The sequence below is a fragment of the Budorcas taxicolor genome, chromosome 1 (genome assembly GCF_023091745.1).
Source record: "Budorcas taxicolor isolate Tak-1 chromosome 1, Takin1.1, whole genome shotgun sequence".
NCBI classification, from domain to species: Eukaryota; Metazoa; Chordata; class Mammalia; order Artiodactyla; family Bovidae; genus Budorcas; species Budorcas taxicolor.
In genome coordinates, this window is record NC_068910.1 from 84,481,341 (window position 1) to 84,769,698 (window position 288,358).

The following is a 288,358-nucleotide window of genomic DNA, read 5'->3' on the forward strand; positions in this document are numbered from 1 at the left end:
TGTGACTTAATTTTCTTAGTGATTCCTACAACATAGCAAGTATCTAGGTATTGGATTTCTTATTTCTGATGTCAGTGGGTTCCAGGGTTCTCCCACCTTGACACTATTATTTTGTGCTGGATAATTCTTTCTTGTAAGGCTGTCCTGTGCATTATAGGAGGTTTGGCCACACCCCTGGAAACTGTTTATAAGATCCAGTGGTACCCTTCAGTTTATGATAGCCGAAAGTATTTCAACACATAGCAAAATGCCCCTGGGTGGATTCATCCTACATTGAGAACCAGTGAATTACAGGAAAAATGAGTAATATTCAGCATTTGATGAGGGTTTGACCCAAGAAAAGCTATATTTACTCATTAGATGTGAGTTGACTGTACTTCTCTTGTTAGTCGCTCAGTCATGTCTGACTCTTTGCAACCTCACGAAAGTAGCCTGCCAGGCTCCTCTGTCCCTAGGATTCTCCAGGCAAGAATACTGCAGTGGGTAGCCATTCCCTTCTATAGAGGATCTTCCCAACCAAGGGGCGAGACCCAGGTCTCCCGCACTGGCTGGCAGATTCTTTACCATCTGAGCCACCAGGGAAACCCCTCTTAGACTTTATTAGGATATAAGTGAGTTTTCTGTCTACAATCCTCCACACAGATTGAATGATTTTTATGCTTTCCTTGGGTCCTAGATTGAATGATTGTCATTTTTATGCTTCCCTTGGGTCCTCTTTCTCTCTTGATCACCTAAGTTTTTTTTTTACCAAGCTGTGTTTCAGCCTAATTAAGACTCCTTATCACCTACCCAAAGGTGTTCACTAGCAACTACTATTAGAAATGGACTGGAAGGGAATATAAAACCAATGTCTAGTAATATATGTTAGATTATATATCATCCCTCACATCTAATCTATTGCTAAGTTTTAATAATTTTATTCCCTAAATATCTTTCACATCTTTTGCCTGAACTCCATTCTTACTGAATTGCTCTGTTTCACTCCACTGTTATGTCTCATTGAAGTTGCCACCCTACTTGATGACCCTGGTACATCTGTATGGGAGCGAAAATCAGGTATGATCTGCCACAAAAGAAGAAATATCTGGGGGATTTGTCTTAAAGCTTCATTTGCTTAAATTTTTTAAAATACATTTTAGGTTAGAGATTAAATATAGAAACTTTTTCCAAAAAAGGTTTTTACTAAAATTTTACTAATAAAATATCAATTGTCCATATAAATAATTTTTATTGTCAATAGTAGTAGTAGAATATGAGTAATATCGACTATACTGTTTGCCTACATAGTAGACTTACAAATATATGTAATATATAATTTAGAATAGCCTGTTTGTTAGGGTTGTAATAATCTGGCCTTGTTTGGAGCTTTCCTAGGTGAAGAATGCAGCATAGAGAACCTCTTCAAACAGAAAAAAAAAAAAAAAAAAGAAGTAGGGAGTTCCCTCTCAGTTAGTTTGTAGCAGATTGACTAGACTTCATGGCTTTCCTTTAAACAATCAAAGAGCCATGGAAGCAAAAATGCCAAATGCAATAAATACAGAGAAGGCTTGTCCTAGCAGAGAATGAAGCTACTTTCACCCCTGAGCGTCTTTACTGCATGTGGGTACCCAGGCAGTTAAAGAAACGTGCTTGACATAGGCAGAGAAGCTTTTCTGGGAGCAGCAAAACCCAGCCAGGCTTTTATTAGGTGCACATGGGCTGGCATAGGAACTTGAATCTGCGAGCATCTCAGACACAAGATACAGGGAGAGTCACTGAAAGATGGCATGCGATGACGTCTTCCTTTTTCTGCTTAAAATATTGGGTTGGCTAAAAAGTTCATCCTGTTTTTCCATAACATGTTATGGAAAAATCTGAATGAACTTTTTGGCCAGTGCAGTTGTTGTTCAGTTGCTAAGTTGTGTCCGACTCTTTGTGACCCCATGGACCGCAGCACACCAGGCTCTCGTGTCCTTCCCCATCTCCCACTATTTTGCTCAAACTCATGTCCATTGAGTCAGTGATTCCATCCAACCATCTCATCTTCTGTCTCCCTCTTCTCCTCCTGCCCTCAATCTTTCCCAGCATCAGCAACAGTCCTTCCAATGGATATTCAGGGTTTATTTCCTTTAGGATTGACTGGTTTGATCTCTTTGCTGTCCAAGGGACTCTGAAGACTCTTCTCCACTGCCAGAGTTCAAAAGCATGAATTCTTTGGTACTCAGGCTTCTTTATGATTCAATTCTCACATCTGTACATGGCTACTGGAAAAACCATAGGTTTGAGTATATGGACCAACCTAGATAGCATATTGAAAAGCGGAGACATTTGCCGACTAAAGTCCGTCTAGTCAAGGCTATGGTTTTTCCAGTGGTCATGTATGGGTGTGAGAGTTGGACTGTGAAGAAGGCTGAGCGCTGAAGAATTGATGCTTTTGCACTGTGGTGTTGGAGAAGACTCTTGAGAGTCCCTTGGACTGCAAGGAGATTCAACCAGTCCATTCTGAAGGAGATCAGCCCTTGGATTTCTTTGGAAGGAATGATGCTAAAGCTGAAACTCCAGTACTTTGGCCACCTCATGCGAAGAGTTGACTCATTGGAAAAGACTCTGATGCTGGGAGGGATTGGGAGTAGGAGGAGAAGGGGACAACAGAGGATGAGATGGCTGGATGGCATTATGGACTTGATGGACGTGAGTCTGAGTGAACTCTGGTAGTTGGCGATGGACAGGGAGGCCTGGCGTGCTGCGATTCATGGGGTCGCCAAGACTCGGACACGGCTGAGAGACTGAATTGAACTGAACATGTACTTTATAAATTTAAATTCAAAATATTAATAAAGCTTGATCACTGGCTTTTGAATAAATGTTGGAAGAAAGTGAAGTTGCTCAGTCGTGTCCAACTCTTTGTGACCCCATGGACTGTAGGCAACCAGGCTTCTCCATCCATGGGATTTTCCAGGCAAGAATACTGGAGTGGGTTGCCATTTCCTTCTCCAGGGCATCTTCCTGACCCAGGGATTGAACCCGTGTCTCCTACATTGAAAGCAGACGCTTTACTGTCTGAGCCACCAGGGAAGTTCTGATGTATTCTTTACTACCTCCATAGATTCTCTTGCATATCTTCTGGGGTGTGTGTATCCCATTTTGAAATCCACTGGCAAAAAGTGACTCTGATATATCTATAAAGTGGTGTAGTTTCACTGCTGACAGTTTAGTTGTTAATTTTCTCCCAAAATACTGTGTCTAGAATGATGAAGAGAATTTTCATGCAAATGTCTGTTTTAACATTTTATTGCCTATTGAAATACTTGACATAACTTCTCAGATAATACTAGAAATGGAGGTGAAATTACATACAGGGTTTGAGTAAACTCTCATCTTGTCATTCTGAGTTGCTTCAAAATAAATGCACTATTTTTCTTAAAAATCCATGAACCAAGAATCTTTTCAGTTCAGTTCAGTTCAGTCGCTCAGTCGTGTCCGACTCTTTGTGACCCCATGAATTGCAGCACACCAGGCCTCCCTGTCCATCACCAACTCCCCGAGTTCACTCAGACTCACGTCCATTGAGTCAGTGGTGCCATCCAGCCATCTCATCCTCTGTTGTCCCCTTCTCCTCCTGCCCCTAATCCCTCCCAGCATCAGAGTCTTTTCCAATGAGTCAACTCTTCGCATGAGGTGGCCAAAGTACTGGAGTTTCAGCTTTAGCATCATTCCTTCCAAAGAAATCCCAGGGCTGATCTCCTTCAGAATGGACTGGTTGGATCTCCTTGCAGTCCAAGGGACTCTCAAGAGTCTTCTCCAACACCACAGTTCAAAACCATCAATTCTTCAGCGCTCAGCCTTCTTCACAGTCCAACTCTCACATCCATGCATGACCACTGGAAAAACCATAGACTTGACTAGATGGACCTTAGTCGGCAAAGTAATGTCTCCGCTTTTCAATATGCTATCTAGGTTGGTCATAACTTTTCTTCCAAGGAGTAAGCATCTTTTAATTTCATGGCTGCAGTCACCATCTGCAGTGATTTTGGAGCCCAAAAAAATAAAGTCTGACACTGTTTCCACTGTTTCCCCATCTATTTCCCATGAAGTGATGGGGCCAGATGCCATGATCTTTGTTTTCTGAATGTTGAGTTTTAAATGTTCATAAAAAATATTTTCTATTAATACTACTAGGGAGTTGCAGCAACATACAATGTTGCTTGATAGACACATTTTTGTGCCTGGGAGGGCTGGAAATATTCCAGCAAAATGATTTTCAGCTCTGTATCATCCATCACTCAAGAATTTTTTGAGAGAGAGGGAGAAAGAGAAAGAGACAAAAGGATAATTACTACAATGTGTTTTAGATTTTAAAGACAATTAGCTGGAGACCACAAACTTTCCTTTCTCATTCTACTCACACAATAAAAACAGTGCTTTATATTGGGTAAGCACTGTATGCTTTATGAAAAGAATGAATTTTCGTTATTTCATGTGATGTTTACACCAACACTGTGAGGTAGCTAGGAATTGTTGGGTTGGCCAAAAATTTCATTTTGATTTCTGTAAGATGGTACAGAAAAACCCAAGTGCACTTCTTTGGGCAACCCAATATTGTCCCAATTTTTCACTTGAAAAAATTGATAAACAGTAGTTAAATGACTTAAAGGTCATCCAGAAATTTTGGGTAGAACATTCTAAGTTAATCTCCAGGACTCTGAGTTTTCCTTTCTTTAAACAGATTTTTCTTTGGTGGACCTTTAATGACTCTGCAGTTTATTTGCCAATTTATGTAAATGAGATTTTCATCAAATTAATTATAGTCATGAAAAAATTCTTAACTTAGAAACCATTCTTCATAACACAAGTGAGATAAATATTACTTGTAGTCTGCAGTCTTGTGCTTCCCAAGTGTCTCAGTGGTAAAGAATCTGCCTGCCTATGCAGAAGATGTAAGAGATGTGGGTTCGATCCGTGGGGTCATAAGATCTCCTGGAGAAGAAAATAGCAACCCATTCCAGTATTCTTGCCTGGAAAATCCCATGGACAGAGGAGGCTGGTGGGCTGCAGTCCATGCTGTCACAGAGAGTTGGACACGACTAAGTAACTAAGCAAAATCTGGAGTCTCAGCTGATTCTTCATTCTGAGGATTAAAGATTTGGAGGAAAACTCATACTCTTGTTCCTTTGAATTCTCTTAGACTCTGGTTTTACCTGTTTGCCTACCTAGTTCTTAAAACGCTTTTGGTATGAAAACTTCATGCAGTCTTGCTTAACAATTTGTTGCCGGGGTCCAGCCCCAGTGGATCCAGGGTGATTCGAAGGTGGGGATGGAGTCGGTGTCCTTGGAAATAACTTATTTAATTAGAGATAGAGAGGGATTAGAAAATTAGCGGAGAAAAAGAGGCTGAATGACTTGGTTTACATGGAATACCAATCACCACCTATGTAGGCTGCAGGCGTCTTCCTGTTCTCCTGAAGGAGAGGAGGCACTGAGCCCCGCCCAGTCTGATCTTAGAAGCCCAGGCAAAATTAGTAGGCTTGGTGGGTACCCATGCACCAGATGGGAATTCGGCCAGAAAATAGTAGGAAAGAAAAAGAGGCTGAATAACTTGGTTTACGTGGGATACCAATAAAATTCCAAGACAAGGAATTTGCACTATCTACATTGGGCCACCAGCGCCACTTGAATATTGGAAGGTGCCCCTCCTTGGGCTCCTTCTCATGTAGGCTTGAAGCTGGGACAAGTAAGTAGCCATGGTGAGCACCCACGCTCCAGATGGGAATTCAGCCAGAAAAATGGGGAGCAAGAAAGAACGACATGGGGGAATCAGTCTTTCTGGGAACTGATCCGATTTCTTTATTTTGGGATTTGCTTATATATCTTTTGTTACACATAGGGATGAATAGAGTCACATGGGGGTCAGCAGTTCTGACCTTTATCAAAATCAGGTGCTTTACATAAAAAAAGATCTTAGGGGTTTTACATCATCTTCTGGCCATGAGGCCTGCTGACAATTTACGACCCTTTCTTTCTGATAATCAAGAAACTTATTTTTTCCAAGGGTGTTTTTTCTTAAATCAGGTACCACCCTCCAAATAAAGTTGCATTCCTATAGGGTGAGGGTGTAGTGAGTTACAATCAAGAAAGGAATTTATTTAACCCAAGGTTAACATGATGAATCTTAAAGGTTAATACTTATTTCTCCTATATGCTTAAAGGTTAATACTATTTTCTCCTATATGCTAGTTATATTCATTATAAGGGCAGGGAATATGGAGATTTAGTAGCAAACATCAACCCAAGAAATGAAAATCCTTTCACCAATGTTCCCCTTAAGATCTATCTAGTCTTAAGATAGTGATAAAGTTACATTTTTACATAGCAAGGACACAGTGATTTATAACAAAGTACAGTGACCTATTACAAAAGAGAAAATTCATTAATTCAAAAAGTCTAGTATTGCTAACATCAAAAACTACTATATTTCCTTTTCTATATTCCAAATACATTGATTAATATATTCCCAGGTGCCTAAGGATATGGAGGCCTGGCTGCAATCATTGACTCAACAATGAGAAAAGCCGTATGTTAATTAAGACTTTTAAAATACTCCAGACTCTCTGTGCTGTTTATTGTTGAGAGGTTGTCACACAAGCTAGTCTGTCAGCAGAGAGGTTTGACCTGACACACCCTTGTCACACCCAGGACAGGGAATTAGCAGTAATTATTGGCATAATAAATGAAAAACCCTTCACCAATATAATTTCTAATCAACCCACTATACTATACTAATAATTTTCTAACTTTTCAAAAGAGTCTGTATATAGAAAGTTTAAAACATCTCATGCCTCTCATGGTTGGGAGGCTGTAAACAATCACATGTGGCCGGACAAACCCGCTCAGGCAGGCTAGAGAAACTTCAGAGGAGTTTGTAAGTTGAAACACTCTTGTCACGCCCAGGAAGTTTTATTAACTGGAGATGCAAGTCAACTCCTTCTCCGAGAGAAATGGTTATGGGGGAGAGCCCCCCATAAAATCAGAGGTGTAGGTGAGAGCATAAAACAGTAAAGTAGATAGACTCTGGTTTTTGAGGTAGATGCTCGGGAACAGGGGGTTTCCTGAGGCTTGATCACGCCTCTTTCCTCATGACCTTTGTCATGGGCAGAGTTCCTCACGCTGGCTCCCGGCGATTTGTTAGTATTTTTAAACATTAGAATGCAAATTTAAATGTACTAGTTTGGCAAAGTTTCTTCAGTGGAATGATGTCATTGTAACATATAAAAAATATCAGAGTGTGAAATTGAATATGAGTGTCTTAGATTACTAAAAACTCAAGATTGTATTTGAGCTGGCATTCTAACCTGCTTGTCTTTACAAAGGTAGAAGTTTCTCCAGAATAAAATTCCTAATTTAGAATCTACTTCAAGCACAGTCTTAAGTGGATTTGACCACTAGGAAAGTTATTTACTAGTATGCATTTAGAACTGCTTCAGTCTTTGAGTCTTCTAATCTTTTATAATAATCTTTATTTTCTACATCATCGTCTAGTATATTTATTTACATTATATGTGGTTTCCTTTGTTAGGTAGGTCACATAATTTAAATTCTCCTGTACTTATTATAGGAATGACAATAGCATTGGTTTTTTTTTTTTTTTTTCAGGATACATAAAATATGTCTGTCAACTCTTTCAGTGAGCTTTATTACCCAGTGATGGTGATCAGAACATACAGTAAATGCTGCTGCAGTTCATGGACATGAGAATTATGTTAAAGGGACAGTCTTTTGGAGACTGAGCTGGAAAAAAGCCAGATTTCAGAAAAGTCTTGAAAGGTAGCCAATGTTTCTTTAAGGCAAAATTTGAGAGCAACATTTTCAGGTGAAAGCATGAATATGAGAATGAGCTGGTAAATCAGGGATAACAAATAGCCCCTTTTTCTCTTCTAATATTTTACACTTCTTAAATAAAGCAGGTCTAACTATCCAGTCTAGTTCTCTAAACACGATTTCACCAATTCCTTTGTGTTATCTCTACAAACTAGTCATTATGTAAATTATTACTCAACTCTTGCGGGAAGATAATTTTTTAAATTTAATTTTTATTGGAGTAATAGATGGGGAAAAAGTGGAGACAGTGATAGATTTAATTTTGGGGGGGTTCCAAAATCATGGCAGATGGTGGCTGCAGTCAAGAAATTAAGAAGCTTGCTCCTTGGAAGAAACGCTATGACAAACCTAGACAGCATATTAAAAAGCAGAGATATCACTTTGCTGATAAAAGTCTGTCTAGTCAAGCTATGGTTTTTCCAATAGTCACGTACAGATGTGCTGCTGCTGGTGCTGCTAAGTCGCTTTAGTCACATCCGACTCTGTGCGACCCCAGAGATGGCAGCCCAGCAGGCTCCCCCGTCCCTGGGATTTTCCAGGCAAGAACACTGGAGTGGGTTGCCATTTCCTTCTCCGATGCATGAAAGTGAAAAGCGAAAGTGAAGTCGCTCAGTTATCTCTGACTCTTCGAGACCTCATGGACTGCAGCCCACCAGGCTCCTCTGTCCCTGGGATTTTCCAGGCAAGAGTACTGGAGTGGATTGCCATTGCCTTATCCGGAGTACAGATGTGAGTTGGATGTAAAGAAGGCTGAGTAGCAATGCTTTTGAACTATGGTGTTGAAGAAGACTCTTGAGAGTCCCTTGAACAGCAAAGAGATCAAACCAGTCAATCCAGAGGAAATAAACCCTGAATACTTATTGGAAGGACTGATGCTGAAGCTGAAGCTCCAGTCCTTTGGCCACCTGATGCAAAGAGCTGACTCATTGAAAAAGACCTTGATTCTGGGAAGGACTGAGAGCAAGAGAAGGGGATGAATGATGATGAGATGGTTGGGTGGTATCAGGAACTCAATGGACATGAGTTTGAGCAAGCTCCAGGAGTTGTTGATGGACAGGGAAACCTGACATGCTGCAGTCCATGGGGTCGAAAAGAGTCGGACACAACTTAGAGACTGAATAAGAACAATAATATTTGCTTTACAGTGTTAATTTCTGCTGAATAAACAAATAAATCAGCCATACATATATTGGGCTTCCCTGATGGCTCAGTGGTGAAGAATCTGCCTGCCAAACAGAAGACATGTGTTCCACTGCTGGTTGGATCCCTGGGTCAGGAAGATTCCCTGGAGAAGGAAATGGCAACTCACCCTAGTATTCTTGCCTGGAAAATCCCATGGACAGAGGAGCCTGGCAGGCTATAGTCCATGGGTTGCAAAAAAGTTGGACACAATTTAGCAACTGACATGACAGACTTTACTACTTTCTTAAAATCACAAACATATTTTCACTATTTCAAAATATAAAAGGAACCCACTTTATTGTCTGGATTTTTTTTGGGAAAATGTGAAAACAACAGATAGACTTCAGGTGTATGAGTTCATGGAACAGGTAATACATTCCTGAGAGATCTTGCCACCCAGCCACAATAGAGATTCTCAGGATGCCCTGAATCACTGTGTGGTCAGGGGTTGCCCTGGAAGAGGTGGAGGCTTCCTCACTAAGGGCAGTTAGTGGTTAGAGAAAGTTTTGAAGTTCTACACTTTGGAGGTTTGGGTAACATTAGGGGAGAGGAGGGTGAGAAAGTTGTGGAAAGGCAGATGGCTAGGTCTACAGCACAATGAACAGTAGTCATAATAGTGCACAGGCATTAAGACTGAGCGAATCTAGCCTGGGCTTTATTTTTGCTATGGTCTTTATTCAGTGTACGGTCTACTTGTGGTCAGGTCCCTGAGATGGTACATGTCATTCTGCCACCTATGAAATATGGTCTGTTAGTCATTGCTAATTTATATGATTGTGATGTGCATTAAGCAGAAAAAAGATATCTGCAGTATTTGGCAGGTTGTTTACAGCACTGGGGCCTTCCCATATGGTGCTAGTGGTAAAGAACCCGCCTGCCAAAGGAGACATAAGAGATGAAGTTTCGATGCCTGGGTCAGGAAGATCCCCTGGAGGAGGGCACAGCAACCCACTCCAGTATTCTTGCCTGGAGAATCCCATGGACAGAGGAGCCTGGTGGGCTACAGTCAGTCCGCTGGGTTGCAAAGAGTCGGACCTGACTGAAGCGACTTAGCATGCATGCACACAAATTACAATGGTTTTCCGTGGCTGGAAGGCATCTTCATTTTTTTACCATTGCCTTCTGACTGTGTTGCCAATCAATGCCTGGGTAAGGAGAATGGTGAGGAGAAAATGAGGAGGGGCTGTCTTTTTATTTTCCAGACTTTAACCTGAAGGTTGAGAAAAGTTTTGGTAACTGTGGCCTACTTTCCTTTTGAAGTCCACATTTGAAGAACAATGTCTTCAGTGGTTTTTTGCGGTCTTCACTGAGGGTCAGGGTGACCTTGTTCTCACACAATTCTGACATATTCCATTTGAGACTGCCGCCTCCACTCAGTAATCTTTCACCTGCCAAGAAAAGCTCTACTTCCACACCAAAGCAGGACCTTGTGTTTCAAACCAAGGGATGACAGTCGGCAGCTGCTAGTGAGACAAGCCAATGGTCTGCTTTGCAGAAGCTTGTCAAGAATCTTGGTGATACAGGACTGTTCTGGAAACAACTGCCATTGGGTTGATTATAGGAGCCACATCTCTGGAGGATTTCAATGACTTTGAACTTCCCTATAGTTTTTTCTTCATTAGGGCAAAATAAGTCAAAAGATACAAGCAAATGCACATGTGATTAATACTCAGAAAGCAAAACAGGTTAATGCATAAAACACTCCCAGAAAAAAAAAAAGTTCTTTATCTTTTATAGCACATACAAACATTTTCCACTTGGCAAATTGTGCATCTTTTAAAAATAGCATGAAATCATGTGGCATGAAGTGAGAAAAGAGAGAGGAAAGTATTCTAGCATGCTTTCAGAAAGTTATGAATTAGATTTTGCCAGTATACTGAATCTAAAAATAGTTGTTTTTTTTCCTAGTGAAAAGTCATTATAGTTGTTTATCCTAAGAAATTTTTTTTAAGATAAAAAGCCATCCTTAAAATAAATTCAAATAAAGTTTTGGCAAGAGCACTTTATTCTTCTATTTCACAGAATGTATTGTTTTTCTATTTATATAATGTCAACAAAAATACCATTAGTTCTTTAAGTTAATCCTTTGCTCCCATCTCTTTAACAATCTGTTTTCACTGCCTTTTTCAGTTACGAAGGAAGTAAATTTTAATAGCATTGAAAAGCCTTTTTACTATGGAAAATATTAAACCTAAACAAAAGTAAAGAGGGAAGTAGAATGAATCCTCATCATCCACCTTCAAAATTTTCCACTCATGGTCAATCTATTTTCATTTGTGGTCACCCCTTCCACCTCTCTCTATTGATTATTTTGAGACAGTTACCAAGTATATTTCCTACTCTGTGTCTTTTGAGTATATATATAAAAGATAAAGACTGTTTAAAATTACACCATAATTATCATACCTAACATATCAATTATTTGCTAAATATCAAATATCCAATATGCAAATTTACCCAACTGTCTTATAACTTAAAAATTTTTGTGTTTGAATTAATATTCAGACAAGATCTACATGTTGTACTTGTTGAGATGCGTTGCTATGTACCTTAAATCTTTTAATCTTTAGGTTTGTTTAGTCTATCTCTATCTCATCTCTTTCTTTTAGAGTTTATTTTTCAAAGACACTGGATTGCTTTGTCTTTTGGTGTTTACCACATCCTGTTAATAGTATCCTATTGGGCCACATAATAAGTTATTTTATCTCTTATTAATTAGTCTTGAAAATTTGTCATTGTAGCTAGAGGTTTGATTCAATTCAGATTTGATTTTCCAGCACCTTGCTTCATAGATGGTATTGTATACTTACATCACTTATAGATGGCATACAATTTTGATGGTTTCTCCTTAGGTTATTAGCAATTGTTAATAATAATTTCTTGGTGGTGGTTTAGTCGCTAAGTCATGCCCAACTCTTGTGACCCCATGGACTGTAGCCTGCCAGGCTCCTCTGTCCATGGGATTCTCCAGGCAAGAATACTGGAGTGGGTTGCCATTTCCTTCTCTTGGGGATCTCCCCAACCTAGGGATTGAACCTGGGTCTCCTGCATTGTAGGTAGACTCTTAACTGGCTGAGCTACAAGGGAAACTCTTAGAGGAAAACATAGGCAGAACACTCTGACATAAATCACAGCAAGATCCTCTTTGACCCACCTCCTCATGTAATGGAAATTAAAAGAAAAAAAAAAATGGGAGCAGAGACATTACTTTGCCAACAAGGGTCCAGCCAGTCGAACCCATGGCCCTTCCAGCAGCCATGCAAGGACATGAGAACTGGACCACAAAGAGAGCTGATGCCGAAGAATCAATGTCCCCAAACTGTGGTGTTGGCGAAGACTCCTGAGAGTCCCCTGGATCACAAGGAGATCAAACCGGTCAGTCTCAAAGGAAATCAGTCCTGAACGCCCACTGCAAGGACTGACACTGAAGCCAAAGCCCCAACATTCATCTTCTAACTCTTATCAATTCTTATTTATTTCTGCATTTGTATGAAAAAGGTAGACATAATAACATTTTCAATCTTTTGGATGGAGAAGGTCTGAGAAAAAAATAATAATCATTGACTTCAAGAATTGGGTCCAAGCAACTGGAAGATGGGTTGCCATCAATTGAGAAATTGAGAGTGGGGAGTTTAGTTTATGACATATTGACTTGGAGATGTCTGTTAGACATCTGTATCAGGCAGAGCTCAAGCAGAGGGACAGACACATTTTTGCTTCTCTGCTTAAACCCTGACAGGCCCTGACAGATACATGTACATATATGTATAAGAGATAGAGATAGAGTTAGCTGCTCAGTAATGTCCAACCCTTTGAGACCCATGGAGTGTAGCCTGCAGGGCTCCTCTGTCCATGGAATTCTCCAGGCAAGAATAGTGGAATGGGTAGCCATTTGTTTCTCCACGGGATCTTCCCACCCCAGGGACTGAACCTGAGTTTCCTGCATTGCAGGCAGATTCTTTATCATCTGAACAACCAGGGAAGCCCACATGTATGTATATGTGTACATGTATATAGATATCACAAGTATATGTACATGTGCATATGAATATACATATTCAAATCCATTGAACAAATCTCTTTATATATTTCTATGTCTCTATATACTGGACATATATCCAGTATATAGAGAGATATATTTTTCTTCATTTCTGAATGTGTATTGAGAGGAGGATAATCCTAAAGGAAATCAGTCCTGAATATTCATTGGAAGAACTGATGCTGAAACTGAAGCTCTAATACTTTGGCCACCTGATGTGAAAAACTGACTCTTTGGAAAAGGCCCTGATGCTGGGAAAGATTGAAGGCAGGAGGAGAAGGGGATAGCAGAGGCTGAGGTGGTCGGATGGCATCACTGACTCAATGGACATGAGTTTAAGCAAGCTCTGGGCGTTGGTGATAGGGAAGCCTGGCGTGCTGCAGTCCAGGGGGTCGCAAAGAGTCAGACATGACTGAGGGACTGAACTGAGCTGAACTGAACTGATTGAAAGGAGGCACATAAGATAGAGATGTGCGAATCTTTGCATATAGCTCAATATACTGTGTGTGTGTATATATACATATATATATCTGTCTTATAGAGATATAGATATATAAAAGCACTTACTAGAGAGCTTTGACCTTATGCATTTGTAGGAGCTGTTTAAATGGTATCTGTAAGGCTGTTGTCTTTGTATTCTGTACTGGAACTTGAAATCCAAAAGGCAGTCGGTTGGGAAGGAAGAAGAATGCAGAGTGAGGGAGAGCAAGAACAGCATCTACTGGAATATATAAGCAGAATCAGGTCATGCCCTTTCACCTTGACGGTATGTGTCTCTAAGCCAGAGGCCTTTGTTAAAGAAGTAAACACACAAAATTTGCTCTGGGATCAAAAACAAACGACAAAACACTAAAGGATACTCCAGGAGAAAGTGGAACAATTGCAGTTCTGATTTTTCCCTCATGCCAATGAGAGAATCAGCAGGTAAATGAAAATCGGAGGGAACTACAAAACGGCTGCTGCTTTACTTTTACCTCTCAAATCTCCCCTAAGAATTTCTCTTGGGACTCAACTTAACCAGCAACAGAAAAGAAAGGAATTCTAGAAAACGTAGTTTCGTCTAACCAAGTTGATATATGTCAAAACCACCACAACATTAAATAGAAATGTTCAATAGGTAGTTGGATATATGAGTCTGGCGTTTAGAAAAATAAACGTGGAGGTTGTTAGTGTATAGATGAAAGACGTCAGACTGAGTGCAATCCCTAAGGGAATGAGTGTGAGACAAGGAGAAAAAGGTCTAGGACTGAGGTCCAGTTCAGTTCAGTTCAGTTGCTCAGTCGTGTCCGACTCTTTGCGACCCCATGAATTGCAGCACACCAGGCCTCCCTGTCCATCACCAATTCCCGGAGTTCACTCAGACTCACGTCCATCAAGTCCATGATGCCATCCAGCCATCTCATCCTTGGTCGTCCCCTTCTGCTCCTGCCCCCAATCCCTCCCAGCATCAGAGTCTTTTCCAATGAGTCAACTCTTCGCATGAGGTGGCCAAAGTACTGGAGCTTCAGCTTTAGCATCATTCCTTCCAAAGAAATCCCAGGGCTGATCTCCTTCAGAATGGACTGGTTGGATCTCCTTGCCATCCAAGGGACTCTCAAGAGTCTTCTCCAACACCACAGTTCAAAAGCATCCAGTGCTCTTCAATTTTCAGAGATTGAGGAAGAGAGGAAGTATGAGGATAAGCACTGAAAAACAGGATGATTGGTGCAGTAATGCAGTAGGGAGTAGGGTGTCCTGGAAGCTCTGTGAAGAAAGCATGTTAAAGAGGAAAGTGAAAAGTGAAAGTGAAAGTTGCTCAGTTGTGTCTGACCCTTTGCAATCCCATGGGCTATACAGTCCATGGAATTCTCCAGGCCAGAATACTGGAGTGGGTAGCCATTCTCTTCTCCAGGGTATCTACCCAACCCGGGGATTGAACCCCAGGTCTCCCACATTGCAGGTGGATTCTGTACCAGCTGAGCCACCAGGGAAACCCAAGAGTGAGACTAATTACATCAAATCCTGCTGAAATAAAATATAATGGGGACTGAGTATAGACTTTCTGATGACCTGAGGAGAGTATATAGGGAGATCAAGCCTGGTCAAGTGGATTCAAGTAGTCTCATCTGCCTTAAGAGGCTGAGCAGAAGAGAAGCCTGGGAAGGTGTGGCAAGTGACATAAGAAGAAAACCAGATGTGTGAGGTCAAAAAGTCAAAAGAAGAAAGTGATTCAACAGGAAATGACAGTGAAAAATGCAAAATTATGGTATGTTAGTTTGATTCCCCTGAAAAAGAAAGATAAGACAAGAACTTGGATTCAGGCAGTTTATTTTGAAGAGGTGATCCCAAGAAACTGATGGAATGAGAAAAAAAGACAAGGAACTGAGAAAAATCAATAAAATTTGTATGATTGAACTAGTTTTGACCCTAGAGCTCCATGTAAAAGATTCTTTAGAAGTTTTCCTCTCAAGAAATGGGGACAATCTGGTATCTTGCCCTCATTAGTTAAGAATTGTCACCAGATGGTATATTACTTTCTAAGGCTGCTTGTAACAAAGTACCACATATTGGATAATTTAATCAACAGAAATTACTTTTTTCACAGTTCTGGAGGCTGAAAGCCTGAGATCAAGGTGTTGTAAGCATTAGATCCTTCTGAGGGACAAGAGGGAAAGTGTTAAATGAAAGAGTTGTTCAGTGTGTCTAACTCTTTGCGACCCCACGAACTGTAGCCCATCAAGCTCCTCTGTCCTTGGGATTCTCTAGGCAAGAATACTGAAATGAGTAGCCATTCTCTTCTCCAAGGGATCTTCCTGACCCAGGGATCAAACCCAGGTTTCCCACATTACAGGTGGATTCTTTACCATCTGAGCCACCATCAGTTTCTTCTGAGGGACATGAGGGAAAGCTCTGGCACAAGCCTCTTTTCTTGGCTTTTAGAAGACCATCTTCTCCCTGTGTCCTAACATTATTGTCCCTTTGTACATGTCTGTGTCTAAAGTTCCTCCTTTTTTTTTTTTTAACTGAAACATAATTATCTTCCAATATTACGTGTTTCATGTGAACAGTAGAATGATTTGACATTTTTATACACTACAAATTGATCACCACAATAAGTCTAGTTGCCATCTGTAACAATATAACATTATCATAGTTTTACTGACTATTATACATGTACATTATATGTACATGTACATTTATTGCATAAGTGGAAGTTTGCAGCTCTTATTCTCCCTCACCTATTTATTTTACTCATCCTCCCATCTTCCTCTTCCCCAGCAACCACCAGTTTGTTCTCTGTATCTATGAGTCTGTTTCCATACTGTCATATTTGTTCATTTGTTTTGTTCATTAGATTCTATGTATAAGTGAAATGATACTTGTCTTTCTCTGCTTGACTTAAGTAACAGCATAATAACCTCTAAGTTCATCCGTTTTGCTGCAAATAATGAGCTTTCATTCTTTTTTGTGACTGAGTAATAGTCCATTGTGTATGTGTGTGTATTTATTCATCCATCAATAGGCACTTATATTGCTTCTGTTCCTTGGCTATTATAAATAATACTGCAATGGTCATAAGGATGCAAATATATTCTTTGAATTAGTATTTTTTCAAAGAAAACTGCACTTGTGTGGAATTGCTGGATTGTGTGGTAGTTCTTTTTGAAAATTTGACAGGAACACCCATACTGTTTTTTATAGTGGCTGTTTCAATTTGCATTCCAAACAACAGTGCACAGAGGTTCCCTTTTCTCCATATCCTCATCAACACTTGTTATGTGTAATTTTTCTTTTTTTTTGATAATAGCTATTCTGACAGGTATGAGGTAGTACCTTAAGGTGGTTTGATTTGCATTTTCCTGATGATTAGTGTCATGGGGTATCTTTTCATGCGTCTATCAGCTATCTGTGTGTCCTCTTTAGAAAAATATCTATTTGGGCCCTCTGCTCATTTTTAATTTTTTTTTATGTTGAGTTGTATGAATCCTTTATATATTTTGGATATTATTCCTGTATAAAATATATCATTTGCAAATATCTTCTCCCATTCAGTACATGCCCCTTTTGTATTTTTGTTTTGTTTTTCTTTTTTTGCTATGCAAAAGCTTTTTAGTTTGATATAGTCCCATTTGCTTATTTTTGTTTTTGTTGCTCTGGCTGAGGAAATACATCCAAAAAATCATTGCTAAGACCAATATCAAGGAACATATTGCCCAAGTTTTCCTTTAGGAGTTTTATGGCTTCAAGTCTTATATTTTAGTCTGTAATTCTTTTTGAGTTTATTTTTGTATATGGTAAGAGTAGTCCAGTTATATTCTTTTCCATGTAGCTGTCTAGTTTTCCCAAAACTATTTATTGAAGAGGCTTTCCTTATTTCCACTGCATATTATTGCTTATTTTGTCTTAGATTCAGTTCAGTTCAGTTCATGTCAGTCGCTCAGTCGTGTCCGACTCTTTGCGACCCCATGAATCGCAGCACGCCAGGCCTCCCTGTCCATCACCAACTCCTAGAGTTCACTCAGACTCATCTCCATCGAGTCAGTGATGCCATCTCATCCTCTGTCGTCCCCTTCTCCTCCTGCCCCCAATCCCTCCCAGCATCAGAGTCTTTTCCAATGAGTCAGCTCTTCGCATGAGGTGGCCAAAGTACTGGAGTTTCAGCTTCAGCATCATTCCTTCCAAAGAAATCCCAGGGCTGATCTCCTTCTGAATGGATTGGTTAAGATTTCCCAAATATAGTGTCATGTCATCTGCAAACAATGACAGTTTTATTTCTTCCTTTCCAATTTGGATTCCTTTTATATTTTTCTTATCTGATTGCTGTGGCTAGCACTTCCAATACTATAGTGAATAAAGTTGTGTGGGTATCCTTGTCTTGTTCCTGATCTTAGAGGAAACACTCTCAGCTTTTTACTGTTGAATATGATACCAGCTCATTTGTCATAGATATGTTTGTCATATATAGCCTTTATTATGTTGATATATATTCCCTATCTACCCACTGTATGGAATTTTTACTGTAAATGTTTGTTGAATTTTGTCAAAGGGTTATTCTGCATCTATTGAATGATCAAGTGATTTTCATTCATTAATTGTTAATGTGGCATTATTGTGTTGATTGATTTGTAGATATTGAAGCATCCTTGCATCTCTGGGATAAATTCTACTTGATCATGGTGTATGAATCAGGTTTTTTGAAAACTATTTGAATAATAGTTTTTTGATGATTTTTTATATTTGTAATTATTAGTGATATTAGCCTGAAACTTAATTTTTTTATGGTGTCTTTGTCCAGTTTTAGTATCAGAGTGATACTGGCCTGTAGAATGAGCTTGGAAGTGTTAAATGTCCCTCCTCTTCAATTTTTAGGAATGGTTTCAGAAAATAAGTGTTAATTTTTCTTCAAAATTTTAGTAGATAAATTTCCCCATTTTGCAAGATCACCAGTCTTATTGGACTATGGCTTAATTAAATGACCTTATTTTAACGTCTTGCTGTTTAGTCATGTTCAGCTAAGTCATATTCAACTCTTGCAACCCCATAGACTGTAGCTTGCTAGGCTCCTCTGTCCATGGGATTTCCCAGGCAAGAATACTGGAGTGGGTTGCCATTTCCTTCTCCAAGGAATCTTCCCAACCCAAGGATCAAACCTAATCTCCTGCATTGGCAAGTGGATTCTTTACTACTGAGCCACTTGGGAAGCCCTCATTTTAACTTAATTAACCTCTATAAAGACTGCATTTACAAGTACAGCTACATTGTGCAATACTGGGGATAAGGACTTCAACATATGAATTTCTGAGCAGACACAATATAGCCTATAACTGGTGTTGTTGACATTCTCATTTTGCTTGGATATCTTATGCTTGAGTATAGCACATTTCCATGGATTGGTGAAAGATCTCTTGATGAATATCTGAGTGACTCAGCAGGGTCTTGACATGGAAATCTGTGAGGATGTGTGTCAGTTGTTCACTACGACTGCAGCTGAATTAGACGCAGACCAAAGGGATATGATGCATGGTACCTAGAACTTCTTTCCAGGCTTCCCCAATGACTCAGCGGGTAACGAATCCTGCCTGATAATGCAGGAGACACAGGAGACTGAAGTTCGATCCCTGTGTGAGGAAGATCACCTGGAGAAGGAAATGGCAACAGTTCTCCAGTATTGCCAATATTGCCAATACTTCTCCAGTATTCTTGCCTGGAGAAGTTCATAGACAGAGGAGCCTGGCAGGCAACAGTCTACATGGTCGCAAAGAGTTGGATATGACTGAGTGATTAGGCACACACGTGGAACTTCTCCAAGATGCACTGGTTTCACTTTGTCATGATTACTCCTGAAGTTGACTCTTACTGCCTGGCAAAGTTGGCTAGTAATTGTCTATTTTCTCATCAAAGCTCTTTCCACATCTGCTGGGTATCTGTGTTATATCTTCTCTCCTGTAATCTCCAACACATTTTTTCCCAGCTTAGATATCAGTTGATGAAATTGCTGCCAATTTTCTATAGAAGATCAAACCATCTAAAAAGAACTTACATAAGTCCTTCCACTCCCTGTCATGATGACCATGTACTCTGTCATCTCTCCTATTACATGTGTGTGTGCATTGCTGACTAAGGCCAGTCCATCCATTCTCTATCACCTCATTTTCCCTTGTTAATGATATTTTTTTAGCGCCTCGTACTCTCGCCCTTCAGGCTTTCCAGATGGCTCAGTGGTAGAGAATACACCTGCCAATACAGGAGATGCCGGAGATGTGGATTTGATCCCTGGTTTGGGAAGAACCCTGGAGGAGGAAATATTCTTGCCTGGGAAAGCCCATGGACAGAGGAGCTTGGAGGAATCCATGGGATCACAAAAAGTTGGACATGACTGAGAGACAGCTTGCACACACTCTTACCCTTTCTTCTTTGATAGCAGTTTTTCCCTGACTATTTAATCTACCCCATCAGCATACAACAAGCTATAATTTCTCTTGAGTTCCACTTCCCCATCTTACTACTACCCCATTTTTCCCTCTTTTTATAGGAAAATTGCTCAAAATATTTGTCTGCACTTTCTGTGTCCAATTGCTACCCAATAGTCTCTTTTGACTTATTGCCAATCAGGCTTTCATAACGCTCCAGTCCACCAGTGCACATTGCTGAATTCATGTTCCATGCTCACTTCTCATTTGTCTTGATGTAGCTGCAACATCTGATGTGCTGCTGACTCTCACGCGAAACACTTACTTTCATTTCAGGTGATCTCACTCACTTGCTCCCCTCCCATGAGGGTAACGATTCAGTCTCTTGCTCATTCCCCCTTATCTTCCCAAACTTGTAATCAGTCCAAATCTCTTTCCCAAACTCCAGACTCATACTTATATTTCTGCTTGGATAATTAAATGATATCTCAGACTTAACACATCCAGAATGGAGATCCATATAATTCCCCTCAAACCTTCTCTTTTGCAGTTTTTTTTCACGTTAGTAAATCATCTTTGTTTCCCATGTCAGAAACCTTGGAGTCATTTTTTAAATTCTCACTTTCTCTCATGTACCACAGTGCAGTCCTTCAGTAAATTTTGTCAGTTCTACCTTTAAAACTTAGGCTAGAATCCAGCTGCTTCTCACCACTTTCACACCACTGTGCTCCCATGCCACCATCGTTTCTCTCCTAGGTCTTTGTACAAGTACCCGCATGGTCTTTCTGCTCGTGGATCCACCCCTCTATAGCTTATTCACAGCAGAGCAGCTGGCATCATTCTGCTAAATACAGATCAGATCCAGTCTCTCTACTGCTTAAAATCTTCTAGCAACTTCTCATCTCACTTAGAATAGGAAGCAACAAGTCCTTATTGTGGTCTGGCTATCAATTTCCTCACCTACCTCATTTCCTACATCCTCTATCCATCTTGCTCCACCCTTTTTGTAATGACATTATTGCATTTGCTTAAGGATACCAATCATATTTACATTTCAGGGCCGTTATACCTGCTTTAAAAATTTTTCCCTCCCTACATAAGACAAATTCTTCCTTCAGGCTTTGCTTTAATATCACCTTTCAGAAAGGCCTTTTCTGATCTTCCAATCTAAAATTTGCAGCTCCCTTCCAATACTCCTTATTTCTCTTTTTCAGTTTATATTTCTTCTTAACTCTCATCAATAGCTAGTATAGCACATATTTTACTTATTTCTATATTGCTAATGTTTTATTTTCCATTAGAGTGCAAATGCCATAAGGGAAGGAGTGTTTGTTAATTTTTTTTTAAACTTCTGTAACCCCAGCATTTAAATCAGTGTGTATTTGTTGTGAGTGAGTAGAGATGAGTTTTCACCTATGTCACATATTGCTGAGAGCTATTGGCTTCGATTTTGTAAGACAGTAGTCATGGGTGACTTTGGCAAGATCGTCTAAAGTGATATGGTAGGGAAAATTCCAATTGGAATGTGTCGAAAAAATAGAAGTAATGAATTACCAACTCTTTAAAATTTTATTAAAGTAATTAATTATTTAATTACAATGTTGTGGTAGTTTCTGCCATAGAACAATGTGAATTAGCTGTAAGTATACATATATCCCTTTTCTCTTGAGTCTCTCCCCCACCACCATCCCCGCCCCATCCCACCTCTCTAGGGCCTCACAGAGCACTAGGCTGAGCTCTCTGTGCTATATAGTAGCTTCCCACTAGCTATCTATTTCACACATGACAGTGTGTAAATGTCAATGCTGCTATCCCAGTGTGTCCTACCCTTTCCTTCCCCCTGTGTCCACAAGATAGAAAGCTGTTATACCATCTTTATATGCGAAGAGAAGAGAGAAATAGTGCTGCAGCTGAAGGAGGCATGGGTCAAGAAAGACAGACCATAGTAGGGTATACTGGAATGCCACTGGGAATGTTCTCAGAGACAGGGAAAAGTTGATTATGTGGCTGTAGAAGGCTGAAGTCTGTGTAGGTAAGAGCAGGTACAAATATTGACGATACATGTATTTCAACAGAGAATGGAGACCACATCAGTTGTTACAAGAGAGAGCAAGATATTTAGTACAGGTGGCAAGAAAGGTGGTGGATTTTTGTGGTGGCAAAATAAATTTGTTTTCATTTGATTGTCTATTTTTCTCAATTTTGAGAAAAACTCATCAGTACTGAGGACTTTTGCTGGGTGCCTAAACTGTACTTGTGAGAGGAGTTGGATTACAGAGAAAGAGAAAAAAATGCATGAAAAAAAATAGGCTGATCTAACAGTATTGTGACTGTCTCCTTTATATAGTTCACAAGTGTTTGTTGAGTGCCTGTTATTTGCAAGGCATCTCACTGAACAATAATTGGAGGGTAAGGGCAAAGTAGTCATCATAAGATTGTTATTTGAATTTACCTTCTATTTTCTGCAAATCTCAGTTAATCCAGTTTTAGGCAGCTACAATTATATGATATTTTTAGATTCTATTTATTTTATTTTCAAGATCATCAAGAGAAAAGTAGGTTAAGTTGGCCAAACATTTCTGCCAATATATACTGTCTGTCCTCCAATCCCTAAATCCCAAGATAAATTCCAGTCTTTTCATGTATACAGTCCTAATATTGTATTGAGCCTCAGAATCTTGGAGAAAATGGCAGGTAAATACAGAAAAGAGAACATCTTATCATCATGTCTTTTCAACCAACAATCATTCTAATTATTTCATTAATTAAAATTAACTTTCTCACATTATTTACTGGAAAGTAAATAGAAAAGAGTAATTTCAAACCAAGGCTTTCCAAGTAACAGGGCATAATATGCATATATAAATGATTTCATTTTTGTGTAATTTTCTATCCTTTCATGGATTTTAATCTGTGAACATTTCAAATAACTCATAGACTTGGCCCATAACTAGATATTGGGAACCAACTTAATAAGACAGATTCTAACAATCAAACTAATAATTTTTTGTATTTTAAAATAGAAAAATAAAATTCATATGATTCTAGCCAAAAGGTCTCTTGTTCTGAGTGTTAAGCTTTTACTAACCCAGTAACTCACAAGTCAATATATTCAGTTTTAATACTTTTAATATGACATGAAAAAAAAATCCCAAATAGGAAAAGGAATGCCCTTAAGAACTAAACTAACACAAGTTCAGGGGCTTGAGAAGCCAGACAAATAAATTAAGACATTGGCTTTGAACCATGCCAGTTGAGCATTTTCTGGGTCACTTAATATGAATTAGCAACATTTAGGGTCAAATAATATATTTGGGAGTTAAAATTTATGAAATTTAATTTTATGCCTGACTAAGGCTTTTTTTCTTTTGTGTGTGTGTGAAAAATGTGAAAATCCACAAATTAAAAATAAGCATTTCCCAAATGCTAAGAGAAAATGATAGGTCAAGTTTTATAAAGAAAGGCAATAATGAGAGTTAAAAAGTAGAATGTAAAAAGGAAAAGAATTGCAATCCATGTGGAAGAACTAACACAACGAGTAAGAAAGAAGGTATGCTAATAAAAAATAAGCAAAGAATAAAGATAAATAATAAAGTTGAATTACCAATGGCTAATTCTGAAGAAAATAATCATAATCTCTAACTGTTATGAACAGATTCTCCATTTTAAAGTAGCTACCATTCTCTTCTTTCTCTCTAGTTAACTACCTGGGACCCCCAACTTCCTCTTATTGGTGTCATTTTTTTTTTTTTCCTTAGGGCTACTTCACTCCAATGCTTCCAAGAACTCTGAGGGTTTACTTGATCCCAAAAGCATAGATCCTGCTTTTAAGGACCAGATGGAGAAGAACTGGTAATTTGCCCTCTTCTCACATGGTTCCTTAGGCTGCCAATTGAAGCTGCTATTAAAGACAGATTCTGTTCATTTTGATGGGTGCATCTAAATTCCTTGCTCAGTTCATCATTCTACATTTTTCATGCGCTTCACTTGGGCTGACTTCCCTGGTGGCTCATGGGATTGCAAAGAGTCAAACAAGACTTAGTGACTAAACCACCATCACCACTGTATTTGCTTTACAATGTTGTTAGTTTCTGCTGTACAGCAAAGTGAGTCAACTATATAAATGTGTACACACATATACCTTCTATTTTGCATTTTCTTTCCATTTAGGTCATCACAGAGCATTTAGTAGAGCTCTCTGTCATAAACAGTCTATTCTCATTAGTCACCTATTGTATACATAATAATGCAGATACATCAATCCCCTGGAGGAGGACATGGCAACCCACTCCAGTATTCCTGTCTGGAGAATCCCATGGACAGAGGGCCTGGTGGGCTACAGTCCATAGCGTTGCAAAGAGTCAGACACGACTGAAGCAACTTAGCACACACATATGTTAGTCCCAATCTCCAAATTCATCCCACCCTCCACCTCACACTTAGTTATCCATACATTTGCTCTCTATGTCTATGTCTGTATTTCTGCTTTGCAAATAGGTTCATTTGTATGAAAAAACAACTCATTTTGATGTTAGTCTGCTGGAAGCATGTCATCTTTTCTCTTCCCTCTACCCCTCCTGCCCCACATCTAGGCAAGCTCATAAGAAAGCAAGGAATCAGCGGAGAGTTTAAATCACTCCAGCCCCTGCCCATGCTGGAACATTTACCCCAGCACCACCTCTAAGCCCCAGAAAACCCTAAGCAGTCAGGTCCTCTCCCTGCTCTCTCAGACCATGCTTGAGGCAGCGTGGGAGATGTGCTATGCTTTTCCCTAAAAGTCTCATTATTTAGGCAATACATCTTTTCATACCCTCTTGGCATGTATGTATGTTATCATTAACCTTGATACTAAAGTCAAATTTTGGGGTTCATCCTGAGTGGTACAGCAGTGTGGAAACTTGATAAACATGAATAATGCAGCCATTTGTGCCATCTATTACAGTCACATTTGCTGAACTATGTCAGTCACAAACAATGCCCCAAACTCAGTAGCTTATCAAGAGCAAGCCTTTTTTTTTTTTTTTTTTTGCTGATGTTGCATGTCTTTTTCTATGGTGGGCTTCATCCTATTCTTGTTGGCTGTAGCTGTGGTTTCTGATCAGTCACCACAGAAGGCTGGTTGCTTCTGTCTACATGGCAGTGTTACATGGATCCTTTTATTCTGAAATCCAAGCTGATGGAACAAGCCCACAGCTGGGACATACAGTTCTAATGTCAGAGAAAAATGAGTAAAAGAGCTGCAGGAAAAACTCGATGGCTCTTAAAGCTTCCAACTGGATGTGGTATAGTTTACACCTTTCTGTATGTATTTGGCCAAAGCAAGGCATACATCCATGGTCAATGGCAATGGGACAATCACATGTAATACACAGACATAGAGAACAAATGTATTAATATTTAGTGGGGTTGATGAAATGGGAGATTAGGACTGACATACGTGTGTGCTAAGTTGCTTCAGTCGTGTCTGACTTTTTGTGACACTATAGGCTGTCGTCCACCAGGCTCCTCTGTCCATGGGAATTCTCCAGGCAAAATACTGGAGTGGCTTGCCTTGCTCTCCTCCAAGGAATTGACATATCTGCATTACAATATATGAAATAGATGACTAATGAGAACAGACTATGTCAGGGAAATTTACTCTGCTCTGTGATGACCTAAATGGAAAAAAATCCAAAGAGAGAGGATATATGTATGCATATAGTTGACTATGTTGCTGTACAGCAGAAACTAACACCACAATGTAAAGCAAACACAGGGGTGATGGTGGTTCAGTCACCGAGTCGTGCTTGACTCTTTGAGATCCCATGGGCTACAGCCCACCAGGCCCCTCTACCCACGGGATTTCCCAGGCAAGATCATCTGTAACAAAGGGCTTATTCATTGTTCAGTTCAGTTCAGTTCAGTTCAGTCACTCAGTCATGTCCAACTCTTCGCGACACCATGAATCGCAGCACGCCTGGACTCCCTGTCCATCATCTGCTCCCAGAGTTCACTCAAACTCACGTCCATTGAGTTGCTGATGCCATCCAGCCATCTCATCCTCGGTCGTCCCCTTCTCCTCCTGCCCCCAATCCCTCCCAGCATCAGGGTCTTTTCCAATGAGTCAACTCTTTGCATGGGGTGGCCAAAGTATTGGAGTTTCAGCTTCAGCATCAGTCCTTCCAATGAACACACAGGACTGATCTCCTTTAGAATGGACTGGTTGGATGTCCTTGCAGTTCAAGGAACTCTCAAGAGTCTTCTTCAACACCACAGTTCAAAAGCATCAATTCTTCGGTGCCCAGCTTTCTTCACAATCTAACTCTCACATCCATACATGACCACTGGAAAAACCATAGCCTTGACTAGATGGACCTTTGTTGGCAAAGTAATGTCTCCGCTTTTGAATATGCTATCTAGGTTGGTCATAACTTTCCTTCCAAGGAATAAGTGTCTTTTAATTTCATGGCTGCAATCACCATCTGCAGTGATTTTGGATCCTCCCAAAATAAAATCTGACACTGTTTCCACTGTTTCCCCATCTATTTCCCATGAAGTAATGGGACCAGATGCCATGATCTTCGTTTTCTGAATGTTGAGCTTTAAGCCAACATTTTTCACTCTCCTCTTTCACTTTCAACAAGAGGCTTTTTAGTTCCTCTTCACTTTCTGCCATAAGGGTGGTGTCATCTGCATATCTGAGGTTATTGATGTTTCTCCCAGCAATTTTGATTCCAGCTTGTGCTTCTTCCAGCCCAACGTTTCTCATGATGTACTCTGCATATAAGTTAAATAAGCAGGGTGACAATATCCAGCCTTGGCATACTCCTTTTCCTATTGGGAACAAATCTGTTGTTCCATGTCCAGTTCTAACTGTTGCTTCCTGACCTGCATATAGGTTTCTCAAGAGGCAGGTCAGGTGGTCTGGTATTCTCATCTCTTTCAGAATTTTCCACAGTTTGTTGTGATCCACACAGTCAAAGGCTTTGGCATAGTCAATAAAGCAGAAATAGATGTTTTTCTGGAGCTCTCTGGCTTTTTCCATGATCCAGAGGATGCTGGCAATTTGATCTCTGGTTCCTCTGCCTTTTCTAAAACCAGCTTGAACATCTGGAAGTTCACGGCTCACGTATTGCTGAAGCCTGGCTTGGAGAATTTTGAGCATTACTTTACTAGCATGTGAGATGAGTGCAATTGTGCGGTAGTTTGAGCATTCTTTGGCATTGCCTTTCTTTGGGATTGGAATGAAATCTGACCTTTTCCAGTCCTGTGGCCACTGCTGAGTTTTCCACATTTGCTGGCATACTGAGTGCAACACTTTCACAGCATCATCTTTCAGGATTTGCAATAGCTCAACTGGAATTCCATCATCTTCACTAGCTTTGTTCATAGTGATGCTTTCTAAGGCCCACTTGACTTTACATTCCAGGATGTCTGGCTCTAGGTGAGTGATCACACCATCATGATTATCGGGTCATGAAGCTCTTTTTTGTACAGTTCTTCTGTGTATTCTTGCCACCGCTTCTTAATATCTTCTACTTCTGTTAGGTCCCTACCATTTCTGTCCTTAATTAGCCCATGTTTGCATGAAATGTTCCCTTGGTATCTGTAATTTTTTTGAAGAGATCTCTAGTCTTTCCCATTCTGTTGTTTTCCTCTATTTGTTTGCATTGATCACTGAGGAAGGCTTTCTTGTCTCTCCTTGGTATTCTTTGGAACTTTGCATTCAGACTGTTAGAAATTTCTAATTGTAGTAGAAAAACACCTAACATAGTGCTTACCTTTTTAACCATTTAAAGTGTTTTAGCTTATTTATTTAAAAAAAATTATTTATTTAACTATGCATTGGAAAAATACTAGAAGGAAACAGACGTTGAACATTTGTAGAGGTATCTCTTTTAGTTAAATGTTATTTTCTACTTTTCATTTACTGTTATTTGCTAAAATCTTAAAAGAACATGTGACTTTTGCAACATAAGGAAATATAAAAAATAAGAAGTGGTGAGAAGTTGGAGATCTTTGTTGTAAAGAAATATGGAAATGCAAAATTTAATTTATGACTACAAAGGAATGACAAGTAATATTAATACTATGGGAAGCATCCAGTGTTTATACAGCTTAACTTTGACACCTAGTTTATGGTATTTTAAAACATTATTAAGAAAAATGTCCAAAAGCACGCTATTGGAATGCCTCCAAATCGAAGTTTAGACTCTCAGCACCCTGTGATATGGGAGGGAATGCTAGGTGATTCTGGGTCCTAGATTTTCACAATCTAGACTATTTTTCCAACTCGTGCGTGCATGCTCAGTCATATCTGACTTTTTGTCACCCTGTGGACTGTAGCCCGCCAGGCTCCTCTGTCCTTGGAATTTTTGGTAGAAGGAAAAAGTAAAGTACTTTTGCTTTGTTGACATTCAGTTGGATTAGACTAGCTCGCTGATGAGGAAGTCCCCATTTGGTGTGTCCGCTGGAGAGCAGGAACTTCATCTTGCATAGACTGCGGGAGAAGCCCTGGATGGATCTGCATTCCTGAACGTGAACGTCTCTGACTGATGGCTGACAGTTCTGCAAGGCTCTAGTTTGTCATACATAGTGAATAAGTCAGAAAGAGAAAACCAAATATCGTATATACATGCATATATGCAGAATCTCAAAAAATGATCCAGGTGAACCTATTTGAGGGCAGGCATAGGGACACAGACGTAGAGAGTGGACTTGTGGATACAGTGGGTGATGGGGAGGGTGGGAAGAATTGAGAGAGCAGCATGGATGTATATACACTGCTGCTGCCGCTGCTGCTAAGTCACTTCAGTCGTGTCCGACTCTGTGCGACCCCATAGATGGCAGCCCACCAGGCTCCCCCATCCCTGGGATTCTCCAGGCAAGAACACTGGAGTGGGTTGCCATTTCCTTCTCCGATGCCTGAAAGTGAAAAGTGAAAGTGAAGTCGCTCAGTCGTATCTGACTCTTCGAGACCCCATGGACTGCAGCCTAGCAGGCTCCTCCGTCCATAGGATTTTCCAGGCAAGAGTACTGGAGTGGGGTGCCGTTGCCTTCTCCGATATATACACTACCATGTGGAAACATAGATGGCTAGTGGGAAGCTGTTGTATAGTACGGGGAGTTCAGCTAGGTGCTCTGTGATGACCTAGAGGGGTGGGATGGAGGCAGGTGGGAGAGAAATCTAAGAGGGAGGGGATACATGTATACATACAGCTGATTTTCGTTGTAGAGCAGAACCTAACACAACATTGTGAAGCAACTGTGCCCTAAAAAAAAAAAAGAAGAAGAAGATGTAAGAGCCTAGGAGGGCCAGAGGCTGTGCTCCCTTGAAGACCCATACCTGTCCCTACTATGTCAGAACCTTAAAATAAAAAGGGACATCACCTGCCTTAAAAACAGTGTGTGTTAAAAGGAAGAATTGCTTTCAATTTCAACTGCTTTTTCAATAGTTTTTTTTTTGTGTGTGTTAAGGACTTCTAAAAGTTAATTTACACATTCATGTGCATTCTATATAACCTACATTGCTACAATACCTGGGGAACTGAGTAATTAAGTGGGATGTTTGAATTGGAATTGTAGGGATTTTGCAAATTATTTCTTGCTTTTAAGTGCCAAGTCAATCTAATATAGTTTTAAATTGTTGTTTTTTTAGTCTCTAAGTTATGTCCCACTCTTTTGCAACCCCATGGACTGGAACCCACCAGGCTCGTCTGTCCATGGGATTTCCCAGGCAAGAATACTGGAGTAGGTTGCCATTTTCTTCTCCAGGGGATCTTCCAGACCCACGGATCAAACCCACATCTCCTGCCTTGGCAGGCCAGTTCTTTACCACTGAGCTGCCAAGGAAGCCCAGTTTTGGATTAGTAAACTAAATATGTGGTAAATTTATAATAAATTGAACATAAGTATGATGCTTACAAAATTGGCAGGAAAAAGGCAGAATATAGACCCTCACTCAATACTACATATTATGCTCTTGTGAATCCCTTTAGTGAGGGGACAGATGGACTGTAATATACAATGTTTCCTGGAGGATCATTATGTTATAGTTCCTTCCAATGATCCTAATTTTTAAGATAACTCAAACATCTCCATTTAAGAAGAAAGAAGTATAAAATGCATCATTTCAATTAGTCTGTCAGTGGTGAGCTTATAAAAATAGTTGCTAAAAGAAGAAATGTGTTTTATTCAGAAAACACTTCATGATCACTTTATCTTTGATTCCTTTTGTCTTGTAAAGATCAGGTCATTCTGTGAAGTAATGGGGAGAGTTTTGTTATTCGCTGTGTTTTCATTTAAGTCTCAGGACAGTTACTTCAAACAAAAGCTTTAACAGGAGGGAGTCTAGTTTATCACAAGGAGCTGCTATGCCTGGAGGAAAGGTGGTATAGGAAGGGGTTTGGAGTTTTGTTCAACAGGAATCCTTGATCTAGTTTTCTTTGATGACCCCTGATGCAACTTTGGAAATCTGGGCTGTAGGAGAAGACTGTTTTATCCATAATTTGAAGTGTAAAGCAACACAACACTGCTCTCAGAAGTAAATTCATATGCTGTCCTTCCTACTGTTAACATTTAAAAAAATAATGCCACTAAAGTACTGCAAGCTTGTAAATTGTGGTCAGCTTTCAGGAGTTTTCAATTTCTACCACGGAAATGTTTGCATTTCAACATCTCCATTGAAATGATCAGGTGTCACATTTTCATAGAGAACATCTGTTGGAGTTAAATTTAACATGGTCTCACCTGTAATTAAGGCCACAAAAGATTTATTCAGACACTTGAACACAAGGTTCAGCATGTCACACATGCCAGCCTCCTACTTTAATATGAGAGAGGGTAATCTGTGGCTTAGTGACCTGGAACCAAAGGTTGCAGAGTCAAGGAAACATAAGAAGAGAGAAAATAATTTTTTTGTGTATGGAAAGAGGCAGATTTAAGAGTTTTAAGGCAGAACAAAGAAAGCTTTGCGTCTTGAGTGATGCAGGAAGCAGTGAAGTTTTCAAACTAAGCTATGTTCAGGAGAGGACAGCAGAAATATGATTGAATTTCTTCAAGGTTTTGATCTCCAGACAATAAAATCCTAAATCAATTATCTTATGCTCAAACCAATCAGCTCCTGGGTGTGCAGGGTCATACACAATTTAGGGAGTCCAGTGCAAAATGTAAACATGATACCTCTTGCCCAAAAAGCATGGAAAACCCTGCTAAAGGTACTAATATATAAAGTTTTTTCCCCCTTCCTTTCATGGTTTTGTATCATGATCTGTTCTTTTTGCTATTTAATGCCACTGTAAGTCAAGTCCATGGAATTCTCCAGGCCAGAATCCTGGAGTGTGTAGCCTTTCCCTTCTCCAAGGGATCTTCCCAACCCAGAGATCAAACCCAAGTCTCCCACTTTCCAGGTAGATTCTTTACTCACTGAGCTACAAGGGAAGCTCAAGTCAAGAAAAATTAAAAATTTAAATCACTTGCATGAATTTTATTATTCATCTTTACCTTGTACCATATCCATTTTAATGCAAAATTTTAAGTATTTAACTCCCGTGCAGAATCACCAAAGTCACACAGTTCGTATTTTATAGTTCATACATGCATATGTGTTTATTCCTGTCAGAATAGTGGGAATGCTACTCAAAACTAGCTTAGCTGTTTCTATATCACTTTTTGATAGTCATACATTCAATCAATATCCTCTATCTTCGGCTTACTGATAAGAAGGGATCGAAAGGAAAAGGTACTATGTCATTTATCTATTTTATATACAGTAGTTTGTATCTGCTGATTCCAAACTTCTAATTTATCCTTCCTGCAACTTTTCTCCTTTGGTAGCCATAAGTTTATTTTCTATGTCTAAGAGTCTGTGTCTCTTTCCTACATAAGTTTATTTGTACAGATTTTTACTTTCCACATATAAGTGATATCATATGATATTTGTCTTTCTCTTTCTGATTTACTGTACTTAGTATAATAATATCTAGGTCCATCCATGTTGGTGCAAATGACATTATCTCATTTTTTTTGGCTGAATACTAAGTCCATTGTATATATTGGCCAGTATATACTGTTTTCTTTATCCATTCGTCTGTTGGCGGACATTTAGATTGCTTCCATGTCTTGGTTATTGTAAACAGTGCTGCTATGAACATAGGGTTCATGTATCTTTTCAAATTAAAGTGAAAAAGGAATTGTCCTTTCTACTAAAATGGATTGTCCCATCTTTCCTTTTCCTTCTTTGTGATTATTTTCAGCATAAGAGGCCAGTTAACACAGGGAAGTAACATGAGTAAGGAGGATATGACGGGACTTCCCTGCTGGTTCAGTGGTTAAGAGCCTGCCTGCCAATGCAGGGGATGAGGGTTCGACCCTGGTCCAGGAAGATTCCACATGCCACTGGGCAGCTAAGGCTGTGAGCCACAACTATTGAAGCTCATGTACCCTATAGCTTGTGCTCTGCAAAAACAGAAGTCACGATAGTGAGAAGTCTGCACGTTGCAACTGCACTCGCCACAACTAGAAGAAGTCTGTGCATAGCAATGAAGACCTAGCACAGCCAAAAACAAAATAATTTTTTTTTAACCATTGAGTCTTTTTTCCTTTCTTTTTTTTAAAGAAATGGTGACTTTCCTTTGTCATTTCTGATTCTGAGAACACTGTTGCCTTATTTCTGCATTTGAATAAGTGCTGGTTTAAATGGGTAGTATGACCTCTCAGGGCTATCAACATTCCCACTTAGTTATAAAGGTAACATGATTTTCTTGGACTCTCTGAGTCTTGTTGAACTCCCACACGTCTTGGGTCCACCAGAACTCTCTGCTGTGGGGCATCTTGAATGGTATCTGCAAATGGCAAAGGGAACTAAGTAGTAATAATTAACTACCTCAGGTAGTTATCATTTCTTTACTATGATTGTTACTGCTTGGTGTTTATTTTAGTCCATTTGGGCTAGTATAACAAAATATCATAGATTGGGTGGCTTAGAAATAGCAACATCTGTCTGTCACAGTTCTGAAGGCTAGGAGTTCAGGATTGTAAATGGCCGCTTTTCACCGTGTCCTCTGTTGGTGGAAGGGGCAAGAGCTTTTTCTCTGGTTCTTTCATAAGGGCACTAATCCTGTGTAGGGTGTCTCTGTCCTTATAGCCTATTCACCTTCCAAAGGACCCGCCTCCTAATGTCATCACCTTGGGGGTTAGAATTTCAACTCTCAAGGTGAATTTTAGGTGTCAGCACTGTCTATTTTGTTGACTGTATGCAGTGCCTCTCATCTTGGCTGATTTATTGGTCAAAGAAAAGAACAGAATCAGTGGGAGATGGTAGATGTAGCTTGTCTAGAAATACCACTCCTGTTCCCCAGCTTCCTATTATTTTTTTCCTTTTTGTGAGTCTTGCCACTGAGTCACATTTTGCTGTTCCCATCCTGTTTAGAGTTCTTCTATCACCTGGGGAACATGATGCTCTAGAAATGTGGTTATAATGCTTGTGATTAGACCTTTCATTTTCCTCAAGATTTTAATATTCTTTGCATTCTCAATATTCTTTAATATTCTTCTTACAGTAAACTGAATAATTGTTCCCTCAAAGATATGCATGTCTGTCCTAATACCTGGAGCCTGTAAATATGTTACTTTACACTGTAAAAGGGCCTTCAAACATGTGCTTAAGTTAAGGATCTTGACATGGGAGACTATCCTGAATTGTCTGGGTGGGCCCAATGTCATCAGAAGGGTTCTTTTTAGAGAAAGGCAGCAGTATCAGAGTGAGAGAAAGAGAAAAGATAAAAAGGTGGAAGCAGAGGTTGGAGAAGAGGGAAAACTCTACACTGCTGACTTTGAAAATGAAGGAAGGAGCAATGAGCCAAAGAATGTTGGTTTCCTCTAGAGGTTGGAAAGGAGAAGGAAACAGATTTTTCTCCTAGAGCTTGCAGAAGGAACCAGGTTTGCCAATACCTTGATTTTAACCAAGGAAACTGATACTGGGTTTTTGACCTTTAGAATTATGATAATAAATGTGTGTTGTTTTAAGTCACTAAATTTGTGGTGTGAGGTTGCAACTGCAATAGGAAGCAGATATACTTCTCAATAGTTTTGGTAATTAAAATATTTCCCCTCAACAGATGGATTATGCTTCCTAAGTCATCCAAGTGTATGATATTGTTGTTCAGTCAGTAAGTCATATCTGACTCTTTGCAACCCCATGGTCACATGCCAGGCTTCCCTGTCCTTCACTATCTCCCAGAGTTTGCTCAAACTCATGTCCATTGAATTGGTGATGCCATCCAACCATCTCATTCTCTGTTGCCCCCTTCTCCTTCTGCCTTCAATCTTCCCAACCATCAGGGTCTTTTCTAATAAGATGGCTCTTCACATCAGGTGGCCAAAGGATTAGCGCTTCAGCGTCAGCATCAGCCCTTCCAATGAATAGTCAGGGTTGATTTCCTCTAGGATTGACTGGTATGATCTCCTTGTTTTCCAAGGGATTCTCAAGATTCTTCTCAGAACTACAATTCAAAAGAATCAATTCTTTGGTGCTCAGCCTTCTTTATGGTCCAAATCTGACATCTATACATGACTACTGGAAAAACCATATCTTTGACTCAATGGACGGTTGTTGGAAAAGTGATGTCTATGCTTTTCAATATGCTGTCTAGGAGCAACCATCTTTTAATTTCATGGCTGTAGTCACTGTCTATAGTTATTTTGGAGCCCACGAAAATAAAATCTGTTACTGTTTCCACTTTCTCCACTTCTATTTGCCATGAAGTAATGAAACCAGATACCATGATCTTAGTTTTTTACTATGATATTACCAGAAGAATTTTGGTCTTTGTATATTTCTAGAAGCATCTGAAGATTCTGCTTTTATTAGCCTAATGAGATAGAATTATATGAAATAAGATATATTTCACTAAATATAGTGAAACTTCACCAAATCCTTTAGAACTGAAGAATAAGGATGATGATGAAAGTAAGGAAGCCCTTTTAGTTTGTTACCTAATGTTAACACTTTTGATAGTAAACTATGACCAAAAAGATGTGTATGCTATGAAGAGAAATATTTGACCTCATGAAGTTTATAACCTACTAGTGACAAAGGTCCATCTAGCCAAGGCTATGGTGTTTTCAGTAGTCATGTATGGATGTAAGGGTTGGACTACAAGAAAGCTGAGCACTGAAGAATTGATGCTTTTGAACTATGGTGTTGGAGAAGACTCTTGAGAGTCCCTTGGACTGCAAGGAGATCCAGCCAGTCAATCTTGAAGGAAATCAGCTCTGAATATTTATTGGAAGGATTGATGTTGAAGCTGAAACTCCAATACTTTGGCCACCTGATGCGAAGAACTGACTCATTTGAAAAGACCCTGATGCTGGGAAAGATTGAAGGCGGGAGGAGAAGGGGACGACAGAGGATGAGATGGTTGGATGGCATCACTGACTCGATGGATATGAGTTTGAGTAAACTCCAGCAGTTAGTGATGGACAGGGAGGCCTGGTGTGCTGCAGTCCATGGGGTCACACAGAGTCGGACACGACTGAGCAACTGAACTGATCTGAACTCAGTGAAATAAAATGATACACAAATAACTGCAATGCAAGTCAAAATATGAATGCCATGAGAGAGATATAATGTGATATTGGAGCTTAGTGTAGGGAAATAGTATATTCTGAATAACAGAACAGAAAAGTCTTCAGACTAGACTCATATATAGTTGTCACTTGTGTTGAACTTTAGGTGATGCATAGGGATTCATTAGGTGACAATGAAAGAAGTGGTAAGAGAAAAGAATGTTTCAGGTAAGAGAAATAATGTGAATTAAATGATAGGAGTAAAGTGACAGTGAACTAAATGATACTCTAGTCTTAGTTTAGGGACAGGTTAAAAATAGATAGAGTTTGCCTGCAATGCAGGAGGCCCAGGTTCAATCCCTGGGTTGGGAAGATCCCCTGGAGAAGGAAATGGCAACCTACTCCAGTATACTTCCCTGGGAAATCCCATGGATGGAGAAGCCTGGTGGGCTACAGTCCATGGGGTCACAAACAGTCAGACAGGACTGAGAAAAGAATAGATATCCCAGATTAGGAATGGACCAGATTGTTTGGAATATAGTGTATATAAAAAAGCTTAATAGGAGATAGTTCAGAAAGGTGGAGAGTAGTGAGTTCAGAGGACATTAAATACTGTGTTTAGAAGTTTTGGACTTGAATCTACACGCAGAAGTGTCGGACGAACTTGCAGAACCATGGAGAGTCATAGGGAGAGATTTTCCAGAAGGAGTTTAAACACGTATGCCTGAACTAGGAGACAAGTGAGGTTTACAGTCAGAAAACTAAATTTTATTTGATTATACTCCAAACTTGAATAAATCCTTTCTTATTTTGCTCATTTGTAAAGCAATTGTTTTGAAGGATTCTGGTAAGATTACCCACAGGTTTACTACTCTGTGATTCTGGGTTTAATTTTGGGGTCATGCAGAGATGTCATAGTTTAAATTGTGGGACTAGTTGAGACTGCAGAGGGGGTAAGTGTACAACTAGAAGAAAGAACACTGACAATAGGATGTAGTGGGAGGTAGAAGGATGGGGGAAGTACAGGACATGGAACCTGAGGCGGGCACTGCAGAGATATGACAGGGAAGCTTGGGGCCAGGAAGGCACTGGGGAGAAGAGGCTCATGAGGGCAAAGGAGGGAAATTTTAGCTTGTTTATGTGCTGGAAAGTAAAATTCAAAATTAAAAAGTATACTTTGAGAAGAGTTCAGATGGGCAAGAGTTTCTAAAGAGATGAAAGAAATAAAACCAAAGATGCTGCAGTGAAGTTAGATATAGAAAGGAGACACTCTTCCTTCTTACAGAAGAAGAGAAAGTACCAAGGTGAGAGTTTAAGAGACACCTTGATAGGGAGCTTGGGAAGGTAAAGAATTTCAGGATAAACAGCTTCCACATTCTTCATACAATGAGGTGACTGAATTTGCTGAGAGCGAAGAAAATTCTTGAAGGGTAAAGAATTTGAAAGAAGTGGAAAACTGAACAACCATAGCTGCAAGTCCAAAAGGGAGCTATAAAACTAAAGCTAATTTTAATTAAGATTTAAATAATAAAATTATATAATTTATATTTTAACAGTGGTCTGCAAAGGAGAATAATGAGGAAAACTGTGCTTGATCAAATATTAAAACATGTAACAAGGTTGCAATAGTTACAGTCTCATGGCTTGGTAAAATAACCAGGCTGACTGATCAGAGGATCAAAGTACATAGTCCAGACATAGATTTGAGTAAATACAAAAACTTATTATTTGATGAGGAAGATTTTAAGGACCAGAAAAAGGAGGGATAGATTTTTCAGTATATAATATTGGATCCAACTTGTAAAATTGTCAACAATTTACAGTTGTTAAAAACCAGGCTAACCTTGTAAAAATAAGCTTTTCCTTATTCTTCATACCAAAAATTAGCAAGTAACTCAGAGATTTAACTATAAAAAATTATGAATATAAAGGAAATAAAAATGGTGAATATTTTAATAACTCAAAGTAGGTGGTTCTTTATAAGCATGGAAACAAATTCAAAGCTTTCAGGAAAATACTGGTATATTGGGTTAGCACTAAAATTTTGTTGGAGAGTGAAAGGAAGTGTGTTAATCAAAATGTTGATAATAATTATCTTTGGATAGTGGAATTTTAGTTATTTTAATTCTCATTTGTATTTCTTTGTGTGTATTTTTCAAGAAAATGATTTCTTATGAATGAACTGATTTTTAATTTTGAAAAATATATAAGTGTTAACTGTTTGGCATTGTTTGGAGTAGAAGAATTTGAGGTGAAATGAGTCTCTTTTGGCTCTGCTTTGGCAGCCTATGGGTCAAAGTGGGAAAATAAGTTGTGAAATATACTGAATGCTAGCAACTGAATGAAGTGGTAGGTGCTGGGCTGGCTTTTAAGATACTGATGAGAAACTGGTTAAGGTGACAACCTGTCGGCTTCGGGGCAGCTTGGAAGACAAAGCAGTGCAGAAAGCAGTATTGACCGGGGGACCCAGGGAGGGCAGGAAATGGAGCCGATGAAGACAACGTACGACAGGTTCATAGGACGAACCCGATGACCGGTTAGGAGAAATTCCGAGGTCAGGGCTTCAAAACTGAAACAGTTCAGAGTGATGGTCCCCTGCCAGGAATAAATGTTTCTTGGAAAGAGCAGAAATAGGTCGGAAATGAATGTCACTGGAGTTGTGCAAGGTAGCAACTGTCACCCAGTATTTTCATAGAAAGAAGGGATTCTTAGAAAAAAACAAAGAATGCTCTTAAAAATATAAGGACTTGGAACACTATGTTTTTTATGTTATTTGTTAATATCAATGATATCATTATTTTAAAAGGTAGTGATGTCAATAAAATTTAAACCATTGCCCAAACCCTGTATTTATACTATTTGTGCAGCTTGTAAACTGTCCTTTACCTTTGCACTGTACTGTGCTACCCTCCTGTCCACCTTCCCATTTCCTAGTTTTCAATAACTTTTATTATTTCTTCTGGACTCTTATTGGCAATATTGCTTTCTTTGCAGAAACATCTGAGCATTTTTTTATAAAAATAAAATAATGCAGTTTTGGCATGCATACAGTGTATTTTAAATGGATTAATTTTAATATGATCAGCACTATCCCTTGTATGAGGTGACCTCTGTGATTTATATTAGTTGAAATATAGTTCCATGATTTAATAAAGGATCCCCTGAAAGAAATCTGAATTGAATTATTGAATTTGTTTATACGTCGGCAGGAGGGAAGAGTATAAACGAATCTTACAAAAATTAACAGCCTTTTTCTGTTGTATTTTTCACTGTCCCTGACAATTCCTCAGAAAACTCAATTTGTATATCTTAGGGATCTTTATCTTCTGAAGTTGGCTTTCATTACCTTTTAAATGATTGCCTATTTACAACCCTCTTTCAAATATTATCCTCTGTTAAGGGTGAAAAGTCAGTCTTATTATCTTCTTTTATGCATATAATGAAATTGAAACTCAGCAAGGTTAACTGAATAGAGCAAGGATACACAAAAAATTATAAATAGTTATGTGCTCAGAATTAAAAGTGCAACATAGGTTCAGTCCACAGAATCACATTTTGAAAATGCTTTGTACGTTAATGGAAATACAGTTTTTTTCTAATTCTGCTGAATCACAATGCTTAATGAAAAGTCAGATAAAGAATAAGCCATGAATCTCTAAAGGCAATAGTTTTATTGATATAATTCCTTTAGTCTGATGAGTAGTAAATTCTAATTCTTAACATCAAATACTTTTTACTTGGAGTTTTCCTGTCTTTAAATCTAATGAAAATTAAAACTGTGTGTGTGTGTGGGGGGGGGGGGCATGCACGTGTGTGCTCGCTCACTCAGTTGTGTCTGACTCTTTTGCGACCCCACTGACTATAGTCTACCAGGCTCCTCTGTCCATGGGATTTTGCAGGCAATAATACCGGAGTGGGTTGCCATTTCCTTCTCCAGGGGATCTTCCCCACCCAGGGACTTGAACCCACCTCTCCTGCATTGGCAGGCAGATTCATTACTACTGAGCCAAGTGGGAAGCCCAATTAAGACAGCATATTCTGCAAAAGCTTGAAACAGCTACTTGGAACAATATAGGCAGTGTTGTAAATTTCCTATTCAAAGATTCCTATTAAAATTCCAAAAGAAACTTGAATCAAAGAAGATTTTTCTATAGCCAGAACATTTGCTCATACTTGAGACAATTTTTTTAAGATTTTTTTTTTTAAGCTAGTAAAACTTACTTTATTATTAAAGGGTAGATTGGGAGTTTTGGATTGAGTCTCTTGAAATGCCCCAAGTAGGCTTTACAGTATGGGTCTGTCTTACTTTTGCTTGCATATAATTTTCAGTTTGTGAATATGAACTGCTAAGATCCACTGACAGGACTATTAAGCTCACTATTATGAGGTGAGATACGTCCCCCCTTCCAAATTCATACATAGAAATCCCAACCCCTAGTATCTCAGATGAAAACTTTAAAGAGGTAATTAAAGTCAAATGAGGTCAGATGGGTGGGCCCTAATCTCTTTAACTGTACTTGGAAACCGGGCCTCCAAAGAGGTGAATAAATTAAAATGAGGTCAGTGGGGTGGAGTCCTAATCCACCGCCGTTCTTTCAAGAAGAGAAAGGGACACTGGGGATGCGTGTGCATAGAGGAGAGGCCACGTGAGGACAGTGAGAAAGCAGCCATCTGCAGGCCAAGGAGAGAGGCTTCAGGAGCAAGAAAGCTTGATAAAGAACCTCTAGCTTTCAAAACTGTGAGAAATATATTTCTGTTGTTTATGTCACGCAGTCTGTGGAAATCTGTTAGGGTAGCCCTTAGCTGGGGCTTCTCAGGTGGTGCTAGTGGTAAAGAACCTGCCTGCCAACGCAGGTGACTTAAGAGATGTGGCTTTGGCCTCCCCTGGGTCTGGAAGATTTTCTAGCGGAGAGCATGGCAACCCACTCCGGTATTCCTACCTGGAGAATCCCATGGACAGAGAGACCTGACAGGCTACAGTCCATGGGGTCACAAACAGTCTGACACGACTGAAGCGATTTAGCATGCACACATGCACACAGGCATGAACAGCCCTTAGCTGACTAATATATTCACTAACAGATGACTTTTTCCCCAGAACTTTCTATGAGATTGAAACTTCAGATTCTGTAAATGAATCAGTGCTTAGAACAGTGACAAATCACTGCTCTAAGGCAAATGCAAGATTTAATTTCCTGGACCCCTTGTGGATGCAGAGACTCTGTTTCTAGTTTTAGACCGTTTAATTTTTGGTGCAAGATTCTCCAGAATTCCTTCTACCCGAGTGATTGTGAAAACATGAGAAAACATCCTCTCTGACCAACTATACATGTTATACATAAACTTTTATTCTGTGAAGCTACTGAGATTGGGGTGGGAGTATTTGTTACCACAAATGTATCCTTTAATTTATCCTTTCTGATACAACTGTGTATTATATTCTTTAAAATAAGTGACAACTAGCCAATATTTTCCTGCAATTAAAGAAGACAATTTTTTTTCAGGTTATCAGCTTATGGATATACGACCAGCAAAAACATCCCAATATCTTGTTTATGCAAAATTGTTGAATCCACAGATAATTTGATCATTCCTTTCATCTCTAAGGAATAAGGTTAAAAATATTTTATTCATAACAGGGGAAAAATATTCTGGTGTTTAAAGTCCTGGAGCTGGCAAATGTGATTCTTCACTGTTTATAGAACATCACTGGCAAGATTCCTAAACATCACCATTTATAAAACCATAAAAACCCCCTATTCAACATGAAACAGAGCCAAAGTTCATCTGCACAGTTTTGCTGCTGTAATTGAAACCACTTAGGGCTGTTTATTGTTCTAAGACCAGAAACAATAAAGATAGCATAAACAAGAAACTGACCCAGTGTGATGCTATCGGATGAATCAAAGAAAAACAGCTAAGTTTTTGCATACACAGTTGAGCTCATGCTCTTCCTGACTGTGGAACATGCCAGCATGAAGCTTTGTATTATCTTTTTTTGAAATTGTGGATGAGGTAGAGGGTATGTCTCGGTATGTTTCTTTTCTCTGCTGTTTAATTTATACTTTATGACATAAATCTGACCAGCGAGAAAGTCAGACTGACTTTAGTGCAGACATTCATTCTGTCCTTTATGAAGAAAAGACTAAATGTTGCTCTCTTTATTTAAAAGGTTTGGTTCAGGATTTGAAAGGGCCTTCCATATAGACAATTAATAGTAAGCAAACATAACAAAGAGCAAAAGTTAAAGTGAACTGATTCCCAAATGTTCAAACTGTTAGGAAACACCAGTGAACTGGAACAGAGATCATAAATTAGGAAGGTAATAGGGGCAAGTGAGTGGTTTTTAGCATCAGAAAGGACACTGGGCCATGTCCTTCTGCTTTGTTTTCAGTGTTTGTATTGGTAGATTTTCAGATTCAACTCTGTTGGTGTGTGTGAATGGGACTCAAGTAAGAGAAAGAGGACGGCAGAAGAAGAAAGTGGTCTTCGGGTCATTTACACAGGGTACACAGTTAGTCACCCAGATGCCGCTGCATGTGGCAAAATAAGATAGAGCCATCAGCTGAATCCATGGAAGCCCGACATTAGGTATGAGGTCATCCGTGGAGACTAAAACCCACTCCAGTACTCCGGCCCAGAGAATTCCATGGACAAAGCAGCCTGGCAGATTACAGTCCATAGCGTCGCAAAGAGTCGGAAACAACTGAAGTGACTTAGCATGCACGTGTGAATGAGGTCACAGGTAGTAAGATTCAGGAGCCAAGAGACTAAAGGTTTCACAGCTACAACTTCAGGTAGGGAGGCAGCCAGCTAGTCAGGTCCCTGGCCAGGTCAGCCACTCAACGTGAGACAACAGTAAAGCTTCATGGGGCAGTGAGTGGCAAGGAGGTCCTCCACCTTCTGGACACAATATTTATTTAGTTTGTTTTTGTTTGATGTTTGTAGAGTAAGCCTGGGGAAATCGCTGAATGCCTAGAATTTAGAGGCTGGGTTTATCTGAAAGATGATGTTTTACAATGGAAGAGAGTAAGATAATAATTTGCATTATTAATTCTTACTATTATTATTATGAGGATGATGGTGTAATTTTCCTCTCCAATACTTTGGCTATAAGATGTGAAGAGCTGACTCATTAGAAAAGACCGTGATGCTGGGAAAGATTGAAGGCAGAAGGAGAAGGGGGTGACAGAGGATGAGATTATTGAATAGCATCACTAACTCAATGGACATCAGTATCAGCAAGATCCAGGAGATGGTGAAGAACAGGGAAGCCTGGCGTGCTGCAATCCATGGGGTCACAAAGAGTCAGACACACCTGAGTGACTGAACAACACCCAGGGGATGATGTATTTGTGAATGATAGATTTAGATCCATTATATAACTCAAATAAACAACATTTTGCATAAGAGGTGTTTATTGTGTACATAATTGCTCCTTCTACAAATATTTATTGATTCTTGCTATAAATAAAGTGGGTTTTCCTGGTGGCTCAGTCAGTGAAGACTCTGCCTGCAATGCAGGAGTTAAGGATTCGATCCCTGGGTCAGGAACATCGCCTGGAGAAGGAAATGGCAACACACTCCAGTATTCTTGCCTGGGAATAAGGTTATGGTTATAGGTTGCTCTTTTTACTGCTCTAATTATTGTAAATACATGTTTACTCATGTTTAATTTAAGATGAAAAGCATAATTGGCCATCTCTATTTGGGGATATGTTCTATCTATAGTGGTTTTATTAGTGTCGTATGTTTTCAATTATTGTTTCATCTCCATTTCCCTGCTCCAGTGTAGAATACTTATTTATTTGACACCTCTCCCTCCTAAACATATGACATCTGTTCCATTGCCTACAATAGCATAAGTACCTCAAAGAGATTTGGTGAATGAGTGACTGAATATATAATATATATACATACATATATATAATATACAGATATTGTAAAACCCACAACATACTCTACAAGTCAGAGTAATCTGTTTATAAAACAAGAATCTTTTGATGACATATTGATAAATGTTATTCAAAGTAGATGTAAGTGTTCATTTGTGTTGTCACTGAACTTTCACTTGTTCTTTATATAGTTATAATATATATGAAGTGAAGTCGCTCAGTAGTGTCTGACTGTTTACGACCCCATAGACTGTAGCCTATCAGGCTCCTCCGTCCATGGGATTTTCCAGGCAAGAGTGCTGGAGTGGATTGCCATTTCCTTCTCCAGGGGATCTTCCCGACCCAGGAATCGAACCCAGATCTCCCTCATTGCAGGCAGATGCTTTACCATCTGAGCCACCAGGGAATATATTACCAAAAGAGAAATATATTTATATATAGTGTTTTATGTTTGTGTATATGCACAATCTTAAATGCACACACATTGTTAGCTGATAATAGCTAAGACACCAATCTCCTTCGGTGTCTGCCCACCGAGGACTTTGGGCCTCTGGATGCGTGAAGGGCTTCTAGGCCTTTGGACTGCCACCTGGTGCCAGATTTGGCCCTTGCCACTGGAGTCGCCTGCCTGGGCCTGTGCGCTGGCTCTTGTGTTTGCTTCCCTCGTAGCCCAGGTGGTAAAGAATATGCCTGCAATGCACGAGACTTGGGTTGGATTCCTGGGTTGGGAAAATTCCCTGGAGAAGGAAATGGCAACCCATCCCAGTATTCTTGCCTGGAGAATCCCATGGACGGTGAGCCTGGTGTGCTTCCTGGGGTAGCAAGAGTCGGACACAACTTAGTGACTAAACCACCGCCACCAATCCCTGAGAATATTTGTATTATAATAGGCGGTTTTGGGAATCAAAATGTCTCAAGGAGCCCATAAATCTCAATGGGAGAATAGCGGATTGTTATTTTCATTTCAAGTTGGGATTAAATAGTAAGTGAAGATAGAATGTATACTGAATTTTGTTATCAGAGCTTAAAAAAAATCATTTAAGTACACTGTCTTCCAACTCTGATTTAACTTTCAGTTTTCCATAAATATGTTCACATTGTGAATAAAGGAAATACTTCAAATTTAACCTGAAAGGCCAGATGTTCCTGAGACATGGTATGGTATCGTGGTTAAGAAAAAGGCTCTCGGGTCAGAACCTTGAACTACAATCCTAGTTCTGCTACCATTAGATGAATTGATTTGTTAAGTATCCTCAAATTGCTTAACATTTCTGGGCCCATCAGTCAAATTGCTAAAATACTAGGCTTGGCCTCACAGAGCCATGGTGAGGATTAAACAGTTTAATTAAATTTAAATTTGTGAGGAGTAAACATTTATGGATGGCATCACCGACTCGATCGATATGGGTTTGAACAAGCCCTGGGAGTTGGTGATGGACAGGGAAGCCTGGTGTGCTGCAGTCCATGGGGTCTCAAAGAGTCGGACATGACTGAGCAACTGAAAACCAACAAAATGGTATCAGTTCAGAATAATGATGATACAGGATTAGCTAATATTGGGACATCTAATCATCTCAGGTTTGGAAATACTCATGGAGGACGAGGAATCAGAAAAGAACAATGAAAATACTTAAAAAATAGTAGAATTCCTTTTATGAGGGAAAACAAAGGGTAAAAAATCTGTATTGCCTGTCAAAAGGACAAGGAGAAGAACATAGCTAATACTCATTTTTAAAAGATTCAAGTGGTAAAGAAAATTACTTAACATAGTAGAAAGAAATAAAACTATAATTAGTAAGATAGAATCAAAAAAAAAAAAAAAGCCTTTTGACTAAACATCAGGAAAGCCAAAAAGGGATACTTTTAAATAGAGACATAGCTATAGAGAAAAAATGTATGGGATACGAAGAGGAAAGAAGTAGTGGGATGGATTGGGAGACTGGGATTGACATACATATAGTTTGTTGTTCGGTCAGTAAATCATGTCTGACTCCTTGCAACCCCATGGACTGCAGCATGCCGGCTTCCCTGTCCTTCACTATCTCCCAGAACTTGCTCAAACTCACAAACATTGAGTTGGTGATGCCATCCAACCATCTCATCCTTTGTTGACCCCTTCTCCTCCTGCCTTCTATCTTTCCAGCATCAGGGTCTTTTCCAATTTGTTGGCTCTTCACATAAGGTGGCCAAAGTACTGGAACTTCAGCTTCACCATCAGTCCTTCCAATGAATTTTCAGCATTGGTTTCCTTTAGGATTGACTGGTTTGATCTCCTTGCTGTCCAAGGGACTCTCAAGGGTCTTCTCCAACATCACAGTTCAAAAGCATCAATTCTTTGATGCTCAACCTTCTCTATGGTCCAGCTCTCACATCCATACATGACTATTGGAAAAACCATGAAAATGAAAGTGAAGTCACTCAGTCATGTCTGACTCTTGGCGACCCCATGGACTGTAGTCTACCAGGCTTCTCCATCCATGGGATTTTCCAAGCAAGAGTATTGGAGTGGGTTGCCATTTCCTTCTCCAGAGGATCTTCCCGACCCAGGGATTGAACCCGGGTCTCTTGCATTGTAAGCAAATGCTTTACCATCTGAGCCACCAGGGAAGTCTAGCTTTGGCTATATGGACCTTTGTTGGTAAAGTAATACCTCTGCTTTTTAATATGCTGTCTAGGTTAGTCATAACTTTTCTTCCAAGGAGCAAGCATCTTTTAATTTCATGGCTGCAGTCACAATCTGAGTGATTTTGGAGCCCAAGAAAATAGTCTGTCACTGTTTACACTCTTTTCCCGTCTATTTCCCATGAATTGATGGAATCAGACACCATGATCTTAGTTTTCTGAATGTTGAGTTTTAAGTTAACATTTTCACTCTCCTCTTTCACCTTCAGCAAGAGGCCCTTTAGTTCCCCTTTGCTTTCTGCCATAAAGGTGGTGTCATCGCATATCTAAGGTTGTTGGTATTTTTCCCAGCAATCTTGATTCCAGCCTGTGCTTCATCCAGCCCAGCATTTTGCATGATGTACTCTGCATATAAGTTAAATAAGCAGGGTGACAATATACAGCCGTGATGCACTCTTTTCCCAGTTTGGAACCAGTCCATTGTTCCATGTCTGAATCTAACTGTTGAATCTTGATCTGCATACACTAATAGATAAATAATGAGAACCTATTGTATAGCACAGGAAACTACTCAGTGCTCTGTAGTGACCTAGTGTTAGTTGTCCAGGTGTGTCCGACTCTCTGTGACCCCATGGATTATAGCCCTCCAGTTTCCTCTGTCCATAGGATTCTCCAGGCAAGAACACTGGAGTGGGTAGCCATTCCCTTCTCCAGGGGATCTTCCTGACCCAGGGATCAAACCTGGGTCTCCTGCATTGCCGGCAGATTCTTTACCATCTAAGCCAGAGGGAGGAGGTCCTAAATGGGAATAAAATTCAAAATATAGTGGATATGTGCACACATATAGCTAATGTACTTTTCTATATAGCAGAAACTAACACAGCATTGTAAAGCAACTATACTCTGCTTTTTTTAAAATGAAAATGTTCTAGAATATTCATTGCAGCATTATAAAAAAGAGAGAGAGAGAGAGAAGGGTGTAGTTGTGCAAAGGTTCCTAAGAAAGGTAAGTGAAGCCTTGCTCATGAAAGCATTTTTAAGGTTCCCGTGTTTGAGAGACTGTATGTGAGAGACTGTATAATATACCGTGTTATTCAGTCTGGAAGGCTAACTAGAGCAGCTTTTATTGTGCCAAATATAAACCCAGTCTTCTTTTTTTCTCCCAAGTAAGAGAGAAAGCAGTTCATCAGTAGGAGCTTCAGACTTCTGTGATACTGTGTCCACAAGGGGCTAACTAATCAGTTCATGGCAGAAATACACATGTTTAAATCAAGTTAAAAAAATGAAAATCAAACGCTTTTTCTTTCTAGCCAAATATTATAATAACTCCAATTTCATAGGCGACAAGAAAACCACATCACCTTTCTCTGTTACTGAGTGTCTCAGCCCTCTGAACCTGCTGACACCTGACCTGTCTTCACACAGGCAGAATACCTGTTGGCTCGTCTTCATTTGGCCTGGTCTGTTCAAGTGTATGTTGAACATGTATAATGGGAGAGACCAAGCTCTCTTTTTTTTATTAATTAATTTCTATTGAACTGGAGGTTGATTGCTTTACAATATTATATTGGTTTCTGCCATATATCAGCATGAATCAGTCATAGGTATATGCAAGTCTTGAAGCTCCCTCCCATCTTCTACCCCATCCCAGCCCTCTGGGTTATCACAGAGCACTGGATTTGAGCTCCCTGCATCATACAGTAAATTTCCAGTGGCTATCTGATTTTACATATGGTAATCAATATGTTTCAAGGTGACTCTCAGTTCGTCCCACCCTCTCCTTCCCCACCCGCTGTCCATAAGTCTGTTTATGTCTGTGTCTCCATTGTTGCCCTGCAAATAGGTTCATCAGTACCTGGACACTTGCTAGTTTATATTGTTAGAAAAGGTGTGTTAAATTTCCATGTCATGTGAAAAAATCAATAAGCAAAACCAGAGACCCAAGTTGGTGTACATGTTTTCTAGAGAATAAAATCAATGGGAAACATATTTCCAATGCACATTGTATAAGATGAAAAAGTGAAAAAAAAAAAACCAAAAAATATAAAACAAAAAGCAGTCCAGGACTGAAAAACAGATAGAGCACACATTACTTGCTATAATAATTTTTTTAAAGGTTATTTGAGTACCTCTTTGGAAGTATCCATCCATAAGGATTTGCCTCTAATACTCGGAGAGAAAAAATTTTTTTAGATTTGTTTGCTTTTCTTCCTAGAGTTGACTATCTAGAGATTTTAACAAAGGCAATGTAAGGCAACGGTCAGCTTTGAATTATGAAATGAAAAAGCTGGATGGCAGATTGTTCATCTCCAGATGGATTAATTTAGTACAGTTGAACAATAACAATATCTTACATACTTATGAAACTTTTTAACTTTCAAGTGATTTCATATATGTTTTCTCATTTGAACAGTTTTGATTTATTATTTAAAGAAATCAATCAGAGAGGGAAGTCCCATCCCTGGTTAAGAAAAAACAGGCTGTTTCTACATGACTTTAATATACAGAGAGTTTTGTGTTCAGAAAATTAGAAAATTTTCCAGAGAAGAAGACTATTAGCAATTTCATTTCTCTTAATGCTTGTATTCCCAAAGCTAATTCCGTATGTGTTTTTGCAATTTGAAGTTGGAGGCCAAGAGATACTATTTTATATTTATAAATCTTGACTTCACACTGTAAGTTAGAGTTCTTCAATATTTATATGGTCCAAAATCTGATCAGAACCAAAGCTTTAATTATATATTATGGTTAATAAAAACAATCCAAAATATTCACAAAATAAAGTTGTTTTTTTTTGAAATTGACTTTAGTTATACCATGGCATTATGTATAAAAATAAAACCAAAAAGTTAATCCAAAATGATTGAACTGAGTTCCAGTGCTCTTGCCTGGAGAATCCCAGGGACAGGGGAGCCTGGTGGGCTGCCGTCTATGGGGTCGCACAGAGTTGGACACGACTGAAGCGACTTAGCAGCAGCAGCAGCAGTCTAGGTAGAATTGTACTTGGTAAATAAAAATAGACTATTACTTTTATAATATTGATGTTAAGACATTAGTTGACGCAAATAATTGTTTGAAGACTAAAATGTTCATTTTATATAGAATTTGAAGCAGTGCGTTTGTTAATTGATTTTCCCTGCTACAGTTATTCTATGTTTGGCTTACAGATATTTTGCATGTGGAAATTACAAGATACTAAAAAGCTATTCCATAGCATTGGAACATGCTTCGCATCTCCCATGCTAGATTTAACCTCTTAATTTTATCTCTTAAACAAAGGAATCCCTGGGTGCTAAAATTTTCTGATTGAACACAGGGCAATAATGATTTCCTGAACTAACTTATTCAAATAATGTCAAACCAGAGTAGATTTGGTCTTCTTTCTCAGACATTTTCAGTGTTATAATCCCTGCTAAGGCCAGCCACTTACATTGCAGATCTTGTCTCACTCTGCAGTAATTGAGGGCACTGAAAAGCATGATGGTGGTCTGAAGCAGGATTTATTCCTGTGAACTGGCTTGTGGTGAGAGTCGGAGAAGCTTTCAAGGAGAGTGACATTTGGCCTGTGTCTTGAAGGCAGAGGAAAACTTAGTTTTGCAGGAAGACAAAGAGGGAAGGCATACTTACCCTCAAGGCACAAAGATGTGGATGTGGGAAAAAACAAATGTTTGGGTCCCTGCATCGCCAAATAAATAATTTCATGAGCTGTAAGAACAGGAGGTGGGTCCATATAGTGCGTAGACTTGTTCAGGCTTGTTGGGTCAATGTGATAGAGGAGGGGCAGTCCATTGGAATTCACAGTTTAATTTAAATAAGTGTGTGTGTGTGTGTGTGTGTGTGTGTAGGTATGCATATAATTTTTGTATGTAATAGGCATCACACTGGGCACTTGGAACACAGAGAAAAATAAGAGAGTGTTGCCCTCAAGAATCCTGTGGGTTGCTAGCCGTGAACTGCCTGCTGCTCACATCAAGCTCCTCAGTACTTTGTAACAGGCTGGACAGAGTATTCAGAGAAGAAGAGCAATGGGAGTTGGTACAAAGCAACTCCAAATTTGGAGAAATTGAACAGTAAGCACTTTAGATGACTGAGAAGCAGCATCAGCTTTTCATCTGAAGAGCAGTTCATTAGGGCTGAATAACTAGTTTATTGAATAACCACAAAGAAAGCTCTTTAAGCCTCACCTGAGTCCAAGTGTTTTTAACTTTTAAAAGATTTAATTATTAAACACTTTTTATTGGAGGATAGCATGTTTCAATGGGGTGTTCGTTTCAAGTATAAGGGCAAAGGGACTGATTCCAGTTTCATTCCTTTCTCGAAGTCTGCATATAATGTCACTGAATTCCATTTCCCCATTGATAGCAGCATCCCTATTCTCTCCTGCTTCATGGAGTTCTGAGGATAAAATAAGATGATGGTTGCAAAGCATTATGTAATTGTAAAAAAAAAAAAGCTATATAAATACAATGAATTCAGGCGTAGCTCAGAGGTAGGGCATTTGCTTCAAAAAAATGGCAGTTAACCCCAGTTATTGTCTTCATTGTGGTGGTCAGACATTTGAAAATAGAGCCTAATAGTGACTTCTACAGCTCTGTCGGGTCATTGTGAAAAGAGCTTGCATTATCTAAATACAAAAGTCTCCAGATTATGAAGAAATACTGTGTTTTAATAAGTTATCTCTCTTCAAGTATTTAGATAGCATTTTGAGGGCCTTCTATTTTATTAACCTTCTCAGTGGATAAGGATTGAGAATTACATTCCTGTAACGTACGAGGAATTTCACTTTATCAGCATCTGACATGACTTCAGAAAACGCTGATGGGTCTGAAACAGTTTGCTGCTCAGAATGTCTCCCATCACTGAAAGCATTAGAGACCCTTATCAAATAAGAATTGATTCAATGTACAGCTTTCCAGAAAGGCCATTAATGTAGATTAATGAGTTTCTGAGAGATTAGAGTTAGGAAGTTTTGATACAAAACATGTACAAAAATTAGTAGAGATGCCATGTCAGGGAAGAACAGAGGAAAAATGACATTCAAAACTTTCTGTCTGATTGTCTAGTCTTTGTTTAGTACGCAGCTATAGATATGCACACTTTAAACAATGGTGCCAAAATATCATTAATATTGTTTTAAAAACTAATCTTCTAGTGAGGGTAGACATATAATTTTATCCTTCAAGATGACAAACTTTGGTTATCTCAAAGAGGTTGAACTCTGTATATTGAAGGTTGCTATAATTTTTACTGGGCTGAGAAACTAATGCTTCTAAATACCAAACTTCAGTGTGTTTTTGCATCTGCCTTTTACTGCTTTTTTTTTTTTTTTTGCAAAAAGTTACCAACTACCCAAAATGTGTAAGATAAAATTCTCCAGCTAATATTCCACTAAGAACTTTAGAATCAGATTAACAAGTTCTCCCAATATTGCTGGTTTTAAAGTTTGGATTATTTGAAATTACTGATTTTTAAGAAAAGAATTGATAATTTTTATAATATTAAGTAAATATATCCATGGATGTAAAATGTGTTTCTATTAATTCAGGTTTTCTTTTAGGCCTTTTAAGACAGTTTAAGATTTTCTCTGTTAAGTTCCTGTAAATGTATTGTTAGGTTAATCCCCAGATGCATTGCAGTCTATAATGCTGTTGTGAATGGCATCTTAAATTTTTATCTTATTTTCTCACCAGTGATTATGCTGGTGTAGAGCAAGTTTTCTCAGTAGTCTTATTATTGACATTTGGGTCTGGGTGGAAAGCTGTTCTGTGAATCATAGATTGTTTAGCATCATCTCTGGTCTCTATTCACTAGAGGACAGTAGCATCTTCTCAACAAAATGCAACCATATATTGGCCAATGGCTGCTGGCAGGCAAAATCACCTGCTATCTGAGAACTCATTTGTTGATGAATTTTTTTTTCATGTTAAACTTACATTTAACAAACTTGATGAACACTCTTAAAAGTTCTAATGGTTTGAGGATCCTCTCAGTATTTCACATAGGAATTATTTATCAACTACATATAAAAATATTTTTACCTTTTCTTTTCCAATCATTAAAATTTTTTTCTTATATTATTGCCTTAACTAAAATTCTTTCTTGGAGTATGGCCTTACCTTCTTAGTACTGAGCATCCTGGCCTAATTACAGACTTTAAAAGGAATTGCCTGAAGTTTCTCCATTGAGTTTGACATTTAGTGTAGTTTAGAAAATCTGTATCAAAGCAGGGCTGTTGTTTGCTCTCAGTTTTGTAAATTTTTCTCTTTTCTCCTATTCATAAATAGGAATTAAATGCTATTTTATAACTCTTTTCTTTATTCAGAAGATTGTTCATTTTTCTCCTTTATTTCATTCTTGTAGCAAATTACAGTACATATATGAGATCAAATCATCCTTGAGTTATTGGAAAAATCCCTACATGAGTGTCATTATATCTCTTTGAATATATCTGTATCTATGCATATACAATTTTGTGGATTTGGGTTAACTTTTATATTATGCCTATTCCGTGTTTAGTTGAAGTATCAATATTATTGTTGCTTAGTCACTAAGTAGTGTCTACTGTTTTGTGACCCCATGGACTGTAGCCCTCTGTCCATGGATTCTCCAGGCAAGAATACTGGAGTGGGTTGCCATTTCATTCTCCAGGGGATCTTCCCAATCCAGGGCCTGAAAATACATCTCCTGCTTGGGAAGTGGATTTTTTTACTGCTGAGCTACCTGACTTTATAAATGAATTGGCAAATTTATTTTATTTTCTTGAAAGATGTTTATTAAATAAGTATTACCTTCTTATCCATAATTTTGCTTCTATTGACTTATTGTATTCTTGCTTAGTTTTTGCATTCCACAAAAATCTTTTATTACTGTTCCCGCCATGTTTTCTTTGAACATTCACTATAAAAGTGTATTTGGTTGTTGGGGAGCAGGCAGGATGGATGGTGATAGTGGGCCATAGTTTCTTCTCTTCCAGGTAATTAGAGCCTCCAGTATAGCCAGCTGGGCTCATCTAGTCCTCATTTGCCCTGTTAAGTACCTTTGGTGTTGAAAGCATAGTGGGAGCCTACCATGTTAGATCTGCTGACTTCCCCTTGGTGGGAATGAAACTAAGCCATGTTGTGTGGGGCCACCCAAGACAGACAGGTCATGGTGGAAAGGTCTGACAGAATGTGGTCCACTGGAGAAGGGAATGGCAAACCACTTCCGTATTCTTGCCTTGAGAACCCCATGAACAGTATGAAAAGGCAAAAAGATAGGATACTGAAAGAAGAACTCCCCAGGTCAGTAGGTGCCCAATATGCTACTGGAGATCAGTGGAGAAATAACTCCAGAAAGAATGAAGGGATGGAGCCAAAGCAAAAACAACACCCAGTTGTGGATGTGACTGGTGATAGAAGCAAGGTCTGATGCTGCAAAGAGCAATATTGCATAGGACCCTGTAATGTTAGGTCCAAGAATCAAGGCAAATTGGAAGTGGTCAAACAGGAGATGGCAAGAGTGAACATCGACATTCTAGAAATCAGCAAATTAATGGACTAGAATGGGTGAATTTAACTCAGATGACCATTATATCTACTACTGTGGGCAAGAATCCCTTAGAAGAAATGGAGTAGCCATCATAGTCAACAAAAGAGTCAGAAATGTAGTACTTGGATGCAGTCTCAAAAATGACAGAGTGATCTCTGTTCGTTTCCAAGGCAAACCACTCAATATCACAGTAATCCAAGTCTATGCCCCAACAAGTAATGCTGAAGAAGCTGAAGTTGAATGGTTCTGTGAAGACCTACAAGACCTTGTGGAACTAACGCCCAAAAAAGATGTCCTTTTCATTATTGGGGACTAGAATGCAAAAGTAGGAAGTCAAGAAACACCCAGAGTAACAGGCAAATTTGGCCTTGGAGTACAGAATGAAGCAGGGCAAAAAGCTAATAGAGTTTTGCCAAGAGAACACACTGGTCATAGCAAACACCCTCTTCCAACAACACAAGAGAAGACTCTACGCATGGACATTACCAGATGGCCAACACCAAAATCAGATTGAGTATATTCTTTGCAGACAAAGATGGAGAAGCTCTATACAGTCAGCAAAAGCAAGACAGAGAGCTGACTGTGGCTCAGATCATGAACTCCTTATTGCCAAATCGACTTAAATTGAAAAGTGGGGAAAACCACTAGATCATTCTGATATGACCTAAGGCAAATCCCTTATGATTATACCATGGAAGTGAGAAACAGATTTATGGGACTAAATCTGATAGATTGCCTGATGAACTATGGATGGAGGTTTGTGACATTGTACAGGAGACAGGGATCAAGACCATCCCCATGGAAAAGAAATGCAAAAAAGCATAATGACTGCCTGAGGAGGCCTTACAACTAGCTGTGAAAAGAAGAGAAGCAAAAAGCAAAGGAGGAAAGGAAAGATATACCCATTTGAATGCAGAGCTCCAAAGAATAGCAAGGAGAGACAAGAAAGCCTTCTTCAGCAATCAATGCAAAGAAATAGAGGAAAACAACAGAATGGGAAACACTAGAGATCTCTTTGGGAAATTAGAGATACCACGGGAACATTTCATGCAAAGATGGGCACAATAAAGGACAGAAATGGTATGGTCTTAACAGAAGCAGAATATATTAAGAAGAGGTGGCAAGAATACACAGAAGAACTGTACAAAAAAAATCTTCACGACCAAGATAACCACGATGGTGTGATCACTCACCTAGAACCAGACATCCTGGAATGTGAAGTCAAGTGGGCCTTAGGAAGCATCACTATGAACAAAGCTAATGGAGGTGATGGAATTCCAGTTGATCTATTTCAAATCCTAAAAGATGATGCTGTGAAAGTGCTGCACTCAATATGCCAGCAAATGTGGAAAACTCAGCAGTGGCCACAGGACTGGAAAAGGTCCGTTTTCATTTCAGTTCCAAAGAAAGGCAATGCCAAAGAATGCTCAAACTACCACACAACTGTACTCATCTCACATGCTAGTAAAGTGATGCTTAAAATTCTCCAAGCCAGGCTTCAGCAATACATAAACCATGAAATTCCAGATGTTCAAGCTGGTTTTAGAAAAGGCATAGGAACCAGAGATCAAATTGCCAACATCCGCTGGATCATGGAAAAAGCAAGAGAGTTCCAGAGAAACATCTATTTCTGCTTTATTGACTATGCCAAAGCCTTTGACTGTGTGGATCACAATTAACTGTGGAAAATTCTGAAAGAGATGGGAATATCAGACCACCTGACGTGCCTCTTGAGAAACCTGTATGCAGGTCAGGAAGCAACAGTTAGAACTGGACATGAAACAACAGACTGGTTCCAAATAGGAAAAGGAGTACATCAAGGCTGTATATTGTCACCCTGCTTATTTAACTTATATGTATGTGTAGAGTACATCATGAGGAATGTTGGGCTGGGAGAAGCACAAGCTGGAATCAAGATTACCAGGAGAAATATCAATAACCTCAGATATGCAGATGACACCACCCTTATGGCAGAAAGTGAAGAAGAACTAAAAAGCCTCTTGATGTAAGTGAAAGAGGAAAAAGTTGGCTTAAAGCTCAACATTCAGAAAACTAAGATCACAGCATCCAGTCCTATCATTTCATGCCAGATAGATGGGGATACAGTGGAAACAGTGGCTGACTTTATTTACTTGGGCTCCAAAATCACTGCAGATGGTGATTGCAGCCATGAAATTAAAAGATGCTTACTCCTTGGAAGGAAAGCTATGACCAACCTGGACAGCATATTAAAAAACAGAAACATTACTTTGTCAACACGGTTCTGTCTAGTCAAGGCTATGGTTTTTCCAGTAGTCATGTATGGATATGAGAGTTGGACTGTGAAGAAAGCTGAGCACCGAAGAATTGATGCTTTTGAACTGTGGTGTTGGAGAAGACTCTTGAGAGTCCCTTGGACTGCAAGGAGATCCAACCAGTCCATCTTAAAGGAGATCAGTCCTGGGTGTTCATTGGAAGGAGTGATGTTAAAGGTGAAACTACTATACTTTGGCCACCTGATGCGAAGAACTGACTCATTTGAGAAGACCCTGATGTTGGGAAAAATTGAGGGTGGGAGGAGAAGGGAACGACAGCGGATGAGATGGTTGGATGGCATCATTGTCTCGATGGACATGGGTTTGGGTAGACTCCGGGAGTTGGTGATGGACAGGGAGGCCTGGTGCGCTGCGGTTCATGTGATTGCAAAGAGTTGGACAAAACTGAGCGACTGAACTGAACCATTTTAGATCTTCAGAATTCCCCTTGTTGATCACTCTTTCAGGTTCATGCATAAGGATATCTTCCTTTCAGTTTTTCCTTTTATAAACATTTAGCTATTTTTTATTTTCTCAAGTAACAGGCAGGGAGATTCTATAATTCGGATTAATTTCATAATTTGTTTAAAAGGCTTGTCTTATTTGTATTATTGTGAAAGTGAAAGTTGCTCAGTCATGTCCAACTCTTTGCAACCCCATGGACTATACAGTCCACAGAATTCTCCAGACCAGAATACTGGAGTGGGTATCCTTTCCCTTCTCTAGCGGGTATTCTTGAACCAGGAATTGAACTAGGGTTTCCTTCATATCAGGTAGGTTCTTTACCAAGTGAGCTATCAGGGAAGCTCTTTGTATAATTGTGGGGAAGGTCAATTATCAGACACATTCTCTTAACCTCTATAGATCCTAAAATGATTTTACTTACCATGGGACTAGATCAGGGGCATGCCCAGATCCAGTTTCTGAGTTTTTAAAATTTTTTAAGGTGATAAACAAGAAACTATCCAACATTAGATAGGTCCATGCAACAATAAAATATGTTAGCTAGAAATTAGTATTTTTATTAAATGTAGCATACAGTCCCATTTGTATGACATATATTTATAATATGCATGATGAGTATTGAACACATAGGAATTAGACAAGATGGTAAAGTAGTCATTAATAGATGTTGTTAATCTTATTTTTTGTGTAGCCAAACTAGACTTTGAGTATCTTTCATTATTGATCACAGCACTTAAATGGACAATTATCTCTGCTAAAAACAAAGTCCAGACTCTCCCATAGCCATGGTTTCCTGTTCTTCTGCCATTCCTTGCCCAGAACCCCCTTGCTGTACTTCTATCAGATATAGGGCTACCTAGAATCCTTCACTGATTTCCAAGGAGACTTTCATTCTGTTTTTCATAACATACCATCTTTCTTCAAAGGTCTTTCAGATAGAATATCTAACTCTCTCCCAATCAATATGAAAGGACCAGCCATTGGTTTGTAGCCCCCTTTGGTGGCATGAGTTCATCACCTTCTCTGGTATGGAAACATTTTCCTTTGATGCCTAGAACCTTGACTTTCTTTCTTTTTTGTACATATATTCCCAAAGGGAAAAATACATGAATGAAACAGCAGTATTATAAAAATTTTTTCTTTCTTATAGTTTCCAAGCTAAGGATGCTAGTATTTAAATATGTTTGTTCTTTCCTCTTGACTTTGGGTATGTGATTCTCTAACAATGTTTACTTTCACTTTTTTCAGAATGACAGTTTCCTGAAATTTTCTAGCTCCTTAATTAAATTTTCAGAAAACATATGTTTCCTATAAATATTCTGAATGTGATTCCCTTTCTTATATTCTAAAGTATCTCATTTGATAGATCAAATGTCCCTTTTACCTTTTGGTTAATCTTTACTTAAGTTCTATCTAGCTTAATATTTCCTGTAAAATTGATTGAATTTCAGTCTAATTGTTCAGTTATTCAGCAGTTGAGCTGCAGCCTCAAATATTCAGCAGAAAGAAGGTGGAGAAGCAACATGCCTAGTACAATTTCTGACTTTTATTTAACTTTTACCAAGCACAGTTGTGTTGCTTTGCTGTTTTTATAGAAAGACACAAAAAATAAAAAATAAAAACCTACCCCATAAATGTACAGTGGCATATGGCAATAAGAATTTCTTTCTCCTGTGGATAGGATGGGCTGTACTGCTGATGTCATGTAACTTGTTCACGTGTCCATATTTTGACTTAGAGTCTGTCTGCTCTGCTCACATGTGTCTCCTCCACTTGGACCAGTGAGGGAAGCTTTACTTCTCATGACAATGACAGAAGACAAAGAATAAGTAGAAAATGGGTATTCCGACAAAATGACCTCATTCAACTGGCTAAAGCAAGTCACGTGTTCAAACCCAAAGTCAAGAGTCAGTAAAATATGCCCTCTCCTTCAGTAAGAGAAACTAAAAAGCCACATGAAAAAGGGTGAACATAAAGGGAAGGATAGAAAATTAAGGTTAATTCAATTCACTGCATTGTCTTTCTATTACCAACAGCAGCAAGCTCTGCCTGGCTGAGCTAATGTAGTAAAAAAGAAAATACAGCTATCACCCTGGAAGCTACCAGGAGTACGGTTGTCTCTACTAACACACACAGTGCTTACACTAAACCAGACATGTAAAAGATTCTCTTGCATTATTTCATTTAATACTTATAGGAATTCTAATTTGTAGGTGTTATTATTATTCTGGGAATTCAATTTACCAAATAGTTAAGAAGTACCTACTCTTTCCAGGCATTGTTTTGGGCATGAGGATTATAGCAGAGAACAATTAGACGAGGGCCTTGTTCATACCTTGAGACTGTAATGGGAAGGCGGACCAGCAACTTAACAAGATAATTTCAGGAGGGTATATGTTTTTAAACAATAATCTGTCTTGATTCAGTTGGTCAAAGAAAGTCTTTTGAGGAGTAATTTATTTAAGACCTGAATGATTCAAAAGAAGTAAGCAGGCAGATATTTAAAAACAGGTATTTCCAAGGAGAGATACTGTCTAGTGCAATATCCTAAGTCAGGGTGAAGCTTAGTAGAAACAGATGATGAGGGTGACTAGATCATAACAAGGAAACCAGAGATTAATACTAGACAAAGCTGAAAAGCCAAACATTATGCAATATACATTGGATTTTAAATTAATGCAATTCTGTGGTGGTGTGGGGGGGACACAATTTATTCCATAACATACTCCCAACCACAACATAGTAAGAAAAGATAAATAACAAATCTTAAAGCAGTTAAGGGAAAGAAAACAGATATTACTTCAAAAAGCAATAGTTTAATAACAGACTCTTCAACAGGTAACAATGGAAGTGGGAAGCCAGTGGATAATATTAAGTGGAACCATATGATAGTGCTATTTTTGTACATTAAAAAGTGTCAAACATCATCAATTTCATATGATTTAAACAAATATCTTTAAAGTGAAGAAATGCAATAACTACCAAGCTGTGCTCTGCTGTGCTTAGCTGCTCAGTCGTGTCTGACTCTGCGACCCCATGGACTCTAGCCCGCCAGGCTCCTCTGCACATGGGGATTCTCTAGGCAAGAATATTGGAGTGGGTTGCCATGCCTTCCTCCAGGGGATCTTCCCAACCCAGGGTTCAAACCCAGGTCTCCCGTGTTACAGGCAGATTTTTTTTTTTTTTTTTTTTACCATCTGAGCCACCAGGGAAGCCAAAAATTGTCAAACATCATCAATTTCTTATGATTTAACCAAATATCTGTAAAGTGAATAAAAGCAATAACTGCCAAGCTAGATTTCTATAACCATTAAACATGTCCCTCAAGATATATGGGAAAATAAAGACATTTTTAAACATTCACTAGTAATGTTGAATGTCTCAAGTTGAAGGCAAATGATTCCAGATGAGATGTATAATATGCAAAAGAAATGAAAAACAAAGAAAAGTATTACTATGTGAGTAAATGTAAACAAATATTGACTGTACAGAACAGTAATAATATCAAGCTGAAGTTAAAAAAATTAAAATATTAGATAAAAATAATTCATTTAGATTTTCTAATGGAGTCAGTGGAATTAAGATTTGTAAAGACTTCATATTAATTAGGAAGAGAATAGTGGTTTCAATTAAATTTAGACTTTGATAAAGTGTATGATTTCCATGTTTATCAGTGAGGTTGAGCACCTTCTTGTATGTCTTTGAAAATTTGGATTTTCTCTTTGACAATGTGCTGATTAAAGTTTTGTGCCCATTTTCATGTTGGGGTTCTGTCATTTTCTTTTCAGTTTGTTAACTGTCTTTATGTTTTATGAAGATTTTGATGCTGGGAGGGATTGAGGGCAGGAGAAGAAGGGGACGACAGAGGATGAGATGGCTGGATGGCATCACTGACTCGATGGACGCGAGTCTGAGTGAACTCTGGGAGTTGGTGATGGACAGGGAGGCCTGGCGTGCTGCAATTCATGGGGTCGCAAAGAGTCGGACACGTCTGAGCAACTGAACTGAACTGATTATATTTCAAAAAATGAATTACAAAAATGTAGGGAGGTAAGAACCAATGTTGATTGAAGATCTATTTATATATCTACTATTTTGTGAAATCTGGTAAAATATCCATCATCATTCCTGTTGTGAAGAGTGCAATTGAGCCTCTAGGAATTTAATTCAGTACCCAAGTTCATGCAGTTTGTGAAAACCAGTGAGTGACCTTCAGCTCTGATTCCCACTGTTTGTCCACTTGTCCAAACCAAATAATTAAAAGTTCATCTGATTAATATATCTGGAATATTGTGTACAATTCTAAGCATTGCACGTTAAAGAATATTTGAGGATTTGACATAATTTCTAAAATGGTAGTTAATATATAGGGAGAGCAAACCAGCAAATCCTAAAGGAAATTAACCCTGAATAGTCATTGGAAGAACTGTTGCAAAGCTGAAACTCCAATATTTTGGCCACCTGATGCAAAGAGCTGACTAATTGGAAAAGGCCCTGATGGTGGAAAAGATTGATGGCAAGAGGAGAAGAGGGCAGCAAGGATGAGATGATTGGATAACAAAATGACTCAATGAACACGAATTTGGGCAAACTCCTGGAGATAGTGGAGGACAGAGGAGCCTGGCGTGTTGAAGTCCATGGAGCTGCAAAGAGTTGGACACAACCTAACAACAGAAAAATTACAACAAAGCTAATATATTAATGTTGAGAGCTTTAAACTAAATCATTTACATTTTAAGGCTTCTTTCCATAAAAGAAAACATAGAGGAATATGGGGAAAGGGAGAGAGAGAAGAGTTGTTTTTCATGATATAGCCTCAAAAATTTGGAGGAAGTGATATGAAAGAAATAATGAATATGTACTATATTAGCAATACCAAATTACTCTATTTAATGGGAAATAAATACAGTGCCTAGTCTAGAACCATGTGCTTTAAGGGCCTATGGACATGTTTGGATTTGGGGGAAAAGTTAGTGCTAAAATATGAAAAGAAAATAAGAAAATCAAAGTTAAGTAGAAGTCCACAAAATCTAACATTATTAAGATTACAGATTGACCAAATTTTATTGATTAAATTTTTATTTGCAAAAATGTGATTTAAATCAGGAAAGATCTTTAATAGGTTTACTGAATGTACAAACATGTACTGTTCCAATACCACAGGTTTGAGTCTTAAAATAGATTCTGATGAATTTTATTTTGTGTGATCTCCATTAAATATATGTAATTGGTAGATTTATTATTTTATATACTGTCCTATCAAATATGTTTTCAATAGAAGGGAACTTCTATTTGACCAGGTATTGAAATAAGAATTGAAATCTTTAAAGAAATTTTTACATGTCTGATAATTGGAAGAATTCTCCATACACTGGATTCTGGCTCAATAATTCCAAGACTCATTTATTCTCTTCTACCACATACCTCCAGGACTGATGCTCATGTCTCATCCATTATTATTCTAGAGCCTCTAACCCTGATCACTCATATGGCAATTCTAGTGAGTTTGCTTGTGAGATGCATGAGTTCTAGAAGCTGTCTGTAAAGTAAGTTAACTCAGTGGGCTTCTCTGGTGGCTTGGTGGTAAACAATCCACCTGCCAATTCAGGATACTTGGCTTCGATCCCTGGGCTGGGAAGATCCCCTGGAGAAGAAAATGGCAACCCACTTTAGTATCTTGCTTGGGGAATCCCAGGGACAGAGGAGCCTGGTGGGCTACAGTCCATAATAAGTTCACAAAAGTGTTGAAAATGACTAGTGACTAAAACAATAAGTTAATTCAGTAGGCTTAGGGTGTTCAAACTCTGCACATGCCAGACAAAGATGTAGTTCTTGACTAGCTTCTGTGAAATAACCTCTAAGTCCCTGGAATATATTGTCTGTGAAGAGGGTCTTTGTATACCTTAGGCTTTCAGTTCAGTTCAGTTCAGTTCATTCGCTCAGTCATGTCTGACTCTTTGCGACCCCATGAATCGCAGCACACCAGGCCTCCCTGTCCATCACCAAATCCCGGAGTTCACTCAGACTCATGTCCATAGAGTTGGTGATGCCATCCAACCATCTCATCCTCTGTCGTCCCCTTCTCCTCCTGCCCCCAATCCCTCCCAGCATCAGAGTCTTTTCCAATGAGTCAACTCTTCCCATGAGGTGGCCTAAGTACTGCAGTTTCAGCTTTAGCATCATTCCCTCCAAAGAACACCCAGGGCTGAACTCCTTCAGAATGGACTGGTTGGATCTCCTTGCAATCCAAGGGACTCTCAAGAGTCTTCTCCAACACCACAGTTCAAAAGCATCAATTCTTCGGCACTCACCTTTCTTCACAGTCCAACTCTCACATCCATACATGACCACTGGAAAAACCGTAGCCTTGACTAGACAGACCTTTGTTGGCAAAGTAGTGTCTCTGCTTTTGAATATGCTATCTAGGTTGGTCATAACTTTCCTTCCAAGGAGTAAGCGTCTTTTAATTTCATGGCTGCAATCACCATCTGCAGTGATTTTGGAGCCCAGAAAAATAAAGTCTGACACTGTTTCCCATGTTTCCCCATCTATTTCCCATGCCACACCAAATAGCTGACATTAATGAAGATTTATGGTGGTTGTCTGCTTTTGTTTACCTAGGGCTCTAGGCCAGGGCTCTGTGTCAGTTTCATCTCTGGAGGGTTTAGAGACTGATAGTTAAGATCTGTCATGTGGACACCCCATGCATATGAGATTATCCTCTGGTAAATTACCCAGATGTCAAGACCCGGGAAAGTTTCACTGGTTGGCAATATTTTGTAAGTGTTGTAAATATCTTCAGAATGTGGACAGCAATTGCAACTAGCTTCTGGGTAGTTATAATGATTAAATGAGATAGTATGTGTGATATGCTTAGTATAGTGACTGCCACTGTTCTAATTAGAACTGTATACATATAGAGCTTGTTAAATAAAACTAAGGGCTTCCCTCATGGCTCAGACGGTAAAGAATCCACCTGCAACGTGGGAGACCTGGGTTCTATCCCTGGGTTTGGAGAATCCCCTGGGGAAGGGAATGGGTACCCACTCCAGTATTCTTGCCTGGAGATTTCCATGGAGAGAGGAGCCTGACAGGGGCTACAGTCCATGGGATCACAAACACAACTGAGCTACTTTCACTTCATTTCACTTCACAGGAATGTCAGAGGTTGGAACCTGCAAGCCTGTATCAAGCACCGGAGTAGGGAAGATGAGGATAAAACATCAAGAGGCAAAGAGATCCATAACTAATAAATAAATAAAACAAGTATTGATGCATTCTCATGCACATAGCTAGGCAAAGTATAAAGCAGAGGAAGAAATTGGTTTGGTTTAAGACATAGACCCTAATCTAAGCAAAAGTTTTAGAAATTCACCTTGTTGGGTTCTGACCAATAGAAAAGTAGAATGAAAACTATAGCACCTGGCAAATAATATCCTCTTGTCCTTTCCTTATATTTCATTTTTCACTATATTGTTTCTTTTTAAATTTTTATTGTATACTGTGATATAGCTGATTAGCAATGTAACTTTAGGGGCACAGCAAACTCATTCAGTTGTGCATATACTTGTCTCTATTCTTTTTAAAATTCTTTTCCCATTTAGGTTATTACAGAGTATTAAGCAGAATTCCTTGTGCTATATTGATTGTTAATTACCTATTTTAAATATAGCAGTGTGTACATGAAGAAGGAAATCACAACCCAACCCACTTCAGTATACTTGCCTGGGAAATCCCATGGGCAGAAGGCCCTGGTGGCCTACAGTCGGTGGAGTCACAAAGAATCAGACATGACTTAGAGACTAAACAGATGCAACATGTGTACAGGACGTTATATTTCATTTTGCAGAAAGTTTTCTGAAGCTGTGGCTGCCCCAGTGGTGATTCTGGTGAACATAGTGTTGCCCTTCTCACCAAGGCTGTGTTAAGTGCCTGAGAAATCTACATAAATACAGTGACTTAGTTATACACAGGCAGCTTTGAAAGGACCTCCCTATTTATCTGCCCTTCAATCATCTTTTTCACTCCAATCCTTTTAGGTTCTGGAGGTTCTACTGTTCTGGAACATGGTAAAATGAGACACCATGATCCCTCCATTTGTTATGGAGTTTATGAAGACTTAATTATAAAGTCTTCATAAAGCTGAAGAAGTAATGTGTGTGAAGTCTTCATAAAGCTGAAGAAGTAGTGTGTGTGTGTGTGTGTGTGTGTGTGAGTTGCTCAGTTGTGCCCAGTCTTTGCGACTCCGTGGACTACAGCCTGCCAGGCTCCTCTGTCCATGGAATTCTGCAGGCAAGAATACTGGAGTGGGTAGCCTTTTCCTTCTTTAGGGGATCTTCCCAACTCAGGGATCGAACTTGGGCCTCCTGCATTGGAGGAAGATTCTTTACTGTCCAAGCCACCAGGAAAGCCTGAAGAAGGAATAGTCTCACAATTTAAGGAAAGCAGGGATTTTTTTGTAGGGTAATTGAGAAAGGTTACTCTACAAATCTAAGGTCATTACAAGTGTTTAAGAAACTGCTAGACACTAAACATTTCCTCTGGTCACTGGGTATCACCATCTTTTTGGCTAGCAACTATGAATTTTTCAGGATAACCCTTATAGCTAGCTGATCATTGACTCTCTTCCTATCTTATTGAATGCATGCTCATCCTTTTTACTTCCTAAATATTTATTATAGTATATACGTATTAGCTCCTGATTCCTTAAGTCTGTGTTTTCTGGGGTCTCATTTCTTCCAGGTGATTAAATCATGCTTCTTCCTTAATTCCTGGGGCTTTCCTGTGAGTAGGAGAAGAGAGAAAGAAGTAAGTTCAAAGTAAAACAGATAATTACCTCTATTCATCCACCAAAAGTCAGAAAAAGAGAGAGGAATTCTCCTTCGAATTTGAACACTCCATCTCATAGTAAGAGTGAGAACAGGGTGCATCTTTTGTGTGTTCTTTTCGTGTGCTGCACAACTGTCAAGTGGCCTGAAACTGTTTCTTCATGGAAAGTATTCACTCTCTCAAAACCAAGACAGGGACACAAAGGCTCACAGTCTAGTAAATTAGAGAAACTGAACAGATGGAAATTTCTTTCATTTAATTGGGTTCACAGGCTCTGAGGGAAGGCAGAAAAAGTAATTTGAAGGAGGTCAATCTGGGAAGAAATCATTTTCATGGTAAGAGGGAATGGATTTACCATGTAAGAAACCTCATAAATATTAAGACCTATACCCTAAGAAATACTATCTAGTGTCAGTAACATCAGTTATGTCTCCTAACATTCAAGAGGAAAAAAACATCCCTTGAATTTAAGGAAGTCATCCTTATTTCAGATTTAATCTTTAAATCTGTGAAGTTATGGTTCAGATGGAATCTATGGTGGCCATAAAATGTGTCTGCATAAGGAGATATCTACTTAGGCTGATAGATTATGATGTTAAGCTTAAAGATCATGGGTTCTGCAATTCTGTAACCAATCCCCCTGTCATGGATTTGTTTGTGAAAATCAGATTATTAAAAAAAGAGAAACCATATGTCTTGAAATGGCAAATGTAGAGACTGTGAGTTGGAGTATTAATTAGACTGCGTCGTGGCATGCAGGATATTTCATTGTGGTGCACAACTCTCTAGTTGTAGTATTCAGGCTTCGGAATGTGCAGACTTGGTAGTTGTGTGTGCAGGCTTAGTTGCTCTGTGGCTTCTGGGATCTTAGTTCCCTGACCAGGGCTTGAACCTGAGTCCCCTGCATTGCAAAGTGGATTCTTAACTACTAGACACCAAGGAAGTTCCTAGAGTCCCATTCTTTACAAATAAACTGCTCAGGCTGCCTAGTTATTTAATGCCCTCCAATTTCTCACCTATAAAATCTAGGATCTAAACTCATCATACATAATAAATCTTAGAAACCTAATTATGAAAGGATTACATCACTGTTGAGATTTAGGATGGGAATCCCTCACTCACTCTCATGGAAATCATACACAATTATAAAGGAGGATAAAAAATCAAATTCTATTCTTTATGTGTGTTAGCACCTAACACCTTCCTTGGGTCATTTTTTGGACCTCTCCTGTGGTGCTAGTGGTAAAGAACCCTCTTGCCAATGCAGGAGATGTAAGAGAGAGATGCAGGTTTGATCCCTGGGTTGGGAAGATCCCCTGAAGGAAGGCATGGCAGCCCACTCCAGTATTCTTGCCTAGAGAATCTCCATGGCCAGAGGAACATGACAGGCTACAGTCCATGGGGTTGCAGAGAGTCAGACACGGCTGAAGTGACAGCATACATTGAGGAGAATTTTGATTCTAGCTGGAAATACAACGTATTTATCCAATTCTTTCCTTTGATATTTTAATTTTAAGGTTAAATTTTCTAGTGAAAATACTTTCCATAAAGTTTAAAAATGTTTTCTAAAGAGTTCTTGAGATAACCAATATTTCACAAAAAGAAGTGGAATAAATGTTTCTAATGCCAATCTAAGAGATGGTTAAAAGCACAGTAACAATTCTCAGTGTGTCATTTATTAAAATCAATTGTAGCTAGTTTGCAAGTTAATTGAAACTATATCTTAAGTGATTCTCATATTTATCATTTTAATACCAAATATTTTTGAAATGAAAGCAGATTCTTTACCACCTGAGCAACAAGGGAATCCTGAAATGAAACCACTCACTACATTTTCTGTTGAAGTCCATTGGTCATTATTTAATTTCTTATTGATAACTGACAACTTATAGTTATTGCTATGATCCCAAGTTATTTTTAATGCTCTGGTTCAGAGATGTACTCTGGGTCATTTCTTGATCTTATTTAAATGGCCAGGTTCCTAAGTTTATTGCCTTAAGTGGGCTCCTTGTTATTTTTTGTTTCTCCTCTTGCTATTAGTCATTACTATTAGATGTTACTTCTTATTGCTATGGTATACCTTCTTGCACTCTGTATTTCTTTTTAATTTGTTGTATCTAAACTTCTATAGACCAAGAGTCTCAAAGTTAATTAAACTAGTTGAATAAGATCAACTTTTACAAAAGAATTTTAGGCTTAAAATTCAAGATGGGGAATAGACATGTTAAGGAATGCTCCATGATAAAATGGATTCTGACTGATACATGGAAATAAAGAAGAGCATGCTCATAGAAGTGGTGATGGCATCAGCCAGAGGAAAAAGAATCTTTCACAAATAACATGCTCAGTTACATGCTTCAAGGGCAGTATGCAAATTATGAGGATGCAAAACATTTGTATTTGAGGAACACAGCAGTTGCACTCAAGTTATATAAACTTAAATATAGTTTCTTATTTATAACTTTTGAAAACTAAGAGGATAACTAGTTCCTCTCTTTTGTAGGTAGCCCAGGGTCCCTTTAAATATAAATAAATGTAGAAGTAGTAATGAGGAGGAGCTGGGATAAAGTCACCACATGTTCATCAAACACTATCTAATGAGCATCTGCTGTGGGGAGGGACTTTGCCAGGCAGTAGGGATATTGCACTGGTGGCACTGGTGGTAAAGAACCCGCCTGCCAATGTAGGAGACAAAGGAGACTTGGGTTTAATCCCTGGGTTCTGAAGATTCCCTGGAGTAGGAAATGGCAACCCTCTCCAGTATTCTTGCCTAGAAAATTCCCTGGGCAGAGGAGCCTGGCAGGCTACAATCCATAGGTCTGCAGAGTCAGCAGACAGCTGCACAGTGAATGAGGCAGGCCTGTTCCCCTCCCTCCTGAAACTTCCTGCCCTTCTTGACACTTTGAGGGATGCTAAAAAAATGTAACATTTTAGGGAGCTAAGTGAGGAGTATATGGAAATTCTCTGAACTATTTTGAAACTGCTATAGAACTCTGAAATTTGTTCAAAAGAGGGAAAAAAAGTATAAGGACATTTATGTCAGGACAAATTCAGGATGTATAGGAATATTTGATGAATGAAGAAAATCTGGTGGTCTGGGAAAGAAAGGGGTCAATTAAACCCAGAGAGAGTAAACAGTATATAGAATGGGTCTGTGGTTGGGGACAGTGTTGGTGTATGAGTGACAATGGCATTTAAGATGATGGAGCACACAGAGTGAGAGGTGAAGAGATGCCAGCCCACTTGACCATCCCATCATGGATCACTGCTCTAACAAGGATGCTGGCAACAAGGTTTTTTGAAAACCAGAGCTGCTGACTTTTAACATATAATCTTAGCTAAGTCCTGAAGAATTGATGCTTTCAAATTGTGCTGCTGGAGAAGACTCCTGAGAGTCCCTTGGACAGCCAGGAGATCAAATCTGTCAATCCTAAAGGAAATCAACCCTGAATATTCATTGGAAGGACTGATGCTGAAGCTCCAATACTTTGGCCACCTGATACAAAAAGCTGGCTCATTGGAAAAGACCCTGATGCTAGCAAAGATTGAAAGGAAATAGAGAAGAGGGCAACAGAGGATGGGATGGTTGGATGGCATCACCATCTCGATGGACAAGAGTTTGAGCAAACTCTGGGAGATAGTGAAGGACAGGGAAGCCTGGTACACTGCACTTCATGGAGTCTCAAAGAGTTGGACACGACTTGGTGACTGAATAAACAACAAAACCTCGGTCTGATCTTTTTTCCTCAGTTATTGACTTAAAGCTTCTGCTCAGCCAAGCTTTATATTACACTTTACCCACTTCCCTGCTCTGATAGCCAAGCAACTAGATTTTTCCAGTAGAATGTTTGGTTATAGGAAATTGTGAGTTATCACATGGAAGATACTCTCCTATCATGAAACCCCTAGTGTGTGAACTCCCTAACATTTGGGTTTTATTTATTCCAGTATCTAGGGTTGTCTTAACTAACAAAGATATTAACTGGAAACTTTTTAGAGTTTTTTTGTTGAGAATCCTGAAGTTTCTAGATCATCCAAAAAACCCTGGGTGTATAGATCTTTGTTCTTACTCATTCAGGCATGCTTATCTTTTTCTTTAACAATTATTTGTTGAGTGTCAACTGTAAGTAGGAAAGACAACATAGTAGAGTAGAAAGGCCCTTGACTTGGGGATGGATGAGCAGCATTCTGGCCCTCTCACTTACTGCTAGCTATATAATATTGCATAGCTTACTCATCCTGAACCCCAGTTTTGCTTGATGCATTGTGAATAGTAAGTGAAGTCACTATATAGATTTTTAGGTTTTGCAATTATTTCTATTGTTTATTTTTTCAAAGAACTCTTTATTTGATGTATATTATCTCAGTGCACTCCCTTTTTACGGACACTAACGTTTTATAAATAACAAGTCTCAAGTTGGTGATGTTAAGAAATTTTACTAAAGTCATAAGGCTGATAAATATTGTAGCCAGGATCTTTATATAGGTTTTTTTGACTCAAAATCACATGCTCATTCCTTTTCTCAAAAGTATCTCATCATTTACAGTACATGAGTATAATATGAGGAAAAATGTAAACAGATTACATGAAAACTGGCTTGATCTATTTTCCTTTCTGAGATTTTAGCCTCAATTTTTATTGGCCTTCAGCTCATTTGATTATGGTCAAAGCTATTTGCAAAAAACACATGTTCTCAAGTCTCTTGATGTGCCTACACCTTATAGGAAGTGCAGTTACAAGAGCGATAAGAAGTTGGGTGGTGGGTATGTGAGGTTCATTATACTATTTATTATAGTATACTATACTATACTATACTTATTGCATGATTTAAACTTTGTAATAAAAAGTATATAAAACCTTTATATAGAGAGCCATCTCTCCCCTTTGTTTTTCAGCTAAACTTCTTGCTAGAACAACAATACCACATTCTCTATTCACTGTGCGCATATCTGGAACCTGTCTTCAACCTCCTCCAGAGCTTTGAAACTGCAAAATGATAACAAATAAATTCTTTATTTTTTATATTGAAGTATAGTTGATTTTTAATTGAAGTATAGTCTATATATATACATATCAATTAAAAACTATGCTAACATAGATATACATATGTTCTCTTTCAAGTTCTTTTGCATTATAGGTTGTTATAGAAAATCCCATGGACAGAGGAGCCTGGTGGGCTGCAGTCCATGGGGTCATTAATAGTCGGACACGACTGAGGGACTTCTCTCTCACTTTTCACTTTCATGCATTGGAGAAGGCAATGGCAACCCACTCCAGTGTTCTTGCCTGGAGAATCCCAGGGACGGGAGAGCCAGGTGGGCTGCCGTCTATGGGGTCGCACAGAGTCGGACACGACTGAAGTGACTTAGCAGCAGCAGCAGCAGCATAAGATATTGAATATAGTTTCCTGTGCTATACAGTAGGTCCTTTTTTGTATATCTATTTTATATATAATAGTGTGTATCTGTTAATTCAAAATTCCCAATTTATCCTCTCCCCAACAATAAACTCTGTATTGACAGTCATATAAGATGAGTAAGTTTTAGAGATCTACTGTACAACACAGTACCTACAATTAGCAATAACGGCTTCTCTGGTGGCTCAGATATTAGAGTCTACCTGCAATATGGGAGACCTGAGTTTGATCCCTAGGTTGGGAAGATTCCCTGGAGGAGGGCGTGGCAACCAGTATTCTTTCTTGGAAAATCCACATGGACAGAGGTGCCTGGTTGGCTACAGTCCATGGGGTCGCAAAGAGTTAGACATGACTGAGCGACTAAGCACAATCATGCGCTTAAAAATTTGTTAAGAGGGTAAGCCTCATATTAACTGTTCTTACCACACAAAACACATAAACAACAAGGGGACACAGAAATACATTGCAGGTGATACATATGTTTATTATCTTGATTATAGGATGGTTACAGGGATACATATATGAATATAGATATATGTGTGTGTGTATATATAATATATATAGAGAGAGGCAGGAAAGTTATGACAAACCTAGACAGTGTGTTAAAAAGCAGAGATAGTATTTTACCAACAAAGGTCTGGATAGTCAAGGCTATGGTCTTTCCAATAGTCACGTGCGGTTCTGAGAACTGGACCATAAAGAAGGCAGACCACTGAAGAATTGACGCTTTTGAATTGTGGTGCTGGAGAAGACTCTTGAGAGTGGCTTGGACAGCAAGAAGATCAAACCAGTCAATCTTCAAGAAAATCAACCCTGAATATTCATTGCAAGGAGTGATGCTGAAGCTGAAGCTCCAGTACTTTGGTCACCTGATGTGAAGACCTGACTCACTGGAAAAGACCCTGATGCTGGGAAAGATTGAAGGCAGGAGGGAAAGAGGATGACAGAGGGTGAGGTGGTTGGATGGCATCACCGACTCGGTGGAGTCTGAGCAAGCCCCAGGAGATGGTGAAGGACAGAAGCCTGGCCTGCTGCAGTCCATGGGGTCCAAAAGACTTGGACATGACTTAGCAAACGAACATCAGCAGCAACATTCCATCTAGTATTAAAAGTTGTGCCCAATTTTATCCACTAGATTGTCCTAAGGGTTGGATTGTCTTTTCTTTGTCATCTTTATACAGTGATCATTCCAGTACTTTCCAATAAATATTGGTTGAATTTAATCTTAATATTATAGGAAAATGTTGCCTTTCCCCCTCCCCCCACCCCAAACTTGAATTAAATCAGGGAAAATCATTTAAAAACCTCTGAGTAGTTGTGAGCTTTGCCTAGTCTTTGTCTAAATATGACTTATGGTTGACAGACACTAGCAGTTTTTGTTACCTAATTTTTTCAAACAGATTTCCATTTGTCAGAATTTGAGCTAATCTGTTTTTCCATTTCAAAATCATATTTCAACTCCTAGTTCAATTTTGTACAGATTTACCTTTTGGCTCTCACGTAAAGTAAAAGTTTTCTAAAAGGCACTGTGCTATATTTAATAGCTAGTGCTGGGCAGAGGCAACCAGAGCATTACTGAAATCAAATTAATTGGCCAGAAGGGACTGAGCCTGGAAGCCTTTTGGATTAAAACTGTTCTCTACACTGCTGTCTGGGACAATATATTTCAAATAAAACTGCTTTACATAAAAGTTCTGTTGCAATTCAATTCTATAGAGATTTTTCTCTTCTCACAAAACATCTAGAGTGTTTTTCCAATAAAAAAGAGTGAACTGGGATTGTTTTATCTTCTTTCACATTAACTTCACATATTTCCCATGATAAAATTAAAAGCAGTTCACCTGTTTTATGCACTGGGTTGGAGTGCCTTTACATAAATACATTAAGAGAGTTTATAGATATGTATATGTGCACATTTTTAATATATGAGTCTATGCTACTGGGCATTTGTGGGATTGGAGAGAGTCTTAAATAGGAAAGAAAGATACATGCTAGAGGAATACATTCTTGTTAAAATTTACTTGAGTTCTACTGAAGTGTTGTTTCAGAAAATGCACTAGAGAAGGTAAATCTTTATTTTTGAGATATTTGAAAATCTGAAATTAAAAGAGAATGTTTCAAAGACCATTTACATATCTAGACAGTTCAGTTCAGTTGCTCACTCATGTCCAACTCTTTGCGGCTACATGGACTACAGCACGCCAGGCCTCCCTGTCCATTACCAACCCCCTGGAGTTTGCTTAAACTCATGTCCATCGAGCCGGTCATGCCATCACACCATCTAATCTGTCGTCCCCTTCTTCTCTTGCCTTCAATCTTTCCCAGCATCACGGTCTTTCCCAATGAGTCAGGTCTTCACATCAGGTGACCAAAGTATTGGAGCTTCAGCTTCACCATCAGACTTTTCAGTGAATATTGAGAACTGATTTCCTTTAGGATGGACTGGTTTGATTTCCTTGCAGTCCAAGGGATTCTCAAGCATCTGCTCCAATACCATAGTTGAAAAGCTTCAATTCTTTGGTGTTCAGCTTTCTTCATGATCAACTTTCACATCCATACATGACTACTGGAAAAACCATGGCTTTGACTAGATGCAATTTGTCGGCAAAGTAATATCTCTGCTTTCTAATATGCTGTCTAGGTTGGTCACAGCTTTTCTTCCAAGGTGCAAGCATCTTTTAATTTCATGGCTGCAGTCACCATCTGCAGTGATTTTGGAGCCCAAGAAAATAAAGTCTGTCACGGTAGACAGTTTAAGCTTTATCTCTCTCTCTCTCTCTCTCTCTATATATATATATATATATATATATATATAGGCATATGATTTTTGATGTATTTTGTCAGTAAGAATTCCAATGAAGCCTGTAAATGTACAAAATAAGAGTCATATTCCTTAAAGTGTTGTACCACAGCTCCCTAAAAGTTGACTTCACAGAGAGTCACTGGTTTTTTAAAAAAAAGGCATTGAAGAGTTTCTTTAGGTCCAATGAGATTTACTTGGAGACATGTCTATATTCTCCATTTTCCCCTCATTTTTTTGAATATAGTTAAGGTAAAACTTTGCTTTTACTTTTCTTTCTCTTAAAAGCAGGTTTGATAGGTGATCCTGAGGGAATGAGATAATGAGGAAGGAGAAAATGTAGCTCAGAAAAGGGAAGTTGAAATAAAGGTTTTTAAAATGTTATTTATTTATTTATTGCCAGAGTAGTTAGAGCTTCCTCCTTCACCTAAGCCAACAGAAGTAGTCCATAGAAACCTAAAAATAAGTTAAAAGGAAACATTAGTGAAAATTACTAGGGTTGAGATTTCATTTTGGCAGTTGTAGGAATTTGTCAGGCTGAAAGTGACTTGGATAAGAGTCATGGAAATGTAGTTAAAATAGATGTGGTATTGTATGTATTTTCCCTTAAAAATCACTTCATTTTTAATGCTAGAAAGAAAAGGTAAGTATGAGGAGGTGGTAATCAGAATTCAAAACTGTCAGATTTCATGAACACAGAACTTAATAGAGGATTTATGAAAACTGGGTCAGGATTTGGGTTAAATTTTAGAAATTCCTCCTGTATTGTTTTAAAACAATAGCAACTGATAAAAACTGAAAATACAATATTACAAATATCCTTGTAACCTTAACCTTGATTCATCAATTGTTAATATTTTGCCACATCTCTCTCCATGTCCTTTTAAAAAGATAAGTTTCAAAAGTACAATGGTGATATCAAGATACTTAACCCTTAAGTATTTCAGTGGGTAACTCTGACATAATCACACTCAAGCATTTTAATATTAATACAATACCAATATCTAATATACAATCCATATTCATATTTACCCAAATAAGCCCCAAGAAAGTGAAAGTGAAAGAAAGTGAAAAGCACCCACTCCGACTCTTTGTGACCCCATAGATTAGACAGTCCATGGAATTCTCCAGGCCAGAATACTGGAGTGGGTGGCCTTTCCCTTCTCCAGGGGATCATCCCAACCCTTCTCCAGAGATTGAACCTAGGTCTCTGATATTGGAGGCAGATTCTTTACCAACTGAGCTATCAAGGAGGCCCAATTAACCCCCAAAGGTCTGTTTTAAATATTCAACTCAGTATCTGATTAATGTTCTCATAGTACATTTGTTTGTCATATTTCTTTAAACTCTTTTAGTTTAGAACAGTCACTTACACTTTCTGTTTTTCCTGATTATGATATTTTTTGAAGAATCTGGGCTAGTGGGCTCATAAACTCCCTCGCAATCTGGATTTGCTCAATCACTTCTTTATGATTAGATTCAAGTTACACATTTTGTCAAGAATAATACCTAGGCAACCACTAATTGGAGGAGGAAATGGCTAGCCAGTCTAGTATTCTGCCTGGAGAATTCCCATGGACAGAGGATCCTGGTAGGCTTCAGTCCATGGGATCTCACAGAGCCGGATATGACTCAGAGACTAAACAACAGCAATGTGCTAATTGGGTTTCCCTTGTGGCTCGGATGGTAAGGAATCTGCCTGCAGTGTAGGAGACCTGTGTTTGATCCCTGAATCAGGAAGATCCCTTGGAGAAGGGAATGGCAACCTGCTCCAGTATTCTCGCCTGTAGAATTCCGTGAACAGAGGAGCCTGGCGGGCTCTAGTCCTGGGGTTGCAAAGAGTTGGACATGACTGAGCTGCTAACACAACAACAATATGTTGATTAACTTGATTGTGGTGATCATTTCATAATGTATACACAAATCAAACATCAAGTTGTACATCAATATAGACAGCTTCCATTTGTCAGTTATGCCTCATTAAAGCTAAAAAAATTTAAAAAGAAACTATTTTACCTAGATAATGTTTTGTACTTCCCTCTGCATCAAATCAAAAGACTAATGATATCTGGCTTTTTCCTTTTATTGGTGATTCTAGATGAGATCACCTGATTACAATGATATCTATAAGATCTTGCTGTTGTAAAGGTGCATTTTCTGCTTGATAAGTCATGTACATCCTATGTGCTGATACTTTGAAATTATATGTATAATGTGATCTTCAGTAATTTCTCAGCCAATAGTTTTAGGGTCTATTAATAGCTAAACCATTTCTTTGATGTTTGGCACTGATCTAATTCTTTTTAATTCTATCATTCTACATTAATTAACTGACATTATTCTACAAAGAAGAACTTCTACTTATTTATCCTTTTAGTATAGTTATGGGTTCCCAGATTATTTTTTTTAATGAATACTTGAAAGCCTATTATCACTTATTTTGATATTTACATTAGGCCAAAATTATCCAGTGAGATATATTTTAGCTTGGATTTGTGCCCTATTGACATGTCCCTAATTAAAACTTAATTCTTCAGCAATCATTCTAGCTTGTGTCATCCAGATCCCCACTTTAGGAATAAAGGATTATTACCAATTGTTCCAAAGATTGAGCGCTGACACCTCCAACTGTCTGCCCTCTCTGGGACTCATCCTTCACTGAAGATAGCTGCCTTTTTCAAGATTATACTCCCTTTCTGATGTGAAGGTCTATGTATGGGGGAGAGAGCTGGGAACCTGTGTCTGATAACTAGTCAGTGAATACCTGGAAAAGCTTTGCTTCCTCTTTTCAGTTTGGTACAACTCAGAAGAGTCATGCCAGTTTCAGAGCTCCCTATGAATTTGGCTAAGGACTTCATATGACTACACCACAGACCAAATTTCTCCTCTACCTATATTCCCCTTTGTTCTCTTCTCCTGCTGGTATTGACCCCCAAAGCCTTCATTACTGGACCTCCAATTCGCTACTTTTCATCTGAGTATATTTTGTGTGGATCCAAACCTGTGACAGTCTGACAACAGTCTGAGCAAACAGATGCTAAAATGGGACTTTGGCGTATGAAGAGCTGCAGGCACCAGGTGGCAGGGATAAAGCTTTCAACGTGGGCAAAATGAGAGGCTGTGTTGGTGAAGGGAAATGTAATGGTGGGTTCAACGTATCAACCATCTGAGATATTGGGTTGGCTAAAAAATTCGTTTGAATTTTTCTGTAACATTTTAATGATGAGCTTGTTGGCCAACCCAATACATGTGTGAAATAGTGATCATAAGAGCATTGGCATTGAATAGTACTCCCAGCCAACTGATGCTTTTGGAAAGAGAAAATGAAAGGCTGAAGAAGGCTAACCATCAATAAAAGGCTAAAAGTGAGAACCAAAGGGCCAGCTTAGAAATACACAGTGAGAATCTTATCTCCAGCAGCTTTATGGTAGAAAAAACTGGAGAACTAGGCTCAGAAGGCTGCTGCTGCTGCTAAGTCGCTTCAGTTGTGTCCAACTCTGTGCGACCCCATAGGCGGCAGCCCACCAGGCTCCCCCATCCCTGGGATTCTCTAGGCAAGAATACTGGAGTGGGTTGCCATTTCCTTCTCCAATGCATGAAAGTGAAAAGTCAAAGTGAAGTCGCTCAGTCGTGTCCGACTCTTCGTGACCCCATGAACTGCAGCCTACCAGGGTCCTCTGTCCATGGGATTTTCCAGGCAAGAGTATAGCATAGCTCAATTAAACTCTTGACTAGTTAGATTTGCCACAACAGGACTCTGCTTGGCAAAGAATGGAATAAAAAGCTATCAGTGCAGTTCAGTTGCTCAGTCATGTCCAACTCTTTGAGACCCCATGAACTGCAGCATGCCAAGCCTCCCTGTCCATCATCAGCTTCCGGAGTCCACCCAAACCCATGTCCATTGTGTCAGTGACATCATCCAACCATCTCATTCTCTGTCGTCCCCTTTTCCTCCTGCCCTCAATCTTTCCCAGCATCAGGGTCTTTTCAAATGAGTCAGCTCTCCACATCAGGTGGCCAAATTATTGGAGTTTCAGCTTCAATATCAGTCCCTCCATTGAACACCCAGGACTAATCTCCTTTAGGATGGACTGGTTGGATGTCCTTGCAGTCCAAGGGACTCTCAAGAGTCTTCTCCAACACCGAAGTTCAAAAGCATCAATTCTTTGGTACTCAGCTTTCTTTATAGTCTAACTCATATCCATACATGACTACTGGATAAACCATAGCCTTGACTAGACTGACTTTGTTGGCAAAGTAATGTCTCTGATGGATACAATTGCTTGGTGCACTTAGAAATTTTGAATCCTCAGATTCCTCAGGATCCACCAAGCCTGCAGAAATAGCCCACCACTTTTAGAGAAAAAAAAAGTATTTCCTCTAAAAATAGGGTGTGGCTTAACAAGATTAAATTAAAAGCTGACTTCAAAATGTAAAATTTGGCTTTGATATAAATTTAATAGCTATGAAGGAAAATAGGGTTTGATAAGAGGGAATGAGTAACATATTATTGATTCAAACATTTAGAGCAATGTAAAACAGAAAGTTTAAGTAGAATTTGTGTAATTATGCTGAGATAACTTATTTGGTTAAAAAAAAAGTGAAGATGTTACAAATCATAAAATAATTTATTTTGAATTTCTCAAAGTGATTGTGGGAAAAGCTTACTTTGACAAATAAGTTCAGGCAAACACCTCTTATTTATTATGAAAGCAGACAACATGTAGGAGAATTATAAAGGGAGGTAAAAATGTTTTACTTGAAGGAAAGATGCACATGATGCTTCCAAGCACATGTTTTGAAATAATAATATATATTGATCATTTTGTAATGCTCAGTTTTCACTCGAAGGTATTTGGTCTTCACAGAAAAATAAGAAAAAATCAAGTGAGAAGTTATATATCTGTCTCATTGCTTGGCCAGATTAAAACAGGCACAATACTATAAGATGGTTGGCTCCAAATCAGAATTTTTCAAGATTAAGATGGATGGCTGTTTTATATCCAGCCAAAATTTATTATCTCTAGAAATAATATATATATATCTTCTTGAATTATGGAAATTCAATATTATTCTGAATATGATACTTCATAGAGAGAACTAAATTTGCTTGTTAATCATCACCTAGATGTGGCAAATTGATTAAGAAGAAAAAAGTTTGTCTACTGACTAAAAAGTTGCTACATATAGAGAGTCAACAGACATCCTGTACCAAAGCACAGAAACCTAAAAAGCGAAGTTTTGAGTTTTGGGCAAGAGCACTAATAGCCCACAATTGAATCTACGTGACAGCTCACAGAATTTCCACTTAATAGCAGCTCTGTGTAGAGACGGGACACTCCGTCAACACACATAGCCAAGCCCACACACACCAGCCTTCCTGGCCTCCAAGCCAGGACAGATGGGATCTGAAATAGACACGTAATACTAACCTGTCCATCACTCTCTCCCATGGGCCTGTATACACAATGAGCTGGAGGGATCATTTTTTTCTTTTTTTTCCTCAGGGATTTAAATTAAGAGCCAGAGAGAAAATCTGACTGCTATTTTCCATATTTCTTTGACAAACTAGAGCAAGATTTCCATCTGTGGAAAACAGAATAATTCTTCAGAAGGGAAATGGGTGGATTCGAAAGTATAGAGAGTGGAGTGAGTACAAAAATTGAGGGCAAAGGGAAAAAGGAAGGAAAAGGAGATACACAAAGGCTGCCTGGACTTGGGCAAATAATTTTAAATGATGTTGAATAAAAAATAAGAGCTTGTAGAGTATCAGTTCAGTTCAGTCGCTCAGTCGTGTCCAACTCTTTGTGACCCCATGGACCCCATTGTAGAGTATATGGACATGACTTTGACCAAACTCTGGAAATAGTGAAGGACAGGGAAGCCAGGCGTGTTGCAGCCCATGTGGTTGCAAAGAGCTGGACACGACTGAATAAGAGTGTATGGGATCATGGGGTTGCTGGATGAGGAGTATCAATTCTGCCCAGTAACCAATTATGGAAGAGCTCAGAGCAGGAGAGTGTTATCTTGAGTGGGAGGCTTGATATCTAATTACAGCAGGGATGTGCAAGGGAGCTGAGATACCTACAGGAAGACCATCCTGGGGGGTGATCTGACCAGGAAAACCGCTCTAGGCACCCTTACTGTTACCTTCATTATTTCACTTCTTCACTCATTCTTCCTGACTTTATCCCATTCTTCCACTGTTCTTGTTTCGTCATCTCAATTGTGTCTGACTCTTTGCGACCCCATAGACTGCAGCACACCAGACTTCCTTGTCCTTCACCATCTCCTGGAGTTTGTTCAAACTCACGTCCATCAAGTTGGTGATGCCATCCAACTATCTTGGTCCTCTATTACCCCCTTCTCCTCCTACCTTCAATCTTTCTCAGCATCAGGGTCTTTTCCAATGAGTCTGTCCTTTGCACCAGGTGGCCAAAGTATTGGAGCTTCAGCTTTAGCATCAGTCCTTCCAATGAATATTCAGAATTGATTTCCCTTAGGATTGACTGGTTTGCTCTCCAAGGGGCTCTCTATCTCCCTTCCTACTGGATGGACTTCTTACTACCATTACTTTGTGGTCATATTTTAAGCAGTATGTTGTTGTTGCTTAGTCACTAACTCATGTCTGACCCTGCGACCCATGGACTATAGCCCAGCAGGCTCCTCTGTCCATGAAATTTCCCAGGCAAGAATATTGGAGTGGTTTGCCATTAACTTCTCCAGAAGATCTTCCTGACTCAGGGATCCAACCCGTATCTCTTGCATCTCCTGCATTAGTAGATGGGTTCTTTACTACTAAGCACCTGGGAAGCTTTTAAGCAGTATCCACTGTTGTAAAATTTCTTGAATGATGACTTCTCTGCCTGCCCCTGCCACTTCTGTCTTTTTCACCTTACTATTTGGACTTCCTGAAACAATTGTCTAGAAATACTTTTGGAGTATGAATCTATATAACTCTAAAATGTTGGAGGTTGGTGCTATTTTTTCAGACATTGAAGTCTCATCAATTTTCAACATTAGGCTGTAAAAAAAGTCATTTCAGTTTTCCAAGACTGTTTTGGCTCCACTTGCATTTTCTCATCCAAAAACATACTTATCGACTTTGCTGCTTCATGTGTTCGATTGAAGAATGTTGAAAGTATAAGCATCTGCTTTTAACAAGTGTAAATTAATGCTAGTACTAGAGAAGCCCAACCATAAAGAAGATAATAAAATTAATAATAAAACAAAAGAAAAGAAAGATATATCTAACTTTTAGATAACTCACTCTTTGATATGTATGAGTGAGTCAGCATTATGGAGCAAGTCTTTTAATGATCCCTCTCATTCAAGTGAAATTCATTTAAGTGTTGTCCACTGACTTTTTTTTTGGATGAGAGGAAAAGATAAAAATTCTGGAGGCCAGGTGAAAAATAAGAAGAAAAGAAAAATCACTGATATTTTGATGTAGATAAACTGGAAATACGGAAATGATTTACCAGAAGTCTATCCACAACTTCTTAGCACTTCCGGATGAGCTCAGGAACAAGTTTTACACTAATTTCATTTGTCTGCTCTGCAGACCCCCTTCACTTTCTTAGTTACCATGAAGGTGGATGAGGCTGATTTTCATGGTGGGGTGCTGAGAGGAGGAACTTCGGGGGTATTAAGGGAAAATCATTTTGCATTTTCAGTTCATCCATATCCTAGTTAGCAGACATGAGCTTGCCTTTCTCAATGAGCTCACCAGTGAACTATAAATATGGAACAAGAAAGTTGTAAATAGGTGCCTCAATAGTCTTAGAGCTCCAGCTACAGTCATTTTGACACCCACCATGCGCCACTTCCTCCACATAATTCTGAGTGTATGTATTCAGTTGCTCAGTTGTGTCTGACCCCACAGACTGAACCCATGGACTGTAGCCCACCAGGCTCTTCTGACCATGGAATTCTCCAGGCAAGAACACTGGAGTGGGTTGCCATGCCCTCCTCCAGGAGATCTTCCCAACCCAGGGATCAAACTTGCATCTTCTATGTCTCCAGCATTGGCAGGCAGATTCTTTACCACTGTGCCACCCGGGAAGCTCCTATATAATTCTGGAGACTTTCAATTCTGTTGCCAAGTAGTTCTTGCCTCTGAAACTGTGCATGGGTCTTTGATTTCAGGAGTGGTGGTAGGCGGAGGGATGAGAGAGAGCAGAGATATTACCAAATCTGTACTCACAAGGCCACTACAAAGACTTGAAATTATGTCAACAAATTGTGTAAGGTTGCACAGGTTGATTTCATGTCCTTAAAGCTTTTTTAAACTTTTCATCTTTATTTCATATAATTTTGTCTGAGCACTTCTAGATGTGCAAGTTAATACTGAAGATGCATTTCTTATCTGTGCATTTTCCCATTTTGTCCAGGAATCCTTATCCTTCATCTCTGTCCAAGCTCATCTCAAAATTACTTTTTTACAGAGTTATTCACAGTTAGCCTGGCTTGATGTTCTTGATAATTTTATTGCTGTAGGATTCAAAAATAAATTTTGAGCTATATTGAGCTCTGTATTAATTCTCTTACATGTTATCTCCCTGCATGTATTTTGGTTATTTTAATGTGGGTTCTTGTGTGTGTATAAATAGTTTCATCAAGAGTCCCTGAAGTTAAGGACTATGCCATAGATTTATTATATCTTCCTGTGTCTCTATACTGTCCTTTTCTCAATAAAGAAACATTGCTGGCTGACAGCCCAGGATCAGAACACAGCAGCCTCTTCGTGAAAATGTGTTTTAATAGGATACATGAGTAAATGTGCTTTAGAGAGCTGGGGGATATACTGGGGATTCCCCCTAGATGGCTCTTTCAGTCCTGGTCTTTTTCCTCCTGAATCCACACTAAGTTGCTTGTCTATTGCGTCAGCTGCCAGCCATCAAGGACATCCTGGAAATTCCAAACTCTGGTCATTTGGCCTTTCCTTCCTTTGTTTCAGAGCTTACACACTGCCAACAATTTCCACAAATGTGACAGTTTGTGAGTGATAATATTACTCAGATTAAAATGCCTGTCTGTGGTCTTGCACTGAATCCTCACTGTCTTCCTGCAGAGTCCGACAACTGGGCCGTGAAAAGCTCCCCAAAGTGTGCAGATGTTTCATGACTCTCACTTATTCCCTGCAGCACTCAAATGACCCATCACAGCAAATCAGAGGATCAAATGTCAAAACAGACACTGAAAATTCCAGGAAAATTCAAAAGACCAAAACCTTCCTGACTTGCGTTCTCTTAACTGAATCCTGGAAGAGACAGCATGATTAACCTGGGCCACCACTGAAATGCCAATGAGCAGGAACTTGAAAATCCTCAGGTGAGCCTTTCTGAAAAATGGCCAAATGGAAATCCTGGGACGGACTGTGAACATGAATCAAATACATCTTGGTAATCTGTTATTATGCACCAGGCATTGTACTGGGCACTTAGAGAATTGTCTAATTTTATTCAATCAAATCTTCCTGCATGTGAAACTAGTTTTTTTCTGTTTCCTGTCTGGGCTGTATCTTTTCCTATGTGAGTAACCAGAGCAGTTCTTGAGAAGAAATATATTAGGATCCTCGAAAGTTTCTATTTTACTACATGTACGCCCTTGAGTACAATTGAGAATGAGAGGACTTCAACCTAAAACAGCTGCAAGATAAAGTTAATGACCAACAATTATTTAGTCAGAAAGATACCAGACATTATAACTCACATCATAACAATATATCTTTGAGTGAGACTCACATCATAAATGATACAGTTTTCATATATGATTTATTTTTAAAAATTATCTTTATTTAAAAAAGGACAAATTTATAAAGAATGTGAAGCAAAAATAAGATATTGAAAAACATTTCAACACAGAGACAGCAACATCTAACAATGTCTAGGCAGCTTTTGCTACATAATATCCATTTTAAAGTTGGCAAATTTAAAATAAGAATCATTTAAATTTACTCATATGCCTACAAGCCAGCTTGGAATAAATGATCTAGGCTGGACGGGGCTGAGTTTGATTCCAAACTTAGGATGATAAGTTGGATGGATGGTGCTCCTCCACATGTTTCTCATTCCCCTGGAGCAGTGGGAAAGTTCGGGCACAATCTTCTCACTGCATGGACAGAGGTGCAAGAGAGCATGTGGATTTCAGGCGAGCTCATTTCAAGTCTTTGTTTGCATCACTTGTTCTATATGGCCAATTCTAAAATCAATGTGACAGTGAAATAAATATACTATTCCATAGTGGCAAGGGGTCTTTCCACTTGTTTGCCAATGGAGGAGACATAAGAGATGTGGGTTTGATCCCTGAGACAGGAAGATTCCCTGGAGGTGGTGGTTTAGTCGCTAAGTCGTATCCGACTCTTGTGACCCCATGGACTGTAGCCTGCCAGGCTCCTCTGTCCATGGGATTTTCCAGGTAAGAATACTGAAGTGGATTGTCATTTCCTTCTCCAGGGGATCTTGCTAACCCAGGAATCGAACCCAGGTCTTCTGCATTGCAGGCAGATTCTTTACTGACTGAGCTATGAGGGAAGCCCTGGAGGAGGGCATGGCAACCCACTCCAGTATTCTTGCCTGGAGAATCCCTTGGACAGAGGAGCCTGGTGGGCTGCAGTTCATAGGGTCACAAAGAGTTGGACTTGACTGAAGTGAGTGAGCACACACATAGTGGGAAGCAGTGGGGAAGCAAAGATTTACTGAATAGTAATTCAAGGTATTTCTTTTTATAAGTGCTTCATGATTTTACAGATAATACAAATATTCTAGTGCAAACTTCTTTTTTCAATGTGAAAATTTAGCTAAAGGCTCCAGACCTTTCCATGCAGTACAGAAATGACTTCATAGCTTTTTGACTAGATTCTACTTATATTTCCAAGCTTCCTTAGCATCATCACCTCAAGGAAAATAGGGCTAAGTGCCTCTCTCCATCTTTAATGTAGCTCTTAGCATATTATTTTCAAATTTTCTAATCACATATTTCTGTCATAGCTGACAGAAATCTTCTCCAGGACAAGTTTCAGGTCTTAATTCTAGATACTTTGTATTTGGTGAGTTGAAATGAAAGCACATAGCCTATGTATGTCCTTTCCTTGTCTTGTTATTGATCATCATTTTCCAAGAGGTTTAAGGGAACAACTATACAATATTTCAATTGATAATAAAAACCATATCTCCCATCTGAATAGGGCTTTAGATTTTATAAGCTGTGTCTATAGTCACCTTATTCGAGACTAGAAACTGCTGTCTGTCTTTACTTTTCATATTTTTACTCATCTCTATCATGATCCTCTATTCAGTTCAGTTCAGTTGCTCAGACGTGTCCAACTCTTTGCAACCCCATGAATCGCAGCATGCCAGGCCTCCCTGTCCATCACCAACCCCCAGAGTTCACTCAGACTCGCGTCCATCAAGTCAGTGATGCCATCCAGCCATCTCATCCTCTGTCATCCCCTTCTCCTCCTGCCCCCATGAGGTGGCCAAAGTACTGGAGTTTCAGCTTTAGCATCATTCCCTCCAAAGAAATCCCAGGGCTGATCTCCTTCAGAATGGACTGGTTGGATGTCCTTGCAGTCCAAGGGACTCTCAAGAGTCTTCTCCAACACCACAGTTCAAAAGCATCAATTCTTCAGTGCTCAGCTTTCTTCACAGTCCAACTCTCACATCCATACATGACCACTGGAAAAACCATAGCCTTGACTAGACGGACCTTTGTTGGCAAAGTAATGTCTTGGCTTTTGAATATGCTATCTAGGTTGGTCATAACTTTTCTTCCAAGGAGTAAGCGTCTTTTAATTTCATGGCTGCAATCACCATCTGCCGTGATTTTGGAATCCCCCAAAATAAAGTCAGCCTCTGTTTCTACTGTTTCTCCATTTATTTCCCATGAAGTGATGGGAAGAAATGCCATGATCTTAATTTTCTGAATGTTGAACTGTAAGCCAACTTTTTCACTCTCCACTTTCACGTTCATCAAGAAGCTTTTTAGTTCCTCTTCACTTTCTGCCATAAGGGTGGTGTCATCTGCATATCTGAGGTTACTGATATTTCTCCCGGCAATGTTGATTCCAGCTTGTGCTTGCTCCAGCCCAGCGTTTCTCATGATGTGCTCTGCATAGAAGTTAAATAAGCAGGGTGACAATATACAGCCCTGACGTACTCCTTTTCCTATTTGGAACCAGTCTGTTGCTCCATGTCCAATTCTAACTGTTGCTTCCTGACCTGCATATAGGTTTCTCAAGAGGCAGGTCAGGTGGTCTGGTATTCGCCTCTCTTTCAGAATTTTCCACAGTTAATTGTGATCCACACAGTCAAAGGCTTTGGCATAGTTAATGAAGCAGAAATAGATGTTTTTCTGGAACTCTCTTGCTTTTTCCATGATCCAGCGGATGTTGGCAATTTGATCTCTGGTTCCTCTGCCTTTTCGAAAACCAGCTTGAACATCTGGAAATTCACAGTTCACATACTGCTGAAGCCTGGCTTGGAGAATTTTGAGCATTACTTTACTAGCATGTGAGATGAGTGTAATTGTGCAGTAGTTTGAGCATTCTTTGGCATTGCCTTTTTTTGGGATTGGAATGAAAACTGACATTTTTCAGTCTTGTGGCCACTGCTGAGTTTTCCAAATTTGTTGGCATATTGAGTGCAGCACTTTCACAACATCATCTTTCAGGATTTGAAATAGCTCAACTGGAATTCCATCACCTCCACTACCTTTGTTTGTAGTGATGCTTCCTAAGGCCTACTTGACTTTACATTCTAGGATGTCTGGCTCTAGGTGAGTGATCACACCATTGTGATTATCCGGGTCATGAAGCTCTTTTATGTACAGTTCTTCTATGTACTCTTGCCACCTCTTAATATCTTCTGCTTCTGTTAGGTCCATACCATTTCTGTTTATCTACCAGCGGTATCTCTCTTTTATTTTCCTGACTTTCATTCTTTTTTAATCCCAAAGATCTCATCTGTGAGTGATTTTTAATTCAGTTCAGTTTAGTTCAGTTCAGTCACTCAGTCATGTCTGACTGTTTGTGATCCCATGGTCTGCAGCACGCCAGGCCTCCCTGTCCATCATCAGCTCCTGGAGTTTACTCAAACTCATGTTCATTGAGTCGGTGATGCCATCCAACCATTTCATCCTCTGTCATCCCCTTCTCCTCCCGCGTTCAATCTTTTCCAGCATCAGGGTCTTTTCAAAAGAGTCAGCTCTTCACTTCAGATGGCCAAAGTATTTGAGTTTCAGCTTCAACATCAGTCCTTCCAATGAACATTCAGGACTGTTTTTTCACAATTTTTAGAAAAGACATAGTGATGCAATAATTTGACCTAAGTTACATTTTAAGAAAGGGGAATGAAACTCCATGTTATTTATTGAAACATTTCCTTTTGCCTGAAATGCTGTTTCATTCTGAGAAACTTGACAAAACTTCTTTTAATTTTTTAAACAAATTCAAATGACTTCTCCTTCCCCCACCTAAGTTATCTCTCCTCTTTTAGTGCAAACTACTATTCAGAATACTTTACATTTCATTCAACTAAATCATCTGTTTATCTGCTTTCCATGTAGACCATGCTTTCCTCCTAAAGGTCATGTCCTAGTTTTGTGCAGCCAGTACTTATTACTTTATTGTTGAATAAATGGCTGAGGGCTGAAGTTTCAAGGGGATTGTTAAGAGGTAAAGAGGGAGGAAAACTGATGAAACCCAACTAATATCCATAGTGAATTTGTATGCCACAGCCATCATTGTTAGGAGCCTGGAAAATACAAAGAACTGGAATGAAGACATCGGTTTTCCTCCTGAATTGTTCACCTGCTGACTGCAGCATTCTAGAAAAATAGGCAAAAAAAAAAAAAAAAAAAATCAATTTTGAGGTAATGTGTTGAGGATAGGAGTGGAGAACAATGCTCATTTCAGTCACTAAAGCTGATTGAGAGCGTGATCAGTGCTCAGGGCAGAAAATCACTCCAAATTACCTGAAAACTTATTATTATCCAAGCCCCAAATAAGGCTGAGTTTAATGCAATAGGAAGTATCTTTTAAACAGATTCACTCATCTATCTATCTGCCTCGATCTAATTTAAAATTTGCAATTATAAGCATTTCATTAATCAGTTAACAAGGCATATTTATAAGGCACATTATCATAGGCTACAACAGTAAGCTGTCTTATGTTAAAGCCAGTCTTGATATCTGAGCAAGGGAAGGCTAAGGCTGTTGATTCCAGTGCTTGGTTTTATATTAAACAATTGGACTGGGAATTAGATTTAAGATGTAAATCAACCATTATGTAAATAAATGCTTTATTATTAATAATTTAAAGAAGTGAATTGTTGATTGAGTCTAGATGATATGTGATAGATGTTACATGAATATCCACATTTTAAAAATACAAGCAATAGAAGAACATGATTCAATAGTTAACCTTTCATGTTAGTATGTTGGTTTCCTGTCTTTGTAATCTTTGAGAAATGTGATCATAATTTCTTGCTATTTGTAAGGGAAAAGCTTTAAAACAAGTTATAAGGGAAATGATATAATTTTTAAGCTCTTAGAAGCATTTACAGTCAAGTATTCTATACGTTTAAGTTACTGAATAAGCATTTTAGAAATGATAATAATGTAATTCTAGTCCTACACCTGTGAATTCAAAGTCCAAAGTATATGACCAAAGGTGAGTAATCATTTCAAAGCAAATGGATGCTCTTTCAATGTAATTCCACATAAACTTCTTTTCTTGGTCTGAAAGTCTGCTGATACAGTGATAATTTAGAATCTCTGTGTTAGTATGGGAGTTTCCTCTTCAAGTTCTCATTCATTGAATTGAGTAAAAGTCAAATTTTAGTCTTTTGAATGGTTTTCTGTTGTTAGATTTTTCACCTTTTTCTGTCTTTCTGAAGCCAAAATACAGTTTTCAGGCACTCTTTACCTAATCTGACATTGACCATCTCATTAAGTGTGGAAAATATTATCACAGGCTTAATCAATGTCTGCTGAAACTCCCATGCCCTAACAGCTAATCCAGAACTTCCTGATTCAATAACAAATCTTACCTGATAATTATAATGCTACTAGCATTTTCAAGGGAGCCAGAAATATGTAAATCTGATTTTATATTTTCTATCCAGCAGCGTTGCATATGATTAGGCTCTAGTGCCTGAAGTTTTAGCAAAAATATTGATTAGCTTTCAAATAATACTACAGCTAGTAAAATGTTGAATTTTGCTGCAGGTAAAATGTGTCCTGTCAAATAATAATCAACAGCCAATTCACCTGTGTATTTGAGGAAAGAATTCACATTTGGCTGGTCATAAACCAACATAGATATTAACATTGATCTGAGTATTTCTTACTTGTTTTGAACACTTATCACACACATTTTCAAAAATGTCTTGACATTGAACATTAATTCACATTAATATTACTTTTCCTTCAATTAAAAGCTATCCTAAAGACAATTATTATGTTCCTGCTGTTCAGTTTCCCACCTATGATGCAGAAGGGCCAAATTTTAAAACCATATTGAACACATTTTCAAGTCCAACTGGTGCATACTGAAGAATGTTACTACATTATCTCAGCTCACAGCTTCAGGGGAAGGTCACAGAGGTAGGAAAGAGCCTTGCTGGAGCCTGGATTCGGGTGATGAAGTGACTTGGGGTCACAGGGGACTCACTTTGCTGTCTGGATTTCAGTCAGTACAAAGTGAAGGCTCTTCACTAGACTATCTCCAGGGTCATTTCCAGTTCCAGGGAGAAACATTCAAAACCCAGAAGTTCTAATTTTCAAGCCACTCGACTCTGCCTCACTTTTTAAAATTATTATTTTTTTAACTTTTAATTTTGTGTTGGAATATAGCTGATGAACCATGTTGTAATAGTTTCAGGTGGACAGCAAAGGGACTCGGCCATACATATACATGCATCCACTCTCCCCCAAACTCCCCTCCCATCCAGGCTGCCAAATAACATTGAGCAGAGTTCCCTGGGCTATACAGTAGGACCTTGTTGGTTATCCATTTAAATAAAGCAGTGTGTACATGTTTATTCTAAACTCCCTAACTATCCCTTCTCCTCATCTTTACACCCTTCTGCCTCACTTTTTCTATTAAATTATTTGATATGTTTTAGGAATTGCTGTTTAATTCGTGATTCCCAGTCTTCAGCCCCCATTGACTTGATTATAACAGCCTACTTCTTTGTGACCTTTTCTTTCTAACTTGAGCAAAACATAAGCAGATTCTATGTGTTATATAAGGGAATAAATATGTGGACAAACTAAACCCCTAACATCTAGTACTCATAATTAAGACCTCCTCTCAGAAAGGCAAAGCTGTGTTTGAGGCTCTATTTTGGTAATCGAGAAATGTGGAGAGTGATGTGTAGGGGTGAAATTTACAGATAACTACAAAATTAATTCACATACTACAACCAAGCTGGAACCTTTATTTTTCCAAAGCTTTTGGATAAAGGCCTGAATTGCTATGATTTTACCTCTAGAGAATAGAACAATTTCTTAATATTATAAGCTGTTTCATTAAATAGCACTTAATACCACCAATAAACTATATTGCAAATGGCTAAGCAAAGAATATAGATTTAGGACAGCTTGTGACCTGTCATTATCAGTTACAAAAGAAGGAAGCAATTTCTTTGTGCATAATTGCATTTAAATTTTATGCCATAACAGTTGAAATGAGAATGGTTAGTCATTTAAAGAGGTATTTTAAGGATTAATTTAATGACACATACTTGGACTATTTAAAGAGTCCTAAAAATAATAAAAGGGAGTTCTATTTGGAAAAACCCCTGACTTCTTTGCATCCCATATCAGAATCTATTACTGCAGCTTTCTGCTGGATGAATGGATTTGTGTGGGTGGCTGGGAGGAGAGAAGAGACTGGCATTTACCCAGAGACCTTTCCATTTTTTAAAAATTGAAAATCCTCTGTCACCAGAAATTAAGTTTAAATCATTTGATATCAAATATCTAAAAATAATAAATTGAAAAGGGAGAAAAAAAAGACAAAATGAGAGTAAGAAAAAGTGTCAAAGAGCTGAAAAATTCCTTGTAAGACAATCAAACTGAAATTATGATGCTCTCAATATGGTACATTAGTAATTTAGGTTGTTACTCATGCACCAGTCAAGCTTCAAATTATAACATGCACTCAGACAGCAATTGGCCTCAGGGTTATGGAACCAGATCTTTCCCCCTTGATTCTGATCTGATTTTCTGAGAGACCTGGAGAAAACCTCAAGGAAATTTCTCAGAGAGACAATTGGTGGGGTTGGTAAGCTGAGGAGAAAGGGAAGGATGGGCGGTGGTGGAAGGTTGGGGGTGAGGGAGAATATGTGGAGCGCAGAGAAAACCTGAAAGGAGGGTGAGAACAGCTGAGAAGCAGGGCATGATTGGAACGAAGGGAAAGTGATCTGCACACTTTTGGATTCTTGACATCTATACATTCCAAAAAAAGATTTAGGAAAGAAAGTAATAGAGGGAGACTGGAAGTTCAGCAATTTCTTCCTAGAAACTATTTATCATCTTGTTGTTCAGCCACTCAGTCGTGTCCGACTCTTTGCGACCCCATGGACTGCAGCACGCCAAGCCTCCCTGTCCTTCATCATCTCCCAGAGCTTTCTCAAACTCACATCCATTGAGATGGTGATGCCATCCAACCATCTTGCCCTCTGTCATCCCCTTATCCTCTTGCCTTCAATCTTTCCCAGCATCAGGGTCTTTTACCATCTTGGAAATTAGGAAATTCAACTTAGTTGAAATCACCATTATTATTTTAATGGAAATGTGAGCCCCTAATATAACTTGTTTATGGCCTATAAATGCTATTTTTACCATCACAGCTTTTGACTGCTTCCATTTAGTCAAAATTTCATTGTTAAGACACTGTAAAACACAGGCATAAGAGATTTTGTGAGATTTTGCTGGTTTGGTTCCAGACCATGGCAATAAAGTGAATATCACAGTAAACAGAGTCACACAAATTGTTAGGTTTCTCAGTGCCTATAAAAGTTGTGTGTACACTCTTCTGTAGCCTATTAAGCTTGCAATAGCATTATGTCTAAAAACATAAGTTATATACCATAATCAAAAATACTTTTTGCTAAAAACGGCTATCAGCTGAGCCTTCAGCAAGTCATAATATGTTTGCTGGTGGAGGGTCCTGCCTGGGTATTGATGGATGTTGATGAGGGTGATGTTGCCGAAGGTTGAAGTGGCTGTGAAGATTTCTTAAAATCAGACAGCAATGAAGCTTGCCTCATTGATTGGCTCTCCTTTTTAGGAATGATTTCTGTGTAGCATGAAAGGCTGTTTAATAGCATTTTATCCATAGTAGAACTGCTTTCAAAATTAGAGTTGCACTCTTAAACCCTGTTTCTGTTTTGTCAACTAAGTGTGTGCATACTAAGTCACTTCAATCACATATGACTCCTTGCCCATGGACTTTAGCCTGCCGGTCTCCTCTGTCCACGGGATTCTCCAGGCAAGAACACTGAAGTGGATTGCCATGCTCTCCTCCAGGGAATCTTCCTGACCCAAGGATTGAACCAGCATCTCCGGGATCTCCCTCTTTGGCAGGCGGATTCTTTACCACTACCACCACCTGGGAAGCCCACCAACTAAGTTTATGTACTCTCAAGACTTTGCTGTCATTTCAACAATCTTCACACCCTCTTCACCAGGAGTAGTTTTTAATCTCAAGAAACTGACATGTAACGACCTTTAAAAAAAACCAGCAAACTTAACTGGGCATTTATTTGTTGGTAAATATTAGGTTTTATTCTTATAATATTTAACTCTAAAAAGATGGGTGAGATAAATTGTATTTGAAAAGGCATGGCCAGTCCTATCAATCATGCTTTGAAAAAATATCATTTCTCTTAATTTCTTTCTTCCCATACCTTCTCACTCCTTACCTCCAGAAGAAGTATACTCTGAAAACTTTCAATGGTTATATATATAAGGTATATTTATTGTCCAAAATTCAGAGATTTATTTTTTTAAATGCACCCATTCTCTCACTACCCAGAGGTATATAGTGGAGGCATTTTTGGTGTATTTTGTTTCAGTAATGTGTCTATGTATTTCGTGATCACATAGGTGTATCCTGTGGTATATGCAGATTTATATCAGGGCTTATTTCTTGTCTTTGCATTGTGATCATGCACGTGGAGAGGTGCATTTCCATAGGTTAACAGGCATCTTCTGGGAATCAAGGTGATAAAGAGCCCATCACACGCAGTAAGTCAGTGGGAAGGGGATGCAGGCAGATTGAGGAATTAATGTTAAACGCAGAAACCACAGACAATTGAGTGATGCTGGTAATAAGCAGGGTTGAAGTCACTGATCTAGACTAGGGCTTGTCGATGGATGGTTTTCCAGCCACATCTGGCCTTCACATGCTTTGGTTCAGTTCACTGCATTTTGTTTAGTCGAGTTACTGGCCAACATTTCTAAATTGATGAATTTCCCATATGAAACCTGACGTGACATTTTGGAAAAGCCAGAAGAATTGGCAATGAAGGACCACATTGCTACATGGCAAATATTGGCTGGAGTCAATAGTGGATAATTAGTGAGATGGAGGGTGTTCTTGTCTCCTGGGCAACTTGGCTTCTACAGGTCTTTGACTGGGCAAAACTAGGGGTCAGTCTAGATGCAGCTTTAAAAATAATTATTTATTTATTGTTGTTATTTTTTTGTGAGAGCGTTAATGTCTCCTAGAGACTTATTAGATAAGACAGAGCAGGGATCTTTTTTTTTTTTTTCCATGTGACCATCATGTCTTACTGATTTACATTAGAGATTCTCAGTTCATACCTGAAAACTGGCCACATACTCTGATGGTCAGGAAATTTTAGTTTAAAATATCATAGCTTAGGATATGATAAATTGAACATATATTTGACAACATCAATTTCCAGATGAACGACTTAGCAGCAATAAGAAATTAGAGCTTCCATGAAGTTTCCATACTTATTAACTGAACTGAGAAGCTTCCCTGAAAATGATTTTCATTTCAACAAAAACTCTAGTGTTTTATATGCAACCTGCCAGAAGAATAGATCTTCTTTTCATGCTGGGCATCTATGGATGGTGGGGGTAAAGAGTAAAGCAGAAGGGCTATTAAAAATAGTACTTTGTAAGCAGTAGAGTAGTGGTGACCTTTGTATCAAATGTTAACATCTAGTCCTTCTGAGATGAAGATCATATTCCCAAGCAAATAAAGGTATTCATTCAGAGTGAACTATGGAGTTTCTGTACTGCTTTATAACATCCAGACAAAGGAGGAATACAGGATATAAGACCAAAGAATACCCCATGGAGCCTTAGACATTACAAGCAATCTCATAGGAGTAATGGTTTTTAAAATCCACATATGGATAATGATTTGGAATAGCTGAAAACTTTCTCATGTCTAACAGCCCTCTTGACTCCTTCTAAAGTTTCATGCCTTCATGGTGGGGGAAGAGTGAACCGAGGGAGAAAGGGATTTTCTTTATATTCAAATCATTCATTTTGAATGCATGCAATATGTTTTTCATTTCACATTTTGTGAAATCTACTTTTCTTTTCAGCAGCCTTATTCTTGTAAGGAGAAACATAAAGGGGCTTTCTTTGGGACCACTGACCTTGACTTATTAGTTATCTAGGTCTCTGCTGAGTACTCTTTGTTTTTACTCTTACCAGATGCAGACATTAGAATTTAATGGGAACAGAAAGATAAGGATTGAGAAGACAGGAGACAAGAGAGGAGGAGAGAGCAAAATTTAGGCTGTAGAACGAGGCTAAGACGCTATGTCTGAGAAAGCATGGGACTTAAGGAGCTTTTTCTTTATTTTCATGTTGATAAGAACATATAAATATAAGGACAGCAATGCTGTACTCTTGCCTGGAAAATTCCATGGACAGAGGAACCTGGTAGGCTGCAGTCCATAGGGTTGCAAAGAGTCAGACATGACTTGAGCACACACACACATGTGGAGGGACCGAGAAACATATACCTTGCTCGAGGTTAATTCCTTTGGATTCTGCTTAGGGTTATTTTTTTGCTTATATTCATGACAATCATGGTATGTATTCAAGGTCAGGTGAATCGAATCTTTCAAGTTTTACAAGACAGACTTTGTTCTTTCTATATCATCTGAAGTGACCACAGCTACAGCGAAGATTTTATGCTAGCGTTTTTTTTTTTTTTTTCTGAGCCTATTTGTTTATTTTAAAATTTTTATTGGCATATAGTTGCTTTAGAATGTTGTATTTCTACCATACAGCAATATCTTTGAGCATGGCCTGGAAGTATGAATTTTTGACAAACTCTCTAGGTGATTCTTATGCATTTGAGAACCATTAACCAAGCAGAAATTGAAAGCAAGATCTTAGAGACATGTTTTAAATAGAGGAAAGAGGAAATGTTTAAGCATGAGTCTTTTAATTGTGTTGACAATACTGAACATAGTATAATTATATATTTTTCTTTAATTTGAAGTGTATCTTTTTCATTACTTTTTCCTCTGTGTGTTTTCTTTCAGGCACAAATCTTGCCTGCTGATGCTTTCAATTCCACCAAAATCCAAATGACAGTCTGTCAGTGACTTGAATTAGATTTAATTCATCATCCAATGTTTCTATGTATTTTTAAAAATTTATTTATTTTTAATTGAAGGATAATTACAATCTTAATTTGGTTTGTGCCATATATCAACATGATGTATGTATTTTTAAAAGGAAAAAAAAAAGTCTTTGCACTTTTATATCCATGTTTTGATTCATGTAAGACAAACTCCTCTCTGCCTTGGTAATCTCTTTAGTGTCACTCAAAATACATACAGTCAAGGACTGCCAGGGGAGAGAAGACCCAGCTCTGAACACTTTATTTCTGAATCAATCACAGGCTACTTTGCAACATCACTGGATAGATACACTCATTTAAATTAGTGCAAATTATATGGTATTGCTTTAATTTTCTTTCCTTTCAAAGATGAAACATCCCAGAAATAACTTGCTGACTCCTTTCGCTGGACTTGGTATTTTGTTATGTTCTTACCTCATCCTGCCAATGAAGAGACTCCCATCCCAGTATTTGCTGTAACACTCAGACTTCCCATCTGTTCCCAGTGTTGAGATGCTTTCATTCCTAGGCTTTCATTTCGTCCTTGGTTTTGTGGAGCCCTGGCTCTGTTGATGATTAACCAACACAAATCTCTTTAAGTACCTGCAACAACACTTGTACATGAATAATAGCTCAGGTTCACTCAGTGTTAAATTAAAAATTGCCCAGTGATGGGTGCTTAAGAGATTTTGAAATCTAATAAATGCTGAGAAATATGGTGTTCTTTAATGTTTTAACTGCTGTCACGCTGCTGTGCACAGTTGCCATGTGGCTCACTAGTAGGTTCTGAACCCACCTGCCAGTCGGTAGTCAGAGGAAAGATTTCAGAAAAAAAACAGGTACTTGTGTGCATGCAGTTCAATTATTGCTTGGGGAGATCAGTGTAATTTATATTCATATGTGGTTCAATCTAATTACCTAGAAAGTAATAGTATCTTCTTGAAAATATTCAAAGAAAGGCATAAAATAAAAAGCATGGGGAAGTCTCAATGAATAGCTTGATGGGAAAGAAAAATTAGAGTCTGAACTAAAACTTTATAACCTGTATGAATGTTTAGATATTCCTTTTAGTATTATTTGGGTTTATATTATTCCATTTCATTTCATTCTTTGGTTTCTCAAATGCTGGTTAAAGTTAGTTTTTTGATTCACCAATAGTTTTTTTTATCTATAATATAAAATACACTGTTCTAGAGACTAAAGATTTCAGAGAGTCATGGAACATAATACAAGAGAATTCTTTGGAAAGAGATCAGGATTCATTTTTCTCCACATCCTCTCAAGCATTCGTCGTTTTTAAGATTTTCTGAGGATGATGATTCTGACTCGTGTGAGGTGATACTTCATTGTAGTTTTGATTTGGATTTCTCTAAGAACTAATAATTAAAGATGTCGAGCATCTTTTCATGTGTCTCTTGGCCAGTTGTATGTCCTCTTCGGAGAAATGTCTCTTCAGGTCTTCTGCCAACTTTTTGATTGGGTTGTTATTATTATTATTATTATTATTTTTGATATTGAGATCCATGAAAGGGCTTCAAAGGCAGTCTAAAGACATCTTTAAAGAGCCATCTAAGTTATTATTAGGCAATAATTTAGGAGTCACTATAGGTTTTTGAGTTTATGTAGCATTATCACTGCTGTTTTCGAAAGACAGATCTAGCAGTAAATGTATGAGAGAGTACTGGAGAGTTTGCTAGCATCCTATAGTAATAGTTTAGGTCAGAAATCTCCATTAGAGTAGATATGGAGAGTAGGAAAAAGTGTTATAGTAGAATTCATTCAGAACATATTTGCTTTTTTCTGCTTTATTTACTTTAAAAAATTTAATTCAATTTTTTTTAATTGATGGAAAATTGTTTTACAATTTTGTGTTGGTTTCTGCTGTATGACAACACAAATCAGTAATAACCCATTCCTCCCCTCCCTCCCCTTCCCCATCCCTCTCCTCGAGGTTATCACAGAGCACTAGTCTGGGCTCCCTGTGTTATTCAACAACTTCCCAATAATCATCTATTTTAAATGTAATCTATATGTGCCAATGCCACTTTCTCAACTTGTCCCTCCACCACTGTGTTCACAAGCCTGTTCTCTATTAGGTTCATCAGTACCATTTTTCTAGATTCCATATATATATGCATTAACATATGATACTTGTTTTTCTCTTTCTGGTTTACTTCACTCTGTATAAAAGGCTCTAGGTTCATTCACCTCACTACAGCTGATTCAAATTCACTCTTTTTTATTGCTGAGTAATATTTCACTGTATAAATGTACCACACCTTTATCCATTCCTCTGTTGATGGACATCTAGGTTGCTTCCATGTCTTAGCTATTGTAAATATTGTTGCAACAAACATTGAGATACATGTGTCTTTTAGAATTGTGGTTTTCTCAGGGTATATGCCCAAAGTGGGATAGACAGGTGATGTGGTAGATTTATTCCTGCCTTTTAAGGAATCTCCATACTGTTTTCCATAATGGCTGTATCAGTTTATATTCCCACTAACAGTGAAAAAGTTTTCCCTCTGTTTCCATATCTTCTCTAGCATTTACTGTTGTAGGTATTTGGATGAGGGCCACTCTGACTGGAGTGAAGTGATGCCTCATTGTAGTTTTGACTTGTATTTCTCTAATTGTGAGCAATGTTGAGCATCTTCTCATGTGTTTATTGGCCTCTTGTGTGTCTTGTTTGGAGAAATGTTAGTTTAGGTCTTCTGCCCATTTTCTGATTGGGTTGTTTGTTTTTCTGATATTGATCTGTATGAACTGTTTATATACTTGAACGAGAAGAGGAAGAGAGAAAGGAATCAGAAAGAATTTGAGCTTTGAGTGATTAGCATTTGGGGATCAGTTCAGTTCAGCTCAGTCAGTCAGTTGTGTCGGACTCTTTGCGACCCCATGGACTGCAGCACGCCAGGCCTCCCTGTCCATCACCAACTCCTGGAGTTTACTCAAACTCATGTCTATTGAGTCAGTGATGCCATCCAGCCATCTCATCCTCTGTTGTCCCCTTCTCCTCCTGCCTTCAATCTTTCCCAGCATCAGGGTCTTTTCCAATAAGTGAGTTCTTCACATTAGGTGGCCAAAGTACTGGAGTTTCAGTTTCAGCATCAGTCCTTTTAATGAATGCTGCTGCTGCTGCTAAGTTGCTTCAGTCCTGTCTGACTCTGTGCGACCCCATAGATGGCAGCCCACCAGGCTCCTCCATCCCTGGGATTCTCCAGGCAAGAATACTGGAGTGGGTTGCCATTTCCCTCTCCAATTCATGAAAGTGAAAAGTGAAAGTGAAGTTGCTCAGTCATGTCCGACTCCTGGAGACTCCTTGGACTGTAGCCCACCACGCTCCTCTGTACATGGGATTTTCCAGGCAAGAATACTGGAGTGAGGTGCCATTTCCTTTCAATGAATATTCAGGACTGATTTCCTTTAGGATGGACTGGTTGGATTTCCTCGCAGTCCAAGGGACTCTCAAGAGTCTTCTCCAACACCACAGTTCAAAAGTATCAATTCTTCAGCGCTCAGCCCTCTTTATAGTCCAACTCTTACATCCATACATGACTACTGGAAAAACCATAGCCTTGACTAGGTGGACCTTTTTTGGCAAAGTAATGTCTCTGTTTTTTAATATGCTATCTAGGTTGGTCATAACTTCTCTTTCAAGGAGCAAGAATCTTTTAATTTCATGGCTGCAGTCACCATCTGCAGTGATTTTGGAGCCCCCCAAAATAAAGTCTGCCACTGTTTGGGGGGGATAGTTATGGGCTCAGTTTTGTTCTCTCCAAAATTATATGTAGAGGTCCTAATCTCCAGTATCTCAGAATGTGACAGTACCTGGAGATATGGCCTTTATAAAGGTAATTAAGTTAAACTGAGGCCATTAGGGTGGGCCCTATCCCATTCAATTGATGTCATATAAGAAGAGGAAATTAGGACAGAGAGAGAGAGAGAGAGATCAAGGGTGCATGAGCACAGAGGGACAGCCACGTGAAGAGGCAGCAAAAGGGTGACCATCTGCAAGACAAATAGAAAAACCTCGTAGGAAATAAAACACTGCCAGCACTTTGATCCTAGATGTCCAGCCTCCAGAACTGTGAGAAAAATTAATTTCTATTGTGTAAGCTGCCTTGTTTGTGATATTTTGTTATGGCAACCCTAGTAAACTAAGTCTGATGTAGTAACAGAAATAGAGAGACATCAGAAAAAGAGATAAGCTTGGGGCCTGGGGCAGGGTAGAAAAGGAAAATATTTTTCTGACCTTGGATATATCGAGTCTCAAATATTGATGAGACAGCTACAAAGATAATAAAAGGAGAAACATGATTTGCTGTTACCAAAAATACATACATACATAATACATGCTTTCATACATAAATAGAACAAAAGTAAACAGTCTTGTTTTAGAGATAGGTTGTAGAAAATTCCTCATAGATATTTGGAGGTGTCAAAAAGTGACACTTGTTGGAACTTGAATTTATCCTTTGGCCTTTGAGGCTCAACAATATAATTCACCTTTTAATATGCTTTCCTCCAAAATTCTTAGAGAGCTTTCCATATGGGAAAATAAAACTTTTCTCAATTTTTGCTTGCAACTGAACAATCTTCTATTGTATGAATTTCCATAATTGAATCAATTCCTTTTGGTGTGGATTTAGGTTGCTTTCATTAATTCATTGCTATTGCAAACAGTGCTGCTGTAAGTAGTTTTGAACGTTATCTCATTGCTGCTGCTGATGCTAAGTCGTGTCAGTCTGTCCGACTCTGTGCGACCCCATAGACAGCAGCCCACCAGGCTCCTCCATCCCTGGGATTCTCCAAGCAAGAATACTGGAGTGGGTTGCCATTTCCTTCTCCAGTGCATGAAAGTGAAAAGTGAAAGTGAAGTCGCTCAGTCGTCTCCGACTCCTCGCGACTCCATGGACTGTAGCCCGCCAGGCTCCTCCGTCCATGGAATTTTCCAGGCAAGAGTATTGGAGTGGGGTGCCATTGTCTTCTCTGTATGTCACTGAGATAGACAGATTTTTAACCCTCATGATCTTTCCCCTCTAGTCTTATGCCTATGTATGTTACGATACATGGCAAAGAGACTTTGCAGATGAAATTATGGCTATGAAACCTAAAATGCAGAGATTATCTCAGATCATCTATGTGAGCTGAATATAATCATATAGGACCTGAAAATCAGAAAAGCGAGGCAGAAGAGTCAGTCAGAGTGATGCAGTGATGGAGGAAGAGGTAGAGGAGATTTCAAGTGTCAAGACCCCTGCTGTGGCTTTTAAAGGCAGAGGAAGGGGACTGGGATCCAGGGAATGCAGAAAGACTCTAGAAGCTGATGGATGGTGGTCCTCAGCTGGCAATCATCAACCAACCAGAGATCTTGTATCCACAACTGCAAAGGAACTGAATTCTGCCAACCACTTAACCCCTCAAGTGAATAGGAAACAGATTCTCCCCTGGAGCCTCCAAAACAGAGCAGATCCCTGCCAACATTGGATTTTAGTCTTATGAGACTAGCTTCAGCCTGAGCTAAAGATCATGTAAAACGTGAAATAAAAAGTGTTAAAAATAAATGCTTTGATACTACATATAAAATAAATAACTAATGGAAACCTATTGTATAGCACAGGGAACTCTTCTTAGTGTTCTGTTGTGAACTAAATGGGAAGGAAATCCAAAAAAGAGAGGACATAATTCTAGCTGATTCACTTTACTGTACAGCAGAAACTAACACAACATTGTAAAGCAACTCTACTGTAATAAAAATTAATTTCAAAATATAAGCAAATATGAGTCAGAAGTAAATCTTACCCCAAGGCATTCATTTTTAAAGGTTGCTGAGAAAATATAGCCTTTAAAATAACTGTTTTAAAAATTTTGGTCAAGTTTGCTATAAGGAAAAATTACAGTTTTGAATGTTCATACTGAAGTGTGGAGCAGTCAGTCCACCATGTGAAACCTTAGGGAAAACTAGTGTAGGACTCAAGGTTTTTTTTTCCAGGACTAAGCAAAATCATAAAAACTTGTCTGACTATCCAGATTTGAATAAAAGTGTCTAACGTGGGACCTCATAGGCTGAAATGTAAAAAAATTAAGTTATGAAATGATAGTGAATGTTACAACTAATATAAACAGAGCATAATTAACTAAATAAATCTATTTTAGAAAATTAGGTAGTATATCCATAAACAAAGAAGTAGTTTCAAAAACTCGTCTACAAATTTTTAAAAAGATTAAAATTTCATAAAACCCAAGGAAAATTTCTTGCTAAAATATTATGTATTCCCACAATGAGCTCCATTCAACTTTATTTATACACATGCTTTAAGTTACTTTTACAAAGCAAATGGAAATATGGAGAGGAAGTTAGATGAAGTGTATTTGGATTGAGTAAAAACAAAATCAAACAAGCATACACACATGCGTGCACACACACACACACACACACACACACTCACATACAAAATCTACCCTCAGAGGATATTCAGTTAAACAAATTGCAGAAAAATGTCCAAGCTTAAATTCAAAGAATAAGATCTAATTGAACTTAAGAGTTAAAGAGTAAACTTAAAACACTGCAGCAAATTGTCCTTTTTTATACAAATTTAACTGAGCAAATAGTCCTGGTTTTCTAAAATTTGTCTTTGGTGGACATCTGCTGTAACTATTGATTTTATTTAATGATACTGAATTTTCTTTATTTAAGAGAAACCAACTGTGAAGTTAGATGTTTCCACCTACACCTCCCTAATATAATTTTTCCCATAAAATTTTGTATCTGTGTTGTTTAGTGCATTGAGCACCTCAGGCAAAGGAACAAGTTACTACAAACTTCTATGAAATCACTATTTCCGTGAATGTTGGAGTCCAACTTACCTTGTGAATTGCCTTTTTAGATTTTAAAGATGTCTAGATTGTTTTAATGTAATTGGCACTTGACTCTGTGGAAATTCAAATAAATATTCAGCACTAAGAGAAGAGCTCAACTCTACTTCCTGAGGCAGAAATGAGTTTGCTCTAGTTCCTTCCTATGTATTAATGGCCTGTACAAAGTCTGAGGACTAAAAATAAACAAATGACCTGCATCTCTTATAATTTATTTAAAGATAGGGGTTACTAAATAATTTAATATCATTAACCTGCTGGGTAGAGACTTCTTCATCAAAGAGAACACCATTTGTAACAACAATGGGTTGTAACAAATTAGGGATTTGAAAGCAATTATATGCACAAATGACTGCAGGAGAAGACAGGTCATGAGAAAATGTGGAGCTCCTAGAAATAAATCAAGAAAGCAATGAAAAAGGAAAGATGTACCAAGTTATCTCACAGTTTTCAGAAATTAGCAATTCAATATCCTGGCAGAGGAGCCTGGCTGGCTATAGCGCACGGGGTCACAAAGAGTCGGACACAACTGGGCATGCACACACACACACATCTTGATATTATAGGTAAAGATAGGTGGTCAAGCACCTTCTAATCCATTCTTTTCATCTACTTTTTGAGCATTTATTATGAGGATGTTCTTTGTTTATTACTGTGCTATACATGGGAGATAAAAAAGCGGCAATAAACTCAAGAGGTTTTCAATAATGTTGAACAGGTGGTAAGTCAAATCTATACAGAAAAGATTAAGTGGAGGATTCATAACAACCTGATATTTTGGATCTTTAGATCTGGATTCTGTAAAATGTTTGGGATAAACCTAAAGCATAGCTGTTCCTTAACACTACTCTTTTGTGGATAATCTAAGTGGAAATGGCATCAGTGAAGGAAGGAAGATATAGTGGTAGACAGACCGTCATAGCCATTCTCTCCTTGATAGTCTTCACTTACAAAAAAAAAAAAAAAAAAAAAGCAAAAAATCCAATAATGAATTCTATAATAGCCTTTAGAGTAGAAGTCAAAAGAAGCTCTATTACTTTTAGTTCTGTTGATATTAACTTTATCATTAATGTTGTTTGGATGTCTATTTTTTTTGTAACACAAGGCTGTTATTAAACATTTTAAAAGTAAATGATTTAACAGCTTTCTTTGGTAGGATTTTTATTTACTTTTAAGTATAACCAAAAGAAAAAGTAAAAATAATGCATTTTGAGATGATTTACCTATTGTTGCTTTTGCATGAAAAAGTGCTTTTGGAGAAAATACTTTAAGTTTGACTCTCCAAGTTTTTCACCCTGTATTTTGTTTCTCAGTCCTACACATGAGCACGATAGAATATATTTGATCTTGCCCTTATTATTGTATATTTTACTGCTACTAATACTCAAAGTTTCCTAATCTAGTCTTGGTCTATTCCCTGTAGCTTTGAAATCTTCCTGGACTGTCAAATTGTCAAATCTAAAGGCTACCTGAGACAGGGGTTCATTCTGGCTTCTATGTCTATTTATACATCCTATATTGAATTTGCGGTCATAGCCCCTTGATGTGTACTGGTTAATCCCCACTGTTATCCTTCAGTTGCTGACAATTCTTTCCTTCACTATTCTCATTGCTTCCAAGCTGTTATTATCAAATCCAAGTCCTTTGATGTCTTGGAATTTTGGCCTTGTCCATTCATGTGTAGTTCAAACATGGTTATTAGGTGATTAATGTGACTATTGTAACCTACAGCAATAATACTCTCTTGGAAAATCCTCACTTTAAACCTGGGATACAGTGGATATTCTTTATGAATTTTTCATACACACAGAAACCAAGGCTATTTCTGAAAAAATGTATTAGAATCAAAAGCACTTGGCAAGCAGTAACCCAGTACAGAGAGGGTTTTTTTTTTTTTTTTTTTAACATCTAAGTTTAAATAGATTTTCTACCTTTCAAGTTTTTTTTTTCACCCATCCATGTTTCCATCCATCAATACATCTTTCAAACATTTTCTCAGTGTCAGTCATTGTCCTAGATATTCTCAGGGAGAGTAACAAGTAATATAGACATTCTTGTTACCTTTAGAGAGCTTGGAGTTAATTAACACTTCAGATAAGTAACAGGAAATTTGAAATATTGTGTGTGTGTGTGTGTGTGTGTGTGTCAAGGGTTTTAAGAGCAGAAGTAAAAGGCTCTGTGGCAATATATGGGAGAGGCAACTATCTGGGATTTGATGATTCAGAGAAATAAGTGTTAGTGAAAATGAGAGTGAGATAACATTATAACACAGGCAAAATGAACAGCATAGATGTTTGAGGAATCAGAGGCAGAACAGTGCGAGGAGGAAATAGGGGAGTAGGGAAAGAAGTAGAAAGTAGATGAGTTTTAGGCAGGGTCCTAATTATAAAGGACCTTTTAGCAAAATTAAATCATTTGAGCCTCAAACCATCAACAAAGGGCAATCATTAAAGTATCTTGAAGTAGGGAATGATGAGATAGAGTGGGAATGGATTGGGTGGGAAAAGCCTGATGATACAGAGACCAGTGTAAGGCTATTGTAGGGATTGAGATAAGAGAGGATAATGGCTTGAACTAAGATGATGGTTCTAGGGGTGGATAGAAATTGATGGATTAGAGAAATTCTTGGGCAGTATGTTGAGAAAAACTGGCGAATGATTTTAATATTGGAAGTGAGGACAAAGCTGAATATAATGACTTCAGTATTGTTTTGAGTAGACAATGTGATAGTGTATATTAAGAGAATATAAGAGAATGAAGAGCTTAGGGGGAAAGGAGATGACAGATTATTCTAGAACTTGTTACCTTTAGTATGTGAGTGGAGTTGCTAAGTGGAAATGCTAGAAGTGAGTAGGATAATGTTTTCCCCAACTCAGGAGAGAGCCCTGGGCAGGAAATTCCAGATGGCTCAATGAATCTGCCTGCCAATACAGGAGATGCAAGAGACGTAGGTTCCATCCCTGGGTCAGGAGGATCCCTTAGTGGAGGAAATGGCACCCCACTCCAGTATTCTTGCCTGGAAAATTCCATGGAAAGAGGAGTCTGGGGGTGGGCTACAGTCCACAGGGTCACAAAGAGTCAGGCATGACTGAGCACAGATGCATTCATCAACCTATAGTAGTTACTAAGCCAGGGAAGTAGAGGTAATCACAGAGAGTAATGCAGAGTGAGATTTAGCTTAACTGAACTTAGAGGAGAATTACATTTAAGGACAGAATAGGAATGAAACCAAGACATATAGACATGCACGGAAGCACACTCACACTCCAAGAAGATTCAAGAGAGGTGGGAAGATTCCACAAGGCAAAATATGATGGACACAAAAGAGCAAAGTGTTTTGAAAGGAAAGAAATGGATAATGTGTCAGATCCTTCCAAAATAAAGTGAGATAATGGGTGAGTGCCTACTGGTTTAGGTAAACCATTATTAACATTGGAAGACCAGTTGAGGGTAGCAGCCAGATGACTGTGGACTAGAGAATGAGTGGAAAATAGGGAGACAGAGAAATATTCCAACATTAGCTGTGAATGGGAAGCAAGGGCTAAGGCAGTGAAAACTACATTGCAACATTATGGAGGAGACCGAGTAGCTTAAACTCTGATTAGAATTGGTTCACAGAGAATTGTAATATTGTAGTTTTCAGAATAAATGAGTGTGTCTTGTGCTCAGTCATAGCCAACTCCTTGTGACCCCATGGACTGTAACCTACCAGGCTTCTCTGTTGATGGGATTTTCCAGTAAGGATGACAAATCCCTTCAAAATGGACCTTCTTGGCACTACACTTTAGTAGTCATCACTTAGGTCCGTGATCTGATTAGTAGTTAACGTTGGTTACAAAAATACACCTTACATTAAAGTTTGCATCAATGGGTTAGTCAGAATATTAACTTCCTAATTAATAGATTATATTTGAAAACTTTACGTTTACAGAATGAACAGATAATATAGAGAGGTCCCATGCATCCTCCTCTCACCCCCAAATATATGCACAGGTTTCTCTACTGTTAATGTCTTAGATTCTTACATTAGCACCATCTATTTTTTGCAATTATGACCCAACACTGATAGATTATTATTAACTAAAGTCCATGTTTTATTCAGATCTCCTTAGCTTTTACTTTTTGTCCCTTTCCTGTTCTAGAATCCTGTCTCTTTAGTATCCCCTTGGCTTTGATATTTTCTCAGACTTTTCCTCATTTTCGATGACTTTGACAGTTTTGGGGAGTACTCATCTGATATATCATAGGATGACCCTTTTTGAAATTGTATGTTTTTCTTATGATTGCGTTAGAGTTATGGGTTTGGGGAGGAAGTTCACAGAGGTAAAGCATGTCATTTTTATTACATCATATCAAGGGCACATAAAATCTGTATGATTTATAGCCACTGACATTGACTTTGGTCACCAGGCAGAAATAATGTTTGTCAGGTTTCTGCACTGTTACTCTTTTCCCCTTATTTCCATACTGTACTCTTTGGAAGAGAGCCACTATGTACAGCCTATACTTAAGGATGGGGAGTTAAGTTCCCCTCCATTAGCGTGGTAGAGTATTTACATAATTTATGTGGAATTCTTCTGCATGAGGATTTGTTAACTTATTTAATCATTTATTTATATAAGGTGGACTCATGGATACTTATTTTATCTTTTGAGTTATAATCCAGTGCTGTTTTATTTATTTTATTGACTCAATTTTTCCAGTCCTGGCTTTTGGGAGCTGTTTAAGTCGACTCTTGTGTCACTTTGACCCTCATCAGAGTGGGTGTTTTTTTTTTTAATCAAAACATTTTTTACTTGAGCACTGTCCTTCGCCTGTTTGTTTATCCCACCCTCACCTTAAGCCCTGGCAAATATTAATCTTTTATGTCACTCTAGTTTTGCCTCTTCCAGAATGTGATATAATTGAAATCATATACTATGTAGCATTTTCCAGGATAGTTTCTTTCATTTGCAATATGAACTTAAGGTTCCTTCATGTCTTTGTGTGGCATGATGATAGAGCATTTCTTTTTACTCTTAAAAAATATTCCATTGCTTGGATGTATTGCAATTATCTATTCATTTATTGAAGAACATCTTGGTTACTTTCAATTTTGAGTAATTATAGATAAAGCAGTTATAAACATATGACGACAGATATTTCTGTGTTGATCAGTTTTCTACTCAATTGGGCAAATACTTAGAAGCAAGATTGCTGAATAGTATGCTAACACTATGTTTAGCTTTGTGGAAAAGTGCTGAACCATCTTCCACAGTGGCTGCACCATCTTTCATTCCTACCGACAATAAACAAGAATTCTTGCTGCTGCACTTCATTGTAATCATTTGTTATCAACTTTTAAAAAATTTCAGTCAGCCTAATAGGCACCTCATTGTTGTTTTAATTGTAACTCCCTAATGAAGATTGGGCATCTCTCATATGCCTATTTGCCATCTGTATGTCTTTGTTGATGAAGTATGTATTCAGATTATTTTACTATTTTTCTTGAGTTGTTTTCTTATTGTTAAGTTTTAAGAGCTTTTCAAAGATTTTGGCCTCCCTGAGAATTCCAGAAAAATATCTATTTCTGCTTTATTGACTATGCTGAAGTCTTTGACTGTGTGGATCACAATAAATGGTGGAAAATTCTGAAAGAGATGGGAATACCAGACCACCTGACCTGCCTCTTGAGAAATCTGTATGCAGGCCAGGAAGCAACAGTTAGAACTGGACATGGAACAACAAACTGGTTCCCAATAGGAAAAGGAGTACATCAAGCCTGTATATTGGTTACAGTCCATGGGGTCCACAAAGAGTCAGACATGACTGAGCACGTACAGATGTTGACTATTTTATTTATAATTTTCATTATGATACTTTATTTTCTAGTCATAATATCTTAACATCATTGCAGTTGCCAATTGTAAAGATTTTTAAAATTATATTTGTATATATTTTAAAACAATCACTTATAGGGGCATATAAAGAAAATAACTTTATTCTAAAATTAATATCTCAAAATTACATAAGGGGGCTCATTTTTATTTTGATGAAATTCTTATTCCACATATCATCAAAATAAAAATCACAAATCGTGTCTATGGTCCTCCTCCTCTTTCTCAGGGGAATTTCTTATAGAGTGCTCAATTCAGTCATTGCATTCATTACTTGAGTCAAAGTGAGTGTTTCTCCATTGACCTATACACAAATTTTTCTTCACTTCTTTTCTCTTGGTTCCTCTGCTATACAGTATGGTATTCTGGCCACATAGGCTTACTAAGAAAGGAAATATGGCTAGAGTCACATGATAACATTGTAATATTTTGGATATGCTAGATTAAATAAATTGTATTATTAAATGTATTTTACCTGTTTCTTGTAGCTTTTTAAAAATTTGCTACTTTAAAATTTAAAATTGCTACACATATTGCTCACATTATACTTCTACTGAACAGCATTGGAGCCTGTTAAGGATATGTGAGATTGTTTTTTATTTGTCATTGGAAATAAGATAATGATCTCTAATTACTTATCACGCATCTATGGATTTTTAGATGCCCAGAGCAAAGCACAAGCAGCTTGCGGCCAAACGCAAATGTTTCCAACAGCCTTTTTCAGTGGTGAGAAAAGTTGGTAACAAATGGCTTCTGTCCAATGTTTATTAAAGAATATGACTCCAAAGAATCAAAGGAGGTATCTATAAACTGTAATGGAACTGTTATTGGTTCCCTAGCTAGATGGTTTTTACCTCCTTTTAACGTGAGGATCACATAGTGTTAGAGTCTATTTTGAAGTCCTCACAGGATTGGATTCCTAGACCTCATTCAAATCACTGTAGTTTCCCAGCTACTTTTTTGGTAGTGGAAGCAGCTTCTGCTTTACTCTGTGGACATTCTATTATTGTGACTACTAACCCTTGATTCATACTATGTTATTTCTCTAGCTTTGAGGTCTGTGCCTTTCACATTCTGTAGACCATCACACAATTTTCCCCAATTATTTTTTTTTCCCTCAGCAAATTTCTCTTGCATAATTTATGCTTCATTTATATTTCCACATGAATAAAACAATCTAGCTCATTCATCATTTTGATTGCTATCCTCTGGAACATTTCCTATACTTAAACTATTCTGGATTAGAGAAACCTCAGTACTTTTCTTGCCTGAAAATAAATGCAATCTCTATTTCATGAACAGGTTGTGTACCAAAAGGGTGGGAATCACATTATAGTCAGAGTTTCAGTTCCAAGGCCAGCTCACCAATCACATTGTATACCAAATGTAGAATACTGTGTCAAGAATGCTATGAAACTTAACACTGCATAGTGAGATGTTTCTCTGAGAACCCACACATTTTCAGGTCTGGCTGGCAACAGTGCAGTGGAATAACAGAAGTCTCCCCAGCACTTGGCCTTAGCAAGAGGATGGGGACATTTTCCCAAACTAATGGTGATGGGTACCACCAGGGCCAGTTTAGGGATTTAAACAGCTGAAGTGTTGGGATAAAACTCACTTTTTGTTACTGGATCTTGTCCTTAAATTCTACTCCCTCCCCCAATCTTCTTCTGTTTGCCTACTTCACAGCACAATCTATGGCTTATAAGTAAAAATTTTGTTCAGCTTGTTTCAGTGTTTGCTTCTTTATCCCCCATTTCTAAAAGTAACAGAAACTCTCTCCCTCTCGCTATTCATTTGCCATTGTAAAAATGATGCAATAGCAATCTTTCCTCCTTTCACTTAGTTAGTGATTTTAGAGATGAATGTGGTTAGTGGAGGGCTTCCCAGGTCGTGGAGGGCTTCCTCCTAGCAGAAGACACCGGAGACACAGGTTTGATTGCTGAGTTGGGAAGATCCCTTGGGGTAGGAAATGGCAACACGTTCCAATATTCTTGCCTGGAAACTTCCATGGACCCCCTGGTTACAGTCCATGGGGTCACAAAGAGACAGACACGACTGAACAATGGAGCACACATACACACATGGTTAATGGGAGATAATCTCTGAGCTTAAAGAAAGGGCTTAAGAATCTCAATTGACATTTCAGTGAAAACACGTACTTGGGTCACTCTCAATCTAAGGCAAGCTCTTGTGATGGAAGCTGGGATAAGAGCTGATATCCAGGAGGAGGGAATCTTAGACAGGAATGGCCGAGATTAGCAGAGGAACAGGGTAGAGGTGAGGTAGATCCTGTGATTCCAGTGTTCCCTCTTCAGATTTTTTCCTTCTGATCTTAGCTTTGGGAAATGATGAGAAATGGAAAGAGGTTTAATCAACAGAACAAAGTCTTAGCTTGAAGTCAAAGAGAAAAGAGGAGTTAGAGGTATTTTCCCTATTTTGAATGTGTATCTACATTATCTCAGATTTATTTTCTTTGATGAGCTTTGAATTTTCTTTGTATTATCAACTTCCTTTCTAAAAGATACCTTAAATATGGTCCATGCTAAGTTAACTCTGTGTTTATGAAATCCAACTTTGAATTCATGAATATAATGTCCATTGACTTGTTATTATATAGTAGAAATCATTTCAGAGTCTGTAAGTTGAGATGTTTAAACTGGGGTCCTTGGGGTTCATGAGCTTGTAATCCATATTAAAAAGCTTGTTTTCTGGGAGAAAAAGTATGGTTTTTGGAATATTCACTTAAGGTGAAGAAAAAAAAAAAAGCTGACCCAAGTTCACTTGTGTTTCAAGTGAATAAACAAAGTTAAGAAAGTTTGCAGAATTTCACTGGTTTCTTAACATGGCATACTATTGTAATTCTCCAACAGGGGGATGAAGTGTCCAACATTCAACAAAATTATTAGCCAGAGGATTCTTTTTAAAACACTACTTCTAAGAATTAGGACCTTTGGAATGCAATATGTGAAATGTTGAAATATACTTCATTTTAGTATCATTTTCCCACATGTTTTAAGGCTTGGCCTCCTCTAAAACATAAATCTAGGAGCTCAAGGAAAAAATTAAAACTTTGTTTTTTGATATTTGTCATGCTTCCGTTTTATCAGCATTACTTATTTGAAATCAACTGAAGAATTTATTTGGAGAAAGGAGTTCTATAACAAAATAAAATATGATAACCTCTAATCTAGGCTAAGTGCCTCACTTTTATAAGTTAGGAAACTTAGGTCCAGACATTCCTTGTAGGGATTTATTATAGATCATAAAACAGGCTAAGGATCACAACCCTAGTTCCTTGTTTTGTATTCCCCAACCTACAGTAACTATGTCCAATAAAGCTCAGATATAGTAAAAATGGGCTATAACACAGATCCCACTAAGTGACAATAAAATTTAGTTCTTATCAAACTGTTACTCAAAAGTATCTGCTTATTTATTTTATGCTTTTCATTCTTTTTCATGTTAAAACGTTTCACTTAAAACAAACTTTTGTTCCAATACAAAGGTCGATAAGAGTGGGACACGACTGAGTGACTTCACTTTCACTTTTCACTTTCATGCATTGGAGAAGGCAATGGCAACCCGCTCCAGTGTTCTTGCCTGGAGAATCCCAGGGACGGGGGAGCCTGATGGGCTGCTGTCTATGGGGTTGCACAGAGTCAGACACGACTGAAGCGACTTAGCAGCAGCAGCAGACTAGTAAATGCTTATGCTGCAAAATTTCATTAAATTCTGTCATATTGTATTTTCTTTTTCTTTTTCAATTATGGTGACTGTACTAATATATGTTAAGTACCTATATATTCCTATTGTTCTTTATTTCTATGGCTCCATTTTTTATTGTTGGCTGAAAATTTGTACCTTCCAGTCATTGTTATGAAGGAGCATGATTAAGGGCTGTGAGTGAATCACAGCTGTGCTTAAATTCCAGCTCCACCATTTGCTAGATGTGTGAGCTTGGGCAAATTACAAAGTTTCTGTGATCCTAAATTTCCCTAAAAGATATGTGACGTGATGTCTGTGTCATGTGTTATCAAGGATTTCACAGACTGTTCTGTTCACACCTTGGGCAAAGTCTTAAACCCCAGATCCATTCTTCTTCGTTCTGGTCCTAGATGATATTTCCCTCCCTCCTGCCACCCCCCACACCAGCCTTTGTTTCCTTTCCTTCCTTTATTCCTTTCCTCCTCTGTCTCTCTATCCCTGTTTCTCTCTTCCTCCCTCCCTCCTTCCTTCCCTTTCTTTCTCATTGTAGCAAACAAAACCTTAAGTATCAGTTCAGTTCCATTCAGCCGCTCAGTCGTGTCCAACTCTTTGCGACCCCATGAATCACAGCACGCCAGGCCTCCCTGTCCATCACCAACTCCCAGAGTTCACTCAGACTCATATCCATCGAGTCCGTGATGCCATCCGGCCATCTCATCCTCTGTTGTCCCCTTCTCCTCCTGCCCCCAGTCCCTCTCAGCATCAGAGTCTTTTCCAATGAGTCAGCTCTTCGCATGAGGTGGTCAAAGTACTGGAGTTTCAGCTTCAGCATCATTCCTTCCAAAGAAATCCCAGGGCTGATCTCCTTCAGAATGGACTGGTTGGATCTCCTTGCAGTCCAAGGGACTCTCAAGAGTGTTCTCCAACACCACAGTTCAAAAGTATCAATTCTTCGGTGCTCAGCCTTCTTCACAGTCCAACTCTCACATCCATACATGACCACAGGAAAAACCATAGCCTTGACTAGACGGACCTTAGTCGGCAAAGTAATGTCTCTGCTTTTGAATATACTATCTAAGTTGGTCATAACTTTTCTTCCAGGGAGTAAGCGTCTTTTTTAACTTCATGGCTAACCTTAAGTATAGTAGGCAATATCGATGGGTTGCCTTTGGAAATGTCTTTACCCAGCCAGCACTGAATTGGACACTAGTTTCCAGGTAGCTCAGCTGGTAAGGAATCTGCCTACAGTGCAGAAGACCCCAGTTCAATTCCTGGGTTGGGAAAATCCCCTGGAGAAGGAAAGGGCTACCCACTCCAGTTTTCTTGTGCTTCTCTGGTGGCTCAGACAGTGGAGAATCCACCTGCAGTGCAGAAGACCTGAATTTGATCCATGAATTGGGAAGATTCCCTGGAGAAGAGAACAGCTACCCACTCTAGTATTCTTGCCTGGAGATTTCCATGGATGGAGAAGCCTGGCAGGGGGTTCATGGGGTCACAGAGTCAAACACCACTGAGTGACTTTCACTTTCACTTCAAATAACAGTCTATTTTATGACTGAAAAGATAAGGAAATTATTGCTTTAAAGCCAATAATTTTAAAAAGGTAGGTGAGATCACAAGTCAAATGGTCATGGAAACATTAGAAAGATTAAGAAATGTTACTTGGTAATAGCTTTTGTGCTCTTCTAGAAATCTGGAGACTGCCGGTAAAGAATCTGCCTGCAACGCAGAAGACCCAGCTTTGACCTCTGGGTGGGGAAGATCTGCCATAGGAAATGGCAACCCACTCCATTGTCCAGTATGCTTGCCTGGAAAATTCCATGGGGAGAGGAGTCTGGCAAGCTACAGTTCATGGGGTCACAAAGAATTAGACACGACTGAGTGACTAACATTTTCACAGAAATCCCAGCTTGTTTGCTTTTCTGCCATCTTGAAGTCTGTATTAGATGCCTGTTGTCAGCTTTCATTTCTTTTTAAAAATTTATTTATTTATTTATTTTTGACTGCTCAGGGTCTTCATTTCTGCTCCCAGGCCTCTTCTAGTGGCAGCGAGTGGGGGCTACTCTCTAGTTGTGACGCATGGGTTCCTTACTGAGGTGGCTTCTCCTGTTGCAGAGGTCCTAGGAGCACAGGCTCCGTAGTTGTGGTGTATGGGCCTAGCTGCCTCTCATGTGTGGAGTACTCCCGGATTAGGATTAGAACCCATGTCCCCTGCATTAGCAAGCAGACTCCCAGCCACTGGACCACCAGGGACGTCCTCAGCTGTTCATAATTCTAAAGGTGGCATTCATCAGATTTTACCCCTCTCCCTCCAGGAATGAAGTGGGCATTCTGATGCATCATATTAGAAGCTTCCAGGTCAATTCTTGCTTCAAATAGGGCAACTGACATTCTTGTGAATCTGTATGCAGTGTATCTCCTGCCTCACCTTTCTTTAGAGCATCCTCACACTTCATGGTGATGAAGACTGAGACAAGTCTGCATGTTGTCTAAATGGCACTTTGTCAGGCTCATTGTATTCCATCTGGAGATGTTAGTTTTCCTTTTCTCCTTCAGAGAGTTATTTCATGGAATGAAGGGAAGAAGATGTCACCAATTCCATGTAATGAATGTTGCTGCTGCTGCTAAGTCGCTTCAGTCGTGTCTGACTCTGTGCGATCCCATAGACGGCAGCCCACCAGGCTCCTCTGTCCCTGGGATTCTCCAGGCAAGAGTATTGGAGTGGGTTGCCATTTCCTTCTCTAGTAATGAATGTTATTAGTGGCTAATTCCTGAATTAACTTATATAATGGTTTAATTCAACTTTCTTACCCTTTTTCAGTGTACTTCTGATTGATAGGTTTTGGTTATCTCTACTCTTGGGATGCTCAGTGCCAGCACCTTCCTCCTCTTTACATTTTTTTCCATAATATCTTTTTCTGACTACACCTTTTACTCTCTTGTCTATACATTCTTCCAAGATATTGCTTAGCTTAAAAAATATCAATGTTGTGGTCTGCCAATTCACTACCCTTGTATATATATGAGCTCTCCATGACTTTCTACCCTCATCTTCTCATTATGATCTCTCTTGAGTTTTATAAGCCAGAAACAATTGAATCACATCAACCCACACGAGCATCAGGGATTGCTTTATAAATGTTCCATTACAGATTCTTCCATAATTGGAGGGTTGACCTAGGATATCATATGTCAAGCAGGTAGAGTGATAGAGCCCTAATTAGAATAGTTACACCCATGTCTTTCATCAAGATAAAGCTAAACAAGCTTGTTACATTCAAGCCCTGCCGCATATAGATGAGAAAGATTGCATTTTCACACTTTGTGTTTTGCTTCCAGAAAGTGTCCAAGATACCCAACTTTTTGAACATTTATGAAGACGTTCTCAATTAAAAAATTTTTAGATTGAAAAATTTTTCTGCAGCTATTGAACATTGAAGTGTTACTCACTCAGTAACCCCCCAGACTCCTCTGTCCATGGAATTTTCCAGTCAAGATACTGAGATGAGTTGCCATTCCCTTCTCCTGAGAATCTTCCTGACCCAGGGATTGAACCTGGGTCTCCTGCATTGCAGGCAGATTCTTTACCAACTGAGTCACTGTTAAAATTGAGGCTGAAATACTCATGCTAATATTCCTGCAAGTATATCATTTGCTGTACAGTTAGATTTTAGAATAATTGCATCACTCATAAAAATATGTCCAAAATGGCATTATTAAATTTCCATTTGTTATTATATTAAATTCCATTCATTATTAAGTTAAAATCTAACTAATATAGTTAAAATTGAGTAAGTGAAATTAAGAATAGGGTGATTATGACACTGTTGAAGAATTTTGGCATTTTAATTCCTAAATTTCTGTACTCATCCAGCAGCAGAGGTCACTAGCACTATAAATTCCATTTGTACCCTTTGAGTTATTGCTTCTGTCAAAATTACATCATTTTTGTGAGTCACAGGTAGCTGAAAAAACCACCAAATAGCCTGCAGCTTCTTTCACAGTTATTACTTGTTGAAGTTTTTTTAACAGCAAAAAATCAGTGTATGTTAAAATTTCAAACTATGAGAGGGGAAAAAAAAATCTATGTCTTGGTGAAAATAACTAAGAACATCACTAAGAGTGCTATGTCGATTTAGTCTTACTAGACATTCATTCTGTTATATATAGTGACATTCAAAGTGAAGTGTATGTATGTATGTATGTATGTATGGGTAACAGAAAATGTTAAGGACAAATTTATATAGATTCTGATCCTTAGAGGGAGTTAATTTTTATATTAAATTTCTATCTGGCTATCATTTTGTGTATTCTTAGAAGCTTAAAAATTTAAGGAGATACTGAGAGAGTTTTGACACTTTTAACTTGGATAGTAGCCAAGATTATAAAAGAAAGCATGGCTGTAAGGTGTCTGGGATTCTTTCAAGTTCAAAAAGTGCCTAAACATTCATACAGGTTATGAAGTTTTAGTTCAGACTCTTGTTTTTCTTCCCATCAAGCTATTCATTGAGACTTCCCTGAGCTTTTTATTTTATGCCTTTCTTTGAATATTTTCAAGAAGACACTACTACTTTCTAGATAATTAGATTGTACCACATATGAATATAAATTACACTTATCTCCCCAAGCAATAATTGAATTTCATGCACACAAGTACCTGCTTTTTCTGAAATCTTTCCTCTGATTACTGACTGGCAGGTAGGCTCAGAACCTACCAGTGGTAAAAGAGAGTAATAAAAAATTCAGTGGACTCTACAATCTTAGAATTTCTGGTTTTCAGTATATTCAATTTATTTATATTTCAACACCTGTAGTTCTTCAGTTCTTTCATCATTATTAGAACTTTGTCCCATAGCTAGAGGTGGGAGAATCCTCAAAATAAAATCATCCTAGGTTGCATCTTATTTTTCTTCAAATAATTTTTTTTTAGGAAAAGAACTCAGATATTCTAGCTGAACATGTTAACTGATCTTTACAATATAGATATTAAAGGCTTAATACTACAACTGAATTTCACAAGCATTTTATTGACCTTTATTGCTTGCATTGTATCTTTAACATAATAATTCACACCTATCCAGAGCATAGAATATTTTCTATTTCTTGGAGTCAAGAATATCACAGATTTGCTACACACTTAGAAAAATGTTTCTTTCTTTTATTAACTCTATTTCCTTCGAACATGAGTGACATCTAAGTTCGACATTGTAAGACTTAACTTTTACTCAGTCCATATTCTCCAAGTATTTAGCTACATTTTTCAAATGTACTCACATTTTCCAATAAAGTTATCTAAAGTTTTCATCCGTAAATATAAATAAGCTCATAATTTATTCATGGTGAATGCCTTTCTATGAACATACCTAACTTGGTTCACTTTTTTACTGAGATATCAATTTAGGACCTGTCAGAGTCAAGGACTTATGTACAAACAATAAAAATAAATCCTATTCTTCAACAGCCATTTTCTAGGAGCAGTTTATGATTCATATATAATTAGTAAGTTTTTCATACATTGATTTTCTTTTACTACTTTTCTGCCTGCTCATTGAGCTTAAAGAAGTTTTTTGGGGCAACTTTCTTCTTTTTATTTTCTATATAAGAAAGTTTAATGTTAACTGAAAATTCAAAGATTTCCCAGTCTCTCTCCTCTTCCTCCTCACATGAAAATATATTCCCTAAGACCTTCTCTACACTGACACCTCAGGGGAAACATCCACTTTATTGTGATTCATCTCTTTCTCTAAAGGCTATTTATGAAACAGATAGGGGCTTCCCCAGTGGCTCAGATGGAAAAGAGTCTACCTGCAATGCAGGAGATCCGGGTTCCAGCCATGGGTCAGGAAGATCCCCTGGAGAAGGAAATGGCAACCCACTCCAGTATCCTTGCCTGGAAAATCCCATGGATGGAGTAGCCTGGCGGACCTTTGTCCATGGGGTCGCAGAGTCTCATGCAACTGAGTGACTAACACTATGAGACAGATATAAGAGCCATTTTACATTTATGCAAAACTTGTAATAGAACATGTAAAAGTGTGACACCAATGACAAACCTCCTGTGAACCAATTTTTAGCCTGTAAATTTCAGAGTTAAGCGGTACCCTCCAAAAATGCTTAGTCATCAGAACTCTCTAGTCACAAAGACGGACAAAAGATCTATTTTCACATATTGCTTCCTGTTGGTGCTATCCAAAATAAACCTGTAAGCCATTTGAAGCTTCCTTTTTTTTTTTTTAAAGTGGTTGTTTTGAAGTTTTGACAATTGGTATGAAATTTTTCTATCTACATGTGAATACTTGATAGATAATGACTATATATACTACAAGAACAGACATAAAGTATGATTCCATCTAAATCTGTCAACATAGGCCATAATTAGTATAATTCTATATTGTTCTAGTTACATCATTTGGTTTTAAAGCAAACAAATATTTCATCAGAAGAAAAATGTGTAAATGTTGAGTCAGCACAGCCCAAGGCACTTTCCTGTGCCTTAATATCAAGGAAATCTTGCAGAGACAAGCTGTTCTAGAAACTTCTGAAATAAAGCTAAAATAATAAGGGGATGTCACATTGTTTCATGCAACTGAAATAAAAGTGAAGAGCCCTTATTATAAACATGGCAGCAAAAAAAGAAAAAAAAAACATCATGGGCTGAAGTCTGTATTACAATGAGTATCTTAAGGCATGCTAGATATATTTGGAGCTTGCAACATGTACTGTCAAAGAAGAGGCTAGAAACTATAGGACTTGGACTTTGATGTTTTGGATTACTTTGCGATGCTTTTCATTTTCCAAAAGCCCATACTTTTCTTGGGTGATATTTGGTGTGGATCCTTAAGTATGTCATTACTATCCATTGGAAAGTAAAGATAATCATGTATTTTTCATCATATACTGATTGTGGGGTAGGTACAAGGATGGCCACTATATTCTCTGGGAATGGCTGTCTTCTTTTTGAATTCTCCCACACTCTAGGCCTTTGTCCTTGGGCAACTTCAGATGGATCCATGCTGGGCTTTTGAGGGGCGAGTTTTAGCTCAGAAGAGGTTGGAAAAACAATGTTTTACATCTCCAAATGCGACGAGTTTTCTTTCTTTCTTTTTTTTTTTTTGGGAACAGAAAGTAATTAGCCAAAGTGGAACTGGGCCAACTAAGAAGCATTAACAGGCTAAATGATGTGCCCTTAATTTTTGGAGCATTCCAAAGATGGACTTATTCTTTACATAATGAGAAAAAGGTGAAGCATCTACAAAATTCTAAGAGTGACTGGGAACATGAAAAGAAAGAAACAGTTCAATTTTCTCACAAATTAAAGATGATAACTGAAGCTAGCCACCCCCTCTCCAATCTAGGAATCCATTTGACTAATTTTCCTAAGCAGGCATTGGAATGTTCCTGCTGGGAACAGGACTGATAATATATGTAGCTGGCACTCTCACCCGAGGCGGAACTGTTGTTCTGTTTGGGGAATGGAGGCCAACTCCCTGCAACTTAAAGAAAAGCTAATTTAGGACACATCTAAAAGCAACTAAAATGAGAAAGGGGGAAAAAGAAATCTCAAGTTACTGTGCACTGTGCCAGCTGACCAAATATAAAACAAAACAAAACAAGATAATCTTCCCCTCTACCACCACAAGTTAGAAAGAAAGAGAAGGAGGGAGACATTTCTCTTGGTGCTGGGTCTATACTTGTTTTGGCTTCTTTTCAAATACTCTCCCAAGTTTAAATTTGAAATTTGATGACTCTCAAGAGCAGAAATGTTCTTTTCCAGGTGTCATTTTTATCTATTTCTGTCAAGCCCTTTAAAAAGGAATCAAGGAGAACCATCATTTAAGGGTGGTGGTGGGGGGAGTACAAAAGCTGGTTAACTCCAGGACAAAAGGTAGTAGAAACATATTTACTGAAAGAGGGGAGATTTCTGTAGTTAGTAGAAATACATCTGAGAACAGTGCCTTTTAAAAGATGACATCTGAAGCTCACTAGAATTAACTACTTAATGGAAAAAAAATCTCTCCAGACTAAAAAAAGAAATCTTCCTACCTAGTTGTATTTTTTTTTAACCAAATGAAATTTAGCTCTGTTTGCTATTTCATTTTAGGTAAAAAGATAATAAAATTTTGGAGATAAAGATGTGTTTATATGCTTTTATAACTTAAAGGCAATTTTAACTTGAACATCAAACTCTTACAGATTTTGGCTCATTATGAGAGCAAATGCCTCAGGGCATTTGTTTTAGTCTTTAACTGAAATACTCTGATATGAAGCTTGCAAGAGATCTTGAGGAAACATTTCATATATGTGATGTAGGCTGATGGAGGCAACACTACACGTGAAACAACTGAATTTGAATCCTCAGCTGACTGAGGCTGGACAAATTACACAACTATTTGAAAAATGGAAGTAATAGCATTGACTGCTTATCTCATCCATTCTTAGAAAATAGTAAATGAAATAATGAATTCATACAGTAAATAATGTACAGTAACATGTACAAAAAGTTGTATAAAAGAAGGTTCTATTTTCCCTGGTGTGCAGTCTTTTTTCAGTTCCCTTGCTTTTTATTATGTGTTTCTTTTCAAATCTTCATTTCCCTCATTTTTTGAGTTGTACTTTTTTTTTTTACTGAAAGTTTCTTTAAAAAGAATTAAATGGATGGTTGTTTACAAGGTTGAGGCTCTTTTTCTCTTCATTTATTTCTGTCAATAATTTCTGGAGTTAATTTTAGAGATTTTGACTCATTAAATGACTAACTCTCTGAAACCACCACAGTGCACAGAAATCCTAGATAGGAATAGAGGCAAGGGTGCCCAGTATGATATTAAAGCAATTATAGACAATTAGCATTCCCTATCTGCCTGCAATGCAGGAGACACAGGAGATGTGGGTTTGATTCCTGGGTTGGGAAGACCCCTTGGAGGAGGAAATGGCAACCCACTTAGTATCTTGCCTAAAATATCCCATGGACAGAGAAGCCTGGCAGGCTACAGTCCAAAGGACTGCAAAGAGTTGGACATGACTGAGTGGCTGAGCACGCGTGCGCACACACACACACACACACACACACACACACGAGAATAAGAGCACTGTTGCTTATGTTTGGAAAGGTTATAAAGCGGGGGAGATAATAGAGGAAAATACGCTTATGAAAAGTGATGGCAACCCTGGTTAAAAAAGGTGTAGGCAATGATAAGGGACTTCGGAATGAGAATCAAAGAGCATTTTATTATCGTCTGATAATACCCAGGGCATGGTAAATTAAACTTTAACATCTCTAATAAGAGGTATTTGTATCGATTTTCACTTTACATTTAAGCCAAAGCTGTTGACTCTTGAACAGTGTTACTCAAACTTTAACATGCTTGTGAGTTGTCTAGAGACCTTTCCGAAATTCACATTCTGATCAAAAGTTTTGTGGTGGTCACTGAACTAGCAAAAGGATCTGATTTCTGACAAACTCCCAGTCAATGCCAAGGCTGCTGCTTCTCAGACAATTTTAGTAACCAGACTGAATGTCACTGTAATTATTTTTCCCTTACAAATAACACCCTGGGAATGATGTCTCTGTTGGAGAAATTGTGGGTATGGAAATATTATTCAAGAAAAGATTTCCTTTTGTAAAACTTTGAGATAAAATTTATGTACAACACAGTGTCATTTTGAAGTATAAAATTTGATGAGTTTTAACATGTGTCAGAGAAGGCAAGGGCAACCCACTCCAGTACTCTTGCCTAGAAAATCCCATGGATGGCAGAGCCTGGTAGGCTGCAGTCCATGGGGTCACTAAGAGTCAGACACGACAGAGCAACTTCACTTTCACTTTTCACTTTCATGCATTGGAGAAAGAAATGGCAACCCACTCCAGTGTTCTTTCCTGGAGAATCCCAGGGACGGGGGAGCCTGGTGGGCTGCTGTATATGGGGTCGCAAAGAGTCGGACACGACTGAAGGGACTTGGCAGCAGCAGCAGCAGCAGCATATGTGTACCATCACGGAACCATTACAACAACAATCAGGATAACAAATATTTCCATCAAAAAGAACCTCATAAAGCTCAATGTCTGAAAAAAAAATCCAATCAAAAAGAATGGGTGGAAGATCTACGTAAACATTTCTCCAAATGGGCACACGCTGTGCTCAGTCGCTCAGCCATGTCCAGCTCTGCAATCCCACGGACTGTAGCCTGCCGGGTTCCTGTGTCCATGGGGATCCTCCAGGCAAGAATACTGGAGTGGGTTGCCATGCCCTCCTCCAGGGCGCCTTCCCAACCCAGAGAATCAAACCTTGGTCTCTTGCGCTAGCAGGTGGTTTCTTTACCACCAGCGCCACCTGGGACAGATGGATAAAAAATACATGAAAAGATGCTCAACATAACTAATTACTAGAGAAATGAAAAGCAAAACTACAGTGAGGGATCACCTCACACCAGTCAGAATGACCATTATCAAGAAAATCTACAAACAATACATGCTGGAGAAGGTCTGGAGGCAAGGGAGCCCTCTTTCACTGTTGCTGGGAATGTAAACTGATACAGCCACTATGGAGAACAATGTGGAGATTCCTTTAAAAACTAAAAGGAGAGCTACCATATGATCTTGTAATCTCACTCCTGGGCATGTATCTGGAGAAAGCCATAATTCAAAAAGATAAATGCACCCCAATGTTCATTGAAACGCTATTTACAATTAGCCAGGACAGCAAAGCATCCTAGACATCCACCAACAGAGGAATGAATAAAGAAGTAGTACATATATGCAATGGAATAGTGGCTATAAAAAATTGAAATAATTCCATGTGTAGCAACATGTGTGGACCTACAGATTGTGACACTGAGTAAAATAAGTCAGACAAAGACAAATATCATATGATATCACTTACATGTAGAGTCTTAAAAAAAGGATACAAATGAATTTATCTATAGGAGAGAAATGGATTTACGCATGTAGAAAACAAACTTATGGTTTGTTACCGGAGATTACCAGGGGGTAAGGTGCTATTTAGTCATTAAGTCCGACTCTTTGCGACCCCATGGACTGTAGCCTGCCAGGCTCCACTGTCCATGGGATTTCCCAGGCAAGAATACTGGAGTGGGTTGCCATTTCCTTTGCTGGGGCAGGGGGGAAAGATGGGGAAGGGATAAACTAGAAGACTGGTATTGACATATACACACTATTGTAGATAAAATAGATTAACTAATAAGAAACTACTGTATGCACAGTGGTCTCTGCTCAGTACTTTGTAATGGCCTATATAGGATAAGAATCTAAAAGAAGAGTGGAGATATATATATATTTATATATATATGTATATGTATTGATTAACAGATTCATCCTGCTGTACACCTGAAACTAACACAAAATTGTGAATTAACCATACTCCAATAAAAATTTAGAAGAAAGAAAGGACTCAAAAGTTCTTTATCCACCTTTGTAATCTTCTTATTTATTCTCCCCCTCCCATGTATCCATTAATCTTTCTGTCATTTATATTATTTTCCATTTTCTAAAATTTTATATAAAAATCAGACAATATGATATGTATTCTTTTATTATATGGCTTTTTTTCACTCAGCATATATATTACGAGAGTCATCTGTTTGCTCACTTTTGGAAATTGTTGCTTTGTTTCATAATCGAGTTGCCTGTATCATGGCTGACTAGTAGTCCATTCAATGTATGTACCACAAAGTGTCTATCCATTCAGCTGCTGATAGACGTTGTATCACTTCCAGTTTGGAGCTATAACATAGAAAACTTAGGAGCATGCAGGAACATACTTTATATAACCTATTATTTCATTCCTAAGAGAAGAATGACTGAGTTCTATAGAATGTGCATGTTTACATATTTAAGAAAGTATTAAGTTGTCCAAAGTGATGGTACCATCTTACATTCCTACCAGCAATGCTTGAAGATTCCATTTACTTTCTCTACCCTTACTTGGCTGGTATGATCAGTCTTTAGCTGTTTTAGTGGTTATATAGTGGTATCGCACTGTGGTGTTATCTGCATTTCTCTGATAACTAAAGGTGTTGAGCAGCTTTTCATGTTTATTGGCCATCCATACATCTTCATTTGTGAAGTTTTTGTTCAATTTTCTTGCTCATTTTTGAAAATTAGAGTGTTTATCTTAATGTTATGACATGCAAATTCTTTGTGTATTAAAGATCAGGGATTGACAGACTTTTTCTCTAAAGGGTCAGAGTGAATACTTTAGGCGTTATGGACCACAAGATTTCTGTTGCAACTATTAAACTTAGCCTTGTATCATGAGAACAGCCACATATAAGACACAAATGGATAAGCCTGACTATGTCTCAACAAACTTTTATATACAGAAACAGATGGCAGGGCAGACCTAGACAGGGCCTTGTTTTGATAATTCTTGTTCTTCATGAAAGTTGTTTGTCAGATATATGCTTTGCAAATATATTTTTCTTGTTAGTGGGTTGTTCTTCCATTTTCTTAATAGTTAGTGTCTTATGTTTGTCGATAACAAACATTTTATGTTTTTATGAAATCTAATGTTTTATTGATATTTTATGGTTTTTGTGCTGTATTTAGTAATCGTTACATAATTCAAGTTATTCCTAAATATTTTTCCTGAGATAAGAACTGATGTTTTTACTTTCTTATTCCAAATGAATAATCCAAATTGTTCAGCACTATTTATAGAAAGATGATCAATTCTCTGTGTAATTGTTTTGGCATCCTTGTCAAAATCAATTGACCATGTATGCAAAAATCTTTCTGAGGACTTCCTTTACAGTTCCAACAATCTGTATATCTAGCTTTATTCTAATCCCACACTAAATTGATTATTGGAGGTTAAAAATAAGTCTTCAAATCAGGTAATTAAAGTTTTACAATCTTGTTCTTTTTTTTTTTTTTCAAACTTTAGCTATATTAGGACTTTTGTATTTCCATATATTCTTATTATAACATCCTGTTGGGATTTTCATTTAGACTCATTGCAAGAGTCTGCAAACTGTAACTCATGTATCAAATCCAGATCACAATCTCTTTTTTTCTACTGCGCTCAAGCTAAGAATTTTTTCATGTTTTAAAATAATTGTAACAAACAAAGAAAGAAACAAAGAATATGAAACAGGTACCATTATTTGACTTGCAAAGCCTAAAGTATTTTCTATTTGACTCTTTACAGAAAATGTTTGCCAACTTTTGATCAACAGGTCAATTTCGGAAGAATTTGTATTTTAATAATGCTGAATATTCCAATTCTGAGCATGCTATATCTCTCTATTTGCCTTCTTTAATTCTGTAGGCAATATCGTGTACATTTTAGCATATAGTATTCATTTGTTAAATTTATTTGTAAGAATTTAATATTTTTGATGCTCTTGTAAATGTCATTATTTCTTCCATTTTATTTGCTGAGTTTTTCTTTGTGATATATTTTGAATTTTTAGTGTTGAGGTTGATTCTTGTGATTTTGCAAACTTTACACATTAGTTATAATAGCTCTGTAAATAGTATTACTTCTTTTTCTATCATTAAACTTTTGGCATCTTTCTCTTGCTTTATTGAACTGACTAGTGTCAGTAATAAAATATTGCACAGAAGTGGTACGAGTGAGCATTCTTGCCTTGTTTGCAGTCTTAAGAGAAAAGCATTCAGTCTTCCGTCATTAAATATGATATTAGCTGTTGATTCTCTTAGGTGCCCTTTATCAGATTTAGGAAGTTCTTTTCTGTCTTAGTTGCTTATGGCTCCAATAACAAATTGTCGCAAATGCAGTAGCTTATATAATACAAATGTATTCTCTTATAGTTATGGGGTCCAGAAGGTTGAAATCACTGGACAAGACAGTGTCTGCCGTCAGTGTCTTGAGGCTCCATGAGAATAATCCATTTTCTTAACTTTTCCAGCTTCTGGAGCTGTACTGCTTGCATTCTTTGACTCACAGCTGTTTCCTCCATTTCCAAAGCCTGTGACATACTATCTTCAGATCTTCAAGGTCATCAGAAAACTCTTCTAGAGACCTCCCCACTCCTTTCTCTTATATTGATTTTATCTTTTTAAAATTAATTTTTATTGGAGTACAGTTGATATACAATGTTGTGCTCGTTCTTGCTGTACAACAAAGTGCATTGGTTTTACATATACATATATCCACTCTTTCTTAGACTCTTCCCATACAGGTCATTACAGAGTATTGCGTAGTGCTACACAGTAAGTTATCATTTATCTGTTTTACACATAGCAGTGTGTATATGTCAATCCCAGTCTCCCAATCTGTCCCTCCCCTTCCCTGCTTGGTAACCATGTTTGTATTTTACATCTGTCACTCTATTTCTGTTTTGTAAATAAGCTCATTTGTACCATCTTTTAGATTCTGCATAGAAGTGGTACCATGATATGTGTCTTTCTTTGTCTGACATAGTTCACTAAGTATCACAATCTCTAGGTCATTCATGTTGCTGCAAATAGAATTATTTCATTTTTTTATGGCTCAATGATATTCCATTGTATGTGTGTGTGTGTATATATACACACACAATGTTTATATATCTTTATTCCTCTATCAAAGGACATTTAGGTTATTTTCATGGTTTGGCTATTGTAAATAGTGCAGCAATGAACACTAGGGTTCACTTATAATTGCATTTATCACCCCCAGGTAATCCAAGATAGTCTCGTTTAAAGGTCGTATCTGCAAATTCCTCTTGTCATGTAAGGTGATATTCACACATTCCAGTGATTAGGAGACAATTATTTACTCTACTGCAACTTGTATTCTGTGTGTGTGTGTGTGTGTGTGTGTGTGTGTGTGTGTGTGTGCCTGACTCTCTGTGACCTTATGGAATGGAGCCTGCCAGACTCCTCTGCACATAGAATTTTCCAGGAAAGAATACTGAAGTGGGTTGCCATTTCCTACTCCAGGGGATATTCCTGACCCAGGGATCGAGCCCACATCTCTTGTGTCTTCTGCCCTGGCAGGCAAATTCTTTACTACTGTGCCCCCTGGGAAGCCCTATTCTTAGTTTACTGAGTTTTAACAGTATAAATGGCTGTTGAATTTTATCATTCTTTCACATTTACTAAGAATATTATATGATATTTCTACTGACTGGAGTATTACGGTGAATTGTAATTGCTTGACTTTCAAATGCTAAATAAACCTTTCATTTCTGAGATAAAGCCCACTTGGCCATATTGTTGAATTCCATTTTCTAAAATTAAGTTAAGAATTTTTCATCCGTGTTCATGAGGGTCACTGTTATCTAGGTTTCTTCCTTCTTCTCTCTATTCCTTTCCCCTCCCCACTTCTCTTATTCTTTTTTTCTCTTGTAATCTCTTGTCTGTTTTTGGCCTCAGAATGAACAGAAGTATTAGTTGATGTTGTTTTCCTTTAAATGTTTTGTAGAACTCACCAGAGAGTTCTTACATATGCCAAGAGTTTAATTTTGGTGAAAGTTGTTAAGTACAAATTTAATTTTAAATTAGATATAGAGAAATTCAGGTTGTTTATTTTTTTCTTGAATGAGCTTTTGTGGATTTTTGTTTTAAGAAATTTGTTCATCTAAGTTGTGAAACAATTGCGATGCTAGTTTTCATATTATCCTTTATTATTCCTTTTTAAAAATCTGTTTATTTTAAATTGAAGGGTAATTGGTTTGCAATATTGTGTTTGTTTCTGCCATACATCTCTGTTTTATTATTCTTTTAATGTCTGTAGCATCTATAGTGAGTTTCCTGCTTTGATTTATATTGGCAATGTATCTATGTTCCTTTTTTTTCTGGTTAGAAGTTTGCCAGTTTTATCGATTTCTCAGTCTGTTTTTGTTTTATTGATTTCTCTCTGTTTGTTTCACGTTTTCTCTCCCTCTTCTGGTACTCTCTCTGCGTCTCTATCTCATTCTACCTTTCTCTCTCTTTTTTCTCTCTCACTCGATATAGATACACTTTATTCTTTTATTGATTGATGCTCTTTTCTTTCTTTTGCTTACTTTGAATATTATTCACTCTTCTTTCTCTAATGTCTTACTGTGAAAGTTTAGTATATTGATTTTGTTCTTTTCTGTTTTTGTTATATAAGCATTAAAAGCTATAAATATCCCTTTATGAATGGTTTCACTTGCTTCCCACATATTTTGATATATTGTGTTTTCATTTATTTAGTTTATGTATTTTCTCAATTCCTTTATAATTTTTTTGACTCAGCAATTATGTACATGCATATTGTTTTGTTTAAAAATATTTATGGACTTTCCATATATTTTTCTGTTATTGATTTCTAGTTTAACTGTGGTCAGACGACATGCTTCTAATGTTTCAAAAGCTTTTATGTTCATCAAGACTTGTTTTATGGCCCCAAATATTTTCTATTTTGGTAAATATTCCAAAAGAATGTGTATTTTGCTGCATTTTTTATAATTAGACATTTGATTTTCTTTTTTTTTAAATTAAAAAAAAAAGATTCCATGTCTCTCCTTATCAAGTCTTCATCCACTTTCCTGGACATATGGAGCATATTTATAGAGACTGTTTTAACATTCCTGTCTACTAATTCTTTCATGTGTTTTATTTCTGCATCTGTTTGTTCAGAGAGATTTTTCTTTTGCTTCTTCACATGCCTGATATTTTTCTGATTTGATGTCACATTGTGAATTTTATATGTGATGTGCTAGAGTATTTGCATTTCTTTCAATATTTTTTTTGAACTTTATTCAGGGAAGCAGTAAGTTAGTTGGAAATAAGTTGATTCTTTCTAGGTGTAGCTTAAAGCAATACCTTTCTAAGAACTCTATCCATTGCCCCATGAGGTAGGAAGTTCTTCACTCTTCATTTTCAAATTATGCTCATGTTAATGACAAAGACTCAAGTGGAACCCTCTTCAGACCTCTGGAGTTCTCTCTTTGTAGCTGTCTCTCTGCCCTAAAAATTAGTGGCATCTTCGCCTCTCTTGACTCTGAATTTGTCAGGAATACCCACAAGGTTTTCTTTCAGTTTTCTTTCCCTCTGCTATATTATGGGAAGTTCCCTAGACAGCAAGGTGGGATGATCACAAGGATCACCTTTTTCTACCCCTATCTTTAGAGGTCATTGTTCTGTACTGCCTATCATCCAATATCTGAAAACTATTCATTTTTAAAATAGTTTGCTCGATTTTTTTAGTTGCTTAAGGCAGTATGGTAAATCTTAGATTTGCTACTTCATTATTCCTGGAGGCAGAAGTAAAACTGATCACTTTTTAAATGCTGTTCTTACCCGAGACATAAAAGTCTGTTTCAGATGGGCTCAGATTTAAAAAGCCACAGTTGATCAATTATTTTTAATGCTGTTGTATATACCTTTCACCTACTTAGTCTCTTTTCCTATTCTACCCATTATAGGAGACAAGCAAGGTTAAATTAAACTCTTCATATACTTGGTGTCTACACCTGTGCAGTTGACCATCACTCGAGAAACGTGCACAAAATCCACAATTATTAGCAGGTATATATTAAGCTAGAAGGTTGTTAAAGAAAATAATACAGTTAACAGAACATTTTGAAGAGTCTTAGAAAATCTTTATCTTCATAACTGGACACAGTAAACTTGGCAGAAATGAATTAAGTAGACAGTTTCTTTCAAACCCATGCATTTGCAAAGAGCCTCAGTACAGAAAGTATTTCTGGAAACCAGTTTCAGGCACACTGAGTTGTGAAAAAGACAGAGCTCATTTTGGCACATGGGATCCTGAGGACATGAGAGAAGTGGAAGTTAGGGCTGAACTAAACTGATGGGTAACTTAGACGTATGGACTCCATTGGCAGGTATATGCTAGACATGTGCATGCATGCTCAGTCACTTCAGTCATGTCCCGTTTTTTGTGACCCCATCGACAATAGCCTGCCAGGATCCTCTGTCCATGGGATTCTCCAGGCAAGAATACTGGAGGGGGTTGCCATGCCTCCTCCAGAGTATCTTTCCCACCCAAGGATTGAACTCACATCTCCTGTGTCTCCTACATTGCAGGTAGATTCTTTACTGCTGAACTACCAGTTCAGTTCAGGCCAGTTCAGTCGCTCAGTCGTGTCTGACTCTTTGCGACACCATGAATTGCAGCACACCATGCCTCCCTGTCCATCACCATATCCCGGAGTTCACTCAGACTCATGTCCATAGAGTCCGTGATGCCATCCAGCCATCTCATCCTCTGTCATCCCCTTCTCCTCCTGCCCCCAATCCCTCCTAGCATCAGAGTCTTTTCCAATGAGTCAACTCTTCACATGAGGTGGCCAAAGTACTGGAGCCTCTCCTTTAGCATCATTCCTTCCAAAGAAATCCCAGGGCTGATCTCCTTCAGAATGGACTGGTTGGATCTCCTTACAGTCCAAGGGACTCTCAAGAGTCTTCTCCAACACCACAGTTCAAAAGCATCAATTCTTTGGTGCTCAGCTTTCTTCACAGTCCAACTCTCACATCCATACATGACCACAGGAAAAACGATGGCCTTGACTAGACGGACCTTAGTTGGCAAAGTAATGTCTCTGCTTTTGAATATACTATCTAGTTTGGTCATAACTTTTCTTCCAAGGAGTAAGAGTCTTTTAATTTCATGGCTGCAATCACCATCTGCAGTGATTTTGGAGCCCCCCAAAAATAAAGTCTGACACTGTTTCCACTGTTTCCCCATCTATTTCCCATGAAGTGATGGGACCAGATGCCATGATCTTCGTTTTCTGAATGTTGAGCTTTAAGCCAACTTTTTCACTCTCCTCTTTCACTTTCATCAAGAGGCTTTTTAGCTCCTCTTCACTTGCTGCCATAAGGGTGGTGTCATCTGCATATCTGAGGTTATTGATATTTCTCCCAACAATCTTGATTCCAGCTTGTGTTTCTTCCAGTCCAGCGTTTCTCATGATGTACTCTGCATAGAAGTTAAATAAGCAGGGTGACAATATACAGCCTTGACTTACTCCTTTTCCTATTGGGAACCAGTCTGTTGTTCCATGTCTAGTTCTAACTGTTGCTTCCTGACCTGCATACAGATTTCTTAAGAGGCAGGTCAGGTGGTCTGGTATTCCCATCTCTTTCAGAATTTTCCACAGTTTATTGTGATCCACACAGTCAAAGGCTTTGGCATAGTCAATACAGCAGAAATAGATGTTTTTCTGGAACGCTCTTGCTTTTTCCATGATCCAGAGGATGTTAGCAATTTGATCTCTGGTTCCTCTGCCTTTTCTAAAACCAGCTTGAACATCTGGAAGTTCACAGTTCACGTATTGCTGAAGCCTGGCTTGGAGAATTTTGAGCATCACTTTACTAGCGTGTGAGATGAGTGCAATTGTGCTGTAGTTTGAGCATTCTTTGGCATTGCCTTTCTTTGGAATTGGAATGAAAACGGACCTTTTCCAGTCCTGTGGCCACTGCTGAGTTTTCCAAACTTGCTGGCATATTGAGTGCAACACTTTTATAGCATCATCTTTCAGGATTTGAAACAGCTCAACTGGAATTCCATCACCTCCACTAACTTTGTTCGTAGTGATGCTTTCTAAGGCCCACTTGCCTTCACTTTCCAAGATGTCTGGCTCTAGGTGAGTGATCACATCATCATGATTATCTGGGTCGTGAAGATCTTTATTGTACAGTTCTTCCATGTATTCTTGCCACCTCTTCTTAATATCTTCTGCTTCTGTTAGGTCCATACCATTTCTGTCCTTTATTGAGCCCATTCTTGCATGAAATTGTTCCCTTGGTATGTCTAATTTTCTTGAAGAGATCTCTAGTCTTTCCCATTCTGTTGTTTTCCTCTATTTCTTTGCATTGATCGCTGAAGAAGGCTTTCCTATCTCTCCTTGCTATTCTTTGGAACTCTGCATTCAGATGCTTATAGCATTCCTTTTCTCCTTTGCTTTTTGCCTCTCTTCACAGCTATTTGTAAGGCCTCCCCAGACAGCCATTTTGCTTTTTTGCATTTCTTTTCTATGGGGATGGTCTTGATCCCTGTCTCCTGTACAATGTCATGAACTTCATTCCATGGTTCATCAGGCACTCTATCTATCAGATCTAGGCCCTTAAACCTATTTCTCACTTCCACTGTATAATCATAAGGGATTTGATTTAGGTCATACCTGAATGGTCTAGCGGTTTTCCCTACTTTCTTCAATTTGAGTCTGAATTTGGTAATAAGGAGTTCGTGATCTGAGCCACAGTCAGCTCCTGACTGTATAGAGCTGACTGTATAGAGCTTCTCCATCTTTGGCTGCAAAGAATATAATCAATCTGATTTCAGTGTTGACCATCCGGTGAACTACCAGGAAAACCCTTATTTGCTCACATGTCTATGTGAGATCAAAGCCTAGCTATTGGCCCGGGGCAAAGTCCCACAGAACTGTTAACTAATGGGAACAAAAAATGAATTTTGTCTTTAAAAAGGCTTTTAAAAGACAATGACTATGTTAAAATGCTTTTATTAAATTCTCTTGTTTTTTATTAATGCTAAGATTTCACCAAGAATAGTAGATAGCATTTCATATTCATATTTTTACTTCAGTTCAGTTCAGTTCGGTCACTCAGTCAGGTCGAACTCTTCACGACCCCATGGACTGCAGCATGCCAGGCTTCCCTGTCCATCACCCACTCCCGGAGTTTACTCAAGCTCATGTCCATTGAGTTGGTGATGCCATTCAACCATCTCATCCTGAATGAAAACTCAGTTTTCATTCCAATCCCAAAGCAGGGCAATACCAAAGAATGCTCAAACTATCACACAATTGAGCTCAACCCACACACTAGCAAAGTAATGCTCAAAATTCTCCAAGCCAGGTTTCAACAGTATGTGAACCATGAAATTCCAGATGTTCAAACTGGATTTAGAAAAGGCAGAGGAACCAGAGATCAAATTGCCAACATCCGTTGGATCATTGAAAAAGCAAGAGATTTCCAGAGAAACATCTATTTCTGCTGTATTAACTATGCCAAAGCCTTTGACTGTGTGGATCACAACAAACTGTGGAAAATTCATAAATTTTAACTTCATTCCATTTCAAATGGAATTGAGTCATCAATAACCTGTATGAAATATATGTGCATATGCGTATCATATGCCTTTATTTAGTGCTTCTATAATTCTGACATTGATGGCTTGGCCATACAATAATGCTGAAAAATATAGTCCTGGGAAATGAATGAACTTATGACATATACTTAAAATTAAAACAAATATTTTATTGAAGGTAAAAGTAGACTCTATATTTGGATTGAAACAATGTAAATGATGATTTTAAAAAGTGCTTGCCTTTTTTTAAGGTTCCAGTGTTTCATACCAGACTCCCAGGTGGCACAGTGATAAAGAACTCTCCTTTCAATGCAAGAGATGCAATTCAGTACCTGGGTTGGGAAGATCCCCTGGAGGTGGAAATGGCAACCCACGCTAGTATGCTTGCCTGGAGAATTCCATGGACAGAGGAGACTGGCAGGCTACAGTCATGGGGTCGCAAAGAGCAGACACAGCTGAGTGACTGAGCACATAGTTTTTGCCAAATACAACCATAAATCAGTTACATTCAGTCAAGAGGATAGAAAATGCTAAGCTGTAAATTCAAGGAACAGTGTCAATGTCTTATGAAATGTACTTACTGAAAACAGGAATTTTTAGCACCACTTTCCCTTCCAAAATCTGTTATGTTAGATAAGATCTTTGATCATTAGTGCCTCAACTCAGGCAATGTTATAAGGTTCTCTTGAGACAAAAGTTTATTAGAGAATCCAAGGAATTTTCATGGGTCAAGTAGCATCAGGGTGAGCCTGCCTTTAGCACAGCTGTGGCAGGAGGTCTCTTTTGTAAACTAAGGAAGATATGAGCTATGATTTGAACTAAGATATGAACCATCTGATGCGAAGAGTGGACTCATTTGAAAAGACTCTGATGCTGGAAAAGATTGAAGGCAGGAGGTGAAGGGGACAACAGAGGATGAGATGGTTGGATGGCATTACTGACTCAATCGATATGAGTGTGAGCAAACTCCGGGAGATGGTGATGGATACGGAGGCCTGGTGTGATGCAGTCCATGGGGTCGCAGAGTTGTCATGAATGAGCGACTGAACTGAAATGAACTGATGAGCTATTTCTCACCATATAAGGAATTTAAATTTGCTTATTGTATGATCTCATCAGTCACTGTAATATCTGGCTGGTAAGGCTGTTAAACATAACTGACCAGTAACATAATTTCTACTAAGTAAATATATTGTAGCTGCAAAAAGTGAAGTGACTCCTTGCCCACTGTCAGTTACTGAGTCAGCACAGGGATCAGGGATGGACATAGAAAATTCAATAACTTATATATCTTCAATATTTTTTTGCAGCACAGAGAAAACTAGTCCATGAGATGACTTTCATACAACATGCTGAGACTTCGTTCCCCACTGTAGATTGCATTAGCTTACCTTCATTGGTTTTTGCCCCAAGTTAATTTTACTTATTAGGTCTGTGGAAAACATGGCCATGTCCTTGGGGCCTCTGGACATGCTTGCTGAAACAAATCAATTATTTGAAATGCCACAGTATAAATACTATCAGAATAAGCTCCTCGGGAGAAGAAAGGTGTCGTATAATTCAAAGCAATTTATAAATATCTACTTTCAGACACAGTGTGAGACCTGATCCAAAATTCTTTGAAAGGGGTTTAAATAGAGCTGCCAATATTACATTCTCTCCTGTTTCATGCCTAGAGTAATGTTAAGGCATCAGAGTTCAAGTGTTTTCTCTAATATTTGTAGAACAGTGTAAAAATAATGTAATTACTTATAAAGGGATATATATATAGAAAATTACTTTGGCTCAGATAGTTCTAGCTTGTAAAGTAGAGATTTATTCCCATTGAGATAGTAGAATCTTTGTTGAAATTTCAAGGCTGCTCTTTGAGTATTGAAAAATACTTATACTTACAAAATAAGATTCTAAAGTGTATGCATTTTAGATATTATGTGGATATAATTAAAGTTCTCATATAGTGCTATCAAACATAATGAAGAATGTCATTGGAGGGAATTCTGAGAGTCAACACAAGAGCAATTGCAAAGAACACTTCTGTGAATGATCCATATTAAATAACTGGGGTGAAAAGATTGATCAAAATAAGTTTCCAAATGGCAACCCACTCCAGTACTCTTGCCTGGAAAATCCCATGGAAGGAGGACTCTGGTGGGCTCCAGTCCATGGGGTCGCTATGAGTTTGACACGACTGAGTGATTTCCCTTTCCCTTTTCCCTTTCATGCATTGGAGAAGGAAATGGCAACCCACTCCAGTGTTCTTGCCTGGAGAATCCCAGGGACGGGGGAGCCTGGTGGGCTGCCGTCTACGGGGTCGCAGAGAGTCGGACATGACAGAAGCGACTTAGCAGCAAGGAAACTGTAATGATGGAGTTCGTGAATTAAAGGATCCATCCACATAAACATAAGGAGGAAAAGAAAATATTTTAAACTCTGAGTATTCTGAAAAGTAAAATAATTCAGTATCAAGATGGCTACAAATCATCATTACAATTAGAAAGTGACGTTGATAAAAGCATCCAACTTTCCGTGTTAACATTGTGCTATGTGCTAGACAAATCAAGACCTATATCTCTATTCTAAAGGAAGTCAGCGTTCTCAGACTAGTGAGAGAACAGACAAGAACTAATTATACGAAGGTGAAATAAATGTGTCTTTCTGAGGATTTTCAAAGGAGTTTATGGAGTCTCAGAAGAAGTTACCAATACTAGACAAGTTTGGAAATGAGAAGGCTTTGAAGAGACTTTGTCTGGAATGTAGCTGGAAAAATATGCAGTAATTACATTTAAAAAATGTAATTGCCTGGCCTGACGTATTAAAAATTCAGTTCAGTCAGTTCAGTCACTCAGTCGTGTCTGACTCTTTGAGACCCCATGAATCGCAGCACGCCAGGCCTCCCTGTCCATCACCATCTCCCGGAGTTCACTTAGACTCATGTCCATCGAGTCCGTGATGCCATCCAGCCATCTCATCCTCTGTCATCCCCTTCTCCTCCTGCCCCCAATCCCTCTCAGCATCAGAGTCTTTTCCAATGAGTCAACTCTTCACATGAGGTGGCCAAAGTACTGGAGTCTCTCCTTTAGCATCATTCCTTCCAAAGAAATCGCAGGGCTAATCTCCTTCAGAATGGACTGGTTGGATCTCCTTGCAGTCCAAGGGACTCTCAAGAGTCTTCTCCAACACCACAGTTCAAAAGCATCAATTCTTCGGAGCACAGCCTTCTTCACAGTCCAACTCTCACATCCATACATGACCACTGGAAACACAATAGCCTTGACTAGATGGACCTTGGTCGGCAAAGTAATGTCTCTGCTTTTGAATATGCTATCTAGATTGGTCATAATTTTCTATCAAGGAGTAAACATCTTTTAATTTCATGGCTGCAGTCACCATCTGCAGTGATTTTGGAAACGCAAAAAATAAAGTCTGACACTGTTTCCACTGTTTCCCCATCTATTTGCCATGAAGTGATGAGACCGAACGCCATGATCTTCGTTTTCTGAATGTTGAGCTTTAAGCCAACTTTTTCACTCTCCTCTTTCACTTTCATCAAGAGGCTTTTGAGTTCCTCTTCACTTTCTGCCAGAAGGGTGGTGTCATCTGCATATCTGAGGTGATTGATATTTCTCCCGGCAATCTTGATTCCAGCTTATGTTTCTTCCAGTCCAGTGTTTCTCATGATGTACTCTGCATATAAGTTAAATAGGCAGAGTGACAATATACAGCCTTGACGTACTCCTTTTCCTATCTGGAACCAGTCTGTTGTTCCATGTCCAGTTCTAACTGTTGCTTCCTGACCTGTGTACAGATTTCTCGAGAGGCAGGTCAGGTGTCTGGTATTCCCATCTCTTTCAGAATTTTCCACAGTTTGTTGTGATCCATACAGTCAAAGGCTTTGGTATAGTCAATAAAGCAGAAATAGATGTTTTTCTGGAACTCTCTTGCTTTTTCCATGATCCAGCAGATGTTGGCAATTTGACCTCTGGTTCCTCTGCCTTTTCTAAAACCAGCTTGAACATCAGGAAGTTCACGGTTCACGTATTGCTGAAGCCTGGCTTGGAGAATTTTGAGCATTACTTTACTAGCGTGTGAGATGAGTGCAATTGTGCTGTAGTTTGAGCATTCTTTGGCATTGCCTTTCTTTGGAATTGGAAGTAAAACGGACCTTTTCCAGTCCTGTGGCCACTGCTGAGTTTTCCACATTTGCTGGCATATTGAGTGCAGCACTTTTACAGCATCATCTTTCAAGATTTGAAATAGCTCAACTGGAATTCCATCACCTCCACTAGCTTTGTTTGCAGTGATGCTTTCTAAGGCCCATTTGACTTCACATTCCAAGATGTCTGGCTCTAGATGAGTGATCACACCATCATGGTTATCTGGGTCAGGAAGCTCCTTTTTGTACCGTTCTTCTGTGTATGTATTCTTGCCACCTCTTCTTAATATCTTGTGCTTCTCTTAGGTCCAGACCATTTCTGTCCTTTATCGAGCCTATCTTTGCATGAAATGTTCCCTTGGTATCTCTAATTTTCTTGAAGAGATCTTTAGTCTTTCCCATTCTGTTGTTTTCCTCTCTTTGCATTGATCCCTGAAGAAGGCTTTCTTATCTCTTCTTGCTATTCTTTGGAACTCTGCATTCAGACGCTTATATCATTCCTTTTCTCCTTTGCTTTTCACCTCTCTTCTTTTCACAGCTATTTGTAAGTCTTCCCCAGACAGCCATTTTGCTTTCTTGCATTTCTTTTCCATGCGGATGGTCTTTATCCCTGTCTCCTGTACAATGTCATGAACCACATTCCATACTTCATCAGGCACTCTATCTATCAGATCTAGTCCCTTAAATCTATTTCTCACTTCCACTGTATAATCATAAGGGATTTGATTTAGGTCATACCTGAATGGTCTAGCAGTTTTCCCTACTTTCTTCAGTTTGAGTCTGAATTTGGTAATAAGGATTTCATGATCTGAGCCACAGTCAGCTCCTGGTCTTGTTTTTATTGACTGTATGTTGTTATTATTCTTGTTACTGTTATTATCATCATCATCATCTGAATGAAATGATAATGAGGTGTTCTACTGAGGCCAAATCACATGTGTCAAGTATGAAAATAAGAGATATCATGGCATAGTTGTGAAATACCAAGTGTTATATGTGGTGTGTTCAGGGCATGAAAAAAAGGGAAGGGCAAGGAATGAGGTTTGGAGAAAAATATCAGTTCAGATTCTGAATATAGAGCAAGTGAGACACTTTGAAGGAATAATATGAAAAGAATCATATTTATTTGCCCATTTGTTATTACTATTTAACTTAAAAAGTAACATACTCATGTGATGAAAGACAGCCATATCATTCAAAAAGATATAAAGTAAAAATTAAATATCTTCCTCCTTATTCTTATGATACCTCTCAGTCCAACTTCCCGTTTTCAAACAGTTTTTAGTTGATTCCCTTTTAGGTCTCTGGAAGCTTGCAATCCGTGTAGAGACCCCTCTTGTATAACACTTCAAAATATCTCAGCCCCACGTTTGAACGGCAGCCACTGCTCTAACAATAGTTGTGTGCAGGTTTCCACTAGCCTCATGCAGATACATATTGAGAGCCTCTCACCTCTTGTACCCTGTGCCAAGGCTTACTGATGCTACAAAGAACACACTCAGCACTCAGTGTAGATACAGATATATGGGAACTCCAAGTCTGTCGGGCCACTATTAGCCAAGAGTTGTTGGGAGTCAGTATCTAAATGATTTAGCTCATAAAATGTGTTAGATGATCTGGCAGGAAAGGACACTAGTTGCCTGGAGAGCTGGCCAAATCCATAGTTCGTCCTTGCGTTAGTTTCCTCCTCTTTCATAATCCCTTTGCCTAACTCCTACTTCCTGAACTTACTTCAAAAATAAATTAGTGGGGACCCAGGTCTCTGCCCCAGGCTTTGATTTGTGGAGAAACCATGCTAAGACAGCTAGTTCTACGAACTGTTTTAAGCAAGCACTCTGCATGGAACTTGGAGCAGCACCATTTTCTGTTAAAAAAAAGAAATAGTAATCTTGTCCCAAGTATTAAGAAAATGAAGATATCTCCAGTCCTGTTGTGGCATAAAAATACTGAGTCTTTCCTGCTTTAGTTAGGATTCTCCAGAGAAACAAAAAATAGGATGTGTATGCATTAAGAGATTTATGTTGAAGAATTGATCCCTGAGTTAGGTAGGCTCACAGGTTCACTTCTTGTAAGGCAGGTCTTGTGGTTATGAACTCCCTTGGTTTTGGTTTTGGTATATCTGGGAAGATCTTTATCTCTTCTCTATTTTTGTATTTTTAGTTTATTTTATGTTTGGCTGCACTGGGTTTTCATTGCAGTGTGCGGGCTTTTTATTGTGGTGTCTTCTCATGGCAGAGCAAGAGCTCTAGGAGCATGGGCTTCAGTAGTTGCGGTGTATGGACTCAGTAGTTGTGGCACTCAGTCTTAGTTGCTCCACAGTATGTGAAATCTTCCTGGACCAGGGGTCGAACTTCTGTTCCCTGAATTGGCAGGTGGATTCTTACCCACTGTGCCACCAGGGAAGTCCACGTGTCTCCTCTATTTCTGAAGGACAGTTTTGATGGGCATAGTATAGGTTGGTAATTTCTTTCTTTCTTTTTTTAATCAGTGCTTTGCCTGTATCATTCCACTCTTGCCTTACCTGCAAAATTTCTTCTGAAAAATCTGCTAATGGTCTCATGGGTTTTCCTTGAATTTAATAAATCACTTCTCTCTTGCTGTTTTTAGGATTTCCACTTTATCTTTTGATAACTTGATTATAATGTGATTTTTGTGTAGATCTCTTCAGGCTCAAATTATTTAGAAAACTTTGGGCTTCATAAATTTGGATGTCTGTTTCCCTCTGCAGATTTGGGAAGTTTTTAGATGAGAAAGTTCGATATCCACCTTGGTCTCTCTTTCTTCTGTAGCAGGCACTGTGGGACCAGGGGATCCTTCTCAGTACTTTGCTGTGGTGTCTTGAGGGATAAATGATATGGATAAAGTACTTTTCTTGCCTGCTTTGATGCAGTTTTTCTCATTTATTTTTGCTCCAGTGGTGTGCTATAACCTTTCTGCTGAGTTCCATAATTTTCACAAAGGCATTCTGATTCATAGAGAGTTATTTAGTCAGTATTTCTAGTAGTGGGGGATGGGGGAAACTATGACTTAGGACTTGATATTTTTCTGTCTTGATGATTTATCACTGAGACTGGCAAGTCCAAAATATGCAGCATGGGCTGAAAGACTGGAGATCCAGGAAGAACTGATGCTGGAATTTATGCCCCAAGTTTGGCAGGCTAGGAAGATTTAATGTTGCAGCTCAAGTTCAAAGACTGTCTGATGGCAGAGTTTCTTTTTACTTGAGGGAGGCCATCCATCTTTGCTATGATTTGACGAAGTCCACTTTGCTAACAAAGGTCTGTCTAGTCAAAGCTATGGTTTTCTCAGCAGTCATGTACAGATGTGAGAGTTGGACTGTGAAGAAGGCTGAGCGCCAAAGAATTGATGCTTATGAACTATGGTGTTGGAGAAGACTCTTGAGAGTCCCCTGGACAGCAAGATCAAACCAGTCAATCCTAAAGGAAATCAGTCCTGAGTATTCATTGGAGGGACTGATGCTGAAGCTAAAGCTCCAATACTTTGGTGACCTGGTGTGAAGACTTGACTTATTGGAAAAGACCCTGATGCTGGGAAAGGTGGAAGGTGGGAGGAGAAGGGGAGGACAGAGGATGAGATAGTTGGATTGTATCACCGACTCAATGGACATGAATTTGAGCAAACTCCAGGAGCTGGTGACTGACAGGGAGGCCTGGTGTGCTGCAGTCCATGGGGTTGCAAAGAGACAGACATGACTGAGTGATTGAACTGACTGACTGACCCCCATTATGGGACAGAAACATCTAGATTAATATCTGAGCATCATCACCCATTTAAACTGACACATAAAATTAAGCACCACAATCACACACCTAGGATGATTTTAAATGAAAATATAGGGAGAAGAGAAAGTGTTGGATTGTGCAGGAATGATTGCACTTGAATTGAAGGGGGCAATGGACATTTTAAGGATTGTGGAGCTGTCTGGTTACTGTACAGTGCTTTGAATGCCCTGACAACAACTCAAGGCATACTATCAAAACCAGAATTGCTATATGGCAGATTCTAAAGACATGTTTATGCATATTTGTGGGAAACATTATTCTGAATATTAGACCCAGCATCTAATTGTGAGTGTTGCAGAACAGTAATAATATACAGCCCTAACGGTTCCCTGATGCCAGAGACAAGGCCTGAATAAGAGGGACGGTGAGCCAGAAACTTGAGAGGAAGACATTAGGATTGACAAACTTGACACTGAAGAACAGCCCAGTTGCCCTTAGTTCTCTGTGCTAGCAATGATTCTCCATACTAGAGGGGCATAAAGACTCCTCTTGCCTGGAGAATCTGTAAAACCCTCAAGCAAGACCAGAATCTCATAACTTGATATCTTGTAAAGCCTGCAACTTCTACCCTTGCCATTCCCCATTTCCTCCAGTTAACATCATGATAAGAGCCTTAGCTAGAAAAAGAGCCTTATTTCTCGCCTGGCAGAAAAGCTTGCAAACCAAAGAAATCTCAAGATTTGGCTAATGTATCATCAGGAACCAGAGGAAAATGTATGGAATCTTGATGATGTTAGATTTAAGGGATAAATTATGAGCCCGAACAAGGAAAAGCTTATTGTCACAGGAGCCAAGTTTCAATGTCGCAGTAAATTGAACCTGTTCAAATATGCCTTGGAATGGCTTCTCATAGATTGGACATAATAATGATCTTCAGTAATAAGATGGAAGTATTAGAACAGCTCTAACATAGTGTTAAGAAAGGGGCCAGAAAGCTCAGGGAAATGGAAATGTTTGAATGGCTCCATTGTGTGAGATGAGAAGGCCTAGCTACTGGTTATTTCTCAGGAAGTTCCAGAGGATGTTCTCTCTACTTAGACAATAAGGAACATACTAGTGAGAAAGATACTAGCTTCTTGGAGAATTAGTGGTAGTTAACATCTGGAGGTTGGTTGATGCCATGTGACTAGCTTCTGTAGAATCAAGAATAGTGGGATTCTGGATGAATCTCACAAGCATATTGAGCATATGTAGCCAATAAAAAAGTATATGTACTGTGTAACTGATCTACATAAAGGTCAAAATGGACACAACTAGGAAAAAAAAAGAGTAATGGATTTAATAAAGGCGGAAGCCAGTTTGAAGCACACAATTTGCAGAGACAAATTAGATACAATTATTGAAAATGGGCAGCAGAACTGAAAATACTGAATGCCCAGATTTCCCTAAATTTTCTGTGCTAGAAGACAGCCTGCCTGCTAGAAGAAAACAATCAGGATGTTTTGTCTCACAACGATTTCTGGGCAAAACTAATAAATTATGGTGTCTCATAGTGCATGATAGACGATCAGTCAAATACAGTACTTTCTGACTTATGTTAACAACAGCAGTAGCAAAAATAGAATGTCTGGTGAGCAGAAGTCTGAAGTTAGACACTGAAATGGAAAAATCACAGTGCCTCACCCAGCTTCCAGATTTAAGTCAGCTCACACACACAGCACCCATTGATTGAAAAGAAGCCAGATTCCACTGAGAAAAATATTTGCAATGGCAACACAGCAATTTCTGAGAAAAATTCTAATCTTTTTTCAGATGGCTATAATTATTTACCAACATACTGATTTTGGGAATAGGGCAACATCTAGATTCTGAGAATCGGGAATTTTTCAGAAAAAGATCTGAGATAACACTGATACCAGAGGACCCAAAATGCCATATGGTCTTCTGGATAAGATGGGGGCTAATGGAGTTCAGGCTATACGTGGAACTCTGGCACAAGTAAGTTTCTTCATGAATTCTATGGTCCATGGATATTTCTAGGGCCACTTGGTATATATTTTATGGCTCTGAAATTTATTTCCAGACCTGTGAAAGAAGAGCCATCATTGTAGAAAGGGTTTAGTGGATGCCTATAATCTGTTTCCCCTTTCCCAGCAAAAAGAGAAAATCAGAAGCAATAATACATCCCCAGAGAAACTGAATAGATTAAGGCCACCATGAAAGATTTCAAGAAATGTGGAGAGAGGAGTTGGCAACATTGCATCTTCTTTTAAGTTGCCTCTGTGGTCCCTGCAAATGCAAATTGATCATGACAGGTTAGGATGCAACAATATAGAATTAAACAAATGATACACTCAGTTCCTTTGTTGATGTGGTATCGTTACTAAAAAATATAAACACAGCTTCTAGTACTTCACATGTGTGTATGCTCAGTTGCTCAGTCATGTCTGATTGTCTGCAACCCCATGGACTGTAGCCTGCCAGACTCCTCTGTCCACGGGATTCTCCAGGCAACAATACTGGAGTATGGGTTGCTATTTCTTATTCCGAGGGATCTTCCTGACCCAGGGGTTGAACCTGTGTTGCTTGCATCTCCTGCACTGGCAAGTGGATTCTTTACCACGGCACCACCTGGGAAGCCCCAAGACTTCATGTTATAGGTATTAATTAGGTGGATGTAATCTTTTAAACACCAATCATCAGTGGAGGAGTATATTCAGCTTGCTTTCACATAGGAAGGACAATTGTACACACTCACTCGACTGAGATATTTTGCTTTTTCTCAATCTTGATTGTGTTGGCATTAGAACACACGTTGCCTCTACCAGTAGGCCTGGGAGTGGATGGATAAACACTCCCCTGTTTCATTTCCTGGGAGATTAATGTAAAATGAGTTTTCTAACACTCTTCAGAAAATGCATCAGAATTGAGTTTTAATCACCTATGTTTGCAGCCAACTCAATAACATGTTCATATATTTGCTTTCCTTCCTTCCCTATTTCACTCACTATTTTTCTCATTCCTGGACTCACTTCCCAAATAAACTACATTTTTTAAAGCCTTAGTCTGAAGATTTGCTTTGGAGGAAAACAGACTAAATATTTCACTACAGGACTAAATAATAGATACCTTTATCATGAGTTATTAGATTCTCCTCATTTGAAAGAGAATTATTTTAGCATTTTTCTCTCCTCTTTCCTTTCAGCCACCTTGATATATATAAATTCATCCATTGGTTTCCTGTAGCACATTAAGATATATTTATTCTTTATTTCTTCTCTCCTGGTAGCTCAGATGGTAAAGAATCCACTTGCAATGAGGGAGACTTGGGTTCAATTTCATGAGAAGGTAACGGCCACCCACTCCAGTATGCTGGCCTGGTGAATTCCAGGGACCGTATAGAATCTTTATTTAAGGATTTTTTAAAATATCATGTCTTTAAGGATTTTCAAATGTGAACAAGTTTTACTAACTTTTCACTGTATAAAATTAAAACATGGTACTTAAGTCTTCCAGAAAAAAAAAAGTCCTCCGCTCTCCATTGTCCCTGTTTTTACCTCTAGCTTTTTAAATCTAATCTCCATAGCTTGCCATTTTTTCCTCATGTTTTTAATTTCTATCTTTTTTTTGATCTAATTTATAAGAAATTCTTCCTATTAGACGTAAGTACTTTTTGTGCTTAGCAATTTAATTTTCAATCTGGAGAGTTAATTTGTAACATTAAAAATATCCAAGTTTTTTATAATTTCTTTGTGTTACTGTTTGCTTATGATACAGCCCCCGCCCCCCCCCCCCCCCCCCCCGCCCCCCCACTGAAGTTTCTAGCACATAGGATTGTCAGATTTAGCAAATAAAAGTACAGGGCACAGAATCAAACTCAAACTTGAGAAGAACAAAAAATGGGCTTTTGCATAAGGATATCCCATACAAATATTTGGGATTTACTTACATAAAAAACCCCTTACTCATGGCTCATCTGAAACTCAAATCTAGCTCAACGTCCTATATTTTATCTGGAAATCTTACTAGCAGAGTCCTTTGGATTCAGAAAATATTAATTTGGTCGTTTAATAGAACTTCTATTTTAAATTTCTCTGACCTCTTTGTTTTCTTATTCTTTTATGCCTCCAGCAGTTTCTCTCTATGAATTTAACAGTCACTTAACTTATTTGAGGATAATCACTGGATTTTAAATGAAACCATTTTCTCTTCTTGAGTATTGCTGCTTTTATTTAGGATCAGTTTGATGTGGATCACTTCCTTGATTCTGAATCCCTTTAGATGTTTAGTGATCCTTCTTTGACTGTTTAATAATCATGCCTGAAACACCGTCTTCATTGGTATTGGTAGTTGTATTGCTTTTCTAATTCTCCTTTTGTTGCCAGTTTTGTATGGTTCAGTTTTCCTAAAATGCCCTTCCTTTGGAGCATATTGACAAGGACTTGACATTTCACACACTTTTTTGTTGTTCAGTTGCTCAGTTGTGTCTGACTCTGCAACGCCATGGACTGCAGCATGCCAGGATTCCCTGTCCTTTACCATCTCCTGGAACTTGCTCATACACATGTCCTTTAAATCAGAGACATCATCCAGCCATCTCATTCTCTGTCATCCCCTTCTCCTTCTGCGTTCAATCTTTCCCAGCATCAGGGTCTTTTCTAACGAGTTGGCTCTTTGAATCAGGTGGCCAAAGTATTGGAGCTTCGCTTCAGCATCAGTCCTTGCAATGAATATTCAGGATAGCTTTCCTCTAGGATTGACTGGTTTGATCTATTGCATCAGTTACCAAGATACTCGAAGAAAATCAAGTTTCAAGGTTCAAGCAGAAGAAGATACATGTAGTGTTAGACTGATCAATAAATTTGAATAAACAGTACATTGTACTGTTAGGAAATTTAATTCAGTTCAGTTGCTCAGTCATGTCCGACTCTTTGGGACCCCATGGACTGCAACACACCAGGCTTCCCTGTCCATCACCACTCCTGGAGGTTACTCAAACTCATGTCCATTGAGTCAGTGATGCCATCCAACCATCTCATCCTCTGTCATCCCCTTCTCCTCCTGCCTTCAATCTTTCCCAGCGTCAGTAAGGTCTTTTCCAATGTATCAGTTCTTCACATCAGGTGGCCAGTTTATTGAAGTTTCAGCTTCAGTATCAGTCCTTCCAATGAATATTCAGGACTAATTTCCTTTAGGATGGACTGGTTGGATCTCCTTGCAGTCCAAGGGACTCTCAAGAGTCTTCTCCAACACCACAGTTCAAAAGCATCAATTCTTCAGCACTTGGCTTTCTTTATAGTCCAACTCTCACATCCATACATGACTATTGAAAATATCATAGCTTTGACTAGACGGACTTTGTCAGCAAAGTAATGTCTCTGCTTTTTAATACGTTGTCTAGGTTGGTCATAGCTTTTCTTCCAAGGAGCAAGCATCTTTTAATTTCATGGCTGCAGTTACCATCTGCAGTGGTTTTGGAGCCCAGAAAAATAAAGTCTCTCACTCTTTCCATTTTTCCCCGTCTATTTGCTATAAAGTGATGGAACTGGATGCCCTGATCTTAGTTTTCTGAATGCTGATCTTTAAGTCAAATTTTTCACTCTCCTCTTTCACTTTCATTAAGAGACTCTTTAGTTCTTCACTTAATTAATCAACTGGAAATTCATTTGGAGTTTGGGTGGACTTGCAGTTAAAGGTATAGATATTGAAATCTGCTGTTTTTAATTAGAAAATAAACTTATGAGAAATTCATTGGTATGCCAGTGAATTTTAATGTCAGTGTTCACATAGTCAGGGCCTTAGATACCTATTGCCTTTTGACCTACAAATGAAAAGAACCAAGAAACAGACATGTATTTGTATTTTCTGTCTGTAGATTTGTTTTGGAAATCATGGTTAGGGAACTAAATGAATCAGAGTCATATTGTTCTATCATAGTCCATGTTTCTGCACTCTATCTGCTTGGCCAGACACTAAAATGAAAAAATTGATATCCTTGGTTAACAAAGCAGTAATTTCAAACAATTTTAAGAACTATCAAAGTGAAACAAGTATACCACATAAAGATATCAAATATATATATTTCCAGAAGCTTTTATGACTTTTAATAATTTTTTCCTTATTGTCCAAAAGTTATGTTTCTTGAATGAATATTTCTATGCTAATAAAATGTAATTTTCAATAAAAAAGGCAACTTACTGTTCAGTAAAATGTATGCACCATTTTGTGGCTTCCCTAGGTTAGGTGGCGAGGTGGTAAAAAATCCACCTGCCAAAATAGGAGACACAAGAGACATGGGTTCAAAGCCTGGGTAAGGAAGATCCCCTGGAGGAGGAAATGGCAACCCACTCCAGGATTCTTGCCTGGGAAATCCCATGGACAAAGAGTCACAGAGTCTACAGTCCACAGAGTCACAGAGTTGGACATGCTTAAGGACACACACAAACACACACCCACCCTTTCAGGATGTAGAACGAAGGCTATTCCTAGCCTAATAAACATTCAATTCCTAACTGTATTTCTCTGTCCCCATTGAATCTGGTTACATCCATGTGAGTAGAAATTATGTGTTCAATTTTCAGGTAAGACTTTTAAGAAGCAAGAGTGCTTTTCTTATATACCCTACAGCCAGGTAATTATATAGAAGATCTGAAGGCTTAGTGGACTCACAACATGAGAAGAGTCTCAGTCCCTAAATCACAGCACACAGAAGAGTCTCCACCAACCAGAACACACCCATGACTGAGAAACAAACGCCAGTGGTCTTAATCTGCTAAAACTGGAAGTCCATTTGCTGCTTTATCCTAGCTTGCCAAAATCACAGAATATTCCTATTTGATGCATTTCTCTTTCACTAGAGGCATCATGTCTTATAAAGGTACTTGGAAATTAAAAACTATCATTACAAATGATAAAAATAATTTTTTAGTATAAAAATTTATTATTTTAAAAAGCACACTAATCATATGTAAATATAAAAATATTTTCAGAGTATTACTTTTGCTAACATTTTGATTTGTGTTGATTGATTTCTGAGTATTATAGATTTCTTCTACTGAAAAGTGAATTGTAAAGGGGAAAAATAGGTTGTAATAAATCTGGTCTTCATAACTATGGCATTTTTTTCCCCCTTATCTTTCAATAACATTGAATTGATTTTGAGGACCATCAAGTAAATACTATGAACAGACTGTTATGGGACAAATTCTGTCTCCCAAAATGCCTATATCAAAGTCTTCATGATGGGATTGCTATTGTTGTTTAGTTGCTGAGTTGTGTCACTTCTTTAGTGACTCCATGGATTGTAGCCTACCAGGCTCCTCTGTCCATGGGAGTCCATGTACAAGAATACTGAAAAGGGTTGCCATTTCCTTCTCCAGGGAACCTTCTCAATCTAAGGAATGAACTCACATCTCCTGCATTGGCAGGTGGATTTTTTACCACTGAGCCATCAGGGAAACCCTCATGATGGGATTATCGGACATGGAACAACAGACTGGTTCCAAATTGGGAAAGGAGTACATCAAACTTGTATATTGTCACCCTACTTATTTAGCTTATATGCAGAGTACATCATAAGAAATGCTGGGCTGGATGAAGTGCAAGCTGGAATCAAGATTGCCAGGAGAAATATCAATAACCTCAGATATGCAGATGATACCACCCTGATGGCAGAAAGTGAAGAGGAACTAAAGATCCTCTTGATGAATGTGAAAGAGGAGAGTGAAAAAGTTGGCTTAAAGCTCAACATTCAGAAAACGAAGATCATGGCATCTGGTCCTATCACTTCATGGGAAATAGATGGGGAAACAATGGAAACAGTGAGATACTTTATTTTGGGGGGCTCCAAAACCATTGCAGATGGTGATTGCAGCCATGAAATTAAAAGATGCTTACTCCTTGGAAGAAAAGCCATGACCAACCTAGACAGCATATTCAAAAACAGAGACATTACATTGCCGACAAAGGTCCGTCTAGTCAAAGCTATGGTATTTCCAGTCGTCGTGTATGGATGTGAGAGTTGGACTATAAAGAAAGCTGAGCACCGAAGATTAGACACTTTTGAACTGTGTTGTTGAAGACTCTTGAGAGTCCCTTGGACTGCAAGGAGATCCATCCAAAGGAAATCAGTCCTGAATATTCATTGGAAGGACTGATGCTGAAGCTGAAACTTCAATAAACTGGCCACCTGATGTGAAGAACTGACTCACTGGAAAATACCCTGATGCTGGGAAAGATTGAAGGCAGGAGGAGAAGGGGACAACAGAGGATGAGATGGCTGGATGGCATCGCTGACTCAATAGACATGAGTTTGAGTAAACTGTGGGAGTTGGTAATGGACAGGTAAGCCTGGCTTGCTGCAGTCCATGGGGTCGCAAAGAGTCACACACGACTGAGCGACTGAACTGAACTGAAAGGAGAAAGAGGCATCAAAACTCTCACCACCACATACCAACACTTATTGGCTCCATAACCCTGAAGAGGGTCTTCAGCAAAAGCTGAATGTGCTGGCATCTGATCTTAGACTTCCCAGACTTTAAAGAACTGTGAGAAAGAAGTATATGTTGATGAAGCCCTCCAGTCTATAGTGTTTTGTTATAGCAGTCTGTCATAGAATAGACAGTCATAGAGCTAACATTTCCTTCTTTTTCTTTTGTCTTATTTTTTGAAAATCTTGGTCAGAGTATTGTAAATATTTATTTTTACAATTTACCCTGAAGTAAAATGGAAGAAAAATAAGCTGGAAAAAGAGCTTATTATGTAATTGTGTAAAGTATCATAGACTGTAAATAGCACAAATCTTTTCAGGTTCCAGTAAAAAAAAAAGGGATCCATATAATTTTCTGTGTGTGTGTGTGTATGTGGAGTGTGTATGCATTTGCTTGTTTAGAGACAAGCAATTATATCAGGTGGGTTGTAATAGAAAGAATGGAACAAAAGAACCCTATTTAGAAATTATGCTCTGAATACATCAATTATCATATCCTGTATTCTCCTACTGTCTTTGAGTATAAACCAAAGTTTTAAAATACTCTCACTAGAGCAATGATTTCTTTGTGTCTCCTCAATCATGCAAAAAATTAGTATGCAAGAAACAAAAGTCTACTCTTTCTGTGTTCGATAGTTACATCCTTTTGATTCTCTTATTGTTGTTGTTCAGTGGCTAAGTCAGGCCCAGCTTTTTTGAGACCAAATTGGACTGTAGCCTTCCAGGTGCCTCTCTTCATGGGATTTCCCAGGCAAAAATAACGGAGTGGGTCGCCATTTCCTTAAAACCCTGGCGCTAATGGAGAGCCAGGATAGCGCTTCTACAAATGGAGACCTGTGGATGTTTTACCAATACCACTGTCGGGAAGCTTCTGAAACAAGAGGTGCAGAGAGAACTGAAGACATCAGGCCAAGTTAGCAGGTTATTTTGTACAATTATTTACTGAATAATGTTGATATTTATAAAGAATGTATAAAATTATCTGATAAAGCAGTTAACTTTGGTATATACAGTAAGCAAAAATACTTAGCCTTCAGTCCCCTGCCTGGTGGTTTAGGTTTTCTGAAAGAGGAAGCAGAACGAAGAGGGGAAAACAGACAGATTGCCTTGAACAGAAAATCTTCTGAAAATAATTTTTAAATATGTGGTGAATCTAATTTTCAACATGATGGGTTTGCAGTTCACGACACATCTAGATGGAGTTTTTAGCTGTCTGGTTTCAAAATGTCAGTTAAGCATTTGAATAAGTCTGGAAATTAAGTGGAAAAAAATTCCAACCATGTAGCATCCATGATTTTTGATTAAGTTTTCCTTTAGCATGGTATAGCAGAACTTCTGCTTATGGGTTTTTGTTCACCCTGAGCTTGTACTCCACACTCCCAGGGCTAATTGCTGACTGAATCTGAAAACATGAGTTTTATTGGTCCCATGGACATTGGTAGACGTCCTTCTGTAATGCCTCCAACTCAGCAGGCAAATTCTAAAATATTAGTACTGTCTACTGCTACTAAAGTAAGATTTTGAGGTGATTTTTTTCCCTTGAAATTGGACAGGAGGTAGTTTTTTTCTTGGCATCTGTTTCATTTTTTTCTTCTCAGAACTCTTTAAAGTTAGCTGATATATGTAGACCTATTGACAAACGGAAGAAAGAGAAGGTATATAGAGTCCTTAAATTATGATTTTTAAATTTGATTTTCACCCCAAACTTCCTGATAATAAGATTGTATTTTCTCATATGAAAGTGGAACAGGTTTCAATTGACTGTCTTTGTACTATTTCAAGATTACTTCATAAGCAGTTCAGTTCAGTCACTCAGTTGTGTCCAGCTCTCTGTTGCCCCATAGACTGAGCACGCCAGGCTTCCCTGTCCTTCATCATCTCCTGGAGTTTGCTCAGTCTCATGTCCATTGAGTCAGAGATGCCATCCAACCATCTCATCCTCTGTCATCCCCTTCTTCTCTTGCCTTCAATCTTTCCCAGCATCATAGTCTTTTCCAATGAGTCAGCTCTACATATCAGGTCACCAAAATATTGGAGTTTCAGCTTCAGCATCAGTCCTTCCAATGAATATCCAGGACTGATTTCCTTTAGGAATAACTGGTCTGATCTCATTGCAGTCCAAGGGACTCTCAAGAGTCTTCAACCCCACAGTTTGAAGGCATCAATTTTTTGGTGCTCAGCTTTCTTTATGGTCCAACTCTCACATCCATACATGAGTACTGGAAAAAACATATGTTTGACTATATGGACCTTTGTTGGTAAACTAATGTCTTTGCTTTTTAATATACTGTCTAGGTTTGTCCTAGCTTTTCTTCCAAGGAGCAAGCATCTTTTAATTTCATGACAGCACTCACCATCGGACTGATTTTGGAGCCCCGCAAAAATGAAGTCTGTTACTGTTTCCATTGTTTCCCCATCTATTTATCTATTTACCATGAATTGATGGGACCAGAGGCCAAAATCTTTGTTTTTTGAATATTGAGTTTTAAGGCAACTTTTTCACCTTCAGAATAAAATTAGAAAGCATTAGTGCCCTGCTTCTTTGGTGTAGCCTGGTGTAAATTCAAGTTCTCAGAAAACTTTTTGAATAGTAAAATGTCATTAGATGGGTGATGTGTTATAGATTTCTCACCCAGTGTGGTCCATGATGGAGTTTATTAAGGTTTCCTGGTGCCCAAGTGAGAGAAATAAAAAAGACTGTTAGTGAGACACCTGGAAGATGTGAACTGGCATCACGATTGGTGTGATGAGGATAGAGTATTCCCAGTATCAACCCTGATGATTGAAGGATAGATAATGTATCAGAAGTAAACGCCAACCTCATAGATCTGTAAGGACTGTGCATCTTGGTAGAGACCAGTGGAAAACAGAGTTGTTGTGGACAAATTCTAGAATGATGAGTGAACTGCCTGGAACTTAGATCACTCCTACATGGGTTTAATCTGGACTCTAAAGTGGATTAAGTATTTACTCAAAAAAATTTGTGAAAAACACAATAGGTATGTAACTGGTCCTATCTTGAATTTTGAGAATGATAGGTTTAAGAGTTGATAAAATTCAAATTTAGAGGGGAAAGGGTTAGATTTTTACATATCTGCAATTTAGTGATGCAAAACTCACAATCAGTAGACACAATGTCCGAGACAACCATATTTTTGTCCTCATTTTATTCCATCTTGCAGTATTATTTGACACCAATTCCAGTTTCATAAAATCATTCTTCTTTTGCAGAGGTTATTGAATTTTTTTTTTGGTGAAAGGCCAGATAATAAACATTTTAAAGTTTTGTTCCATACAGTCTGTGTTGGAACTTTTCCACTGTAGCGCGAAATCATTCATAATTCAGAGGTCATATAAAAACAGGTGGGAGCGAGAGTTCAGAGGCAGGGAGTGGATGGAGGGTCAGATTTGACTCACAGGCTGTGGTTCTCCTGACCCCTGTTTTTTAGGAATCTACGTCATATGTTCACAATTTCCCTTCTACTTTTCTGTTCATTTCTTTTCAGTTCCAGTGCTCGCTATTTCCTCTCTACTATGTTCTTCACTGTGACCAGCTCTCTTCCCTCTAGGTATAAATCTCTGTCTAGGTGATTTCATTCAAAGTCACAGATTTTTATTTTATTTTGTTTAACTTTATCTTATTTCATTAAATTTTATTACATTTCTCGAGATGGTTAAGTTCATCGTACATAAGTTTATAGCCACTTACCTTTATTAATTTGTAAAAGGAGCTTCTTTTCTTTTTATTTTTAATTTCCTTCTTTTTTGTGTGTTTCTGTCACTTATTTTCTTCATCTCAGTTCCCCTCTGCCCTTAGCCATTCTTTTTTTGGTATTGTGGTAAAACATGCGTAACATGAAATTTCCCATCTTAGCCATTTTAAAGTTCTGTAGTATAAAGTACTATTATAGTATTCAACTCAGTTCAGTTCAGTTGCTCAGTCATGTCCGACTCTTTGTGACCCCATGAACCTCAACACGCCAGGCCACCCTGTCCATCACCAACTCCTGGAGTTCACTCAAACCCATATCCATTGTGTCAGTGATGTCATCCAACCATCTCATCCTCCATTGTCCCCTTTTCCTCCTGCCCTCAATCTTTCCCAGCATCAGCGTCTTTTCAAACGAGTCAGCTTTTTGCATCAGGTGGCCAAAGTATTGGAGTTTCAGCTTATTAAGTAGTATTAATCACATTGTGGGCCTTTGTTGGTGGCTCAGACAATAAAGAACCTGCCTGCAATGTAGGAGACCAGGGCAAGATCCCTGGGTCAGAAGGTCCCCTGGAGAAGAAAATGGCAACCCACTCCAGTATTCTTGCCTGGAGAATTCCATGGACACAGGAGCCAGCAGGTTAGAGTCCATGGGGTCGCCAAGAGTTGGACACGACTGAGCAACAGCTTGGCTTAGGGAGGGTGTGCTCAGACTTGAATCACACTGTTGCGAAACAGATCTCCAGGACTTTTTTCCTTTTGCAAATCTGAAGCTTGATATCCATTGAGTATCATTTTCCTTTTCTCTCTCTCCCCTGGTAATCACCATCCTACCTTCTGTTTCTATAAATTTGACTGCTTTTAGGTATCTCATATATCTATCTATCTATATATATACACATATATTTGTCTTTTGTGACTGACATTTTATTTAGCATAATATCTTCAAGGTTCATCCTTATTGTAACATGTGACAGAATTTCCTTCCTTATAAAGGCAGAATAATTTCCCATTGTATGTATATGCTACATTTTCTTTATTCATTCATCCATTGATGAACATTTGGGTTGTTTTCTCCACTTGGTTTTTGTGAATAGTGCTGCTGTAATCATGGGTGTGCAAATATCAATTAGGTGAAAATATTAGTCCCTCAGTCATGTCTGACTCTTTGTGACACTATGGATTGTAGCCTGCCAGGGTCCTGTGCTCATGGGAATTCTCCAGGCAAAAATACTGGAGTAGGTTGCCATTCCCTTCTCCAGGCGATCTTCCCAACCCAGGGATCGAACTTGGTTCTCCTGCATTGCAGACAGAATCTGCTTTTAATTTTTTTTGGATATATACTCAGAAGTGGGATTGCTAGATTGTATTGTATTTCTGTTTTTAATTTTTGTGAAATTTCTGTATTGTTCTCCACACCAGTTGCATGGTTTTAGAGTCCCAATAGTGCACAAGTGTTTCAACTTCTCGCATCCTCACCAACACTTTATGAACATTTTATGTTATGTTTTAATAGTAACTGTCCTAATGGGTGTGTGGTGATATTTCATTGTGGTTTTGAGCATATTTTCATTGCTTATTGGCCATTTGTATATCATCTTTGGAGAAATGTCTATTCTTTTAGAGAAATGTCCTTTGCCCACTTTAAAATCTGGTTATATAACTTTTTGTTGTTGAATTTGTGGGACTTCTTTTACATTCTGGATATTTAATTCCTTATGCATGCATGCATGCTAAGTTGCCTCAGTAGTGTCTGACTCTTTGTGACCCTATGGACTGTAGCCCACCAGGCTCCTCTGTCCAAGGGATTCTCCAGGTAAGAGTACTAGAGTGGGTTGCCAGGCCCTCCTCCATGGGATCTTCCCGACCCAGGATCATACCCAGCTCTTGCAGCTCCTGCATTGCAGGTGGAATCTTTACTGCTGAGCCACCATGGAAGCCCAGATTCCTCTTAAGATTTATGATTTCCAAATCTGTTCTCCTTTTCTGTAGTTTGTCTTTTCACTCTGTTGCTAGTGCCCTTTTACATGCAAGTTTTTTTTTTTAATTTGTATATAGTTCCATTTGCCTATTTTTGATTTTGTGTCTGTACTTTTGGTGTTGTATCCAAGAAATCATTGTCAAACTCAATATTATGAATTTTATGTACTATTTTTTTTCTGTTAGCTATCTTATATTTTGGTTTTATTCCATCTTGAGTTAACTTTTCTATGTGGTATAAGATAATGGTCACACTTCATTCCTTTGCATGTTTCCAGTCTCCCCCTCATCACTTGTTGACTAGCTTTTTCCTATTGAGTGGTCTTGGCATCCTTGTTGAAGAGTATTTGACTATATACAAAAGTGTTTATTTCTAGGCTCTCTATTCTATTCCATTGGTCTATTTGTCTGTCTTTATGCCAACAGTATACTGTTTTGATTACTGTGTTTTGAAGGCATTTATTCTCACAAGTTTCATATACAGTCTCACAAGGCTTCTAAAAAATTGTCTTAGTTGTTTGTAAATTTTCATAAATGGTACTGTGCTATATCTTCTTTCTGTTTTTACTATATTTATTCTAGTCTATAACTGTAAGATCTCATCATGTTGCTGAATTTGTTGTTTCTATATAGTGTATGGTATTCTCTAGTATGCATCAGCCACAGTTTAATGCTTTCTTTAGTAATAAACAGCTAGTTTATCTCTATTTCCTATTAATGCAGCATCTGGATGATAAGCTTTGTATATGTCCTCATATAGACATTTTCTTATGTAGCTACCTAAGAATAAGATCATGTTATCATAGGTCAAATGCATAATTATTTTAAATATATTTACAGATTGCTTAAAAATTTTTTAAAGAATTATATATTTTTAATTGGAGGATGATTGCTTTACCATGTTATAATGGTTTCTGCCATACATCAACATGAATCAGTCATAGGTATAATATGTCTCCTCCCTCTTTAACCTCCCTCCCATCTCCCTCCACATCCCACCCCTCATGGTTGTCACAGAGCACTGATTTGAGCCCCGTGTGTCCTACAGCAAATCATTTTACATTCCCATCAGCAGTGCATGAAAGTTCCCACCTTCTCATATCCTTGATAATACTTGACATTATGTAGGTTTCTAATTATTGCCATTTTGATAGATGTGAAGTGGTATGTCAGTGTTATTTTAATTTTCATTTTTCTGGTTATTACTTAATTTTGAGCATTTTTTAATATGCTTGGACATCTCCTTTTATGAAATGTCTTTACATCCCTTGCTTATAATTTCTATTGGATTTTCTGTTATTTTTGTTTATTTTTCTTGGTATATTTCACTATTAACCCATTAGATATTGTGGATGTTTTCCTTCGTCTATAATCTAAGTGTTTTACTTGAGTTATAGTGGCCTTTTAAAAATATACAATTTAAATTTCAACCCAGTAAAATCATGTTTTCTTTATCATTTGTGCTTCTTGAAATCTTTTTTCAGATATAGGTCACAATGATGTTCTATTACAATTTCCTTTACTGATTCTGTGAATTTTCCTTTTATGTGCAATTCAATAATTCTGAATTTTCTCTGTACATAGTATAAGACATGCACTCAGTTTTATGTTCTTCTTAAAATGTGTCAGCACTCCCAAAATCATTTACATAAAAATGTATTCTATTCCCCTTGCTCTGTTTATTTTTAGCATATCAATTTCCTATACATATTTAGTTTTATTTTTGACCTTTGATTCTATTTCAGTGGCCTACTTATCTGTTCTGCAGTAGCATCTTATTTTAATTTATTTGGATTTCAGTTCTACCAGTATGTGTTGAAATTGGTCATTATTCTTTGGTTTTGCTTTTCAAAGATGTTTTAACTCTTTAGCAATCATTGTTGTTTAAATTAAATATATGCTTCAAATTCCCATAAAATTCCTCTAAGATTCTGAATGGAATTTTATTAAATTTAATTTGTGGAGGCTTGATTTTTTATAATGTTTATTAATCTCATATATAAACATGCATATATCTCTATTAATTAATGCTATATAAATAACAATCTATTTTAGTTTATTTCCAATTTATTTATGTTAATTTTTTGTAATGATCATATGGGGCTTCCCCGGTGGCTCAGTGGTAGGTAAAGAATCTGCCTGATGGAGACACAGTTGCAAGAGATGTAGTTCGATCCCTGGGTTGGGAAGATCCTATGGAGAAGGAAATGGCAACTCACTCCAGTATTTTTGCCTGGAGAAGCCCATGAACAGAGGAGCCTGGAGGGCTACTGTCCATAAGGTCGAAAAGAATCAGACACAGTTGAGCCGTCTAGTCAAGGCTATGGTTTTTCCAGTGGTCATGTATGGATGTGAGAGTTGGACTGTGAAGAAGGCTGAGCGCTGAAGAATTGATGCTTTTGAACTGTGGTGTTGGAGAAGACTCTTGAGAGTCCCTTGGACTGCAAGGAGATCCAACCAGTCCATTCTGAAGGAGATCAGCCCTGGGATTTCTCTGGAAGGAATGATGCTAAAGCTGAAACTCCAGTACTTTGGCCACCTCATGTGAAATGTTGACTCATTGGAAAAGACTCTGATGCTGGGAGGGATTGGGGGCAGGAGGAGAAGGGGACGACAGAGGATGAGATGGCTGGATGGCATCACGGACTCGATGGACTTGAGTCTGAGTGAACTCCGGGAGTTGGTGATGGACAGGGAGGCCTGGCGTGCTGCAATTCATGGGGTCGCAAAGAGTCGGACATGACTAAGCGACTGAAATGGACTGAACTGAACTGAACTGAGCAACTAAGTACACACAATGACTTTATGCATTCTTTGATTAAATAATTCTTAGATTCTTTACAAAATTTTTGCTGGAAAAATAGACTACTATTTGTTTTGCTTATGTTTTCTATGTGTGTTGCAGGCATAAAGAATCCTATTGATTTGCATGATGTAGCCAGCTTATTGAATGCTCTTGTCAGTGCCAATAGCTCTTCTGGTGATTCCATTGGGTATTCTATTTATATGATATAATTCTCTGGAAACAGTGACAGTTTTACAGTTTCTTTTCCAGCCTTCAGAGTACCCATGCAGTTTTTTCTCTCATAGGATTATCTGAGTACTGGGTTTGCCACTTACCAGTTGTATTGGTTAGAGTATAATCGGAAGGCGGAAACTGCGAAGTAATTTAAGAAAAACCACTTATTATAAAGAATTATTAATAAGGATTGGACTAATAGGAGTTTGACTGGTGAGAAGCAAAATACTTTAGAGAATAGAGGACTTGCAGGCAAAGGAAACAGCTCCTACCCCTGAAACAAGAAGTGTGTGTGCGCATAGTTTTGTCTGACTCTTTGCTACCAAACTCCTCTGTCCATGGGATTTTCCAGGCAAGAATCCTGGAGTGGGTTGCCATTTCCTCCTCCAGGGGATCTTTCTGACTCAGGGATAGAACCCGCATCTCCTGTGTCTCCTGCATTGGCAGCAGGATTTTTTTTTTTTTTTTGCCACTAAGCCATCTGGGAAGCCCCAGAAATAAGCAAGGATATCCAAAAGGAAGGAAAAAATATCTGGAAAAATTTTCTGCCCCAGGACTAAGATCCAGAGTATCAGACATGAGGCAGTCATAACTCACTGGATGGCAGAGATGTTTGCTGAGGCTCAAGGTTATCCACGAGGGGCCCTGGTAGAAGAAGCCGTCCACAGGGAGGTGCCATGTTGGCAGCTTTACCTGGGAAACCACTGTCTGGGATGCTGAAGAAACTGCTCAGAAGAGAAGCCACATCTCAGAGCACTCTGTGACGCCTGTTATGAGGAAGTACGGGACTAGCAGCATATTCTGTCCTACAACCACCGAAAAGGGTGCTGGAAACCCTGTTCATGGTAGGTGCCATGCTGGTGACTCTTCACTAACCACCCCCCTCCCATCAAAGGAGAAGCTGGGAGAAGCTGTCCATGGAGATTGCCATGTGCTACCGCTTGGTGGATATTGCTGGAACCTGTTGCAGAAACCACACGTCCTGCAGGAGAATTGGTGTGGCAGACGCTGTGTGCCCATGCCGAAGAGCCTAGCTAGAGGAGCACACCAGAACCATGGAGAGTGAGGGATCTCTCCTTCTCCAGAGTACCTGCAGCACCTTCTACTGTAAGCACTTAATACAATATAGGCTGCAAAGGAGAAATATTTGCAGGGCATTAAGGATGGCATCATGTCCACCTTAAAGTCAAATGTTGATGGTGTAACCCAGGTACCTTGGAATTGGCTGGGTTGGAAGACAGGGTTTTTAGAGAGGTAATTAAGGTTAAATGAGGTCAGTGTGTGTGTGTGTGTGTGTGTGTGTGTGTGTGTGCATGCACGTGCGTGTGTGTGCATGTGTGCACAGTTACTCAGTCGTGTTTGACTGTTTGCGACCCCATAGACTGCAGTCCACCTGGCTCCTCTGGCCATGGGATTTCCCAGGCAAGAATACTGGAGTAGGTTGCCATTTCCTTCTCGCATGGGACTATTCTAGAATTATAGGGGATAATAGACCTCACTGAATAACCAGGGAAGGGGGTAAAAAAGAGTTTTCTGAAACAAACAAAATAATGATTTAAAGAGGTCACTCCTAAAGAGTGAAAAGATAGAGCAAATAATTTAAAACTCTGAGAAAGGGACCAACACCAAAAACAGGAAACCCCTCAAGCCTCAGCTTGTTTTCAGAAAGTCCCTAATTAAATCATGAAGGTGAAATCTGACAGGTACAGAACAAAATCTGATTTTAATAACTAACAGCCTCATAGCTTTTGTTTGGTGCACCTTTAATACAGGCTCCCCACTGTTTCATATTTTAGAATCTTTCTCCTTAACATGGCAGGGATCGATAAGTTTATTTTAAATTTTATATCTAAAACTAGGTCAAGCAAGGTCTTATGTCCTCAATAAAGTGATTGTTTCCAGCTGATCTTATGTGTTAGGGCTGAGGTATGAACACATGTAGGAATTTTCACCACCAGAGTGGGAAGAGACAGCATGTAATACAATGTTGAGATTTCTAATGCTAAGTGAACAGAACTGATCTTTTTAAAATTAAAAACATGGCTGCTAATTTTTGCTCTCAAGGTACAGACAGTCACATACACACGATTACAAGATTTACTGCTTAATATCCTCTTAACCACGGAAAGTGATTGTGTTTATGTTAGGAAAAAGAAGCCAAGGAGAAATGCCATTATATTGTGTCTGCAGCTCTCAGTTCTAATATGTGAGTCTCATTTATAAGTAGAGGAGAAAATCAATAATCCTTTTAAGTTGCCTTGGATTCCAAGTGGAAAATGCTTTAACCCACTGCATTGTGGTGACTTAGAGTCACTCTGAGATATTATGCAATGTTGTTTCACCAAGAAGCCCAGCTCACTTCAGTAGCTTTTAACTGCAGGGTTGAGTCTGTCTTGGCTGGCAAAGAAAGGAAGACTGTCTCTGTTTCCTGGAAGTTTAACTCTTGTGCCCATTTTTTGTTTTTTTTAAATATCATCTTCTTCTTTTTTTTGAAGTGTTGCTATTTATGTTTTCAATACTAATTTTATTTTTATTTATTTATTTACTATCTGCATCATGTGGCATGCAGGATCTCAGTTCCTCTACCAAGGATTGAAACTGTGTCCCCTGCAATGCAGGTACAGAGTCTTAATCACTAGACTGCTATGGGAATCCCTTTTATAACCTTCTTGGCAGTTAATTTTGCTTTTAGAAGACTTACATGAAAGATTGAAGTTGCAGAAACACAGTTCCAGTAGCCCAGGGAAATAAAACCTTCAAGCTTTTATTTGAACTATGTTCACCTAAGGAGCCTGGTGGGCTGCGGTCCATGGGGTTGTGAAGAGTTGGACACAACTGAGTGACTTCACTTTCACTTTTCACACTCATGCATTGGAGAAAGCAATGGCAACCCACTCCAGTGTTCTTGCCTGGAGAATCCTAGGGACAGAGGAGCCTTAATGGGCTGCCGTCTATGGGGTCGCACAGAGTCGGACACAACTGAAGCAACTTAGCAGCAGCAGCAGCAGCAGCAGCAGCAGCAGCAGCAGCATCAATATTTACTAGGGCTTCCCTGGTGGCTCATGTGGTAAACAAAGCACCTGTAATGTGGGAAACCTGGGTTTGATTTCTTGGGTAGAAAAGATCCCCTGGAGAAGGAACTGGCAATCCACTCCAGTATTCTTGCCTGGAGAATTCCACGGACAGAGGAGCCTTGGAGGACCATGGGGTCACATAGTGTCTCAAAAAATCAGACATGACTAAATGACTGATTTATGTGACATGCTGAATATTTACTAAGTTCCACCTAGATAGCATATTCAAAAGCAGAGACATTGCTTTGCCGACTAAGGTCTGTCTAGTCAAGGCTATGGTTTTTCCAGTGGTCATGTATGGATGTGAGAGTTGGACTGTGAAGAAGGCTGAGAGTTGAAAAATTGATGCTTTTGAACTGTGGTGTTGGAGAAGACTCTTGAGAGTCCCTTGGACTGCAAGGAGATCCAACCAGTCCATTCTGAAGGAGATCAGCCCTGGGATTTCTTTGGAAGGAATGATGCTAAAGCTGAAACTCCAGTACTTTGGCCACCTCATGCGAAGAGTTAACTCATTGGAAAAGACTCTGATGCTGGGAGGGATTGGGGGCAGGAGGAGAAGGGGACGACAGAGGATGAGATGGTTGGATGGCATCACGAACTCGATGGATGTGAGTCTGAGTGAACTCTGGGATTTGGTGATGGACAGTGAGGCCTGGTGTGCTGCGATTCATGGGGTCGCAAAGAGTCGGACACGACTGAGCGACTGAACTGAACTGAGCTGTGTACAACATCTGTGTACTAGGTGGAACAGCTAACAAGAAATGAATGAAACAGTTCCTGTTTTCATGAAGTTTTAATTAATCAGAGAGAATGAGTTAAAAATAAAAATATCTACAATTTTAAGTCTTATATATAAGTGCCATATGAGAAGAGGTGAAAACACTTTGTCCAAAATTCAAAGGTACTCTGCCCCACACACAGAAAGGTAAAGGGAAGATGAATAATTTGGGGGCCAAAAATGGATGGAAATTGAAATGAAGAGGCAGGGGGATTGCCATGAATGGGCAAGTGAATTATCAAATAGTAAAATGAAGGAAGGATATAAAACAGGCCATTCCCAAGATGGAGCCCAGGCAATAGAAGCAGATGATTTAGCAAGTAGATGGAGTTCAGGGTGTAAAGTTTTGTTTCCTTTTTAATTGAAGTATAGTTAGGGGTGTCCCTGGTGGCTCAGTGGAAAATAATCTGTTTACAGTGCAGGGTTGGGAAGATCCCTGGGTTGGGAAGATCCTCTGGAGAAGGAAATGGCAACCCATCCCAGTATTCTTGCCTGGGAAATCCCATGGACAGAGGATCCTGGCGGGTTATAGTCCATGGGGTCACAAAAGAGTTGGACACAGCTTTGCAACTAAATCACAGCCATATAGTTGGTTTAGAATGTACAAGTGTACAGCAAAGTGATTTAGTTATATATATATTTTAAAATTTCTTTTAAATTGAGGTACAGTTAATTAATCAGATCATGTTAGTTTCAGGTATATAGCACAGATTCAGTTATATATATATATAAATAACCAACAATGTGGTTGTGGTTTAGTCACTAAGTATATATATAATGAGTATATATTATGTAATGGATATATTTTTCAGATTATTTTCAATTATAGGCTATATCATATGATATTGAATATAGTTCCCTATGCTATACAGTCTGTCCTTGTTTATCTATTTTATATATAGTAGTGTGTATCTGTTGATTCCAGATTCCAGATTTATCCCTCCGTTCCTCTTTCCCCTTTGGTAATTATAAATTTGTTTTCTCTGTCTGTGAGTTTCTCTTTCGTAAATAAGTTTATTTGTATCATTTTTTTTTTCCTTTAGCTTCCACATGTAAGTGATGTCATATATTTGTGTCTGACTTTAACTTGTGAAGAGTTTTTAACATGGTGCTTTCCTGAGAAAATTATTAATGTTATCAAGGCAAAAGACAAAAGGAAGGTTAGTAGTAGAGGAAGATTACTCTAACCAGTAGGTATTGAAAAGAGAGAACAAGGCAAGTAAAGAGGGGAGCCTGGAGTGCTACAGTCCATGGGGGCTCGAAGAGTCAGACACAACTGACCGACTGAACAACAACATTTGATTAGACATCAGATGCTTGGGAAGTATATTTTAAGGATATTGTATGCTAATTAAAGATGTAACTAGTCTCCTGGAAAAAGTTTCTTCATTTGTGCCTCCAAGCAAAGATTCTAATGACATTTTTCTTCTATGAAATGTACGAGCTTAGTTAGAATAAATAAATAAATGCTAATTATGTGCGAGAGACTGTGCTGGACACTGTAGAGGTATCTCTAATATCCACAGCGATTCTTTAGACAGACGACAATAACTTCATTCCACAGAGTAGGAACTGAGGCACAGAGAGTGCAGATAACTGGCCAAATGTCAGAGAACTGGTAAGTTGCATTTAAGTTTTCAGCTGAATACAGCTGAGATTTCAGTTCTGACTAAAGTCTCTACTCATCCAACCCTAGGTTTGAATCAATTCCTGCTTTGTCTTTGCTCTAAAAACTTTTTGCATATTACTCAGTGTCTTAGTTTCCTGATCAGTAAGCTGGGATAATAACTTCAAACTTGCTGTTATCAAAACTGAAGTAAAATGTCTATGTCAAAGTGCTCCATAAACTTACTTTATAATGGAAGATGAAATTAAGGATTTTGTAGAAAGAAGCTATAAAACTTGTTTATATGATAATACTTCCTTGTTTCTAAGGTAAATATTACTATTCACCAGTGATTAAAAAAAAAAAAATCTTTTGGTTCTTGTAACCTCTCTGTAATTCACTTCTCAGTCATATTATTGTATTACCCCAGATTTGTAATAATTCCTCCCCCTCATACTGTATGTTGCATACCACATAATATTCCTATAAAATGTTTAAATATAAACACATGACTATTCTAGCATGTGCAGTGAAAGCACACTCAAAGAGCTTTTTTAATATAACATGTTATGTATAACTTACTTTCTTCTCCCTTGGTGAAAAACTAGGTGACACTGAATTGATTTTCCTTCCCATTTATTTGGTTCCATAGGCTTTGAAAAATAAGATAGATGAGGGTGGTAAGGGTGAGTGTTTCCAGGTGGTTCTGCTGGAAAATTAGATGCACACTATGGAACAATATATTAAATGTATGTGTTTGTGCTTAATTAAATGTATACATATCAATGAAGATGTATATTTAAAATGTCTTTATAAAAAAGAATGGACTTCCCTCATGGATCAGCTGGTAAGGAGTCTGTCTGCCTGAAATGCCGGAGAGTTGGGTTTGATCCCAAGGTTGGGACGGTCCCCTGGAGAAAGCAACAGCAACCCACTATGGTATTCTTGCCTAGGAAATCCCACGGACAGAGGAGCCTGGCAGGCTACAGTTCATGTGGTCACAAAGAGTTGGACGTGACTGAGCGACTTCTCTTCTTCTTCTATAAAAAGGAATAAAATAAATAACAAAACAAAATTTAAGTGAATTAAAAGTACATGTTTACCAAAAACATGCATTTTGAGAGAATACCTACAAACAAAATTATGTTAAACCCATTAGACTGTTTGCCAGTGGTAGGAGGGAAGGAATGGGCTATGAGAATGTAATGGAATGATAAATGAAGCCAGCTTGGGTTTACATGGTCAGTGATGAAAACATATCATGAAATGAGGGCAATCAGTAGTCAACTCTCTGCACCAGAAATCCTTTCTAAACTAAGTAGAAGAAAGGGTTTCTGATGAACTTTTAAACAGGTAGAGCTCCAAACTCAAATCAATAAAATTATTGCACATCAAAAGGTGACAAGTATTCAGAAAGGTAGAGTTTGATGACAGGTTTAAACGAGAAAGAGCAGCATGGAGAGTTGAGGATGTAAAGCTGTTTCTTGATCAGTCAGTCAGTTCAGTCGCTCACTTATGTCCGACTCTGCGACCCCATGAACTGCAGCACTCCAGGCCTCCCTGTCCATCACCAGCTCCCAGAGTTTACCCAAACTCATGTTCATTGAGTCAGTGATGCCATCCAACCATCTCATCCTCTGTCATCCCCTTCTCTTCCTGCCCTCAATCTTTCCCAGCATCAGGGTCTTTTCAAATGAGTCAGTTCTTTGCATTAGGTGACCAAAGTATTGGAGTTTCAGCTTCAACATCAGTCCTTCCAATGAATACCCAGGACTGATCTCCTTTAGGATGGACTGGTTAGATCTCCTTGCAGTCCAAGGGATTCTCAAGAGTCTTCTCCAACACCACAGTTCAAAAGTATCAATTCTTCGGCACTCAGCCTCTTTTATAGTCCAACTCTCACATCCATACATGACTATTGGAAAAACCATAGCTTTGATTAGATGGACCTTTGTTGGCAAAGTAATGTCTCTGCTTTTTAATATGCTGACTTGGTTGGTCATATGTGAGATGAGTGCAATTGTGCAGTAGTTTGAGCATTCTTTGGCATTGCCCTTCTTTGGGATTGGAATGAAAATTGACCTTTTCCAGTCCTGTGGCCACTGCTGAGTTTTCAAATTTGATGACATATTGAGTGCAGCACTAAACAGCATCATCTTTTAGGATTTGAGGTCTCCTCAGAACCTTACCAGCTTTTGAATTCTCTATTCTAATTCTTAAGGATAACTCTACTCCTTGGAAGGCTCAGGAAGTGAACAATGATCTTCAGAATCAAGAACTGTTGCATTTAAACTCTATCACTTATAGTTCTGAAGACCAGAGCTTCACATTCAGTCTTTTTAAAAAATAAAAAGAACAAATAAAACACTTGTGTCCAGCACAAGGGTAGGTTCATGATAAAGTGAAAATGGAAAGTGAAAGTAAAGTTGCTCAGTTCTGTCTGACTCTTTGTGACCCTATTGGGGGGGAGGGGGGGGTCTTTGTGACCCCGCCAGGCTCCTCTGTCCATGGGGATTCTCCAGGCAAGAATACTGGAGTAGGTTGCCATTTCTTTTTCCAGGGGATTTTCCCGACTTAGGGGTCAAACCCGGGTCTCCCACATTGCAGGCAGATTCTTTACCCTCTGAACCACCAGGGAAGCCAGGCTCATGATAAGCAGACTAGCAGTCATACTTTGTCTTTCTCTGATGCTTTGTCTTCCTCTGATGTTACCCCTCATGTGTTCAGTCAACCAACATCACTTGAGAAACTACTACGGTTTGTGCACTGTAAATTTACAAAATGGAGACAACATACACATGCTTTCAAAATGATGGTAGTCTGATGGTAAAAACAGAGTTAAATAAAAAACTCTATGATAGGTTGAGAAATGCAAAGATGAACATAGTGGATAGTAGAGGGACAGGCAGGACAAAGCTCAGAATTGTATACCCTGTTGTTCTGGAAGAGAAAGTAACTTGAGTGTTGTCATGTAGAGTTGCTGTACTCAGTCGCTCACTTATGTCTGACTCTTTTCGACCCCATGAGCTGTAGTCTGGTAGGCTCCTCCCTCTTTGGGATTCTCTAGGCAAGAATATTGGAGCGGATTGCCATTTTATTCTCTGGGAAAGGAAGGCTTAGTAATTAAAATGCAAATATTTGGAAGAATCCTTCTGTGTGAAGAAAATTGCTAGACATCTGATGGCCATTCTAAGCATTAGAACTGATAAACAAACATTGCAGTTGGTTCGCCGTGGTAAAATTTTACTTTCTAATAAATTAACTTGTTATCCATTTCCCCATCACATTTCTTTTCTATGCTATTTATTTCTTTTTCTTTGCTATGAAACTCAATTGGCTAATGTGAAGCTAATCTTATTTTCCATAAGGTTAAGAAGACTTTTTTTAGAACATTGGAATCCCTGGGAATATTTCTTCGGAACTCTGATTTAATCCATATATATTTATTCAGTGTTTATATTTCATGCTTCTTTTTCCTGAGTGAATATTATTTTAAATACATACTCAGATTCTTGTGTGTATACACATGTTTGTGTATATACAGAATATACATCTTTTTCCTTAAAAAGAGAAAACTAGAAAGGTTATGTTTGGACAGGACTTGTTAATATAAACCCAATGCCCAATACATGATAGTGATGTTGAAAATGTTTTTCCTTTACAAATTCTACTAAAATGGCAAGACTTTCCTGGAACAACACTCAATGTTTGTTTTTAAAACAAACCCCTGGGTTTACTTTGTAAAAACTCATGAATGTTTTTTTATTCATCCCATATCCTTTTCAGTGTTGCTCCATGCCAAAGGAAATATGATTAAGGCAACTCAGGAAGAGTCTTGGTATGCAATAAGACACAATGGATATTATCTCGTGGGGGACTCAAAAAAAGAGAATGGAAAAGTCTATAGGGATACTCTTGGATAATGGGGCAAGTTATATCTCAAACTGTCTTCAAACGATAACTCAAGATTTAAAATACTTTCCCCTTCAGACTGATAGCAATAACTTAAACTTACCTCCAAAACTTCTGTCAAAAACAAAACAAAATCAACTGCAACAAAGATTAAGCCCTAAAAAGTTTATAAGACCCAGTGGCATTACCAAAGCTGGGACAGACAAAACACTGAAAAATAGGTCTATTTCCTGTGTGTTCACTTTTGTGGCTCAAATGGTTTAAAATGTAGTTTAAGGATTTCTCTCTCCTTGCCTTAATTATTGACAGATTTTGAAATAAAATATGTTTCTGATGAAACCAATGAGAATGGATTTCTATTGAAACCTGCTCCCTATCCGCTCCCCAGACTTCTGAATGCATCAGGATTTAGAACCTGCTTCTGTGGCAATGGCCTGATGTATTCTGCAGTTACATAAAGTAGATGAGGGTAGGAAAGGAGAGTGTGGCCAAAAATGGGTATTTAGATTCAAGTTTTAAGGAGCACCAAAGACATGGACTAAATATCTTCTCCAAAATATGTTAAAACCATTTAAGTCACATAGGTCTCATTTTCGACCTTCTGTTTGGAAACCTAGCAACTAATAGTTCGGAATTTCTTCGTGTGTCTAATGTGAATACACAGAGAATGCAAACCGAGTTGCATTATGCAGGGGGCTATTTCAGCAACTCAGTTGATGTGAACCAGGCAATTTTAATAAAGAATGAAATTCAGTAAAAAACTCAACTAATAGAAAGGGGCTTCCCTTATAGCTCAGTTGATAAAGAATCTGCCTGCAATGCAGGAGACCCGGGTTCGATTCCTGGATCCGGAAAATTCACTGGAGAAGGGATAGGCTACCCACTCCAGTATTCTCTGGCTTCCCTTGTGGCTCAGCTGGGAAAGAATCTGCCTGCAATGTGGGAGATTTGGGTTTAATCCCTGGGTTGGGAAGATCCCCTGGAGAAGGGAAAGGCTACCCACTCCAGTATTCTGGCCTGGAGAATTCCGAGTTCAGACAGGACTGAGCGACTTTCACTTTCACTTTCAATAGAAAGGTAAAAAAGATTAGATTGAAAAGTCCTTGCAGTTTAAATGTGACCTTACCTCTTGAAATCAGATTTGTGAGAGAAGGTAGGCTTTCTTAGCAGTTTTTTTTTGTTGTTGTTACTTTACAAGAAAATGAGTATTAACAATGTTGACTAACTCAAGGAAAGGACATACCTCTCTATGTGTATGTATATTTGTTTTAGGCAACCTGTAAAATTTACACTTTCTCTGGAATGTCTGGGTGGCCTAGTAAGTTTTCAAAGTTTACTTTGGCTTTATATGTGTCTTTCTGTATGTGCAGCATAACTTCAATTAATTAAAGAAAATAACATCTGCATCATTAAGCTACTTTAAAAAATGTTTTAATTCTATACTCACAGAAAACTAGTCAATCTAATCACACTAGGACCACACCCTTGTCTAACTCAATGAAACCAAGCCATGCCCGCTGGGCAACCCAAGATGTGCGGGTCATGGTGGAGAGACCTGACAGAACGTGGTCCACTGGAGAAGGGAATGGCAAGCCACTTCACTATTCTTACCTTGAGAACCCCATGAATAGTATGAAAAGGCAATATGATAGGATACTGAAAGAGGAACTCCCCAGGTCAGTAGGTGCCCAATATGCTACTGGAGATCAGTGGAGAAATAACTCCAGAAAGAATGGAGGGATGAAGCCAAAGCAAAAACAATACCCAGCTGTGGATGTGACTGGTGATAGAAGCAAGGTCCAATGCTGTAAAGAGCAATATTGCATAGGAACCTGGAATGTCAGGTCCATGAATCAAGGCAAATTGGAAGTGGTCAAACAGAGATGGCAAGAGCGAAGATTGACATTCTAGGAATCAGTGAACTAAAATGGACTGGAATGGGTGAATTTAACTCAGATGACCATTATATCTACTACTGTGGGCAGGGATCCCTCAGAAGAAATGGAGTCACCATCATGGTCAACAAAAGAGTCCGAAATGCAGTACTTGGATGCAATCTCAAAAATGACAGAATGATCTCTTTTCGTCTCCAAGGCAAACCATTCAATATCACAGTTATCCAAGTCTATGCCCACACCAGTAATGCTGAAGAAGCTGAAGTTGAAGTGTTCTAAGACCTACAAGACCTTTTAGAACTAACACCCAAAAAAGATGTCCTTTTCATTATAGGGGACTGGAATGCAAAAGTAGGAAGTCAAGAAACACCTGGAGTAACAGGCAAATTTGGCCTTGGAATGCAGAATGAAGCAGGGCAAAGACTAATAGAGTTTTGCCAAGAAAATGCACTGGTCATAGCAAACACCCTCTTCCAACAACACAAGAGAAGACTCTCCACATGGACATCACCAGATGGTCAACACTGATATCAGATTGATTATATTCTTTGCAGCCAAAGATGGAGAAGCTCTATACAGTCAACAAAAACAAGACCAGGAGCTGACTGTGGCTCAGATCATGAACTCCTTATTGACAAATTCAGACTCAAATTGAAGAAAGTGGGGAAAACCGCTAGACCATTCAGGTATGACCTAAATCAAATCTGTTATGATTATACCGTGGAAGTGAAAAATAGATTTAAGGGTCTAGATCTGATAGATAGAGTGCCTGATGAACCACGGAATGAGGTTCATGACATTGTGCAGGAGACAGGGATAAAGACCATCCCCATGGAAAAGAAGTGTAAAATAAGCAAAATGGCTATCTGGGGAGGCCTTACAAATAGCTGTGAAAAGAAGAGAGGCGAAAAGCAAAGGAGAAAAGCAAAGATATAAGCATCTGAATGCAGAGTTCCAGAGAATAGCAAGAAGAGATAAGAAAGGCTTCTTCAGTGATCAATGCAAAGAAATAGAGGAAAAGAACAGGATGGGAAAGACTAGAGATCTCTTCAAGAAAATTAGAGATACCAAGGGAACATTTCATGCAAAGATGGGCTCCATAAAGGACAGAAATGCTATGGACCTAACAGAAGCAGAAGATATTAAGAAGAGGTGGCAAGAATACACAGAAGAACTGTACAAAAAAGATCTTCATGACCCAGATAATCATGATGGTGTGATCACTCACCTAGAGCCAGACATCCTGGAATGTGAAGTCAAGTGGGCCTTGGAAAGCATCGCTATGAACAAAGCTAGTGGAGGTGATGGAATTCCAGTTGAGCTGTTTCAAATTCTGAAAGATGATGCTGTGAAAGTGCTGCACTCAATATGCCAGCAAAGTTGGAAAACTCAGCAGTGGCCACAGGAAGGGAAAAGGTCAGTTTTCATACCAATCCTAAAGAAAGGCAATGCCAAAGAATGCTCAAACTACCACACAATTGCACTCATCTCACATGATAGCAAAGTAATGCTCAAAATTCTCGAAGCCAGGCTTCAGCAATACGTGAACTGTGAACTTCCAGATGTTCAAGCTAGTTTTAGAAAAGGAAGAGGAACCAGAGATCAAATTGCCAACATCCACTGGATCATGGAAAAAGCAAGAGAGTTCCAGAAAAACATCTATTTCTGCTTTATTGACTATGCCAAAGCCTTTGACTGCATGGATCGCAATAAACTGTGGAAAATTCTGAAAGAGATGGGAATACCAGATCACCTGACCTGCCTCTTGAGAAACCTATATGCAGGTCAGGAAACAACAGTTAGAACTGGACATGAAACAAAAGACTGGTTCCAAATAGAAAAAGGAGTTCGTCAAGGCTGTATATTGTCACCCTGCTTATTTAACTTCTATGCAGAGTACATCATGAGAAACGCTGGACTGGAAGAAACACAAGCTGGAATCAAGATTGTTGGGAGAAATATCAATAACCTCAGATATGCAGATGACACCACCCTTATGGCAGCAAGTGAAGAGGAGCTAAAAAGCCTCTTGATGAATGTGAAAGAGGAGAGCGAAAAAGTTGGCTTAAAGCTCAACATTCAGAAAACGAAGATCATGGCATTCAGTCCCATCACTTCATGGGAAATAGATGGGGAAACAGTGGAAACAGTGTCAGACTTTATTTTGGGGGGCTCCAAAATCACTGCAGATGGTGACTGCAGCCATGAAATTAAAAGACGCTTACTCCTTGGAAGAAAAGTTATGACCAAACTAGATAGTATATTCAAAAGCAGAGACATTACTTTGCCGACTAAGGTCAGGCTAGTCAAGGCTATGGTGTTTCCTGTGGTCATGTATGGATGTGAGAGTTGGACTGTGAAGAAGGCTGAGCACCAAAGAATTGATGCTTTTGAACTGTGGTGTGTTGGAGAAGACTCTTGAGAGTCCCTTGGACTGCAAGGAGATCCAACCCATCCATTCTGGAGGAGATCAGCCCTGGGATTTCTTTGGAAGGAATGATGCTAAAGCTGAAACTCCAGTACTTTGGCCACCTCATGCAAAGAGTTGACTCATTGGAAAAGACTCTGATGCTGGGAGGGATTGGGGGCAGGAGGAGAAGGGGACGACAGAGGATGAGATGGCTGGATGGTATCACGGACTCGATGTACGTGAGTCTGAGTGAAATCCGGGAGATGGTGATGGACAGGGAGGCCTGGCGTGCTGCGATTCATGATGTTGCAAAGAGTCGCACAGGACTGATCGACTGAACTGAACTGAGCTGCATTAAGCCTCAAAACAATAGATTCTAAGAACGCGTTTTAAGAAAATAATTCCCTCTAGACCTCAATCTGTGGAGGATAAATATCTGAACAAGTGTTTGTCAAAATTATTGCTTATAACCGTACAGCATTTTAGCAGTGGATGTAAAAAGCTTGAGATTCACTTATGCTATTTATCTTATCTAGGAAGTTCCCCCCCCCCCCCCACCAAAAAAAAAAGAAAGAAAGAAGGCCTTCCAAAATTATATTCTGCTTTACACAAAATCATTAGTAATACTATGAAAATTGTCATATTTATACCTTATATATGGGACATAGATTAGGAATTTGCTTTTCTTTAAAGAAAATTCACCAACAGAGTGAAATAATGACTAATCTCATGCTTCTACCTTATTCATTGCTTAGGGATATCTGGGTCTTAAAAAATTTATATTACACTGAGTATAACTGTACATATATTTCCAGAATGAAAAACTTTATAGGAAGTATCATGAATTTGTTACTGACAGTGTAATAAGCATGTAGATTGTGTGTTTGTGTTTGTATTGCATTTATTTCTGTAATTCATTTTGAGTTTGTGTTTGTGTATGATATAAGGATCCAATATTATTCTTTTGCATGTGGCTATCCAGCTATCCCAGCATTAATAATTGAACATATTCTATCCTCATTAAATTGTTGCAGCACCCATGTAAAAAATCTGTTGACAATAAGTGTGAATAGTCAAATTTAACAAAATAGAATTATTTCTTTTCTTTCAGTCCTACACCTATTATGTATATAGGTATGTATATGTACACATGTATATATATATATATCTCTATCTTTTTATGTCATTACCACACTGTCTTGCTTATTGTGACTTTGTAGTAAGTTTAAAATTAGGAAAGCTGAGTGTTCCAAATTTGATTTGTCCAAGATTGTTTTGCTTGTTTTAGGTTCCTTGTATTTCCATATGAGTTTAAAAATTAGCTTGTCAGTTTTTTTTGAAAAATAGTTATTATTTTGATAGGTATTGTGTTGAATCTGTAGATCAATGAAGGCGTATTGTCACTTTAAAACTATTAAGTCTTCCACTTTATGAAAATGTTATTTTCCTATTTACTTAGATCTTTTTTTTCAACAGTTTTGTGGTTCTCAGTGTGCAATTCTTACACTTCTTTTATTAAAGTTATTTCTAATTATTTTGTTCTTTTTGATGCTATTGCAAATGGAATTATTTAAAAAAATTATGTCTGAGTTATGCAATGTGAATGTATAAAAGTGCAATTGATTTTTCTATATTGATCCTGCAGCTTACCTGAACTCTCTAATTAGTTCTAATAGCATTTTTGTATGTCTGTGTGTATGTGCATGTGTGTTTACAGAATCTTTAAGATTTTTTTCATAGAAGATTATATCATCAAGGAATAAAGATAGTTTTACTTATTTCCATGAAATATGGATGTCTTTTATTACTTTTAATTGCCTAATTACCTGAATCTTTCTTTCTTTTTTTTGTGTACATTATGTTTGCCCCAACTAGTATTGCTGCCTCAGGAAGTAATGATGTTAAGTAATTACCCAAATAATTATACACATTTTACTTTTTTTTTTTTAATAAATACCCTAGAGAAAGTGCAGTTTATGCTGAAGGGGCACTTAGACAAGTCAAATGAAGAGAAGCACTGTGAATGGGACTTTTTAGGGAGCTATGTGACAGGTAATCTCACACGCTAGTAATGCTCAAAATTCTCCAAGCCAAGCTTCAACAGAATGTGAACTGTGAACTTCCAGATACTAAAGCTGGATTTAGAAAAGGTAGAGGAACCAGAGATCAAATTGCCAACATCCGTTGGACCATTGAAAAAGCAAGAGAGTTCCAGAAAAACATCTACTTCTGCTTTACTGACTATGTCAAAACTTTTGACTGTGTTGATCACAACAAACTGGGAAAATTCTTAAAGAGATGGGAATACCAGACCACTTGACCTGCTTCCTGAGAAATCTGTATGCAGGTCAGGAAAACAACGTTAGAACTGGACATGGAACAGTAGACTGGTTCCAAATCGGAAAAGGAGTATGTCAAGGCTGTATATTGTCACCCTGCTTATTTAACTTATATGCAGAGTACATCATGAGTAATGCTGAACTGGATGAAGCATAAGCTGGAATCAAGATTACCAGGAGAAATGTCAATAACCTCAGATATGCAGATGACACCACCCTTATGGCAGAAAGTGAGGAAGAACTAAAGCCTCTTGAAGAAAGTGAAAGAGGAGAGTGAAAAGTTGGCTTAAAGCTCAACATTCAAAAAACTAAGATCATGGCATCTGGTCCCATCACTTCATAACAAATAGATGGGGAAGCAATGGAAAGAGTGAGAGTTTTTTTTTTTTTTTGAGGCAGGGGGGCTCCAAAATCACTGCAGATGGTGACTGCAGCCATGAAATTAAAAGACGCTTGCTCCTTGGAAGAAAAGTTATGACCAACCTAGACAGCATATTAAAAAGCAGAGACATTACTTTGCCAATAACGGTCCATCTAGTCAAAGCTATGGCTTTTCCAGTAGTCATGTATGGATGTGAGAGTTGGACTATAAAGAAGGCTGAGTGCTGAAGAATCGATGCTTTTGAACTGTGGTGTTGGAGAAGACTCTTGAGAGTCCCTTGGACTTCAAGGACATCCAACCAGTCCATCCTAAAGGAAATGAGTCCTCAATATTCATTGGAAGGACTGATGTTGAAGCTGAAACTCCAATATTTTTGCCACCTGATGTGAAGAACTGACTCATTTGAAAAGACCCTGATGCTGGGAAGGATTGAAGGCAGGAGGAGAAGGGGATGACAGAGGATGAGATGGTTGGATGGCATCACCAACTCAATGGACATGAGTTTGATTAAACTTTGGGGGTTGGTGATGGACAGGGAGGCCTGGAGTGCTGCAGTCCATGGGTTTGTTGCGAGCAAAATGACACAAAGACAAAACATAAGACACACAAGAGACAGACAATACACACTCCGGCCAGAGGAACAGAACTGCGCAAAACTAATTGCGGTTTATTATTATAAAATGCCCCTAGGCAGAATTCCAGACTGCATGAATAAGCCTTTTCAGTACAGTGCAGGTGCATACATGTTATCGTACAGCAAAGGGGAGTGAAATCCCTGTCTACTGCAGAGTCTGTCCAAAGCCCTCTTTTCCTTCTTATCACAAGAAGGGAATGCTTCCTTGTTTGCAAGGGACCATTAAACTCAAGGTTGTGTCCAGACTTCTTTGGCAGAACGCCTCGTTTGCAAGGATTTTCAGCCCGAGCAGAAAGACCTGTTTGCAGGCACATCTCTGCTACCCTATTAACCCTTCATCTCCCCCTTTTTTTATTTGCTTTTATAAATTGTAGCATGGTCTGGATCTTTTTTGCTTTTGCTTTAGTTGTTTTCCTTTTCGCCACCGCCGGAATACTAGAAATGCAATACAGCATAAAAGTAATATAAACACAGTGTTTCTAAAGGTAGTCCCAATTAGTGAGGATACATGCCCTAATGGATTTAAGTTATTTATTTCCTCTTGAAGACTTTTTAACTAATCAGACCCCGTAATGTCAGGTAAAGTCTTGCTAAAAGTAGAAAAAATTTGTCGTTCTAGGTCTATAATTTCTGTAGTGAGATTTTGATGCCCAGTCAAGGATCGTTATACTTTATCCCATCTTTCACTCATGTTAAATGGTACAGGTATTATACAAAACTGAGAATAATTGCAATCACATTTTAACACACTTCATGTAGATAAAACAGCCAATTGATCTCCAAGCCAGGAAACGGTGTGTTGAAGATTGAGCACGTTGGTAGCAAGTTGTGCATCCAATTCTCGTTGTTGTTGCCATAACAAATGAGAGTCTTTATGCCAGTCTCGAATAAAATCAGCTGTTTGAATTTTTTGGTGTAACACAAGACCTGCTACCGCCGCTGTTGCAGTTATTGACGCGACTGCTAGAATCTAAGCAATGACCACACCAAGCATACGTCGAGATCGGTGTAGCAAAGTCTGTACAGCGGTTACTAGATGGGAAACAGCAAAAGAATCTGACCATGGCCGAGTCAGATTTATAGGTAATCATACTTTTGTCCGAGCCTTAAAAATTACTAACGAGAAATTGGAGTTATAGCCTCGTCTTTTAAATTTTTTTCACTGACTGATTTACACATTGAGTTAGATTACAATAGTCACATGACACAGATCCCACAGTATCATTCCAGGTCCAATTCCCATATAACAATGCAAAAGGATATTTTACACATGCCATTTCAGAATAAGATTTATTAACATGTAAATTAACATGGAATGGACCCAAAGAGTCACCACTATCCAAAGTATAGTTTCCTGACCAGATAGTGAGATTACCAGAAACTGCCCATAGTTTCCAAATATCTCCTTGAATGTGTGGATACCCTTACAATTGTAATTGAGGAGGGACAAGTGCAAATTGCTGCCATTTAACTGTTTCATTACCATTGCCCATCAAAGTGCTATTTGCACGATGCCACCTAAAAGCTTTATTTGACCATTTTTCTAAGAATTGCCCATGATCTGAACTCTAGTCTACAATGATAGACTCAGAATAATTCATGACTTTAAAGGGTCGATGACCTCGGCAACGTTCCCATTCCAAAGATTCTAGAGAAGGAACAAAAAAGTTAACAGGACATAGCGACATGTGTTTTCCATTATGAATGTCTATCGGTTTTGTTGAGGTATTAAATCCCCTGGTGAAAACAAGCACAGTAAAAGTAGCAAAATGGTAATTATTATACTTTACCCCTCATGTATTATAAGAATGGTGAGAATGTTTCTTGGTGGACAGACAAAAGGGGTGTCTTCTTATACACAAAGGAATACCTTCCACTGCAATGGTCAAATTACTAATATTATATTGTTGTTTATGATGAGATAGTTGTTCTATTCCCCCGCAAGCTGGCGGGGGAAAGAAGGCAGTCTCATTAGTACATACCTGTACTTTCGGTTCCCCCAAAAGTATGGAAACTGCTCTTACTAATGGGGGATTAGGTATATATGCCCAATATGTATGATTACTTGCCAATACACCAATTACCTGACATGTCACCACCACCATCATGGCAAGCAAAAGATTGGTAGGATTCAGAGGTTGCCCTGCTTTCATTAACGTCTTCTCTGCTTTTTGGGTCAACCTCTTCATTTGACCCCATGTAGGAGGTGTTGCTTCCCTTGTACGGAAAGTAAAGCTTCTCTGCATAGTAAGCTCTTTGAATTTTTGAACAAAGGGATCAGCCATTGTTGATTTTGATCAATCTTGTTGGGGTCCAAAACCTGTAATTATTAACAGAAATGAAAGCATACCCTCATCCCAAATATATTAATGATGCTGGAATCTAACCTTTTTCTTTATCTTTATGCCAAATAAGCATATTTAAGATCTTCTTATCCTCTTCTTTCCCTTGAAAATGCAACTCTGCTGCTGATAGATTTCCCTTGCTCCAAACATTCAAAAAAGTTAGGGTAAGTAAGGTTTTATTTAGAATGTCTTTAGGTTTCATAAATCTCTCTTGTTCCCCCTTTTTTATTTTTTCAAGATAATCACGCAAGGTATGATTAGCTTATTTAATGATAGCTTGCCCTTGACTATTATAAGGAATACCAAAAGTATGAGTTGTATGGTACTGAGATAAAAAGTGAGCTAATTTTGCAGATTGGTAGGCAGGTGTATTATTAGTTTTTAATATAATTGGTAATCTCATAACTGCAAAACAAGATAACAGATGAGTAATAACAGTGTCAGCCTTTTTAGAATGTAATGTAGTGGCCTATTGAAAATGTGTGCAAGTATCTACAGTATGATGCACACATTTTTGTTGTCTGAAAGAAGAAATGTAAATTATATCCATTTGCCATATCTTATTTGTTTGTTGTCTTTTCATGTTGACACCTGGTGGGGTAAATGGCAAGGCAAAGTGTGCACATATGGAACAAGAACAAACAATATTTTGAGCTTGTTTTTGAGTAATAGCATGAGATTTTTGTAACCCTTTGGAGTTGGTATGTTGTAAGGGATGTTTTTGTTTTATTGTTTTTATAGGATAAAGTAAGGCATCAATTGTAGCATTTTTGAATGATAAGGGTCTAAGAAGGGCAGAATGTGTACGGATGTGAGTAAAGAAAATTAACTCTGAACACTGCAAGAGCAAGTGTTGTATTTGGTAAAACAATTTATCAATAGCTGTTGTAAGGGTCAGTGGAAGGGAGACATAGGGAAGCTGTAGGCAAGAAAGAACAGCATATCAAGAATCTGAAACAATGTTAATAGGAAGTTGGGGAAAATGTTGCAAAACTAAATAGATAGCCCACAATTCAGCGGGCTGTACAGAAGAAAATGAGTGGGGGAGAACCTTGGAACTTTTTAGGGTCTAATATCTAGCAGTATTTTTATTTGCATCTGTAAAAATAGTGGGTCTCTTAACTGGAACATCTGAAATTGGGGAATGAGATATCATAGCATTAGTCTGGAGAAAATCAATCAATTTAAATGATGGATAATGATTAGAAAATGAACCAGGATATGAGGCAAGAGAAATTTGCCAGTTTTTATTAAATTGTAAACATCAAGATATTTGAGCAGTTGTTAACTGAGTAACAATCTGGTGTGGTTTACATCCTGACAGTTGTAAAATATGATGGCGACTTTTTTGTGTAAGGAAGGCTAATTTATCCATATATGTAGTCAATTTTTTGGAAAAACTGTTAGGTAAGAAAACCCATTTTATTAATCTTTTTTTTTTTTGAGCAATTATACCAGATGGAGAATAAGGGGTGTGAAATATTATAAATGAAATAGGTTGAGACACATGTAAGTAAGTCAAAAAGCCGTTATTTAGTCGTTGCTCAACAAATTGAAGTTTTTGTAAAGCCAGTGGGGTTAAGGTCTGGGCGCTATCTAGAGCTGTCTCTCTTTTTAAAGTAGGAAACAAATGTCGTAATTGATAAGTAGGAATCTCAAGTACCAGGCGTAGCCAATTAATATCTCTCAATAAATTTTGAAAATCATTTAAGGTTTTGAGATGGTCTCTTTTAATTTGTAACTTTTGGGGCCTTATTTTATGTTGTTTTAATATTGTCTCTAAATATGAAATAGGACTCTTTTTGAATTTTTGGGGGAGCTATTTGCAAATTGTATAGTCTTAAAGCCTCTTGTACTTTTAAAAAGAATTTATCACTTTTAGAAATACTAGGAGCTGCTAATAGGAGATCATCTATATAATGATACAGAATATAATTGGGGTATTTTTGATGGAGGGATAGTAAAGAGTGAGCTATGAATTTTTGGCAAAAGATAGGACTATTTATCATTTTTTTGTGGTAAGACTGTCTACTGATAACCCTTAACAGGCTGAGCATGATTAAGAACAGGAACTGTAAAAGCAAATTTATCTCTATCTTGCAATTGTAGGGGAATGGTAAAAAAACAGTTTTTAAGATCTAGCACCATTAAGGACCAATTTTGAGGAATAAGAGCTGGAGAGGGGAGTCTCAATTATAATGCTCCCATAGGTTTAATACATTTATTAACTCTTCATAAATCAGTTAACATTTTTCCTTTTTCAGATTTTTTTTTATAACAAAACCAGGAGAATTTCAGGGGGAGGTAGAGGGCTCTATATGACCAAGGTGGAGTTGTTTTTGTACTAATTGTTTTAATGCCTCCAGCTTTATTTGTGGTAATGGCCACTGCTCAACCCATTTTGGAATATTAGTTAACCACTTTAATGGGAGTGCTTGAGGAATTTGAGCAGTGGCTACTAGTTTTTTGATGGAATGGTTACAGAAGCCCCCAAAGGAGAGAGAAGATCTCTTCCCCATATATTAATAGATATATTTACAATATAAAAGGTAACAAACACTGATCTTTCATTATGGAATTGACATTGCAAGGGATGGGTACTCTTCTAGACATCTGCAATGGAGCCCAATCCCATCAGCATTAAAGGGCTTTTTTTTTTTTTTTTTTTTTTGGGCCATTGTTGAGAAGAAATGACTGAAACATCCGCCCCTGTGTCTACTAGTCTCTCAAAGTTGTTTTTTTGTATAATCAAGGAGAGAACAGGGCGAGAATTTTTGATAAGCATTTTCCAAAAAATATGTCGCCCAGTACTTTCAAATCTTCTTGTTTGTTTATTAGGAAGAGCCAAAAAGGGGTGATAAGGTAGGAGAAGCATTTGAGCAATACGTTCCCCAGCTAACAATGAAAGCGTGGTAGAAGTAGAGACCATAATTAAAATTTTTCAACATAGTCAGAGTCTATTACCCCAGGAATTATGGTTAAACCTCTCAAAGCCGCGCTACTATGGCCTAATATCAAGCCAAAAGTGCCTTTAGGCAGTGGTCTAAATACATTTGTTTTTAATTTATAAATGTCTCTCCCTGGTGACAAAAGAACATTATCAGCTAGTGGCAAATCAGCAGTAGCACTCCCTGAAGTAGCAGACCGCAAGTCCGAAATCATCGTCTGAGGTCCTTTTAATGGGGCATCGACTTGTAATGGTTGCTGGGAGGGAACAGGGTTGGGGCAGGTGGGATGGCAGGAAGGCAAGGAGGAGAAGTCCCTGGTATCGTTCCTGGGCCCCAAGGACTTAGGCCCGCAGGATAGTTTTCCGGTATCGGGTTGCCCATTTTGTCTGTTTTAGATCTGCATTTATTAGTCTAATGAAACCCCTTTCTGCACCGACGGCAAAGTCCAGGAGGAGTCTTATTTTTCCCAGCAAGAGATCTGTCTTTAGGAATTGCACCTTGATTAGTTTTTAATTTTTGATGCTCTTTTTTTTATATGACCAGGTTTTTCACAATGGAAGCAGTTACCTCCCTTTTGTGGTCTCATAGCTTTGGCCAAGGCTGTAGCAAAGACATTAGCCTGATGTTCAGCTCTTCTTATTTCCAAGCAGGCTTTGATATATTTAGCTATAGATGCACCCTGTCCCAGTATACCCTTGCATTTAGGATTTGCATTTTTATTTTTTTTTTAGGATTTGCATTTTTAAATGCTAAAGTTTGTAATAATATCTTTGAAATCTCATCCCTCCCTACAGCCCGTTCCACAGCTACCCTCAATCTTGCTAGAAAATCAGTATATGGCTCATTGGGGCCTTGCATTGTTTTAACAAAGGAGGGCCAGTAGGCACCACACGGCGCCATGCTCTTAAAAAGACCTGGCGGACTTGTTGTAAGTCTTGATCAGAGTATTGAGCCTATTTTCTTAAAGCCTGAGAAGGGCCCTCTCCCATTAGCTTGTCATCGAGAGGACCAGGGGGATTTTGTCCCTCATTAATCCAAGCCTGCTTTTTAGCTTTATTTTTTTCCCACCAGCTACAAAGTTGCAACCATTGAGAACCCTCCAAGACAGCTTGGGCAATAGATTCCCAATCTAACCGAATGATTAATTTGCCTTTTCTCAATGATTCCAGCATAGCCAAAACAAAGGGAGATTGAGGACTGTACTGTGCTACTGCAGCTTTAAGATTTTTAAAAATTTATATTCCAAAGGAGTGTATAGAACATTTATCACATTGTCATCTTGCTGTCTCTGGATGGGAAATAATTGTGGAGGATCGATAAACCCACCAAGGGGAGTAGGCAAGTCATCATCATGAAGCATAGACAAAGGAAAGGAGAACCGACAATGTTCCCGGCCCACATTGGGCTGATCAACCGCAGTGGGGAAAAGAGAAGCACAGGGAGGAGCAGAAGGCACAGATTTCCTCTCCTCCCTACGGGATTTCCACCATTCCCCAAATAGATGGGTCATTTCTTTAATCTCTTTGCCCTCCTCTCAAAACTGAAGAAGCCTCCGAATCTGATTTTGAACTATCAGATGTTTCACCATTTACAGGAGGAGGCTCACCTGTATCTTTGCCTTCAGGCAATGCAGAAGCCCCACCAACGTCTGACACATCTTCATAAATTATTTCTCCCCTCCTTGAAGCATTAGATTTAGTTTCATTATCAGTAGAGAGCAAGGTCAAAGCCTGTGTTATAGCACTACACAAAGTCCATAACTTCAAAGGGATCTCATTACCCTTCTGATGTTGCTTTTTCAATTTCTTTCGAATTATTTTCCATTCTTTCAAGTTTAACTGTAACTTAGTTTGATATTGAAACCAATGACAATATTGCTCCACCAAGCGAAAGAGCTCACTCAATCGAGTCGAGGCTTTAACGCCTATGGAGTGGAGAAGTCCTTGGACTAACTCCATGTATTGTGCCCATAATGATGATAAGGAGTTCCCCATGATTTTCTGAAAGTTCCCCTGCTAGGGTGAGGAATTCCCCCTGATTTTCCTGAAAGTTCCCCTGCTACGGATTTAAAATCCCCCCGGGGTTACTCACCCTTTTGGTTTCACTCATGCCCCACGTTGGGTGCCAGATGTTGCGAGTGAAATGACACAAAGACAAAACAGGAGACGCACAAGAGACAGACAATACACACTCCAGCTGGAGGAACAGAACTGCGCAAAACTAATTGCGGTTTATTATTATAAAAGCCCCCTAGGCAGAATTCCAGACTGCATGAAGAAGCCTTTTCAGTACAGCGCAGGTGCATACATGTTATCGTACAGCAAAGGGGAGTGAAATCCCTGTCTACTGCAGAGTCTGTCCAAAGCCCTCTTTTCCTTCTTATCACAAGAAGGGAATGCTCCCTTGTTTGCAAGGGACCATTAAACTCAAGGCTGTGTCCAGACTCTTTGGCAGAATGCCTCGTTTGCAAGTACGTTCAGCCTGAGCAGAGAGACCTGTTTGCAGGCACATCTCTGCTACCCTATTAACCCTTCAGGGTTTGCAAAGAGTAGGATTCGACTGAGCGACTGAACTGACTGACTGACTGATCCAACAGGTCAAATACTTAAAGGTTCTCTGGTGATGCAGTTTTGGAGAAGACTCCAAACCTGTTCTGCACCCCTCCCCTCACTGACTGTTTATCTGCTGTTTTTCAGCTACCATATTTATGTTGCTTGTTGATTCTCAAGTTTATCATGGAACTGGGGGAAAGAAAATGGAATAGAGCAAGTCATAGTGTCATAAACGCACTGCTGTTCTTACCAAGATTCAACTCTTTTTCTTGTTAAATAGTCCCTAGATTATTGGAAATATTTTGGTTAATTTCTAGATTTCTCAAAAGGTTAATTTGAATGGTTCATCTGCTGTTTTTATTGTTTATGTGAGAAACTCAATTTTTGAAGTTCTTTACTCTACTCTTACAGAATAGCTTGTATTTGAGAACTATTATATTAAATCTACTTCTGAAAATAATCCAAAAGCATTGTCAACATTACTGGTTCAAAATTAGGAAAGGAGTATGTCAAGTCTATACAGTGTCATTCTACTTATTTAAATTCTATGCAGAGTACATTACATAAAATGCCAGGCAGAATGAATCACAAACTGGAATCAATCTTGCTGGGAGAAATAGCAACAGCCTCAGATATGCAGATGATACCACTTTAATGGTGAAGAAGAACTAAACAGCTTCTTTTTTTTAATATAAATTTATTTATTTTAATTGGTGGCTAATTACTTTACAATATTGTTTTGGTTTTGCCATACATTGACATGAATCTGCCACGGGTGTACATGTGTTCCCCACCTTGAAACCTGCTTCCACCTCCCTCCCCATCCCATCCCTCTGGGTCATCCCAGTGCACCAGCACTGAACATCCTGTATCATGCATCGAACCTGGACTGGCGATTCATTTCACATATGATATTATACATTTCAATGTCATTCTCCCAAATCATCCCACCATTGCCCTCTCCCACTGAGTCCAAAAGACTGTACTATACATCTGTGTCTCTTTTGCTGTCTCATATACAGGGTTATTATTATCATTTTTCTAAATTCCATATATATGCATTATTATACTATATTGGTGTTTTTCTTTCTGGCTTACTTCACTCTGTATAATAGGCTTCAGTTTCATCCACCTCATTAGAACTGATTCAAATGTATTCTTTTTAATGGCTTAGTAATATTCCATTGTGTATATGTACCACAGCTTTCTTACCCATTTGTCTGCTGATGGACATCTAGGTTGCTTCCATGTCCTAGCTATTGTAAACAGTACTGCGATGAACACTGGGGTACCTGTGTCTTTTTAAATTCCGGTTTCCTCGGTGCGTATGCCCAGCAGTGGGATTACTGGGTATATGGCAGTTCTATTTTCAGTTTTTTAAGGAATCTCCATACTTTTGTCCGTAGTGGCTGTACTAATTTTCATTCCCACCAAAAGTGTAAGAGGATTCGCTTTTCTCCACACCCTCTCCAGCATTAATTGCTTGTAGACTTTTGGATAGCAGCCATTCTGACTGGTGTGAGATGGTACCTCATTGTGATTTGACTTGCATTTCTCTGATAATGAGTGATGTTGAGCATCTTTTCATGTGTTTGTTAGCCATCCGCATGGCTCCTTTGGAGAAATGTCTGTTTAGTTCTTTCACCCATTTTTTGATTGGGTCGTTTATTTTTCTGGAATTGAGCTGCAGGAGTTGCTTGTATATTTTTGAGATTAATTCTTTGTCATTTGCTTCATTTGCTATTATTTTCTCCTATTCTGAAGGCTGTCTTTTCACCTTGCTTATAGTTTCCTTTGTTGTGCAAAAGCTTTTAATTTTAATTGTCTCATTTGTTTATTTTTGCCTTTATTTCCAATATTCTGGGAAGTGGGTCATGGAGGATCCTTCTGTGATTTATGTCGGAGAGTGTTTTGCCTATGCTCTCCTCTAGGAGTTTTAAAGTTTCTGGTCTTACATTTAGATCTTTAATCCATTTTGAATTTATTTCTGTGTATGGTGTTAGAAAGTGTTCTAGTTTCATTCTTTTACAAGTGGTTGACCAGTTTTCCCAGCACCACTTGTTAAAGAGATTGTCTTTTCTCCATGGTATATTCTTGTCTCCTTTGTCGAAGATAAGGTGTCCATAGGTGCATGGATTTATCTCTGGGCTTTCTATTTTGTTCCATTGATCTATATTTCTGTCTTTGTGCCAGTACCATACTGTCTTGATGACTGTGGCTGTGTAGTAGAGCCTGAAGTCAGGCAGATTGACTGTTGATGAGGGTGAAAGAGGAGAGTGAAAAAGCTGGCTTGAAACTCAACATTAACAAAACTAAGATCATGGCATCTGGTTCCATCACTTCACGGCAATGAAAAAGTCAATTTTTAAGAAGGTTGATAAGAAGTTCGGGGTCTCCAAGGAGGAGAAAGGGGTCTGGGGCTCTCGAGGAGGATATAAGGGTCTGGAATTATCAAAGAGGAAAAAAGGACAAATGTCTTTTTTATTTTTTTTCCTCTGACTCTACATTTCCCAGTCATAGTCACATAAAACTTTTTTTTTTTTTCTCTTAAAGCCTGGAGGTGTTGATTACACAGCAACACAACCTAGCTTAAACTGTACTAAGGATTATATGACAAAAATGTATCCTGCTTGAAGACAGTTTTTCCTTGAAAATCTTCTGACTAACCCCATTATCTTAAAATGTAAATTGTGGGAGTGAGTCTAGTAAGATCTTTACAAACTTGAGACATTCTTTTGATTTATTGTAATAACCAATTGAAAAAGTATATAACTCCCTTTTCTGTAACTAACTAGAGGGGAATTCTCCATCCCCCTTCTGATGTCTATGTCAGAAGCTTCTTGTCCCTTTTCATACTTTAATAAAACTCTGCTACATAAAAGCTCTTGAGTGATCAAGCCTGGTGCCTGGTCCCGAAGCTCAATCTTCTTTGGAGATCACAAATGAAACATTGTTCACAGTAAACTATCAGCAAATAAAAGGGGAAAAAGTGGAAGCAGGGACAGATTTTATTTTCTTGATGTGATGAGTCAACTCATAAGAAAAAATTGATGCTGGGAAAGATTGAGGGCAAGAAGATTAGGTGGTGACAGAGGATGAGATGGTTAGATAGCATCCCTGACTCAATGAACATGAGTTTGAGCAAACTCTAAGAGACAGTAAAGGATAGGGAAGCCTGGTGTGCTGCAGTACATAGGGTCAAAAAGAATCGGATGCAACTTAGCGAATGAACAACAAATAAGACATGTAATAAAACTCTCCAGTGGGAAATTGGAAACTGATCCAGCTGTTGAAGAAAGATTAAAAATTAATTACACCAACATTTGAATTATATCCCCTTTGAATGCAGAGTTTCAAAGAATAGCAAGGAGAGATAAGAAAGCCTTTCTCAATGATCAGTGCAAAAAAAAAAAAAAAAGAGGAAAGCAATAGAATGGTAAAGACTAGAGATCTCTTCAAGAAAATTAGACATACCAAGGGAACAGTTCATGCAAAGATGGGCTCGATAAAGGGCAGAAATGGTATGGACCTAACAGAAGAAGAAGATATTAAGAAGAGGTGACAAGAATACACAGCAGAACTATGCAAAAAAGATCTTTACGACCCATATAATCATGATGGTGTGATCACTAACCTAGAACCAGACATCCCGGAATGTGAAGTCAAGTGAGCCTTAAGAATCACCACTATGAACAAAGCTAGTGGAGGTTATGGAATTTCAGTTGAATGATTTCAAATCCTAAAGGATGTGCTATGAAAGTGTTGCACTCAATATGCCAGCAAATTTGGAAAACTCAGCAGTGGCCACAGGACTGGAAAAGGTCAGTTTTCATTCCAATTCCAAAGAAAGGCAATGCCAAAGAATGCTCAAACTACTGCACAATTGTACTCATCTCACATGCTAGCAAAGTAATGCTCAAAATTCTCCAAGCCAGGCTTCAGCAATACATGAACCATGAACTCCCTGATGTTCAAGCTGGTTTTAGAAAAGGCAGAGGAACCAGAGATCAAATTGCCAACATCCACTGGATCATGGAAAAAGCAAGAGAGTTCCAGAAAAACATCTATTTCTGCTTTATTGACTATGCCAAAGCCTTTGAAAGTGTGAATCACAATAAACTGTGGAAAATTCTGAAAGAAATGTGAATACCAGATCACCTGACCTGCCTCTTGAGAAACCTGTATGCAGGTCAGAAAGCAACAGTTAGAACTGGATATGGAACAATAGACTGGTTCCAAACAGGAAAAAGAATATGTCAAGGCTGTATATTGTCACCCTGCTTATTTAACTTGTATGTAGAATACATCATGAGAAACGCTGGACTGAAAGAAACACAAGCTGGAATCAAGACTGCCAGGAGAAATATCAATAACCTCAGGTATGCAGATGACACCACCCTTATGGCAGAAAGTGAAGAGGAACTAAAGAGCCTCTTGATGAAAGTGAAAGAGGAGAGTGAAAAAGTTGGCTTAAAGCTCAACATTCAGAAAATGAAGATCATGGCATCCGGTCCCATCACTTCATGGGAAATAGATGGAGAAACAGTGAAGACAGTGTCAGACTTCATTTTTTGGGCTCCAAAATCACTGCAGATGGTGATTGCAGCCATGAAATTAAAAGACACTTACTCCTTGGAAGGAAAGTTATGACCAAATTAGATAGCATATTCAAAAGCAGAGACATTACTTTTCCAACAAAGGTCCATCTAGTCAAGGATATGGTTTTTTCCAGTTGTCACGTATGGATTTGAGAGTTGTTCTATAAAGAAAGCTGAGCACCGAAAATTTGATGCTTTAGAAAGTCTTTGATGCTGGGAGGGATTAGGGGCAGGAGGAAAAGGGGGCGACAGAGGATGAGATGACTGGATGGCCTCACTGACTCAAAGGACGTGGGTTTGGATGAACTCTGGGAGTTGGTGATGGACAGGGAGGCCTGGCGTGTTGCAACTCATGGGGTCGCAAAGAGTCAGACAGGACTGAGCAAATGAACTGAACTGAACTGAACTGTGGTGTTGGAGAAGATTCTTGAGAGTTCCTTGGAGTGCAAGGAGAGCTAACCCATCCATCCTAAAGGAAATCAGTCCTGAATAGTCATTGGAAGGACTGATGTTGAAGCTGAAGCTCCAATACTTTGGCTATCTGATGTGAAGAGCTTACTCATTTGAAAAGACCCTGATGCTGGGAAAGATTGAAGGCAGGAGGAGAAGGGGATGACAGAGGATGAGATGGTTGGATGGCATCACTGACTCAATGGACATGAGTTTGAGGAAACCCTGGGAGTTGGTGATGGACAAGGAGGCCTGGAGTGCTGCAGTCCATGGGGTCGCAAAGAGTGGGACATGACTAAGTGACTGAACTGAACTGAACTGAACTGATCAACATTGGAACATTCTTACAAAAGTGAACTGAAGTTTTCCTTTCCCCTTTAACAAGCCTTTCTAGTCCATGGGTCAGAAAACTAGACCTGTGGGTCAAGTCTTTCCCACTAAGTGTTTTTTGTATAAGCATAAATAAAGTTTTATTTAGACACAACCACACCCAGTTATTTTTATATCATCTATGGATGCTTTCCCACCATAATGGCAGGTTTTGGTAGTGTACAATCTGTCACGTGCTTAGTTGATAAGTGGTGTCCTACTCTTTGTGACCCCATGGACTGTAGCCTGCTAGGCTCCTGCGTCCATGGGATTTTCCAGGCAAGAGTACTGGAGTGGGTTGCCATGCCCTTCTCCAGGGGATCTTCTGAATGCAGGGATCAATCCCAGGTCTCCCGCATTGCAGGCAGATTCGTTACCATCTGAGCCACCAGAGAAGCCCTACAAAGGTAAAAATATTTACTATCTGGCTCTTCAGGGAAAGTTTTGCTGACCACTGTTCTACACTGTTGTGTTTATGCTCTCATGTTTGACTATTCAGGTCCTTTCCTGACAATTTTTCCCCATCCAAGCCATTTGTGGAAGTGCACAAAAATCAGCCTCATTTTCCAAAATCTCGACATCCTTTTTTTCTGATGCTTTGAAATTTGCCTTACCACATTTCTGTTTACCCAAGTAACTAGTCAGAGAATGAGTTAATGCTACATTTGTGGTACAAAATGTAATCATAGACCCAAGAAAGAACAAAAAAATAATTCACATAGAAAAGATCTGGAACATTCTCTCAGTTTTGAGGAGGGCTGTACAGCACAGCTGGGGCATTGACAGAATTTCAGAGCTGACAAGGGAATTGTGTGAGCAAAGAAAAGGAGACTGCAGGAGACGAGGTGGATACTTAGAACAGCTGAGAACCAATCTGCAAGGTTAGGTCAAAGCAATAGGATATGAACATTACTTTTTCATATTGTTTTGTGATTCTAATTCTGTAACTGCTGAAATGTCTGGGACATATTGTGCATGCATTATGCAGAACAAGAAGGCAGAGTCAGCAAAAAGATGTGCAAGATAACCTGCTGTGACAAGCAAAACAGAGGACAGGCTTGTATGACAAAAATAGACTCTACAGCCCAGAGCCTATTCCTGATGTTGACAGAGGCCGAGGAGATGTGCATAACATGGGCATTTATCAAGGTGATGTCAAAGGATGGTGGGAATTCAGTCTAGGATTGTGATACTCAAAGGAGAAAGAAAGACTTTTGAATATAGTTGCTGTTTAGTCACTAAGTCATGTCCTGCTCTTTTGCTATCCCATAGACTGTAGCCTACCAGGCTCCTTTATCCATGGGATTTTCCAGGCAAGAATACTGCAGTGATTTGCCATTTCCTTCTCCAGGGGATCTCCCTGACCCAAGGATCAAGCCCATGTCTCCTGCTTGGCAGGCAGATTCTTTACCACTGAGTCCCCTGGGAAGCCCTTGTAATGTAGAGATCATCACAAAAAAGAAAATCTATCATTAAAAGTTCATCACAGTGGACTGTCTTAACTATGTCAAAACTTTAAAAATTACCATAAAAAGAGGATGTTTGGGAGTAATATGTCAAAATATTCAAAGAAATTTGAGGTAAAATTATTTTCCAGTTTCATCAGACTACGACAAGTAAGTAATGATTTCATTAACTACAGTTTACTGGAAAAATCTAGTCATATGATTTTAAAAAGCATTGCAAGTTATGCATTAATATTTAATTCCTTTATATTTGTGTGGTTATCTTATACCATTTCCACATGTGGTGGCTATGAATCTCAACCCATAAACTTGAGTGCTTGCGAAATAGTCCATTATTTTCTGTAACTCAATTTTCTTTCTAATTACAAATCCTTTTCCATTCAGTCACTCAGTTTTTCTTCCATCCCCAAAGCAATTCCGTGGTTCCAGTATCTTGATTCAGTGCCGAGGCACTGTGGGAGGGGACACTTTCCATTCCCAAATCATCTCTCTTCACTAACATCTCTTATTCTTGACCATAGTGCTGCCTTTGGACCGTAAACTCTCTCCAGCTTCCATATCTTGAGTGGGACCCAGCTACTCTGAAAGACTGCCTTTGGTTCTTCTTACTAGATTCACCATGTAGCCAGTTCTCTTCAGAATTCTGTGTCTCCCTCTGCAGAGGCATTTCCTGGGAAGCAGAATATAAACTCTACTGTGTCAGAATTCACAGTCCTCTTTTACTCACTTCATTTATGTCAAGGTAATCTCTTTTATGAGCCTGGGATAGGAATGACGCCTCAAAATGCTCTGCCTAGCTCCATCCCTGTCCTTTCCTGTGGGAAATCAGTTGCTCAATGGCATGAGTCAGACGCTTTTGAGCTGGAGAGGAATTTAGTTAGCTTAACAGGCATATTTTACAAAGCTGACACCAAGGAAACAGCCCATAGAATTGCAGGATTCATTAAAGACAAGAGAATTCAACAAATAAATAAATGCATTCAGAACTAGGATAATTGGAGTTATCCTTTTTTGGATTAAAAAAGGTACAATTTCAGGTGTCAGTGTTTACTTATAGATGAACATAGATATAAGTACGTGTGAGTTTGTGTACCCAGACGTATACTTTTTAATTGCCCTCCAAGAAGTCTTAAAAGCAATGGCATTCTGAAAGTAATGAGTACACATCTGGTTCCCAGACTATAGTTTCTAAATCCATTCTCCAATTTAAAAAACAACAACAAGAGAAATAACACAGTTTCTTGGGAGGATGGCTGACTCCAGGGCTTGGGCTAGGAAACTGTAAGATGAACGTAGAACATTCTGTCATGACAGAAAAACAGAGAGCTTATTCAAAGGTTGATTGGGACATTAAAAAATTTAAAAAAGAACAACAACAGATGTTGACCTGAAGGTGCCCTACTGACTAAATAAATAAAAATAATAATTTGTTAGAGGGAAATAGAAGTGGATGAAAAAATCTCTGCCTTATAGTAGAATGTCAACTGATAAATACAGAAGGAATAGTGGAATTGGAAAATTCACCATTTGGCAATCATCGTCATAATAATTGACTCAGAAAAGATTCCTCAGTGGGTGCTAAAATTAGTAGATTAAGAATTGATTAGGAACAGATATTTACATGGTCTCAATGTATCTTCTTACATCTTATTTACTTTGTTGTGTGTGTGTTAGTCACTCAGTCATGTCAGACTCTATGATCCTACGGACTGTAGCCTGTCCATGGAATTATCCAGGCAAGAATACTGGAGGGGTTGCCCTTTCCTCCTCCAGGGGATTTTCCTGACCCAAGGATAAAACTTGGGTCTCCTGCATTGCAGGCAGATTCTTTACCAACTGAACCACCAGGGAAGCCATTTTATTTGGTAATGTTGCAAGAAACATTGTTAGTTGTTTCTTTATTATTAGTTATTGTTATTGTTATTATTATGGTTAATAATATAGTTATTATTATTAGTTATAATAATAATTAACATTATTAGTTAATGTTGCAAGAAACACAACAAGTTGCAAGAAAATTATTAAATTTAGAAAGTAGAAATCTGGCAGACACCATTTTAAACAAGTGGTAAAATTTAACATCACCAATTATGGGACAAATCCTTTGCCCCTAATGGGACAGGGTGAGGGACACTTCACTACCTCTGTGATATTCCTGCCAAAAAATGCACAACTGGAAGTGAGTTATATGAAAACATCATTGAACACCTATATATTAAAGAAAAAAAGTTAAGGCCATATGAAAAACTAAGTTAAAAAATCTAAAACATATGCTCTCTGAATGCAATATGTGATTCTGGATTAGTTTATGGGCCAGTAGAGAAATGACAGAGAAGGCAATGGTACCCCATTCCAGTACTCTTGCCTGGAAAATCCCATGGATGGAGAAGCCTGGGAGGCTGCAGTCCATGGAGTCGCTAAGAGTGAGACACGACTAAGCGACTTCACTTTCACTTTTCACTTTCCTGCATTGGAGGAAACATTGGAGTGGCAACCCAGTCCAGTGTTCTTGCCTGGAGAATCCCAGGGACAGGGGAGCCTGGTGGGCTGCCATCTATGGGGTCACACCGAGTTGGATGAGACTGAAGTGACTTCGCAGCAGCAGAGAAAAGAAGAAAAGGAAAAAAAGTTGCTTTATTATACAAAGAACTTCTAAAAAAACCAAAATTTGAATGTCTGAGGATTGTACTAGTACTAGTAAAGAACCCACCTGCAATGCAGGAGACCCTGGTTCAATCCCTGGGTTGGGAAGATTCCCTGGAGGAGGACACAGCAACCCACTCCAGTATTCTTGCTTGAAGAATTCCCATGGACAGAAGAGCCTGGTGGGCTACAGTCCATAGGATCACAGACAGTCAGACATGACTGAGTGACTAAGCACAGCACAGCACATTGTATTCATATTAACTTATTTACTGAGTATGCTAGAATGATAGAGGAGAATGCCCTTCCTTTTAGAACACATATTGAAAAATTTGGGAATTTAGGGCATGGTACTTTCAGCGTCCAAGTACAAACTGTGAAATAAATGTGGAGGTTTATAACAGGGTTCTCCAGAGAAATAAAACCAGTAGCATATATAGAGTTAAATAAAAGAAGGCATTTTGGCAGCTGGTTCACATGATTATGGAGGCTGAGATACGCCATGATATGCCATCTGAAAGCTGGAGAAACAGGAAAGCCAGTGACAGACTTCAGTTCAAGTCTGAAGAACCAAGAACAAGTGAAGGTGAAGTCACTCAGTTGTGTCCAACTCTCTGGGACCCCATGGACTGTAGCCTACCAGGCTTCTCCATCCGTGGAATTTTCCAGGCACGAGTACTGGAGTGGGTTGCCATTTCCTTTCCCAGGAGATCTTCCTGATCCAGGGACTGAACTCAGGTCTCCTGCATTGTAGGCAGACACTTTACCATCTGAGCCACCAGGGAAGTCCCCAACTTGAGGGCTCAGATGTTGAAGCACAAGAAATGGGCATCCCCGCTCAAAGAGATAGAGAGAGAGAGAGGAAGAATTCACCCTTCCTCCTCTTTGTTCTACTTGGGCCTTCAGTAGCGTATGATGCCCACCACCTTGGTGAGGGTGGATCTTCTCCCTCAGTCTACTAACTCAAATGCTAAAGTCTTCCAGAAACACCCTAATAGACACATCTGGAAATAACGATTTACCAACTATCTCAGTATCCCTTGGTCCAGTCAAGTTAACATACAGGGTTAACCGTCACAATGTGGTACTGGAATTCTTTGTAATATTCTCAAGACACTTCTGAAAATTTTAAATTATTTCAAAACTAAAAGTTAATCCAAAAATAATGCTGTTGCTGTGTCTTGAAACTCAATCTCTCTTTTACCTCCTCACTGCTCTTCTCAATTTTTGCCTAGGGGCCAAAAAAATAAATGCCAGAAAACCATGTAGAAAAACCCTTACTTTCTACCCCTTCACATAACTTTTTTTCAAGTGAGAAATGAAAGCAAAAAATTCATATGCAAACTTCTCACAGGATACATGTTATCACATGAGAATACTTTCCATTCATTTAGCCATTAAATAAATCAAGTATATAAACCTGTAAAATCTATAAAAGTGTCAATTACTTAGTTATAAATTTCTGCAGTAAGTTGTTCCAATTATCCTTAGGAAGTAGAGGTATAATGAAAATGTAATCTGGAAAACTGCTGAATGAGCAAATATTAAAGTCAATATGGTAGTTCCTTGGTGTCTGCAGAGGATTGATTCCAGGATCCCCCTGTGGATAACAAAATCCATGGATGCTCAAGTTTCTTAAATAAAATGACATAGTATTTGCATGTAACCTATGCACATCCTCCAATAAACTTTAAATTACCTCTAGAATAATTATAATACCTAATAAAATGTAAACATTATGCAAGTAGTTATTAACACAGTATAAATGCTATGTAAGCAGTTGCAACAAATTCAAGTTTTGCATTTTGAAATTTTTTCCCAAATATTTTCCATTCACAGTTGATTGAATTCAAAGATGAAGTATCCTACGAATGTGTGTGTTCAGTCACTCAATCATGTCTGACTCTTTGCAACCCCATGGACTACAGCCTGCCAGGCTCTTCTGTCCATGGAATTTTCCAGGCAAGAATATTAGAGTGGGTTGCTGTTTCCTTCTTCAGAGGATCTTCCCAACTCAGGGATCAAACCCAGGTCTCCTGTGTCTCCTGCATTGCAGGTGGATTCTTCACCCGCTAAGCCATGGAGGAAGCAAATGGATTTAATTAAATATGAAGTCAAAGGCACATAGTAACAATACAGAATAAACTTGAGGGCAAAAAAATCAGAAGTTGCCTTAAAATTAGCTTTATAATTTTATCATTAACACTTTACTAGTCAGAGTTCTAGATTTTAACATGATCATGCAAGAACAATTATTTTTCAGCATGCTAAACAGCCAGATTGCTCCTGTGGGCACAGTAATATGCACTAGGAAACTGCACATGTACCTGCTTTAAACTGAAATTACTGAAGAAGCAAGATAGCAGTTTATCTTACTTGAACGAAGTTACTTCAAGTTATTCAGGATTGTGTCATTTGTATAGAAAGTGAAAACTTATCTTCTCTTTCATTTCTAGACTCAAAGATTTGGTTGATGGTGGTGATCGATTTCACTGAAACAATCCTATGAATTAATGCTTGTGCCATATTGAAGATGTTGTTTAGTCACTAAGTTATTTCCGACTCTTCATGACCCCATGGACTGCAGCACAGCAGGCTCCTCTGTCCTCCAGTATCTCTCAGAGTTTGCTCAAAGTCATGTCCATTGTGTCAGTGATGCTATCTAACCATGTCATCCTCTGCCACCCTCTTCTCCTTTGCCTTCAATCTTTTCCAGCATGAGGGTATTTTCCAATGAGTTGGCTCTGCATCAGGTGGCCAAAGTATTAGATTTTCAGCTTCCTCATCAGTATTTCCAGTGAATATTCAGGGTTGATTTCCTTTAGGATTGACTGGCTTGATCTCCTTGCTGTCCAAGGAACTCTCAAGAGTCTTATCCAGCACCACCTCTTGAAAACATCATTCTTTGGCTACGTACAGAGGAGTCTGGTGGACTACAGAGAGTTGGACACAACTGAAGTGACTTAGCACAGATGCACAGCCTTCTTTATGGTCCAACTTTCACATCCATACATGACTACTGGAAAAACCATAGCTTTGACTGTATTGATCTTTATCAGCAAAGTGATGTCTCTGCTTTATAATATGCGTTCTAGTTGTCATAGCTTTTCTTCTAAGGAGCAAACATCTTTTAATTCCATGGCTACAGTCACCATCTGCAGTGATTTTGGAGCCCAAGAAAATAATATCTGTCTGTTTCCACTTTTTCTCCTTCTAGTTGCCATGAAGTAATGGGACCAGTTGCCATAATCTTAGTTTTCTGAATGTTGAGTTTTAAGCCACTTTTTTCACTCTTCTTTTTGTCTTTATCATAAGGCTTCTGTCCTTTAGGACATGTTCTATAGGCACTTCATATTACCGTGCCTAAAACTAAACTAACTTTTTTATGTAGGACAAGAGTCCCAATCTATTTATATCAAGGGTTATATAATGTTACCAAAAATTTAACTTCTAAGTCTAGGTGACTATTTACTTATGTTTAATAAGTACCTGAGTGCTCTCAATTATAAATATCTGTTAATTATTATTGAGAGAGAATTTTCCATGAGTCTCTCATTTCTGAACTTCTTGCAGGCAAAGGTGTTTAGAGTTTTCTCATGACTGTCTTTTCCCAGTGGTTTGTATAGCAACAGCCTTGCGAGATAGAGAAAGTGTCTTTTCTCTAGAGCAGATGACACGTTTCTTTGTTGTCAAATATAATAAAGATAATGCATTTCTCCAGGGCAGAGCTTGTACAGGCTTTCCTGAAGCCCATTGTAAAAAGCTGGCGATTCCTAAGATCAATTTCTTAGCTGTGACTCAATCAGGTATGGGTGATTCATTCTGAGGCAAAATTCCTCTCCAGCTGTGAACCTATGAAACCAGACAAGTTATATGCTCACAAAATACAATAGTATGACAGGCAGAGGATAGACATTCCTATTTTAAGAGGGAGAAATGATAAAGAATCTAGTCCCAAGCAAGTCCAAAATTTATCTGGGGAAATTCTTTTAGAATTTCAGGTCCAAAATAATCCTCTTTGCCTCAATGCACTGTCCTCCAGGGTTCCGATGTGGTGGTCTCATTTTCTGGGCCCCGCGGGATGGTGGTGTTGCCTCCTCAGTCCTGGGTTGTAGTCCTGTCCCACTGAAACCATGGGCGAGACAGATGCTTCTTGAGGACATGCACCCTTTGCACTTGTGGTGGCGTGGCCACCCTGCTGATGACCTCTGTCACTCTTGTGGTCAGTCTTCCATTTTCTTCAAGGAAAATGCATGTTCGCAGCTAGAGAGTTTTACTGTCCTATTCCTTAGAGTCCCAGAAATCTGAGAGCCTCCCTTTGTTTCATTCCCTCTCTGTCCTCTTTAGTCACACTGGCAGTGTTTCCACTGAATAACCCCTTCTCTAGTCCTTTCTTTTGCTGAGGTTGCCTATTGAGTCCAGCCAGATGGAATCACATAAGACCCACATGAATGAGTCACACCCATAATCTCTTCATTTTCTGATTTTTATTGAAATACATTTGATTTACGATGTTTTTTTTTTTTTAAATTTCAGATGTACAGCAAAGTGATTCAGTTATACATATACATGTATCTATTCTATTTCAGATTCTTTTCCCAGTTAGGTTATTACAGAATATGGTGGTGGTGGTTTAGTCACTAAATTGTGTCCAACTCTTTGCAACTCCATGGACTAGAGCCTGCCAGGCTCCTCTGACAATGGAATTTTCCAGGCAAGAATACTGGAGTGGGTTGGCAGTACCTTCTTTAAGGGATCTTTCCAACCCAGGAATCGAACCCTCATATCCTGCTGGGCAGGCAGATATGATACTTGCCATTTGGCAAACCAGAGTACAGAATATAGTTTCTTGGCAAATTTCTTTTAATATGAAAGAACATCCCCTCTAAAACTTAAAAAATTTTAGTCCTTTCAAAAGTGAAATAGTCAAGTTATATTTATTTTTGTAACTTTTGTTAAAAATATTAATAATTTTCAGCAGTTAATATGAAATAATTTTGAATTATGTGAATTTGCAGTTATTTTTTGAGCAAAGACCAAAATTTGCCTCAGTTTGAGGCTCTTGCCTTGGATTGCTTATCTTTAAGTACATTTTTTATTTTTGATATTTTCAACAGCATTTAGTCAGCATTTCTATCATGCCTCTAAGAATGTTTCTAAAACTGATATGTTTCTTCAAGATATCACATTTTTAGGCAGATGAAGAAAATATCACATATAAACTTTGAGTTCTTCCAAAGTATTTCATCACTTCTCTGGGTCCAGCTGAGGTCTCCTGATAACAAAATTCAAACTATGTGCTTCACATGCCATAAAAATGTTTCAAGATTATCTGCCAAAATTCTGCTTGAAAAGCCTCTTCCTTAATCAGTCATTCTAATGACATTATCATACTATTTCCCTCCGTAAACTTTTTACTCGAGGCTTAAAAATACCAGTTGCTTTTTCTTCAAGTCAAAACGTATACTTTTAAAAAATAACAAGTGTAAGAATAGCAAAAACTCATTAATTTCTACCTTATTTTCTTCCTCTGATAATCCAACAATATGTACAATAAATGTCATTTTCACCTTAGATATTTTTTCTCTGAACAATCTGGCCGAACAGATAAGTAATACTTACTTTTAAATTTTGTGTAAAATTTCTTCTCTCACTTGATTATCCATTAAGTTAATAATCTGATTTTGATTTCTCAATTCTAAGCAGTGATTAAATTTTATCTTTAAAAATATATCTTATATATTTGGCCATTTTAACATCTATTTTGAAATGATTTCTACTAATTCATAAAATTTTTATTATTTTCTTTGATCACTGTGCTGTTTATGCTTTGAAAAACATCGTAGTGATTAGCTAATTATGGACCAAATTACATATTCTTTAATAATGCCATATTTTGATGAATGCTTATTTATATTTGTGTAATACTATTTATTGGTCATTTGCTCTTTATCCATCCCTTTTAATTTCAGTTCTAGTAATTAAATGTGTGCTTTTCTTTTCTGTGTAAGAGAAATTTCATATTATTTAAAAAAAAATCAAAGTGTTTTTAGTAACAGCTTTGGCCAAAACTGATCTTAACAATTGTTTGTGAAACATGTAACAACAACCTGAAATATAATATTCAAGTTCTGTTTTTCTCTTCTTCATTTGAAATAATTTTGGTGTTTAATGAAATATTGAATATTCTAATATGGGAAAATTCTCAGATTTTAAATTGAGCCAGAATGTGTTTAACCAGAATCATTCTCATACTGTGAAAATGTGCAATATCCATTTTCCAGGGTCATAATTTAATGAGCATACTAACACTAGTGATACTGTTTTTCTTTTCTTTATTTCATGTTTTTATGAAACAAATTTTTGTTTTTTTTTTAATAACAAGCCAGAGTTGCATTGTTATGAATCTGATATACAAAAATTATCTTCCTCAATCTCGTCATTCTGATCAGCAATAAAATTTTTATTAAATATTTAGAATTTGCATTGCCTGTCCCAGCTGCAAATCCAGTGAGAATAATTATATTGCTCATTCTCACTCTTTTGATCAGTAGTTATAACTTTTTAAAATAAAAAATTTTAATCTTCTGTTTGTAAGTTTTGTGTAAATCATACTTCACAGAAGTCAGCTTCCTGTCATTATCCTGTTTTTTTTTTTTTTTTTAATGTAAACCATCCTTCTATTTGAAGATATTCTGTTTATTATATTTTTTTCAGGTTTTTACCTTTTTTGCATTCTGATTTTCCACTTTATATTTCTATCAAGATATCAACTTGTACTCAGTATCAGAAAGATTAAAAATTAAATATAACTGTATACCAATTGACACAATTTGAATGTATTTTAGTAAAAATATTAAGCACATGTAAGAATGAAAAGTTAAAGTCACTTAAATGTTAAATCTATTTTTATTCCACCTAAAAAGTCTATCAAATGTAAAAAAAAAGCTATAATTAAGAAATGTGAACATTTATAAAATGTTTAAGTCATTTAATTAACTCAAAATTAAAAAAAAAACAGTTCATAAAAATTTAACTATTAACCTTTCTAGAATTCAATGTCTATCTACCTGGAAATATGAAAATCAGTATTACTCTTCAATCATATTATTCTAAACACATTTAAAGACAAGTTTAAGAGCAGTAAATTATGAAATATTATCAAATGTTCTCCAATCACTATCACAGTTGCTGTTAATACAGCACTGATTTGTAAGCACTCATATACACACACACACACACACACAAAACAACTGTAGTTTGAAGAAAATCAGTAATTGGCACCACTGGAAACCACATTTTGTCATGTAAGAATTTATTGCATTCATGAGGTTTGAGAGGAAAAATTCAAAAATTTAAATTTCTCATTTTTTCTTTCCTAAGCTATTCTTCTGTCATTCAGGTCCTCCCAACTTTCCAACCCATGTTTGGTAGCAGCACAGCCCACAGGCTTTGACAACACTGAATTCAACTGCATTATTTAGAGTGTGTAGACCCCTGACCAAAAGTGTTTCTGGGGTTACTAAAGTCATTATACGGAATTACTGATCTCTTATTTCCAGAGGTAAGGGCTAAATTTCAGGAGTTGCCTCTGTCTTCTTTACCACAATGTTGTGTGAGTGTGCTTGTGGTTCCAAGGGCTCCTTGGTGGTATGAGGGACCCCCACCTCCTTGGATCTTAGGCTAGAACAAGACCCTAAGACCTTGTTTATTTGCACTTTGCATGTTATGTTTTTAAAAAACTGAAGGTTTGTAGTAACCCTGCATTAAGCAATTCTACCGGAGACAGTTTTCCAGCATCATTCACTCACTTTGTGTCTTTGTGTTACATTTTAATAATTCTCACTGTATTCCAAACTTTATCATTATTATTATATTTGTTATGATGACCTGTGATCAGCGATCTTGGATGGTACTATTGCAAAAAGATTATGACTGGCTGAAGGCTCAGATGATGGTTAATATTTTTAGCAATAAAATATTTTTTAAAATTGAACTGTAGTTGGTTTTCAATACTGTGTTAGTTTTAGGAGTACAGCAAAGTGATTCTTTTATATATATATATATACACACACATATATATAACATCTATTTCAGAATCTGAAAAATAATATATTTGTATAATAACCTATAATGGAAAATAACCTTTTTCATTATAGACTGTTGTAAGCTACTGAATGTAGTTCTCTGTGCTATACAGTAAATCCTTTTTATTTATCTATTTTTATATGTAGTAGTGTCTATCTGTTAAGCCCATACTCCTAATTAATCCCTCCCCATCCCCCTTTCTCTGTGATAACCATAACTTTGTTTTCTATGTCTATGAGTCTGTTTGTGTCTTACAAATAGATTTATTTGTATTACTTTTTGAGATTTCATATATAAGTGATACCATACAATAGTATACCTTTATACTTTATATATAAATATATATACTATATATAAATATATATACTATATAAAATATTTATACTATATATAAATATATATACTATATATAAATATATATACTATATAAAATATTTATACTATATATAAATATATGTACTATATATATAAATATATATAGTATATATATATTTGTATATAAATATATATAGTATATATATATACTTTATATATATATATATACTTTACTCAGTATAGTAATCTCTAGGTCCATTCATGTTGCTGCAAATGGCAATATTTCATTTTTTATGGCTGAATAACATTCCATTGTACATATATACCACATCTTCTTAAGCCAATCATCAGCTGATGGGCACTTAGGTTGTTTCCATGCCTTGGCCATTGTAAATAGTGCTGCTGTGAACATTGGGATGCATGTATCTTTTCACATTTTTGTCTTTTCCAGATATATGCTCAGGAATGGGATTGCTGGATCATATGATAACTCTATTTTTAGTTTTCTCAAAGAATCTCTAGACTGTGATACCTCCTTATGTTACGATCCCTCATCATCAGAATGGTCATTCTGATCAGCATGATACATCATTGTAATGTTGATGGCTATAAAGTATTTTTAAATTCCAGTTTGATTCCTGGGTTGGGAAGATCTGCTGGAGAAGGGATAGACTACCCACTTCAGTATTCTTGGGCTTCCCTTGTGGCTCAGCTGGTAAAGAATCCACCTGCACTGCAGGAGACCTGGTTTGGGAAGATCTCCTGGAGAAGAGAAAGGCTACCCACTCCAGTATTCTGGTGTGGAGAATTCCATGGACTGTATTGTCCATGGGGTCACAAAGAGTCACACACGACTGAGTGACTTTCACTTTCACATTCACATTCTTTTAGACATAACACTATTGCACAGTATGAGTGAGTGAGTGAAGTCGCTCAGTCGTGTCCTACTCTTTGCGACCCCATGGACTGTAGCCTACAAGGCTCCTCTGTCCATGAAATCTTCCAGGCAAGAGTACTGGAGTGGGTTGCCATTTATGTGCGCATAACTTTTATATGAACTGGGGAACCCAACAAATTTTTGTGACTCCCTGTATTGTGATATTTTCTTCATTGCAGTAGATGGGAACCAAACCCACAATATCTCCAAGGCCTGCCTGTACTCCAAATGACATCTTCATTTTTTTTTTCTTACTTTTTATTTTGGATTATAGTTGGGTTTCCCACATGGTATAATGTTAAAGAATAGCCTGACAACGTAGGAGACACAAGAAACGTGGTTTTGATTCCTGGGTTAGGAGGATCCCTTGGAGTAGAACATGACAACTCATTCTAGTATTCTTGCCTGGAAAAGGCCATGGACAGAGGAGCCTGGTGGGAGCCTGCAAAGAGTCAGACATGACTCAGCAATTAAACAACAGCAACAATAGTTGATTAACAATGTCGTGTTAGTTTCAGGTGTACAACAAGTGATTCAATTATACATATACATGTATCCTTTTTCAAATTCATTTTAAAATCCAGTGACATGTCTATATATTTTATTTCCTCAACCTCTCTGTTACAAGCAATACTACATTGGTTAACTCTGTACTCTTGAAAATCTCATTTCATTATGCTCTTCTGCTGCTCCAAAACTTGCTTGTTTTTTCTATCAACTCTTACTCTTAGCGGATCTTGTATATGCTTTATCAAATTTCTCTCCTTCACTCTTCTTTGTCTTTATACTCGCATTGACTTCAACTACTATCTTTAAGGAGATGACACCCTAATGTATCTCCTGAGTATCATATTTACAGTTGTTGTTGAACACCCAAATACTGCTTGCTGGGTATCACATACACATCCTAAAATGGTACTTCCAAGATTGACTGCAACATGCTCCTCAATATGGTTTTAATTGCTGTGAACTTTATATTTGTTAAAGACACCACCAACCTCCTAGATACCCAGGGTTGAAGAGCCAAATAACTTTGGCTTCCACATCCTCATTTTTCCTGGCCAATCAATTTTCTGGTGTTGTTGCCTTGATTTCTGGAATTACTTTTACGTTTGTCTCATTTTCTCCACTGCCCACTTCTATTCATTGTAAATAGTATGTGCTTAGTAACCATTTCCTGAATATTGGCTTTATATATGTTTTATTTGAAAGTCATGATATTTTATAATCTCTTTTATAATACTAGAGTAACTCAGTTATTCAAGGTAACTTGAAGAGAATTCTTCAAGTAGAAGTTGGCTATGTAATTTTGTAATATTATCACTCTTTTTCCAGTCATAACCTAGTCATAACCCAGCCTTGATAATTTAATCTTTTATTATAGCAAACATAAAAGTGAAAATCTATATGATAAACCCTGCAAATTAAATACACTAAAACAGATGTTGGCAAGTTTTTTCCATTCAAAGAACCAATAGTAAATATTTCAGTTGCTATGGCCTGTACAATTTGTGTCATAGCTAGTGAATTCTGCTCTTATAGCACAAAAGCAGCCAGAGATCATAGTTAAATGAGGAATGGTTACATTCCAGTAAAACTTTATTTTAGATTTCACATATAAGTAAGATCATTTTTTGTTTGTTTGTTTTTTTGTGTCTAGCTTATTTCTATTGGCATGTTGTCCTCTAGAGTCAAGCATGTTGTCACCACTGGCAGGGTTTCCTTCTTTAAGGCTGAATACTAGTTCACTGTGTAGATATACATATTTTCTTTCTAAAGGAAGCTCGGGGAAAGAGTGGGAGGTAATGGTACTGATGGTGATGATAGTTTCACAGGCGTATACTTATCCTAAAACTGACCAAGTTACATATATAAAATATGTACAGCCTTTTACGTGTCAATCACAATTCAATAGTGAATTTAAAAAATCCTTTATTTAAAGAGGCTGAAATTTGAAACTTTTATGTCACAGCATATTATTCTACATTTGATGATTTTTTTTCAAATGTTGGAAAGTTAAAAACTATTATTAGAAAAAAAATAAAAACTATTATTAGCATTCAGGCTGTACAAAATGGGTCCAGATTTGGAACATGGCTTGCCATCTCTGCTTTTAAAATAAACATTTCTGGAATTCAAGAATCCCAATTCTTATTTCCAGAAGAAATCTAAATATGAGCATGAATTGATACACATTTTTATTTTCTAAGGAAATGACATATTTATTGATTCATTGTTTTTGAAAAAAAAAAAAAAAACAAACATTAAATATACCAACAGGTGCTGGATAAAGGTTTTGGAAGATGCAAAGATAAATAAGAGCCAATCTTTGCTCTTATAGAATTCACAGTCTATTAGAGTACAAGGACAATGAAGTAATAGCCATGAAACAAAACAGCTTATGATAACTATGACAAAGACATAATTGAAAAAGACATATGTACTCCAGTGTTTATCACAGCACTGTTTACAATAGCTTGGAGATGGAAGCAACTTAGATGTTATAAACAGATGAATGGATAAAGGAGCTGTTGTACAAATATACCATAGAATGTTACTCTGCCATAAAAAGGAACATATTTGACTCAGTGTAATAACGTGAATGAACCTGTAGCCTATTATACAGAGTGAAATAAGTCAGAAAGAGAAAAACAAATATCATGTATTAACACACATGTATGAAATCTAGAAAGGTGGTACTGATGAAACTATCTTCAGGGCATTAGTGGAGACACTATACAGCCCATGGAATTCTGCAGGCCAGAACACTGGAGTGAGTAGCCTTTCCCTCCTCTAGGGGATCTTCCCAACCCAGGGATCGAGCCCAGGTCTCCTGCATTGCAGGTGGATTCGTTAACAGCTGAGTCAGAAGGGAAGCGCAGTGGAGACACAGATATAGAGAACAGACTTGCAGACGTAGTGGGGGAAAGAAGGGTGGGATGGATTGAGAGACTAGTGTTGAAACATATTCGTTACCATATGTACAATTAGATAGCTGGTGGAAATTTGCTGTATGATGCAAGAAGCTCAAATTAGGAGCTCTGTGATAACCTAGAGGGGTGGGATGGGGTGGGAGGGGGGGTGGGGAGGGAGGCTCAACAGGGAGGGAACATACATATTCCTTTGGCCAATTCATGCTGATATATGGCAGAAACCAGAACAATATTGTCAAGCACTTATCCTTCAATTATAAATAAATTTAAAAAAATTAAAAATATATGAAATAAAGAGCAGTGTATAATACTACTATTAGTAGAATTTAGAAAAAATCCGGTAGAATTCCAGGAGAATGATTGACTTATTGGGAGGTGATAGAATGTGTCATGGTGATGTTATTTATAGTCAGCCTTTAAGAGTGAGTAGAACCATGCTAGGAAGTAATAAGCCTTGAATCAAGAGGAAGCCGTGCCATAAAGCCTGGGGATATGAGATGATGCTGGCTGGGAAGGAAGGTTGGTGTTGGGAAGACATGTGGAGAGCGATATAAGTTTGGAAATGTTGATACAAGAGCATAAAAATACAGATTTGTACTTTAGATTTTATTCTTTCTGCAGTGGGACTCACAAAATATCGAGGAGAAAAGATGACAAAGATTTCATTTAAAGTTAGTTTCCTTCGTAGTGGTCAAGTCAGGAATCTAGTCTTGTATGGGCAATGACAGAAATGAAAACATTAGGCTTAGACATTACTATAAAACTTTCTGCTGTAAAATCCATACAAAAGCATTGTTTTTAAACAAAATGAGAATGGTTAACTGACTTAGGTTTTAAGATGCCAATTTCTTTTTAAGGTTTTGAAGATTTGCTAGAAAATTAAAACAGTTTTTTCGTGAACTTCTTTCACTATCTGTCAAACCTTATATAGCTGCAGTTAGCATGTATATGGGCTTCCCTGTGGCTCAGGAGTAAAGAATCTGCCTGTCAAAGCTGGAGACATTAAGACGTGAGTTCAATCCCTGGGTCGAGAAGACCCCTGGGAGAAGGAAATGGCAGCATACTCCAGAGGAGCCTGGTGGGCTACTGTCCATGGGTCACAAGAGTTGGACACGATTTAGCAACTTAACTACAAACTACTATAGTGTGTATATATCAATGATATACTTTAATCTATGATGTACATATGGAGCAACCATTTATTCTCAACTTTACTTACTTTACAGTGTTATACATATTATGAGTTAAATCCTTGACAAGAGTCCAATATTTATCTTGTGGATCCCATGTTTTTCTAAAGTTAGTAAAAAAAAAAATTCAACTGGGTTGTGTTTTCAGTTCAGTTCAGTTCAGTCGCTCAGCTGTGTTCGACTCTTTGCGACCCCATGAATCGCAGCACTCCAGGCCTCCCTGTCCGTCACCAACTCCCAGAGCTCACTCAGACTCATGACCATCGAGTCAGTGATGCCATCCAGCCACCTCATCCTCTGTCGTTCCCTTCTCCTCCTGCCCCCAATCCCTCCCAGGATCAGAGTCTTTTCCAATGAGTCAGCTCTTCACATGAGGTGGCCAAAGTACTGGAGTTTCAGCTTTAGCATCATTCCTTCCAAAGAAATCCCAGGGCTGATCTGCTTCAGAATGGACTGGTTGTATCTCCTTGCAGTCAAAGGGACTCTCAAGAGTCTTCTCCAACACCACAGTTCAAAAGCATCAATTTTTCAGTGGTCAGCCTTCTTCACAGTCCAACTCTCACATCCATACATGACCACAGAGTTGTGTATTAACTAAATGTAAATGGATAACTGTAGGAATGAAGAGGTCTTCTCCACTGCCTTACTGTACTCTGTGTTTCTATCTCCTTTTTGTTATTTCTACTACATAAGAAAATCTGTCAATATGCACACATATGAGTTAAGAAATAAAACCTAAGACTATGGAAAAGGAAGTCATGGCCGGAGGTTAAAAATCGAATTGCACTGCAGAATTTGAAAATCTTTTATTAATCTATGGCATTTCAGAATTACATGTTGTACTATTTTAGAGTACTTGTTTGACAAGGGCATTTTGAAAATGTGACACTACTTCTTGATTTAAATAACATTCCTGTTTCCCATTTAAAGATTTATATGTTTTAAAAATTCTACTGAATAAAAATGTCAAAAAACTGCTTTGACATTTAATGATTGCTTGTCTATTATACACATTTTTGCAGTAGTGCCCAGGTCATAAGAAGTAATGTAAACATCCTTCAAATAAATTTCTTTTAATTCCTAAGGGTTAGTAACAGAAAGCTAAGAAAAGACTATTAGCATTTATATTTAATCCATCTCATATTTAAGAGCAATAGGAGCATACATTTCATAATTCCAGGAATAAGATACAGCAATGATTCTTAGACTATAAATACATTGTTTTTTTTTTTTTTTTCACATTTTTGCTGTCAACCAGCAAGTTTTTCTTGTTTAAAAGAAGGAAAAGGTAAGAATCCAAGGTAGAAAAGATAAGTTCCTTTTTAAAAGCTTTATAGTTCTATCAGAAATTCTTTCATTTTACATTAAATTTGTTTACCATCCAGTTCAAACTTAAGAGAAAACTACTCCTTCAAAATATGTTTTTTGCTAGAGTCCAGCTCTAGCAGCCAGGGATTCAACCTGAAGAGACGAATGGTGTCGGCGAGTAATGAGACAGCCTCTCAGTTTTCTTGGACTGCCTATTTATTTCAAGTTTAAGATTCTGTTTTATACTTTTACAGAAACATTAGGTCAGAGGTTTGGCATTTTCAGTTCCCCCTCACCGATTTATTATCTCTATAAATCATTGTTGCTCTTCAAACAGATCTGCTTCAGTGATTCTCTCGGAATCAGCTTTACCATCTATTATCTACTTCTTCTTATGCATCCTTGTGATTACACTGTAACTCAGGCTACATTCCTCAGTTTACTACTTATCTTCCTAAATCCTGTTTGCCCCTAACATCCTGAGCTCACTATCTCTTAACAAGGCTTCTAGCTATAGTGTCTCTAAAAATTCCTATCTTCTATAAGCTATAGTAAAATATGCTAACTTTACATCATTCCTTAAATCTCTAGCTTCTATTTTAATAATTTCTAAGCCCTAAATTCAGTAAACTCCTTTGCCATACACATTTTCCTCACAAATAAGCTTCAGATAGCAATCCCTCCCATGGCCTCAAGCTGAGGCCTATGTACTCATCCTGGAACACTCTTTTGTAAAAGTCCTTAAACAAAGGTCAATGATTAACTTTATGAATTATTCTCTGAGAACAGCTGCAGAAGGTTTTGTGTCTTCTCCTGTTCCTCTCAAGAACAATAAGCACCTTAATATTCCTTTTCAGTCAACTCAGCCGAGGAGAGGAAAAGACAAGTCAGAGTTACAAGGCCTAAATCCTTCATCCCTGGACCTTGCCTGCAGAATGAGGCGAGGAGTCTGGGGCCATGCCTCCATTTTGTCAGTAATGCCTAACATGGCTCCCGACATGTTTTGAAAATGGGTGCTTATACAGAAGAAGCTCAGTTGTTTACAACTGGACCCCAATCTTCTTTAAGAGCCTACATTAAGAAAGTAGATACAAATCATACACAAATAGAAACATTTGTTCTTGCAATGATTTATGTAGTTAATCTGATTATTTGATATTACCAAATAAAATCCTGTAGTCAAGTTCTTGCCCCCTTTATCTTTTTGCTCATTAAAGACCTGAGTGGATTATGGTGAATACCTTCCAACAAATAGACAGCATTTCATAACTGCTGCTCTTGGTATCAGTTTATATACTGAATCGGCAGTTGTCAGCCAGTAGTTTGATTAATTCACTTTCACTTTCATGCATTGGAGAAGGAAATGGCAACCCACTGCAGTATTTTTGCCTGGAGAATCCCAGGGACGGGGGAACCTGGTGGGCTGCCATCTATGGGGTTGCACAGAGTCGGACACAACTGAAGCAACTTAGCAGCAGTAGCAGCAGCAGCAGTTTTATTAATATTGTGATAGCTATATTTCAACAAAAGAGAGCTTTAGTGGTGTAGCCCATTGATCAAAATTCCCACATCACCTTTGTGTTATTTTCCAAGCTAAACTTATAGTATTGGGTATTATGAAGTGTGCTGGGTGGGGATAGGAGGGAGAAAATTAAAATTGTGAGAAAATGGAAATAAGAGATTATATTGAGAATTCTCTCTAAAATGTTACTTAAAAAGTTCCTTAGTGAGGTATTTTAATGTTCAGATTCACTGAGCAGAGGTACTTTTTGTTGAAGAAATTATATCATCTTTTAGTTTATATCCATTATCACTGGATATAGTAAAGACTTTGTTTGCTACAGTAAAGTTTATCTCCAAATGTTCTTCTAAAATATTAGAAGGTACACTTTTGATAATTTATTGCCTAATTATATTTTATTGCTATTTTCATCTTACATCAAATTATATTAAAATTTTATATTAGTGTTATGATTTATACTTGGTATGTTTATAATACTTTAGAGATTTTTCCATAATCCATAGGGCTAGTACATTTTAGTGGCTTCAAGCATAATTTTTAAATTATAAATGTTTTAAAGGTTTTAGAGAATTATATAATATACCCTTGCTTTATAAAATAATGCTCAATATGGATCAATAGTGCTATCTATCTCTAAAAGTCTTTGCTTTTTAAAAGTAAAAGAGGGAAAATAAGCATATAAATTATACATTCAGAAAATTAATATTTTGGAAGAAATGAGAAATTAAGATAACAATAGAATTAGAAAACATGAAAGAGTAAAATTATAAATCTGAGCAAATTTTTAATTGTAAGTGAAAGATTTCAAAACATGGTTCTAAAATAATCAGTTAAGTACACAGTTACAATCAGGTATAGAAGAACAAAATTAATTCACTATCATACCCCTTAATTTTTTGAAAATGAAGATGGCATAATGAAAACTTAAGAGATTCAAAATATATATTTGACAGATTTCTTGAATTGGATAGGTTATGGATAAATGTGTATTATTAACATGAAGCCAAGAAGGAATAAGTAATTAAATACAACAATATCCTTGGAAGAAGTTTTAAAAAATATGTCAAAAACCTACTTTCATAAAAGGTTCTGAGCCCAGACAATATTGGGGAAAATTATATTCCAACTTTCATTGCAGTGCTCTCTAGATTGTTTTAAACGCACACACACACACAATGGAGAGGTTTCAAATTGTTTTACGAAGCTAGCATAACCTAATACTAAAGCCTTGTCAAATCCTATTCAAAGTAAGAAAAGCTCCTCAATAGTCATACTTATAGAGAATCCATGGGGTTGCAAAGAATTGGACATGACTGAGCTCAGCCCACATACACACATATAGAGAGAATAGAATAATTCAAAATACTTCTGATATCAACATAAATTTCATTTTCTCTGAAAGCATTCCCTGAGACAACTGGTTGAATCTATTTGTAGAAATGTTTTTAAAAAGCATTATCCTGAATATGTAAAAATTTGTAAAAAATATAAAAATTAATATATATATATTCATGCATAATTTTAAAACCATATGGAACATGAAAAATATATAATGCATGTATTTATAGGTATAAAATACCACAATACTAACATTTGATTAATCTTTAACATGGGATTACATATGATTTCATATTTCACTCATGCTGGAAATACTTTGCAATTCTTTCTGTTGTTATGAAAGTACATAAGTAAATAATTCATATTATAATTACGATATTCGTCTTATAGAGAAATATATTCCAGAGTGTTATTTCTAGGAACTCACAGTGATAAAAATTATTGCCCATGAGTTAGTTTTTGTTTTGTTCTTAGGTTGTATTTTGCCTCTCCGAGGAAGACTCACTACTAACTGAGCTTTCCAAAAACTCTGTGCTGCTTACATGCCTCAGGGTACCTGCGAGGGAGAGGAAGTCTTCTATGAGAAAATGGAATTACCAGTCACCCAAGGGGGTGGATGTCAGCACAGCAGGTCCTGATCATGTTGCCCTCTGGCTGTTCATTGACAGTTACAAACAACAATTGTGTTTTCAGCCTGCACTGACTGGTGAATGACTCATTGACAGCTCTCTGATTTCACCCACCCATACTTCTTACTATTTCCATTTAATGTTATTTTGTATCTGTCTTACTTTTTTTCTTCTTCACTGGTTTTTCTTAAAAATTTTTTTGGAGTATAGTTACTTGAAAATGGTGTGTTAGTTTCTACTGTAAAACAAAGTGAATCAGCTATATAAACACATTGTTGTTGTTTAGTTGCAGAGTCATGTTCGACACTTTGCAAACTCATGGATTTGCCTGCCCAGGCTCCTCTGTCCATAGGATTCTCCAGGCAAGAATACTAGAGTGGGTAGCTCTTCTGTTCTCCAGGGGATCTTCCCAATCCAGGGATTAAAGCTGCATACCCGCTTGACAGGCAGATTCTTTACCACTGAGCCACCAGGGAAGCCCTCATATATATATATACAGAGCCCCTTATTTTTGGATTTCCTTCCCATTTAGGTCACCACAGAGGACTGACTAGACTTCTCTGTGCTGTACAGTATGTTCTCATTAACTATCTATTTAATACGTAGGAATGTATGTATGTCAACCCCAAACACTGTTTTTATTTAAATCGCTAACACATACATATGGTAAAAAAAAAAAAAAATCAGAAGTTACCAAGAGACATATAGTGTAAAACAGTTGTTTTCCTTGCCCTGTTTCTAATTCAATACTATCTCTTCTCAGTGGGATGCCTGCTTGCCAGTTTTCTACATGTTGTTCCAGAGATGGTCCCTGAACATCCAAGCATGTGTTTTTGTATCTTTCTGAGAAAAATCAATGTTCGCATGTTACCATACTTTGACATCTTTAAAATTTTTAACTACGTATTTTGGAGGTTTTCTCACATTAGGACACAGAATTGCCTGACTCTTAGTAATGACTGACTATTGCTTTAGTAAATATACTTAATATGTTCACATAAAAAATATATAATATATTTGAATAGTTCTTTATGATGAACATTTAGGACACATGAACAAAGGGCATGAAAAAGAGTCCAATATTATGAAATAAAGGAAAATAGGTCAAAGCACTCATGATGGAGAGAAAATATATTGTCCTAATACAGGTGTGTCTGGTGTACTAACAAGTTCTCTCATGCTTGTAGACATATAAATAAATGAAACTTTTATATATGTTTTGACCATACCTAAAGTGATCTTAACTTTTTTACCCAACACCTCCTTTTTAACGTATGGGTGGGTGATGTGGGAAGTGGGAAGGAGATTTAAGAAGGAGGGGACATGTATACCCATGATTGATTCATGTTGATGTATGAACAATACAATCAGTTCAGTTCAGTCGCTCAGTCATGTCCGACTCTTTGCAACCCCATGGACTACAGCACACAAGGCTTCCCTGTCCGTCACCAAGTCCTGAGGCCCTCTCAAGCTCATGTCCATCGAGTTGGTGATGCCATCCAACCATCTCATCCTCTGTCATCACCTTCTCCTCCTGCCTTCAATCTTTCCTAGCATCAGGGTCTTTTCCAATGAGTCAGTTCTTCATATCAGGTGGCCAAAGTATTGGAGTTTTGCTTCAGCATCAGTCCTTCCAATGAATATTCAGGACTGGTTTCCTTTAGGATTGACTGCGTTGATCTTCTTGCAGTCCAAGGGACTCTCAAGAGTCTTTTTCAACATCACAGTTCAAAAACATCAGTTCTTCTGCACTCAGCTTTAAAGCAATTGTCCTCCAATTAAATATTTTTTAAAAGATCCAGAAAAATATTCAGGGAAACTATGAACAAACATGGAGGTCTTGTCTTGTTTAAACAAAACTTGAAGTAGGAAGGTAACGGTTTGGGCAGCAATGCATTCAGTGAATGCCTGGACATAATCACCAATGAAAGGATGGTGGCAATTAAACATGACAAAAAAACATACAGTTTAAAGAAAAACTTAACACGGAAGCTTATAAATGTTTATGCCGTGCAGCATAATTGATATCACCAAAGATTGAAACCATTTTCAACGGTTTTTAAACCTTTTTTCTCGAAGACCAAATGACAGAGGAAAGGTAAGAGAAGCTGAAGAAGACAACACAAGTCTGTAATTTGTCACTTTTGCTTGGAGAAGGCATTTTTGATAAAAGAGTTTGTTAGAGCAAAAAGTCGACAATGCAAACTGAACAATTTGGATTAGATTGCAGAATTTCTCTATGCTTTCCTATTTCCTTAAAATCTATCTGATGCCAAATGTATAAAAGCCTAGTTAGTTTGGGTATACATGCAAACTGAACAATTTGGATTAGATTGCAGAATTTCTCTATGCTTTCCTATTTCCTTAAAATCTATCTGATGCCAAATGTATAAAAACCTAGTTAGTTTGGGTATCCATGCTTTATGTCCCACCTAGAGAACTAGAAGATCTTGCCATTGGATAACTTATAGTCATATTGAACACAATATTTAGGAAGAAACAAAAGGTCATAAAAAGAGAGTAAAAAAGAGAAGCTGCACTTGAAAATAAGCTCACGTTTATCACTGGCCTGGCCTTGTCAAACTGCCCAGCTCCTAGTGACTGCTACCATGAGGTACTATTCGAAATTTATGGTTCCTTGAATCTAGACACCTAATGCCTATTGGAAAATTCACCCAGCTGGGATTCCCAATCTTGTTCCCTCTTTGCCTTTCATCGTCTGTATGACATAGGACAAATATCTAAACTTCTTAGAGTCACCTCCAAAATATAGCCTAGATGATTATGAGTGTCTTCCCAATTCTAGGTTCTTCTTGGTTCTGGCTTCTTATTTGTTTTCAAGGGGGTGCAAGTCCTAAGGGAATGCTGGAAACAATCAGCATTCTAAAAGCAGTATCTGATAATTATATCCACTGGGTAAGCAGAGGTTGGCTCTACTGAAGTATATGCCCCAATGCTATTTAAAGCTATATGCACCAAAGCATTATTTTTCAAAATGTGAACTGATGTTTTCTGCATGCCTGTGGGTTCTCGATAGAATAGAAATCCTAAAATATGGTTACTTCAATGCAAATTTGACTTCAGTTTAAAGTCACTAACTATACGTTTACTATTTTCATTTATTACAATATCCCAAAGGAATTACATTTATTTGTGTGTCACAGCTTGATCTAAAAGGCTGTTTTGAGTCAAAGCTGTGGACTTTGGCAAGAAATTACACATTAGATATCCATCTACTGGAGAACTTAGAACAAGCTCAAAAGTTTTCTGTGATAGTGGAAACTAACTGTGTTTTTTGTACATCCTTATATTGTACCCAGTGTTGGTTTTTTGCTCGCCAAATTTCAGATATACGTCTAGGTTCAAACCAGGTCTCATTTCATCTTGCTACATCCCTAGGCCAGTTAATTGTAGTTTCACAGATTCAGACTTTGTTAACTGCAATTTCAGACAATTATTTTTATCATACCAGATCACTGTTATGAAACAGTCTATGTTATAGGCAAGACACAGTGTACATAACATTATGTTAGGGAGAAGTTCTCCTCAGTGTTCATGACAATCACAGAAGAGTTTAAAATGGGAATTAAATTGGTAGTACATATATAGGAAGAAGTTACGAAAGGATAAACAATGTTTTAAAATGAGTTCCACTTGAAGAGTAAGTGAAAAGTAATGTACATGAATTAACTAAAGGGCTTAGAGTTTTAGTAAATGCACATCTATCTTTCATAAACCTTCTATGGGTTAACAACATAGTTCTTTATTTTTTTCCAGTTCCGATTTTCTGGGAGGAATGTCTGCTGCATCTTCACGTTATCTGCAGTCTAGGATTCTAATAAATTTGGCTGCAGAAAGAGGCACAATATGTCTCGTCTTAGTGTGTTCTGCTGTTTTTGGCCCTTTGGTGCACATGACACCTGAATGCAGACGCACAGCTGAGAAGCAACAAACAGAGCAGACAATGTGCCACACACAGGACTGAAGTCACTTCTGGGCTCTTCATTCATGTGACAATGTAGATGTTTTACGGTTATGTTCAGTAATTCACATGCTGTGATGTAACTGCACATGGATGCTTTTGTGTGCATATTTGCATATGTGTCTATGTATCTAAAAAGGTAGTAAACTTGCAGAGAGAAGCAATTACAATTTCTATCTTTATGTACAATTCCCTAACATTAGTAACTGATATTGAAAAGGAATAGGGCAGGGATTTGTAGCCCCGCAAAAGACTATGGTTTTTCCAGTGGTCATGTATGGATGTGAGAGTTGGACTGTGAAGAAAGCTGAGCACTGAAGAATTGATGCTTTTGAACTGTGGTGTTAGAGAAGACTCTTGAGAGTCCCTTGGACTGCAAGAAGATCCAACCAGTCCATTCTGAAGGAGATCAGCCCTGGGTGTTCTTTGGAGGGAATGATGCTAAAGCTGAAGCTTCAGTACTTTGGCCACCTCATGCGAAGAGTTGACTCATTGGAAAAGACTGTGATGCTGGGAGAGATTGGGGGCAGGAGGAGAAGGGGACGACAGAGGATGAAATGGCTGGATGGCATCACAGACTTGATGGACATGAATCTGAGTGAACTCCTGGAGTTAGTGATGGACAGGGAGGCCTGGTGTGCTGCGATTCATGGGGTCACAAAGAGTCAGACACGACTGAGTGACTGAACTGACTGAACTGACCTGAAAAGATTTAATTATTCATGATATGATTTTGCTATTCATGCCTCAAATTTTTTCAAAATTCCAGCATCATCATTTATTCAACATACATACTCAGTCTTTGGGCCAGTCACTGCCCTAGACATTAGGAATATGGTTGTGAGCAAAATAGACACTTACAAGGAGTATCACTAATGAAGCTTTATTTTCTCTGTTCCTATCTAAACATCCTTCTAATATTCCTAAATCTCTAGCCAAAGGTACTAAATATTTTGTGATTAGTCAGTAATCACAGGATTCTTTTCTTAGTGCTCTTCATATTATATATAGAGCGCATGGTCTTTATAATTAAGAATTTATAGTCAATTAATACTTTGATTTGAAAAGATACATATATGCAATGTTCATAGCGCCATTATTTACGATTGCCAAGATATGGAAGCAACCTGTGTCCAACAGCAGATGAATGGGTAGAAGAGATGTGGTGTATATACACTATAGAATACTGCTCAGACCAAAAAAAAAAAAAAGAAATTCTTCCACCTGAAACAATGTGGATGGACCTAGTGGGTATTATTCTTAGTGAAATAAATCAGACAAAGACAAATGCTCTTAATAGATTTATTTTACTGAGTAAAATAATCTTACAGATTATATGGAAGACTAAATTCTTTAGCAATAAAAGTATCATAAAGAAAATCAACAGAGGGAAACTTGCCTTTCCAGATACCAGATCATACTCTGATGACACTGTAATACAAATAATAAGAATCGGTATCAGAATAAGTAGAAAACAACAGAAACGACAATCTACTTAGACCCTACTACCAACCAAAATTTAATACAGCATTCTCAAAATTATATAATAATTCAACTTAGTTGAAAGAAAATAATTTAATAAAAAATCCTGCAACACTCCATATCCTGTGGAAGATCATTTAAAAATGGACCACTTTATTATACTATAAACACAAAATAATTCTAGATTGTTTAAAAATCTTTGTTCTTTGTTCTTTAGTTACTGTCTTGTCCAGTCTTTTGCAACCCCATGAACTGTAGCTCCTCTGTCCATGGGATTTCCCAGGCAAGAAAACTGGAGTTGTTATGCTCCGAGCCCGTATCTCGGAACCGACCGAGAGAGCAAGTCCACCACAGTATTGCAAACGCAAGAAGGGAGTTTGTTTATTCCTAGCGCGCTAGGGCCCAAGTCTCATCCCACACAAGGGAATCTGACAAGAGCCCCGAACAAAGGAGTATGGCGGCTTATATACAGGCAGTTCTTTGTCTCAGTTACAGGAGTAGCTGGCGTTACATGATTGGCCAGGCAGGATGAGCGCATATCCTGTCTCTTTCTGGTAAACATGACTCAGGTCCTAGAGACCGTCGTTTGGTCCCTAACAGAGTGTGCTGCCATGCCCTCCTCCAGGGGATCTTTCTGACCCCAGGGTTCTCTTATGCCTCCTGCATTGGTGGGTGGGTTTTTAACAACTAGTGCCACCTGGGAGAAGGCAATGGCACCCCACTCCAGTACTCTCGCCTGGAAAATCCCATGGACAGAGAAGCCTGGTGGGCTGTAGTCCATGGGGTTGCACAGAGTCGGACACGACAGAGTGACTTCACTTTCACTTTTCCTTTCATGCATTGGAGAAGGAAATGACAACCCACTCCAGTGTCCTTGCCTAGAGAATCCCAGGGACGGGGGAGCCTGGTGGGCTGCCGTCTATGAGGTCACACAGAGTTGGACACGACTGAAGCGACTTAGCAGCAGCAGCAGCCGTCTGGGAAGCCCATTTAAGTTATAGTGTGACCAAAAGGCAAAGGGAATCAACTAGAAGAAGGACATTATCCAAAGATGGATAAAGGGACTTGTGTCTTCTTGGGAGAGGTTGATTGTGATAACTGTTCGAGGGAGATTGCATCCTATTTGCCAGAAGCATGATTTGTTTTCCTTTTAATTGGATACTGAGTATGGTTCAAAGAGGCACATACATGTGAGAAGTGGTCAAGCAGTTGATTATGGTACCTTTTTTTTCCTGTGCAGCTTAGGTTCAATTGAAATTGTGTTTCTTGAAATCCTTCTGCTATGGTCCCAGGTTGGAGTGGCCCACGAGCAAAATTTGCATGAGATTTAGAAGGTGAAAGAGAATCAGCCCGCTCTACTTTCTGAAAGTCAATATAGGTCACCAGATCCACTGCAGCTTTCTCTTCTTGCTGTGAATTTGCTAGTTCATCTTGTTGCTACATAACAACAGCAGCCAGGCTAACAAGCCCTCCAAATTCTATTGGATCTTCCAATTCAGTATTTGCAAGTTCTGGAGCAAGTATATTGCTGAAGAAGTACAATATTGAAGCAGCTCTGCAGTGAAGGACACCGGATTCTCCTGCAGATCACTTATGCTAGGTTAGAAGCTGTGAAAATTAGGTGTGAGTTATGGTTTAGATTCAAGGGTTCCAGTTTACTTGAATGAGCACCAATTAATCCTCAACCCATCCAGTACAGCTTTCCTTCCTAACTGTGGCCCTTTATAACCAGCAGTAACATAGACACAGCATTTGACATAGGCAACAAGCCCCTCCATGGACCTTCTCACTGGCTCCCTTAATTGTGTAAAATCCAACCCATACAATAAATTCCTTACTCCATGTGGTTCTGCTTCTCTGATCAAACCCTGAGGGATTCAAATTCCAACTTTATTTTAGGCCAAATTCCTCATGCATCATTTCTAATAATATTTCTATTACTTTGTTACATTAATTTAATTCTCTGAAATATTTGTAGATTTTAATCTTAAAATGTTAGGACCATATTTTGATCCTTATGACCTATAAATAGAAGACATGAATCATATTCTGAAGTAATTTCCTATGTTTTCTATTGCTCCAAACAGGAGGAATAAATAAATATTATTTCTCATAAGGAAAGTAGGCCCTACGCAGTAATAACTAATAAAAATGAATAGACTATTGCTTGTAGGGAACCTGGCTACACTGAAACACTAGAAAGGGCTTGAATGTATTGGATCATAGGCGAATACAATAAGAGAATAAAGAACAGGAAAGAGGAAAGAATACAAAATGGGGCATCAAGGTAAGGAAGAAAAAGAGGTAAGGAAGAAAAAGTAATGTTTTTTCACAAATATTGAATTGATTGCCTTTCATTCTCTTGGAAAAATATGCATGAAGGATATAGAGAGAGAAATTGTTTTATTAGTCATTTATTGCAATAGATGAAAACAGATTTCGGGATACAATTTAGAGACCCTCATATTTGATCTTTAAACTAGTCACCACCACTTCATTACCTCCTGTGATGTCTAGAATTTTGTATGATTTCACTACAAGCCAAGGTCTTCCTCCCCTCATTTTTCTGATAGTAGCCATCCTACACCATCATCAGTATCCTTTATTTCCACTAGCTAAGGACCCTTTCTATGGGCCTCTGCCAACTTATACCACCTCACATCAAACATGGATACTCACACAACTGCACACAAACACAATTGCATTCACCGAGATTTTACAGTTTAGAGGAAATAAAAAGCTATTAATGGAGTAGGAATTCTATTTTTTCCTCTACTTTTAGCGCTGTCATATACTACTTTTAATATATTTGTCACTAAAGTTACGTTTTAGCTTACGGAATACTTGAGGGACAAACTCTTCAAAAGAAAATTCCACAATTATCAAGCTTTGTGTACCTCCCTAACCCAGCTCCCCAAAGACGCCAATTTATGCCAGTGAAGATAAAGAACTTTGCAAAAATCACAAAGTCACAGTGATTTGGGTCATAGTAGATCTGCTGAATGGGTCAATAAAACACAAAAGCAGGGCTTCTTTGTTCTCATTATATACAGAATCAGTATGTTAAAAAAGAAAAGCAGCACCCACTCCAGATTTAAAGAGAAGAAATAACAAGAAGGGAATAGATGAGGAGAGTTAGAGGAACAGGGAAAACAGCCGTGAGCAGTAAGACTACTAAATCATCTTCCTTTATTCATATATGTAAAATGTTCATTCATCCTAAGTACCATCATGGGTTGAGGCTACTAATCAAAATAAAATTCATGCAAATATATGTACATGATTTGCAGATGAGCCATGGCCTCCAGGTTTTTGGAAAGTTGCCAGTATTGTCCTTGATAAAGCAAAGTTTAGGCCCTTTCTGAGCTCTGAAATTGTCACTCTTTGTTAGAAATGCAGAGTACATAAACTGATGAAGGGAGAGAGTGAAATTGGAGTGAGGGAAGTTAACCTAGTGGTGGTCTTTACAAAAAGAACGTACCCAGGTTTTCCTTCAACTGCAGGATTTATGAGCTCTGGAATATTTAATATTTACAAATAGAAAAGAATCACATTCAGCACACAATCAGTATGAAAGAATATGTCATTCTTTCATAAACAGATTTTTAAATTGTAATCACGTTGTGATTCTTTTAATTTTAAGTATTAAAGCAGTCCAATAATTTAAAATTTATCTCATTAAATGTTCTATGGGATATTGTTAAGTATTACTAGGTTATCTTCCTTTGTTCAGATGAAGGACAGACACTGCACAGCAAAAATTGTATATTTTGATTCCATATTATTCTGGATTATTTGCTGATTTTGAAGGTAGACATGCTTGCCAGGTGGACCTAGTGGGAAAAAAAACCCTGCCAATGCAGGAGACATAAGAGATACGGGTTTGATCCCTGGGTTGGGAAGATTTCCCTGGAGGAGGCATGGCAAGCCGCTCCAGTATTCTTGCTTGGAAAATCCCATGGACCGAGGAGGCTGGCAGGCTACAGTCCAGATGGTTGCAAAGAGTTGGACATGATGGAAGGGACTTAGTATAGCACATGATGTCTTAGAGAAACAGTGTGATACATTTATCAGGGAGAGGATTGGGTAAATAAGTAGGAGTTGAAGGAATTAATGAGGTTAATAAAAATTCAATAAAGTATTCATGAATATAGGTACATTTTTCATTTAGTCATTCATTCACCCCACAAGCATTATTAAGGTATTGAAGCAAGGTACGAGGGACATAATGTTTAGTCATGCGACACAGCCCCTACCTTTAAAGTACTAAAAATCCAGTAGAAAAGATAGACAAGCAATCAAATTGTATGGATGTGTAATGAGAGAGGTAACGGAGGAGCACAGGGTGCTGTGGTTCAAAGAAAAGTACAAACCATTTTACACAGATGGAATTTATTTTAAATGATCCCCAAAGAAGGCTATCTTTTTTTATTTTTCTTCCTTGTACACACTTGGTGTTCCTTCTTTCAAGAGGTGGAGTGTCTTTCTCCTCCTCTGAAAATCAGGGTTCTCCAGAACAACAGAGTCAGTAAGATATATACTGATATTAGATATTTATTTGATATTTATTTAAAGGCCAGCTGAACAATGTGATTTAAAGTCAACTTGAAGGATGAGAAAGAACCAGAGTGACAAATGAGCCCTACAGACAGTGTGGAAAGTGCAAAGACCTTGAGTAGAAGAAGTTGGCAAGTTTAAAGCAGTGAAAGAATGTCAGTGTTTCCTGAGCAGAGAAGGATGGGAAGATGAGGTGATAGAGGAAGGAAAGGCTTGTTTCTGCAATATCTTTTAGGCTGTGGGAAGGAGATTGGCTTCTCTTCTGTGCTCTGTCGCTTCAGTCCTGCTGGACTCTTTGCGACCCTATGGACTGTAGCCTGCCAGCCTCCTCTGTCCCTGGGATTATACTGCAAGAATATTGAAGTGGGTTGCCATTTCCTTCTCCAGGGATCTTCCTGACCCAGGGATCAAACCCACATCTCCTGAGGTTTCTGCACTGGCAAGCAGATTCTTTACTACTGAGCAACCTGCTTTTATTCTAGTAGCTATTGTAAATATGGTAGTGTCTTAGCTTTCTAAAACACTGTAACAAATTACCACAAATTGAGTTCTTAGAACAATACACATTTATTATCTTAACAGTTTTTGAGGTCAGAAGTCTGAAATGGGTCTTAATGGGCTAAAATTAAAATATCAGCAGGGCTGTGATCCTTTCTTGAGTCATTTTGAGGAAGCTATTTCCTTGTCTTTTCCAACTTCTACAGGCCACGTGAATTCCTTGGCTTATGGCTACTTCCTCCTCCTTCAAAGTAAACAGCGTAGCATCTTCAAACCTCTCTCTGACTCTTCTTCCTCCCACTTGTGACTGCATTGAGTCCACTCAAATATTGCAGGAAAATCTCTTCATCTCAATATCAGCTGATTAGCAACCTTGAACTCCATCTACAACCTGAATTCCCCTTTTTCATATAACTTAAAATACTCGCAGGTCTTGGGATTAGGACATGGACACCTTTGGGGTTGGGCAGCAGGTTTATTTTTCCTGTGGATAGACTGGCGAGATGGGAGTCATCACGGAAGAAACAGCAGAGATGTCAGACTAAGGTTGATTTTCATATAATCAGGCTTCCCAGGTGGCCTGCCAATGCAAGAGAAATAAGAGATGTGGATTTGATCCCTGGGTCAGGAAGATCCCCTGGAGGAGGGTATGGTAACCCATTCTAGTATTCTTGCTTGGAGAAGCCCCAGGAATAGAGGAGCCTGGCAGGCTATAGTCCATAGGATCACAAAGAGTCGGACATGACTGAAGTGACTTAGCATAGTCAGGAATTGTACTTGTATCTATATTTATGTATACAAACATATTCAACTACAATTTCTAGTAAAATAAATCATTTTTAAATATTGCAAATAAGAAATCCTCCTAGACAATTAGCTTTCAACCAGGCTTACAGAATACTCATAGAAGCCAAATTGTAGTTCAGGTTTTTATTTGGCCATCAAATTTCTAGTTGGTTGACTTTGGGGTCAATTTTGTTAAAAAAAAAAAACAAAACAGAGATTCCTTGTTTTTAGTGTAATGATATCCTCTCTTGTTGAAAGCCTACCTCAGAAAACAGGGCTTTTAGAATTACTCTGTTTATCTGTTACCTTTGCAATATAGGCTTGTGGAAAGAAGCTTCTGTTTTTCAAGACCTACCTCTAAATCATAAACCATGTCTTTAAATGATTGAATTTTTTTTTTTTTTAATTTTAGTAGAAAGGGGTTGGAGAAGGCAATGGCACCCCACTCCAGTACTCTTGCCTGGAAAATCCCATGGACGGAGGAGCCTGGACACCAAGAGTCAGACACGACTGAGCGACTTCACTTTCACTTTTCACTTTCATACATTGGAGAAGGAAATGGCAGCCCACTCCAGTGTTCTTGCTTGGAGAATCCCAGGGACAGAGGAGCCTGATGGGCTGCTGTCTATGGGGTCGCACAGAGTCAGACATGACTCAAGTGACTTAGCAGTAGCAGTAGAAAGGGGAGAGACCAGGTTATCACTGTGGTCAGATTCTTTTCCTAAAACACATATTTGACCAAAAATGTTTACTTTTCAATTTCTGGATTCAGTAGTATTCATTTCATTTACACTCTATGGTGGTAAGTTGTGTCTGACTCTTTGTAACCCAATGGACAGTAGCCTGCCAAAGCTCCTCTGTCCATGGAATTTCCAAGATAAGAATACTGGAGTAGGTTGCCATTTCCTTCTCAAAGGCATCTTCCCAATCCAGGGATCAAACCTGGGTATCTTGCATTGTAGGCGATTTCCTGCCTTGCAGGTTGATTTTTTTACTGAGCCAGCAGGGAAGCCCTTCACTTCTCTACAACCTGGTTCATTTTGATAAGTGTAACAGGACTCGAAGACTGATAAACATTTAAAGACCTCCTTGTTATAATGTTCGACATAGCTATTAATAGAGCCAAGTAATATTGAGGTAAGGGAATTTACTTCCTTCTTAGCTTTGAGAAACCCATAGTGACATTTTAAAAAATCATCTTTGCCAGAAATAATTTTATTACTCCAGTAGATTCATGTATTCCAAGAAACAGAACCAAGAATCATTCTATTTCTCTTTCAAGTTTCTTTCACCTGCAATATATAACTGTAGAGAAATTCTCCTTTGTTGAGATCCCCAAGTTTGCCAATGTTTCTGGTTTTCCAGGAAGTAACAGTCTTTACTACAGCAGTCCCCAACCTTTTTGGTGCCAGGAACCAGTTTCATGGAAGGCAATTTTTCCAGACTAGGAGTGGGGGATGGTTTGGGGATGATTCAAGCACATCATATTTATTGTGCATTTTATATCAGTTATTATTACATTGTGATATATAATGAAAAAATTATGCAAATTACCATAATGCAGATTCAGAGCATCAGGCACTAGATTCTCATAAGGAGCACGCAAGCTAGATCCCTTGCCTATGCAGTTCACAGTAGGGTTCTGGCTTCTATGAAATGATACCACTGATCTGACAGGAGGCAGAGCTGAGGCAGTAATGTGAGCAATGTGGAGCCACTGTACATACAGATGAAGCTTCGTTCCCTCACCCACCGCTTACCTCCTGTTCTTAATGGCGATAGACTGGTCCTATCGCCATTATCTGGTCGATAGCCCGGGGATTAGAAACCTCTGCTTTACTCTACACAAGGATAGGACCTCATTAATCATAGAATAGGTATAGATGAGGTTTTCAAAAGAATTTTGTATACATTATTTCCATACTCTCCTTTTAATTTAGCTGTAGACTTGGGTATAACTAATTAACGAGATTTGTTTTTAACTGTATTCTTCCTTACATATTTTGTTTATTTGATTCTATACTGGTGAGAAGTAGGTTATGCAGTTATGCAAATAACTACATTATGCCATGAAATGAAAGGAGCTTGATAAAAGTATTTGAATGCTGCTGCTGCTAAGTCACTTCAGTCATTTCTGACTCTGTGCGACCCCATAGTCGGCAGCCCTCCAGGCTCCCCCATCCCTGGGATTCTCCAGGCAAGAACACTGGAGTGCGTTGCCATTTCCTTCTCCAATACATGAAAGTGAAAAGTGAAAGTGAAGTCGCTCAGCTGTGTCCGACCCTCAGCGACCCCATGGACTGCAGCCCTCCAGGCTCCTCCATCCACGGGATTTTCCAGGCAAGAGTACTGGAGTGGGGTGCCATTGCCTTCTCTGATTTGAATGCTATCAATATGCATCATTATTTTATGTAATTATTTTTTACTCATAGGGCTATAATCTATAATAAGTTTTTTTTGTGTGTAAAATATCTTTCTTAAATTTTGAGTAATCAGAAGCAACTATAATGAGAAAATTTTTATTTCTGTTTGTAAATTTTTTTACTAAGATGAGGGTTAGATATAGATGAAGAAATAACTTGTTCCATAAGACCACCAGAATTTGGAACATTATAAATAATACCATTAATATTTCAGTGAAAAATGCCAATTAGATTTCCCTTATTCATTTGAAAATGAAAGTCACTCAGTTGTGTCTGATTCTTTGCAACCCCATGGACTATACAGTCCATGGAATTCTCCACTCAAGAATACTGGAGTGGGTAGCCTTTCCCTTCTCAAGGGGATCTTCCTAATCCAGGGATCAAACCCAGATCTCCTGCATTGCAGGCAGATTCTTTACCAGCTGAGCCACAAGGGAAACCCAAAAACACTGGAGTGTGTAGACTATCCCTTTTCCAGCGGATCTTCCTGACCGAGAAATCGAACTGGGGTCTCCTGCATTGCAGGAAGATTCTTTACCAACTGAGTTATCAGGGAATTTAGTCTTGTATAATTAATTCTTATCACAGCAGAATTTTAGTTAGTAATCTACTTGCAGGATGTCATAAGCTCCTGGACCAAAGGAAATCTTGGCACTGTCCACTGATCCAGTCTGACAGATACCTGCTTATGGTAGCAATGTCAACTGACACTGGGGATCCCGTAAACATAAATCTATTCTTTTCAGTGCCAACCTCAATATAAGTTGTTATGGTCTTCTACTGAGACAGTTCTTTTTGATGCTTCCTCCAAAAAGCAAAATTTCTGCCCTATGCTTATTTGGTCTGGCCTTCAGGCCAATGTGGAAGGAAAAGCAGGGAACACTTGTTGATGATAAGATTTAATGGTTTTGATAATTTTATAACAGTCATCAGAAATATGAGAACTGAGAAGGCTAGAAATGCCTATTCAGTTCAGTTCAGTCACTCAGTCGTGTCCGACTCTTTGCAACCCCATGAATCGCAGCACACCAGGGCTCCCTGTCCATCACTAACTCCAGGAGTTCACTCAGACTCAGGTCCATCGAGTCAGTGATGCCATCCAGCCATCTCATCCTCGGTCATCCCCTTCTCCTCCTGCCCTCAATCCCTCCCAGCATCAGAGTCTTTTCCAGTGAGTCAGCTCTTCGCATGAGGTGCCCAAAGTACTGGAGTTTCAGCTTCAGCATCATTCCTTCCAAAGAAATCCCAGGGCTGATCTGCTTCAGAATGGACTGGTTGGATGTCCTTGCAGTCCAAGGGACTCTCAAGAGTCTTCTCCAACACCACAGTTCAAAAGCATCAATTCTTTGGCGCTCAGCCTTCTTCACTATTGGTATAATTAAAAATTCCCTGGAGAAAATCAAGTTAATAATGATCCAAGTATACCAACATATGATGAACACTGGTGGCACTGGAAAATCTGCAGAGCCTCTGAGCTGACTAGTAGAATGTGTGTTACATGTGCTACCAGCCGAGAAGGGTATTATTATAAACGTAAAAACAAAATATTTAAAGAATCAATTTGTGCAAGCAACCTTGTGCCAGGCTGTGCACACAAACACGAGGATGCTTAAATTTGCCCTGAAAGCATTTATGATTATGGAAACATGTTCATGTTAATAACATCACACGTGCCCATGTGCTCAGTCACTTCAGTCATATCCGACTCTTTGTGACCCTATGAACTGTAGCCCATCAGGCTCCCCTGTGTCCATGGGATTCTCCAGGCAAGAATATTGGACTGGGTTGCCAGTGCCCTCCTCCAGGGGAGCTTTCTGAACTGGGGATCAAACTCCCTTCTGCCTACATTTCTTGCTTTGCAGGTGGATTCTTTACCCCCTCGGCCGCCTGGGAAGACCTAATAACATCTTCAGTTCAGTTCAGTTGCTCAGTTGTGTCCGACTCTTTGCAACCCCATGAATCGCAGTACTCCAGGCCTCCCTGTTCATCACCATCTCCCGGAGTTCACTCAGACTCCTGTCCATGGAGTCCGTGATGCCATCCAGCCATCTCATCCTCGGTCGTCCCTTTCTCCTACTGCCCCCAATCCTTCCCAGCATCAGAGTCTTTTCCAATGAGTCAACTCTTCGCATGAGGTGGCCAAAGTACTGGAGTTTCAGCTTTAGCATCATTCCCTCCAAAGAAATCCCAGGGCTGATCTCCTTCAGAATGGACTGGTTGGATCTTCTTGCAGTCCAAGGGACTCTCAAGAGTCTTCTCCAACACCACAGTTCAAAAGCATCAATTCTTCAGCGCTCAGCTTTCTTCACAGTCCAACTCTCACATCCATACATGACCACTGGAAAAACCACAGCCTTGACTAGACAGACCTTAGTCGGCAAAGTAATGTCTCTGCTTACATAATTGACTCAGAGTAGGCTCAGCTTCTCTTTTTGATTGGACAGTTCTGCCTGTGCTGTTAGTTTGACAAACTGTGTGGCTCTCACACAACAGTGTTGATCTTAATTAACATATGGAGAATACCAAACCTATCTAGTTATTTCCAGCCACTTCTATAGAAAGTGAGAAAAATTTTTTTTTTTTTACAAGACAGTGAGGGTGTGAAAGATGTTTAAAAAGTTTTATAACTCTGCATTTGGTACACAAGTTTTGGAAAGGCAATATCAAAAAGCCTAAGGAAAGGAAAGTGACTATTGTATAAAGATATAAACATAAGTTATAGATAAATTATTACAGTCTTGATGAGTATTAATCAGAGTGATAATATATCAAAATAAGATAGCAGAGGATACCATAACAAGGTAAATTTAGTTCTTTCAGAAATGAGAAACCTTTATCATTTATTATTAAATAATTTTTAAGCATGGAGAAAAACTCAGATGAGAGAATTCTTGTGAGTTAAGGAAACTCCAGTACATGGTCAGAATACATAAAATGATTCATTATCTTGTTTGCAAGAAAAAATTGAATATTTCAAGACCAATTTTGAATGATCAGTCCTCTCTTCTTTATCATACCAAAGCTTTATTTTCTAATAAGTTGGATATAAGTCTACATAAACTTAAATAAACATATGGTTAGATGACAAATTAAATCTTTCACCTTTAGCTTTATGATACTAACTTAGCTTATTATAAGAAGATATAGAAAACCCATTGAACTTTCAACTCTAGAGGGATTAATCATTCATTAACTGAATTTAATACTGGCTCACAGTCTTAAAGTCAATTACGACTCTTGGAAATTATTTTTAAATTGGTCTGGCAGAGTAATGCAATCAAAATATCAAATGTTTATCAGGGAGACAACCTTTTACAGTTTTATCAAGATAGGGTAAGTGTAGTAACTAAGTTCACATGATTTGCAACACTGTCACCAGTTAACAAGAAGATAGCTTTAAAAGACATCAATGTTTACAATTCATGTTAGTCTAACTCAGATGTTTATATCCATATGTGTGTGCTATGCTGCTCAGTTGCTCAGTGTCTGATTCTGTGACTCCATGGACTGTAGCCTTCCAGGCTCCTCTGTCCATGGGATTCTCCAGGCAAAAACACTTAAGTGGATTGCCATTTCCTCCTTCACAGGATCTTGCCGACCCAATGATGGAACCCAGGTATCTTATATTTCCTGCGTTGGCAGGTAGATTCTATTGGCAGACAGATTCTTTACCACATTCTATTGGCAGATAGATTCTATTGGCAGATAGATTCTTTACCACAGCATCACATACGAAGCCCCTTTATATCCTTGTGGCCTGAAATAATTTAGGGAAATAATAATTACTGATCCTTTCCATAAACCTAGCATAGGAATTTTAGCAAACTTTAAATGATTAGATTTGCCATAAAATTATAACCAAGTCTTACATAAAACACACTTGCTATGATAGAATTCAAAGTGGCCAGAGATTATCCTGCTCCTTTATGCATCTTGCTCTTTGTAATGTGACTTTATATCTGTATCCATCAAGAGGTGGAATTCATTTATCCATATCTTGAACGTGGCCTTCGTTAACGTGATTTACTTTGGACAAAAATGGATATTATCAAAGGTAACATAAAATAAAAGCAGAAAAACATTGCACACTGGAAACTTCTTTTGCAACTCTTGGGTACTCTGCCATAACTGAATGAGTCCATGTTAATGTGCTGGATGATGAGAAACTCATGCCAAAGTCATTCCCATCACCCACGCTTGATAAAAGGCCTACTGCCAGCTATGTTGGAGAAGGCAATGGCACCCCACTCCAGTGTTCTTGCATGGAGAATCCCAGGGAGGGGGGAGCCTGGTGGGCTGCCGACTAAGGGGTCGCACAGAGTTGGACACGACTGACGTGACTTAGCAGCAGCAGCAGTCAGCTATGTAAATTAGGCTAATTACAAGTTTTAGCACTAGGCAGCTAGACCAGAGAAGACTAGTTCAGTTCAGTTCAGTCGCTCAGTCGTGTCCAACTCTTTGTGACCCCATGAATCGCAGCACGCCAGGCCTCCCTGTCCATCACCAACACCCGGAGTTCACTCAAAATCATGTGCATCGAGTCAGTGATGCCATCCAACCATCTCTGTCAGCCCCTTCTCCTCCTGCCCCCAATCCCTCCCAGCACCAGAGTCTTTTCCAATGAGTCAAAATTTCACATGAGATGGCCAAAGTACTGGAGTTTCAGCTTTAGCATCATTCCTTCCAAAAGGGCTGATCTCCTTCAGAATGGACTGGTTGGATGTCCTTGCAGTCCAAGGGACTCTCAAGAGTCTTCTCCAATACCACAGTTCAAAAGCATCAATTCTTCAGCACTCAGCTTTCTTCACAGTTCAACTCTCACATCCATACATGACCCCTGGAAAAACCATAGCCTTAACTAGATGGACCTTTGTTGGCAAAGTAATGTCTTTGCTTTTCAATATGCTGTCTAGGTTGGTCATAACTTTTCTTCCAAGGAGTAAGCATCTTTTAATTTCATGGCTGCAATCACCATCTGCAGTGATTTTGGAGACCCCAAAAATAAAGTCTGACACTGTTTCCACTATTTCCCCATCTATTTCCCATGAAGTGATGGGACCAGATGCCATGATCTTCGTTTTCTGAATGTTGACCTTTAAGCCAACATTTTCACTCTCCACTTTCATTTTCATCAAGAGGCTTTTTAGTTCCTCTTCACTTTCTGCCATAAGGATGGTATCATCTGCATGTCTGAGGTTACTATTTCTCCTGGCAATTTTGATTCCAGCTTGTGCTTCTTCCAGCCCAGCGTTTCTCATGATGTACTCTGCATGTAAGTTAAATAAGCAGGGTGACAATATACAGCCTTGACGTACTCCTTTTCCTATTTGGAACCAGTCTGTTTTTTCATGTCCAGTTCTAACTGTTGCTTCCTGACCTGCATATAGATTTCTCAAGAGGCAGGTCAGGTGGTCTGGAATTTCCATCTAACCAATAGGCAAACCACAGAATCATACAAAGTTATGAATGTTTATTTGTTTAAAGCAATATTAAAATAGCTAAAGCTAACTGATGTAAATATTGGTTTCAGAAAGCAGGTAATGCCCACCTTTTGTTTCTATAAAATATTGGCTTTGAATTTGGGCTGCAGATGGAGGTTAAAATGTGAGGCAACTGTTAGTAGAGACTGAAAAAAATGTATGAACCAGGTTATGACATAGTAGAACATTTGGCAAAACTTTCATCTACATGGACTTGTACAGACGCCCCCATGCAATAACTCTGAAACTTCTGAGGGAAATATAAGAGCCCTCAGCAAGATGAATAAGCTCTTAATAGTCCTAATGACATTTCCTCCTACAGCAGCTTGCCACATCCAAAGTAGAGAGAGCACTGTCTTGAAAAAATTGGATGCAAACTTTAGAAGTAGAGAATTTTAGGACTCACATAGTATGAATATGCATCAGATTCATAGGCAATCCATGAAGTTTTAAAGACAATTTTACTGACAAGTGGAGAAGGAAAGGGCAACCTACTCTAATATTCTTACTTGGAGAATCCCATGGACACAGGGGCCTGGTGTGTCCTTTCAGTCACAGAGAGTTGGACACAACTGAGCGACTGAGCACATACTGACAAAAGGACTGTCTGCTTGAATGAAAGGGGCTTGCAATAGTTCAAAAAGAAGTAAGGTTTCTGGGCTTCTAATATTCTGTGGATAGAAATCAAAATGAGAACCACAGACATTTCTTACCATAAGAGACGAAAACCCTATAGGTAGAGCCAAGACATTCAGAGGATTGTGGAAGCAAATTACTTTCAGGGAGTAGAAATGGACTCTAATCAAGGAACATCTCAGACCTAGAGGAGGGGAACCTTTTAACATATGCCTAGATGGATTATAGAATTGGTTCAGACCAAGGACTGCTCTGTGCCTCCCATTCCTTCTCTTTTTGATTAGAAGCAACTATTGCCGTTCTTGTGCGTCCATCTCACCCTCTTATGTTAGGTTAATTGGCAGCAGATATCTTACGTTTTTAGTTCACAGTTGTCTGGATGAAGAGCAGCTGCATGCAATGAGCCACATCCACATCTAGGAAAGAAGCAGATCATGAGGATCTTAACTTCAAGCCAGATGCCATAAATGGCCTAATTAAATCAGACTTTTGGCATCTGGGAAGGGTGAGCATATGCTACACAAAGGCAGAATAATTTGTGGCCAGGAGGCAGTCTGTGGTCCATTGCAAAATTTGCTACAAATTTCCCATCTATTTACCATATCTCTTTGCATTCTGATTTTACAGCTCCTCCCATTAAGAGGTAGAGTCTGTTTTTTGAATCTAGCTCTTGAATATGGGCTTGGTCATGTGACTTGCTTTCACCAATGAGATACAAATATGATACAAGCAAGACTCTAAAGGACTTGCATATTGGAGCTTGTACCCATTTCTGTATTTGAAACTCTGCATCTACAGCCATAGCAACAATCCTAGCCTGTTGGATGATGATAGCCATATCATCTCCATCATCCCACGTGACACTGAGCCAACCACCGGAGGCCATCCTAGAACATCCAGCTTCAGCCGAGACAGCCAGACAAGAAACATTGCTCAGCTAATCCATTATTTCATATGAAATAGTAAAAGTATTATTGTTTGAAGATACAAACTTTTGAGGTATTTTGTGAGCCATTAAAATATACATATTCAGTTGCTTCCTTTGTGTCTGACCCTACACAACCCTATGGACTATAGGCCGCCAGGCTCCTCTGTCCATGGGATTCTCCAGGCAAGAATACTGCCATGGGTTGCCATGCCTTCCTGAAGAGGATCTTCCTGAGCCAGGGGTCAAACCTGTACCTTTTGCATCTCCTGCATTGCAGGCAGATTTTTTACTCACTGAGCCACCTCAGAAGCTCTGATATACTATTGGGTTGGCCAAAGAGTTCATTTGGGTTTTTCCATTAGATGTTACAGAAAAAACCAAATGAATTTTGGCCAACCCAATATATTTCTCATTGCAATAAGTAGAAGATGCCTCACTCATTTAAGAAAAAATCAATAAGCCAAGCTAATTCATTGAGAGTTACCTTAATAATACACAAATGAGAATGCTATAACTCCTCCAGATTTATTTGCCAAATACAAAGTATTTCAAAGAAGCTTTCACTAGTTCATTTACTGACTGTTAAGAGCTTAATGGTCATTTAAAATTATTTTTTCATGTCTAGAAATCAAACTTTAGCATCATAGCTTGACTTTTCCTGAACATGAAGAGAAAGATTCTTTTTCTTTAAGGGACAATAGAGTTAAAGCACAAAAAATTTGTTTATTTTATTTATTTCATTTCAACTTAAGGATTCATATAATATAGTTTATTAATCCCTTCCCAAGGAAGCCAAAAGTACACCAGTTTGTTTTCTCAGGAAATATTTAACAATGAAAGAATCTTATCAAACTAGAGACATTTTAAAGGATCTTGTCAAAGTAGAGAACGTTTGTGCTGCCAGAATATGTCATTTTCCCTAGCGTTGAACTTACATATTTAGATTGGATGGAAGTGTATAAGCTAAGAAAGTGTGGGGTATGGAGTTTATCATTAAAAATATTTCTACCTATTTTTCCAAATAAAAAAGAAAATTATAGACGTTTAGAGATTTCTTGAATAGTAATTAACACAAGGTCATGCAGCTTCATCCAAGCCAGAAGATCACTGTCATCCCATTTACTTTCTTTTTCCATACACTTTTCAGGCCCCTTCAAATAAATATTGACATCAAAGCAAGGTGTTTGCTCTTTAAGCCATGCCAAATCCACTTCTGTTTCTTTATTTGCACATTTTCTATACTTTTGACAATAGATCTATCTTATTAGGTACGCAAATAGTGCATGGAAATGAGTCTTACAATCTATAAGCTTTTAAGAATATTTCCAAATGAAAATGACATTAAATAAAAGGAAGTACAATTGCAGATTTAAGTCCCTTTCTTCTGCAAAAATGACAGAAGCTTTTCTGAGTGACAAGCAATGACATACGGAAAAATGATTGTGCTGGACAACTTAAGATGAATTGATTACAGGACGGGAGAGAAATGTAGGAACCAGGAATCATTTTAATGTTCTTGATGTTAGCAAATTAGAAGAAAGTTTTGCTGCTATTAATGGGAAGAAAAATTAAGAAGAAAAAGATTTAAAGGAAGAAGAAAATGGAGAATCAGTTTTGGATACATTACATTTTAAGTGCTTGTGACACATCCAAATAGAGACATCAAGTAGGGAGATGGATGTATGAGTCTGGATTTCAGAAGAAATTTCAGGCCTGGATATATAAATTTGGGAGACTTAATAAAGCTAATGGAATAGATGAGATCACTCAGGGATAGATTTTAGGGAGAAACCACAATGAAGCTTAAAACTGAAGCATAATAAATCATTTGACATAAACTCACAGAGGGTCAAGTATTTGGATGCTTTTATATTTTATTTAAGACACTGACATTCTCAGAGGAAATTTTACAGGAGATGAGTCAATAATGATGTGTTTATCACAATAGTAGAAAACCAGAAGAGATTTACCTAAACTGGAAAATAACTGAGTAAATTATGAACATCCTTATGATATTTCAATTGAGTGTGAAAACTTCATCATAATAGAATTTTTTGGTATGAAAAATTGCTGATAATATATTACTAAGAGGGAGAAATAGACTATGTATTCTTTATGTAGAATAAAATAATATTTTAAAATTAGTATAAATATAGAAAAGACTAGACGTACCATAGAAATATTGAGTGGTTATTCCTTGGTACTGTGAATATAGATATTTCTGTGTTTTTATTTTCTTTACTTGGTGGTAAAGGTTTACTGCATTGAGTATAATCATGCCTAAAAAAGATTCTCTGAAGAATTCAAATAGAAAATAATACTAGTAATAATACTAATACACTAAACAGTTGCAACAAAAGAGACAGAAGAGGAAATTTCTGTGAAAATAACATTATAGTTTTTGAGTGCTTAATTTTTGCCTGGTACCATGCTTTGCTAAGTGCTTTATGTGGACTGTCTCATGCAATTCTTATAAAAATTGTATAGGATGGGACTATTTTTATTACCTTTTTAAAAAGTTTAAGAAAATTTTATTGAGTCTATTTTTAAGAGCAGTTTTAGGTTTAGAGCAAAATGTAGGGGAAGATATAGAGATTAGCCATATACGCTTCTATCCTGGCGTATGCATAGCCTCCTCTATTAGCAACATCCCCCATAAGAATCATACATTTGTTACAACGGATGAGCCTACATTTACACGTCATAACCATCCAAGGTCAGAGTTTACATTATGGTTCATTCTTGGTGTTGTATCTTCTATGAGTTTGAATAAATTTATAATGACATATATCCATCATTGGGATTCCCCAGTGTCTCAGCAGTAAAGAATCGCCTGCAATGCAGGAGACACAGGTTCAATCCCTTGGTCAGGAAGATCCCCTGAAGGTGAGCACAGTAACCTGCTCCAGTATTCTTGCCTGGAAAATCCCATGGTCAGGGGAGTCTGGTGGGCTACAGTCCATGGGGTCACAAAGTCAGACATGACTGAAGCAACTGGGCATGCATGCATGTATCCATCATACAGTACCACACAGACTATTTCCACTGCCTCCCCAAACGTTCTGTGCTGTACTCATTCATCCCTCATTGCTCCCAACCCCCAGAAACCTCTAACCTTCTTTACTATTTCTATAGTTTTGCCTTTTCCCGTGTCACATAGTTGGAATCATATATTATGTAGCCTTTTACTTCTTTCACTTGGTAATATGCGCTTACAATGCCTTCATGTCTTTATGCATCTTGTTAATTTAATTCTTTTTAGTACTGAATAATATTCCATTGTCTGGATATATTGCAGTTTGTCTATTTGTTCACCTCCTGAAGGACATCTTGGTTGCTTCCAAGTTTTGGCAACATGAGTGAAGATGCTCTACATCTGTGCATAGGCTTTTTTGTGGGCATAAGTTTTCAACTACCAAAGAGTGTGATTGCTGGATCAGATGGTAAGGGTATGTTTAGCTCTGTGAGACACTGCCAAACTGTCTTCCAAAGTGGCTGTGCCACTTTGCATTCCTACCAGCTGTTATTACCTTTCAACAGTTGAAAATCATGAAGTTTAGAGAGGTTACATTGCTTGGCCAATATCACACAACTAAAAGGAGAAGAGATGGGATTTGTGCCCAAGCATATTTAATTCGAGAGAGAGCCCTGGGCATATCCAGGACATATGGACAGCAGGAATGAGAGCCGCCCACTTCCTGATGGCTGTCTCAGTGGAGGAAGGAGGCACTGAAAGTGTTAGTTGCTCGGTCCTGTCGGACTCTTTGTGACCCCATGGACTAGTCTACCAGGCTCCTCTGTCCGTGGAATTCTCCAGGCAAAAATACTGGAGTAGGTTGCCATTTCCTTCTCCAGAGGATCTTCCCAACCTAGGGCTCAAACCCAGGTCTTCTGCATTGAGGGCAGGCTCTTCACCATCTGAGCCACCAGGGAAATAGGAAAGGAGGCAGAGGTTAGTCATTTGTCTTCATTCCTCCAATAAAATAAGCTGTATCTACACCAAATAAGCACCCACATAGAAATAATGACAAACTAATTAAAGAATCCACCTGCAGTTCAGGAGATGTGGGTTCGATTCCTGGGTTGGGAAGATTCCCTGGAAAAGAATATGGCAACCCATTACAGTGTCCCAGCCTGAGAAATCCCATGGATAGAGGTGCTTGGCTTGCTACAGTCTATGGGATCACCAAGAGTCGGACACTACCGAGCGACTAACATTTTCACTCCATTTAACACATGACTATTTGCCTATAAACCTTTTTTAAACCTTCATCTCAATTATAATGTCATATATAAATATATTGTGGGTATGGATTAACATGATGATGAAGACAGTTTTTGAGGACAATGGGAACATAGATATGACCTTATAGATAATCTTATTTAGCACCTTCATTTTGCAAATGAGAATTCAACTCAAAGTGAAAAGTCTGGCCAATGACATCATCAAAAACAGAAATCAGTCTACAATATCCCAATTTGGAGCTGTTTTCCTCAGCTGTTCTCTAAGTGTAAACAGGGGTCCAGCGGACCTTGGCTGGGATTTCTAATGTCACATTTGTGTACTGTGTGGGAAGTCACTTCAGTCATGTCCGGCTCTTTGCGACCCTGTGGACTATATAGCCTGCTTGGCTTCTCTGCCCATAGGATTCTCCAAGCAAAAGTACTGGAGCATGTTTCCACTTCCTTCTCCAAGATATCTTCCTGACCCAATGATCGAACCCATGTCTCTTATGTCTTCTGCATTGGCAGGCTGGTTCTTTCCCACTTTACTCTCATTCTCTCATTGGTTTACAGCAGTTTTCCACAAGCTGCACTGTCTATGATTTCAGAACAGATTGAAGGGAAAAGAGATACGCAAAAATAACCAATTAAGCCATCCAGTAAAAATATTTATAAAAATGTGAAAATGCCACTCTTCTCAATAATATATATATTTTTGGAATGTAGCACACTTTCATAAAAATGCATTGCTTATTTTAACATGCAATCTATTTTTTTATTTTAGCAAATTAAATATTTCAAAAGTTTCTCAGTTTTAATTTCTAAAAGAGTAAATAACAATAGGTATAATCTACAGAAATGTGCTTTGACATCTTCAATAATTTTTAGTAAATGAAAGGGGTCTTAAGGTCAAAAGTTTGACAACTGCTTTAGTAAATAATATTTACTTAATATATTTTTATGCTTATTAGAAAAACAGTACCACTTTAATAAATACTACAGTTAAGTGCTTCATGTATTTATATATTCTAAGAGTTTTTCCTTAAACGTTTTATACTGGCAACCCAAGAAGATTTTCATGTTGTAGTGAAATTTACCTTGTATCTACAAATTTCATATATCAATGTTTAATCATGCTTTCTGATGATTAAATTAAATCCTACTTAAATGTATTCTTTTCTTATTTTCCTACAGAATATTTCAGCACAGAAAACAATTTTATAACCTAAGTTAGATTACTTTTCATCTTTATTACTAATTTAAATCATATTTCCTGAAGTTAAAGAAGCATATTATTTCAGGAAAATTGGATGCTTTCCCTGGGTATTATGGCATGTTTAAAATATATGCTAATATTGCAGTAAGAATCATTATTGAGTTTCTCTATATAGTGCTGAAAGGAAAAACAATTAAAACTGCTTTAGAGTATCAATAATTCATGAGGGTAAAGTCTATCTATCCCTACTAGACTATATCTTTAAAAAATCCTATTGAGACAAGAGAGAGCCTCACGGATCTTTCCCAGGAGAGAAGCCCTTCCCTTTATGAGGGAGTTCATTTCAAGCTGCCCTTAGGCTTCTAAAATAACTATATATCTTCCTCTTCTTAATTTGTCTTCTCCACAACTTAAAAGTAGAAATGAAACTTTACCAAGAAGCCACTTGTAAAAGGAAATGAATGAATGAATGAATGAATGTCTTGGGAATACTTTCTGCATCTTTTTGATCACCCAGCAGAGCACCTAGCAGGATGCCCTTCATGTTAAAAGAGCCAGTAGAAAGTGTTTAGACACTCCATCTCCACCTACATTTTAGATTTCCATCCCTCAAGCCCTGCTTCTTAAATCTCCCACTTGCTTGAAACCTGGGGTTTCCTAAATGATTTCCAGGCCTGCTGCCATATCCGATTTTTAATAGGAATCTCTAAAGTGAACTATAATTTGAAAATACGTAATCAAGGACACTGTGGGATTCTCAGCTTTAGGCAATACGTTCTGTCGGGTAAAAGAAAGCTCTGGCAAACAGCAGACCCAGATCCTTTCACCAGCTGTGCCCCTGACTTGTTCTATAATTTCAATCAAGTCACCCTAGCAGTCATTGTCTGTCTATTTCAGCACTGGAATCAACAAAAGTCCTAGTCCGCCTGACTATGAAACAATGATCATGCGAGGATTAATGAGATAAAGGCTGTAGAAATATTTTGCTCCCTTTGGGGAAGAACGCTCTGAAAATAAAGGTATTAGAGAAAATCTCTAAATCTAACTTTCAAGAACTCAGATTCCCAAGTCTCATGTTGTATGCGTATTTTCTGGCAATTAGATCATTATTGGTTTTTCTCCGGTAATAAAAACAATACCATAAAGCAATCTCCTTTTGAAATAGAACAAAGAAAACCATTTTTTTTCTTTCGTTTCTCTCATGTACTATGTATTTTCTGAATATAAGCATATCGTGTTGTAGTGCAAGTTGGCAGTTTTGCCCTCAAATACACTCACATCTGTTGACTGGACGTTGGTTTTACACATACAATTGCACATTGTTTAATTGCCCATCTCTGCCAGTAGCATAAGTATATATTTATATTACTAAGTTCTTGTATATGTTTCACATGCATGTATACATGTATTGACTCTGCTTTTACTGAATTTTGGGGCTGTGTATTTTTAAAAACATGGTTCTGTCTGTGCATTTTAGCAGAAATAAACCCCCTCAAGCTTTCTGTTTCATGCCTACAGGCATAGATTGAGAGGCATACCTGCTATGATTTCACCTTCATATACTTCAAAAGAATGTGTGCATGTTTGTGTTTGGGGAATGGATGATGTAGGAAAAGGAGGTTAGGAAGAAAATCTTTGGTGAATCTAAAACTGTCCCCATGTTTTCTTTAGCATTGAAATATCTGATTCAATACTTCTTACGGTTCTTAAGTTTAAAATGTTGGGCTTTGACTATATTTTATCGCAGCCTAATTTGATATTATCCCATCACCAAATACCCTAGGAACATTCTTCCTTACACATTAATCTCTGAAAAAATGGATAAATTGCTCTAAGCTCCACATTAAGGCCAGCAAAAGCTTTTGAAGAAGTTGCAAAGAATTGAAAAATGAAGTTTAGCATGAAAATGACTTTCCAATAAACCACAAAAATGTCTTCTGTGATGGTCTGCGATGAGGGAACCTGCTGGCTGCATGGTAATGACGTGAAGAGTTCCAACAGCTCCTTCTGAGTCGGAGAGATAATTGCTGCTATGGAGTTCATAAACTTGCAAGCGCAATTCATCTAGTGAAAAATCCTAAATAAACATCACTGGAAAATAAAATCTCTACACATGGATATCTGCTGCTTTGCAGCACAGAGAACTACTCCTCTGAAGACTGTCAGTTTTGAAATCTAAAGTAATGCATTACCCTGCAGGGTCCCATCCATGCCAGCTAAAACAGAGGTAGCATATTTGTTTCTGGAGTGTGCTCTGCTAGGGAAAAATACTATTTTTTTTTCCTTTCTCATTTAAAGATTGAATGTTAAGAAAAAATAAAACTTGTGGATTATGATTTGTGCAACATTTTAATATTGAACAAATATGCAGGACTGCTTTCTAGGTGCCCCAAAATAGAGAATTAACACAGGATCATTGTCACAATTCATATCGTGGTATTAGCACTTTCTACTTTTGCAGAGCGTGATTATTTTAATATGAGAGGACATAGTAAAAACATAACATGGTTAGGAAAGAATTAACCATATACGGCAAATGATCAACTTATCACTAATGGCGTAACTAGAAACACACCCTAGATATCAAAGTAACTGTGAAATTCACATTTGTTCATAGACTATGGAATGAAATTCATTGCTATTAATAATATTCTAAAGCTTTCAGAGTAGTTTTCAATACACTTCAAAACTGAATAATGGTTATATCCTTTATGTAAATGAATGTCCCCTTCTCCCCAAAAAAGAATAGAAAAATCTGTATAAGTCAATGAATATATATTAAATAAAGTTTATCCCCTAATACAAATCAGGATTAAATCAAACATCTTTGTATATAATTTAAGTTCTTTAAAGTTTTCATATTAATTTCATTTATAGAGTATATTAAATCTACAAGCTGATGTAAGTTTGAGACTAATTTTCCCTTCTTGTTAGAAAACTATTGGTTACTCATTTTACATGCAAAATCTTCTTATGTGATCTACTCTTTCTTGCTTAAATGATAGAAATAAATCAGTGCTGAGAGAGAGAAATTCTAATGAAAGCAATGCAATCGTGTCAAAAAATAAAGCAATTTATTTCAAAGGAAATGAGAGCTAGGGAAGTTTTGTTCTAGAAAGAAGCCTAAAAAGAAAGTGAGTCATATTCTCGCAGGATTAATACTGGGTCATAGTGGTTAGACAAGGAACATTGGAAGTTACTGGCCACTGTAATAACACATGACCTCTTAGTAGATAACGTGCTATTATTGTTGTTATTGTCTAGTCACTAAGTTTTGTCTGTGTGCCTGTGTCTCTTCTGTAACCCCATGAGCTGTAGCCTACCAGGCTCCTCTGTCCATGGGATTTCCCAGACAAGAATACTGAAGTGGGTTTCCACTTCCTTATCCATGGGATTTTCCTGACCCAGGGATGGAATCCATGTCTCCTGCATTGACAAATGGAATCTTTAAGCCAGGAGGGATGGAGAAGACAATGGCACCCCACTCCAGTACTCTTGCCTGGGAAGTCCCATGGGCGGAGGAGCCTGGTGGGCTGCAGTCCATGGGATCGCAGAGTTGGATACGACTGAGGGACTCCACTTTCACTTTTCACTTTCATGCATTGGAGAAGGAAATGGCAACCCATTCCAATGTTCTTGCCTGGAGAATCCCAGGTACGGGGGAGCCTCGTGGGCTGCCGTCTATGGGGTTGCACAGAGTCGGACATGACTGAAGCGACTTATCAGCAAGCCACGAGGGAAGCCCAGATAATGTGTCACAGTAAAATAAATAGTAATCTTAGGATCAAAAAAGCTATTTTTTTTAAGCTTCAAATATGAACATCTATGTCTCAACTTCTTTTCTTATTTTAAGGGAAAAACTTGAACTTCCTATCTGGGTTTCCCATTTTGTTTGGAAAGTTAATTTCTTAATATACTTCTGATGAAGTTGACTCTTGCTATGGAAAAAGGAACATTTTTGCAGAATTTAAATTGCGTTTCAGGAAGAAAACAGGGGAGAGCTCAGCAGTTGGCTGTCCACACCCTTCTTTGGTTTAAATATATATCCTTTCTAATACAAGAGTACATCCCAAGAGCATCCTGACAACTGCCTGTGATCAGTAGGAGGAGTAAGGGCTTTTGTCTCTGGGGAAATAGAAGGGAGATGAACTTGGGAATCATAAATCAGCAAAGATCAAGCAGACAATTTTATTATTTTATCATCTTAAGAAAAATTTCCCTTCAAAGCAATTGATTTATTTATTTTTATTGGAGTATAGTAAGCAGACAGTTTTAGAATGTTCATGCCATTTGTCCAGTAAAAGATGAAGTAAACGAACTTAGAGTGGTTTGAAGTGATACCCTATATTGGAGAGGCTGATTTGTAGAGAACTGTTTCATAAGTTCAAGTGCTTTCAATGGGCAGTACATCAAAACATAATATACTAAAAGTGATTGGTGCCACTTTTGGTTCTCCAAGAATTTCTCTATCTGGCTGCTATAGGAACTGCTGCTTAGATCTAGGATTGGAGCCACCTTGCTCCCAACCTTGGGGATCCAGGTGACTATGGTTGGGACATATAAGCCTTCTGATCTTACCTAATGTGCACATTTCTCCTGGGAACATTCTCATGAGAAATTTCTTGCACAAGAATTTCCACTATAACAACTGCTTCTAGGGAACCCTCTCTAAGGTATATGCAAAGTGTGAAAGGGTCTGACTTGCTCAGTTGTGTCCGATTAATTGTGACCCCATGGACTGCAGTCTGCCAGGCTCCTCAGTCCATAGAATTCCCCAGGCAAGAATACTGGAGTGGGTAGCCATTCCCTTCTCCAGGGCATCTTCCAGACCCAGGGGTCAAAGCAGGTATACTGCATTGCAGGCAGATTTTTTACTGTCTGAGTCACCAGGAATCTCCTGGACACTTAACATACCAAAATTGGCAAAGTTCTCCACGTACCAAGTGAAGAAAGAGTTTTCCAATTTGATAGTCCTTTGCAACCCAACCACACAACATTAGAGTTGGCAATGGCAATATCATTGTCTGGTAAACTTAGGAAACTAAGGTCCCAAGGTAATTTGTACAAGGTCACCCAAAAATTTAGAGAAAGTCTCAGGATTAGGACCCGAAAGCCCTAATTCCCTGTATAGTACTCATTTCACTTCAATATTACAAGAGAATTTTTAAAATAGATTTCCCTTTGTTGATTTTCAAGTCACAAAATTATTTTCAGAATGGCTATTATAATGTTTAGCTGTGAAAACTGTCCTTCTCTGATGAAGGCTTAAGCATGTCAGCTCAATAATCAAAAAATATTGCCTTAAAATGGAGAAGTTCTGAAGTGGGTACCTTTTATAACAATCAAAATACAAAAATAAATAAATAAATAAAACCTAACATTCATGGAGATTTTACTATGAACTGGGTCCTCTGCCAGTTATGTTACATGTATTATTCCATGATATACTTAGACCAAACTAATGTGGCAGGTACTATTATGATTCTATGTTTAGCGATGGGGAACTAGGCTCAGAGATGAAAATGTATATGCAGCTACTTTATATTAAAGTTGGGATCAAGGCCAGATCTGACTTACCAACCTTTGTCTTCCTTATCTCTAGATGGCATAATCTTTATAGGCTTTATAGGACTTCCCTGGTGGCTCAGATGGTAAAGCGTCTGCATACAATGCAGGAGAGACTTGGGTTCGATTCCTGGGACAGGAAGATCCTCTGGAGCAGGAAATGGCACCCCACTCCAGTACTCTTGCCTGCGAAATCCTATGGACGGAGGAGCATGATAGGGTACAGTCCATGAGGTTGCAAAGAGTCAGAAATGACTGAGAGACTTCACTTCACTTCACTTCACTTTATAAGCTCCAGGTTGCACATCCGGCAACAGAGGCATCTCAGTGACCCCTAGAATACTTTCTTTTACCTTCTGTCATTAATGGTAATTCTATAATGACATTAACCAAAGAAAACATGGCAAGCAACTGAAAAAAAAAAGGGAGGGTCTTTAATTTGGATGAAAATATTCAAAAATACTTTTATTAAAGTAAAACAAGTGCATGCTATTTCTACAGTGATCCAAAAGTAATATATGATTATACTTATTGATGTATTGTTTTATTTATCAGGGAAATAATCAATTGATGAATATTTCAGAACTATAGTAGTTATATTATACTGCAGTGGGCTAAACTGTCAGCCCTTGTCTTGGAATATCCATGTATGGAAGTCAGTTTTAATTTGTAGCCATGTATGACTTTGTGGTCCTTCCTTACTGACAATGGAAATGTAATTCCCCACTACAAAATATGACACTCTCTGAGTGATGGATAAGAAAGGCTGTGGGTTGTAAAGGCAATCATTTTCTATATTTCCATTTGCTGGGTCTCATCTGAGAGTAGATGCTACCTCTGAAATAGTGAAATAGTTTGATCTTTGGATTGGGTTTGCTCCAACTGGAATATTAATTCATGTTTTATAACAGTTTCATGAGCAAAACAACAATGTGCATTCTTTTTTACTTTAAATTGATAATTCAGTTAATAAATGCCATGCATTTGGTATTTATAAATTACATAAAAATAAATCATGGAATTTTTAAACTCACTTTGATGGAAAAGTCAAGATTAAAGGTTTATAGTCCAGAAATCTGGAATTTTGTGGGCCCCAATTTTAACTCAGTAGATTATGAGCTACTGCAATCTATGAATATCTGTATTTCTTTTCCCCAAGTGACACTTAATAGTTTACCTATACAACAGTTTATACCTTACACAATCTAAAAATTTTAGAGGGAAAAATATCTAAAGCATCTTTTACTATTATTTTTAAACTAGTAATAGAAACTCCATCCTGTTATGAGTTGCTACATTTGATTGACATTTTGGCCTGTTTGTACAGTGTCCTGCAGGTGTTCTATGGATAGTCCCCATGCTTATCCCAGCATTCCAGTACAAAACTCACTTCCATCCACCTGCTCTTATGCTGGGGAAAGTCCAGTGGACAATCCCCAGGATGACAGTGTAGCAAAAATAAAGATATCAGAAAGTTTTGATAGTTTCTTGAGAATTAGGAAACTAAAAAAAATAAAAGCAGCAATATATTCTCAAAGGTCATTAGTAGCTAATTCAGAGCAGGTAGTGTAGAAAGAAAAATTGGAGTGAATTCTGTGGGAAAATAGATCTAACCCACATGACATTTGTACTGACCAATCTTTGAGAGTCAGTTGGTTCTAGAGATGGCTCATTTTTCTAGGAATCATAGTGCATGATAAGGCCTTCCCTGATGGCTCGGACGGTAAAGAGTCTGCCTGCAATGCAGGAGACCCAGGTTCGATCCCTGGGTCAGGAAGACCATCTGGAGAAGGAAATGGTAACCGACTTTAGTATTCTTGCCTGGAAAATCCCATGGACGGAGGAGCCTGGTGGGCTACACCCCATGGGGTCGCAAAGAGTCAGACACGACTGAGTGACTAACCCATACAAGTCCATGATAAATTCACTGTTGTTGAATGCCAATGCCAACCAGCCACCCAGGATAAACGCTTACTATGAAAACATCCTGTCAACCATCAAATGTACTGCTCAACCTCTACACAGCCAGGTCTCCAATTTATTTGCACCATTTGTTATAGAATTAGTTTACATTTTCTTACTCCAATCTAATTATAGCCTTTTAAAGAAATCTTCACTCAGGAAGGTGTAACTGTAGTATTCCAAGAAAAGCACTCTTATCTGATTATTAGAAGAACTGGATTTTATGAACCATTTTGACATAGCTAACCATCTCTTTGGGGCAAATCACTTAAACTGTTAATGTTTGAACTTACTCATCTGTTAAACAGGTTAACTGAAATGACTTTTTATGGCCTGCCATTCTGAGATGATGGGTCTCAATTTGAGAGCTTTAACTTCCATAGCAACTGGATTGCAGGAGGCCTGTCTCTATAAAGCCAAAAAAAAAAAAAGAATGAAAAGAGGCCTAGAAGAAAATCAGTGAGCTGAAATGTAAAGGGCTTTCTACCCTAACCAAAGTGTTTGTTTTCTTAGGCCCCTGGGCATATTCTTATCGGTTTTATCAGCAGTTTACAAGCATTTCTCTGACTTTTTGATATTTGAACTGCTTAGTCTTTAAACATTGTGTCCTGTACCTTGAAACTGACAGGTATTATAACATTAATGAAGATGTCCTTGAAAGGAGACCAAGAAAAGCAAATGCATCAACAAATCTTCCTGGAGGTTACCATTCCTAATTTCATACTGAATGAGCTTTGCGGGAAAAAATTTATTCCTGAAATACTGTGCTCTCACTTGACTTAGATTTTAAAAAAATATCTTCTGAAGCATATTGCTCATACTTGTGTCAGGGTTGCCCTCAATTACGCCCAGTCACTAGTTAACTACACTTGGCTGAGGATGACTGTAGAATAACGCAATTTCTAAAGTTATCTGTTTGCATATGGTTCCTTCAGGATGGATTCAAGGGATTCATTTATCGTGTTTGTACAAAAGACAACCTTCTGTTTCCCTAAGCCTAAATATGCTTCTCTAAATGCTCTTTCAGAATCAGTGCTTGCTTCTACACAAATAAACTGCAGGTATTTCTCAATCTAACATTATATTGGAAGAGGAGGCATTGTTTAGACACATAGTCATGCTACTACTGACTGTTGCTATAAAAAGGAAGTTTAATCTCTGCACAATTGCCATTGCTTTTACTCTGAAATCTGGTGTTTATTGCAACAGAATTTCAGATTTTGCAACATGAGAGCCTGAAAGACAAGCCAACACAGGCGGTTTTTTGGAAACAAGAGACCTGGTACTTCCAACCATCAGAAAGCTGGTGAAACACCAGGAAGAAGGGAAAGACACATGAGGTAGATTGTGTTGATCCCATAGACCTCTTTTCATTCTTTGCTAGAGGACTTGTATTGACAAAGAATTTACCTTTTGTTGTTATTGTTGTCGGCCTGTATTTTTGTTAACTATACTCTCCTGGATGAGACTTTGACTATCTGGATGTGGTTTTTGTTTCTGTGAGAAAGAACTTTTGTGTCCTTAACACGCCACTAGTACGAATAAATGCTCAGTGAGGAGAACATGGATCAAGGTGCCATATATTTCCAGAGCAGATTAGGACAACTACTAGAAGCTATTTGGTGTGTGCAATTAAGCATATAAACATGAAAAACGTACTTATTAGAAATATATTTATGGGAATTCCAGGATAACATGACAGCTAGTTTGGAACAGTCACCATCAACGTTACCCTCTGTATTCAACTTGGACATCTATAGGATAAAAGTCAACTGAAATGAGTTGATGTACTATAGAACATAGTGAGAATTTTATAATTCTATTTCAAGAGATCTTGATATACTTGTTTCTCCTTAAAACATTCATGGATTTAAGATATAGATTTGAATTTTGCAGCAAACTGTAGCAAAAGGCCAGTTAAATGGACAAGTCAAATGAAAGAATAATATTCAAGAAGCATATCATTTTCCTATTCTTCATTGTTTACTCCATTGACAGGTCTTCTGCTGTAATTCATCCTCCAATATTGTTAAGAGCCATGTCTGCTCAGTGAGGGTTTTTTTTCCCCCCCTGAATTTGAACAGTGAACAGGCAGTGAGGTTGATTCCTCGGCTAAATCAAATTGTATTGATGTTGATCCAAAAAGTACAGTTTTACTTATTTTATATTTGAAATAAAGACAAAAATCTTACTTTAATGTTGGGTGTTATTTTTAGCTGGGTCCTTATTTCTATTATTATTATTGTTCAGTCGCTAAGTCATGTCTGACTCTGTGACCCCGTGGACTGTAGCATGAAAGGCTTCCCTGTCCTCCACTATCTCCTGGAGTTTGCTCAAGTTCATGTCCATTAAGTTGGTAATGTTATCTAACCATCTCATCTTCTGTCACTTCCTTCTCCTATTGGCTTCAATATTTCCCAGAATCAGGGTCTTTTCTAACGACTCAGGATTTTGCATTTGGACAGCCTAAGTATCAGAGCTTCAGCTTTAGCATCAGTCCTTTCATTGAATATTCAGGCTTGATTTCCTTTAAGATTGCTGATTTGATCTGGCAGTCCAAGGGGCTCTCAAGAGTCTTCTCCAACACCACAACTTGAAAGCATCATTTCTTTGGTGGGACGGAGGAGCCTGGTAGGCTGCAGTCCATGGGGTCGCTAAGAGTCGGACACGACTGAGCGACTTCACTTTCACTTTTCACTTTCTTACATTGGAGAAGGAAATGGCAACCCACTCCAGTGTTCTTGCCAGGAGAATCCCAGGGATGGGGGAGCCTGGTGGGCTGCCGTCTATGGGGTCGCACAGAGTTGGACACAACTGAAGCGACTTAGCAGGGGCAGCAGCAGCAGCAGCAGTCTTCTTTATGGTCCAACTCTCACATCTGTACATGACTACTAGAAAGGTCATAGCTTTGACTATATGGACCTTTGCAGGCAAAGTTACGTCTCTGCTTTTTAATATGCTGTCTAGGTTGGTCACAACTTTCCTTCCAAGAAGCAAGCATCTTCTAATTTCATGGCTGCAGTCACCTTCCTCAGTGATTTTGGAGCTCAATGAAAGAAAATTTCTCACTGCTTTTATTTTCTCCCTTTCTATTTGCCATGATGTGATGGGACCTTATTTTTATACCCTCATTCTGAGGAACTAAATCTCCATTCTGATATAATGAAATTCTGTCTCATCTAGGTCTGTGGAGAAAATGATTGAGCTTTCTGAAGCTATGGATGTGGAGAAAACTTCTACCGGTCTTCTCTCTCATTAGAGTTTGCATTCTCCGGCCTGGGGTGGTGAGATATTACTGTGGTCCTTAAATTTGTTTTTGACATTACCCTTCTTCACTATTGAGTCTTAAGAACTAGCACAACAGAGATATCATGAAAGCTTTATCGCATTCTGTGACTTAGATTTTCTTGTTAAAGGCTCACCCTCTAAAGGCATGAGAACCTTTCCTAAGTTCCACCATTGTAATTAGGAAATTACTATTTAATAAGTTGTGTTCATATAGAACATCATTTGTGACTTTTAATTACAATGTAGAAATAGCCTACAGCAAATTATATAAACCTAACAACTATCCACTGAAAAATTCTTATAGAAGAGTTACTAAATTTTCAGAGTTCTGCATATTTAGAGACTTGGTTTGTAATTCTGCAGTTCTTAATCATTGATACCATAATTAACGTCCTTAAATATTAGATCCTTGTGAACATAGCAACATACCTTTTAAAAAAATGGAAGTAAAAAAGTTTGTTTACATGATTTTTAAAAGATTCCATTTGTAAGTGATATTGTATGTTTGTCTTTGTCTGATTTACTTCACCTAGTATAATAATCTCTAGGAGGAGCCTGGCAGGCTACAGTCCATGGGGTTGCAAAGAGTTGGACACAACTGAGTGACTTCACTTTCTTTCCAACCATACTGCTGGAAATGGCATTATTACATCATTTTTTAAAAATGTCTGAGTGATGTTCCATTGTACATATTAAACATATATACCACATTGTTTTTGTCCATTCCTCTGTTGTTAGACATTTAAGTTGCTTCCATGTCCTGGATATTGTAAATAGTGCTGTAAGGAATATTAGGGTGCAGGTTATTTTCAAATTATAGTTTTCTCTGAATATATGCCCTGAAGTGGGATTGCTAGATTATGTGGTAGCTCTATTTTTAATTCCTTCATAGTGGCTTCACCAGTTTACATTTCCACCAATAGTGTAGGAGGGTTCCTTTTTCTTCACATTTACTCCAGCACTTATTATTTGTAGATTTTTTAATGACAGCCATTCTAACTGATGTGAGATGATAGCTCATTGTAGCTTTGATTTGTATTTCTCTAATAATTACTGATATTGTGCATCTTTTCATGTGTTTGTTGCCAATCTGTGTATCTTCTTTGGAGATATGTCTTTTTAGTTCTGCACATTTTTCGGGGGGGGGGGTTGGTTTGTTTATTTTTATATATTTAGGTGTATGAACTGGTTGTATATTTTGGAAACTAACCCCTTGTTGGTTGCATTGCTTGTGAATATTTTCTTCTGCTCCGTATGTTGTCTTTTCATTTTTTTATGATGTACTTTGCTGTGTATAACTTTTAAGTTTAATTAGGTTCCATTTCTAAGTTTTGTTTTTATTTCCATTATTCTAGAAGATGAATGCACAAAAATGTTTTGATGCAATTTATGTCAAAGAGTGTTCTGCCTTTGTTTTCCTCTGGGGGTTTTATATGATTCAATCTTGCATTTAGGTTTTTAGTTAATTTTGAGTTTATTTTTGTATATGGTATTAGAGATTGTACTAATTTCATTTTCTTACATGTAGCTATGCAGTTTTCCCAGCACCACTTATTGAAGAGACTGTCTTTTCTCCATTGTATATTCTTGCATCCTTTGTCTTAGTTTAATTGACTAGAGAAGTGTGGGTTTATTCTAGCCTTTCAATCCTGTTCCATTGATCTATATGTCTGTTTTTGTGCCAGCACAATACTGTCTTGATTACTGTAGCTTTGTAGTACAGTCTGAAGTTAGAAAGCCTGTTTTCTCCAGCACTGTTTTATTTCTCAAGATTGCTCTGGCTATTCAGGGTCTTTTGTTTCTCCATACAAATTTTAAGATGTTTTTTTTGTTCTAGTTCTGTGAAAAGTGCCATTGGTAATTTTATAGGGATTTCATTGAATCTAGAGTGACTTAAGTAGTATGGGAATTTTGGCAATCCTGATTTTACAACCTAAGATCATGATATATCTTTCCATCTGTTTGTGCCATCTTTGATTTCTTTCTTATAGTTTTTGGAGTTTAGTATAGTACAGTTTTTGTTTCTTTGCGTATGTGTGCTAACTCACTTCAGTTGTGTCCATCTCTTTGTGACCCTATGGATTGTAGCCAACCAGGCTGCTTTGTCCATGTGGATTCTCCAGACAAGAATACTGGAGTGGATTGCCACGTCCTCCTCCAGGGGATCTTTCCAACTCACGGATCAGACCAGCATCTCTTAGATCTCCAGCATTTGCGGATGTGTTCGTTCTCAATAACACCACCTGGGAAGTCCTTTGTCTCCTTAGGTAGGTTTACACCTAGCTGTTTCATTGTATTTATCTATTTTTTTGATGCAGTGATAAGTGGGATTATTTCTTTCATTTCTCTTTCTGAACTTTCACTGTTAGTATATAGAAGTGCAAGATGTTTCTGTGTATTAATTTTGTATTCTACAAGTTTAGTTAATTAATTGATGAGCTCTAGTAGTTTTCTGGTAACTCTTTAGGATTTCTACATTTAGTATCATGTTATGAGCAAATAGTGACAGTTTTGCTTCTTCTTTTCCAATTTGGATTCCCCTTGTTTCTTTTCCTTCTCTGTTTTCTTTCCTTTTTGTTCTTTTTCCTTTTTTTCTGTTCAGTGTTAGTGATTTTCACTCTTCTGTCTTCCAGCTGTCTGATGCAGTCTTCTGCTTCATTTAATCTAGTATTGATTCCTTCTAATGCATTTTTCGTTGCAGTTATTGTATTCTTTAATCCTGTTTAGTCATATTTTATGATTTCTAATTCTTTGTTAAAGCTTCTAATTTCTCCTTCTGTGCATCCATTTTCCTCCTGAGTTCTTTGATTATCTTTACAGTGGTCTCTGAACTCTTTCTTGGGTAGATTGCCTATCTCCGTGTCAATTTGTTCTTCTGGAGTTTTATCTTGTTCCTTCATCTGAAACATATTCTTCTGACACCTCATTTTGTCTAAATCAGTACTTGTATTTTTATATATGTGGTAGGTTGGTTATGCTTTTCAACCTTGCAGAACTGGCCCTCTGTAGATGTCCTATACATCTTAGCACTACCTTCCTCTCTTGCCTCCCCAGACCCAGTGGCCAGCTGATTCCAGGTTAGTGTCTTTTCTGTGTTTGTGGACTTGCTTTACAGGCTGCAGGACTATAGTTTTCTTGCTTCTGCTGTCTGCTCCCTGGTGGGTGAGGCTGGACTAGGGGTTAGTTCAGTTTCCTGGTGGGAGGGGCCTGTGCCTGCCTCCTAGTGGGTGGAGCTGAGTCTTGAGCCTCTGGTGGGCAAGGCTGAGTCTGTGGGTCTGTCTAGAAGTGGCTGTAGACTTAGGAAAACTTTAAGCAGCCTGTCTGCTGATGGGTGGGTCTGTGTCCCTATCTAGTTTGTTGTTTGGCCCAAGGCATCCCAGTAAAAGGGCTTTCCAGGTAAACAACCTGCCTGACAATGGAGGAGACAAGAGAGATGCAGGTTTGACCCTTGGGTCAGGAAGATACCCTGGAGGAGAGCATGGCAACCCACTGCAGTATTCTTGCCTGGAGAATCTCATGGACAGAGGAGCCTGGTGGGCAACAGTGCAAAGGGTCCCAAAGAGTTGAACATGACTGAAGTGACTCAGCTTGCTTGCACACACATCCCCAGCATAAGCCAATAGGCAGTTTCATGGAGTCAGGTTTTGAGAATGGCATGTCAGCCAAAGGGAAGTTCACGCAGGTAAATGCTCCTGGATATATCCACTACCAATATCTCAAGCCCTTCCTTGTTGGCTCAGTTGGTAAAGAATCTGCTTCCAATGCGGGAGACCTGAGTTAGAATCCAGGGTCAGGAAGATGCTCTGAAGAAAGAAATGGCAACCCACTCCAGTATTCTTGCCTGGAAAATTCCATGGACAGAGGATCCTGGTGAGCTACAGTCCATGGGGTCACTAGGGTAAGATATGACTTTGTGACTAAATCACCACCACTTTCTGGCCTTCAAAGCTGGTGCCAGATCCTCCAGGCTGTAGAGCCTGATGTAGGGTCAGAACTCTCACTCATGTCAGAGAACCTCTGTAATACAATTATTCTCTAGTTTGTGGTTTGCCCACCTAGAGGGTATGGGATTTGATTACATCACGGGTCCATTCCTCCTACCGGTCTCATTGTGGTTCCATCCACGTCTTTAGCTGCAGAGAATATTTTCTGATAAGTTTCAATCTTTTTCAACAGGAGTTTTTCTATAGATTGTTGTGATTGTGATGTGCTCATGAAAGGAGGAGTGCTTCTGGTCTTTCTACTCTGCCATCTTGACTGCTTTCTCAAGTTAATGATCTTCAATAGATCTTTGGAATCAGTATGAAGACAGGGGGTACTACACCTGAAGGGAATTCTGGTCTATTCAATGTGTTTGATCACCTGTCTTGGATAAACAATCAGGTTATATCTCTTGCCAGAAAAGGCTTTGGAAATTAGAACAGAAGTTATAATCAAGTTTTACTTGAATACCATACACTGTGCAATTATAAAATAAGCTGGATAAGTGAGGCTGCATTCCTAGTTTTATTCTAAATATCAGTAATAGGCATTTATCACTAGACTATTTAAAAGCCTCCACATTTTGAATAGACATAATGATGAGTGGTTTAAATCCAGACAATAAAAGACCTAAAAGCAAGATAAGCCACAAGGAATTATTTTCAGTTTGAGGAAGCTTGGCCCTCTTAACAAATCAGTAGATGATATACTATGTGATTTTTATGTTAATATACTACTTCTACCATTTGAATTTGCTGCATCATTCATAAACTAAACAGATAAAAAGATTTATCTAAAAATAGGTTGCCCACTAGCATCTTGTTAATAGAGAGTGAGCCAATCATTCAATTATTTGGAACATTAGTTAGGAATTTTTCAGGAATGGGTGTAGTTTTGATCAGTTATTTTGCACATAAGCAGTTTCATTCAAGACATGTTATGCTGCACATAAACAAGACAATAATGTTAGGTCTACTTTAAATTTAGGTCTTTATTACTCATAGCCTGCCACTGTAACTGATTTTTCTTTTCTTTAGTGCTATAAATCATCAGAGGAATTATTATATAATAGGAAGGGCTGACTGATATTCTTATACTTTCACTTCCAAACCCGAGACATGAAGAAATTCTACATGGTGAAAACAAGCAAATAAATGAAAAACCCAGAACAAAAAAAGAAAATAAATATCTGTGTATAAGGGTGTCAGACCTTTATGGATAGTAAAATACAGATTATAACACATCACATGGATACATTATGTTATAAGCTTATATCAACATCAGTGTATCCAGAAAAGCTGTACCCTATTCATTCATTAGGTACTTTTTTACTTAGAAACGTCTGTATCATAAGAGTTTTGCTATGTGGACTTTGGGTTGCAAAAGGACAGGAGTCGTTAAAGTGGCAGATGGTTATGCTATAAAAAATACAGTTATATAAAAGTAGTGTGGGGCTGGCAAATAGTTTAAGTCCAGAAAGGCAAAGGGCCACTTCACTGAGATGAGTCAAGGGAACAATGAGTTTTCTGATTTCATGGTCTGAGGAAGTAGGAAATCAACTTGATAAGTTTTGAAACTAAAATCAGTAGCTGACTTATTATAATGATTTCACATTTACTATTTCCATCATATTAATCAGGAACCTTCTCTAGAGAACTTATACACACAAGGAAAGGAATTCCAGGCAGCTTTGGAGTATAAAAATAGTGAATAATTTAGAGATTCTAAGTGACAGGTGCATAATATCAACTGTGGGGCAAATGTCCTTCAGATTACTGAAGATAATGGTATCCTTTTTGTTTCTTATTCAGTATCAAGCCTGTGTGTAAGGATACTCTGTGCACTGTCTCCAGCTCTTGTATTGCCTTCCTAATTTATAACTGTAGTTATTCACTGTTAGAACTTTTCTTCAGAGCACCACATTAGCTCTATCCTGCAGATTTTGATATATGATATTTTCATTACTGTAATCATAATGGAGTAATAAATAGCAGATAATCAGCTAGTGTCCTGACAAGATGTAAAATTTAATTTCTATTTTAGATAGAAACTCTTAATAAAATGCAATAGATGAATATTGTAAAGTGTTAAGATATTATCTATCTCAACCAAAAATCTGCACTTATTCCCATACAAATTAGAGGAAAAAATTGATATTATGGCTATGACTTAACCTTCATTAGCCTTATGTGAAACTACCTGTATTTTCACATCTGTATTAAAGCTTTTCATCTTTGGCAAAGTATTAGGTTAAAAATTGTAGGCTGGTTTTAATTCGTAATTATTATCTAAAGAGTGATACTGAGCATTTCTTCATGTTTAGAAAATGATTTTCTTTTCTGTGAACTATATCCTCATAACTTTAAAACATTTTTTCTTGATTTATAGGAGCATGTTAATTAATTCAAAATTTGTTTTCTTATTTTTAAACGTGTCATGTTACTTTATGATTGATTTTCCTGTTTTGGACTTTTTGTCAGGAATTGAAGTTTATCCATTATCTTTTTAATTATTTCTGGTTTTTGTTTGTTTGTTTATTCATTTACTTGTTTTTTTTAAATATTTGTTTTGCTTTGCAAAGGCATCCATACCTCAGCAATAATAGTCAATGCAAATAGAAACCATGAAAATAATATAAAATAATATTTTTAAAAATAATGTAATATTATATTATTTATTGACTTTATATTTTGTAATTGGAGGATCTTGAAGAAACAAGTGAGCAAGCATAGAATGAAAGAATTAAGAATGTATTTGAATATAAAGTTAAAACACATAGGTAAATAGACATCATATATAGAAGAAACCCATATCAGTGTTCTTGCCTGGAGAATCCCAGGGACGGGGGAGCCTGGTGGGCTACTGTCTATGGGGTCGCACAGAGGCAGACATGACTGAAGTGACTTAGCATAGCACAGCATAGCATAGCATAGAAGCAATACACTAGTTACAATATATGACAGAAGAAAATCTCATGCTAAAATTAACCATAAAATAAAATAAAATATCTAGGAATAACAAGAAATATCTTAGATGTATATAAAGAAAACTCTGGGATGTAAAATATGTTTTGATCAAATGAAATTGTAGACCATGTTCTTTTACAGGAAGCTTCAACATTGTAAAAAGGAATAAGTCCCCCTAAATTAATCTATAAATCTAAAGCAATCCCAATAAAAATATTAGAAATTTTAAAAATTAATTTTTTTGACATGAACCATTTTAAAAATCTTTATTGAATTTGTTGCAATAACCTTTTATTCTACATTTTGGTTTATTGTCTACAATGCATGTGGGATCTTAGCTCTCTGACCAGGGATTGATTCCACATCCTCTGCATCAGAAGGCAAAATATTAGCCACTGACTGCCAGGGAAGACCCAGAAATTAAAAAAACAAACAAACAAACAAACTATAAAGTTTATATGGTACGACAAACAAGAAAAATAAATTGGAAATTTGAGAGGAAGATCAATGTCGTATGAACACTCTTGCCATACACTTCTAACTTAATATAAGTCTACAATAATTTAAGGTGGAAGCAGTGACTGGTTTCCTCTTATTGTGCTCTAAAATCACTGTGGATGGTGACTGCAGTTATGAAATTAGAAGACAATTGCTTTTTGGCAGGAAAGCTATGACAAACCATTTTGCTGACAAAGGTTTTTATTATCAAGGCTATGGTCTTTTCCGGAGAAGGCAATGGCACCCCACTCCAGCACTCTTGCCTGGAGAATCCCATGGATGGATGAGCCTGGTGGGGCACAGTCCGTGGGGTCGCTAAGAGTCGGACACGACTGAGCGATTTCCCTTTCACTTTTCACTTTCATGCACTGGAGAAGGAAATGGCAACCCACTCCAGTGTTCCTGCCTGGAGAATTCCAGGGACGGGGGAGCCTCATGGGCTGCCGTCTATGGGGTCGCACAGAGTTGGACACGACTGAAGCGACTTAGCAGCAGCAGCAGTAGCATGGTCTTTCCAGTAGTCATGCACAGATGTGAGAGTTGGTCAGTAAGGAAGGCAGAGCCCCGAAGAATTGATGCTTTTGAATTGTGGTGCTGAAGACTCTTGAAAGTCCTTTGGAAAGCAAGGAGATCAAGCCAGTCAATCTTAAAGGAAATCAATCCTGAATACTCTTAGGAAGGACTGATGCTGAAGCTCCAATTCTTTGGCCACCTGGTGTGAACAGCTGACTCATTGGAAAAGACCCTGATACTGGGAAAGATAGAAGGCAGAAGGGGAAGAGGGCAACAGGGGATGAGATGGTTGGAGGGCTTCACCAATTCAATGGACGGGAACTTGAGCAAACTCCGGGAGATGGAGAACAACAAGGAAACAGTCCATGGGGTCATGAAGAGTCGACATGATTTGGCAACTTGACAGCAAAAAGAACAATAATTTAAATTAAATTAATGGTGAAAGTGAAAGTTGCTCAGTAGTGTCCGACTCTTTGTGATCCCAAAATTTTCCAGGCCAGAATACTGGAGTGGGTTGCCTTTCTCTTCTCCAGAGGGTCTTGCCAACCCAAGGATCGAACCCAGGTCTCCCACATTGCAGGCAGATTGTTTACAGTTGAGCCTCAAGGGAAGCCTGAAGTAATGGCATTGAGATAGATACATACAAATGAAAATGAAGCAAAGTTTGAAAATAGGCCTACATACATTTGGATGTTTAGTATATAATCAGTAACGCTTCTAATTAGTAAACAGTAAATGAAAGACAAATCTTGAAAAAAAAGCAAGTTGGTGATAGCCCTTATACCTTGCACCAAATAAACTCCAAAAGGTTAAATATTTAAATTTATGAAGAGAAATAATTGAAATCCTAAGAAAAGTTTTCCTTAAAAATGTCAGAATGTGGATGATTCTCAAATAAATAAATAAATTTCACTTCCCATAAAAAGTTCTGCTTAGTAATAACCACCTAAAGGAAAGTCAAAAGGCAAATTACAAATTGAAAAAAAAAATTTTGAACTCACTGAGCATGAAAAAATTTTCAGTCACACTTGTCATATGACAATTACAAATTAGAACTATTCTATTGTGCTACTTGTATCTAGAAGTTTGGCAAAGATCCATAGTCTTAATTATCCATTGTATTGGCAATGATGTGGGAAAAAAAGCACTTTTCTATATTATTTGTAAAGGTTTAAGTTGGTATAATTTCTTAGAAGGGTAACCTGTCAATATCTACCAAAGTTAAAAATATGTAATCTTTTTAAAAGTGTGCAATTTTGACCCAGCAGTTCCACTTCTAGTACTTTATGCTATACTTAAATGTGTGTATAGACAAAATTATACATGGACACAGCTATTCAGTGAATAACTTTTTTTGCAAGACTCAAACCACTTAAAGTAATGTGAAGTCCATTCTTAGAGGATGGAGTCACTATAATACCCATATTCAAAAAGCCATTTAAAAGAATAAGGAAAATTTTGTTATGCTGAGATATAAAAATCTCCAAAATTTGCTATTAAATAACAATCTGTCCAATGTAAATAGAGATAATGTTCTGCTGTTTGTGTAAAATAGCAAGATACCAACATCTTCTGAATTTTGAAACATATGAATGTATTAACTATTCAGACTAATAATAAAATACCATTTTAAGAAATATGTAAATACTGGACATAAGTATTCTTTAAAATACTTGAGCCTTTCTTCTTCTGAGACCCAACATTTCCCTCAGTTTTCCTTTCCTCTTCCAAACCCAATCTTTGCCAGATGATGGGGAGAGATTAAAAGGTACAACAGAGCACAATGTTTCTTTTACTTTCTTATGATAATTTCAACTTTAAATCAATTTTATAAACTAGCCTGTGGATTGAAACTTGTATATCAGCAAAGCATTTATTGAGGTAATATTTTAAACTGTAAACATTACTCCTTTTATCTCCCTTGGTAGTTTTTTAAAGAAAAGTTTTTAAAATTATAGTTCTTCTTAATTTGGCTCAAATAAGTGTTTGTATTACTTTTCTATCCCACTTAACAGGCAGCTATTAAAAAAAGTTTCCATTATATTACTTTGAGTTCTGGATTGTCTGACATTTATTAATAATTATAGACCACCTTTAGGCTAATTTAGAAATTATTTTCTCCAGCTGTACAAAGTCTGTTCATTTTTCTTCATCAAATGTCAACTCTTGCCATTAGGAAAGCCTACCATCAATCTTGCATTTTGATTACTGTTCAGATGCAGGCAAATGTGTTGATTTTCCTTACCTTCTCCTCTGACTCTTCTGCTTCCTAACTCTCTGAAGCCTTGTAAAAGAGAAGGGAATGTGAAATTTACAATACAGCTCCAGTATAGGCCTTTAAACACTGAAATTTTTAAATGTAGTCATCCAAGTTTGGAAGAAAGGACTGATTCAAACTAGAAGATAGAATGGGAGTAGATAGTATATGGGATTCCCAGGTGGTGCAATGGTAAAGAATCTGCGTGCCAATGCAAGAGACGAGAGATGCAGATTTGATCCCTGGATTGGGAAGATCCCCTGGAGAAGGAAATGCCAACTGCCTTCAGTTATTCTTGCCTGGGAAATCACATGGACAGCAGAGCCTGGTAGGCTACAGCCCATGGGCTCACAGAATCGGACATGAGTGAGTGACTGAGCAGACACGCACACAGAGTATACATAGTAGATATGTTTTAAGCAGAGAACAAAGGGATTGTTGAGCAGTCTTCCAAATAATAAATTCTGAGTCGAAAATGTTAGAAATTCACAGGATATCTTCATATATAGATGCCAAAAGAAACCACACACTTCAAAGCTAAGTAAAAGTCATTGTTATTATACACTTTAATGGTCAATAGATAAACTAGAGCAAACTATGTATACAGAATAATAGGCAGATGAGTTGGTGTATGGCTTGGTTTCACTGAGTTAGACCCAAGACGGGCGGGTCATGGTGGAGAGGCCTGACAGAATGTGGTCCACTGGAGAAGGGAATGGCAAGCCACTTCAGTATTCTTGCCTTGAGAACCCCATGAACAGTATGAAAAGGCAAAATGATAGGCTACCAAAAGGGGAATTCCCCAGGTCAGTAGGTGCCCAATATGCTATGGGAGATCAGTGGAGAAATAACTCCGGAAAGAATATATGGATGGAGCCAAAGCAAAAACAACATCCAGTTGTGGATGTGACTGGTGACAGAAGCAAGATCCGATGCTGTAAAGAGCAATATTGCATAGGAGCCTGGAATGTCAGGGCCATGAATCAAGGCAAATTGGAAGTGGTCAAACAAGAGATGGCAAGGGTGAACGTCAACATTCTTGGAATCAGCGAACTAAAACGGACTGGAATGGGTGAATTTAACTCAGATGACCATTATATCTACTACTGTGGGCAGGAATCCCTCATAAGAAATGGAGTCGCCATCATGGTCAACAAAAGAGTCCGAAATGCAGTACTTGGATGCAATCTCAAAAATGACAGAATGATCTCTGTTCATCTCCAAGGCAAACCATTCAATATCACAGTTATCCAAGTCTACGCCCCAACCAGTAACGCTGAAGAAACTGAAGTTGAACGGTTTATGAAGACCTACAAGATCTTTTAGAACTAACACCCAAAAAAGATGTCCTTTCCGTTATAGGGGACCGGAGTGCAAAAGTAGGAAGTCAAGAAACATCTCGAGTAACAGGCAAATTTGGCCTTGGAATGCAGAATGAAGCAGGGCAAAGACTAATAGAGTTTTGGCAAGAAAATGCACTGGTCATAGCAAACACCCTCTTCCAACAACACAAGAGAAGACTCTCCACATGGACATCACCAGATGGTCAAAACCGAAATCAGATTGATTATATTCTTTGCAGCCAAAGATGGAGAAGCTCTATACAGTCAACAAAAACAAGACCAGGAGCTGACTGTGGCTCAGATCATGAACTCCTTATTGACAAATTCAGACTTAAATTGAAGAAAGTAGGGAAAACCGCTAGACCATTCAGGTATGACCTAAATCAAATCCCTTATGATTATACAGTGAAAGTGAGAAATAGATTTACGGGCCTAGATCTGATAGATAGAGTGCCTGATGAACTATGGAATGAGGTTCATGACATTGTACAGGAGACAGGGATCAAGACCATCCCCATGGAAAAGAAATGCTAAAAAGCAAAATGACTGTCTGCGGAGGCCTTACAAATAGCTGTGAAAAGAAGAGAAGCAAAAAGCAAAGGAGAAAAGCAAAGATATAAGCATCTTAATGTAGAGTTGCAAAGAATAGCAAGAAGAGATAAGAAAGCCTTCTTCAGCGATCAGAAATAGAGGAAAAGAACAGGATGGGAAAGACTAGAGATCTCTTCAAGAAAATTAGAGACAGCAAGTGAACATTTCATGCAAAGATGGGCTCAATAAAGGACAGAAATGGTATGGACCTAACAGAAGCAGAAGATATTAAGAAGAAGTGGCAATAATACACGGAAGAACTGTACAAAAAAGACCTTCACGACGCAGATAATCATGATGATGTGATCACTAATCTAGAGCCAGACATCTTGGAAAGTGAAATCAAGTGGGCCTTAGAAAGCATCACTATGAACAAAGCTAGTGGAGGTGATGGAATTCCAGTTGAGCTGTTTCAAATCCTGAAAGATGATGCTATAAAAGTGCTGCACTCAATATGCCAACAAATTTGGAAAACTCAGCAGTGGCCACAGGACTGGAAAAGGTCAGTTTTCATTCCAATTCCAAGAAAGGCAATGCCAAAGAATGCTCAAACTACTGCACAATTGCACTCATCTCACATGCTAGTAAAGTAATGCTCAAAATTCTCCAAGCCAGACTTCAGCAATACGTGAACCGTGAGCTCCCTGATGTTCAAGCTGGTTTTAGAAAAGGCAGAGGAAACAGAGATCAAATTGCCAACATCCGCTGGATCATGGAAAAAGGAAGAGAGTTCCAGAAAAACATCTATTTCTGCTTTATTGACGATGCCAAAGTCTTTCACTGTGTGGATCACAATAAACTGTGGAAAATTCTGAAAGAGATGGGAATACCAGACCACCTAACCTGCCTCTTGAGAAATCTGTATGAGGTCAGGAAGCAACAGTTAGAACTGGACATGGAACAACAGACTGGTTCCAAATAGGAAAAGGAGTACATCAAGGCTGTATATTGTCACCCTGCTTATTTAACTTCTATGCAGAGTACATCATGAGAAACACTGGACTGGAAGAAACACAAGCTGGAATCAAGGTTCCCGGGAAAATTATCAATAACCTCAGATATGCAGATGACACCACCCTTATGGCAGAAAGTGAAGAGGAGCTAAAAAGCCTTTTGATGAAAGTGAAAGAGGAGAGTGAAAAAGTTGGCTTAAAGCTCAACATTCAGAAAACGAAGATCATGGCATCCGGTCCCATCACTTCATGGGAAGTAGATGGGGAAACAGTAGAAACAGTGTCAGACTTCATTTTTTTGGGCTCCAAAATCACTGCAGATGGTGACCTCAGCCATGAAATTAAAAGACGCTTACTCCTTGGAAGAAAAGTTATGACCAACCTAGATAGTGTATTCAAGAGCAGAAACATTACTTTTCTTACTAAGGTCCGTGTAGTCAAGGCTATGGTTTTTCCTGTGGTCATGTATGGATGTGAGGGTTGGACTGTGAAGAAGGCTGAGCACTGAAGAATTGATGGTTTTGAACTGTGGTGTTGGAGAAGACTCTTGAGAGTCCCTTGGACTGCAAGGAGATCCAACCAGTCCATTATGAAGGAAATCAACCCTGGGATTTCTTTGGAAGGAATGATGATGAAGCTGAAACCCCAGTACTTTGGCCACCTCATGCGAAGAGTTGACTCATTGGAAATGACTCTGACGCTGGGAGGGATTGGGGGCAGGAGGAGAAAGGGGCGACCGAGGATGAGATGGCTGGATGGCATCGTGGACTCAATGGACGTGAGTCTGAGTGAACTCTGGGAGTTGGTGATGGACAGGGAGGCCTGACGTGCTGCGATTCATGGGGTCGCAAAGTCGGACACGACTGAGCGACTGAACTGAACTGAGTTGGTGTATCTGAAAGACTTTGTTAAGCCCTGATGTGATCTAGATGTGCTAACTATATTTTTATCCTAATAATTAAAATTGTGTTAAAAATGGCTAATGATTCAATAACGTGCATTGAGCTTGGCCGTCTGAGAAGTTAACTGGATGATACAGATGTAAACATATGCTTGTGAATGCATGCACACACACAGAAAATCTTTGGACAAACATCTTACAAAGAGTAAATTGCAGAGTGAACTGCGAAGTGAAAGAGTGGTTAACGTCAGTAGACAATGAGAAGAAAAGTAATCTCTGAGCTGCTAAATTTTGAGCCCTGTTTTGAGGAAGGAATGTTATAGAAAAAGATAAATGAAGGTGGATAATCCCCCAAAGGAGATGGCAAAGTCATTAGTAGGAAACTGATGTAAAAGTTGTAGCAAAATTTGAAGTGAGAATATGAAGATGGAATTTGTTCAAAGGAGCATGATTGAAATATTGATTCAATATGATGAACTATTGATCAATAGTCATGATTTTTAAAATGCTCTGGTATTCTTATAGCTACCAGATTTATCCTGTCTTTCTAAAGATCATTTTCAATTATATTTGCATATGGCTCATTACAACTTCATGAAATCTACTTATTTCTACCCCTTTTCTTGATTTTTAATCACCAAGTCATGTTTGACTTTTCATGACCCCATGGACTGTAGCATGCCAGGCTCCTCTATCCATGGGATTTCCCAGGCAAGAGTACTGTAGTGGGTTGCTATTTCCTTCTGCAGGGGATCTTCCCAACCCAAGGATGGAACCCAGGTCTCCTGCATTGCAGGCAGACTCTTCACTGTCTGAACCACCAGGGAAATCCTTTTCTTGCCTTTAACTAAATTTCTGTCTTCTATTGCCAGTTTGATTTTTATCTTCAGAATTTTCATTATAGACAATAAAGGTATATATCACTTTATAAATATTTTTATCCTCTCTTCTTATTGAAAAGTAACAAGTGAGAATACTTTGACAGCCTGAATACTTAGCTTTTTGAGATTAGAGTATTAGAAATTATTTGAAAAATAAGTCTTTTTTTTTTTACAAATACATAATAAAGTTAGATATTACTTTTACAAGATCATTTGATGACAAAGCCCTTCTTTATTTTCAAGATAGCTTTCTACTGTGAGCTCTTATCCAAACTTTCATTAACAGAAAGAACATCAAAGCCGTAGACGTCAGATCTGCCATTTATGAATTTTCCAGGATTTCATGATCCTACCTTTAAAAGTGATCTTTTTTCCTACATCAAGATTATGAAAGAAAGCATCTTTTGATTTGCAACTATTACGATTTTTTGCAGACTTTGGTGGGACTTCCCAGGTGGTTCAGTGGTAAAGAATACACCTGCCAGTGCAGGAGATGCAGGAGACACGTGTTTGATCCCTGGGTCTGTCTACATGGCATTGCTAAGACACGACTGAGCAACCGAGCACGCATGCACAGAGTTTGGTGGTCTTGGCAGATTTATGTGTTTTCAAGAGAATTGCCTCTGTGTGTTTACTGCACATCAAAGTGTAATATATTCTTTCTTCCTAGTGTTCCAAGGCTAGCTCTGCTGCTTAGGATCCACTTCAGTGCCTCTTCATAATGTTGCTAGGTTTACAGTTTCATTGACTTAGCAGAGTCACTTTATGCAGATTTTTAAAAAAATAGACTTCATTTTTTAGAGCAGTTTTAGATTCACAGAAGAACTGAGTGGAAAGGATAGAGAATTCCCATATACCTTCTATCCTCACGCTTGCATAGCTTCTACCACTATCTATACCTTACATAAAAGAGGTTTATTTGTAACAATTGACTAACCTTCCATGACACAACGTTATCAGCCACAAGTCTCTATTTCACTTCTGGAAAACTTTATCTCATGGATTTTGACAAATGCGTCCCTCATTACAGTATCCAATAGAACAGTGTCACTAATCTAAAAATCCTCTGTCTTCTGTCTGTTCGTCTCTGCCTCCCCTCTGACCCTTGGAAACTATTGACATTTTTAAGGTCTCCATAACTTTGCCTTTCCCAGCATGTCATATAGCTGGAATCATAGAGTATGTAGTCTTTCGATATTGGCATCTTTCACTTAATGTGTTTAAGATTCCTTCTTCTTTTTTTTTTTTAGCACTGAATGATACCTCATCTTCTATACCTACCTCAATTTATTTATCTATTTACTCACTGAAGAATATCTGCTTTTGTCAATGTTCTGGATTTTGGCCATTCTAATAGTGGTATGTCATTGTTATTTTAATTTATGATTCCCTAATAACATGCTGAACAACCTCTCATATGTATATTTTACCATCTGTATAACTTCTTTGGCTTGATGTCTGTTCAGGTCCTTTGCCCACTTTTAAATCATTTTTTTTGTTTTGTTTTTATTGAATTTAAGTTATTTGTATCTTTTAAGTCACAGTCTTTTATCAGATATTTTTATCAGATATTTTTCAAAAATATTTTCTTTCAGTCTGGGTCATGTCTTCTCATTCTCTTGACAATGTCTTTTACAGGGCAGACGTTTTCATTTTAGTGAAGTCCAGCTTATCAATTATTTCTTTCATGATACATGTCTTCGGTGTTATATCTAAAGAGTCCTCCTGAAATCTTTACATTTAGGTCTGTAATCTACTTTGAGTTAATTTTTATAAAGTTTGTAAAGGCGGTGTCTAGATTAACTTTTGCATATGGATGTTTCATTATTCCAGCACCATTTGTGAAAAGAACTGCCTTTCATCTATTGTATTATCTTTGCTCCTATATCTATCAAAGACCAGTTTACTACAGTTATGTGAGTTTCTGTTCTGGTCAACTTGATCAATGTCCGTATTCTTTCACCAAGATGGCACTGTCTTCATTATCTGAGCTTTACAGTAAGTTTTGGAAGTCAGATGGTGCCAGTCCTCCAACTTTGTTATTCTTCTTCCTTATTGTGTTGGCTATTCTGGGTCTTCTGATTCCCCTTATAAATTTTAGGTCAGTTTGTTGATACCCATAAAGTAACTTGCTGAGGTTCTCAGTGGGATCATGCTAAATGTAAAGATCTACTTGGGAAGAACTGACGTCTTGGTAATATTGAATCTTCCTACCCATGACCATAAATATGTCTCAATTTATTTAGCTCTTCCTTAAATTATTTCATTAGAATTTAGTAGCTTTTCTCATGTGTATCTTGTACATATTTTGTTAGATTTAAATCTAGGTATTTCAAATGGTGGAATTAATGTAAAAAATGATAATGTTTTTAATTTCAAATTCCACTTGTTTATTTATGGTATGTAGGAAAGCAATTGATTTCTGTATATTAACCCTGTATCTTACAAATCTGCAATAATTCCAGAATTTTTTGTGGTTCATTTGTCTGAATTTTCTACATACATAATAATATTGTTTGCAAACAAGTACAGTGCTGTTTCTTCCTTCCAAATCTGTATACCTTTGATTTCCTTTTCTGGTCTTCTTGCATTACATCGGACTTCTGACTCATTGTTGAAAAGGAATGGTGAAATGTGACATCCTTAATTTATTTCTGATCTTAGTGGGAAAGCATCTAGTTTCCCACCTTTAAGTATGATGTTAGCTATATTTTTTAAAGATGCTCTTTATCAAATTAAGGAAGTTCCCATCTATCGCTTCTTCTCTTCCTTCCTTCCTTCTCCTTCTGGTATTGCTGCTACCCATGTTCTATGCCATTTGAGTTGTCCCATAGTTCTTGTATATTCTTCTCCCTTTTTCTTTGGTATTTTGACTCTGTTTTTGGTTTTGAAAATTTCTGTTGACGTATTCTCAAGATTTGAGGTTCTTTCTTTAGCAGCATCCAGTCTACTAATGAGATTTTTCAAAGTCATTCTTCATTTCTGTTATAATGGTTTTGGTACATAGCATTTCTTTTTTATTCTATCTTAGATTTTCATATTTTTTGTTACATTAACTATCTGTTCTGGCATGTTTACTTTTTCTGTTAGAATCCTTAGCATATTAATCATGATGATTTAAAATTCAAATTGTGATATTTACCTTTTAGTATATCTTGTCATTTTTTTGTTGTTGTTGAAAGCTAGATGTGATGTACTGAGTAAAAGGAACTCTGGTAAAAAGGCCTTTAGTGACATGGTGATCAGGTATGCAAAAGGGGAAGCATTCTACAGTGCTATAGTACTTACTACGAGTAGGTCTCAATCTTCATTAGAAACACTAATGGAGGATAATTGCTTTATAATGTTGTACTGATTTCTGTCATCCAATGCAAATCAGTCATAACTGTATAAATATCCCCTCTGTCTTGAGCTTCCTTCTCCCCTGGATCCTCCGACTCCAGATCATCACAGAGCACCAGGCTGGGCTCCCTGTGTTTCTATAGCAGCTTTCCACTAGTTATCTGTTTTATGCATGTAGAGTAGCTCCTTTCTCAATTTGTCCCACTCTCTCCTTCCCCTGCTGTGTCTACAAGTCTGTTCTCTAGGTTTGTGTCTCCATTTCTTCCCTCCAAATAAGCTCATCTGTACTGTTTTATTAGATTCCATATATATGTGTTAATATATGATATTTGTTTTTCCCTTTCTGACTTGCTTCACTCTGTATAACAGGCTCTAGGTTCATCCACTTACTTACAACTGACTCAAATGCATTCCTTTTTATGGCTGAGTAATATTCCATCATGGCTTTTCAAGTGGCACAGTGGTAAAGCAACTGCATACCAATGAAGGAGATGCAGGAGACGTGGGTTCAGTCCCAGAGTCAGGAAGATATCCTGGAAAGGAAATGGCAACACACCCCAGTATTCTTGATTGGGAAATCTCATGGAGAGGGGTGCCTGGCAGGCTACAATCCACGGGGTGGCAAAGAGTCAGACATGACTTAGCTACTAAACAACAACAATATTCCATTGTATATATGTACTGCATCTTCTCTACCTATTCATCTGTTGGTCTCAATCTTTTGGTGAATGTGTATATCTGGGATGCATCGTTCTCAGCTCCCTCTCTCTACATTCTCTCTCCCATCCTTTAGGAAGAACAGGATTGCTAGAAGAGTCTGGAGTTGATTATTACTTTCTTCCAGGCCAGTTCAGTTCAGTCACTCAGTCTTGTCCGAATCTTTGCGACCCCGTGAATTGCAGCACGCCAGGCCTCCCTGTCCATCACCAACTCCGGGAGTTCACTTAAACTCACGTCCATCGAGTCGGTGATGCCATCCAACCATCTCATCCTCTGTCATCCCCTTCTCCTCCTGCCCTCAATCCCTCACAGCATCAGAGTCTTTTCCAGTGAGTCAGCTCTTCACATAAGGTGGCCAAACTATTGGGCTTTCAGCTTTAGCATCAGTCCTTCCAAAGAACACCCAGGACTGATCTCCTTTAGAATGGACAAGTTGGATCACCTTGCAGTCCAAGGGACTCTCAAGTGTCTTCTCCAACACCACAGTTCAAAAGCATCAATTCTTTGGCACTCAGCTTTCTTCACAATTCACCTCTCACATCCATACATGACCACTGGGAAAACCATAGCTTTGACTAGACGCACCTTTGTTGACAAAGTAATGTCTCTGCTTTTGACTATGCTATCTAGGTTGGTCATAACTTCTCTTCCAAGGAATAAGCGTGTTTTAATTTCATGGCTGCAATCACCATCTGCAGTGATTTTGTAGCTCCAAAAAATGAAGTCTGACATGTTTCCACTGTTTCCCCATCTATTTCCCATGAAGTGATGGGGCCAGATGCCATGATCTTCGTTTTCTGAATGTTGAGCTTTAAGCCAACTTTTTCACTCTCCTCTTTCACTTTGATCAAGAGGCTTTTTAGTTCCTCTTCACATTCTGCCATGAGGGTGGTGTCATCTGCATATCTGAGGTTACTGATATTTCTCCCAGCAATCTTGATTCCAGCTTGTGCTTCCTCCAGCCCAGCGTTTCTCATGATGTACTCTGCATAGAAGTTAAATAAGCAGGGTGACAATATACAGCCTTGACGTACTCTTTTTGTTATTTGGAACCAGTCTATTGCTCCATGTCTAGTTCTAACTGTTTCTTCCTGACCTCATACAGATTTCTCAAGAGGCAAGTCAGGTGGTCTGGTATTCCTATCTCTTGAAGAATTTTCCACAGTTTATTGTGATCCACACAGTCAAAGGCTTTGCCATAGTTAATAAAGCAGAAGTAGATGTTTCTCTGAAACTCTCTTCCTTTTTCCATGATCCAGCAGATGTTGGCAATTTTATCTCTGGTTCCTCTGCCTTTTCTAAAACAGCTAAAACATCTGGAAGTTCATGGTTCACATATTGCTGAAGCCTGGCTTGGAGAATTTTGAGCATTACTTTACTAGTGTGTGAGATGAGTACAATTGTGCGGTAGTTTGAGCATTCTTTGGCATTGCCTTTCTTTGGAATTGGAATGAAAACGGACCTTTTCCAGTCCTATGACCACTGCTGAGTTTTCCACATTTGCTAGCATATTCACTTTTACAGCATCATCTTTTAGGATTTGAAATAGCTCAACTGGAATTCCATCACCTCCATTAGCTTTGTTTGCAGTGATGCTTTCTAAGGCCCACTTGACTTCACATTCCAGATGTCTGGTTGTAGGTGAGTGATCCCACCATTGTGATTATCTTGGTCATGAAGATCTTTTTTGTACAATTCTTCTATGTATTCTTGCCAACTCTTCTTAATATCTTCTGTTTCTGTTAGGTCCCTAGCATTTCTGTCCTTTATCGAGCCCATCTTTGCATGAAATGTTCCCTTGGTATCTCTAATTTTCTTGAAGAGATCTCTACTCATTCCGTTGTTTTCCTCTATTTCTTTGCATTGATCACTGAGGAAGGCTTTCTTATCTCTCCTTGCTAATCTTTGGAACTCTGCGTTCAGATGCTTATATCTTTCTTTTTCTCCTTTGCTTTTCACTTCTTTTCTTTTCACAGCTATGTGTAAGGCCTCCCTAGGCAGCCATTTTGCTTTTTTACATTTCTTTTCCATGGGGATGGTCTTGATCTCTATCTCCTGTACAATGTCATGAACCTCCGTCCATAGTTCAGGCACTCTGTCTATCAGATCTAGTCCCTTAAATCTATTTCTCTCTTCCACTGTATAATCATAAGGGATTTGATTTAGGTCATACCTGAATGGTCTAGCGGTTTTCCTTACATTCTTCAATTTAAGTCTGAATTTGTCAATAAGGAGTTCATGATCTGAGCCACAATCAACTCCCAGTCTTGTTTTCGCTGACTGTATAGAGCTCCTCCATCTTTGGCTGCAAAGAATATAATCAGTCTGATTTTGGTGTTGACCATCTGGTGATGTCCATGTGTAGAGTCTTCTCTTGTGTTGTTGGAAGAGGGTGTTTGCTATGACCAGTGCATTTTCTTGCCAAAACTCTATTAGCCTTAGCCCTGCATCATTCCATATTCCAAGGCCAAATTTGCCTGTTACTCCAGGTATTTCTTGACTTCCTACTTTTGCATTCTAGTCCCCTATAATGAAAAGGACATCCTTTTTTGGGTATTCATTCTAGAAAGTCTTGTAGGTCTTCATAGAACCATTCAACTTCAGCTTCTTCAGCGTTACTGGTTGGGGCATAGACTTGGCTTATTGTAATATTGAATGGTTTGCCTTGGAGATGAACAGAGATCATTCTGTCATTTTAGAAATTGCATCCAAGTACTGCATTTCGGACTCTTTTGTTGACCATGATGGCGACTCCATTTCTTCTAAGGGATTCCTGCCCACAGTAGTAGATATAATGGTCATATGAGTTAAATTCACCCATTCCAGTCCGTTTTAGTTTGCTGATTCCTAGAATGTCGATGTTCAGTCTTGCCATCTCTTGTTTGACCACTTCCAATTTGCCTTGATTCATGGACCTGACATTCCAGGCTCCTATGCAATATTGCTCTTTACAGCATCGGACCTTGCTTCTATCACCAGTCACATCCACAACTGGGTGGTGTTTTTGCTTTGGCTCCATCCTTTCATTCTTTCCGGAGTTATTTCTCCACTGATCTCCAGTAGCATATTGGGCACCTACCGACCTGGGGAATTCCTCTTTTGGTATCCTATCATTTTGCCTTTTCATACTGTCCATGGGCTTCTTGAGGCAAAAATACTGAAGTGGTTTGCCATTCCTTTCTCCAGTGGACCACATTCTGTCTGACCTCTCCGCCATGACCCGCCTGTCCTGGGTGGCCCCACATGGCATGGCTTAGTTTCATGGAGTTAGACAAGGCTGTGGTCCATGTGATTGGATTGACTGATTTTCTGTGATTATGGTTTCAGTGTTTCTGCTCTTTGATGCCCTCTCGCACCACCTACTGTCTTACTTGGGTTTCTCTTACCTCGGACGTGGGGGTATCTCTTCATGGCTGCTTCAGCAAAGCGCAGCCACTGCTCCTTACCTTGGACGAGTGGTATCTCCTTACTGCCACCCTTCCTGACCTTGATCGTGGGGTAACTCCTCTCTGCCACCACCTGGGCCAGTTAGGCACTGATAAAACTCTAATAGGTTTAGCTCTGGTTAATATCTTCTCTTGAGATCAGGCTTAGTTAAAAAGAACAGAATGCTCTGGCTTATTTCAAAATGGTTACTTTTCCCTCCCCTTGCCTGAAATATGAGAGGACTTTTCTGTGATATTCAATGTGAGACATAGATAGACCTACTGGAGGTAAAACTCACAAAATGTGATTGCTTCCCCAAGATTGATCCACCCTGGAGTTTTTAATTTTCAGACTTGTCCACATTGAGCCTGCCATCAATTCAGTCACAGTTCAGTTTTTCTTACCCCAGTACTAGTTTCCATGGACGTTTCCGCTGGTGAGTTTCTATTCTGGTAAGTTGTAATTTTCTATACCTGCCTGGTTGTTTCTCCAATTTGGGGCACAGCAGTTTGCCCTGTAACCTCATATCTCTGGTGGATCTAAGAAGAGATGTTGATTTCTTAGTTTGTTCAGATTTTTATTTTTTATTGAAATGGAGTGCCAACTTCCAAGCTTCTTATGTGCCAGACTGAAAAGCCAAATTTTTTCTCCTTAGATTTAATTATTACTGAATTTTCATATTAGCCCCATATTTGAAAGCATCTAAACAGATTTTTTGCATTGTTAGACGAATGTGTTTCCACTGGGTTCTGCTGTTAAATAAACTTCCTACCCCATGGGAGAAAACCAGGCCTAATTTTAAATGGGCAACATGCTTAATTATTTCATTAAAAAGCATAAAAATTCCATTTTCTCTATGGCTTGACTGCTTACTTTAAAATATTTATGAGGAGACTAGAAAAAGAAAAAGAGACTGCTAAGTATTTTGTTTAAAGTAGTTTTATTATTTTTTTTTTCTTCTGCAAAAGTAATTATTGCCCCTAGTTGGATGATGAACATTTTGAGACTAAAGCTATTAGACTCTCTCTCCAGAACAAAAGGTTTTTAAACACAAACTTATATATAAAATTTTAGTGTCAGTGCAAGTGTGACAAAGTCTATGGAACCCAGGTAAAACGTCTTGATGTAAAAATTTTTCCTTCTTAGAGCATACAGATAATTACCTCAATTTCTAGTATTTACAGTAGAAATTCTCTCTATAACATTTTATTCACTTGAATGTTGCTAATTGGTTATCACAACTCTATTATATATGATTTCCAAAGTTACCATTTTTCCTAAGTATTACTTTTATAATCTCTTAAAAAATCTTTTATCCATTGAATTATCTCTAAATCTCCTTTTAAAGCAGGGAATATTATGCAATTTATAGGTTATATACATTTACATTTTTCAAGCTAGATACATTTACACGTAAGTTCAACCACTTTTTCCTATTAACCATCTTTACAAACTTTGAGTAAATTATTTTACCTTTCCTAGTCTTGGTTTCACCATGAGTAATAAGGGGACTGGATTGCCTATATCATAAAATGGATAGAAGAAGTACCTAGTTTTAGGGCTTCTCTTAGGGGCTGCTCTATAGAATGCTCTCTGGAAGTTTGAGCTTTTCATTTCATTTCCTTTACTTATGGGGGTTTCTCTGGTGGCTGAGGAAGTAAAGAATCTGCCTGCAATGCAGGAGACCTAGGTTCAATCCCTGGGTTGGGTAGATCCCTTGGAGAAGAAAATGGCAACCCACTCCAGTATTTTTGCTGGAAAATTGCATGGACAGAGAAGCCTGGTGGGCTATAGTCCAGGGGGGTCACAAAGAGCTGGACATGACTGAGCAACTAACAACACTCCAGGTTAGGTATATCTGATGTGAATATCTGGTGCCTCTCACTGGCATATGTACCAGTGGGTAGAGTTACAGTCTTTATAGGATCTGATTGCAGTTTATCACACAGTGCCAAATAATGTCAAATTATGCTTGTAGTTCACCTGTCTAAAATGCTTTCCAAACTACAGTTGACATTTGGGAATAGTCTCAGGCTTAGAGCTATAAAAAAGTTGAGCTTGAAAACCTCCCTAAAGACCGATAGAATATCTGAAACTAAATACCTTGTGTAAGTAGCAGAGAAATTCTTTCCACAAAGTAGGTGAGCAGAAAGCACTGGCTTCTGAATGTAAAATTTTTCCAAAATGTAGACTCTTCAGAATCAAATATGAAGAAGGAGGTAAGAGAAGGAAAAGACCAGAGAACTCTATTGTCCTACTTTGTATTTAATAGAGGAAGAAGTGAAGTTTTGGAAACAATTTGAAAACATCATAATTTATCAGATACTTTTACGCATGATCTCCTTTGAACATCATTGAACTGTCACAGAGCAAAACAGATGAAGAATTATGGAGTGGCTCAGTGACTCACTGGATGTATATGACTCACTGATGGGGCTTTTCATTCTTCCAATATTTCTTACACAATTTGGAAATTCTTATTATAATAACTGAGAAAATAAAGAGAAGCTTTATTTAAAATGGACTCAGGAAGCCCTGAAGAGCAAGCTCTCACACATATATTGCTTGTTACAGCCTGCGTAACCAGCAGGAAGAAGAAAGATAAGAATTATTTAATAAGGTCTCTGTATAGAATTCTTTGTTTAAAATTCTCTCTCTCTCTCCACTTCTTCTCTGTAATGATGAAGAAAGTCTCTTTGTATAGAATTCTTTGTATGAAATTCTCTCCCTCTCCACTTCTTCTCTGTGATGATAAAGATGCTACTTTTCTTCTGGCACTCTGTGTTCAAGCTAGGTTGTGACTGACTCTTGTGACCCCATGGACTGCAGCCTGCCAGGTTCTTCTGTCCATGGGATTTCCCAGGCAAGACTGCTGGAGTGGGTTGCCATTTCTTCCTCCAAGGGATCTTCCAGATCCAGGGATCAAATCCGCATTTCCTGTGTGGTGGATTCGTTATCCAATGAGCCATCAAGGAAGCACCAAGGTGGCATTTTTCACATAAGAATTCCATCTCCTGTTTTAAGAAAAGACAGGAAGATCCTTTACTGTCCAGGAACAAAGTACTATGCACCTGGACAGACAATAAGAAACCACCACAACTTTGAACTCTGTCATCTCCAATACATTTACTGAAAACAACCCTCCTCAATTTTCTCTTTATTGTTGTTCAGTGGATAAGTCATGTCTGATTCTTTGCAATTCCATGAGATGCAGCACGCCAGGCTTCCCTAGTCTTCACCATCGCCTGGAGTATGCTCAAATTCATGTCCACTGAGTCAGTGATGCCGCTAGTAAAAGTTTCCTTTTGTATCTTTGGACTTGCCTATGATTCACCAGGACAAGTTTTCAAGTTGTAATTCCTCTGCTATTCCCAAATAAACTCAACTTGCTGGTAAAATAACTGGCTATTTGTTTTCAAAGTTGACATAACATGATTTCTTCATTCAGTTTGTTTCCCGCCTGTACTTAGCCATGGATTAACTCTTAATTGCTTCTTACTGGTGTTTTCCTGAGAGATTTGCTTTTAATGTTCTACATAAATTCTCTGTTTGTTTTTGAAGAGGTATTTTCATGCTTTATTGGAGAGAGAACAATTTTACTCACTGTGAACATACTTTGAATAACTCAGGTGGCTAATTCAACTTTTGAACTGTGGTGCTGGAGAGGACTCTTGAGAGTCCCTTGGACTGCAAGGAGATCAAACCAGTTAATCCTAAAGGAAATCAGTCCTGAATGTTTATTGGAAGGACTAATGCTGAAGCTGAAGCTCCAATACTCTGGCCACCTGATGCAAAGAAGTGACTTCTTAGGAATGACCCTGATGCTAGGAAAGATTGATGGCAGGAGGAGAAGGGGATGACAGAGGATGAGATAGTTGGATGGCATCACCAACTCAATGGACATGAATTTGAGTAAACTCTGGGAGTTGGTGATGGAAAGGGAGGCCTGACATGCTGCAGTCCATGGGGTCGCAAAGAGTCAGATATGACTGAACAACTGAACTGAACCAAATGTCAACGTTAATGTTTGATCATTATAGATTTAGTAATATCCACTTTTTACTTCATTCCATCCCACAACTGATACCATGTGGTGTGAATGTAAACGTTTCTTAGATTTTTCCTATAGAGTTACCCTGTTGTCCAAGTGAGTATTTAGTATAAAACTCAAACATGTATATAAAGTTTCAGTTGTACTTATTTTCATCTTCAAAAGTTACAACTTCAACCATCTAAAAAATAATCAATTTATTTCACAAATTTTATTTTGTTACAGAAATAAAAATATCTGGAAATTCTGGATAAATGAAAATAATAGCCTCTTGGTTATTTCACATTATCACATTCAATAACAGATAATTCTCATGGGTGTGATATGTATGCAGAGGGGTACTGACTGTGCCCTCTGTTCCTGGGCATATCTGAGTAATTGGCTATGAAGTGAGGTTCCTCTTTTTTTTTTTTTCCCCAAGCATTATGGCTTAGTGCCAAGAATGATTGTGTTTGGGAGATCAACATATTAAAACTTACCTTCATATATTTGAACATTAAAGAGATACTAGAAAAATTTACTAAACAAAATAAAATAAACAAGTCACACATGTGGCCAAGGAAGAAATGGAAGTTTCTACTCTTTCATCTTGGCAGTTTGGGTGGTAGAAGGATGGAGACTATGGCCTGTCTCGGTGTTTATGAGCTTCTTCATGCTTCTTGAACTGTTTGGTGAAGCTATGACCCCTTCCCTTCTCCACTTTCATTCTCTGTTCTCTGAGTCACTAGCAAACATTAGAAAAGGATCCCTGAAGATGAACCCTGCAGTAACCTGTCTGATTTTATATGCTCTAAGGGTGGCCCTGATCATATATGTTTTTAGACGGGCATGTTTCTTTTCCTCTTCTCCTGTAAGATGTTCACTTTTATGTTACATAAGAAATAAACATCAATATGAAAATGAAAACTCTCAATTTCACAGGACCTATTATGAAAATGTATAATGCCAGATGCAAACATTATAATTAGAAAATAAGAGAGAATTTTAAGTTTTAACTGCATAACTTAATATATGTTCATTAGTAGTCTATTCATTTTAAATATCAGATCATTATCACACTGCCTAAATCTGTTTTCTGGTTAAAAATTGCATAGTTTCCCAGGTAGACATTATACATTTCTTTTCATTATCTAAAGAAGTGGACATAAATAGCATGCATCCAACCATCTCTTCTCATCGGTTCTAGGCAAGAAAACTTATGCTTATTTGAGTGCCTGCTATAAGAAGGACCGTTTATCCAGATTTCACTTAGTTCAGTTCATTTACTCAGTTGAGTCTGACTCTTTGCGACCCCATGAACTGCAGCACACCAAGCCTCCCTGTCCATCACCTGCTCCTGGAGTTTACCCAAACCCATGTCCATTGAGTCGGTGATGCCATCCAACCATCTCATCCTCTGTCGTCCCCTTTTCCTCCTGCCCTCAATCCTTCCCAGCATCAGGGTCTTTTCACAGGTCACCAAAGTATTGGAGTTTCAGCTTCAACATCAGTCCTTCCAATGAACACCCAGGACTGATTTCCTTTAGGATGGACTGGTTGGATCTCCTTGCCATCCAAAGGACTCTCATGAGTCTTCTCCAACACCACAGTTCAAAAGTGTCAATTCTCTGGTGCTCAGCTTTCTTTATAGTCCAAGTCTCACACCAGTACATGACTACTGGAGAAACCATAGCCTTCACTAGATGGACCTTTTTGGACAAAGTAATGTCTCTGCTTTTTAATATGCTGTCCTTGGACCTTCCTTCCAAGGAGTAAGCATCTTTTAATTTCATGGCTGCAATCACCATCTGCAGTGATTTTGGAGCCCCCACAAATAAAATCAGCCACTGTTTCCCCATCTATTTGGCATGAAGTGAAGGGACCAGATGCCATGATCTTAGTTTCTGAATGTTGAGCTTTAAGTCAACTTTTTCACTGTCCTCTTTCACTTTGATCAAGAGGCTCTGTAATTCCTCTTCACTTTCTGCCCTAAGGCTGTTGTCATCTGCATATCTGAGGTTACTGATATTTCCCCGGCAAGCTTGATTCCAGCTTGTGCTTCTTCTGGCCCAGTGTTTTTCATGATGTACTCTGCATAGAAGTTAAATAAGCAGGGTGACAATATACAGCCTTGACGTACTCCTTTTCCTATTTGGAACCAGCCTGTTGTTCCATGTCCAGTTCTAACTGTTGCTTCCTGACCTGCATACAGGTTTCTCAAGAGGCAGGTCAGGTGGTCTGGTATTCCCGTCTCTTTCAGAATTTTCCACAGTTTATTGTGATCCACACAGTCAAAGGCTTTGGCATAGTCAACAGAGCAGAAATAGATGTCACTTACTTAAGTCACACAAAATCTCCATCAAATGTGATGTGCTGTGCTTAGTTACTCAGTCATGCTGACTCTTTGCAAATCTATGCACTGTAGCCCACCAGGCTTCTCTGTCCATGGGGATTCTCCAGGCAAGAATACTGGAATGGGTTGCCATGCCTCCTCCAGGAGATCTTCCCAACTCAGGGATCAAACCCATGTCTCCCACACTGCAGGCAGATTCTTTACCATCTGAGCTACCAGGGAAGCTCATAAAGTGTATCACTCTTCAGAAGAAAATGGCAAAGAGGTTACACAGCTACTAGTGACCAGATATAACCTAGAGTTCAGATTTTTCTGTCTGAATTCCAAGCAAATCATTAATCTACCTAGAATTCCCAGTGTATAATTTTTACATCTCAATGATAGTAGTTGAAATAGCTTTCCTGTTTTTTCACCTTTATACTATTCCCTGTCCTTTCCTTTGTTTTCCTTTTCTTCCTTCTTTTCCCTATTTGGCCTATTATTAATGTAACCCAATAAGTGTGACAAGGAAATTCAAGCTTGGAATACAGTTTTGAGAAGTGATGTCACAGTTACACTAGCAATTTATGTAACTACATACAAAGAGAAATGAATTACGCAAACCATTCAATATGCTCATATGTTCAATATGATATTGAACATAGTTTTCTATGCTGGGTAATCATTCCATATATAGAAACCTTCATCAGCTAACCCCAACCTCCCACTCCACTCCTTACCCAACCCCTTCCCCTTTCGCAACCACCATTCTCTTCTCTACATCCATGATTCTGTTTCTGTTTCATAGATAAGTTCATTTGTGTCATATTTTAATTCCACACACGAGTGATATAGTATGTATGACAAACTTTAGTTACATTCATGTTCTGCTACAAATGGCATTATTCCATTCTTTTTACAGCTTCCCTCATAGCTCGTCGGTAAAGAATCTGCCTGCAATGCAAAAGAGCCAGGTTTGATTCTTAGGTCGGGAAGATCCCCTTGAGAAGGAAATGGCAATCCGCTCCAGTATTCTTGCCTGGAGAATCCCATGGACAGAGGAGCCTGGCAGGCTACAGTCCATGGGGTCGCAAGAGTTGGACATGATTAGCGACTTAACTACTACTACTACTAGTATTCCATTGAGGGTTTCCCAGGTAAGTTGCCTGCAATGCAGGAGACCCCAGTTTGATTCCTGGTCTGGGAAGTTCCCCTCTAGAATGGATAGACTATCCACTCCAGTATTCTTGGGCTTCCCTTGTGGCTAAGATGGTAAATAATCCACCTGCAATGTGGGAGACCTGGGTTCAATCACTGGGTTGGGAGGATCCCCTGGAGAGGACACAGCAACCCATTCCAGTTTTCTTGCCTGGAGAATCCCCATGAACAGAGGAGCCTGGCAGGCTACAGTTCATGGGGTCACAAAGATTTAGACATGATGAGTGGCTAAGCACAGCACAACATTCCATTGTATATGTGCACCATATCTTCTTTATCCATTCATCTATCCATGGATGTTTAGGTTGTTTCCATGCCATGGCTGTTGTGAACGGTGCTGCTATGGACATAGGAGTGCATGTATCTTTTTGAACTGTAGTTTTGTCTGGATATATGCCCAGGAAAGGTATTGCTAGATCATAGAGTAATCCTATTTTTAGTTTTCTGAGGAGCCTCCACACTATTTTCCACAGTGGCTGCATCAACTCAAATTCCCCCTAACAGTGTAGGAGGGTTCCCTTCTCTCCACATTTTCTCCAATATTTACTATTTGTAGGATTTTTAATGATGGCCATTCTGACTGGGATGAGATGGTACCACATAAAGCACCTTTCACAATATTCAAGCTTCAATATACCTCCTCGTATTTTAAGAAAGGTGATTGCATTTAGCTCATATGCTATCTTGGTTTGACATTAAATTTCAGTGTAAATGAGTCTAAATTATAATTATTTCAAGGCACTTTCCAGCTGGTTGATCCAGAATAATCTGAAGTAATTTAGATAGGACATGTTTTGATAGATCAAGTGGTCCTCTAAGTTTATATTAGGTAAAAATCTTGATACTGTCCTTGCAAGGGTCAGTGCAACTGAGCCCTGGCCATTATTGTTGATATTTGAATGTTTGCTAAGAACCCAGTGAAACTGAGTCAATTCCAGAACTCATACATTTTTCTTATATTTTACTTTTTCTGTTATTCCCACTTGGTTTGGGAAGTGTGCTTATGTTTTATGAGACATTTAAAAAAAACATTAACTATTATAAAAGCAAGTGTGCTCAACGTAAAAGAAATCAAGCTACACACACACATACATACACACAAACCTAAAACCTCCAGCTTATACCCCAGTTTAGATCTGAGTGTTGTCCCATGCATTTTGATTTCATCCAACATGGAGCTCTTATTTACTTTGTCCTCTGTGCTGCAGGTTAGTCTACAAATCTCAGAAACCTTTTTTCTGTAGTCTCTTCCAGAAACACAAAATGAAACTCAATTGTTCTCTAATCTAATACACCCTAAAGTATTCTATGTGTTGTTCTTTAAATGTCCTGTTGAGCTATGGAGCTCACTTTCAATCTTTACAAAAGATCTCCAGCTTCTCAATTTTTAAGACATTATCCCTTGGGAAAAATTATTGCTCCCAATTTGGATCTGCTACTGTGTTTTCTAGCCATTCGTAGGTTCACCATGTTTCATATCTCTTAAGGAAATCAACAGGGCCTAGGAAACTGAGTCTTTCCCAAGACAGATTCTATGGGCTCATTTCACTAGTTCAAACTCAGTTCATTTGATCCTTTGCAATTGATGCCTTCTCAAAATCAGGCAGTGTTCGAGTAAGAAGAGCGTACAATGTCTCTGATTCTTTTTTTTTTATAACTTGGTGGGGCTGGAGGAGAAGAGGGAGGAAAATGAGAAGCACTTCCTCAACATGTATGAGTTCTTACTTTGGGTCTGCTGTGCCTTGATTCCCTCAGGAGTAAGCGTGCCACACCAGGAAATGTCAACCCCAGTTGTTCAGCAGTCAAGCACTCTTAATCCATAAATATTATATGTATAGATTTTTAAATATATACTTACAAATATATCATGTACAGGGTACTAATTTGTAATGCATTGTAGAAATGTTTTGTAAATATTTATTAATATTGGATAAGGGCCTTGTTAATGGTTATAGGAAATCAGGAAAGATGCCAGAAGAAACCTGATGGCCATGAACTCCCCAGCTTCACTCTTCCTGGATTCCCTGATCTGGGGTTGCACTTGCAAGTACGCTCAGGAGCATAAACCAATTCATGGCTTTTATTCTAACATTTTCCCTAAAGTTAGAAGTTGGGGGTGCCATGCGACAAAATTAGGCGAAGGCTGCAGTCTTTAGTCTGGAGAAGCCAGTCATAACTTTGCATTGTAGTTTGATCCAAAGTCTTCTTTTCCCCTCTGCTTACAATTATCAAGCCCGGCACTAAACAATTTAATACTTAAAACTGCACATTCAGGTCAGGTTGGTATTACCATTATCTTCATTTCATAGACTATGAAACTGATACACACAAATACAAACCTATTAGTTAGTGCCAGGATTCAAACAAAGGCAACATGATTCCAAAACATGCGCTCTTAAATATTACATGTTTCTTCCTCTAATAGATGTTGATATACTATATTTTCAGTTTATGACCTGCTTATACTTTGGAGGGCTTAGTTAACCTTATGTGAAACTATGGAAAGGAAGTTGTGCTATTGTGTTTTCCAAGCTGACAGATCAATAATGTAGATGTTGCATGGAAAATAACACATTGTAAGTGATAATGCAAACATCCATGAGTGAGAAAATAGTAAGCAGAAGAACTTAGGGGCCTTGGGATACTGAACAGGCAAGAAGTAAGAAAGAGGGAAAATATTATATGCTAATAATATGGAGAATAATTTATTTTCTAGAAAAATCATATTAGGAATTTGCCTTTCCTTTTTTTGCAGGATATTTTGTCCTGACCAATATCTTGATTTATCATCCTGCTGGTTCCAGATGTCTTCAGTTTCAGTTTTGTCATTGTTACCTCTCTAGGAGCTCTGAGTCCAGCTGAACAGGAAGAGAATTTACTCGCCATCACTGATAATGGTATATGTGGCAAGTCTATCGTGAACTTACAACAGTGATAGTAAGCCCATAAACTCCTGTGACCTCATTATGTTTATGTGACCTCTCCTCTTTAAAAAGGAGACCAGAAATATTCACAAGACTCCTGGTAGACTCCATTTTCCTACCAAAGTTTATCAAAATGACAAAGCATAATTGAAAACAACAATAAAGACTAATTAGAATGCAGTCTCTCTATCTCCGTGGTATTCTTCCTCTCCTCCTCCCAAAACATGACTTTGCCATATTTTGTTATCAATGTATTTTCTTTTCAACTGGGATTATTTGTTTTCTTATGTTTCACATGCAGACTTCTTGGAAATAGGGCTGGGGGATAGTGAGAAAGGGACAGAGGAGAGAGGGGGAGACAAACTCCATCTCTTACTCTGTGAAATTATCCTGTGGATACCTACTCTCCAGACACTGAAACTTTTATGGCTCTCTTGCCGTGCTGTCTTATTCATTTTGGCAGTTGTCAGACATTCCGGCTATATAAAATGTTCACCCTTGTAAGTCCTTAACCGTAGCAATAAATTAAGGTAAGAATTGCAGGGGAACCTGATAGACAAATGAATAGGTAGTAGTATATAGAGGGGATTCAACAATATCAGGAGATCCATTTTGGCAAAAATAATCTAATTTTTGTTGCTACCTGAGTAGCTGATCACTCACTATATTTCCACCTTCATATTTCCATACTCCTAGGCAGAAATAACACATCAATTCCATTACAGCATATTATGAACAGTGGCCAGGGACTACGAGCTTATTAGCACTTGGAACAAATAAAAACAAGTGGTTGAAATAGATATAATTGAAGTTGTAAAATTCCTAGAAGGGGCAAAGTTTCATGGTATTGCTCTTGGCAATAATTTCTTGAACAGGCCACCAAAAGTACAAGAAACAGAAGCAAAAATCAACAAATGGGACCACATCAAACTAAAAAGCTTCCGCAAAGCAAAATAAAAAGATACCTACAGAATAGGAGAAAACATTTGCAAACTGTTTATTTGATAAGATGCTATTATTCAAAAACATAAGGAACTCCTAGAACTTAATAACAAGAAGATGAATAAACTTATATAAAAATGGGCAAATGATTCGAACAGTTACTACCTCAAAGAAGATAAACAAATGGCCAATAGATATGTGAAAAATGTTCAACATCAATAATGATCAGGGGAATGCAAGTGAAAACAAAGTAAAATATCACTTTATACCTACTAGGATGGCAATTATAAAAAAAAGATAGTGAATGCTGCTGAGGATGTGAAGAAATTAGAACACTTGTACACTGTTGGTGGAATGTAAACTGTAGAGAAACTACCATATAGTCTAGCAGTTACTTTTCTGGGTTTATAACCAAAAGAATTGAAAACATGACATTGATGAGACATCTGTTCAGTTCAGTTCAGTCTCTCAGTCGTGTCCGACTCTCTGCGACCCCATGAATCGCAGCACGCCAGGCCTCCCTGTCCATCACCATTTCGCGGAGTTCACTCAGACTCATGTCTATCGAGTCAGTGATGCCATCCAGCCATGTCATTCTCTGTCGTCCCCTTCTCCTCCTGCCCCCAATCCCTCCCAGCATCAGAGTCTTTTCCAATGTCAACCCTTTGCATGAGGTGGCCAAAGTACTGGAGTTTCAGCTTCAACATCATTCCTTGCAAAGAAATCCCAGGGCTGATCTCCTTCAGAATGGACTGGTTGGATCTCCTTACAGTCCAAGGGACTCTCAAGAGTCTTCTACAACACCACAGTTCAAAAGCATCAATTCTTCAGCGCTCAGCCTGCTTCACAGTCCAACTCTCACATCCATACATGACCACAGGAAAAAACATAGCCTTGACTAGACGGACCTTAGTCGGCAAAGTAATGTCTCTGCTTTTGAATATACTATCTAGGTTGGTCATAACTTTTCTTCCAAGGACTAAGCGTCTTTTAATTTCATGGCTGCAGTCACCATCTGCAGTGATTTTGGAGCCCCCCAAAAAATAAAGTCTGACACTCTTTCCACTGTTTCCCCATCTATTTCCCATGAAGTGATGGGAAGAAATGCCATGATCTACGTTTTCTGAATGTTGAGCTTTAAGCAAACTTTTTCACTCTCCTCTTTCACTTTCATCAAGAGGCTTTTTAGCTCCTCTTCACTTTCTGGGTGATGTCATCTGCATATCTGAGGTGATTGATATTTCTCTCAGCAATCTTGATTCCAGCTTGTGTTTCTTCCAGTCCAGTGTTTCTCATGATGTACTCTGCATAGAAGTTAAATAAGCAGGGTGACAATATACCGCCTTGACGTACTCCTTTTCCTATTGGGAACCAATCTGTTTTTCCATGTCCAGTTCTAACTGTTGCTTCCTGACCTGCATACAGATTTCTCAAGAGGCAGGTCAGGTGGTCTGGTATTCCCATCTCTCTCAGAATTTTCCACAGTTTATTGTGATCCACACAGTCAAAGTCTCTGGGATAGTCAATCAAGCAGAAATAGATGTTTTTCTGGAACTCTCTTGCTTTTTCCATAATCCAGCAGATGTTGGCAATTTGATCTCTGGTTCCTCTGCCTTTTCTAAAACCAGCTTGAACATCAGGGAGTTCACAGTTCACTTATTGCTGAAGCCTGGCTTGGAGAATTTTGAGTATTACTTTACTATTGAGACGTCTGTAGTCCCTGGTTTATTGCAGTCTCATTCACATTATCCAAGATATAGAAACAACCTATAAAGCAATCAACAGATGAATAAATTTTAAAAAATGTGATATATATATACACAATACATACACACAATGGAATATTATTCAGCCTTAAAAAGGAAATCTTACCAACTGATAAGATGAATGAATGTAGAGGATTTTAGGCTAAGTGGAATAAGCTAGTCACAGAAGGGCAAATGTCCATGATTCTAATTGTATGAAGTATCTGAAACAGACTCATAGATACAGAGTAGAATGGTGGTTGCTGGGGGTATGGGATATGGGGATTTGCTGTTCATTGGGTGTAACATTTGAGTTTTGTAAGATGAGTAATTTCTAGAGATTGCTGTGGGACATTGTGCATATACTTATCACTGTATCATGCACTTAAAAATTTGTCAAGAGGGTGCATCTCAGGTGTTCTTGCCACAATTTAAAGAAAGGGAAAGAGGAGAAAAGAGAAGAAAAGGAATGTATCAGCATCTTGAGTTGAAAGTTGAAGTCAGCATCCTGAACTGAAATAGGGCTCATTCTGATGAAATTCTTTTAAAGGAACCAACAAGTGATGTTGTGGTACCCAGGGACTAACACAGTGTGAGGATGTCACTGCCTTTAGGCCTGAAGAGCAGGCAGAGGCAACAGTATTATTGAACTGATGTCAAAGGCAGGGTGATGCTCTGCCTAGCAATGTGGCAGTCAGAGGGACACAACCAAAGGATAAACCATGGAACTGAAGCCTGAAGGGAGCAGGTTAAGTGCTTTAGGCTGGTGTTCTGGGAACTCTTATATTTTGGGCTAGGCAGAAACCAGAGAGCAACAATGCCTAGGTTCTACAGTTGATAAAGCTTGTCTCTAGGACAAAGTATAGAACAGTGAAGGGTAGCCTGTGAATTTAGAGGGAGCAAATGGAGAAAAACCCAATTATGAGAGTGAAAAAGAAGAGATGTCATATAAAGGATAATTTTGTACATTGATAGAATGGGCAGATACACAAAGTTCATAAGAAATATAGACCTAACAACTAGTTTCCTCCTTTTTCTTTCCTATTTTATACTTGTCTCCATGTAGTAGCAAGATTTTGTTTTGACTTAATGCAACTATTTCAAAGAATTCCATGTTGTCAGGAAGCATTTCCAATATTCTTGATTATTTTTGGATGAAAAAGACAAAGTGTAGGTGAATCCTTGAATAATATTTAATCTGTGTTGCCATCAGTATTCAGTCTATGAGAAAGTTTTGAAAGGCTGAAAGTCATGTCTTCAGGAAAATAATCACACGGGGTATTTAGTTTCAACTGTTTACAACTAAAGTATGCCGAGATTTATTTAGAAGCCTGGTTCTCTTTAGACATTTCCCTCTAAAGTTTAAGAGCAATCGTATAGTTATTAAGGTGATATTCATGATGAAGGGAGTGAGTAACTCATCTCTCTTGAGGAGGAAAATTTTGTGTTTGATTTTTCTGAACGCACAGGTGGGAATGTAGATGAGATATTTTTGAGAAAGCTAAATTGCAGATATAAAGTATTTTTCTACTTTTAGTTTTAAAGCTACTGGTATAAGAAATGCTTCAGCAACTTTACAGCAATTTTGACATGCTTTATTACTTTCACATCCATTTAGCTATGTTTGTGTGGCATTTTTAATAGTTTTTGCAGACAAAAGTATAATGCTTGGTTATTTTGTTATTGTTTAGTCACTAAGTTGTGTCCCACTCTTTTGTGATCCCAGGGACTGTAGCCCATCAGGCTCCACTGTCCATGAGGTTTCCCAGGCAAGACTACTGGCGTTGCCATTTCCTCCTCCTGGGAATCTACCTGACCCGGGGATTGAATTTGCATCAACTTCAATGCAGGCAAATTCTTTACCACTGAGCCATTTGGGAAGCCTGCTTGGTTATTTAAATGAATATAAATACTAAAATTTCAGCTTACATTTTCAAGAGTTAAAGAAGCAAACTCAATTTATTTAACTAAAATAAAAGAGAACACAACACTGAAGCATTCTTAGTACAATTTCAGAAAGGAGAAAATGAGGGAATAATAGCTACAGGTCTTGGGGTTAAGTTGTTTTTTTAAAATTGCAATTATTCTTCAAGATATATTTAAATTTTTTTTATTCTACTACTAATTAGTTTCATAAATGTTCAGTTATTAAATCAGGCTTATGAGGCAGAAAATTGAGGATGTTAAAGTAAAGACACAAGTATCAATTAGTGTTCTAGAAGGAAGTGGACAGTAGAAATGGGGTTATAGAAATGAGTTTAGTAGGCAGATTTTTTTACCATGATAATGGAGAAGGAGCATCCAGGGTAACTGATGAGATACAATGAATATTGTAGTAATATTCATTAGTAATATTGGAAAGCCTTTATCATCACTTCCAAGACTAAAGAAGTGAGCAGAAGGGAACAGTTATTGAAATGTTATGGTACAGAGTGAAGCAAGTCAGAAAGAGACAAACAAATATGGTATATTAACACACATATAAATGGAATATAGAAAAATCATGTTGATGAACTTATTTGCAGGGAAGGAATGGATTCTCAGATAGAGGGAATGGACTTGTGGACACAGTGGGGGAAGAAGAGAGTGCAATGAATGGACAAAGTAGCATCGACATATATGCAGTACCGTGTGTAAAACAGATGGCCAATGAAAAGTTCTTATATAACAGAGGGAGCTCCGCGTGGTGCTCTGTGATGACCCAGAGGGGTGGGATAGGGGGAGGAGGAAAGCTCAAGAGAAGGTAATATATGTATAATTATGGCGGATTTGTGTTGTATGGCAGAAACCAACACAGCATTGTAAATCAAATTTCCCCCAAATAAAAATAAATTAAAATAAAAAAGTCTATGAAAGCAGTAAATTTGAGAGAATAACTCTGCCAAATAATGTCTTTTGATTAGAGAAATAAAGCCTCTGCTGATCCTCAGCCAAGCAAGGAGAGAGTTGGGAGAATAAACAGTCCTGATTTCGTCTCCTTCTCGCTTGTTTTCCATGGCTGAACCAAATAGATGTAGAGAGGAATAAAACCAGAAGAATGTAATTACAGAGATCATTGTAGGTACAGAATAGACTAGAAAAGCTGGAAAAGTGTAGAGCATTTAGATGGAGGGTGAAAATCGGATATACATGGAACAAGATGCATGCCTGGTAGCAAAGGGACTCCATGGTGTGGTTAACTCCTACTAGAGCTAACATTTCTGCATGAGGATATATCTCAGGATGGTATTTACTACCAATAATTTTACCAAGGCAAAGAAGTAAAAATAAATTAATTTTTGAATTCAGTTCAGTCTGAGTTTAAAAGCTTTATCTTGGGCTCCACATAGAAGAGAGATACAGTTTTTCATAGGTAATCATTATTTTATAAAAAATAAAATAGAAACAGGTGAAGAGTGGTGGGCAGCATGGACAGATGCTATGTGAAGTAATAACTGGGAGACAGAGCCACAAATCAAGCTAAGACACTACATTTTCAACGTTATTGCCAGCAAAGCTCCTGAAATTTAGATCCAGTAGTATTTGGAGATGTTGTAGTCAATACAAGGGTGCCTAGCCTATTTTCCATGAAGAGTGAGACATGGGTTTATTTGTTTGTTTGTTTCTTGAGTCAATTTTTAAAGCTTTATGAAGATATAATTTTGGGCTTCCCATATGGCTCAGCAGTCTGTTTCTTGCCAATGCAAGAAACATGGGTTCGATCCCTGGGTTGAGAAGATTCCCTGGAGAAGAAAATGGTGACTCACTCCAGTATTCTTGCACGGCAAATCCCATGGACAGAGAAGCTGATGGGCTACAGTCCATGGGGACCACAAAAGAGTTGGACATGTCCTAGCGACTGAACAACAACAACTGCTACAATGACAACAGTGTTTGGAGAAGGCGTCATTAGAAATTAATGATGGAAGAGGAATATCACCAAGACAAATATCAAGGAATAACATGAAGAAAATATTTTAAGAAATAAAAGCCATGGAGGAGACTGAAAACAAAGAAAGGAATCCTTGACTAAAATCAAGTACAAATGAAGCGTCGATATAATCAACTCATTTATATTAATTTCCATTATGTCTAGTTCTGTTGGAGAAATCTGTGATATTTGAGGTTGTATATCTTTTTGTTCCTGTGTGTATGGGGGTGTGTGCACACATGTACACACACTCAAATGTGTAGCTATAATCTGGAATGTGGCATAGTTCCTGTCACCAGACACTAACCATTAGTTGGCCTCATTTAAGTAAAATGTGTCTTTATTCAGACCAATGTAATGTAAAAATATTAGTTCAGTTCAGGCAACTGTAAGAATTCCACACTTTCATTTTGCAACTGAAACACTTTATATCATAATGACAAGAAAAACAATTGTGATTAACTAAAAGAACTTTTCAGATTTAAGTTATGGAAATGTTGAAAAAAAAAGTCCATCTCTATCTTGAAGTTGAAAAGGCAATTATAAAATAAGGAGCCAAAGTGAATGGTACCGAAAATATAATAAATGCTTTTGGAACCCAGAAGAAGCAGAGAAGATGAGAGTGAAGAAGAGAGTCTGGGAATGAGTTGGAGAGGTAGCAGATCATGACCCAGATAATACAGGGTGTTGAAGTTGGGAGTGCGATGGCGTGGATGGATATCCAGGAGCTCAAGGCATTCCAGGAGGATGCTCTATATACAGCAACCTTAAGGGGACTGAAGAGTTACTGAGAGTTTCTCATGGTTGTGGCTATGCTAGAAGTACTGGGGTAGGAAGGATGACCTGCAGCAGGAAGGTGGAGGCAACATGATCGTTGCCAGGCCTATCCTTAAACTCAAGCTTTTACAGATTATTACAATTACCTTCTATTAATGATTGGGAATAAGGACATGTGTTCCAGGACATTGTTGAAAGGAATAAATAAATTAATACACATGCAAGCAATTAGCATAGTGCTTGGAAATTCAACCAGCACATTAGTTATGGAACTTCCTTTCCTGGAGACTGAAATGGAGAGGATGAAGCAGATGATGAGAAAAGAGGGTGGTCAAAGAGCAGTTCCAGCCTGGAGTCAAGGGTATGACAGTCAAATTTTTGTGAAGAGACTTATTGGCAAATTTCTGCTCCTACTAGGCATCGCTATCATCTCCACAGAGAGGGAAAAGATGACTGGTTTCATTTATAAGTTGGAACAACTCCAAGTTTGATGGAGGTTTCCAGTCTATAGTTTGGAATTTCCCTGATTTCTGCTGAGTTTCATATACATCCCTTAGTAGTCTAGCTCTACTTGCTTATGTTTTCTGAACATGTCATAGAAGAATTGAAAAGCTGAGCACTGAAATTTTGTTTAGAATTTGGCATAACAGTGTCACTCATGGTTTTTTTCCTCTCTTAGAATGATGGCTGGTGATCATTTGCCTCAGGTACACACCAAAAGGAACAGTCCACCATGACTGTTTATTCCCCGTTGCTGGCCATACCTGATGAAAGAAAGAAGGATGATACCCAGAGCCGCTGGTGACAGAAGCATGCAGGACTATGCAAAATGAGGGGAATACAGAAGACGGGGGAAGACCCAGGTTAAAGA